The sequence below is a fragment of the Osmerus mordax genome, chromosome 14, assembly GCF_038355195.1.
Source record: "Osmerus mordax isolate fOsmMor3 chromosome 14, fOsmMor3.pri, whole genome shotgun sequence".
Taxonomy (NCBI): domain Eukaryota; kingdom Metazoa; phylum Chordata; class Actinopteri; order Osmeriformes; family Osmeridae; genus Osmerus; species Osmerus mordax.
Window position 1 is genome coordinate 15,351,286 of NC_090063.1, and position 284,649 is coordinate 15,635,934.

The 284,649-nt window shown below is 48.0% G+C and overlaps 14 protein-coding genes across 20 annotated transcripts; 8 read left to right on the forward strand and 6 right to left on the reverse strand.

Annotated features, from left to right (window-relative positions):
- The first annotated feature begins 2,229 nt into the window (after positions 1-2,229).
- Positions 2,230-15,277, forward strand: LOC136956859 (reticulon-4 receptor-like). Its single transcript, XM_067250880.1, has 2 exons — positions 2,230-2,278; positions 13,929-15,277. Exons 1-2 carry the CDS (start codon positions 2,257-2,259, stop codon positions 15,275-15,277), a joined length of 1,371 nt encoding a protein of 456 aa, XP_067106981.1. The 5' UTR covers positions 2,230-2,256.
- Positions 15,278-77,783: 62,506 nt separating this feature from the next.
- On the reverse strand, positions 77,784-79,230 carry gal3st1b (galactose-3-O-sulfotransferase 1b). Of its 2 annotated transcripts, none has more exons than XM_067250925.1 (2): positions 79,110-79,230; positions 77,784-79,025 (listed from the first exon to the last, which is right to left on the reverse strand). In XM_067250925.1, the coding sequence occupies exons 1-2, from the start codon at positions 79,187-79,189 to the stop codon at positions 77,894-77,896; spliced, it is 1,212 nt and encodes a 403-aa protein (XP_067107026.1). In that variant the 5' UTR covers positions 79,190-79,230; the 3' UTR covers positions 77,784-77,893. The 2 variants fall into 2 exon arrangements, with proteins under 2 accessions (XP_067107026.1, XP_067107027.1); XM_067250926.1 differs by lacking the exon at positions 79,110-79,230 and having other exon boundaries at positions 77,784-78,710; positions 78,788-78,890.
- Positions 79,231-82,397: 3,167 nt separating this feature from the next.
- srsf9 (serine and arginine rich splicing factor 9) lies at positions 82,398-86,010 on the forward strand. Of its 3 annotated transcripts, none has more exons than XM_067251084.1 (5): positions 82,398-82,503; positions 83,371-83,779; positions 83,972-84,150; positions 84,859-85,031; positions 85,165-86,010. In XM_067251084.1, the coding sequence occupies exons 2-5, from the start codon at positions 83,622-83,624 to the stop codon at positions 85,387-85,389; spliced, it is 735 nt and encodes a 244-aa protein (XP_067107185.1). In that variant the 5' UTR covers positions 82,398-82,503; positions 83,371-83,621; the 3' UTR covers positions 85,390-86,010. The 3 variants fall into 3 exon arrangements, with proteins under 3 accessions (XP_067107185.1, XP_067107187.1, XP_067107186.1); XM_067251086.1 differs by having other exon boundaries at positions 82,433-82,503; positions 83,604-83,779; XM_067251085.1 differs by having other exon boundaries at positions 82,482-82,503; positions 83,607-83,779.
- Positions 86,011-86,209: 199 nt separating this feature from the next.
- Positions 86,210-87,463, reverse strand: triap1 (TP53 regulated inhibitor of apoptosis 1). Its single transcript, XM_067250798.1, has 2 exons — positions 87,199-87,463; positions 86,210-86,890 (listed from the first exon to the last, which is right to left on the reverse strand). The coding sequence occupies exons 1-2, from the start codon at positions 87,343-87,345 to the stop codon at positions 86,813-86,815; spliced, it is 225 nt and encodes a 74-aa protein (XP_067106899.1). The 5' UTR covers positions 87,346-87,463; the 3' UTR covers positions 86,210-86,812.
- Positions 87,464-87,711: 248 nt separating this feature from the next.
- Positions 87,712-103,730, reverse strand: sgsm1b (small G protein signaling modulator 1b). The gene is made up of 24 exons (XM_067249705.1): positions 103,680-103,730; positions 102,161-102,236; positions 99,449-99,611; positions 99,027-99,182; positions 98,876-98,943; positions 98,257-98,399; positions 97,634-97,765; positions 97,258-97,382; positions 96,725-96,792; positions 96,336-96,499; positions 95,487-95,616; positions 94,731-94,857; positions 94,272-94,336; positions 93,989-94,134; positions 93,350-93,478; positions 92,724-92,915; positions 92,482-92,541; positions 90,976-92,385; positions 90,727-90,851; positions 90,553-90,635; positions 90,069-90,178; positions 89,605-89,701; positions 89,282-89,449; positions 87,712-88,925 (listed from the first exon to the last, which is right to left on the reverse strand). Exons 1-24 carry the CDS (start codon positions 103,728-103,730, stop codon positions 88,837-88,839), a joined length of 4,077 nt encoding a protein of 1,358 aa, XP_067105806.1. The 3' UTR covers positions 87,712-88,836.
- Positions 103,731-104,268: 538 nt separating this feature from the next.
- Positions 104,269-117,622, forward strand: LOC136955935 (ARF GTPase-activating protein GIT2-like). 2 transcript variants are annotated; one of them, XM_067249703.1, is made up of 20 exons: positions 104,269-104,481; positions 105,031-105,164; positions 105,280-105,392; positions 105,620-105,725; positions 105,999-106,085; positions 106,626-106,756; positions 107,244-107,338; positions 108,716-108,761; positions 109,161-109,212; positions 109,352-109,424; positions 109,624-109,721; positions 110,231-110,342; positions 110,460-110,611; positions 110,795-110,947; positions 111,772-111,978; positions 112,278-112,367; positions 113,447-113,529; positions 113,874-114,074; positions 115,234-115,297; positions 116,228-117,622. In XM_067249703.1, exons 1-20 carry the CDS (start codon positions 104,430-104,432, stop codon positions 116,435-116,437), a joined length of 2,259 nt encoding a protein of 752 aa, XP_067105804.1. In that variant the 5' UTR covers positions 104,269-104,429; the 3' UTR covers positions 116,438-117,622. The 2 variants fall into 2 exon arrangements, with proteins under 2 accessions (XP_067105804.1, XP_067105805.1); XM_067249704.1 differs by lacking the exon at positions 112,278-112,367.
- A 248-nt stretch (positions 117,623-117,870) lies between these two features.
- Positions 117,871-120,287, forward strand: LOC136956719 (glycolipid transfer protein-like). Its single transcript, XM_067250675.1, has 5 exons — positions 117,871-118,046; positions 118,671-118,729; positions 118,855-118,988; positions 119,282-119,432; positions 119,871-120,287. The coding sequence occupies exons 1-5, from the start codon at positions 117,944-117,946 to the stop codon at positions 120,051-120,053; spliced, it is 630 nt and encodes a 209-aa protein (XP_067106776.1). The 5' UTR covers positions 117,871-117,943; the 3' UTR covers positions 120,054-120,287.
- A 5,118-nt stretch (positions 120,288-125,405) lies between these two features.
- Positions 125,406-147,213, reverse strand: LOC136956923 (protein FAM222A-like). The gene is made up of 3 exons (XM_067250966.1): positions 147,090-147,213; positions 136,528-136,701; positions 125,406-126,751 (listed from the first exon to the last, which is right to left on the reverse strand). The coding sequence occupies exons 2-3, from the start codon at positions 136,655-136,657 to the stop codon at positions 125,406-125,408; spliced, it is 1,476 nt and encodes a 491-aa protein (XP_067107067.1). The 5' UTR covers positions 136,658-136,701; positions 147,090-147,213.
- Positions 147,214-152,213: 5,000 nt separating this feature from the next.
- LOC136956214 (ankyrin repeat and LEM domain-containing protein 2) lies at positions 152,214-157,038 on the forward strand. The gene is made up of 11 exons (XM_067250095.1): positions 152,214-153,015; positions 153,133-153,333; positions 153,530-153,723; positions 153,980-154,168; positions 154,270-154,392; positions 154,496-154,559; positions 154,669-154,850; positions 154,962-155,068; positions 155,395-155,994; positions 156,076-156,207; positions 156,312-157,038. Exons 1-11 carry the CDS (start codon positions 152,589-152,591, stop codon positions 156,457-156,459), a joined length of 2,367 nt encoding a protein of 788 aa, XP_067106196.1. The 5' UTR covers positions 152,214-152,588; the 3' UTR covers positions 156,460-157,038.
- A 145-nt stretch (positions 157,039-157,183) lies between these two features.
- Positions 157,184-159,264, reverse strand: LOC136956215 (serine/threonine-protein phosphatase PGAM5, mitochondrial-like). The gene is made up of 6 exons (XM_067250096.1): positions 158,910-159,264; positions 158,554-158,738; positions 158,347-158,472; positions 158,160-158,245; positions 157,735-157,865; positions 157,184-157,565 (listed from the first exon to the last, which is right to left on the reverse strand). Exons 1-6 carry the CDS (start codon positions 159,125-159,127, stop codon positions 157,415-157,417), a joined length of 897 nt encoding a protein of 298 aa, XP_067106197.1. The 5' UTR covers positions 159,128-159,264; the 3' UTR covers positions 157,184-157,414.
- Positions 159,265-160,117: 853 nt separating this feature from the next.
- Positions 160,118-185,121, forward strand: cplane1 (ciliogenesis and planar polarity effector 1). The gene is made up of 48 exons (XM_067250358.1): positions 160,118-160,198; positions 160,291-160,426; positions 160,687-160,806; positions 161,138-161,370; positions 161,721-161,827; positions 162,461-162,617; positions 162,839-162,942; positions 164,763-164,945; positions 165,222-165,471; positions 165,884-166,084; positions 166,177-166,985; positions 167,134-167,312; positions 167,419-167,499; positions 167,848-168,132; positions 168,492-168,723; positions 168,954-169,093; positions 169,289-169,506; positions 169,658-169,822; positions 170,158-170,329; positions 170,516-170,673; positions 170,740-170,850; positions 171,134-171,259; positions 171,487-171,794; positions 172,052-173,191; positions 173,371-173,516; positions 173,779-173,882; positions 174,904-174,947; positions 175,976-176,045; positions 176,184-176,264; positions 176,439-177,329; positions 177,429-177,607; positions 177,750-177,837; positions 177,956-178,013; positions 178,254-178,388; positions 178,466-178,528; positions 178,640-178,918; positions 179,119-179,339; positions 179,715-179,811; positions 180,175-180,369; positions 181,658-181,691; positions 181,855-182,028; positions 182,064-182,217; positions 182,369-182,424; positions 182,665-182,829; positions 182,948-183,105; positions 183,470-183,589; positions 184,479-184,639; positions 184,882-185,121. The coding sequence occupies exons 1-48, from the start codon at positions 160,118-160,120 to the stop codon at positions 185,023-185,025; spliced, it is 9,513 nt and encodes a 3,170-aa protein (XP_067106459.1). The 3' UTR covers positions 185,026-185,121.
- Positions 185,122-185,765: 644 nt separating this feature from the next.
- LOC136956515 (WD repeat-containing protein 70) lies at positions 185,766-235,075 on the forward strand. 2 transcript variants are annotated; one of them, XM_067250425.1, is made up of 18 exons: positions 185,766-185,823; positions 186,245-186,295; positions 186,551-186,634; positions 186,959-187,058; positions 187,381-187,588; positions 188,989-189,048; positions 189,643-189,776; positions 192,857-193,010; positions 194,983-195,059; positions 204,137-204,311; positions 223,840-223,939; positions 224,972-225,056; positions 225,378-225,516; positions 229,480-229,580; positions 229,778-229,857; positions 232,399-232,515; positions 233,286-233,448; positions 234,553-235,075. In XM_067250425.1, exons 1-18 carry the CDS (start codon positions 185,799-185,801, stop codon positions 234,638-234,640), a joined length of 1,941 nt encoding a protein of 646 aa, XP_067106526.1. In that variant the 5' UTR covers positions 185,766-185,798; the 3' UTR covers positions 234,641-235,075. The 2 variants fall into 2 exon arrangements, with proteins under 2 accessions (XP_067106526.1, XP_067106527.1); XM_067250426.1 differs by having other exon boundaries at positions 187,384-187,588.
- Positions 235,076-241,587: 6,512 nt separating this feature from the next.
- gdnfa (glial cell derived neurotrophic factor a) lies at positions 241,588-244,316 on the reverse strand. 2 transcript variants are annotated; one of them, XM_067250864.1, is made up of 3 exons: positions 244,109-244,316; positions 241,940-242,156; positions 241,588-241,879 (listed from the first exon to the last, which is right to left on the reverse strand). In XM_067250864.1, the coding sequence occupies exons 1-3, from the start codon at positions 244,299-244,301 to the stop codon at positions 241,588-241,590; spliced, it is 702 nt and encodes a 233-aa protein (XP_067106965.1). In that variant the 5' UTR covers positions 244,302-244,316. The 2 variants fall into 2 exon arrangements, with proteins under 2 accessions (XP_067106965.1, XP_067106964.1); XM_067250863.1 differs by having other exon boundaries at positions 241,588-242,156.
- Positions 244,317-261,690: 17,374 nt separating this feature from the next.
- LOC136956852 (pikachurin) lies at positions 261,691-275,021 on the forward strand. The gene is made up of 23 exons (XM_067250869.1): positions 261,691-261,796; positions 262,055-262,164; positions 264,018-264,104; positions 264,228-264,254; positions 265,363-265,480; positions 266,577-266,712; positions 267,637-267,803; positions 267,889-268,004; positions 268,087-268,507; positions 269,045-269,145; positions 269,239-269,484; positions 269,668-269,857; positions 269,964-270,089; positions 270,195-270,438; positions 270,707-270,818; positions 271,445-271,561; positions 272,059-272,239; positions 273,404-273,427; positions 273,567-273,642; positions 273,847-273,990; positions 274,080-274,163; positions 274,445-274,548; positions 274,870-275,021. The coding sequence occupies exons 1-23, from the start codon at positions 261,691-261,693 to the stop codon at positions 275,019-275,021; spliced, it is 3,189 nt and encodes a 1,062-aa protein (XP_067106970.1).
- Positions 275,022-284,649: the final 9,628 nt, after the last annotated feature.

The window sequence follows — 284,649 nt, forward strand, 5'->3', positions numbered from 1 at the left end:
TGATTCAATCATTTACTGCAAGAGGCTACAACACAGTGCTGCCCATTAACCATGAAGAATAGCAACTGTATTCCAGAATGCAGATGAACTTCTATGAATATAATATCAGTGTTTTGTGTTTTTGTAAAAGGTGTGAAAGGCTATGTGACTTTTGTAAACGGATGTGACAATCTGTTGTTCCTGACATTTCTATACATCTGAACGATACGCATTCCTTCACATGCCTTCATAACAAGTCCCTGGATAGATGAGGCAACGTGCTTAATTTATGAAGACATCATTAATTCATGCAGCAGAAAATGGACCTGGCAAAGGCTGTTGTTTACTGATGCCAAGCACGAGTGAACAACCCGAGGAGTCAGAAAGACAAGAAATAACAAATATATTACAGAAGCGTACAAAACAGCCATATATTACGCTCTATAACTATAAGCCTACAGTATATAGTGGTCACGTTAACATGATTAAGTATGGAGGCTAAAGGCATATGTGTTTTCATTTATTTTTCGGAGGTAGGCTATTTGAAGTTTTAAACCCACACTGTAGCCTACGATGAAACGTGTTATTTTACTGTGTCGGTGGCAGTGGCAATAATCTGCTATCAACTTTGGGGGGGACAATTATATGACATTTTCTCAAGAGTAATTCCTGAGGGGGACACCAAAATTACTGCTGTAACACAAAGCACATTAAACCGCCATTGTGTCCATAATCAGCAAAGCGCTTTCATTGCATATTATTAATTTGATTGAAATTACATAGTTATGTTTACAGTGATTTATTCTGGGGGACAAATCATATTTATCCCAGGATGGGGGGGTTGTGTCCCCCTGTCCCCCCCATGATTTCCGCCTATGGTCTGTGGGAATCAAATCTGGATGAGCTCATGCTTTGCATGGGATGATTCATTAAAAAAATACAATTTCTCCACGTGAGACGAAAGTTTTGTTGTGTTGGATATAGTCTACTGTGTCTCTATTATGGCAGCCTAAAAATACAGTTGTGGCCATAAGTTTGGCAATGAAAAAAGTTGTCTTTTGCAAAGTTTGCTGGTTCAGTATTTTAGAAAATGTTTACAAATTTTTCTATAGAATACTGGAATACAATAAGGCACATTTCATGTTTTTTAAAACTTTTTGGGGCGGAAATTTTCAATATATGCAAATATTACAGCACCTTATTACCCCTCTTTTCTACTCTTAAAATCCTATCAGAATGATAGAGTGATTTCACCTGGCTAGAACTAGTTCACACTTTCCCCTGTGCTGATGATATGACTTACTGAAATTATGTTAGCAGTTATTTTAAGGCCCAGCAACCTTTGCAAACACAAAATATATGTCGCTCCCAATACTTTTGACCACGGCTGTACATAAGCTAAACCACTGTTAAATCTAACCATAGAAAAATAAGGCACAATGGATACAGTGAGAAAGATGATAAATATGATAAATGTTATATGATGCCGTCATGGCCGTCGTCCGCATACAAGGACGTTTAAAGGTGTGAGGCAGGTTGGTATAATGTTATAAACGATTCAGGTATTGGCTAAAGTCAAACGCCGAGAGTCGTTTTCTATTACGAAAAGCATCAGGGTGCGAGGGCTGAGATACTGCATTTAATAATTTGCTCATTATAGACCGTGCATGTTTTAGGGTTCAATTTTGTTGTGTGTTGTCTGGATGGATGAGCTCAACCAACTTCACTTAGAGCTGATAGCATTGGTACACCCCAACACAGTGCCCCTGTTTAAGGCGCGCGCGTACACCGGGCTCCCTTTAACTCCGGAGCAGATCCGCGTTGGAGGGGTACATGTGATGCTACCTTCGCGCGCCCATCTGCAGTGCACACTCACAGGATAACTCCCGAGTTGGACAACGAGGGACGGATGGATAGATATGGTTAAATTCAGTGGATTACACTGTGACGGTTGTTTATGCATTCTTACCATTTACTTACCTATTCGGTCGATTCCGCCCGTGGGGTGAGGTGGTCTGTTTGGAGACGCTCTGGATTGTCTGGATGTAAATAGAAGATTTTGTTCCGCGTACACCTCTCAAATGACCGAGCGCGGAGTTATATGGAGACCGCGTTCTCCAGTCCGCTTCAAGGTAAAATCATCGGGCTAAACTTTTTCTGGACGCTGACCTGGGTTTACCACCGTTTCCTCTTACCCGGATCGCGGATTTCGAAGCAGAGACCAGTTTTATTCATCCGCGGACACAAAAGGAGGCTCTTTGGGATTATACTTCGAAAATGAAGTCCATTTTAACCCGAGGTAGGTTATCAAATTGAATAGATTGTGGTCGTGACTCTGATCAAGACACATTGACACAATTCATACAAAACAAATTGATGGTCATATTAAATGTAAATAGGTTATTTTAATAGTCGTTGTAATTTAGCAGGTTATGCTACCTAGTTATACTGCAAGGGGATGCGCACGTATTTTCGTACATTCAAATAACATGTAGGTTAACATGTCAATAGAAAAACGAAATAAACTGAAAATAATTTACTTAAAATACTAAGCGCCATACCTATATTTAACGAGTATTTGCAGGAACGTAAATTGTTTTGTTTGTAGTCTATTTTAACCGTATCCCACTGCGTACAGCCTGTCTGTTCTGTTGAAGTTGCATCTAGTCTCGCAGCGGGGAGTTGGGGATTGGGCGGGGCGTTCGGCCTCTCTGACACGGCTCGTCAACTGCCATATTAGTCTGGTCGCTTGTTAGTGTGGGTGCTTGTATGTCAGCTTCCGTCCATAAGTAGCCTGTTCCAGTCCGTGTGACAGACCAGAGTGTAACTAAATGGGGCGTGGGTTTCTCACCTTACAGTAATTGTTCTTTCCACGAGTATAGACCTAAAAGCCCTGTACATCACGCCAGGTGGGAGAGCAGGGAAGAACAGCCCTGAATAATTAACAGTAATCCCAACCAAATGCCCCGTGCTGAAAATACATCAAACAGTCCATAGGGCACTGGAGGAAGATGTAGGGAAAGAAGGAGAGAGTGGGAGAGATAGACAGAGGGAGGGAGATAAAGATGGAAAGAGAGAGTGAGGGAGACATGGACAGAAAGAGATGTAGAGAAAGATGGAGATAGAATAAGAAATGTGGGGGAGAGAGAGAAGGAGAGAGAGAGGGAGAAATGGAGAGAGACATGGAGGAAGAGAGACGGATAGTAAGCTTGCAGTAGCCTACATATAGTGTGAAATAATAGAAGACTGGAAGAGTGTGTTAGACTAGTGTGAATTGCAAACTGTCTCTCCAGCTCTCTCTTCCTCTCTCTTTCTCTCATCAACTCTCTCTGTATCTCACTCTCTTTTGCTCTCTCTTTCTAGCGCTGTCTCCGTTTCTCTCTCTTTACCTGTGGGAGAGGGAGATGGAATGAGAGAGCGAGTACAGCTGTTGAAAGGTGTTCACCATGCTACACATGAACACATCCAGCAATCTTCTAGGAAGGTCAATTCTTCTCTTGACAGACAGACAGACAGACAGAGCCTATAGTCACCTTGTTTACTTCAGCCTCCCTCATGCCCTCTGTCCTTATTCAAAACAGCCTCTTGACATGTCAACAGTTCTAGCCATTGCTTCTTCTCTTAAACCACTGTCCCTCTACAGTACGGGCCAGCACACATAAATCACAGTCTGGGGCGTCAATCCTGCCTTATTGAAATCCATTACGGATGCCTTTGGCCTCCGATTAGAGGTAATTGCAAAAGGGTTAAATCCATTCCTGTGTTTGAATGTGCTGGTGGGTGTGCATCTTTCTTTAGGTGAGGTCCATAATGGTTCAATCAGCCTTGAACACGGTCACGGTGTGTATGTGTGTGTGTGTGTAGGAAGCGGGAGGGGGTCTCTGGGACTAAAGAGGAGTAATGAGGAGCATATGCTGCTGATCCTGTTGTTGTGAGGTGTGTGTGGGTGTGGCGGGTGGCGGGGGGGGGGGGGGGGGGGGGTGTTGGTGGTGAAGCTGACCAGTGCCTGGTCCAATGTTCTCTGTCTCCTTGATCCAAATCAACCTTTTTGCATAAACACTACTGAGGTAGTTTTTGATAATGACCCTGTATGGGTTGAAGGATGAAACGGTGGAAAGCTAATGGGGTAAAACGCCATGGAAACACTGTGTGAAAACACGGGTTCACAGCATTTCTGTCTGTCACCTCCGTACCTCAAGTTGCTTTTGATATCGACGCTCTCTTGACGGATGAAACAGTGATTAGCTTCCCTGCCAGGTCACCCTGGGGCCTCTGTCCATGATCACTCACTCCCCGACATCCCAAAAGCTGACTGTCTCCCTGCATGTGTGTTCAGACACACTCCAGAATGTGAGCCTCGCTGTGAAAGGCTGTCTGATCATGATGATGGTGATGGACTAGACATTATTCCAGTCAGTAGATGATTGGCTCGCAATGAATGAGCGCTGAGGCATCGAGACAAGCTCTTTATTGTGCTGTTGTTTTCCCATCACGCAGCAACCTCGGAGCCCAAAGCCACACATTCATTTAGCGTTTTATTGAGTTAGCAGACGCTTTTATCCAAAGCGACATATAAATAATCAAGGACTAGAAGTGGTGCGGTTCTAGCAGTATTTTTTTTGTATATAAAGCCAAGGAACCATGTGTGGTTCAGCAGACTGTGGTACAGGCCTGAGCAGACTGGTTGTGAACATGCTGAAGGTGAGGAAGATTTGGAGGGAGGTTCCTGCCTGGGGGGGCTAGGGTTTCTGCCATGCGTCAGCAAAATACTCTCTAAATCATACCGTTTCAGTCTTAAATTTCACTCGATGTCCACAGCATCCACTGTAAACCGTGGCAACTGTTGTTTTATTAATGGGGTTGAATGATCTAAAGGGACAAGGGATTGAGAGGTACACCGGATTGCATTCCACTGACGTTCAGCGCTATTGATTGAAAGAGACAAAACAAGGCCTCGTTAGTGAAGAGTGAACAAAAAATAACGTCATAGATTTTAAATAAACTTCACAAACACCTAACAGGTAAATAACGAAAAACAACAATTTCAGCTAATCACACCTGTGATTCAAATTAACAACTTTTAAGGTGTGCGTAAATTATTCTACCTCGACTCCGCTTCCTCCGCAATCACGATAACACACCATCATTAGAGCTCCATTCTACTCATTAAATGACGTCTGGGTACTATGGGGGATATTTTAGTACATTTGACCTCATGCAGTACATTGGAACAGATGGACTGCATGCTGTCAGTGAACTGTGTGAATAAACTAGGTACAAGGGCACTAAGACTGGAGCCAGAACATGCTGTGTGAGATCATGGTCGTATTCAGCAGAATCTCTATGATGCCATACGCAGCGTAATATACACCCACAGCTTAATGCAGGAAGATGCTAATCTCTTAATTTTGGGAGGGAAATGTTTAAACTTTTCTGCCGCAGATAGAAAAGTATCACTTCAGCTCTTTGCACTGTTTCTCTGTCATTTTCGTGATTAATTAATTAATGGGGCCATGAAACTGTGAGCTTGTGAAAAATGTCAGAACTACAAATTAATTCAGTGGCAGAAAAGACATGTTGGAGAGAAAAGCTAATTTAGTGAAAAATATTGCCTTTACAGAAAAGTGGAAAGAATGAGGTGAGATGTTTGTGAAAAATTACTGTCCAATAGGGGTGGGAATCTTTTGGTACCTCACGATTCAATTCGAATCGATTCTTGGGTAACGATTTGATTAAAAATCGATTCGAAATTTTTCTGAGATAAAAAAATAAATAAAATCAAATTGTGAATCGATCTGAATCGCTAGCATCAATTTTTCCCCCCACCCCTTCTGTCCAATCCTCTTTCCAATAAGACATTTAAATGTTGCAGTGGTGGTTGCGAAGTTAGACGAGTCAAACCCCATCCATTTCAACTCCAGGGGAACTCTAACCAAATAGCTTTGACAATGTGTGTCATTAATAATGACCGAAGGTTAGTGTTTTTTTTGTCTTTAATGAATTCCTCCCTAAAAATACTGCACAGAATTCATTCCCTGTAAGGGAGCAGGACATGGCAGTCCTCTGGGGGGGAGAGAATATTTTGTCTAGAGAACAGAACATGCACTAAGCCATCTCAGGGGAGAATTCCCAAGAAGAAAGCTAATGGAATATTGATGGCCCTCTCCTCATGCAGTCTGCTCTAGAGCCTGCTCTCAGCCATGATGGTCCGACGATGCTTTCATCTCCACCAGAACCAATGGCCGGCTTCCATCTTTGACTTCCTGACCTCGTTGCCAGTCCTTGCTCAAGTATTCTTCACGTGTGCCCCCGAAGGTGGGGTCACCCTCCAACTTCACGCCGTGCGAGGGAAACACGTCCAGGGGGAAGACCCTTAGCATGCAGGGGTCTCTGGAACATGTGTGTCCATGTATGCCCGTCGACAAATCACAGTTCTATGATGCTTGGGTGTATGATAATGAGCCCTGAAAAGAATTTATGAGATTTGAGCCGTGTTGGCATTCATGTGAATGACTGACCCTTGGATTTGCTAACGAGAATGTTCTGCAGTAAATCCCTGAGCTTGGTAGTGTTGAGTTGCTATTTTGGGCGTCTTTGATAGACTTGAAGATGCTGCACTGAGGATTAACATTCTGAGTAGTTTTATGACTCTGACATTTTCGTTACTTACATTACTTACCTTACATTATATGTGATGGAAACCTTATCTTACTGCTTGATATTTAGTATTACATGTTTCTATTAAAATTATTTATCCAAAGCACAATGACAGTAGGAGTTCATTTTACCAATACAATTCACTATACAACAATTACTGTACATGCACACAGATTGTTGTTAATTGAACACTATAAATTTACATTTATTCATTTAGCAGATGCTTTTATCCAAAGCGACTTCCAAGAGAGAACTTTACAAAAGTGCATAGGTCACTGATCATAACAATGAGATAGCCCCAAACATTGCAGGTAGCCAAAACATGAAGCATAAATTGTGAAAAAACAAATAAGTGCCAATGGGAAGAACCATAACAGCATAAGTTACTTGCCCAAAGACACAACGTAATTTGACACGGCCAGGAATCAAACTGGAAACCTTCAGATTACTAGCTCGATTCCCTAACCGCTCAGCCACCTGAATATATACAAAATATTCTACCACAGTGAAAAGTGGCAAGATAACAGAGGCAGCGTACACAGTTGTCGTTGCTGTGCTCTGAAACCTCATTTTGGAGTGAGCTTTATTTGAATCATTCAGAGTGACATTCTCCAATGATGCCTTCATCAGCATGGGGTGAGAAGGGTGATATCTCTTCTCACTAACTGACAGACGAGCTGGGGAAAATCTCAGGTGTTCACCTCCCAGCTGCTGTTGCAGCAAGTCTGTAGAACTTCATAACAAGGTCACAAACAGAATCTAGATCCAGAAATATAGCTGAAGCTTTGTGCCAACTCAAATTCAGCTCACACACATTTACATTTACATTTAGTCATTTAGCAGACGCTCTTATCCAGAGCGACTTACAGTAAGTACAGGGACATTCCCCCCGAGGCAAGTAGGGTGAAGTGCCTTGCCCAAGGACACAACGTCAGTTGGCATGACCGGGAATCGAACTGGCAACCTTCGGATTACTAGCCCGACTCCCTCACCGCTCAGCCACCTGACACACTGTCTCACACACATCTGATTCATGCAGCCGCTGCTAATATGTTTACCTCAGACCGGATATATTTGCACTCCGCTATTAATTCTGTTCGGGACTGTCATAAAATAATATATTCACTTTGCAGACGCTTTTATCCATGTCTGTCTTTCTCAAACTTAGCTTGTCTCATTAACAACTTCAAGCAACATATTATGGATACAGGACACTGAATGCTCTTTCAAATTTTTATATCCTATTCTATTTCTATTCTATTTACTATTATATTGAAGAGCCTCCATGTACCAAATTAGCATGTTTGCCCTTGAATCTTGAGTCACTTTTTTTAAACAGTTCTCACATTTACAAGTGAATGATTATGTCAATAAGTGCGGTAACATTTTATTTATTGTGTATTTGAAAAAGCGGCTTGATCATTAGTACAGTCTCTTTAAGGAACGATGGGCCAGGCAACCCATTTGCTCAGTCGAGTGAAGCGTAATGATATAATGAAGTGGGCTGGCTCTGTCAAGTAGTTCTGTGAACAGCGTTTGCCGTCCTTCTCATGGCTAATCACTTGACGGAGGAGCATAAGACACCAGGCCATCCACATGTTTACATAATCGACTGTGTGTTATTGCTTAGCCGGAAGTGGTTTTGTGCCCATGTCATTAATCCAATTCCCCCCCCTCTTCCCCTCTGTGCTGTAGAGTGTTGTCTTTGGGGGTTCCAGTTTCCAGAAGGATTACCTTTTCACTTTGATGTTCTCCCATAGCATGGTGCAGAAAATTCTGCCTTTGAATTGCAGGCTTTGTGAGAGAAATACACTGTACACAGCATTGTCTCTTTGGAGAGGCACCGTTTGTGTAACAAGCAGACGGTTAGAGGCAGAAAGTCAGACCAAGTCTCCCGGAAGAACCATCATCCTTCTCATAACAGCAATAAGGCTCTCAAGGTTCATGCATTCGCCGTGAGACTCACGCATTTCAACCATTTCACACACTAGCACGCGATGTTGAGTGAATTACTAGGTGTTACCATGTTACTTCTCACGCTGAGAAGTAAGAGGATCATTTGTCCAACATGCAAGTAATGGACGAGGCACAGGCATACGGAGGTACATTTGCCGGATTTTAGTAGTCAAACGTTGCCACGGATGGTAATCTTTTTTTTTAATCAAACTTGCTTGGTGTAGCCTACACTCGTAGCAGCGACCGGATTATATAAATAACACCCGCGACCGACTTCCAAATGTGGTTATTATTATTCAAAATCATACGATGTCTGTGACCTTTCCCTACGAGCTCTGCTTAATGATAACTGCAGGTCAAAGCTCAAATTGTGTCCGGGGAGGAAAGAATGCACTGGCACGACTAGCCAATCAGTGCGTATGGACTTGATCAAGCGTTCAGTAAAGTAAGCAGTGCTTTGCGTCTATGGAGCTCTAATCGTGTGATGCACGTGTGCAGCACCAGCACGTATAAGCGTTGGGGAAAAAAGCGAGGAGACGAGAGTGCGAAACCTTCAGAAATTGACTGTGGAAAGAGGGAGGGGGTGTATGCGAGGAAGGGTGGGAGGTTGTTTTTAAAAAAACTGGCTCGGTATCGACTTGGTACCTAGCCTACTGATTTCTGATTGGAGCGCGGTGTTGTGAAGAATGGATGAACGGGGGAGTAGGGGTCACGAGCAAGGCCACTGCGAGTGGGAACAAGACGTAAGGAGAATAAAGACGAACGGAACTGACATATGGTAGAGAGAGGAGGATGTCAACGTGGATTATAATTCTCACAGCCATAGATAATAAAGGGAGATCCCTCAGCGGTTTGGCCAATATGGTATGTCGCTATCTTCTCTTGAGTGGATGTGTTCGATTTAGCCACGCATATAGCCTAACGCCAGGTTTCTGAAAGCCATCCGTGGTTTGGTCCAGCTCATGAGGTCTTATTTCCCTCGCTGTCCCAAGTACGCAATCATCACTGTGTGTCTTGTGGCGTTGGGCAGTGTGTCAGCCAGACGTCTCCGGCGGGAAGTGGGGGGCATGAGGATACAAGGGGGCTGCGATCCTCGTCAAAGTGTCGAATGTTATTTTGTGACTACAAGTAAGGGCAGTATGGTATGTGGTCTCATACAGTACATTATTAGGGCTGTACAGTACAATATTAGTCATACAGTGCATCATTAGACCCACAGTATATTATTAGAGGTAAAAAAAAAAAACATTATTAAAGCTGTGCAGTACATTATTAGAGGTACAGAGTATATTGTTAGAGGTATAGAGGGAATTATTTGAGGTATAAGTACATTATTAGAGCTGTAGCATAATTATCTTACATTAGAGATATACTAAAGCAGATGCTGTCACTTTGGAGGTCTTACTTTTGCTAATATCTTTTGTCACATCTGTGGATTGTCACCATGTGAATGCCCAGCCCGGTGGAGGCAGCATGCACTGCCTCCCCTCCCCCCCCCCCTCCCCACCGCCTCCTCCCCCTCCCCACCGCCTCCGCCTCTTCCCCTCTCGGTGTGACAGCCAGGAGGAGTGTGGGTGCCTCCTCTCTCCTCTCCTGACAGGCTGAGCAGGTGAGGAAGTTGACGGAGCTTCTCCCAGCTGTGCCTCCCTCCAGCAGCGCTACCGCCGCCGCCGCCTGTCACACACGCACGCTTATCTGATCACCGCCAACGCCGTCCTCAGTCTCGCTCGATACACACTTCCTTTTTTTTCGACAGGGGGAGGCGGGGGGGGGGGGGGGGTGCGCATACATTTCATGTCGCACTGCATTTCATTTGTTGTCCAACACCAAGTTAAAGGAACGAGAAATCTGGAGGGGAGGAGGAATGAAGGGTGACCAGTGGGGGGGGCGCTGTGGAGAAAAGGGCGCCCCTCTAACCAGCAAAGGTGATGGATCAATAAAGGTCTGTAGCTGAGAAGCCCGTTATCAGGAGCCGGGATCCAGGTGTGCATCAGGGTTCAGAAGCCTCCTTATCGCTGCTCTGTACGACGGAGTCCATTTTCCACCACGGGGGCTTTAGTGCATCCAGGCGCACCCAACAGGCACCGCTAGTCAATTATGCAGCAGTTTTTTCCCCCTCCATAGGAGCAGAACACTATGCCGTGTATTTTGAAAGCCTTTTAAAGCAGTCAAACTTTAGTGTGTGCGTTTGTTTTTTTGTGGGGTGGTTTAGAGCCCCTCCATAGCTGGGTCACAGCTAATGTTCGATGGAGATCTTTCCAATGACAACTGATTGTAATCGGGAAATATTACCTCAGTGACAGTTATAATGAGGCTGTGGCACTTACTGTACATAATATGTTGTAATTTGGGTTCAGAACCATCCGTTTGATACCAAACACACCTCCATTACATGCTAGTGTGCACGTAATGAGATTTGGCAAGCAGATTGTGTGTTTATAACCTCTCTAGACTTTTAAATGACTGCGAAACATCACTTCCTGGCAAGCGTCACGTTTTAGAACGAAGCTTTCTGTGGCAAAGAGGCTATGGATCTTCTGTTCTCCTTTCTGAAACCCCCCCCCAGTGAGATTGCTGCCATATTTAATAGCTACCGACTCCCAAACGCTGCGGAGATTGGTTTCCTATGAGGAAGTACCGCACAGTCTCGTGTCTCCTGAGAATTGTGCAGGGAGCAAGCAATCTCATGTATCTTTATAGGTCCTCTCTCAATGGTGCACAGTAATTACAAACCTTCCTTACCACGGCTCCAAGTAGGCCTATTGTAGATTTCATTATCTTTTCACTTTCATTACCAAGATTTTGAACTTTCATGTGTTTGAAGTAGGTAAATACGTCTACAAAACACAGACTGGCCTGTTTCCTGTGTTGTTGCTTTTTATACTAAAAACGTCTTTAGTACACGAGCAGGGATGGACTGGTTTTCGCAATCGAAAAAACGCGTTAGAAAAGAAACTTCTAAATTCTTACTTTCTCCCTCTTGTATGACAGTGATCACAAAGTAGATTGTAGAGCTAAATAAGTACTTACATTTACATTTATCAGACGCTCTTATCCAGAGCGACTTACAGTAAGTACAGGGACATTCCCCCGGAGGCAAGTAGGGTGAAGTGCCTTGCCCAAGGACACAACGTCATTGGACACGGCCGGGAATCGAACTGGCAACCTTCTGATTGCTAGCCCGATTCCCTAACCGCTCAGCCACCTGACTCCTTACTTGCTGTACATATTTGAGAACCTTTCCTTGTTTTCTGTTGATCAGTCCACAGGGTGTAATCCGGGCTTCCTGATGTTTAGGGAGTATTAGTTCCTCTATAAGCCTGAGAAAGGAGCTGAGATGGTTTCATTTACATGATAATTAGCAGAGGGACCTTAATACAACAGAACAAAATGCTCAAGCTGGGAGCATTGTACAGAAGGTGAGGTGTCTCCATGTCCCAGCGCTGCCACCTGTTCCAGAGGAAGATTTCCCTTCCAGCACCAACTGCTTCCCCTCCTTCTCTCATGTTGAGCGACAAGGGACTCAACCTGTGTCCTTTCTGTGTCCAACAAACTGCTGCAAAGTCGAAATGGAATCCATGACTCCAATCCACGATACGACCCCTCTCCCATCCATGTTCTTTGAATGTCTATTGACGATATTGGATACAAAAGTGATTAGTATACCTTCCATGCACACTGCATCACTTTGGTGGAGAGGTTAGTTGCGCCCCCCCTCTCCTTCACTCTTTCTGTTTCTCTCTCACTTTGTCATCCCCCTCTCTCACCCCGTTATTTATTTAGAGTCTGTGTGGTTCAGTTATTCATGAGCCATCTGGTTTGAAGATGTGTTGTCTCTACAAATGAGAGACAGAGCCCTTTTTTGTTTTGTAACTGTTCTCTATTAAACACCACCTTCACCATGGTCTCTGACAGTCTTCAGAAGCTCAGCTGCAACACCTCTAAGGCTTTTCATTAGAGCAACACAAGTTCCTTCTTCTGTGGAGGGCGGGGTGGGGGGGTGGCTTAGCCTTGAGTAGCAATGACAAGACAACATCCGAATAAAGGAGGAGTCACTTCTTTGTTACGCCAAAGCTGAGAGCCAGTATCTGCAGCATCTTGGCTACAGCACAGTGTGCATCTGCTTGATTGCTGCTGACAGCATCGAAGGTGGTCATTGGATATCAGGATTTAATGTGACTCGTGGTAGAGGAAAGTCAATATAATCACTCCTAAGAGACTACTCACAGACTACTCAGATCACGATTCTCAATGAGATATTAACTCGTCCTTCCAAAGATCTTATAACTAAATAATACGCGCTGCATTCTTTTTCTTTTGTCTGCACACAAAATCCATGAAAGTAAAAGGATTTGTAGAGGAGAGGCAGTCTGGCAGGGTGAGGCGGTGCGAATGGAGGCAAATAAACCAAAGGATGTCTGTCCTGTGAAGATATTGTATCAGGAGGGAAGGGAAACTGCAGTAAATCTTGGAGAGCAGCTCATCTAGCACCGCAAACTAGTTCTGTCTGAACACTCAGCATGTGTCTGGCACGCGTGTTCACAGGCATAGTGAGAAAGTACTGTGTCAACACCCTTTTCCCCCCCTTCCCACCTCTCTCCAAATCCCAACCAACCATGAAAATCACAGAGGAGATCTTGAGATCTGTCCGGCTGGGCAATTCGCTGTTGACCTCGTGTGATTAGTTCCATTTGCTCGGCTAGTTTGAGGTAATCCTTTCCAGACCACTCATCCTATTTCAAATTTGTGTGTGGTGCTTTCAGCAGCTGTGACACAATATTAATGACACATGGGCTCCTAATACTGGGGGATTAACACTGTTTAATTATTAATTATAGTTTTTTGATTCCTAATTCGTGAATGTGGATTCTCCTCGTATTTAATGGATTTATAATTAGGCTTCAATGACTAGGAATGTAGAATGTAAAGAGAGAGAGAGCACAGAGAGCTGTTCAGTTGTTTTCAAAGATCAACACAGTTCAGAGTCAGCAGAAATACAACCCGCATCTACGCTGATGCACTTGAAAACCTAGCATTGCATGGCAGAGACATAGGCTAATCAAATTTACGAAATGCTTGAAACTGTTGAATCTCCCACATTCATTTAATACTTCTGGCAGGATTTCAATATGAATCTTCTTCGTGACAGACCTGTGTGCTCTCAAATTATATCCTTTCACTGAATATCAGAAATCCATGTTGTTTTGTGGGTTGGACTAAATTCTTTTTTTCTCAACCGCTTTTTAAAACACCGCCCCTATTTACGCATTTTTTATCAAATGTATCTTTTAATTAACCAGGCTATTGTCTTCTCACTGTCTTCTCCTTTGTTGCAGTTGGCGAGCTCTACTTTGTGGTCCTGTGGCTGCATTCAGTTCCCCTGATGTCCGGCTGCCCGGCTCCGTGCATATGTCACAGCGAGCCCCGGCCCAGCCTGGCATGCCAGCAGCAGGGCCTCTTCTCCATCCCCACAGAGATCCCTGTCCACACCCAGCGTATCTTCCTCCAGAACAACCGCCTCAGCGCGGTCCGCTCCACCAGCTTCAGCCCCTGCCGGAACCTGACTGTGCTGTGGCTGTACTCCAACAACATCAGCCACATCGAGGCGGGGGCCTTCTACGGGCTGGAGAGGCTGGAGGAGCTGGATATCGGCGACAACGACTTGCGGATCATCAGCCCCACGGCGTTCAGGGGTCTGACCAAGCTGCACACCCTGCACCTGCACAGGTGCGGCCTCTCTGAGCTTCCCGTCGGGGCGTTCCGGGGTCTCTTTGCCCTGCAGCACCTCTACCTCCAGGACAACAGCCTGCTGACCCTCCACGACGACACATTCCTGGACCTGGCCAACCTGACTTTCCTGTTCCTCCACAACAACAAGATCAAGACCGTGACGGACCACATGCTGAGGGGCCTGGTGAGCTTGGACCGGCTGCTTCTCCATCAGAACAGAGTGACTTTCATCCAGCACAGGGCGTTTCACGACCTGCGCAAGCTGACCACGCTCTATCTGTTCTTCAACAACCTGACGGCGCTCACAGGGGAGACCATGGAGCCCCTAGTGTCTCTCCAGTACCTGCGTCTGAATGGAAACCAATGGATCTGTGATTGCCGGGCCAGAACGTTGTGGGACTGGTTCAAGGGCTTCAAAGGGTCCAGCTCGGAGCTGGAGTGCCATGTTCCCGCCCGGCTGGCCGGAAAAGATCTCAAGAGGCTCAAAAGTCCAGACTTGGAGGGGTGCTATGACACCCCTCACCACACCTGGATAAGTGTGCTCACCTCCAAGACACGATCTGGTAAGTTCCACAGCACGGAGAGTCCACTGAGAGCCGGCATTCCTCGCTGCTGTCTCTCGGACAATGACAAGTCGTCCATCATCTCCAACAAGGGCCTACCAGACCGTAGACAAATCACCAACAACCCTCTGAAGGAGAAGGAGAACATGTCCAAAACGAAGGTCCTGGAAGGCGATCCCTTGAAGAACGGTAATCCGAACAAACAGAGCCTGAATCATGGTCCCGACATCCTGGACCAGGATCTAGACTCTTCTAATAACACATTGGACAGGAAGAGGTGTGTGCAGACTGACATGTCAGACATTCATTGTGTCAAAGATCATTGTTCTACCATGAGAGCGCTAACGGTTATTTTTATACCCTTGCTTTTGCTATCCTTAAACTTCTGTTAGGGAATACAAATGGATAACTTCAGCTATGTAAGACTGGCAATCATGCACAGTGTGTGTGTGTCCGTGTGTGTGTGTGTGTGTGTGTGTGTGTGTGTGTGTGTGTGTGTGTGTGTGTGTGTGTGTGTGTGTGTGTGTGTGTGTGTGTGTGTGTGTGTGTGTGTGTGTGTGTGTGTGTGTGTGTGTTAGCCATGCGAAGTGTCATGTTGGGAATGAGAGTGTCAATGAGAGATACCAAGAGGATGCTGTAAAAACTGGACTCACAAATCTGAAAATGGATGCCTTTTTACATTATGTCAATGTTGATGTACAGTATATACTTAATTGATTTGTGCCCAGATTTGACTGTACTGTTTATTACACCTAGAAAATCTCTTCTTTCTGAGCGAAATCTGCCAATGTTGATGACCTGGTCATCACAAAGACTATATGACATGACAAAGCATCACCAACAATGTTTTGAGGTTTCCATGACAACCTCGCAGACATTTGACAGTTTTTAGTTTTCTCCTTCATCGAGTTTTGTTTATAATTTTGAAGTGATGCCTTGATTCAATGATATTTTTATGTTCAACGTAAAATACTAAACAAAAAAAACTAAACAAAAACGAATGAATCAAAAACAAAGTAAGAAGAAATATTTTATGTTTATATGTTTTCTAGTCATGCCGTGATTTTGGTGCTGCTCAGAGGAGATTGTCTGTTTGTTCACTGACGTTGCTGTATATTATAAATATGCATTTTATTTTACTTGTGAGAAGTATAGGTACCTTACAAATAAAGTATTCTCTTTCTTAGATATCTTCTATCATTTTGCAACGTTCAAAAATAAGTGTAGTACAGCTGGTATGATGTTAGTAATGTATTCATTTAGCAAGGCTTTTATCCAAAGCGTTGCACAGGAAAGAGGGGAATTTAAACATGAGATTCTGATATGCAGTCAAATGCTCTCACTAACAAGCAACACCCATCCCATTGAGTACACTATCATATTAAAGTCATATTTCCACTATCATATTAAAGTCATATTTCCAGGGTAATCCATAGAAAAGGCAGACTGAAAATGTACATCATCTCTGAAAAAGAATGAATGTGCTATATTATATGATATTATAAGTAGCTTCCTTCACAGCTGAGGCCATGAATAGTAGATTGCCGAAAGTGGGATCGGTTCCTTCCTAAATCAATGTGGATGTTGACGTACAAGCTGTGTGGATTCAAGGGCATTCAAAGAATATTGGCAGGCTGTTTGGTGTCATGATGCATATCTTACACTCTCCCTAATAACATATAGGGGAGTCAGGTGGCTGAGCGGTCAGGGAATCTGGCTAGTAATCAGAAGGTTGCCGGTTCAAATCCTGGCTGTGCAAAAAATGACAGTGTCCTTGGGCAAGGCACTTCACCCTACTTGCCTCGGGGGAATGTCCCTGTACTTATTGTAAGTCGCTCTGGATAAGAGCGTCTGCTAAAATGACTAAATGTAAAATGTAAATATATATAATCCACACCAACACCCTTAGTAACTTTCCTAGCCCTATACAACATTAAACATGGGAACGCTAAACAATTTACAATTCATTCCAAATGACATGAAGTTACTTGCTACTTAGTTACATAGTTACTGTGTTCTGTTGATGTAACCTGTTACTCCAATATGACTCTTTATCATGCCTTAAAGTGGACTCAGTTAAAAGATAAGTGGGTTGCTGTGAATAAAGGCCAACACTAATAATGATGCCCACTGATAAACCCTTTTTCACCCTTGTTGAAACATGGATCCTATCTGTATTATAATAAATATTTCCGAAGCGCATTAAACATTCCGGAACACAAGCGTGCTTCTGATCGATAACATTTAGCTCGAGGGCCAAAATCACAAGAAGAAGCATTTTATTGACGTTTCTCCAAAAGGCCCTGTTCACTGGTGGTTATAAACTGCTGATGGATCGCAGCAATTCTCTCCTGAAGAACTCACGTTTAATAAATAGTTGGTATTTCTTTGATTTTTTAGATACCAGCATCAGTTTTTCAAATATTCAATCGTTAAATCCTTCACAATAAATAACAGAACATGAATCAGTACAGGGCTACGGGACAGCTCTAACTCAGGTCGCCTTGGATATGAGCGTCTACAAAAGGATACATCGTTATTTTTATTACTACTGTTCTGATGGTTTCTTGTCCGATGCGATGAATCAGAGGCAGTGAGATTCCTGGCGGCAGGGATCCTCACACTGTAGAAATATAAAGTGTAGAAATGGAAGTGTAAATTGTAGAAAGTGAAGCCATGCATTGCCACTTCAGTATATCGATGGAAGAGTAAGTCAACAATATTGATCATTGTGTTGGTGTATGTTTTAGTGTAATGGTTGAATATCATGACAAGAGACATGCGTGTACCATATACCCAGCTAACACAGTTACGTTGCCCTTACGTTGCCGCAACGTCTTTGTCTATAGTTTAAACTTGATGTGGGTTTCCGTAAGACTAGTGTCAGGGTAAAAACTCTATCACAGCAAATGTCTAAGAGTTAATTTAACACCAGGAGTGTTCATTTTCTCATGAGATGGAACTATATAAACACTCTTGGTGTTAAATTAGCACGGACATCTGCTATGTAAGAATAGCAGTGTAACAAAGACCGTCCCTTTTAAATTGTTCCCTTCTGAAGGTCAAGGACACCCATAGAAACGTCCCACGAGGAAAAGAAGCCGGCAGCCTTGTCGACAAATATCTCATCTCCTGGAAATCTGTACAACGAGATCCCAAGGAGATTTTTATCTTAAACATTCAACCAACGTAATGACCAGCAACCCACAGTTACACAGACATGCATTAGTAAGTCACACAGTCAGTCAATTTTCAGTACTGGGTGTTTTTCTCAGATTCTGTAACAGTGGAACCTGGGAGCAGGCAATATTTTGTGTAAATGTTTTGAAACCCAGAGCATTGTCAACTCAGTAATGGCTTCATACATTTCAATTAACTGTGGCTGTAAATGCGTTGCCAAGGGCAACACATTGTTCATCCATCTCAATTCATCTCCACTGGGGCCACTTGGACAAAGGTGACAGTCAACCATAGAAAGTATTGACCACAATGTCTCTACTAGCCTTTGAAATAAATGACCCAAATATGACTGTTTATCAGTCCTGGTTACTCACATGGGAAGGAAATTAATTTACTTATGTAAACTACTATGTTGTTTACAAGTGTTGGATGTCGTATGTTTTCTCAAAAACTGCCTTAGTGCCATCAGACAATTTGAATGGCACATTAGTTAACGCTGTTGTCTTTCCCAACCAACAACCCACCCACGCGACCACTGACTCCACAGCAACACGGAGCATTGCAGATGTTGACTCTCCTCGTTGAAGAAATTTACCGCGATTGTGCCAGGACTGTCATGTTGATTCAAGCACACCGACTTTCTAAGCCAAGGGACTTGAGTTCTCTGCCTCTTTGTGATTAAACCTTGATTCAAGCACTTCGTTTACTTAATGGAACAAAGCGTTGTATAAATGCAACTACTTCTTCATGGGTGTATTTCTCAAACCCATTCCTGAAGGTAGCTTCTAACCGATATAAACCTAGATTGGTTAGAAGTATACTATATCCTGGAATATACTGTTGGATCTTTAAATTGGCAATTTCGAGATCTCACTACAAACTTCAGATAAGTCCATGTTGATGTTGATTGAGGAAGCCTTATGATGAAATATTTCTGTTACTTTTAAATCTTTGACTATTTTAGTAACAACACACCCTCACGCTCTCCAAATGTCAGTGCTTTGAGAATGTTGTAACGATAACAAGTCACGCTACTAATGGTGAGATCAAATCAAAGGTGCTGTCAACATGAGAATGAAATGGAGGGTAAAAAGAGATTAGACAGTCTTCACTTAGGGTTTGAAGCCTTTGATTACGAAATTCATTTTGATCACAGAGTTCAAACGGCACACAGAGCCATTCTGCCTGATACAGACAGGAAGTAGCTTCAATTATGCAACGCCAATTCCTGTGCGCGCACACAGGACTCTTCCCATGTAACTTCACAGCTGAGTGGACGCGTGTTAAAAGTTCCATGTCGGCAGAAAACTCCCCACGGGCTTTTGTAACAGACAAACAATGGACTGGACTGTATGAAAAGAAGACAGAAAAACCCCCATCAATACACAAACCAAATGTTTTCCTTTTGTGAATGTATCAACTGCTGTTTGGTTGATTCAATGTTAAGTTTACCACGTGTGTTTGGACCATTTGGATAGAAATCTCTCTATATCACTGTATCAATGTATTGTAGATAGGCCTGCAGGTTGTACACTGGTATACTTACTGGAATGTTGGTAAATATTTTTTGGCGTGATAGGAGAGGTTTTCTTTGTAACTCGAACTCTGCAAACGAAGGCAAAAATAGCTGTTGATGCACAAATTAATTCAGCATTTGAGGTAATTTAATTTGCTTTCCCAATCTTTCCAACCTCAAATTTGAGGTTATCTTAAGACACGGCGACTCATCTCAAGGACAGGAGCAAAGAAGAATAAACCGGATTTCGGCTTCCACTCAAAGGGGACTTCAGCCGAGTTTTGCCTCCAGATATGAAAGCAGTAGAAATGTCATGTGGTGGCTTCTGTTGTTTCGCCAGGGGTGTCGTTAGAAGCTTGGATGCCACAGGCTTGGAAGCTCTCCTTCCATGGTTATTCGTACTGAGAGGGACAGGTCAATATGCTTCCCTGGGTCCCCGGCCACATCCTGCTGTCTCCTGCCTGAGGTAGACTTCTGGGAGATCTGAGGGAAATTTCCCCCGGTGACGTTATTAAATGAATGTTTCAGGGTTTTTTCAGTATAAGAAATGTAATCTTTTTTATTGTACCGTGTTGGATTGTGAGTTCAGCTTTGTGTCCTTTCATGGCTCGATCGTCCTCACCTGTCTTAACTTTGTTTAAGGTCACTCGTTCCTTCCTAAATGATTTGTTTACTAAAGGACAGAAACTGAGATTAATCTTTGCCAATAGTTTATCCAAACGGTAGCACATTGATTTTGTGGAACAGGAATGCACTGGCTGTGACATAAGCATGAATAAACATAGAGGAGAATTTCCATGGCGATATATATGCTGGTCACAGTTTTTGTAGAAAAAAAACTATTGTTACGTGCGGGTCTCAGATATAATGTTCCCAACTTTGAAATTCGACACATGTAACAAGTACTAAGCAGGACCAGAGACAGATGAGACAGAAAGAAGAAAGGAAACTGAATAGGCAGAGATAGTAGAAAATAGATTATCTTTACTTGATCCTGACCTAAAGTCAGTGACATGATGTTACGAACTGTAGTTTTTGCAGTGAGCCCAACCATGTTACCAAGATCCAGAGACAGCCTACAGCATCTCACAAGATTCACGGATAAGATATTTATCAGTCGAAAGACAGTGAAGCAGATGCACATATTTTAAACCCAGTCCTGTCTTCAAAGACCTGTTTGAAATATTTCAAGATTCGGCCTTTGTCTGGCAGGACAATCCAACATAATCCAAAATGATTTACTTTTTCCCCAGCCTCAGATTTTGTGTGTTTGGATTCCCTCACGTTGATGTATCCTGTTTAACTTGCATTTACCCAACATTACATTTACATTTAGTCATTTAGCAGACGCTCTTATCCAGAACGACTTACAGTAAGTACAGGGACATTCCCCCCGAGGCAAGTAGGGTGAAGTGTCTTGCCCAAAGACACAACATCAGTTGGCATGACCGGGAATCGAACCGGCAACCTTCAGATTACTAGCCCGATTCTCTAACCGCTCAGCCACCAACGTCCCCAGGATGCTTGGCCAGTTAGGAACAGAGTGCAGAAAAGACCAGGGTGGGGAATATGTCTTAAAAGCCTGTTTCTGTTAAAACTTCCAAACCACATCCTTGGGTTCTTAGGAAAGCCCATGGGGCCTCTAACGCAGAAAGCTTCTCTCCAATTTCCCGTTGGCTGTGTCCTTCAACGTCAGGCCCGAACAACCACCAGGATGCTCGAGTGAAACTTGCGAATCAAGCATCGCGATCACCGGCATGTATAAAGTGCCATTCGCAAGATTTTATGAGTTACAATATAAGAATTAATAACATTGGAGAACATGTAATGGTGTCCCTGGTGTTTGATTTACCAGCCTCAACGCAGACACGTGAATCAGCCTCCCTCTTGGACTGAGAGCTTCCAGTTAAGTGACTCTGGGTGGAAGCCCTCCAAATATTGAATTACTCACGGTTCAGATGGTTTCGAGCAACAACAGGGACAATCCGCTAGGCACAGCCCACCTTCCTGCTTCCTGCTTAGCTCTCTCGCTTCCTGAGTGTTGGAGATGACATCAGGAGCATCAGGCTGAGTCTGAAGCTGGACCAGGGTCCCTGAGTAAACCTGCGAGGTTCAGTAAATACACAGAACATTCCAGTGAGGCTGTGGACGCACGCACCAATGCATGCACGCTTACTTATATCGGTCTACTCCCTGCCATTTTTTAGACCTCTTACTTACCTAGTCCTTTCTCGGACATGCAGATTAAATATTCACGATGGTCCACTAGGTCCATCTAGTCACCTTGTGCTTGTACAGTGTGTGACAGCACAACGCATGGCTTCTTGTTAACTTGAGTATGAACATGAATATTTGATAACCATTAACCTTGTGTGGCAGCTGCGGACCACAGATATAAAGCAAAGAGAGGTCTGCTTACTGTCTAGATGTCCAGTCATGTCCATGATCGCACTTCCTGTTGTCCCCATTGTGAGATTACAGAGGCATATAGTTAACTAATGTAGTAAAAACAACCATACACACAGCATGGAAAGCATGATTTCTTGTGTCTTGACCTGCAAATACCGGGTGTTTCATTACTACAGAGAAAAGGAACGGAATCTTCAGACGCTGTAACTGTAAGTCTCGTGCCTGGTGGTTTTTAAGGTTAAATCTTAACCCATGGAAGTTGAAACTGGAAATTGAAAGAACAACAAGGTCCTGGGGTTGAGTCTCAAGCCATGCGTGAACAGTCCAACTGTCGCCTTGTTACGTAGATCAAGGAAGCAAAGCCATCCATGCTCACTGTGTGTGTATGTGTGTGTGTGTGTGTGTGTGTGTGTGTGTGTGTGTGTGTGTGTGTGTGTGTGTGTGTGTGTGTGTGTGAATGTAGGTATGGTGTGTGTAAGAGTGAGTCTGTGCGTGTGTGTGTGTGTGTGTGTGTGTGTGGTGTGTGAATGTAGGTATGGTGTGTGTAAGAGTGAGTCTGTGTGTGTGTGTGTGTGTGTGTGTGTGTGTGTGTGTGTGAGAGAGAGAGTGTGTGTGCATGTATATATGGCTGTTTGTGTGTGTGTGCTTGCATGTGTGCATGTGTTTGTGTGTGAGAGAGAGTGTGTGTGTGAGTGAGAGTAGCAGGCAAGCACCTCCCTGCCATTCCTGGTCATGTCTTGCCAAGCGTGTCAACAACACGAGAGTCCAGTACTTCTTCTGTTTTTGAAGTCTGTACTCTTTTACAGCAATGTTTACTGCTTACTGTTTATGGTTCACTGTGTGCTGTAAAATTAGGATAATACTGTGTTTCATGCTGTACCTGATATGGCACACAAACATTACTTTGACAATCTGATTTCATAGCAGATTGTTGCCAGACTGTTAATGTAACACCAGTTAGACAGTAACAGACAGATTGACAGAAACATCCCGTTTGACATCACATCCTTTTGTGCCCTCCTCTGGGTTTTATTTAGGCAAAAAACACACTCCTTGTTCAACAAGGCTACAAAGCGAAACAGGCCACGCTGTGTGACCAAACGGCACGCTCTTTGTTGCTATCAAAGATAGAGAGTCATTGGACCGAGGCCTGATGCAGTGTACAATCAGATTTGGTACTGTGAGCCTTTATGAGAGCTGCTCCTTTGAGAAGCGAGCTAATGAGATTAAAGGCTCTCTGAAACTGCATTACATCTCTATAATCAGGGCTGGTGATGGTGTGTCGGTGCTGCCCCCTCTTCGGTTCGCTCCTGCAGGACGGAAAAGCCCAAGGGGTTTGGCTGCCATGTTTAAAATCAGGCAACAAAACGACCAGTCCTTGCCCTGTGTGCAGATTCACAACTGATGGAGGATACCGTCCATTTTGTTCGACTCACTTTTAATAAGTGAATGTTTTTTTTCTTCATGTTTGTTGTTCTTGTTTGAGAAAACATATTTTTTATGTGTGAGGGCATCCTTTGGACATGGGTAAACGATGGGTAACGCTCAGAGGTAGAGCATTTGACTGCAGGTTTTAAGAGGTTGAAGGTTCTCTTTGGATAAAAGTGTAAAAAAAAAAGAAAAAGCCTTAATATTATCATAATTTGGAACAATGAGAATTTTTGGTAAATTTGGTTATCGTGATTAGGTCTCATATAAGAGTAGACAAAAGGGGGCATAGTTAAGAGATTTTTTTTATCCTGCTACACTTCAGAAGAGCATTGATTTCGTCTGAGTGCTCTCACTTCTTATTATCTCCCTATTCAGAGCCTTCTCTCCTGAAAGGCTTCCATGCTTTGGAGAGGCTGTCAAGGTGAGGCACAAGATTGGGAAGCGGAAGTAAGGCTGGCAGCGACGGAGTTTCACTATCCAAGACGTGATGAGAGAAGCCTCATGAAGGGTTTGGATTTATACTCTGAGAAAACGAAAAACTTAGTCTAAATAAGAGCATCACCTTAGTCGGTAATCCTTTCCTGGTTTTGAGAAAATCTCACCGCTTATTGTTTGTTTGCCTGTAGTATGAGTACATCATTCTCACTTCCTATCCTGACAAAAAACACGGCTCACTATGAGAAAAACATCGAAAATAAATCGATTTGGTCAACGTAAAGCTCTTCTCTCATCTGCAACACAAAGAAAGGCAAACATCTCTCTTCCACAGCCGCTTGTGTCTTCCTATTCATTGTGAGCATGTCGTGAGCAAACATCGCTGCCTTGAGCGTTAGCGGCTGTAGGCCTATTTGTTATTTTTGTATTTTTTTTTCATGACTCACTGAATGATTCATTGGCATGGCGGACCCCCACTGGGCCACCTGGTCGGCCACATCCTCTCCTCCTCGGGCAGAATAACGATACCTCATTACCTATGCTCGCCACGACATCCAGCCTGAGGAACTCATTATGTGCCATCCCATGATCCTCTGCCACCGATTGCACAGAGGGACTTCTGTCCTGGAGACGAGCATGCTGCTGCCCCCTGTACCCCCCCCCCCCCCCCCCCCCCGCTGATTGCCCCCCCTCCACCCCTCCACACCCAGCCTCATCTCTCATCTCTCTCCTGGGGATCTGTGTTACTTGACCAAGACATGTTTCTAGAAAGCAGGCAAGCCGCCCAGGGATGTATATATACCTACGTTGGAGAGCAGTCCACATGCAGAGTCACGGGACACTTCAGTGTGTTTCGGGGTAGTTTGAAATGATGCTCGGCTCTGCCCTTTCTCAAACACACCACATCCCTATTTCAACTTTCAAGTTTGTGTTTTATACAAGTATAAGTACATGGAAAAATCTTCTTCCTGCTCCTCTTAACTGTTTCTTAACGTCTAACCTAAATCATATCTGTTTCTAAATCGTAATTTCTGCATGAGCAATCCGAATCCTGCATGAGCTAACCTTATCAACAAAGTTGGAGGCAGAGACCAAGTATATCTCTCCTGCTCACTGCTCAGAGAAAATACATTATTGTAAGAATACAAATGAGGTCTGAAGGCCTTGGGAGTTGGCTTCAAATTCAAACCATTCCGCAGAACTCTTCCAGCACGCCACAGCATCTGATGTCATGTTTGTGTTGGCTCTGCGTTGGAACTGTCACCCTCTGACAAAGGTTAGTATGCATCTCTCCCTCATCTTAAGGTCGCGCGCGAAACATGTTTCAGACATGGATTTGTTTTTTTTAACACCTCTCAAGCCTTTCACGGTAGAACTACCTCTCCAAGTGACCTCCAGGGAGGTAGTTATGGAGCTGGAATCCATAAACACCACACTCAAAAGACAGCAGTAAATCTGTTTGTATTCCTCATTTTAATACTTGTGTTAAAACCTACAACCTTTATTTTGAATCCAAGCTACTGGTCTGATTTACTGAATTGAGTCAGTGGGGGTTCTTGAGTTGATTGTTGGTACATGCGGATATGAAATGTGATATATTGAAGCAATAATCTACAGGGTATAAATTAACACGGTATGGTATATGTCTTCTGTCTGGAGTATATTACGGATCCCTGTTTTCACGGTGCAAGGTGATTCACAGGATTAGGTGATTAAACCTGAATGTGGAAAGTCATCAATTAAAGGGGCTTGAGATCCCTGCCTATATTTCACAATTATCTAGGCCTACATGCTCAAGATTAAATGCATACAAACACCTTCCTGCTGTGTGTGTGATCTTGACAGATTTAAGTGAAGGGAATATTAGTGGTGTCTAAATGAGAGGCTCTTGTGATTTCGAGATGGTCTCGGTAATTAATCACAATAAACCCAAACAAGCTGCTGAGATAAGTAAATCACATCCATCGTTTATGTTTTATATTCTCACACTCTGATAAGCTCAAATGTTCTTCTTCATGATAGAACTGAGAGGGAAAAAAAAGAAAGTTTTATCCAAATAATTATGAGGCCTTATCATTAAAGATGATCTAATGTCCTTTTGTTAGTTGACAGGGCCTCTGTGTGCTGTCAAAGCTTAAGAATATGCTTTTAGGAAGAAAAGGGGTTTGTTTTTTCTTGATTGCGTTTTCAACAGAGAAGCGAATGCAAGAAGAAAAGCAAACATTACATTCAAAACCAAGTAAAAATTAGAAATATGTTGTGTAAGAAAGTTTTGTCCGGCACCGTTCTGTCTTGAATGGTGGTGACTATATCGGTTTAGTTTCTGGGTTTAGAAGTAGGCTATTATAGAATGGAGAGAGTTTAACAAACACCTGCGGTCGGGAAGTCGGGTCTGGGGTCGCTCGGTTGGGGAAAAACTATGTCCGAACAAGAGCTGTTCGGACCAATCAAATTGTCAGGGCGGGCTTTATATGACGAAGGACAGATGATCAACAGTAACGTAATCAACCACATCACCAAAGAACCCTTGGGTTGAATTGAGTTTTCAACAAACAACATACTACGTTGCTCTGATTGGTTGTAGGTCTATCCAATTGAGTGAACAGGCCTTTTTTTCCGGGTTCGGTTGAAACACGCCCCATACTCACAGCCCAATGGAGCGGTATCAGACTCATATTCTGACTAGAATTATGAGTATGACAACGTCAGGCTAGGTTAATGCTGTTGTCTCGTTGAAATTAGTCAGGTAGGCAGTGACGTAAATTCCTAGCAGGAAGTTGGATTTGCGATTCCCTGAAGGTGGCGCGGTAGACAACAGTGCGTGGTGGTGTATAAGGAATCTGTAAGTTTCGGATGTAATAAGTAATAAGACTATAAAATACTGCCATTAAATAGTAGATCGAGGTCTGAGTTCAATAAATAGGTATAATAGATGGTTTTGTAATGTGTTAGGGATACATTGATGGACACTTGAGCTAATTAGCAACGTTCCATGTGGCAACGTACGGCTACATGCCTTGGAAATGTTAAATCTGTTTTCATAATGTGTTGCATTGTATTCAGAGGTTTTTGTAGAATGATACTGATAATCGATTTATTTTTTTCACGCATCGAACTGTGAGCAGACGTTTGGATTTGCGTGATTTGAACTTGCGTAACTTTGGTCGTGTTCAAAGTTCAACTATTGAAGTGCCACTACCTTATTTTTGATCTGTATTTTGTTTGGGTTTATTTCCTTTGGTTACAGTTTCTGGGTTGTATCTTTAGTCAGGCACTTAGGATAGAGAGCATACTAAGGTGTACTGTGATAAAGAAAAGAACACTGTAAGGAAAAGCAATAGAGCATTTATACTTTTTTATTTTATACCTTCTAACTATAAATATACCAACCCACACATTATTTGTTTCCTGTGTGTCTTTCCCCGGGTGACAACACTTATTAGAGCTATGTTTTAATCTTTTGATTGAAAGAATGACTCGGCATCATAATATTTATTCAAGCCAACACTGCAAATATAGTTTGCCAAGACTTCCACAGCAAAAATTAAAAAGCCTATCAAAACATGCCGTAGATTTCTTTTTTTCTTCGTCTTTGTACGTCTGTCCACTTCAAATGAACAAATCCATACTCTTTCTTTCTCTGCCTTTTCATGTGTTTTCAGGAGTTGGCAGTGCGATTGATTACCACCCCATAACACTCCCTGGACGAGACACGACGAGCAAAAAAAACCTCTGTGGGTTTCACGTCGATAACGATATTACTAGGAACTGACAAGAATAGTCTGACCATTGCGAGTTGTTGCTGTTTGTTAACACACATAGTTAACCTTTATGTATAACATAAGGTCACACTGGCTCCATTGGATTGACTCACCTACTACCGGAAAATCGATTTTGCTCAACTTGGACCAAATGGGTTGCCTCCATCTTGGTCAACAAACATTACATTACATTTAGTCATTTAGCAGACGCTCTTATCCAGAGCGACTTACAGTAAGTACAGGGACAAGGCAAGTAGGGTGAAGTGCCTTGCCCAAGGACACAACATCAGTTGGCATGACCGGGAATCGAACTGGCAACCTTCGGATTACTAGCCCGATTCCCTCACCGCTCAGCCACCTGACTCCCTAAAACAAATCCTAGTCTTGGTTTTCGTCTAACTGCAAGGCTCTGGTGTTCAGCTGTACCGCCAAAATTACTTGTTCACATTCTCCTAAAATGAGTTCAGTCAAGACACTCATGTTTTGATTCCAGCATTTACTGATAACCATAGACATGAAAATTGATTTGACTTGGGGAAGCACTCCCTGCCTTTAAGCATTAGCGAGCAACATACATAGAATATTGGGCAGAGAGCAAATAGAGAAACAATCCCGCCCAATGGCCAGACAAGGGGGAGATGGGGATCGTGGAGGGGGGCAGCAGCACAATAACAGTGTACGAGTATCCATGCGGCATTATTCCGTCTTATCGGACGTGGTCCAATGGGCTTGAAGCAGGTTAACATGTGTAGTTGATGAGCGGAATGACACGCGCTGCCCGAGTGTCATGCCTGGACTAGGCTTTGTGCATTTCTTTGGAAACTTCTTCAGACACCCTCCGTGTCATTAGGGATACATAGTGAGACTACTACCCAAGTGAAAATATATTAAACCAAAAGTTTACTTATGATTTACAAGTACAAACGTATTTACTGAGTTATGGCCTACATAAAAAACGTACAAATTAAAGTAGCCTACACTTCCAACTGTGTGGAAAAAGTTTATAATCTATTACAATAGACTGAGAATGTATAAAGCTTTCATTTTATATATTTAATTCATACATTCAATGTAAGTAGGCTATACTCGTTCTTTATTTTTGGGTGAGTGCTGACTCCAGCCCATCCAGAAGTGTCAAGTACTGAGATATTACACAGTAGGAGATGATGAACCGTAGATTGTGGTCCTCAATACACTCTAATTCGTAATGTCTCACAAACTCTTAACCCTTGTGTTATCTTAGGGTCATTCGGACCCATCAGTCATTGTGACCCACCGTCGTATTGAGACAACTTTACCGCATACAAAAACAAAGTAAAGCATTTTCTTTTAACCGTTGGGCTGTCTCAGACCCCCCACATTGCGAACGTTAAAAGAAAATTATTTGTTTTTGTATTGGAAAAAATTGGATAAACACAACGATGGTTCTTTATGAACCTTTGGGTCATGTGACCCGAAGGCAGCACAAGGGTTAAGAGATTGTGACCCCTGAATATAGCAATATGTGTTTTAAATATGTTGGTGATATTTGCTGTGCCCCTTCGTTAAATGATTTGTATGAACAGTGAGTCACTCAGGATGAACTCACACTCTCGCCTCCTACTTTGTTACTGATGTTAGGACTTTGCACTTCTGGTCCACAATCGTTTAATCTGTAGGCTACCTCCTCTTCAGTATTCACTATTTGTATGTTTCCTTAGAAAAGGGTCTGCTAAATGAACAAAATGTCAAATGTAACACATGCTTTCAGAAAGTAATTGGGTTACACAACTGCATACAATTTGAAACCATGTAATACATAATGTACACAGTTGTACATGTTCCCCTGAGTGGGTACGGTGAGATAATTATAACGCCCTACAGTAATGAAAGGTATGTAAAAAAAAAAAACGTGTTCTGTGGTAGGCTACATAAGTGTAGACATTAAACTGGATTAAGTATTTATAATTTACGAAATGTCTCTAAAACCCAACGTTGTTAGAAACAGCTTTAACTGTCTACCGTTTTTATATTTCTTCATTTGTTGATCTGTAGCTTATTAAAATTGTGTACCCAGGATTCATGTTCTTTTTACTGATTATGCAATTCTAATCATGACACACAGAGAGAGAGAGAGAGGCAGCGTGGGGAAGAGAGAGATAAAGATACAGAAAGAGAGAGACAAAATCAGACACATCAGAAGCAGACTCAAACATTTGGTAGCCTTTTCATCCCACCTACCAGAAAACATTAATCAACTATTGATAGATCGGGATGATACATCAGGGGCGAGTCATGAAATACACATCAGTCTAGAAAACAACTCAGAACAGACGACCAAGTAACAGGAGATTGCAGCCATGATTCATTAGTGTCATGAATCCTTGTAATGGAGCATTTCATTGGCTGCTGAAGGCCGTCAGCTGGCGACAGAGAACATTCTTCACCACACTTCTCACTCTAAAATGCTCCAGATGGAGTCAGACAACTTTCAGACAAGTCTTTTTTTGAGAAACAGGAAGAATTACGCCTCAGGAAAAAAGGAAGTACGCACCACAATGTAGCATCTTGACGAGCGATGAAGAATAGGACCGCTCGATCCGCCATGTATTCAGTCCTTTGAGGCAAGTTAGCGGCTTCGTAAAATCACAGTGATCTACACCAGTGTTCACAGTTACCATACCTAGACTTTTAGCGGGATCCCTGCCTGGTCTTCTTGCTGATGAGCACTTATCATGATAGCTGGGCTGGGCATATGAGAAGTTCCTCTCCTCATCAGCTGTGGTGAAGCTCCAGAGCTCACAAAAGGGAAATTCAAGTGTTTCATGTTTCTCTGCTCACACAATACAGCTCAGACATAGGCCTTTCTCCTGAGTGCCCCTGGATACCACACATATGCCTGCCACCCTGCCCAATAATCAATAGGCTTCAACATGTTCGAGTAACTGTGTGCATAAATACAGAATAAGTCACCTTGAAGTGAAGTAGCATATTCTTCTTAAAACATAATGGTTTGGAAACAAACCCCTTGCTTGTGGAGGAAGTCGATCCAACATGTGATGAGCATGGCGAGGAGGCACGGAGTGTGACAACCAAGGCTTTCAGCAGTGCTATTGATCGGAATGATTAATTAATACTGTAGTGATGATGTTGTTGTTGCACTATATCTGGTTAACAAAAACACACCACAACATACAGACTATTGAAATACTGTTCGAACTGTGCCCTTCTGATCCGTAATCTTTTCCTGTCTTTGTGTCGCTTTGGGTAAAAGCGTCGGCTAAATGAATAAAATGTAAAGCTTTGGTGAGGAGAGACGGTAGAGGGATTCTACCACAGTAAACAATCAATTGTTAGTTTCTACTCTCAATTTTCATTCTCTCTTCGTTGGCTGTAAAACTCATCCTCAGGTCTGAAATACAGCTGTACGCTTCCTGTAGTTAAATTACTTTTAGGCCCATTTGCATGAATATGGGTCACGGATCAATGCAGATAGAATTACTCGCCTCTCTAAAATACTAGTGGATTTGGTAACAAACACTAAAATCTGTCACGTTAATGGATGTTTTCATTTATTTCATTTGCTGGCATGTGGTGCAGGTTCAGAGTCTAGGCCCTTTCTTGAGACAAATACTCTGGGCTAATTAGCACCCCGGGGAGAGGAAATGAGCCTCCATATGCTACAGCCAATCAGAGCACTCCATGAATGAACTAGTCATCGTGTCTGACTCCGGTTGATGAAGAGACAGTGAGGCCAGAGCATAAAGCCCTGGCGAGATACACTGGCAGGCTGATAGGATACATTTTTAGCCTAGCTTAGTCCCGTTGCGCCAAGGTCATAGGTAATTTTTTGGACATTTCTCAGAACGGCGCTCGGTTGTGGCTATGTGATGGTAACTGTGTCTTATGTAGGACTTGTGCATTTATTAGACAAGAACATGGAAACGATTCAGAAGTGCATTCCATGCAGACCTCCGCAGGCCTAATGGGTCTTAGGTGAATTTCTTTCCAGACTCAAAATGGTCTGGTTTGGCCGTGCGGACAGTGAAACAGCTAAGCAACGGAAGGTGTGTAACGTGTCATCAGACTGACATTTCGTGGAAGCATAGAAAAGCCACTTTATCCAAAAACAAAAAGAAGAGGGAAACTAATAATTATTTGAATATGAGCTGTGGAGTCCACTCAGCGCGGACTCCCTGCTGTGCCGTCTCCGTGGAAACGGGTGCCAGTGCAGTTCAGAGGACGTCTGCGCGATCCTTCATTCTCTGTCACCTTGCCGTGTCCCCTATCACTGGAGCGTGACGGGGATGAGGCCAGGGTGGGGATGATTTAACACAATATTTATGTTAAAGATTTATTGAGGCTCCCAGAGGACCGTCTGTCAAGAGTCTGAATGTGACATGAATCTAGGGTAAATGGACTGAAAATTAGGCCGCATCCCAACGTATTACAATTCGAGAGTGCCCTTTTGGAGAATAATCGTTTGTTCTTCAAATATAGCTCAGAAGATGGATGAGCACACTGCAATGCAGTAATGTGGTACCTGATTGTTGCCCGATTATAGAATATTGTGGCTGGGAACACAGGACTTGACATGCATACAGATGGAAAGTTTATATGTGTTTTTGGTTGGGTGGTGACTTGTTGTCTTGTCCGATACTGACATGCAGCAAATCAACTAGATTCTGTAGGTATTAACTGCATACCATCCTTTCAAATACAATATTGATTATTTGTGGTTAGAAGTACCACATTACTGAGTCGTAAAAGGGACTGTTAGACTGAAACCAAAAATCCAAAATCACAGAAAAGGCTAAATCATTTGTAAAATGTTGCATAATGCAGTCAGCCTGTGTCTACTAAGCTTCACACCTAATCTGTACAGCATATAAGATTCGGCATGTGAGCCTTAAGAAGAATTCTAAAGTGAAAGGATGGATACTAATTAGGGAGAGTGGAGATAAAAGGCGATCGCTCGTAATTGAGGTTGGCAGCAGGATTCTGTCGTCTGCCTTTATTAAAGTTTTGCATGCGAGGGGCAGAAGCACCGTTGACAAGCCCAGAGTCTTTTCATGTGTGAATGGTTCACCCCTTCATCAAACAAACTTTGAGTCCTGTCGGACTAGCGCGTCTCAAACCTCATTCACAACCTTAGATTCCTTGAAAAGGAATAAGAGAAAGTATTTCAAAGCAGTTTGGTCGTTACCTTGTGAGCGACATCAGTTAAACTGGGATAAGGTAATTGTTCGGAGACACGAGTATTCCTTAGGGGACAGTGATCGGGAGATGAGTTTGTGACATGTAGCCTACAATCTCAGTCTTTGTGGTTTATCGGCTCGTCTCTTCCATGGCATGGCCTTGTTGCTCTTTAATTCGTTTATTTTTCTTCATTAGTCCGTGTGTGTTCTTGTGGTTGTCATTGGAAAACATTCCAGCTACCCCAGAGTTTAACCGGAAGTAGTGCAGTCTTTCACTCTCCCATAACATTGAAAATGGCCTTCTCAGATTTGAGTTGGATGTAATTGTGTTGAACTAAGAGGATTTGGCTTCCGACGCTGAACTGTTCTGCTGTAATCATCCACTGAAGGATATCCCTGGGCGAATTATGATTAGCCTCTGTTAAGTGACTTTTGACTTTAGACACATTCCTGAAATGAAAACTCCATTCCTTACAGTCAGAATAAATTGTTTGACTTTACTGAAGCCGCCTGCTGTTTATGTGTTATACATTTGACAAGCAGGGTGTAAATTCACCCTTTGTTTTAGCATAATTATTAAGAAAAAAGTAATTTATCCGTGAATACAGGGGAGTTTTGGCATGGATGAATTGAGTTAATATGATTTTTCGGCCATTAGAAGATTTAAACATTAATAACCCATGCATTAATCTTCCTAACCAATTGCCTGGAAAGCTGTACCAATTGATCCATCCAGACACATTCACACACACACACGTGCTGTAGTTATCATCTCCACTACACTCACACACTCACTCATTTATATACACACATACACACACACTCTCACACACACACACACACACACACACACACACACACACACACACACACACACACACACACACACACAGTAAAAGAATGAAATGCCAACTGTGTTTCTCTGGCCAGTCTCCATTGTAATCAGTGACCACTGAGTGCAGTCATTATGCTGCAGTCATTAAACAAAAGGATTACTTTCTGAAAAAAAAACTTTTACTGCAGTTAACTGTGCCAAACCCCCACGTTTTTTTCTGCATAGGTGATTACTTGAATGGATGGAATGGGTTTTGGCTTGCAGAGATTGTGAAATTAAATTTGAAATGAAAGGTGAAATAAATTATTTAAAATGAAAATATAAACACAGGGAAAATCATGCACAAACTAGAAGTGTTATCTCAACAGCAATGACTTATTGCTATTTTCAAAATAATTCATATTACTCTTATTCTTAGAGAAGAGCTAACCAGAGGTGATAGTGTTTAGCTCATAGATAGTCCTATAGACAGTCCTAAAGAGAGTCCTATAGCTAGTCCTATAGAGAGTCCTTTACAAAGTCCTATAGATAGTCCTATAGGTAGTCCTATAGAGAGTCCTATAGCTAGTGCTATAAAGTCAATGGAAATACATAGAGATAGTTGGGTTCAGCACACTTTTTATACATATTTTTTGTACAATTCTAATATTTATTTCATAACAGACGAAAGAGTTGTCATTTCCTGATTGTTCTTATCAGTTCGATACCCCCCCCACCACCACCACCACCATCCCCAGACTCTCTCCAGCAATTTAAGGAGGCTAAATAGTAAACGGCTTGTAATTAAACCATGACTGGGTGGGTAATAGTTGAGTCTCACAGCCCCTAATTACTCTGAAGAGACTGTGAAACCCTGAGATAAAGACTTCAGCTGTGACATGATAGTAATTACAGGGAGGTTTGTGTAAGCTGTCATTATCTCATCAAGCTTTTGCATGATTACAAGGTACACTGCATGCACACATGATATCATTGTATTGTAGAGACTCAAGGGAATTTATTTAACAGTCTCGTCAGAGATGCCTGCCTCTTTAACTTAATGTTACCATGCGGTTTTGAGCCCAATGTTCTTGTGCCCCAATTAAGACTAATTAAACACTGAATACTCAATAAAAAATCCATGACATCCGGCGAGGAGAATATCAATTTACTGTATTTAAGGCAAAGACCTGCTAGTTGAAAGGTATAGTGTTATACTTTCTCAGGTCCTCGACACTGAAGACTCTTTTGTTCAACACAAATCAATACATCCATCCATCAATACGTTCAAAGCCAGCGGTGACGGTTTGATTCTGACCACTCTGTGTGCAGCTACCTGTCCCTGTTGCATCTCTGTTTCACTGCTGATGAACGGTCCACCTGCTCCGACGACAAACAAAAAACCCCTGGTCCTTCTTACCTCTCCAGGGATGACCCGGCATTAAAAGCCTGATTGCGTCAGCTCTGGAGGACTCGGAGAGCTGGGAGCTCCATGCTCATCACAGGAAGATGGAGGATTCCAGGAAGAAACACAATTCATGGCATCCTGGAAAAATGGTGGTTTCACATGGTGTTCACATGTGGAGACTGCATGTATCAATCACAATGTGCATTTGATTAAAACCATGTTTGTTTTTACACAACACCCACCACAGCAAACATCCGTCTCAGGTAACTCGAGTTCCACCCTGAGCTTTCATGAAGTTCTTTCTTTTTTCTCTCCCCCTGAATGCAATTCTCACCACTTTTGTCGTGAAGGCTCCCCGCGCCTCTGTGAAATGAATCCGTAACCTCCTGCTCTTCTCAATCACGCCATGAAATTGAGAGGCGACCCAGGATGCACCCTGTCTGTGAACAGGATCCCTTCAACCGACTTCATCAGCTCCTGTAGTGTCAACTCAGCCTTTGATATCAACTAAGGAATAAGAACACAGAACAGAGTCCTTTGCAAGGTGATAATTACCCCCCCCCCCCCCCCCAAAAAAAAGAAGAAGAAGAAATACAACCAAAAGGTTCCAGGAGATTTATATGTAAATGTCTAGTTAGTACCAAGACTGATGGGAACATTCAGTGTTTAACTTGTCTTGACAATGTCTTGAACGATCAAGGTCCAGTGAGGGGCTTCCAACCCCTGGCTGGCCACCCAGATAAAGGAAGTGACACTCACAGACTGGGGCAGCAAGAAGGAGATAAGAAACCATCAAGTGAAAGCGTTTAAGGACTGTGGTAGATCTGCTGTAAGCACCCGAGCCTGTTCTGGTCGGTTCGTTCAATCAACAGTCCGTATCTCTTTCTTTATCGCAGCAGACAAGCCGGACAAAAGCAGACCGAGGGAACGAAAGAATCAGTCTGCGTTCACTCGAGTCCATCGCTCACCCATGCTGAGCAAGTGTTGCAGGGTTTAGAGGGGCGGGGGTGAAGAGATGGCTGGCTGAGCGAAGAGAGTGTGAGTATATACCTAATTACTCAGACCAGAGGGTCATGACAGCTGCTGAGGAAAGAGCTGTGCTGTTGGACACCCTCAAACTGCACCAAATAAACTAGCAACAAAGCGAGACTGTACTGTGCGGATATAAGGCCCGGCCAATGTTTTATTTTGGGATATTTTGGGATATATATATTGACTAGACAGTTGGAGAGAGACAGGAAAGCAGGGAGAGAGGGGGGGGCATGCAGGTAATGGCGTGAGCTGGATTCAAACATATTCCCCTGCGTTGCCAATGCAGTGACTGCTGCAGCATCTGTGGATTACTGTGGTATAAATGCTGACATATATTATATTTAACATCTTAAAACTCTCATAAAGCCATGTCTATTTATAACCCTGCTTCAACGTCAACACGCATAGGGTATCTGGGCCTCGTGAAACACATGCTGAAAACATCCTGAAGTCCACGGGATATGTTTGTTGGCCTGTTAAAGAGCTTCTTTCCCATGTAGGTAGGCTCAGTAATAAGCACAAATGACTGTACAACTCTTATCGCAATTAGGTCATCCAGGCAGATGAGTCCCAGCGCTCTTCTTCTTTCTTCTGCGTCTCCGTCCTCTTCTTCCACCTGCGGCTGACCCATCCCCTAGAGACGCCACGGAGTCCAGAGATGAAAGAAAAAAGGAAAAAAAAACAGAGAAAAAAGCTTTTAAGTTGGCCCATCCTCAGAAGATCTCACATGAAAGAAGCAGCAAAGGAATCTCATTCAACACTTCACCAACCCAACCCTGGGAAGGGTTAAGATGCAGATTAGTTCCGCTTCTTACCCGGTCCTAACTAGACTAACGTGTGGGGCTGTCCGAGGACAGGTGAGGACGGTTATCCACCAGGTTGTCTACTGTGGCTTGTGTTGTTAATAGCTCGTGAGTGCATGTTCGTTTTCCATGTGGCATCTCACCTCCTCACCTCACTCATAATCAGATGAGAAGCTGCTGGATGTACCTGGGAAGAACTCAATGTTCTGGCTATTGACTGGGATTCAGCAGAATCTCTTTCTGTATTAGGATGCTAATGTTGGAAGCTGGAGGCTCATCTGAGATCAATAGCTTACAGACCAGTCTCTCTCTCTCTCTCTCTCTCTCTCTCTCTCTCTCTCTCTCGCTCTCTCTCTCTCTCTCTCTCTCTCTCAATCTCTGTCTCAATCTCTCTCTCTCTCAATATATCTCTCTCTCCCTCTCTCTCTTTCTCTCAGTGTTTCTCTCAATCTCTCTCTCTCTCAATATCTCTCTCCCTGTCTCTCTCTCTGTCTCTCTCCCTCTCTCTCTTTCTCTCAGTGTTTCTCTCAATCTCTCTCTCTCTCAATATCTCTCTCCCTGTCTCTCTCCCTGTCTCTCTCCCTCTCTCTCCGCAAGACAAAACCAGTATATCGGCACTGAAATTATTATGGTTGCAAATGACCTATAGCTACATGGGGTCACCCCGCAATCTGTTTGTGTAAACAAAACGATCTGGACAGTGTACACTCTCTCTGTGAAGACTTCATTCTCAGCATTTATGCCCACTTTGTATTCCGTCTAAGCTGTGTTTTCCCCCCCCAGAAATAAAAACTCACACTGTGTATAAAGTGAGTGGAACACCTCGGTGGCCTATTGATCCTGCATTGAGAAGAATTATCCTTGTATTCAACATGTGTGTCAAGACTGGGATTATCTGGTGTTTGGGACAACATAAATTTGGTAAATGTCGATGGCACAATGCTTGACCATAGGGGGCCCAGGATTAAACCGATTTTTACCAGCATGTGGTACAACACAACACAAGATAAAGAGCTATGAAAATGGCAGACATGTCTGGATCATCCCACCAGGTGCTTGAGCCTCCTTGAACCATGTGGAAATACTAAATGAAAACACATACCCTCAAGTCCATGTTATTTTGTTTTGAAATATTGTATTTGTTGGGAAAACAGTGATTCAGAAAAGTTGGGTTTGTGTGAAGTAAAAAAGGTGAAAATCTAAGTTGCGATCATCCTAAACTGTTCTTCTTTATTTGTGCTGAATACATTTTGCTCGGCCCCTTCGTTTATTTATCTTCAAGTGTGCAGTGTTGACAGCAGTTTACAACGCAAACTTGACGTGACGAGCGCTGGTCAGCCAGCGTTGACCTATTCGCGCTGCATCTCGTTATGTGTGGAGACCAGTCTCCCGCTCCTGTCAGCCACACCTCATCCCTGCTGACACCTTACAGCACTCGTCCGACAGAAAGGTCGGCGCGTATAATTACCTCCATAAACACCCACTTCCGAGTGATGGCCGGAGAGCGCCGGATGCGCCCACCTCAGCGCTTCCCAACGCTCTTCTCCTCGATCGGAGATCATTTGTTGTGAAGGTCAGAGACGCCAGGGATAACGACCTTGCTCCGGCCAGAGGTCGGCTTCCTCAGGCCTTTGCTCAAAATCTGATGGAACCAATCAATATCAATTTGAGAATTGAGGAAACTCTGTACGTATCCGGGTAGAGGCCGAACCACAGGTCTGCAATATCACAGTGATATGCAGCCACTACTTTGAACCTCAGAAAAGTCCTGGGCAACCTTTAAGAGTCAGGTTCCATCAGCCACCATGTAACACAACAGCAATGCCTACAGTATAATAAAACTACTCAGCAAACACCTATAGGAAAAACATCTCGGCATTTCAGTGAAAGTATGGATTCCTAATCTTCTTCCAGGCCTTTTAACCTGCAAGATCTTTGGATGGACTGGTTAGCCTCTTCACCACCTTCATGTTCATAGAGCTGGGCTGCCCTTTAGATTGGAATAAACTGCAGAGAAAGTCAAACACATGACGCAGTCTGGGAGTTCTTCATGTAATTACAGTTACGTCTCAGTAAACTGCGGAACCGCTGACTCGATCAATGAATCTCATACAAGAAAGGAATCAATCCGGCCTTCAGATGGACAGCAGTGGTTTTTAATAAGATCTTGCATTCTGAGTGTTGTGAGTGTAGTGTGTAGTAAAGTGTAGTAAAGTGTAGTAAAGATGGAGGATTGAAAGAGCTTCAACCAGTCTGCAGTGTCCATGGATACACAGGTTAAGCTGGTGTTGGATTGTCCTGTTTTATACCAATTTTATACTAATTAAGGGTCATAGAAAGGCACACACACACACACTCCCACACACACAGACTAGGGAGCCAGTTCATTGATCTGTTTATGCTCGACAGTATAATATTGAGAGCTGTGGGACTCTTCCGTACCTCGAGCCTGGACTCTGTGTACGAACAAAGTGAGAGATAACACCTGGAATCACTTCTGTGGCCTTGACTGGTCTCCATGGAAACAGGTTTCCTCAAACGCATAAGAAACGTGGTGAGTTCTCTAAAAGCAACCGAATATCTGCGAGACTAAGTGTGAAGCTGATGAGACCAGATCAGATTGGGTCCAGGGGTTTATATTGAACCACAATTTCTTTTTTTGGGGGGGGGGGAGGGGCATGAATGATACATACACGATTTCACAGAGAAGTTTAACAAGCATGTGAGGTTAGGTTTATTGGGCTCATTAGCTAATTGGGATGATTTGGGGTTTGGCGGCTTTGTCACAGTCTGTGTATGACCTCCTCCGGGTTCTCCTGCTCACCCCCAGCTCTGTGGCGTGCTGTAGGCCCAGATAGGTGAGGGGGGCTGGGGGTCTGGGAGGCAGGGGGTGGGTGGGGGGGTCAGGGGTGTGTGGAAATGAGCCTCCATAACTGAGTCGCATCAGCAAACCCAGGCCGCCCTGGGCACCAGAGGGAAGACTCAGAGGGGGGCTATTAGTTGCTCAGTGGCGCTCCAATCAATGGCTGCCCCTGTGTTATTAACTGAGCCAGCGAAGGGATGCAGGGGGTGTGATGCTCAGTGTTCATACTGTGACCAGCATGGCTTCCCGGAGACCCCCCCCACACACACAAACACACACGCACACACACACACATACACACACGCGCACACACACAGACCCTCTACTGCATCCACCTTCATCCCCACAGCACCTCTACATCTCCCTTCCCTCCCTCCTCCCTCACCCCCATCTCCCACTCCGTCTATTCCCCCACCTCCCCTCCCCTTCTTCCCCCTGACACCCCAACCTCCACCTCCATTTCGCCCCCCCCACCTCCCCCCCCCACTCCCTCCATCCCTCCCCGCTCTGATCTGGTCCTCTGACTCACCTAGCAGGCAAACTCCCCCATAATGTTCCTTATTCATCTCCCTTCCTTTGCTTCCTCCCCTCCAACCCCTCCTATCTGCACTTAAAGTTCTCCCTCTCCTTTCTTTGATCCCTGAGTCCCTTCTGTATGCCCCCCCCTCCACCTCCCCAATTCGCTCCATGTCACCACTCTTCTCTTTCACGTCGCTCCCCAAGTCTCTCCATCACAATTGAAGAAAGCACTGAGAAGAGCTGCTCAATCTTGACCTCCATGATGATGATGATGGTTCTTCGACGGAGAACTGGGGCCGCGCAGTTCCAGGCCCGTCTCCGATGGCAACGTGAGGAAACACGTCAAAGAAGTTGAAAATGGCAGATGGTTAGATTGCTCTCACCGTCCATCTAATGGGACCTTTCCTTGACTCTAACCGCCACGCACTTTGGATCCTTGATCTTCTGCTGTACATTCTATATAGACTATTTGCACGTTGCTTCGGAGGAAAGCATCTGCGGAATTATTAAATGTTAAACGCAATGTTATCTTCATCTTCGCAAGCCCAGGGCCATAGTGACTCGGAAGGTCTGTTCTTATCCGATTAAGACACAGCTGCTGGTGATCCAACTATTAGCTCCATGGGTCAATAGATTCTTTATCAGACCGGTTTGTGTCCTTGTGAGAGAGATAGGCCTCAGTCAGGGGCACCTACAAAGAGATACAACAACAGAAGTGTTCATAGTCTCTGAACTGGTTCAGTTAAAGATGTAGTCCTCTTTTCAGACTGAGTTTTAATGAGAAATTATTATTCAGTAGATCAGAAAATTCAGATTGTTCGGAATATTCCCTCAAAGAGTATGAGTGACTTTGAGATGGTTTCAACAAGGTGAGAGGAAAGCTAATTTCATACATCTTATCTTACAGCAGCTATTATTTACAGTAAGATTGTCGCTCAAAGACCCAGGGTCATTACAAAAAGAACCCTTGGTAGTCAAATTCACCCATTAGTGCTCTTTTGTCAGGATGCAGGTGCAGCAGGACTCAGTCAGAGATGTCTTCAGACAGACACACTGACTGGAGTGAACACAGAGAAATCCCGAGGTGCTGATAAATATTGATTGCTCCTCTTTGTTCTGGATCGGTCTTAGTCCATCAGATTCATGATTAACATCAGCTAAGAGACCAGATTACAGTTCTCTCAGATGCTGTAGGTAGTCCATTATATTTATTTCTTCCTGTCTGATTGTGTGTTCTGGTCACTGCTGAACAGTATAGACAGGATCTATCAGGCAACCACCAAGGAACACAAATCCTTCTTTTGCCCATCTTGGTCAGTATTACCTATATTAGCCAGAAATCTTGGAAGGAACAGTTTATTTGACAGATTTGACTGTCAGTGAACAGAAAAGCAACTGCCAATTCATGAAAGACATGGTGCACAGTCCAGATCCTTGTACACAGTGTTGTACCTGACTGGGGTACTGAAGATCTGCTGGGAATTTGTATTTAGGCTCCTGAAGAAAAAAAAACATTTGAGCGCTGTGCTGGTGCAGTTTTCTGGACTCAGTTTCTCAGTCGTCACATTTGAAAGCGTCGACGAAGGTTTTGAGGCGAACTGTAAGGACATGTCCTTTACCAATGTCAAGAGAAAAGTCTACATCTATAATTTGTAACAGGGGAAGGGTTAGTGTTAGCTCACGGGGTGAAACATTTTTTGTCCCCACTTCCGCTCCAAACAAACATACGAGACGGAAGAGAAGAAGAGTCTGTCTGTTCAAACCTCAACAAGTCTGGGTCGACAGCTGACCATGTCTGGATGACTGACACACACCAAACTGGAATGGCCGAACCCAGTTCCTCTGAGGCACGGAGACTGTGGATCCCAAATAATGTTTTGAACAGGTAAATGTCGTTTTTTAACTCTCAATTCTAAGGGAAAAGAAAGAAGCTAACCTCAAAATCTATTAGTAAAACTCTAATGATTCAAAATTGCCCTCTCTCTCTTTTTCGAAAGCTGAGAAACTGGTCTCTTGGCACCAACAATCAGGAACATTTTCACACTTAACCTTTTGGAGCAGAAAGAAGCGACTGATCAATGTTGTTCTAATTAATGTTGTAAATACGGTAGATGCAATTGGAATATAAAGTGTGGGTCGTTGTTGGTGAAACGTTTGCTTGTAGGACAATGGATGATTGCATTTTCTTTTTTACTTTATTGTTTAAATAATCAAATAAAACCAGAAAAAAAGAAAATACAAACACAGAGATCCAAAGGTTGGTCAAAGCAGATTTAATTTCAACACTTCTGTTGATATGTTGGTTACAAGATCGACTAATTTGATTCATGGATTCATTGATTCATTCATTGATGTCAGTGCTTTAGTGTCATATATTCTGCACACGAGTGGAAGATTCTGCCTGGCAAATATTTGACCCAATTTACTGCTCAGTTTGTTGTTACAAGTCCCTTAGGATCTGTTTAATTGAATCGTTTTTCTTACAGCTCTTCACATCAGTGAGGGGACTGTGATCAGCCGCAGATAGCGTGTGACTAAATGACACACATGTTCCTTGTATCTCTCAGTATACATAATATCTGAATTGTTTTTGTCAGTATACAACTTTGTTATATAACAGATGTAGTGAGGTCCGCAAGACCACACGGAGCCAACATCTTGCCACACCTGAAGAGTGATTCAATCACATCAGACAAACATAATCAGCCCTTGTGACACCCTCAGTATGCTGATTACCCACCAAACGCCGATGCAAAGGAACCATAGAATTGGGGGGGGGGACCTCCCCAATCTACCTAATCAGCCCTCCTGCTAGCTTGCAAGCTTCAAAGGGCCTGATTTAGACAACACGTCTCCAGCGACCATTTGCTATCCGTTTCGGCGGCGATTTGAACAAAGAACATACCTTGATCAGAACTTTTGAGGAAAGTTCTTGAGACTTCACCTTTACCACAAGAGTACAAGGTGGAGAATTATGAGAGGGATATTTGTGTTATGTTTGTTACTTTGTTTTAATGTTGTGTTCACTGAAATCTTGATTCTAGTAACAACTCTTTCTTCCTGAAAGATAACCACGTCATTCTTGGTATCTACACGAAGCTATCATAATAAAACAATCATTCAACTATATTTTGTAACTGTACCAAGATGTCCAGAACAATATTTGAACCATCGAATGAACCAGCCAGAGATCAGATCACACCTTTGGTAGGTGTGAAGGAAGGAGGGGGGAGTTGAGAACCCAGCTTCCCCCAATCCACATCTGACCCCAGACGGGTCCTCTCTCGAACTGTATAAAGCCCTAAGATGACCATCAATCTCTGACTCCAGCGAAACCGACCATGGCATGAACGCCATCAGGATTGGCGTTCCAAAGGACGTCGCCAAGCTTCTCCTGAGATTCAACTTCATAGTGAACGCGTCACTATCTGGACGTTTCAACAGAAGAACCAAAAACGCAATTCCAAATGCGACTTCACTGAGATCCCGCAGACTCAGTCACATGACCCAGCGCAGCCGCGCTTTGACTTCAGATTCTTCAAATGGACCTTTGGCACAAACCGCCCTCAACATCATTGATCAACCCCTGATCAAACGTAACTATGGCTAACGCTCTTTCCTCCTCGACATGGCATTGGCGTGAGCTCTGTTTATGATTTGTAAGGATGTAATCATTGACTGTACAATTTCTGTCTTTCTTTAAGTTAGACCATTTCATTCTGTTCATTGAAACCAATCTCTCATATCAAACCCATAATCCAACTTGTTCATAAGATCTGTTTACCTTACTTGAATAAATTCATTGTAAAGATTTTGACGTGCGTGTTCACTGATGTTACGATTGGCTCTACACTTAGAACGAATTCATTCCTAAAGATGAGACTGATTATTACATATTAAACATAGGATTCCCTAATGTCCTAAACCAATATTAGGGTGGTGCCCCAAACTTGATGATAAATTAAGTATTTCTATCTTTAAACGAGCAAACCCCGCTACATAATGGCGCCCCGTGTGAGGCTAAGATAGATTGAAATGAGCAATCGTAACTTTTGTGAAACGAACTGTTAAAATAGAGCGAGCTCTAACTGTATGTAACACCATGTATTTAATACTACTGTGCCTGGGCTACAGTGGCTGTGTGCGTATTCAATTGTTTTTCGTGAAATAGCTGCTAGTGTGTGTGTGGGACCAGCTAGCTCAAAGGAAGCAGCTAGGTTTGACCGGAGGTATGCGCGTGCTCAGAAACACCGCTGCCCCGACATTTACGTTGTAATCTGCCTCGGGCCAGCTCTTCAAGGAAAGTAGCATAGGAGCCTTTATTATAGCCTCTATTTTAATAGTGTAGCTATTTGGTTAAGTGAATTAACCAACCAACTAATACGTTGGTGCACATGTCTAGTTCAAGGAAACAGACAGTAGTGATTAGTCCTGAAGGACTTTTGTTTAGAAGCAACTAAACAATGCAGTTTCTACACGTAACCTATTATGCCGCCACGATATAGCTTGTCGAAAAAAAGCATTGACTATGCCCGCAGCTAACTGTGTTAAAAAAAAAAAAAACAGTGGTTGCCAAACTAAAGTTACATTATTAGATGCAGTTCATCAATGTGGTTTAGTTACGTTGACTTCAAGAAGCTACTTAGTAACTATAATTGTGTAAAGTATGTACTATAATTACCTTGTACCTTTATTTGTTATTTGTGTACGTCTTTGGTAGTCAATTGTAACCATAACCTAAATGAGTTTATTGAAACTAGTTTGATTTAAAAAGATTGAAAAGCAGACAACTTTTCCCTCATCTAGACCCCTAGTCACAAAGCTTCAATTGCTACGGCCATTGTAAGCCACTTCAAGTGCCTCTTTTTGTTTCAATAATTTCCTCTCAACCTTTTTCCTATGTCATGTCATAGCTTAATCACTCATAGCCATGCCAATGTCTGGGGAGGGGGGGTGACATGCTGTTAGGCTGCTGTGGTCTTTCTTCTCTTGTCTTCATGTCAACAGTTTCATCGACGACGGTCTATGAAAGTTGACATCCGGGGGGATGTAGTGAGGTCCGCAAGACCACACGGAGCCAACATCTTGCCACACCTGAAGAGTGATTCAATCACATCAGACAAACATAATCAGCCCTTGTGACACCCTCAGTATGCTGATTACCCACCAAACGCCGATGCAAAGGAACCATAGAATTGGGGGGGGGGACCTCCCCAATCTACCTAATCAGCCCTCCTGCTAGCTTGCAAGCTTCAAAGGGCCTGATTTAGACAACACGTCTCCAGCGACCATTTGCTATCCGTTTCGGTGGCGATTTGAACAAAGAACATACCTTGATCAGAACTTTTGAGGAAAGTTCTTGAGACTTCACCTTTACCACAAGAGTACAAGGTGGAGAATTATGAGAGGGATATTTGTGTTATGTTTGTTACTTTGTTTTAATGTTGTGTTCACTGAAATCTTGATTCTAGTAACAACTCTTTCTTCCTGAAAGATAACCACGTCATTCTTGGTATCTACACGAAGCTATCATAATAAAACAATCATTCAACTATATTTTGTAACTGTACCAAGATGTCCAGAACAATATTTGAACCATCGAATGAACCAGCCAGAGATCAGATCACACCTTTGGTAGGTGTGAAGGAAGGAGGGGGGAGTTGAGAACCCAGCTTCCCCCAATCCACATCTGACCCCAGACGGGTCCTCTCTCGAACTGTATAAAGCCCTAAGATGACCATCAATCTCTGACTCCAGCGAAACCGACCATGGCATGAACGCCATCAGGATTGGCGTTCCAAAGGACGTCGCCAAGCTTCTCCTGAGATTCAACTTCATAGTGAACGCGTCACTATCTGGACGTTTCAACAGAAGAACCAAAAACGCAATTCCAAATGCGACTTCACTGAGATCCCGCAGACTCAGTCACATGACCCAGCGCAGCCGCGCTTTGACTTCAGATTCTTCAAATGGACCTTTGGCACAAACCGCCCTCAACATCATTGATCAACCCCTGATCAAACGTAACTATGGCTAACGCTCTTTCCTCCTCGACATGGCATTGGCGTGAGCTCTGTTTATGATTTGTAAGGATGTAATCATTGACTGTACAATTTCTGTCTTTCTTTAAGTTAGACCATTTCATTCTGTTCATTGAAACCAATCTCTCATATCAAACCCATAATCCAACTTGTTCATAAGATCTGTTTACCTTACTTGAATAAATTCATTGTAAAGATTTTGACGTGCGTGTTCACTGATGTTACGATTGGCTCTACACTTAGAACGAATTCATTCCTAAAGATGAGACTGATTATTACATATTAAACATAGGATTCCCTAATGTCCTAAACCAATATTAGGGTGGTGCCCCAAACTTGATGATAAATTAAGTATTTCTATCTTTAAACGAGCAAACCCCGCTACACATACATTGTGAGTGCCTCATTTCAGACTGTTTACATTTATGCATTTTAGCAGACGCTTCTGCTAAAATGCATAAATGTTTAAATGTAAAGTTTTAAACATTTCAGTAGATCATCAGTAGATTCAGAATATTCCCCTCAAAGAGTATGAAAGTAACTTTGAGGTTGTTTCAACAAGGTGAGAAGAAAGCTAATATCCACCTCGTTTTAAAGCAATGATCACATTTACAGTAACACTGTCGCTGAAACACCCAGAGTCATTAATAGTGTATATTCCATCTTCGGACAATCCATCATAGAGTCCTTTAGTGTCCAAAAGTGACTGTGAGAAGTGTCTGCATGAGTGATTTATTGCCACCATGACAAGTTAGGCTGATTACTCTTTTACTGTAAAAGGAACTCATTCTGGGAGAGGCTCGTTTGTTGGAACATTGGATACATTTTAAATGTTGGAGTTGAGTCTTCAAAGCGAAGCTCTCACAAAACTGACCACGTCATTCCAACTGTGCAGGGGATGATAGTCATTAGAGGCCAAACCTTTAACAAGCTCTCCTTTTCTTTGTCATTCAACTTTCTCTCAGGGAACACGCTCCCCGTCAGGGTAGTTCTCATGTTCTTTAGTCTTTCATTTGGATCCCCATTACATTTACATTTACATTTAGTCATTTACATTTAGTCATTTACAGTTACATTTACATTTAGTCATTTAGCAGACGCTCTTATCCAGAGCGACTTACAGTAAGTACAGGGACATTCCCCCCGAGGCAAGTAGGGTGAAGTGCCTTGCCCAAGGACACAACGTCAGTTGGCATGACCGGGAATCGAACTGGCAACCTTCAGATTACTAGCCCGACTCCCTCACAGCTCAGCCAACTGACTCCATTAACTTCAACAAAGTGTTCACTGGTCTTCCTAGGGTTCACACAAAAACACAAATAACAACCAACACTCATTAAAATCACACTATATCAATAAAACAAAGGGGTGGTTGATAAATGATCATGTTGTAGCACAGAAGCATTGGGGCACAGGAATACACAACGATTGTGGTAACAATCTATGTAAATAATGCTTTGTGTGCGAATGAAAAGCTAAACATTTCCCTCAAGCATTTACACTACCAAAGTGTCCATCGATCACTCTTCACAGCGACAACCCCTTTTCTCACCCCTCCTTTAAACTGCCACACCGAGGAAGACAGGCGAAACACTTGGCACACCGCGTTCGACCGCACGCAACCATATTTTCTGTAGCTTTAAAGAAAGACATAATTTTTGTACTATTGTCCTACCACACAATGTGTTCTCCCTTGGTCCTGTGAACCAGAGCTTGGGGTTCTACCCGTCCCGGGGCTGGAGTCCGGGCGGGTCAGTGTCCAGACAGGCAGGATCAGCCAGAACAGGCCTGTCCCTCTGGGCTCTGGCTAGTTTGCTAACTAACCACACACTCGCAGGCTTCCTGCAGCAGAACGGGCGCCAAGAGAAATGAATGGAAAACTAAGCAGGTGGGGGAGAGGCTGGGGAGAGGCTGGGGAGAGGCTGGGGAGAGGCTGGGAAGAGGCTGGGGAGAGACTGGGAGAGGCTGGGGAGAGGCTGGGAAGAGGCTGGGGAGAGGCTGGGGAGAGGCTAGGGAGAGACTGGGAGAGGCTGGGGAGAGGCTGGGAAGAGGCTGGGGAGAGGCTGGGAAAAGGCTGGGAAGAGGCCAGGGATCCCACTGATGTACTGGCTAATGCACAGCGCTGAGCTGCATGGGAATTATCCTTTACAAAGGCCAGCGACAGCATCATTAGGCTAATTGATGTTTCCATCACCTCAGAGTCCAACCTAGCTACCCCCGTGCAGAGCATGTGGACGTCTGGATGAGCATGTGGTTATCTGCCGACGTTTTGGTTTGGGTTGAAGAGAGGGGAATAAACAGAGCCCTATAAACAAGATGAGGACAATGTTCTCATCTTGTGAAGATGAAGCCACAAAGGAGGGAAAAATGCCACGATAAAAATCAATGTTTTTTTGTGTGTTTGAGGTAAATGTTTTCTTTGAGCGTGGATTTTTTTTTTTACTTTACTCTTAGTTAGTCTTCTTTGCTTTGATGAGGACAGAGGTCATTGGCTTTTCATCTGTCTGTGTGTCACGGTCTTAAGCCGAGAATCACAAGGTGACCTTTGGTGGGTAGTTAACAAAACCTCAGACTATATTCTTCCCTCCTGAATAGGGTGTATGTCTGAAGAGCTCTGTCTGAGACTGGTTATGATCTTTGTGGTTTGATTTAGAAAATAACATCCAATCTAAGTTCAGGACACAGCTCTCTGTGAAAACACTAAAGAATTTTTTTTTACTCTCATCAAACTTTATTATACTTATACTTTTACAGACATGTAATCAAACTGAACAGCCCATATTAGAAACCTTCAGGGACAAACAGAAACAAAAAATAACAATAATCAACAGTCTCATTTTTATCAACTCTTTTGTAGAGGTCTGGGCTTCCGGGGCTTAAGCCCCAGGTTAGGGTTAGGGCCCAGAGTCTTTTGATCCAATTCCATCCATCCATCCAACATCTTCCGCTTTTCCGGGGGTCGGGTCGCGGGGGCAGCAACCTAAGCAGGGAGGCCCAGACTTTCCTCTCCCCGGCCACTTCCACCAGCTCTTCCTGGGGGACCCCGAGGCGTTCCCAGGCCAGCCGAGAGACATAGTCCCTCCAGCGTGTCCTGGGTCTTCCCCGGGGCCTCTTCCCAGTGGGACGTGCCCAGAACACCTCACCAGGGAGGCGTCCAGGAGGCATCCTTATCAGATGCCCGAGCCACCTCAACTGGCCCCTCTCGACGTGGAGGAGCAGCGGTTCTACTCTGAGCCCCTCCCGGATGACCGAGCTTCTCACCCTATCTCTAAGGGAGAGCCCGGACACCCTGCGGAGAAAACTCATTTCGGCCGCTTGTATTCGCGATCTCGTTCTTTCGGTCACTACCCACAGTTCGTGACCATAGGTGACCATTTGATCCAATTCCAGTTAATATATTTGTACTGATGTTGGAGGCGATGTGTTCAATCCTGGGCGCAGGTGAATTTCGAAAATGTTTGCACTTGGGGTGCGGTGAGTCTGTGTCTGGGGTCTGGGCTAAACCCCTAGTCTCTTTCAATTCTAAAAACGCCCCTGGTCGGTGGTGTGTGTGTGTGTGAGCGGCATACATTGGGCAGCGAGCGGGAGTGGGTTTTAGTTTTCAAGTGTCTGGGCGTATTGCGGCAGTGCGGGGCCGAGGTGAGGCAGGCGGAGCGAGGCCGTAGAGGCCAGGGCCGCCGCCTCACACTTCCCTGGCTGTGTAAATAACAGATGGGCTCGGTGAACACATGCCTGCCTGCTGACAGAGGAGGTTCCGGCCCTGCAGGGACCATCTCAACACACTCTGCTACTTAGACACACAGCAACACACACACTCCGCTACTTAGACACACAGAAACACACACACTCCGCTACTTAGACACACAGCAACACATACACTCCGATACTTAGACACAGCAACACACACTCTCCGCTACTTAGACACACAGCAACACACACACTCCGCTACTTAGACACACAGCAACACATACACTCCGATACTTAGACACACAGCAACACACACACTCCGCCATACATACACACGCCAACACACACTCTCTGCTACTTACACACACACACCAACACGCACACACTCCCCTACATACACACACACACACACCAACACACACTCTCTGCTACTCACACACACACACCAGCGCACACACACACCGCTACTTACACACACACACACCAACACACACTCTCCTACATACACACACACGCCAACACACACACTCTGCTACTTACATATATACACTAACACACACACTGTAGCAAGTGGGAGACTTGCTACATCCCGACTCAGCATGAAAGCCGCATGTGTGTGTGTTTGCGCACGTGTGTTTGCCTGTGTACGTGAGTGTGACCGTGTATGTGTGTGCTTGTGTGTGCGTGCATGTAGGAGAGTGTGTGTGTGTGTGTTTGACAGTCCGCTCGTGACTGTGCTTGCACGAGCTTGCGTGTTTGTGTCAGCGGGTGTCTGTCTGAGTGACAGAGGAAGCTGCAAAGAGAGTAATCAAAAGGTGATGATCAAATACTGTCTGGCGGGGAAGAAAAAAACAAACACCATCCCAAGCTTTCTTCTCCCCGATTCACCCGAGCACATGTTAGCACTTGGCGCTGGCTTGACTCGCCCGTTAGCCGAGCGATCCCCCAGCGTGATCCCCGCACGCTCCTCTAACAGGTAGGACTGAGGTCGGTCATGTACCAGAGCCCTCGCCACGCTCCGCTGGTGTTCCCACGTCATCCCCAGGGGGGGGGGAGCGGGGGAGGGGGCAGCGAATACGCAGGCTGTGCATGCGAGAGGAGGTTTGACGGAGGAGCACGCCCACGGAAATGTCAGGCCCCCGGAGGCTCATTAAAGGCTCCCTGATACTGGAGCATCTGGACCCAGAGCAGATGCTTCCATCGTGGAGGCAGAGGCTAGTAGCATGAGGTTGAGGAGAGTGGCCCGATACCGCCCAGGGAGAACCACCATCAGGGAAGGCACAGATCAGTCCTCGTGGGTTGAACTGCGGTGTGGCGTGTGGTATTGTTTTTTTGTTTTTTTTCCAGTATTGCATCAGGATTGACAAATAAACGCTTGTGTTGCGTCAGAGCCGACAAGATAGCCCACGTATTTGGGTCACATGGAAATCGTGAATGCATTCGGGCTGTATCTCGAAGCGAATGCGTCACCAAGTCGAATGTGATGGTGCTACAACGACTGTCATACTGCAAAGTGAGCATTCTGCCAATTTGAGAAATAACAAACCCAGCTGAATATATACAGTATGTATGTACAAAAAATAAATATTGGTATTGGAGCTTTGTAGATTCACTGATATTAATGAGAGTGCACAATGATGAGTCAAATAAAATATCACAATAATGGGTTAAAGTAAAAAGGTTAGGACACAAAAAGTATCTTTTACAATAACATTATTCTAATTATATATTATGAGCTGCCTGTACTCATTAGTTTTTTTTTCATTAATCTGTTTGCACAAAAGAGTTTCAAAGCTCCAGACGTTAGAACAAAAGGAGCACATTGTGAGATTTCAGACACTTTGTATGCTCTCATTCAGCTCACAGATCAGTTTTATCTCCTGTCGCCAGTCTTTCTCCTGAGTCTTCTCTGTCATTACAGCCTCATAAACATGAAGGACTCAATGTCATCACAATGTCTCCAAATAACTTCCCTCGAAGCGTGCTTACATTTTAACACTTCTCGAGTTACAGTACGTAAATTAGCATCCTACTCTCTCGGAACTCACTGACTGTCGAGCACAATAATATGGGACACAACTGTCATTGTTTTGTGGTGATACTATGTGTACTGTAGTAATGAGACTGTATTGTAGATATGATATTGTATTGTAGATATGTGTAGATATGATACTGTACTGTAGATATGATAGGTCTATGTGTATTGTAGTGATGGTATGTGTTGTGTGCTAATGATACGTGTAGTGCAGCATTGATGTGCAGGTGCACTGACACATCATGATCATCAGTTTGTTCACAACACAGTGCATGTGCTTCAAGCAAAAACATTTGTTTTGACTGAACTCAAATCAAACTGTGAAATTCGTTGATTCAAAACGAAAGCTTTCTGGACGGGATCTAAAGCCAGCTGTGACCGGCATGTGCATTTTCCATGTTTGCAAAACAAACAGTGCTGACTAGCTTCAAAGTTAATATTGATCATGGTGTATTCTACAGTAGAATTTAAGGTCGGCATAGCGACGGACGCGTCCTTGCGTCGGAACGGCATTGTGATGTCAGCTAGGACAGTTTTTGGCACGAGGACAGTTTTTGGCGTGACAGCAGCACTCTGATTCCAGTCTGAATCGTAGACGGGGAACTCTGGCATCTGAAGGAGCTCACAGCTGAATCACAGCTGAAGGAGCTACGTCGTTATATAAGTAGTACAGAGCGCGGCGTCTCAAACAGGATCATTTACATTTACATTTAGTCATTTAGCAGACGCTCTTATCCAGAGCGACTTACAGTAAGTACAGGGACATTCCCCCCGAGGTAAGTAGGGTGAAGTGCCTTGCCCAAGGACACAACGTCATTTTTGCACGGCCGGGAATCGAACTGGCAACCTTCTGATTACTAGCCCGCTTCCCTAACCGCTCTGCCACCTGACTCACTCATTTCTTGACAATCAAGTAGTTATTTTCTTTTTGAGAGAGAGACAGACTGAGAGGTCCGATAATGGAAGATAATTTAACGCTGGTGTAATAGTGACGTCCAGGCAACGCCAAGAGACCAAGAATTCAACAGAAGTTGATGAGTAATCGAATGATGCACAAGTGCTTCTCTAAGTAGGCCGTTTATTTAAAAAAAAGACCTCTTGCTTGTACTGTCAAGTCCCGTCCTCTGGGTTGAATGGACTTGAAACGTCTTTTTGAAATGATAAAAGGGTCAGACGTTTCAACATTTTGGACATTATTGGAGTCCCATTCACCAGCTTTTTCTGATTAAAAAAGGGTTGTTAGTTGTAGTCTTCATAAAATGGATAAGAATTGAATTCCATTACTTGGCCCAAGCAAACCCCCAACTTTATCGTGAAAATCTTTTTCAGGCAAATACATAAATAAACACACTTAAATTTTTCATTTGATACAGGGTTGTTAGTTTTATTGTTCATTTAATGAATGAGAATCAAATACCATTACTTGGCTGCAAGCAAACCCTAACCTTTGTCGTGAAAACATTTTATAGGCCAATTTTCATTATTATTATTTTTTATATCAATTTATATTTAATTAACACAGTACATCAATTTACTATTGCACGTCAGTTTGATATTTCTGCTCTGGCTTGCCTCGTTCAGCACACTGTCAAGATCTGCTTCCATTACAGTGATGGATTTTAATATGGAGTTATGGAGGAGGACAGGAAGACTACTGTGAATGTTCCAGTCCTCCAGAGATCTGCCTGCTGAAGGAGGAGCGTAGCGGGCGTCAGAGGGAGAGAGCGAGGCCTGAGGAGACCTGACAGCAAAGCACCAGAGCTGCGTGTGAGAGTGGGGGGAACGTCCCGTCCCTCTCCCTCTTCACAGCCATCTGGTCTGGGCACTGATCCAGAGCATGCCCTGCCAGTGAGGGACTGGAGGAAGGAGAGTGAGGCTGGATACGGGTGTGTGTCTGTGTGTGGGGGGGTTGTCTGTGTGTGTGTGTGTGTGTGTGTGTGTCTGTGTGTGGGTTGTCTGTGTGTGTGTGTCTGTGTGTGTGTGTGAGAGAGTGTGTGTGTGTGTGTGTGTGTGTGTGATACAGGAAAGGACTGGGGCATGCAGATTTCTTCTGATCTTCAAAACAAAAGGTTGCGTACTGATGAACTTCTAACATACCAAATCACCTGTATGTGTGTGTGTGTGTGTGTGTGTGTGTGTGTGTGTGTACTTCTGTGCATGTGGTTGAGTGCTAATTATCTTCAGCCCTGTAATATGATAGTCAAACTGCATGTCAGAGAATTCCCTTTGAACTTGTTACACAGGGACCTCCAGGTCATGAAATAATCCCTTTTTTTCATCGAGGTAATATAAAAGTTAGAATCTGCAATTCACTGTACATTCATCTTTTGACAGTGGCAATTTCTTTGTGAGACAGGTCCACTAGGAAAAAAGTACAGTCCATTTCTAAACTAATCTTTAACGTGATGAGGGTCTTCACTTGTTTGAAATTTGAAAAAGTTATAGTACTTTGATAACGGATGATGAAGGAAGATAGGACAATCATTTCTTTGATAACCCATCACAGCATCCAATGTCCCAGACTTTGTTGTGTGACAACACCGGCTTCATATGAGATATAAAAATAGCGTTATAAATCACTGCAGGGGCACAACATTTACTCCAGGCTCTTTTCTATTTCCTGGAGGATATTGTAGCTCATTGAGAGCCTGCTGTCTCCCTGCAGGCCCTCGTCGTCTGGGAACTCAGCAACACTGCAGCCTTTTCCTGTTCGCAACTGTGACACACGTTAGCACCGACTCTCCCGGCCTGCTCCCCCCTCTTCCTCCCCCTCCCTCTTCTATCTCACCTCCCCCCATTTTCCTCCCTCTTCACCCCCCTCCCTCCTCTTCACACCCAGCCCTCTCTCATCCTTTCCCTCCCCCCTGTTCCTCCCCCCCCTTCCTCCCAATCTCTCCTCTTCACACCCAGCCCTCTTCCTCCCTCCCCCTCCCCCCTCTTCCTCTCCTCCCCCCTTTTCCGCCCCAGCTCCCCTGATCCACCTCCCCCTCACTACTGGGTTTGCATCTGGCCCGTCTCCCCGAGTCTGAGAGAGTCCACAACAGACACCACCTAGACAAGCATGCCCACCGCTGCCAAATACTATTTTCCGGCCAATCATAAGGTACGGGCCTTAGGTACAAGTAGTATGATTGGATGAGGCAGTTGAGATCCCTGGTCTGATAACCGCAGTCCCACTGGATGATGATGAAGCTCTATGTTCTATATTCTATAACATATATTCTATGTTGTAGCTCCAGCAGGCTTCCTGCCCTCTCAACGAGTGCTGGTGAAGGCAACACTAAAGCCCTGTCCACACTATGACTATTGAAACACAGCTTAATTTCCTATTCAGATGTCTCTTCATACACAGAGATTGTTTTCAACATTCCGCAAGGACATTTGTTATTTTCCTTTTTATAGGAAATTGTTTGGGAGGACAGGAGGACAGGGGGGTTGCCAGGGGGCTGTGTGTGTACAGAAATAGTTTCTAGATTTCTAGAGATAAAAAAAGTACTCGAGCTTGGATCGGGATTCCATTGTAGCAAGGTGATAAATAAAAGACTGTGTCTCTTGACTCAAAAGCATGTTGTTTTCCCTGTCAGTCTCTGAGAAACTGCTTTAATCCCATCCCTCCCTATCATGTCCCTATGTCTCTGCTGTGTGCGCCGCATGCTAACCGGCTACGTAACGCCATCCACGCGAGACTCCTGACGCCACTTGGCTGCAGCAGACATCTGTCTTCAGAGGGAGACGTGAGACCATCGCTGCCACCCCTCACCACTGGCAGCAAAGTGGCTGAAGCTACATGAGAGAGCGTGTAAGAATGGTAACATGTCGACAGGGCCTGTGGTTGATGGATGGGCCGGCTATGGAGAGAGTCTTGTTTTTGTGTGTTTGCCGGGTTGATTCTCTCGAGCTCTGGGGGAAAGAGCACGATGATGGCTGAGAGGCAAAATCTCAACACAGATTTAAATTTCTTTGTTTGTGCGTCCTTCTACGCGCTGTCGGTGGGCTGTCAGAACAATGGGAAGCTTTAGAGCACCACAGACCTTTTAAAGTGTTTTATGACTTCATGGCTGTCAAATGAGTTATGGTGGTACTTAAGATTTGTATGTGTTCTCTTAGAACCAACTAAGAACTTTCTGAAAAACGAATTAGAAAAAGTTCGTAGATTTTTTTCGTGTTGAAAGTTTGAACGTATCTCGTCAAAGCAAAGCACCTCAATAATCTAGAAAAATTCGATTTTCCTCGAATGAGAAACTTTGATGCTCCTTGAAACAAGTTAGGATCCTTACCGTGTATGAAGCATGGTAGATTTGACCCTGCATTATACATGAAGCAGACCTAGATTCTCCAGGAGAATACTTCAAGTCTACTCTGCCTTTAATGAGAAACATCTCTCTTTATTATAATATAATTATCTCCGCGTGTCTGTGTGAGATGACTGTGTAGCATCCTGGTTGAGCACATGTGGCTTCCAGTTCCACATTCACTGATGTAATCTAGCCTGACTGAAAAGATGCAGTTACATTTACATTACATTTAGTCATTTAGCAGACGCTTTTATCCAGAGCGACTTACAGTAAGTACAGGGACATTCCCCCCGAAAGCAAGTAGGGTGAAGTGCCTTGACACAACGTCATTTTGGCACGGCGGGGAATCTGGCAACCTTCAGATTACTAGCCCGACTTCCTCACCGCTCAGCCATCTGACTCCCTAATAGAGTCCCAGTTAGAGTCTACAGAGCACATACGAAACCATCAGTTAATGCGACAATACTTTTTTTTTCCATCTCTCTTCAAATGTGTGTGTGGAAAATGAAGTAAGTATTCTTACATAACTGATGCTTTTGCTCTGTATGTTCAGATTAAAAGAATAAAAAACTGAAAGGCTGATGATTTTGAAGCAGAGAAACATCTGATTAAATTGAGGGATTTCCATCCATATTGTTGATAGTCTGTCGATTTTTGCTTTTTTTACGCACACATTCACATATGTGACGCTTTCTGTATGTTCAAAGTGAAATACTTTTACTCAAAGTGACAGAAAGGCTGTATCAGGGGGACCTCCATCGAGATTGTTGACAATATTCAGCTGCAGTCTTGTGAAGTACAGGATTTCAATCCCATGTGAACTCTATAACTCCGGGCTGTGGAGATTGTGAAGTGCAGAGATGAGAGAGAAGTGATGTATAGTTAATACCTGCAGGCACTCTCTATCTTGACTGCAAGCCCAAGTGTCACATTGATCATGATATTGATTATGAGAGCCTTTTTTTTGCTCCCCAAAATGTTGTCAGCACTAAACACAGTCGATTCCCGACACCTCAGCACTAAGACAGAACAGCTTTCTCACTGAGGAGGCTCCACATTTCTGCTTTAAACTTCTCTCTAGAACACGTCACTTTCCATCACTTTCATTTGTTTACACAACAGTTTCCCGAACACATAAAAATTCGTAATGACTTCCAGTGCTAACCCTGAACAAAGACAAATTATGGCCTCTGGTGTGATCCTACACTGAATTACAATGCATTATGACTAACACACCTGAAGTAACAGTGCATTGTAAACATGCAAACAAATATAAATACTTTCAATTGTTCGTTTTTTCTTGGGAGCTCGGTAATTGGATCTATGAGAAAAAAGGATAACATGCAAAAATCGGATGTTTTGTTTGTGGCGTATTGCGTATTTTCACCCATAAGAAGCCTGTATATAACATCTTATGAAGGTGAGTGCTTGTAGCTTTCTTATCAGGGAGGCAGAGTTGCCGTGCACAATGGGCCGACAGTCAAGGCTGGTCCCTCTTGTGACAGGAAGCTGGGAGCCTTCTGGTTATGGACTAAGCTTTGACAAGGTAGAGAGACGTCAAGGGAAAAACTCAAGTGTTGATTGTTCCTTTTTCAAGAGTCCCCACACTTGCACCGCAAACAAGGCAGAGCAAACAGTGCCGCAAAGTCATATTCATGCCTAAGTAGCTCTCTCGGTTTGAGGGTGTCACACTTTCGTTCCCTTTCAGACGCGGCCTCCGTTTGCACGACAACAGTATTCCATTCACTTTTTAAGTTAGACTTCACTCGCCCATGCATTCTGTTTGAATATCCGCACCCCCACCCCCACCCCCATTCCTCTCTTTCAAGCCAGGCCTGTCGTGGCCCTTGATCTCTTTCTATCCCTTCGCTTGTTTATACAGTGGCAGACCGGAGTGGGAGGGGAAGAGTGCAGAGACAGTTTCCTGCTCAGCTCACCTCTAACGGCAGCTTCTCTCCTCCTCGCAGTCTCATGTCTGCCTGCTCCCCGGCTCCATTAACTACTCCCCCTCTCTCTGTGTCAACACAAGCCTCCCCACACGACACACACCAACCGTATGGAAAATCACCCCCTTTTAACCAGATGAATTGTATTTGTACCGCCTCCGGATGGGACGAGTACACCTGTCGCCCGCCTGATCCAGTGGCGGATGATCGCCTCGTAAGAGACAATCGGAGTTGGCCGAGGCCTGTTAGTCAGGGGAGATTATACTCTGCCAGTTTTTGGGGGTAAGACAGGGAAAAACCGTGTCTGTCTGCCCGCTGTGCCAGAGTGTGTGTCGGAACTCCTCAACCTGATCAATGAGGGGAGCCTCAGTCTGCCCGTGGACTTGGCTCGGATGACATGAATATCAATGTCGGCTGGCAGCCAGTCAGGCCTCACCAGACCGACCTCGGCTGTCATTTTCACCTCTCCGGTCAATCAGATGTGGCTTGGTGTCTGAGGTCCGTCATATATAATGAATGGAGGGAGACCACAGAGCTAATTGATACAGATGATGAGCTAATGTACGTTTACTCACTTAAAACTAGAGTCACTCATAAACAGCCCCGGCGTCTGTTAGTCTGGCGAGACATAACCGCTCCAGATGGCGCCCTGTGTAGCTGCCCTCCCTGTGTTGATAACCACGTTTGAAAGGATCTGTACTCTCTGCACTGTCCTCGTTTGTGGTGTTGCTGTGGGCCTACCCTGCGACAGACACTCCGGGCGATGTCTCTGGAGGAATCATGGTGCTGTGCTTCCCAGCTCCGCGTCCAGCCAGGGATGTGGAGAGAGAGCTGTGGTTGAAAGGCTCCCTGGTGGGAATCTCTCAGCGGTGTCGTTTGAGAAGTATGGATTTGAAAAAAGGGGAATTTACACAACAAAGGAAGGGAAAAAGAGATGTAGTAATTATTTCTTCGCCATTTCCAAGGGGAAGGGGCTCATACTTGCAAATGGAATCAATTAGATTACAGAAATAAATTTGCATTGAAAAGCACTCAATTTTTCCATTTATAGACTATTTGATTTCAAAGAATTTGTGTGTGGTGTATATACTGTGCATTTGTGTAAGTGTGTGTGTGTGTGTGTTCATTAACTTATTAATCTCCATAGCAATCCATCCTACAATTTAGTTTTTTTTACTCACACCCCCTCCCCCCATCACTCCCCCCCCCCCCAACTATGTAAATCCATGCCAGAAGAGAAAGTAGCGCTATCAAAAAGGCATAGCTCGCCCTTGTATTGATAGTCTCCCCCCCTCTCCCCCCCCCCCCCCCTTAATCAGCGGAGGTAGTTTTAATTAACGTCTCACAGGGGACAAGGAGTGTGATGGGTCACACGGTCGCACAATTGCAGACGGCGGCTGGTGTTTCTGTTTCCTTGCTAATTACCTGCTCGATGTGGGGGGGGGGGAAGGAACCTGTGGGCTGCTTAGGGCGCCGGGACGAGTTCAGTCAAATCGTGTTAACTGTGAGCAGAGAATCTGGGTCGTCAAGTCCTGGCCCTGATGATCCTCCTGGATGGGCCGAGGATAAACGCAGAAGGGCGGGGGAACCCAGACACCTGGATGAAGGGATCAGACACTCTCCATCTGATGAAATGATCGTCCTGGGGAGGGTTGTCGGAGGAGCAAGAGACACAAGCATCATCTGGGGAGAGGATTAGAGCCAGGGGCGGGCTGGAGGGGAAAACGCTGTGGTAACCTTGGAGACGAATTGAAGGAGTTGGAATGTTTGCAATCTACGAACCTTCTCTTCTCCTAAACGATCATGTTGGATGTGGCCTTGGAGATAGTGCTCCTCAAATGGGGTGAGGGTGTAGCTTAATGGTTAGTGGTTGACTGTAGATCTGTGGGAGGTTCACATTCCCCCCCTGAACTGTACACTGCATTGGATAAAAGCATCTGCTAAATAATTATATTAAAGTGAAACAGCTAACCAATGTTTGTTCAGGAGGTAAACACACAGATGACAGTTATCAGCTTAGAGAGAGCCAAACACCGCCAAAGATAAACATTTTGGTTGAATAAATACTTAAATACATAATCCAATATGGGAATGGAAGTTCCTAGAATGTTAGAAAGTCACACTTCTGTGACTTTCTCACTTGTAGAAACACTACTCGATTGCTCTAGAAATATCCACCAATGTGTGCAGAGGGGTTGGGTCAGAGTTTCATCAGCTTCAAACATTATTTCAAAAGCTTTGCTAAAGCTTGTTAAGGGGAAAAAAAGGAAAACTTCCCTATAGTAACTAATGTATTCATATTTAAATCTGTTTATTTGTATAACGTTTTTACCTCAGAAAACACACTTGTACCTTATTTGATTCTCTGGTCGAACAGTGTTAGAGACTGGGGAAAACTCTGAATTATTGCCCATGCAAAAAAAGTTATGTTAACTTAACTATGATGTGAAAAGTTTATAAGTGTTCTCTGGCATGGGTCAGTCATTGAAGGAGGGCTTTTCTGAAAATAACCACCAAGTAGAGAGCCGAGATCCTGGCCCAACATCCTTCAGCATTTTGATCTTCCAATATCTCCTTCATGTTAGTTCTAAATGTGAGGGCAGAGGGTATAAAAGGACGATGTGTAATTGCACAGAAAGCTGGATATCAGGGAATTACACAGGACAGCCTTATCCTAGATTCTGGGCGTTCATGTTACGTAAGATAGGTTCACTGTATAAACAGATAAGAGATTTTGAGAAAAGGAAGAATGTATGTGTTGAAGTGAAGTTGTAATGAAGAAAAAGCCAGAAAAAAACACATATTGTACAGCGGTATAGGATTGTTGAAAGTACAAAAACCTGGTTTAATGTGGAGCATGTCTCAACCTTCCATCATGCTTTGCAGGAAACTTGGTGTGTGCGGGCACACACCAAGCCTCTATTTTGACCTTAATTCTAACTCACTTTACCTGTCTCTCTGACAGGAAGAAAAATTAATTCCCGTCACTCCCCTTCAGCACACTGACTCCCCCTGCAGATTTTTCTGTCGTTTCTTTTCCGAAGCAGACAGCCTGCTGAGCCTTTGTCTCCTGCGTGACTTTGTAGTCCTGAACGCAACACAGAACACTCCACGCCGCACTGCGCCATGATGTGTCAGATCTAACACACGGGGTATAAAGAGGAAAATTGTGGAATTTACCACACGATCGCAGGCTTGCCTGTTTAGGAACATAGCCTGTGTTACGCATCAGTCAGAGTTGTCATGTTTCTAGTGGACTATCTGTTTCCTGTTTGTGTAATTACGTACCGTGAGAATAGAATAGACTTTATTTGTCATTGTGCATTAGATACTTAATGAAATTTGCTTGTGCAACCACAAAAAAAACTAAGAGAGGTCATTAGGTACTGTGAGAGGTCATTTAAGAGTGTAATCTACGCCTAATTGTCACCTACATCCCCTGTCTAGCAGGCAGGGGATGTACATACCTGTCATTTCTAATATTGACATTTTATTATCGTTCACTGTGCCTGGGACCTGAGATGTGGTTAATGCAGCCCGCTCCTTGATGCAATTCTGATCTTTCTATGCGTTTCTATGTTCCTATTTGTACCTGGCTTTGGATGGACAGATCTGTTAAACGGCTAGGTTGTAAAGTCTAGTATGGTCAGATCATTCCTTATGTAACTCGGCAACAGCGGAACACCTGATTCTTTTGTTCCTGACCACAGCCGGCGCAGTACCGGCAGTGACTGCAGAAGGCGAGAGTTAACTTCAGAGGCAACCTTTCAAAAGACTCCATCGTCATTTGATGTTGGAGCCCTTCCCTCTGGGTCAGCGACTTAAAAAGGCCACGCGTTTGAAACGCGTGGCCTTTACTGGCCTTGGAGAGAAGCACGGAAAACTAAAGACTAAAGGAAAGCTAAGATATACAGCATCTCCTAACTACCTGCTTGACGTCTTCCGACTGCATATTCAGCGCACCACAAACAAACATCCCGTAGCGGTGTCGTCGACATGTCAGAGTCCCGTGCACATCTATCCGCAAAAGTGGAAAATGAGTCCATTTATCAAACAGCAGGGGTGATAATACAACGTCCCCGAGGCGAAAAAGGAAAGATTGGGTGAGTTTCTTTAACGAAGAAAACATTGTCAGGACTCTACAGAAGAGAGGAAGTGAAACATGACTCACTAGGGGTACAACAGCCACCAGAGAGACATCCATCTCCATAACTGTCTTCTGCTCTCAACAACAACAGGGCGTTGAGCATTGGACTCATAGTGCCTGGAAGACGTGTTACGTTATATTATTATCACGGTGTGGTAATATTGTAGTCTTGTATAGGAGTTATTAAGTAAGTTGTTAACTAAGCACACTAATTAGTTATGCACAAAAAGTGTTACATATTATATGTACAAAAAATGTATACACATGATAGGAAATGTCCGAAGAATGACTGCCTGGAAATTAGTTCATGTGTAATTTATAAAGGATGCATAAATAGACCTTCATCATACAATGAAATTCATGACGATCAAGTTTTAGCCAGAGACTTTCTTGTAATTTATGAAATACGATTTCATGACAAATAATTATGATTGTAATTATCAAGTGTAAATGAGTGTACAGGTTAAAAAATTTGGATGGATAGTTAGAGAAATGCATGAGGCCATGCTGGTATTAATATACTAATAACTTACATGAAGCCCACCCTAATAACAATCAAGCTGGCCTATCAGACAAAGGAACCATACTGCACTCAGAGAAAGTCAAGTGCAATTTGTTGAACACTATAAAGTCCAGAAATACGTTCTTTTTGTATTCAGAATTATTATCCATCTTCTATTTATAGTCTATCCTCTCTGGAGATCTTCATGACCTGTTGGCTGTCAATCAAAACACATCCTTTTGTTCCCATGTTAAGTGTCTGTTAAACGGTCTTATATATTTTTTACTAAATAGGCATGGTATTAGAAAGACAATGAAGCATTATCCAGTCCTGATTCATCGGCCAAATTAATTATTCTTTTTTTTGTAAGTCTCTCAGTCGATGACAAAAGAAGCTGAGCTTCTATCTGAGAATTGTGGTTGAAGAATCACATGAATGGCTTTATTTGTGGACAGTCCAAAGCACACCCATGTCCATCTGAGATAGCAGAGCCTGTCACAGAGCCAAACGGATAGATGCTGTTTATCATCATCACAATGTGATGAGGCACATCATTCTCCAACAGGCACAGACCATTTCAATCAATGCCTCAGTAACTAAACTAAATCCACAACGATAAAATTGTTGCCTGTCTTGTACAGCGAAACAACCCCAAATCCCTCCCCGGTAAGAACAAAGTTGTTGTTTTTTACTTTCATCCGGTGAGGTTGTTTACAGTTCACCCCCCCCCCCCCGTTGTTACCAGGAAGAGCATCTTGTGTGTGAGGAGCAAGCCACTCTTTCCATCTCGCCAGGAAACACAAGTTGCAGCTCATTGAGAATGCCCAAGAGCACACGAGTCGTTACCACGCCGACAATAAAATAGAAGGGTAACCTTTCCATTCCACACAAGTTACACCATCCTTATGGGAGAGCGGAGTCTTCCTGACTGGAATTCACAATGAGACACCATTCCAATCCAATAACCTCTGCAACTTCACAAAAAGGGGATTGATTTACAGAGAGGCTTCCCTCCACTGGCCCTATCGGTTCTCTCACGGGACCAGATCTACATAACAACTCTGATTGGGCCAAGCAGAGGGAACAGAGAGGCCAAAATGGGAATTTCAATTTGGGCAAGGCATGGAACCGGAGCACATTTAGGGTGCGAGAAATTCCAGCAAGGTTGAGATTCGTTTGGATACTTGAATTTGTCTGCATCGAGTTGGAAACATTTCCCTTCAGGGAATCATCGCAACAGGATCTTCAGTTACTGACATATTGAGTCTGGAAGCAGTGATAGATGATGATGGTGCTGTAAATTAAACATTACATGGATTGGTTAAAAGCAAAGGTCAGGGACGATTCTTGACCATCCTGTTTGTTGTAAAGGAGTTAACTAGCATCCTGCTAATCAGTGATAAGTATGCCGTTCAAACGCTTCGAGAGCATCCTGGCGGTTCACTACCGCTTTCACTAGGTTTTATGTGGCAGCCCATTAGAGTCACTGTCTCTACACACACACACATACACACACACATACATACACACGCACCCACATACTCAGTATTCCAGACGGTGTTCCAAGTCTCTTCAAAGCAGCCAGAGGAAGCCTCAGAGGTAGGTCTCTGACGCCTAAAAGATCGACCTGCAAAAGTACAGAGCCACACACACACACACCACACATGCACACACACACACCACACATCAAGCTGAAGCATTTCCTCAGCATAAACCCACGTCATGCCTGCATGGGATGTGTGCAGTGCTCACGCGTGTTTGCCGCACTCACTCCTCACACACCACACATACACACACCACACATACACACACCACACATGCAGACACACATGCACACACACACACACACACCACACATACACACACCACACACATACACACACCACACACACCTCACACAGTTAAATACATCACCGCATGCATAACTGAGACTTCCTGTGTTACATAACAGACATTTAATAAGAGCATTTTTAAAATATTCTCTTTCATTTCTTTTCATGGTCTAACTGACATAACTTTTTTTTTACTGAACTTCTAGGGCTCTCCTCAAGGAGGGAGTGGTTTCCAGATTCGTCCTCTCCCACAAGTGAAAACACACTGGAGGAGGCTAATAAAATCCCCTGGGGAGATGTGTATTATTTCATGATTCCTTCTCTCCTTCATCCATAGGGTAATCATGGCTTTGGGCTGAACTGGTGCAATGAAACATGGAGAGAGATTCCCGTCTATTTTGTCTCCTCGGCCACAATTACGAGTGATTTTACGATTCCCTTGGAACCGTTGTGACTTCAATCATCTACAATTGATGACTATTTGCATACATTTCTGGTAGGACCAAATTGAACTGGGGATAAATAGAATCCTCAAAGTATTTTCTCTGAAGAAGAACTTGGCAGCCAAGGTCTTTTGATCATCACCAGAACACTGTCTTCAAAATTTCATTAACGTAGATTCGCATTAAACAAGAAGCAACTGTCTCAATTGAAATGAAGACATGGTCTCAACTCAACTGTAAACAACAGACCCAGATCAACTATAATCTCCAGCATCCCGTTTTCTACGTTTTTCATTCAGAATGAAGTCAAGAACAGAATATGTCATTGTGGTTAATCGAAAGGTAAATGCCATATATGTTTTCCAGGTCGTGACTGCTATATATATTTTTTTGCCGTGACAGAACCACCCATTGGAAGGGCACTGCCATGACTGCATCTGATCGTTCCTCTGCCCATTTTTCAAAGGGGCGACACTGTAAAGGTTCAATGTCAGTTTCCTAGGAGCTGGATGTTTCATTAAAGCACTGTAGAAGAAAGTCAAATGAAAGGGATGTACTCTGTACGTTTTCTATTAAAACCAGTACCGAAAAACTTCAGCTTAACCCTCATTGACGACTACCTTGACCTTTAGCCTTGAGTATCCACTGGTATTGTAAGTAACCGTCAGATGGACGTCACACCAACGGCAAAACTTTTATAACGCGAAAGGCTTTTGACTCGTTCCTCCTGGTTAGACATCATTTTTGAAATGTGATTAGTTGGTGACTGACTGGGCGATGGAGGGCAACGCCTTTCTGAACTCGTGGCCTCAGAACACATCCTGTTGCTCTGCACTAAAAGAAGATTGTTGTTGTTTGTTGCTATGCTTTTGCCGTCTCCAAAGCAAAGAAGCAAAATATTTGTTTGGTTTGGCATGAGCTGCCTACCAGGGGTGGGTTTAAGGGATGCTTCCTGGTTTATTCAACATGCCTCCCTTGATTTAGCCAAATTGGGGAACGGAGAGTGGTTTAAACTATAGGCCTGCCCTTCGGTGTGGAAACTGTTTCAATTAAAGTAGGAAAACCCTTTCCTCATTTGTGTGTTTGAGTCATGTCTAATGAAGCACAAATATGCACTGATTCGCACTTGGGACTTATTCGTATTTGTTTATTCATTATTCAGAGATAATTGGTGAAAATATAAAAGCTTATCAGAAAAGCTTACTAGGGGCAGAGTGACTCTGACATTAAAACACAAAAGGAATTGTATTTGTTAGTTAAGGTGGTAGGGTGGGGTTTGCCGTCGGACGAGGGGGGGGGGGTTGTTTGTGTGATAGACTAATGCGATAGACTAATGCTCTGCAGAGAAGGGAGACTGGCGTTGGTCACGGTTTAGAATGGAAGGGAGCAAACGGGACAGAGTAACACTCCGGATATCGCTATAAAAAACAGCCTATTTTTTTACGACGTAGTTAAGGCGGCAGGCGTGTGTTGTTTAGGCGGCCGCCTTAACTGCAAAGTGCTGCGGGAAACCCAGCTGACATAAAAACACAAAATAATTTGTATTACTGTATTAATTTTCAATACAGACAGATATATCTACCTGGTTTAAAGCGAAAAGGATAGTATCTAAGCATGAAACTGGGAATCTTGAAGCCTGTTTCGCTGGAAAGGCTGTATCCTTCCCAACAAAGTCCCCTTGCCTTTCATCCTGCTGCATGGCTGTTTGACCCCGCCAGAGGCAGAGACGGGGGCACATTAGGAGAATGTGATTATGTTGGTTTCTCTTTCTGTTGTGTCTCTCTGAACCATCAGGAGCCTGCCATCCCTCTCACACTGAGTGTGCAGTTAGAGGGGGGAAACACTGTGTGATTTAATTTATCTCCCCGTTGGCTTCACAACACGCTGCACATGCTTTTCGGTGTTTGCCCTTCATGGAGTTAACAGCGAGGCCTGCGCTGGCTAACTGACATGAAAACGTTTACTCTGATATCCTTCATCCTCACATTAACACACAGCAACACATTTCCTTGCTCAGAGTGAAACAATACGCCACTTATTTGCTGTGGAAACGTTCTGAATCTCTCACTTAGGGGTACTAATGCCACTAAGTATATAAGTATTTATAAGGATAAACACATCTAACTAGAAAATTACAAGAAACCGTGTGTGTGGCTCAATTATTTGGCGAACCCGACACTGTATGAATGCTGTGTATGGCTCAGGTCTCAAGGACATTAAGTGTTGACTGTTCCTGACAAATAAATGTATAAAAAAATAAATATAAATATAGAAACACGTTTGCTGTCTACCGTTCAGCCCACCAGCATTGTAACTAGTGTTGGGAACACAGCAACAAAAAGTAGCTACTTTAGAACAGATTTCACCAGGAACTAACTGGCACAGACTCCACTTGGAATGTGTAGGTTCCATAAATACTTTTCTTTCTTACGGTCAAATATTTAACTTTCAATTGAATGAAAAATGTATTTTGTTTGTATGAAACATGACAAACTCATGGGTCAACAGCTCATCTCACAAGTCTGAACAGTCAGTCATAGTTCAATCTGAGGAGTCCAACACCCACAGATTATTTGAAGTTTGAACACGTTCCATGTAACAACAGACAGCCAAAAGTCAAGATGAATCGACAAGGAAAACAGAAGGCATGCTTCAAAAGTTGTGTCAATATGTTGTAAAAAAAATTAAAAAAACATTGTGGAATTTCAGCTTTGAAGATGCTGTTGCAAGGCCCGCGGCCAGGCCTTTTATTCCACCAGGAAGCACTTCAGGTCAACCAGAGGACAAACACGATTCCAGAAGCTGAGGGGCTCCTAGCACCGTAGAGTGTAACCGAGTCAAATTGGTTAAACTCACCTCTTTCTCCTCACTTGAATTAGTCAAACACTCCTAGCTATTTTTTCAGTGGCACAGCTGGCTTAAGCTGTGTTTGTGAGAGGTAGTTGCTACATGAGTCAGGACTGTCCCCAGTTTGATCTCCGGCATCATAGATATATATATATAAAGACTAGATGTCTTACGGCGGAGTCTAGAACGTCCGCACATGGCGGCCATCTTGCTACATTCAACTCGCTCACCCATAACATTGTGTTGATGCTACATGTACTTTTTAAATGACCATAACTTGATCAATTTACAACCGATTTTTAAACGGTTTGGTTTGTTATCAACGTCAGAGATGTCGTTATGCCACTGCATACTTATGAATAATTATGTTATTTAAAAAAAATAGAATAGAAGTATACACAAAATCGATGTACACCTACCAGAATCCATGGCAGAGGGACGGACATCTTCTTCAACCCAGCGCGAGCAGAATCATCTGCAATCCCCTGCCTTCAAAACTTCAGCTTAACTGTATCAGCCCCTGCTTGTTGATAGTTAGGAACCACATCTACATCTACATACACATGTACTTCTGTCACTAGATTGTATAGACACACGCACACTGCAATCACTTAGTCACACACACACGTCACACTGTCATACACACACTGAGATCACTCAGGCGCGCAAAAACACGGCTGTCATGCAACCGTACACACACACACCATGTAATCGTGCACATACACACACCATCATGCAATCGTACACACTTACACAATCATACACACACATATACCCCACGATAAGGAGACGGCATCAAATCAAGATAGTGTTCTGGATATCTGTCATGGTTTCCTTCCCGTGAATAGTACTAGGTATAGCTCAGTGGTTAAGAGCATTCGACTGCAGATCAAGAGGTCGTCTGTTACCATGTCCCCCGTTGCTATGGATAAAAGCTACAGCTGCTAAATGAAGACATTGTTGTCAGTAGCCCATCTGGGCTACGCAAGTGAGGCAGACAGGACTGGGTCCTGGAGACGGCTCCTGACATCAACCAGCGTTCCTCCCCATGGAGGTCACTGTGTCTATATGTCTGTATCTGCGTGTACCCAGAACTCTGCATTAAAGTTCTAACTGTTGTGTTCCGTTCGGGTGTCACAGTCAACAGGTATGTATTCATGGTCCTCCTCATAGATATGTATTTTATATATATCTATGGTCCTCCTAACCTGTTTTCAAGCTACATATATGTTCTCCGGACCTTTTCTAGACAGACGGAGATGCTCGATCATCTGGAATATGAATTGGGCTGTCAGAGCAATTAGACTGGGTCACTGTACTATGTAGCGACAATATGGATTTTGTATAGGTCTAATACATAGTGTAGCTAATTCTAATAAATTGTAAAGTCATGCCAGAGTAAAACATAAATTACTTGGTGTTATGGGCAGCAACGATTTAACCTCTTATTAAAGCAGCCACTTCGTTTTGAATCTACTTTGAGCAAATCACAATGTATCATTTACAGGTGGTATCATTCAGCTGTTAGTCACACAATTTATTTCAACTGATAGCCTAAACCAGTATTTTCACAGATGAATAGGCTACATTGAGCCTCTCAGCAACAAGCTTGCAGACAGTGAAACATTTCGCAACACAGCGTTTACAATGCTGGCGAAGAAGTTGTAGCCTAAATGACCATTAAATGTTGCTAGGTATGTGGGAGAAAGTGTGCTCGCAAAAGTATTAAATTCCTGGTCGCCTAAGCTGTCGTTATCGAAAGACATGGTCGGACATGTTATCGTTACCTAACCTGCCGTTGTGACTCGCTCCATCCACTTTGCCTTTAAAAACAGCATCAACAAAACAAACCCTGAAATAAATACAATGAATAATTGAATGGGCTCTTTCTGCACTTATTCTCTAGCAAAGGCTTGAGGTCTCTCCGACATTACATCAGCTGACGGCTGTCTTCTCCTAGCGGAACGCGACCAGCCGGAGAAAGCGTCCCTGTGGCTTCCATTGGAACCCCGGAGCATATAGGGCCAGGAAAGGTAAACACCCACACATCTACCTGGCGGAACAGGAGCATTTCAATCTTACAGGAGGAGGAAGGGGATTTGACAGTTAGATATCCCACAATGCTGTGCAGCTTTACAAACCCTGCAGGGCTGCTTGATCTCAACTGGAGGAACAACCACTGGAGTTTTCTTTTTCTATCAGCCACCTTCTCTTTTCCCTGCTACCTACTGAATGTTTAAAAGTATAAAAATATAACCGTGCAATTTTTTAATTTTTATTTTAGGTCCCCACATATTTTCTGCTTGCTGCTTGTTTAGGGGATGAGTAAAGGTTGTCTGCTGATTAAGTGGATGATATTGATATTTGGGCTGTCTGCTCCAGAGAGATTTTCAGAGTAGAATGTAAAATGAATGAGCGTCTGTGTTAACATCATCACCAAGTCTACTAAGGGGCAGTTGGTTCACTCATCAGCAGGTATGGCACCTTGATGTGTTGAAATATGGAATTACTGACATATCCTTTGCTTCAGTAAATAAGGCATTATAACTGAGAAACATTCCCTCCTGCTTTCACGTCTATCTCGTTCCATCGACGGATGAGGAAATTATTCTATAAAGTCAAATGAAAAATAAACAACATCATTTATTCAACTAGGAAGCCATAATTATCACAAATGCTAAATTAGTTTGAAATAATACTTTGAAAAGTTCAAGAGTATTATACCCACTTCATGGTATTAAACTGCTAAAACTACAATACTGAAATTATACACCAATGGATGGACAGGCATAGTAATTGTTGGAGCACTGAAACACACTATACCTCAAAGCTTTGTACTAAGCCAAATGAAATATGACAAGCCAATTGAAGCAGTGCTGTGAGACCCCTGGTAATCCTCCATGAAAATGAAGTACATTCTGCAGCCTGCGCAACGATATTCTCTTTTTATTCTATTCTCAGTGCTGTCTTTAAAATATACCGTGGCCAGGCTGAGGTACAGAGGCTATCGTCTCCCTCTAAGCCCCTGAGAACACATCCGTGTTTCTCTGTCTGTCTTCACTTAAGCTCTTGGCTTCATGTGGAACAGCACGGTCTACCAGCCTCTGTCTAAGCCAGGGGACATTAGATTAGGATAATATACATTTGGGTGTTTCGGAGTTTAAATCAAATCAATGAATCCTAACATGCTGCAGAAAAAACAGTGTTTTGCCAAGAGAAAATTGGTTCAAATCAATCCACATTTCCAAAAGATTGCTGAATGCCTGTTCAGCCAAACGTTTAGATTACATTACAGTTCACTAATGAGCAGACGCTTTTATAAAAAAGCGATGTGCAAATAGTCAATTAAGTAGTTCTACAGTATTTCAGGAATCAGAGTCAAAGAACTGCCTGTAGTTCCTAACCATATTTAGTATTTTTTTTTACATATCTCATGTTTATCAAACCAACATCACACCTGGGTTGCGTGCAAGAAGCCTTGCTGACGTCTGACTCTGTCACATGCAGTCTGTGAGGTTCAGTCCTTGAAGAGATCTCAATCCGTCTGTAATTCATAGACCGACAACCATGCCTGCTTTTTGGAGACCGCTTTCCACAAGACAGGAAGTAATCTATGTTGACATGGTTATTTCTAGGTTCACGAATTAAGGGAACACATGGGTCTTTCAGACCTCTCCGATTTAATGAGGAACGTCTAAATTAGTCCCAATGTATCTGCAGCAGTCCAAAGTAATTTTCAGTGATTGTAGAGGTCTGAGAAAGGTTGTTTCTTGTTTACAGTAGAAAGAGGCCTCAGAAGACTCACATCTCAGTGCTGCAGTCAACATTATGCTCTCACACTGAAATGCTTCTTGACAAGGAGCAGACCATCAAAACAGAATGTCTAATTACGGGCCTAAAGCTTAATTTATACTTAGGTGGCGGACACTTTTGAAATGGTCGCCGACGAAAAAAAAAGTGTCGCTCAGGCAGCTGCATTTATACTTTGGCAAACAGTCGCCTGTGCTCAAGGTTCGCGTGACGTAAACAGAATCATTTTACTGTTAAATTCATAGCTATGGTTACATTGTTAACGCTTTGTAGCCTAGGTGATCAATCGGAGAAACTGACCATTTTAATTTTTCACTATGTGACGACATCCGCGCCAGTAGAAATTTCTCCTGGTAGGCGACACTTCTAAGCGACGGTTAAAAGTGTCGACCGAGACGTCATTTCTGTCGGCGACCTTTTCAAAAGTGTCTGCGACCTAAGTATAAATTGGGCTTAATTGGACACAAATTACACAAAGTATAAGTGCGAACATACTTACCTATATTAAAGTTGTTAATCAGTGTGTGAATGTGCTGTTCGTACAGTTTTGGTAAGGTTTTCAGGATACAATAATGGAATGGATCTCATCCCAGCAGAGCTAGAGTCAGCTCTCTCAGATTTGGTCACGAGTTTCATTTTCACTTTCAACTTTGCCAACGAGATTGACACTTCAACAACATGTCTCCGACACCTTTACCATTAGTTGTTCTGCCCTTTGCCAGACCTGTATTTATGAAGCCCCATGTCACTTGTCAGGATTTCCACACCAGTCTGTTCCCACCCACTCTGTGACTGCAGGGGGGCCTTCATGGTAGGTTCAGCTGCCAATAGTCATAGAAAGGGGAACGTTTTTGTACTCCATTCACTTCTGTCAATGAGACAATACCAGATCATTGTGGGAGATACCAGCAGGTTGTGAAAATACACTGTGAAAAATGAAATGACAGAAAGCAATGTGTGTGTATAGTACAGACACAGTGGTATTGCACACACACCGTATAATAGCTAACAGTATCAAAGCATTTTAAGTGGAAAGGTTGGTTGAATGGCAAGCTGAGATACAGTAGATGTGACTTAATGTGTGTGGGGGTTCTGCATGTTACCCCTTTCACATTGCCAGCAAGGGTTAGGGCTATGTTAGAAGGTGGCATGCTAGAAGCAAACATTCACACTCAAACCACATGACCCTTCCACTGAACACCGTTGAAAGTTCCAGAACCCCCGAGGCAATTCCATTAGCATTATAATTCTCACCAAAGTCTTGTGTTTCCCGCCTCTCAAAACATTTGCCACCTGCCCACACGGGACAGGGAAAACCACAAAGGAGACACATACATCTAAGATGGTGCTGTGGAAATCTATCACTGTCTGCTTAACCTTCCCAACCCTCTGGCTCGTCCCCCAGCCAGAGGATGAACGGTCATCATTGCAAGACTCACAGATTCCTACAGCTGGATCGGCTCTGGTCTCCTAACTAGCCCCCAGGGGAGGACAGCAGGAGGAAGCCCTGCTCCGAGGGAGAGGTCACGAATATGAAACCTCTAAATCACAGTATGTATGTTTATCAGACTGTCACTGTCCGGTGATAGCCCGCAGCAGAGTACGGAAACTGGGAACAGTTGCTTCTGGCTCAAACTGTCATTTGGAAAGACAGACGGTTAGAAAAGGGAAAGAGACAGAGGCGGAGGGGGGGGGGGGGGGGGAGAAAGATGGCACGAGAGAGAGAGAAAAAGAGAAAATGAGAGGCATAAACTGGGACAGAGATAGAAAGAGAAAGATGGACAGAGAGAGAGAGAGAGAAGTAGTGGGAGTCAATGAGAGGCACCAGTTAGCTGAGTAGTGCCATTATCGCTTGCAGTGCGCAAAAAAATGAGATACTGGGGGTTTGTTTATCCAGTCAGGTTCGTTTGTGAGAGGAATCATAAGTAGAGGTGGCATCCTCGAATCACTTAGACCTCCAGGGAAGGTGCTAGATATATATTGGCAGGGGGGAGTTCGCTAATGGAAAGAAACTGATAGACAATTAGGCTATGTGAGGAATACTAGAATACATGCGTCTTGAACAGGAATTTATTAGGCCAAACTGGGTATATGGGGGCAGACTTGTGTCTAATGGGGAGTCAGGTGGCTAAGCGGTTAGAGAATCGGGCTAGTAATCAGAAGGTCGCTGGTTCGATTCCGGCTATGTCAAATTACGTTGTGTCCTTGGGCAAGGCACTTCACCCTACTTGCCTCGGGGGGAATGTCCCTGTACCTACTGTAAGTCGCTCTGGATAAGAGCGTCTGCTAAATGACTAAATGTAAATGTACTGTAATGGTTGATTACAATTGATTGGGCGAACACTTTCTTTCTGGTGTTTTCTAAGAAGAACAGTTCAAATTAGTCCCAAATATGCTGGTCACTTCCCTACGCATTCTGCAGAAATGCCAAGATGGAGGCTCGTGGAGAGGCAGGCTTAGAAACCACTTGAATTTCTTGTGATATTTCCTCGAAGGATGACAGCAGGCTGAATGTCATATGGAGTTGGTTTACGGTGACAGTAAAAGTAATGGTCCCTAGTAAGCTTTTCCTTCAGAATAAAAATCAGCAGAGGTCCAGTCATTAGCTACTACTTAACTAAATAGCATGCAGTGTGAAACATCTCTAAAATAGTCTTCCCATTTAGAAGCAAATAAACACAGCCAGAGATTTCCATAATCCTCCCAGTCCCTTTCTTGGAAGCTACACTTCAATCATTGATCAGAGAGCTTTTCTGTTGACATGAACATTGACTGAATTCATCATCCTGAATATCTGCGATCAACTAATGGTTATTTATCTCATCACAGTGCCCAATGCGCACAAGAAGTGTTTATTTACAGAAAACAGTCTTGCTCCCCTTTGGATTTAAACTAGTCAGTCTCAGGTAAGATGTCTTCCAGAACATATGGCTTTCTATTAAGAAGCATCTAGACAACACTGGCAAGTGTGACTCCACCAGAGGCCACAGACTGCTGATAACTCACCTATTAATATCTTTATCACCAAACCTATAGGCTAAACTTGTATCATCAACACCGTGCCTTGAGCGTGCTCAGTGACTGGGGTTCCGCCTGACACTCCCTGTGCGTCACCGAATTTAACTTTGATCTGGCAGGTTCAATTTTGCTCTGTTGTCAATTACTCACACTCTAAAGGAAGTAACATCGTCTGAATGTTTCTGAATTCCAATGAAGTGATCAGACAAGTCATCAGTGGCGCTGCCAACAAATCTTTTGGTCTGTGTCGTTCACCCAAGCCTTTCCTCTGAGCGCAACATCACAGAAAAAAACACAATTCCGTTCTACCCCAGGGGGTAATACCCCCTGCTTGATATAAGGGTCAGGAATACAAAGAGTGCAGTGCTTTTTTTTCTTCTTCTAATGATAAGATTGATGTGTACATAACTGCACTGCATGACGAAGGTGCAGGCTTTGTTGGTCGTGTCAACACCCGGCAGACGTTTCTCGGATAGTAAAGGCTGAGGTCTATGGCCATGAAGAAGTGAACACACAATGATACAGGGCTAGATATTGGCAGAGTGATGCCAGGATTAGATAGGAATTCTCAGGACTAAAGCCACAGAAAATAACACATCTTAAGGCAGGTTTGCGATGTGGACTGAATATACATGAGCGGTATTATTCTGGAATAGATGTGATCTCTGAGGGGCCCGTCTGATTGTTGACACTAGAGTGCAGCTATGAATAATAAAAACAGCATCTAAAGTCAACATCCACTTCTCAGGCTCACCCTATAACCTCACTCATTTTGACAAATGTATTTATTTATTTAATTTATATAAGAGCGTCTGCTAAAATGACTAAATGCTAAATGACTAAATGTAAATGTAATATCCGCATCTATAGCTTGATGCACTGAGCTAGGTGGCTTCATTGCTGTCTAAAAAGCGCATACAAGGCAAAATGAAACAGGATTTTAATCGTCCAGTGAAAACATTGGAATAGTCAATGGAAGCTATTCAGAAATAACTTTTATTTCCTCCAGTTAAATCATTACAATGATTTCCAAATGGTGAAATCAGCCTTCGAGGACTGGTTTGAAAACGAATAACCTATAGCCTATACCTCTAATAAATACCACATTAATACTATTTGTTCAATTATCTGGTTGTTGCGCTTTCAGATTTTATAATTTGCTGCAAATGGTAGCTCTGTTTAGTGTCCAACTGATCGATGTGAGCAATTAGACGGGACTGTCTTAAGGCAGCATGTTGATCCTTTTTAAGATTCATTTTCTGAGAAATAATGCCAAGTAAATGGCCGCATGAATCATTTTCACAAGATAGGGCCTAGCCTGCATATTAAGAAAAAAGTTAAAAAAAAATTAATCATCATCATAGGGGCCTACCCAGCCCAACCCCTGACAGACATGCATGATCCTTCATTTAACCTAAGACATCACTGCCGCCCATGAAGAGAGCCAAAGGAAATTAAAGCACTGTCAGAAGGTGGTGATGAACTCCAAAACATTATTCATGCTCGGTTTATTTGTTACGTTGCTTAGAGTGCTTAGACTATCACCCGTTTACAGGTCTGGTGAGTTGAGGACACCTGTCAATTGCTTGCGACCCCATTATAGTGTCCAACCACTGACGAACATAACCAGAGCCTGCATAAGAACTATTCTCCCCCCGTTCATCCACAAAACAGGCTATTCCAGCGAGTAAAAAACCTCCGATATGTAGCCTACCAACAAAACGTTCTCCTTAAACAACCACACCGGGCTGCCCATTGTGACGGTTACCATGGTTACCTTCCCCTTGTAAAACGGGTCTGTTCAAACTTCCTTCCTTGTGGCGAACTAATCCCAAGGGAATGGGTTATTCCGTAGATAAATCAGAGCAATGCACTGCACCACAAAAGCATACATTAGACGGCAATTACAATATCACTTTCTTTGGGTCAGGCCTGTAAGCAAGGTACAATTCAGAGATGCCCTTTCTCCACAAGATTTTCTGATTTGAAATATACAGATAATGATGTAGCCTACCGCAATGGCTATCTTTTAAATATTTCAAACTTCATGTGCGTTCTTGTACACATTATGCTTAATTAATTATAAATGAAATAATCCTGATTGGTATACATCGGAGTTTCAGATTTTAACACGTATGTTGACGAGGCGACTCTCTGGCATCGATATATAGAGTATGGAGGTGTTTTACTGCTCCCTGCAGGCGGTCTAGTGTAACTCTGTCCCTCATCTCACTTCAAGTCACGACACAATCAACAGACGTACTTATTTTTAGAAAGTGCAAACGCGTTTAAAGTTACTACTGTTCAAAACTGCCTGTGCTGGAGAAGCTAGTCTACAACATGATAACAATTAACTTTTTGTTTTATCTAGACGGAGCACGGTCCTCATTAGGCAACGCGGTGTCTATTTTCTCATTAGTGTGATGGAACTGCATTGCTAAAGCACCGCGTCTTTAACTGCAGCCAGACCCACCGAGGACTCGGGAACCGTGACTCATTTGTAGATTAACGCTGATCAATGACCAGGTGTCCAGATGAGAAAAAGGAATTATACGGCCATAGCAGTCGAACTCTTCCCTGTTTTAATAAAGATCGACCTGCATTACCAAGTGAATGATGACTGGCTTACTGTTTCATACATATGTATCTACTGTGAAACAAACTGCTGTTTCATTTGTCCTCTGGAGGAGCGGTAGATCAATGTTTTTATATGAGTCTGGACAGAAGAGATATGGAATGAGACTTGTAATATTACACCTAACACCTACAAGCAGTGGGCCCACACACTTTCCTATGTAAGCTACAAGTTAGCTCAATGCCTGTCTTTCTCTAATCCATTCAACTTCAAGGGCCGGAGATAGAAATGACTGTCTTGCATGGGGGAGGGGGTAATCAAGTACCACATCAAAACAAAGTGGTAAAACAGAAAACTTGTTTACTTGTAAACTTGTTTAGTTACTTAATATAAAACATACTTTTTCTAATGTAATTGTAAAATGAAATGCCTGAGGTTCCAGTCTTGCATTCTATGTTGCTAAGTCCTCAGGCAGTCTTTGCCTAACAGAGAAGACCCTTCAACCAGCCCCATAACTGTGTGAGCCACAGGTTGACACCTAGGTTGGATAAGTACTGTATTTCAGGCGTGAGCATTTTACGACACAGTGTCCTGTGTTGGGGGTCAATATCATTTCTCAAATTGTAGCCCAGGATGGAGGTTTCCCCAACTGGCTGCCAGGGAAGCATGTCCTTATCCCGGATCATCCCTGCCTCCACGGCACCTCCACCCACGAGGCAGATCCCCCTCATCTCTGCATTTCTCCTCCTCAGCTCCTTCACGTCCCTCTCCATCCTTGCCCGCCCGTACGCCTCCACCTTCGCCCACAGCGTGGCGTTGAAGTGCCGGTAGAGCCTCCAGTCGACCCCATTCCAGTCCCGGGCCTTGGCTCTCTGCTCCGGGCTCAACCGGGTCACGGACGCTGTCCTCCGGGCGTTGAGGCTGAAGAAAAGTAGGTCGTCCGTCGTCCAGCAGAGGGTGTCTCTGAGCAGGACGAGGGACTCCTCGAAGTGCTCCGCGATGAGGACCAGGTCGAAGCGTTCGGCCAGCGCGCGGACGCCCGTCTCCACACTGGGATCGTCCGCCTCCAGGTTGTTGTCGAACCCGAAGTCGAAAAAGAGCAAGTTTTTGAGGTAGAAGGAGTTGTAACCATCTGGTTTGTAGTAGGTTCGAGGGGAGGACAGGAACTCGGCTAGTTTGTGGGGTCCGGGGATCCGCCATGTGAGAGGGATCATGCTGCGATAGTAATGGAAGGACGACTCAAAGAGTCGGGCCGGATCCCGCAGTATGGTGATGTAGGCAGAATCAGAGGGGAGAAGCCTGGAGACCTCACGGCCGTCAAAACGCATGTGGTTACAAATGATGTTAAAACATGCCCCGGGACGATAATTCCTCACCTGGGAACGGTGGAAAGGAGATGGGTAGTAGAAGTCATTCCGTCCGTCTGGAAAGGCGAACTTCAACCTGTGCTTCTCACCGAAGCGGAAAAGAATGTTGAGTAATGTGCTGCTGGCGGTCTTGTGTGTCTTCATGAACATGACGTCAAACTTTGGAGAACACTTTGTGCTCTGAGAGGAGTTGGTTTGATTGTCCTGCTCTGATATCGCCGAGCTGGGAAGGCAGGAAAGAGGCAACCTGTGAAAGAAACAGAAACCTAGTAAACCTTGAACAAACATTTTCAATCGGATGTTTAGTTTTTTCCCCCCCAACTAGACTCACTGCTCAAGGTAAAGATGGGGTGCCCCTGGGCCAGATGTGAAGTACACCACTACCATGGTAGTGGCCAACAAGGCAATCATCAGTCCTCTTGTTAAGGATTTGGGATTTCCTCGTCTTATTCCCTCCATATTTACAATATGTGGGAGACCTGCAATGGAAGGATGAGAGAGTGAATGAGAGATGGATTGGGAAGGACACTGAAAGAGAAATGGAAAGAAAGAAAGTAAGCAAGACAGAGAGAACGCAAGTGAGAGAGATGGAGAGACAGATTGCACACACTCTCTCTAACACTCTTCCAGTCTTCTAATATTTCACACTATACTGTACTACTATAGAGACAGAGAGAGAGAGAGAGAGAAAGACAGGATAGAGAGGGAGGGACAGGAAAGAGAGAGAGGGGGGAGAGAGAGAGACAGAGAGAGAAAGAGAGACAGATGGAAAGAGAGAGAGAGAGAGAGAGAGAGAGAGAGAGAGAGAGAGAGAGAGAGAGAGAGAGAGAGAGAGAGAGAGAGAGAGAGAGAGAGAGAGAGAGAGAGGATTGTGTGATGCATCTGTATGCTGGACTACATCATCTGGTGTGTTTTTTTATCCTGTCTAATTGTGTCTTGTCTAATTGTGTCTAAAGGTCTAAAGTGTCTAATTAATTTATATTGCTAGTTATAAACTGCCTCTAAATTATCACGCTGTCATGACATCCTCCCCCTTGACACTATACACTCTCACTGTGTAAATGGAACAAACATACCCTATATGGAATTTGTTGTATTCGCTCAAGCTGCATATCTTTTGGGTTGTCAACTTGTTTAAGTGAATAATGGGTAGACAGATGAAAAGTGAATATATTTATGTAGCCGGGGTGTATCGGTTTAAACTCACTCCTCAAGTATGCAAACAGGCCACCCGCACCAACGACTAGCTAGCTTTTCATTGGCGTAGCTGGCAGTGGTCGGGCTTGGCAAGTCAGAGGTGGCGTGCTCGACCCCAGTGAGGGGCGAACATCGGCCCGTATACCTCTGACGGCGGAATACCATGTCTGTTACATTTACATTCAATACTTTTTTTAAAGACCAGTCTTTACAATTATGTTTCTCATTCGTAATACTTTTAGAACACTCTGTACTAAGAAATGTTTCTCCAAAACAAAACACTGCTTACACAACAAACTTGTTTTCAGTTCTGAAATTCTACCTTCATTGCGGTTACAGATGTTCAACTCTCTGGGGAAAATATGATTGCCTGGGATACTGAAGTCTGTACAGCATTTTCCAGAAGTGAGACTGATTGAAAATAACTTGTTACACAAGAAATTAAAAGAAAACATTTAAGATGTAAAACATAACCCATGTGAGTTGTCCACATTATTATAACTCTCATAAGTTCGTTTGTTTATCTATCAATAATTTTTCCATAGCTAGGCTAACTGTAGGAATTGCCGCCAGTGGCACGCGCTCACTGACATAACGTTCAACCGCCACTGAACTGCATGGTTCTAGACATTTTTATAAAAAAATCACGAATTTACATTTATACAACGTTGGCAAATTTAAAAATTATTAACAAACATGTCAGACGCTAAGAAAGTAAATCTACATAGCTAATATAGCCCTTTACATTCCATATTTTTCCTCTATTCAACTGGTGAGCTAGCTACAGTAGCACCGTTTAGTAGCTACCAGTACAGTACTGTACCCTGAACTGCAACTATTGCTGATCTTTACTTGGGAGATAGGACACCTCATGCTTAATCATGCTATAATCTTGATGTTACCTACAAGGGAAAACATATTTAACATGTGTATGCATATCACCAACCTATAAAATTGGAAAAACGCATTTTCTGAAGATCATCTGCAAAAGTCAGCTCCTTTAATGACATTAGATGACACGGGGTGACATCTCCACGTAACCAACAACCCCCCCAAAGACAACTACCTTTTTAAAATCCCCCCCCCAGCTATCCCCTAGTGTCCTGGTGCGCACAACCTCTCCAGTGAGGTACAAAACACCTTGTAGAACCATTTTCCTAGTTACAAACGAAAATAAATAAAAAATCAACATATAGCCTAGGAAAGACAGTTTTCGTCAAATACAGCCATTAATTGTGCAGTAGTGTTTACAGTATTGTTGTTAAGCTGCTTTACAAACCTTAGGACAGGTATCTGATATGGGTAGCACACAATGCCAAGTAGGTTAACAAACATTTCCATTAAACCAAATCTTATAATTCTCTTATGTTCTTCACAGTTAATGGTTTAGTTCAAGTCAATAACAGGTGGCAAATAACAATTACACTGCACACTTATTAAATGTATAATAATGAGAAAATTCTTTGACCTGAAACACGTTCATCGTTCTGAATGAACATGTGACGTAAATTCCAGTGCATAGAATTCCAAAACCGGTTCAACAGACACTGTTGTCTTCTGACATGGGCTCCTCTATGCCAAAGGTTTGTGTGCATGTGTGTGAGACAGACTGCAAGTTCATTGTGTCCATTAAATTCACATAAATATGTTCACAGTGAGCTCACAGCAATATATCTTTATCTTGAGCACATTACCAATCTTACAAAAAATTAAAACGCAATAAATTACAATCAAAAACATCATTTCGTAAAATAAAGTAGGTCTACCTGAATGGGATGAAGAAATCTGGCCGAAAATGTGAGATGAAGGAAAGAGCTGAAGGTTTGAATCTTGACCCCGTCCGACTCCTTGTTCCCAGGTGACATCTTACCTTGTTCTATAATATCTTGGCACATATTAATGTTGATGGGAGTTGTGAGCTCACACTGATGTCAGCAAAATGTGAGCTCACACTGATGTCAGCAATATAACATGTTTCTTCCCGTCGGGATCCGTTTGAAGAAGAGGCGTGTCAGGTAGTCCCAAATCATCCCCATACCCAGCGAGAGGCCAACGTAATTACATTCACATTTAGTCATTTAGCAGACGCTCTTATCCAGAGCGACTTACAGTAAGTACAGGGACATTCACCCGAGGCAAGTAGGGTGAAGTGCCTTGCCCAAGGACACAACGTCATTTGGCACGGCCGGGAATCGAACTGGCAACCTTCAGATTACTAGCCCGATTCCCTAACCGCTCAGCCACCTGACTCCCATTGCATAGATGATCTTCAGGATTTTTTTCAAGCAAACTGTTGGATCTAGAGAACCATAAATTATTATTTTCACGGGTCTCCGTCAAAATTGCTAACCTGCCAATGTTGCATGTAATAATACTTGAGTGTCTTACTTGGTCCACCGCAGGGTGGCCCAAGTAGTTTATACGAAGTACCCAATTATTGCTTCTGGTTGACTTCCTCTACGGAAGAGAGACACTGATCATTCACAGATCGAGCTGGTCTCATTTCCCGTATCGCGAATTCTCTGAAGGTACGTCTGAAAGTCATTATCTTAAGTTTGACAAATTACGTGTATCAGTACGTGTACAAAGTACATATATATGTGTTTATTTTCCCAAATACAACTGAAGTTCAGATGAATGAGGCAATGCGTGTATATCAAGGGAGCTAATCTTTTTTTTTTTTTAGCTAGCAAGAGTAGACTATCCATATGCAATCAACAAAGGCGGGTAGCTAGCCGCTACACAGTCGACTGCGCGTATCTCAAAAAGTTTTGGAAGCCAACTAATTTTTAGCTAACGTGCAATTTACTGATTGTAATTCTTCAGTGTAAGATAGCTACGACTATAGCTAGCTGGCCTAGTAAAATGTACCGGGACATCCACTACGGTGCTACTACTAGCTAGTAATAGCATTAGCTAGGCTAACATTAGCTGTGCAGTGTGCATGTAGTTGCTGCGTGCTACCGTAGCTAGCATGGTGTGCATGCTTTCTTTCCTCGCTAGAAACGTTACATGCAACTAGCTGTCTAGCTCAGCAGTAGTATCTAACTGACATGCAATCTTATGAATGTATTTATGTCGTACATTCTACAAGTTACAACTAGCGTGAATTCAACTAATTATGTTTTGAAACCTTCCCGCCGTGATAAAAAGCTAGCCTAGATGACTAGATGACACGCAAATCCAAGGTTTCACTTTTTGTTGTCGTTCATTGTTCTGCCAGTCTTTCCCCCCAAATATATACAATAGACTGTTTTAACATGCAACCCCTAATTTATTTAAGCTCCTTACTAGGAAGTGTTGACCAATTAACTTCTAATGGGGACCACGTTATATCTGTAGTCGTTTTTTCTGTAGTGTTTTGAGGGCCAGGAATTCATTGTCCTCTTTTAAAGCTTTCAGACTGGTCCATGCTCCTGGGCTGATTGTCTTGAACCCAACATGCACTACTGCTACAAATGCCCCCCCCCCCACAGAGAGATTTGAGTGTTTCCTAAATTAAGGGATTAGAGGAGGATGGACTAAGAATTTTGGATTTTGGACTAGGATTAGAAAACGGATCTTCTCCACCCCTGTCCGTGGAAACGACGTGAGCTTGAAGCCTGCAGGTTCCTCCGGTTTGTGTTAGCAGGGCCAGACATCAATCATGGCGGACGGAAGGATCTACGTGGGGAATCTTCCAATGGACGTCCAAGAAAGGGACATTGAGGATCTCTTCTTCAAGTATGGAAAAATCCGCGACGTGGAACTAAAGAACAATAGGGGAACCATCCCCTTTGCCTTTGTGCGCTTCGAAGATCCACGGTGAGTTCCCGGGATGATCTCTGGGCGCGTACAAGTCGAAACACAGTTCCCTACTTTTGGCAAGCTTCTCTCTTCCCTGATAATGTACACAGCACCAGTGACGGCTCTCAGTGGATGGATGGATGGAGAGGGCAGGTGTGTGTCCCTTGGTCAGACAGGAGTGCATTAGTATTCTCTGCTCTATTCTCTTAGGGATGCAGAAGATGCCGTCTATGGAAGGAATGGATATGAATTTGGAGACTCCAAACTTCGTGTGGAATACCCTCGCTCCTCTGGTGCCAAATTTAGTGGTGGTGGCCCAAGGGAAGGGGGGCCTAGGGGGAGGTTTGGGCCCCCAACTCGGAGATCTGAATTCCGGGTCGTAGTGACTGGTAGGTGGACGTTCTGAGTCGTAGGCAGTTTTGGTTTTTTGTCTCTCTCTCTCTCTTGGCGGACTGGAGGCCAAGGGGACTAAGTGGATGAGGTCAAGTCAGCTACCAAAAAAAAACAATCACGAAAAAACAAACAGTAAACTCAAACTGATCATGTTGACTGCATAACCCCAAACACCCGGCCATAGTGACTGGTAGGTGTTTGTTCCCTCATTTGTTTGAATTCATCCATTGCTTGAAGGTACTTTGTGTGTTAATGCCATTTTCTCTCCAGGCATTATAAAACCCGTCCCAAGTCCTCTCATAAAATGTTATGACATCTCAGATGGTGCCAGAGTACTATAAACAAACTAGGGATGCACCAAAATAACTGCGGCACATCAGTAATGGCTAGCGTTTGCCTTGTTGATCTCCATCGGCCCTATCAGCTAACAAGATAAAACTGTCAAATGGCAACAGGGGCCGTGTGCACGTGTGGTTTGTAAAAAACAAAAAAAACAATGTTACACCCGTTCCAACATTTCAGTCGATGCATCCTTATAATAAACTGGCATTATCTTTGATTTGTATTACACACACACTCCTTTCCTGCTCTTTCAAAACTGTATAATAGTTCACGGCATCAACCACTGATTGTGATACCTCGAGGGAGGCAGCCCATCCTGGACATGTCTGCTGTGCTTCATCCTGCCATCCCCCCTCCTCCAGGGTTGCCACCTAGTGGGAGCTGGCAGGACCTGAAGGATCACATGCGCGAGGCAGGGGATGTTTGTTTCGCAGACGTGCAGCGCGACGGGGAAGGCGTGGTGGAGTTCCTCCGCAGGGAGGACATGGAGTACGCACTGCGCAGGCTCGACAGGACAGAGTTCCGCTCCCACCAGGTAAGCTCCTCCCCTATGGCCCCGAGAGCCAACAAGACTTCGGAGAATGAACACGAGCAAGCGGCACATTTTCCAAGTGCGTATTTATATTTCTCGTCCCGAGAATCTCCAAAACGTTGTTTTCTTTGCGCAGGGGGAGACGGCATACATACGTGTCCTAGAAGAGAGGGGTTCAAGTTACGGCCGCTCGCGGTCCCGCTCCAGGTCCAGAGGACGCTACTCTCCTCCCTACCAGAGCAGAGGCTCCCCTCCGTCCCGCTACCAGTCCCCCCCACGCCACGCCACATCGCGCCATAGCCCCCCCTCCAGGAGACCCGCCCCACAGCACCACAGCCCACCGCCTCGCCACTACCGATAAGCCAGCCAGCCATTCACAGAAAAGCACAGATAAAAAGCTAGTTTCTTTTTTTGTGTTTTTTAATTTTTTGGCTTTGCTCTGTTTGTCCCAGAATCGATCCTAGACCCAGTATTCCCTTCTTGCTTGCAACTTACATTCCATGTTCCCTCATCCACGGCCTTAAGCTTGCAGATATTCTTCCTGCTGGTTTTTGTTGATTTGAGGTAAGCTTCTGTACTCTCACCTTGCTGTAGTCCACTTAGTCCAGATGATGTTGTAAGACTTGTTTCATTTGACAGAGAACTGGTATTAAAGTAGCTAGGTCGATGGTCTCCCTGCTCAGTTATATGAACACCAAATGTGATTTGAGCAAATCCTCATGTGTCACAATAGTGTGACAGATACAAGATGTCAACAACCAGAATCAGCTTTTATATTGATTGTGAATGGACCTCCATGAATGACTGAGTATATTTTGGACATTGATTTTTGATTGTAATCTGGTGAATTTCTGTGAAGTTGATTTAGCTTGGTTTTTATCCAGTTCATTCCTTTGCCATTTCCCAATGTTTCGTGTACCGTAGTGGCTATGTGCAAGAGTTTTGTTTTTCAATTAAAGTACACAAATGTCTCAAGTTGGTATATTCTGTGCTAATATGCATTTGTACTCTGGCAAGTCTTAAGAGAAACACAGTCCAACATTTCAACCAGTGTACCTCATTAATTCTGCATTGAGAATCCTAGTTTTTAAATGTAAGAAGTGACTCTCAGATGGGGATGAACAAGGTAATTAGAAATATTGACATTTATTATTTCAAACAGGTCACTCAGATCAAAGACATGGCAAACAGGGTTGTTTTATTGCAAATTGTATCAATGCATCCAACAATCACCCATAATTTAATTAGGCTACTACATAAAAAATCCAAGTTAGAAAATAAAAATAAATCTAGTATTTGCATGTTAACCAAATTGTGTTCAATAATGATCCCTACGAATGTGTACATCAGCATTAAGTTGCAGACTTCAGTCATGTTTATAGACTAGCAGCTTAGTCATCGTTACTACAGACATTTTTGCTTCCAGAAAAGAAAAGCCACGTTTGAGCATACTTCACAACGTGTGCCAGATGTTAAATAAAAGCATTAAAAAGCAACAAATGACCATAGGAGTTCCAGGTATTTTCCAGGCATATCTGAATTACCACGGACTCCTTTTGTCAGTATCTCTAAATCATACTTACATTCTCACACATACTAATCCCAAACTGGTGTTCGACACTTTATCTCTCACACTGAAAGCTGGTTAGTGGCTGGTTCAACTTGGCTCCCTGCTTGAGCTAAATGATGACAGGGGATGGTAATTACGTCTTCCATGGCATGCGCAGAGAATGGCAAGGCAAAGAGAATTGGGGTATTCGTCTCAGTCCCAACGTTTTCCCCCGTCAGCTGTCTGGTTTCTCTTTGTTTGGTCCCATGAATTCTACGCCATCAATGGGAATGTCCTTTTCCTTGATCGCCTTCTGCACAAACGATAAAAACACCCAATTGGTTAACAAATCCTCATGAAACAGGACGCGTGAATGATTACTGTGCAACGCTTAAATGTGACAGTAGTAGGCATGGCTGTGGACGGTCGCTGTTGCCACGGGCCTGTTTTACAGTAGCCCATTTAACTACAGGCATAGACTCAAATGCAACCTGCATAGTCATCGTGGTTTGATAAACACGTACTTCATTTGTTGATCAAACGCGTTAATGTAACTAAAAACAAATACAAAATTGGGAATTTGATATATTTACATGTTGCAATGAAGCGGGCGTGATTTACCTGGACACAAATTTGGTATTTCTTGAACATGTCTGTACACGGATCACCGCTTTGATCTCCCTTCAGGAACTTCTCGGCAAACCAACGATTAAAGCACTGATCATATTCCCTTTTGAGATCCGTGCAGCCCTCTCCAACACTATTCATCTCTATAAGAGATCAGCTTCAAGGATGGAATATACTCAAATAATAAATACGTTTAGTTTGTAGTAAGGGTGCAAAACCGCTCTTCCGCAGACCTTCCGTGACTTTCCTTGAACCATGTGGTTTGATTGGCCCATTGGAAACAGACCTGGCGTTTCATGATGACGTATAAAACGAAGCGACAATTTAAAAGAATATTTCACCCAAAAACTGTTTTTCCTCCCAAAGATTCTCTCGTCTTTCATCAAATTCCACTTAAAATATGTAAGCCTAAAACAATTGTGAGTTCATTAATGTATGACATTTGACAACGTTCATGGTTTTAAAGTTATAAATACACAACCTGTGACCAAACACTATACACCATGATGATTGCAAAATATACTGATTGTTTAATACACAGCAAAGTAATAATTACACAATTTTAAGAAGACATTGAAAAAATAAGAGTTTTCTTTCCATTTAGTTATTCTTTTCTAACTTTGTCTATTAATCTCGTTTCAATGAGAAACCTCCCATGTGCAGACAGCATTATTTTCGTCTCAGAATAAACAAATATCTTACTTTGTGCAACTCACAGATTACTTTTGAACGTCATGTGTTTACAATTCAGTTATCGACCACAAATTACATTTTCACAATCAGCGATGCAAAGACGTGAGAAGATATTTTCTGCTGAGACAGAAGCACGGACACAGAAACACTGTTGCTAGGTGACACAATATGTTGGTTTTCAGGAACAGCCATGGGGACAGATTTCTTCCTAGTTGATAGAGATGCAAGCTATTCTCCTGCAGTTCTGTTCAATACCGGTCTAGCTCACAGCTACATGATGCCAATATACAAACAAAATCAATTACGAGTTACAAGTTATGGTTACTTTGCGGTTTGCTGTACCTAGTAAATACAAACAGTTCCTTTATTCTGACCACTGAAATACTGTTAGAAATGTACTTTTGATCCTCGACTTTCAGCTGTATTATCTATGTGCACTATTTCTATGTTGCTTTTGGATGAAAAGAGTTTGCTAAACACAAAAGAGGTCTGCAAAATGTAATCATTTGGTTCTGTTTGACAGCAATATCCCTGAACAAAATAACTTGATTTAAGGCAAAACTAATACTGAAACACCCTGAAGCAATGTGCAAAGATAGTTGTTCACCAGGCAGGCCTACATACACTAGGTAAACAATTCCATTTATTAATAAAGTAATCGCTGACTGTTAGTACTACCTGAAAACATTTGGAAACACTGTTGTGCAATGATCATGGTATGATATACATTTCCAGATCTGCCACCTGGCCATTTCAGGATAAAACAAAAAAAATATTGATAGATATTAACACGGCCACTATATCCCTCACCATTTGCTGAATATTGGTTTCACTTTTATAAATATATAGGGTATCCCTAAAGTACATGAGCATTATGTGTGCCACAATTTTCACAACTTTACACATAGAGTGACAGGGAATGAACAACTGCATGCTGGATCACTTGTTCTCAATGAGGGTCTGTACTTTGTGGACCAGATCTCTGGCCATCATCAGGACCTGCTGGACATTGTGATGTTCTGCCATTTCTGGGAAAAAATTGGAAACAGAACACAGTGTCAAGTGACAGTTCATAGGGATAATAATAATAATTTAACAAGTCAAATGTAGCTTTTATCCAAAGTGACATACAAAAAGTACACATCGAAAGTGCTGCAGAAAATCAAGGATCAGTTCTATCATTATGTTGATGGTTAGAGTTTAGTTAAGGAACGGTCTGAATATTACAGAAGAGTTCAGAATGGCCTGTAATTCACCAGGCACAGTGCAAAATAACATCTCAGCTACCAGGCACAAGACGGTATCACAACACAATAGGTGTGGGGAACCCTGGTTTTTGGACATCTCTAATTAACACATTGAGAAAGTAATCTTCTAGGCTCACCGTTGAAGAACTTAATGATGTCTGTGAAGTCCATGTTGTTTTCTAGGATGATGTCCCTGTACATTTCGACCAGCGCCAGAGCGATGAAGAGGACAAAGTTTCCAGAGGAGGTGTGCTTGGCCGCCCAGATAGTCTCCCACACAGAAAACACGTCATCATACACCATCTCTGGGGAGAGACAAGTAGGAGGCAAGTGCCCGGGTTAGAAAACATAAAGTTTTCCTATGCAATATCGGTATTGCATGTGAGAGATGCGAGTCACGTGACGTTTAACAACGCATTTTTATTTCCCTGCATTCACAGCCGTCAACACTCGTGTTTACCTCTTTTGAAGTCTAGTAGAAACCAGCGGTAGCAGAAGTAAAAGTGTGTGTAGTCTCCATTCTGCTGCATCAGTTCAAACAACTCGGAATCGAGGATCTGGCAGAGAGAACAAAGTAGAACAGCTGTCACAACAAAGTAACACATCAACAAAGTAATAGGAGACACAGTAAACAAAATAACACATCATTATATCGTCATAACTATCCTTACCAAATGTCCTTACTAGTAAAGTTACATTTACATTTTACATTGTCATTTAGCAGATGCTCTTATCCAGAGCGACTTACAGTAAGTACAGGGACATTCCCCCCGAAGAAAGTAGGGTGAAGTGCCTTGCCCAAGGACACAATGTCATTTTGGCACGGCGGGGAATCGAACTGGCAACCTTCAGATTACTAGCCCGATTCCCTAACCGCTCAGCCACCTGACTCCCTAAGTTTGAGTGCGAGTGCACACGTTCTACCTGGATGAGTGAACGCATGTTGGCAAAGTGTGAGTCCATGGCCCCTCCATGGGGAAAATTCTGATTCATCCGCTTCATGAGTTCGGAGAAACAGCTGAATGCCATGACCTCTAAGAAACGCAAACACACACACACACACAATATCAAATGACTCATCTGCCCACTTCTAGGAAAGAAGACAAAAGAGTTTTAACCCTTGTGTTATCTTCGGGTCGTTCTGACCCATCAGTCATTGTGACCCACTGTCGTATTGCGACAACTTTACCGCATACAAAAACAAAGTGAAGCATTTTCTTTTAACCGTTGGGCTGTCTCAGACCCCCCACATTGCGAAGGTTAAAAGAAAATTATTTTTATTTGTTTTTGTATTGGGTAAAATTGGGTAAACACAACGATGGTTCGTTATGAACCTTTGGGTCATGTGACCCGAAGGCAGCACGAGGGTTAATCACATAGAAAAACAGCAAAGAATAATCGATCTGACCGTCATCCAGAATAACCAGAAGGGGGGCCAGCAGATCACACATGCCTTGGACATAACCAATCTCTAGGTGCTGCCAGACATAACTGCAACAACAAAAACATGTGTTATTGTGTTATCTGTTAACTGGCAATGAAATAACAGTAACAGAGTCCTTATAGCAAACTGCTAGCGAACCTGCACATGATGTTACGCAGTTTTTCCAGGTTGGCTGGGGTGAAGTACCAAAATGTCCTGTCACACCGTCTGACGTCTTTATCAATGCGATGCAGGTTGATCAAGTACAGATCTAGTTGTTCCTGCTACAACAAAGTGAGAAACAATTGCCTACCATCAAGTACAATACAAAAGCCATCACATCAATTCAGTTAGCAAATCAAAGTCAACCATGAGAAGCACTAGTGGTTCCTGTCACATGGTGCATACCGAGTATGGGACTACTCCAGGAGGCGTTAGAGATTGCTCCACATGTTGGATCCTCTCCCCTACTTCCTCCATCTCCGGAAGAGGGAAAAGGCTCTCCATCTCCGGCTCCTCTTCAGACAGGGCCGTGTCCGTCCCCTCAGGGGTGGTACTGCAGCCTGGGTCTGGCAGGATCTCCAGGGCTTTCACCCCCAGGCCCAGGGAGACCGAGGGGGCAGCCAGGCCTGCCAGGGGCCTGGCCCACACATCCCCCATGGTCAGACAACCCCCCAGGGCCATGGGAATGTCCTCCATCTCCAGAGCGGAGGGGGAGTCGTCGGAGTCCGCCGTATCTGGAGACCGCTTGGATTGAGGTGCCTCGTGTGTGCTTGTTCTGGGTTGGGATGTGTCCAGGCTGTGCGTGGGAGATTCAGTAGGACCAAGCTGCTCTGAGGCTAAAGCTAACGTCACGTCTGTTGCTCTGAAAGCGTTTGTCTCAGGCGGTGCGGTTCTGACAGAATCAGGGGTTTTGGTTTGGGCTTTTTCAGAGACGTCGGTTCCAGCGTCCTTCTCGTCTTTCTCGCCGCTCAAAGTCTCAGTTGTCTGACGGGGTTCGACGTCTTTGACTTTGTCAATTCCAGAGGAACTTGGCTTCTCTGCTTTTTTGGTAACCTCTGCTTTTTCTTCTACCAAAGGATCTTTGGGTTTTTCTGTTGGAGACCGGCAGAGAGATTCTTTGTCTGTGGTTTTTCTTACTTGTGTTATAATTCCCATCGTCTGCCCAAGTGGAGGAGCTTGAATGTACTCATTCGACACTTCGGTCTCTAGTCTCAGAACATTCTCTGGAGCTGCTCTTACTGGGTGAATTGCGTCATCTGCGTCAAAACCTTTAGACAACCGTTTGGCTTTGTATACTTCCATCTCGGACGTTCCGGGTGCCTTCCCGGCTTCTTTGACAGGATCCTCTTCTTCGACGCTCCCCGGAGTTTCCTGGATTCCCTCGAGTTCCGAGTGTTGGACCACTTCGTTCTCCCAGTCTCTGGACTCTTCTTTCTTATCAGCTTCTTCTTCGACCTGCGTCAGCACGTCCTGGTCCTTCTCTACTCTGGTGACTGGGAGAGGAGTTTCCGCTGGCGGTGACCCAGCCTTGGCTTCTAGGGAGGGTTCCCCTTCCCGCAGCTCCCCTGGGGTCTCTACTGTCGGCCGAGGAGATGTGGGGATGACGGCCGGAGGAGAGGCAGTGATCACGCAGTCTGGGCCTGGGGGTGGATCCGACAGGCCAGACACAGGGGGCTCACAGGAGCAGCTGTCCCCAGAATTGGAGTCCACGTTTGGGATGACATCTGGGATGTCCTTCATGGGGCTGTCGGGCTTGGCTTCTTCGGGCCTGGTCTCCGATTCAATCTGATCCACTTCCTCGACAGACCCAAATACCTGGTCAGGGAACATGTAGATGTTTATGAAGATGTTTATGTTTATCTTGTACTGTGCTTGTAATCGTAGTTACCATGGTGACAAGAGCCCCCCCACCTGCATGCTACTGTTGGAGTCAGTCTGGGAATGGGCGTTCTGGCGGTCTAGACTGATGCTCTGGTGTGGGAGGAGTCAAACATTAACCAGGAAACAACAACAATCAAGCAAACAGAATAAATGAAAAAACAGAATTCTACTTTCCCAGCAGACAGAATAGAAATAGAGGAAGAGAGATAGAGATAGATCTGCATATCTATACATAATCTAAACTGCTCATGTCATGATGGTGGCTGCCATACGTCAGCGCTGAGGGTGGAGTCTCGCTGCATCACGCCTCTCTCCACGCTGGCCCCAGAGGAGCACCTGGTCCCAGAGGAGCACCTCGCCAGGGCCTCCGCGTGCTTCTCGCTCTCCCTCTGCTTGACGATGGACTCACAGCCCCGCCACTCCTCCACGGTCTGCTGGTAGCTGGCTTTCACCTGCTCGTCCACCTGCAGAGACACAGACGCAGTGTCACTTCCTGGTTCGGCTCGTAGTTTGGCTTTCATCACATTTACATTTTACATTTATATTTTCTTCATTTAGTAGAAAGCGGTATACAAATAGTGCAAGAAGAAAGTACCACAGAAAATCAGTGCACAGTGTTTTGATGATTATAGCCAAGCAACCGTCTGTATTTTACAAGGAACAGTGCAGTAATAACATCTCAGCTACCAGGCATAAAGCAACCATAACCCTATCATCAACCCTACCATAATAATCTCAACTACAGTTCAACAATCTCAACATTTCAACTACAATATTAAATGGCACAGTGCCACGAAAACACAATTGTACATATAATATCACACACTGTAGTACAGCATAACAAAACAGCATCTTGTCATCAGGGCAACATCGTGAATGGTCTCGTTTCGGAGCCCACCTCTGTCCTCTGCTTGTGCGTCATGGAGAAGTGGTAGTGTCCCAGGAGGAAGGGCCACACCTCTCTCCGTAGTGTCGGGTCCACGCCCCCGAAATACACCCGCCTCATGAGCTCCTGTTCATCGTAGGCCTGCCGAAGAAAACGGGATCACCACAAGTTCAGTCAGGGTCCGGCACACAAAAAGCTGTACGTGAAATCAAACTGCTGCTGTACGTGAACTCGGGGTTTGATTAAGGTTAGTCACGCAAACAGTCACATGGAAGCACATGTCTAGCCAATCTTGTGTGTGGAGTCATACATAAAATATGAGGAAGCGTTACATTTACAAGACCGCATGTCACGCTTGTAAATGTAAAACATTTCGCAAACACATACAGACTCAAAAAGGTGTATTATTTGTAGTTAGTCTTCCATATGGGAGCCTATAAACAAGCAACCATTCATGACATTGCTCTCATGACTATTGAAGCAGAACACAGTTTTGGGGTCATGTCATGTGTTTTTAGCATCAGATAAAAACACGGTGAGGGTATAGCTTAGTGGTTAGAGCATCCGACTGCTGATCTAGAGGTTGCAGGTTAGAACCCCTCCCACCCCACCCCCCCCTCCCTACACCGTAAAGTAGCCGGTAGGTCTTACAGAGCAGTCGAGGAGGAACCCTTTCCAGACCTCCACCGAGAGCCCAGCTCTGCAGTCGTGAGGCAGGTCTGGGTCCACCATGGTGGGGTTGACCAGAGCAGAGAGGTGGGTACGGACGGTGGACAGGTGGCGACAGTACGCAAGCCCTGCAATGGGACAGGAAGAAACTTGCTATTGAAGCTGAAGGCTTGACTCTGCCATCTTTGGGGTATGTTCATATGTAATATCATTGCAATTGTTAAAAATAATAACTAATAAACTAGCACGAGAGCGAAGAACTCACAGCCGTAAAAAGCCCGGGAAATGATCTGGTACTTCATCGTGTCACAGAGCAGTTTCAAGGGAGCCCTGTGAAGAAAAACACAAAATAATTCTCACCTCCTCATGTGTGTAGACTTAATATCTTTTGTGTAATGGAAAACGGAATTGTAGCCATTGCTAGAGATGTGTTTGGGCTTGTGGCCCTGCTTGTGGCCCTGCTTGTGGCCCTGCTTGTGGCCCTGCTTGTGGCCCTGCTTGTGGCCCTGCTTGTGGCCCTGCTTGTGGCCCTGCTTGTGGGCTTTGCTTGTGGGCTTTGCTTGTGGGCTTTGCTTGTGGGCCCTGCTTGTGGCCCTGCTTGTGGCCTTGCTTGTGGCCTTGCTTGTGGCCCTGCTTGTGGCCCTTGCTTGTGGCCCTTGCTTGTGGCCCTGCTTGTGGCCCTGCTTGTGGCCCTGCTTGTGGCCCTGCTTGTGGCCCTGCTTGCCTGTCTTGGTTGCAGCCGTTGGGCAGGGATCCATCCGAGGAGCCGTTCTGGGAGCAGGAGGAGCAGGAAGACTTCCTGGGCGTGGGGTGCCACATGTTCACGCCCTGATCCACCAGCTCTGGAGCCACTGGACATGGACAGGAATCACCGTCATCAACATTGTCTTCCATGTTATTGTAATCATCATCCTCATCCTTATTCATAATCCTCATCCTCCTCATCCATGATCATCATCCTCAATCATCATCCATCATTGTCCTCATCATCATCATCCTTATCAAAAAGTTGAAAGTCAACATCAAAATTTGGGTGAACTATTAGTCATGAAATTAAAAAGTTGTATTTGACAATAAATCAAATAAAAACATGGAGAACAGCAACAAACCAAGGCAGAGGATGGATGTGTGACAAACACAACTGGATACCCATGCATGGTCTCACAGAGTGACTGTTCCCAAGGTAACCGCTGAGGGGGGTTGACAGAGCAACACACAAAGGCTAGGTAGACAAGTGAGACAATGAGAAATTAACTCAACATAATAAGAAGAAAATGGAAAAACTGCATTCCATATTATCACACAACAACATGAACACCCAAGATGTAATTACATATGTGTGTCAGTGTGTGTGTGAGTGTATGTGTGTGAGTGTATGTGTGAGCGACGGAGGGCTGGAAAAGAGGATATCATTCTTATGTCTACACCTTACAGCATTTAGACCCACCAGTATTGGGAGGCCAGACTGACACAAACGTACCAAACTCCGTCAGACTGCCAGGAAACAGGATTCGAAAAACGTAATCCGTGGCTTCATCGTCGTCCTTGTCCGACACAGAGTCACATGACCCCTGCGGACTCCTGTTCCGCAACTTAGGGAACACCTTTCCCTGTTGGTGAGAGGAGGTGCCCGCTCAGCAGTCAGCACAAATGCAGATGGATCGCAGTTGCAAATGAGAACTTGTTCTCAACTAGCTTACCTGGCTAAATAAAGGTGAAATAAATAAATGGCTCTCATCAACACAGTCGCTCCGGTTCTCTTCCCCCAACTCCGAGACGGAGGTTATCTCAGGGCGATCTCTTACCCGGGTCCTCGCAAATTTCCTGAGATGTGCCTGGAGAGCGCATTAAGATCCCATGCACACTTCAGCACGGGCCTAGCCGACTCAGAGTTTATGGCCTTTCACCGCCCGGCCGGGATTGTTTACAAAGACCCTCACGGAAATCCATTCCCAGCGCCTTGTAAATGACTCCGCTACGCTATCGTCCCTGAATCTTTCCTCATCGTTACCCCTCCTGAAGATGTCCCCATGACAAGGTAAAGTGAGGCCACCCTCTGCTCAGTGACAAGGACGGCGTAACACTGAGTGTTTTCCTGAGATATCCTCATTGTTGCCTCCGCGTGACCGGATCGAGATGTGATTACTTTGCACCTTGTCCGGAAAATAGACGATAACTTGACTCTGACCACCAAAATACTCTTAGAACGATGTACTCTCTGATCCCTGATTTTCTGCTGTACTTTCTACATGCACTACTTGCTCGTCGCTCGGAATAAAAGCGAAAAAAATGATTGAAATGGGGAAAAATAGGAATAGAAACGCCTTACCTTTCCTCTCTGGGACCAGAGGGGGGGGTCGAGCTGGCCGCGAGGGAGCAGTCCTGTCTCCAGGCAGGTGAGGAACTGGAGAAGGTGACCCCCTCTGGGGAACCTGAGCGGAGGCCTCTGGATCCCATCCTGGCTCACCAGAACCACGGTTCCACCACTGTCCACTGAGGAACAGAGAACCATTTCACACCAGCAGAACACACACACACGGGTGGGGTACAAGAAGAACCAGGACTTCTCCTAGGTGAAGTAGGTCGTGGGAAACAGTGGAGAGGAGAAGGACGAATTCTCGTTTACTCGTAAAAAAAAAAACGTACTTGTTACAAACGACAAAAGGGAAAACAGGAAACTTCAGACAGACACGAAGTAGAAAACGGAGGGTGTGTCACCTTGCTGATGACAGTGCAGGTAAACTATCTCCTCCAGACGAATTGTCATGGCAAAGTCCCAGTAAACACTGTTAGGAAAAACCAACGTTTAGTTAAAATTTCTTCTAGTTTGTGGTCTTATTAGGCGGTACATGTTTACATTATGTTATTATATATGAATATATAATAACAATAATAAGTCTGGGCCTCCCTGCTTAGGTTGCTGCCCCCGCGACCCAACCCCCGGACAAGCGGAAGATGATGGATGGATGGATGGATGGATATATGAATATGTGATATAGTTAATTGCAGATCAAAAGGCCGAAAGTAGCTTTGGATAAATATTTTGGCTAAAATGAATACATACCAAAATGAAACAAAAATATACATAAAGTATAAACATACATATTATATTTATCAATACATGTGTGAATGTACAAACCTACTACATACACAAAAAGATTAATCAAATTAAACCGTATTATTTTTTTATGTAATATATTAAAACATGTAATAAGTATTAACTTGTTTATTCATCATGGTTTTCATGTCACCTTTTCTCAGTGTCCAGCTCTCCTACAGTGCCATTCATGAGCTGGTTGGGCGTCCATTTCAAGGTCATGAGGTCAGCAGTTTGGTGGAGGGACAGGTACCCTGGGATGGCCTCCATGTCGTCCCTCTGTACGGACGAGAGGGTAGCCATGATCATCACCTTGTGTGTGTTCCACTACACAGAAGATGAGGATCTGTGCCACCCAAAGATAAAGACACACTGTACATATACCGTGCACACACACATATTCTGTAACCCTCCCCCACACACATATATTCTGTAACCCCCCCCCCATCCACACAGACACACACACACATACATACACTGCCCCCTCACACACACACACACACAGTCCACCCCTCCCCCCTCACACACACCGGCTGAACGAGGACGTTGTTCTTGCCAAACAGCAGCGTCGCCCTGGAGTTCTGATGGAGGGACTCCACATACTCTCTCGCCCACAGAAGAGGCCGGTCATCCATGCTGCCACTGGACTGTCTCTTCTGGACCTGCAGGCCCACCACAAACACAGTTACACTGTCTCTTCTGGACCTGCAGGCCCATCACAAACACATTTACACTGTCTCTGCAGGCCCAACACAAACACAGTTACACTGTCTCTTCTGGACCTGCAGGCCCATCACAAACACATTTACACTGTCTCTGCAGGCCCAACACAAACACAGTTACAGTGTCTCTTCTGGATCTGCAGGCCCATCACAAACACATTTACACTGTCTCTTCTGGATCTGCAGGCCCACCACAAACACAGTTACACTGTCTCTGCAGGCCCAACACAAACACAGTTACAGTGTCTCTTCTGGATCTGCCACAAACACAGTTACTCTGTCTCTTCTTTCTCTGCAGGCCCACGTGAGAAGAGGGAACCCATGATGCAGGACAATGTTTATTTGCAGTATTGCAGTAACATTAGCCAACGAGATCCATTGTATCACACATGTATGACATGTCAGTAGGAAGGAGCCACCGTCAGACTGACCAGCGCAGGGCGTCTGGAGGGGGAGTCTTGGCGACAGTGTCCACTGTGGATGCGATGCCTCTGGACCAGCTCGTCAGCGGAGGGGTCGGTCCAGAAGTGGTCTGCCGTCTTCATCTTGGTGTACTCCAGGGCACAGGGCCCCACTGAGGAACCAGGGACACAGAAAAATGCACCGTTAAAAGGACTGGTATGAAAGAAGAAGAAGAAAAAAGAAAAAAAAAGACTATTGATTCTTGAAATCGAACATTCTGTCCCAACAGAAACCAAACCTTTTATTTATTTATCTGTTTCTGTTTTTTTTCCTACCTGTGATGGATTCTCCTGCTATCAAAGTAAGCAGAAAGTCAATTTGGAGTCTGGTAGTACTATTATTTATTTTTCCCCTGACATTTCTGCACTACGGGACCAGTGTCCTTCGGTAAGATAAGGTCATCTTCACTGAACAGCTTCTCTCTGGCTGTCAAGCTGCCTGACTGTTTATCTGTGTGATCACTCGGGCAGTCACGGCCACGCTAAAGGCGAAGGTAATGTTCCCTGGACTTTAATTCTGTGGGAGAGTTCTTATCTGATCAGCTACGTACTCGAAACCGAAGCGGTGTGGACGGTTTGTCATAAATACCTAACAGAGACGCAAGAATCGGCCCGTCCACCGGATCTGTTAGCATGGCCTCCCTCTCGTAAAATGTACTGAAAAAAAAAAAATCAGTATAAATACCTCCACATTAAAGCAAGTTCCAGCTGAAGGCTGAACCATGTGAGTGAAGCCTCACCTGCAGTTCTCCACCAGGTACAGGACGATCCTGTCCAGAAGTTTCTCCATGAGGGCCGTGCGGATCCACAGGTGCTTCAGGGCCTGAGGTGTGAGGTTGGCCTGTTTGGACTGCTTCTTCACACCGTCGTTATTCAACTGGGACTGGTTCTGTTTGCTGGACGAACACGCAAACAAGTGGAGTTAGAAGAGAGGAGAGGAGACAAGGGGAAGGAGATAAGGGAAGATAACAGGAAAGGAGGTTAAGAGGAGAGAAAACAAGGAAGGATTGGAGATGAAAGGAGGAAATGAGAGGAGAGAACAAAAAAGGAGATGAGAGGAGGAAAGGAGAGGAGAGGAGAGGGGAGGAGAGGAGACGAAAGGAGACAAGAGGGGAGGGGAGGGGACAAGCGGAGAGGGGAGATGAAACGAGAGGGGTCTTACTTGTTCTCCATGAGCTGCTCCAGCTCCTGGACCTTCTGGCAGAGTTCCTCAGCAGGAGTAAAGCTCTTCCCCACCTTCATGAAGAGAGCGGCCACCTTGTTGCTGCACAGGAGGCCGGCTGCTCTTCGCTTCAGGCCATGGAGCAAACACGCCTCCACCACAGCTGTAAACAGAGAGAGGAGGGAGAGAGAGGGGAGAGAGAGAGAGAGAGAGAGAGAGAGAGAGAGAGAGAGAGAGAGAGAGAGAGAGAGAGACAGAGAGAGAGAGAGAGAGAGAACAGAGTACATATAATGGAGAGAAAGAGAAAAAGAGAGAGAAAAAGAGAGAAAGAAAAAGAGAGAAAGAGAGGGATAGATAGAGACAGACAGAACAAAGCAGACAGAATGGAGAAGGAGATATATATAGAGAGAGAAAGAGAGAAAGAGAGAAATAGAGACAGAAAGAGTGAGTGGGTGGAACTCTGTTAGAAGAGGCTGTAAATCTTCCTTGTAATCTCAACCAGACAGTGTTCCTCTCCCTGCTGCTGTGCAATGAACACAGTTTTACTGTGCTGTACTCTACTGGAACTCTCTGAGATACTGAGATAGATGAAACGATCTGTCTAGTATCCAGGGAACATACTGTGCTGTACTGTGTGGTACTGTGTTGTATGCTGTGCTATGTTCTACTCTAGTATACTCAGATACATCTCAAAGCATCAATCAAGCCGCCTTTTCTGGGAGGACATTAAGAGTCCAGAGGTGACACTCAGCAGGACCAGAAATAGACTGAAATCTGCCAAACGTCGGTTGCTAAGATATCCATGGAGGTGACTCACACAGAGGTTTTCCTCCAGAGCAGCACTCACACCTGAGACAGCCTCATGACGGGAAGGTTCTTACAGCTGTGGCCAGCAGGACCACCATGTTCCTCAGCTCGCTGGTATTAGGGAGTCAGATGGCTGAGCGGTTAGGGAATAGGGCTATTAATCAGAAGGTTGCCGGTTCGATTCCAGCACCAAAGACGTTGTGTCCTTGGGCAGGGCACTTCACCCTACTTTCCTCGGGGGGAATGTCCCTTTACTTACTGTAAGTTGCTCTGAATAAGAGCGTCTGCTAAATGACTAAATGTACATTAGACCTGCACTCTGCCTGGTAAACAAAAAAACTTTACTCTAATCCCCGAAATACCGTGCGCTTCTGGTCGTTGATTTTGCTGCAGTGCTTTCTATAGGCATTGCTTGTTAAGCGTCTGCTCAATTATGTCATGCGATGTACTCGACACAGTCATAGGTCTGTGCCTTGAGCCGTAACCGTACCCAGATTGGACTAGTAGGAGGTGCAAGGACAGGCCATTTCACCTACACAGTCACTTTGTAGGGTTAAATGTCAAACTGGTCATGAGCCTAATTAAAGCAATGCCTCAAGGATACTTTGAAAGGAGCTTTGAGATAGAGGCCTGTGATCTAGAGGGCTTTTATGTGTCCTGTGAAGAGAAAATAATAATTGACTGAAAAGAACCAGTGTGATTAGGCTAGCAGATCTTTTCACATGTCCCTGAACAACACGACACGGCCCAAGGCTACACTAGCCTGAGACTTGCGACAACAGTTTTGTCATTTCCAAGTGTGAAATGTCGAGTCTGACACCTCCAGAGAAAAGCATGTGATTACAGTTTCAGTCCGAAGATTATTATAATGGTTGAAAAGCAAAGCAAAGCTGGGCTCAGTAAAATAACAAGAGGTGACGTTTTTTCACACAAACAAAATAATCTTCACCTCACTTCTACCTGAAAATGAGATGGATTATTCACTCGTAACTTTGAAAAAGCATGTATTTTAACACAGTTTCACAAAAAAACATGTTCATAATTTACCCGGATGAGTTATCACATAATCAACTGGCTCCCCACTGAGTTCTCACAGAAATCATCAGAGACCATTCACCAGTCTCTCCTACCTATTAGTCACATCTAATCAGAGCAGTTTGGTATTCAGGTATGTGCGTAGGTTTGTAGCTCTCTCGCTTAGTAATGGTTTTCAGTGTAATGTGTGTCATAAAATTTAAAATACTTCGGAACAAATCAAAGGCCTTTTAGTCATTTCTGGGTTATTTTGGCCCGGATTCATATGTGTAGGGGTGAGAGGGTAAGGTGTTACTGTCACTGACTCACTTCCGGTCAAAAATATGTTGAATATCTAAATGTGACCACCTTGTGACTTGTTTCAAATGGTACTTCCTCACCCATGCAAAAGCATGAAGTCCTTATCACATCTAACGCATGATCTATTATTATTCATTTACATTTAGTCATTTTAGCAGACGCTCTTATCCACAGCGACTTACAGTAAGTACAGGGACATTCCCCCTGAGGCAAGTAGAAGTGCCTTTCCCAAGGACACAACGTCATTTTGCACGGCCGGATATCGAAACAGCAACCTTCGGATTACTAGCCCAATTCCCTAACCGCTCAGCCACCTGACTCCTATTCATTATTATAGAACTGATTGCATGGGTGGCAGGTGGCTGAGCGGTGAGGGAATCGGGCTAGTAATCCGAAGGTTGCCAGTTCGATTCCCGGTCATGCCAACTGACGTTGTGTCCTTGGGCAAGGCACTTCACCCTACTTGCCTCAGGGGAATGTCCCTGTACTGTGTCCCTGTAATGTAAGTCGCTCTGGATAAGAGCGTCTGCTAAATGACTAAATGTAAATGTCCCACACAGTCCCACTCACCACAGAAAGATATGATATGACTACTGTCAGCGTGAACAAACTTCCTTGTCACCGCTTCCTCCATGATCTGTTTCACCTGAGAAGAGGAGAGGGGGAAATTCAGGCAGCGGTCTGTTTTGACAGATGGATACAGACAGATTTATATGAGTAAACAATCCCCCCTTCCCCTTCCACATCCCCAAAAAGGATAGAAGGTTCATAGCAGAGAGAAAGGGTTGAACCATGCGTGCCACTAGATAACAGAATGCACAAGTAGAGAAGTAATCAGAAACAGATCTCAGACATACAGTGTTGAAGGATCTTTATCAAAAAACGGACATGTCAAAACCTGAAACAAAACCTGTGTTTAGACACGTGACGGGTTTTCACTGCACCATACACTCACACAGATAGAATGCTCCAATTCCAATCAAGCATTTGTAATCAGAGGAAGCACATACCAAGCGTATTTATGGTCATTCGGTGTGAGAAAGGGGTATGAATATCCAATAATACTAAATCCCCGGATGTAAACAGGCTTTCAGAGAGATGATCAGAGATTTATCTGCCCATGCTGCCTCTGGGTCTCCGTATCTGATATCAGAGTGCTAACAGAGTGGAGGGGCACACACAGCCAGGGAATGAGTCACAGGAAGGTGGAGGTCTCCAGCCCTCACAGTGATGAATTAAACATTCTGTTTCCCCTCCCGTGGGGAGCGCTGAGAAGTGATTGCTTTCGTAAGGCCGACACGACCGCTGTTATAAATTACTATGTTGTGTGAGAGGCTTACATCTACCTCGTGATTTAAACTGTTGGAGCTGCCTTAGCTGGAACAAAGCTTGGCTGACTTGAGCAGAAATAAACCACGATTGAGAGAACAAGGATTATAGTGAGGGTTGTGATGTTGATGTTTGATTTCCAGGTTTATATGGAATTGAGAAAACAATGTTAATGTCCTAGTTTCTATGCTTCACCATAGTGTGTCTGTAAGAGAGAGCTTGGGTCTCGTGATGGTTCTCAGCGCCACATGTCAGGTGAACTCACAAAGATTGATTAGGCAGGAAACATGCAGTGACACTGGTCAGCATGGTGTGACTGCAGAGGGGAGGTGGTCGTCTCTATCCCCATTGTGGTTGCCGTAGCATCCAGCTCTTTACAGTCACGATAGCTCCGTACAAACACGAATAGCTTGAGTTGCTCGTAGCCTAATGGTGGGGCTAGAATAATTTCAATAAAATAAAGAAATGTACGTAGCGATTTATTAGCGGCAATAACGCTCAATATACCTCTCCTATATTAAGATAAAGGGACAACTGCTTGCATTTAGCCTTAATATTCATTCAATGATTAATTCCTGACATTGTGACAATCATACGATGTTTATTCAATCGGGCTACACCTAATGACAGAAGCGCACCTTTGATGCACACAGGCGGTCATCGTTAAATGATCCCCTGATGAGACTAGCAAAAATATTTAATCTCACACTACTTCGTGATAAACAGCAGCAAAACATTAAAGGGTAAAAAAAGCACCAACCTCTTTCTTCACATTGCGCAGCAATTTCTGACGCGTCTCGGCCTCTGTCATATGAAAAACAATTCGTTGTCATGCTCTGCTTATTTAATTTGGATGTGCAATAATACAGCGATCTGAATCTCGAAATTAATAGCACTGTCTTACCTCCCATTGCTCCCGGAACGATTCGAAAACTAGGATATAGTTGTGGTCAAAAGAAGATAGCTGTTTCGTTTTCGATAAATCCCTGTCCGTGGGAAGTAGACTGTGGAATAGCCCCACTGCGTGTGGCCGAACGCCCCCTTTAAAGCGACAGTAAAACCCAATCTATACGTGTTTAGTTTATTATAAGCACTCAAGCGCGCGCGCAGTCGCACTATGGCGACCATTGACAAACAGTGTCGATAGACCCGAATAAGATAACTGACTTTAACTTATGATAAATGTACCTAAAAAACTATAAATGTAGATAAAATCATCTATTTATATGTTGGATTCAACATATTTAACATTTTCCTTAGAATCGGAGTTTGCGTTTTCTCCCAACACCAGTTGCCTCTCGCTTTCCGTACCTACTTGATGTCAAACAAAAAAAGATCGGGAGGGGATAGAAGCCATCCTCCGTTAATAATGAGATAGTTTTCGTCAAGTAACTATCATTTCACCCCGACAAAATACCCGAAGTCGTCGTTGTGCAATTGTATTAATACTGCATTTCATGAGTGCCGGGCAGAATTGTAGTTTTTAACGGTTTTTCGTCAACATTGAGGGATGTCTAAACGACTGCGGAACAGAGAAGTATGCGCTGATTGCAGTGCTCCGGGTATGTTACTAGCGCTAGCTAGTTTAGTTAGCTAGCAAGACTGCCTTCTGCAACATGAAGATCTCAAAATTATTTATGCTTAATAATTCGTCTGATATCATTGAGCGATAATTAGGGCATTTGTGCGCAATGAACCATTAAATTACATTGGTTGCTATCTGTACAGTTGGAGACAGTTTTAGCTTTCTTGGCAAGCAAGTATGTACAAGAAATCTGCTCTTGCGACTGTGAGAAGCTGTTGTTGTTAGCTAGCCAGCGGGTAACTTTGCCGTTGGCGTTGCAGTGCCGGTGGCCACACAAGGCAGCTCGAGCCATCATTGGCATCACTGTCTGATCACTGGCTACACCAGATTTGTTTTGGCTGTAGGTGCACATGTTTTGTACGCCGGCGTTCGCCTGGCAAAGAATGGGTCGTTAACTACAGTTAAGGGGATGAGTTTCCAGGGCCAAGATGAGCAATCGTAAATTATGGACATCAGCAAATAGCCCATTTTAATTAGTCGTGTCCTTATTAAATTCAGAACATGATGACTAATTGTTGTGTTGCAGAGCCGCGCTGGGCCTCAGCGAATCGTGGCGTTCTGATCTGTGACGAGTGTTGCAGTATTCACCGGGGTCTTGGTCGACACAGCTCTCAAGTGCGGCACGTAACACACACCCCATGGCCTCCCTCCCAATTACAGGTGTGTGACACAGCTGTGAAGATCCTCTCTAATCACTGGTGCATCTCCTTGCATGTTATTTTATTTTGCACCTCTTTCCTTGCATAATAGGAACGATTCATTGTTTCTCTCCTAGATGGTTCAGACTTTGTACGGCAACGGAGCAAACTCAATATGGGAGCACAGCCTTCTTGACCCGTCAACGGCCATGAGTGGCAGGCGCAAGGCTAACCCCCAGGACAGGGTGCAGTGAGTAATTCATAATAACACACCAAGCAGACGCTTTTATCAACATAGAGCAGGGGGATTTCCGAACCTGCAACCTCACGATCTGCTCTATCCACTGAGCTGCACCCAGCCGCCTCTACTTTTTACTTACTGCATGGAACACAAAGAATGTCCGCTTTTCAAATAACGTTTGAAATCCTGCGTGTTTTGAGATGTTGGAGGCTAAAGTGTGAGCTTCTCTTTGCCAGCCCCAACAAAACGGAGTTCATCAAGGCCAAGTACCAGATGCTGGCGTTTGTCCACCGGATGCCCTGCAGAGAGGATGACAACGTCACCACCAAGGACCTCAGCAAGGTGAGAGGTCAACGCCAGGCCTGGAACGATCTCCCTCATCCAAAGTGTTTCCTTAGTAGATTGTGGAGCAATAATGTAATGTAGGCCTATTCATTTATCTGAATAGGCCTCGTTATCTGCTGTCAAGTGCTCTAACCATGAAGCTATACCCTCCTCCCTAGAGTACAATTTTCACCGTAGAACTCGCCATGTATGAGAGTTTTAGAGTGGATAAGCGACTGTTAAACGAATGAAATTGTCAAACGTATTGACCCCGCTCTGATCCCCATCCAGCAACTGCACTCCAGTGTTCGAACGGGCAACCTGGAGACCTGCCTGAGGCTGCTGTCCCTGGGGGCCCAGGCCAACTTCTTCCATCCAGTAAGTTATCCTCAACGGGACACCAAAGCACTTTCCAGTGTTCTCCCAGGGTGAGGGGGGGGGGGGGGGGTGTTGGGGTGAGGGGGGGGGGGGGTGTTGGGGTGAGGGGGGGGGTGTTGGGGTGAGGTGTGTGTAGGGGTGAGAGGGGGGGGGTGTTGGGGTGAGGGGGGGTGTTGGGGTGAGGGGGGGGGTGTTGGGGTGAGAGGGGGGTGTTGGGGTGAGGGGGGGGGTGAGAGGGGGGGGTGTTGGGGTGAGGGGGGGGTATTGGGGTGAGAGGGGGGTGGGGGTGAGGGGGGGGGGTGTTGGGGTGAGGGGGGGGGATGTTGGGGTGAGGGGGGGGGTGAGGGGGTGAGGGGGGGGGGTGTTGGGGTGAGGGGGGGGATGTTAGGGTAGGAGGGGGGGGGGGCAGTGTTTGGGATGGCTGCTTCAAACATACATGTATACATGAGTTATGTGCTGTTTCTACTATCCAACCCCCTCGAGAAAGCTACTGTCACAAAGCTCACAATGTGCGTTGCATTTGAACCCCCTCACCTCCAGGAGAAGGGAAACACCCCCCTGCACATAGCCGCCAAGGCAGGCCAGCTGTGCCAGGCGGAGCTGCTGGCCGTGTACGGGGCCGACCCCGGAGCCCTGGACACCGGGGGGAAGACCCCCATCGATTACGCAAGGTACCCAACGTCCTGGACTCTCCCACGGGGCCCCCGACTCTCTCGCTGAGCTCTAAGGCTTAACTGTGATACGTCCACCTTCCTTTTTCTGAGTGTATAACTGCGCAACAGCCAGTACTCCTAGATATAGATACAGAGAAAACTCCCCCAAAATTCTTATTCTATTTTGACTGTCTGGAGTCACAGAGTTGTGCTTGACAACGAATAGAAAAGTGTGTTGATCTTGTTATTGTTGATGAGGCTGGTGTTCATGACCTGCTTCTCCCCTGCCCCTCCGCCTCTCTCCCCCTCTGCCCCCTTCCCTCTGCCCCCTGACCCCATTCCCTCCACCACCTGCCCCCCTGCCCCTCCACCTCTCTCCCCTTCCGCCCCCTTCCCTCTCCCCCCTGCCCCTCCGCCTCTCTCCCCCTCCGCCCCCTTCCCTCTCCCCCCTGCCTCTCTCCCCCTCCGCCCCCTTCCCTCTCCCCCCTGCCCCTCTGCCCCTCAGACAAGCGGGGCACAAGGAGCTGGCTGACCGCCTGGTGGAGATCCAGTACGAACTCACTGACCGGCTCACGTTCTACCTCTGTGGGAGGAGGCCAGGTGAGGAGCCAGACCAGACCAGGCCTGAGTGACAGGGACACAAACTGGACCAGACCTGTGTGACAGGGACACAAACTGGACCAGGCCTGGGTGACACAAACTGGACCAGGCCTGTGTGACAGGGACACAAACTGGACCAGGCCTGAGTGACAGGGACACAAACTGGACCAGACCTGTGTGACAGGGACACAAACTGGACCAGGCCTGTGTGACAGGGACACAAACTGGACCAGACCTGGGTGACAGGGACACAAACTGGACCAGGCCTGTGTGACAGGAATACAAACTGGACCAGACCTGAGTGACAGGGACACAAACTGGACCAGGCCTGTGTGACAGGGACACAAACTGGACCAGACCTGGGTGACACAAACTGGACCAGGCCTGGGTGACAGGGACACAAACTGGACCAGGCCTGAGTGACAGGGACACAAACTGGACCAGACCTGTGTGACAGGGACACAAACTGGACCAGGCCTGGGTGACAGGGACACAAACTGGACCAGGCCTGTGTGACAGGGACACAAACTGGACCAGACCTGGGTGACAGGGACACAAACTGGACCAGACCTGAGTGACAGGGACACAAACTGGACCAGGCCTGGGTGACAGGGACACAAACTGGACCAGGCCTGTGTGACAGGGACACAAACTGGACCAGACCTGGGTGACAGGGACACAAACTGGACCAGACCTGAGTGACAGGGACACAAACTGGACCAGGCCTGTGTGACAGGGACACAAACTGGACCAGACCTGTGTGACAGGGACACAAACTGGACCAGGCCTGGGTGACAGGGACACAAACTGGACCAGACCTGGGTGACACAAACTGGACCAGGCCTGGGTGACAGGAATACAAACTGGACCAGACCTGTGTGACAGGGACACAAACTGGACCAGGCCTGGGTGACAGGGACACAAACTGGACCAGGCCTGTGTGACAGGGACACAAACTGGACCAGGCCTGGGTGACAGGAATACAAACTGGACCAGGCCTGGGTGACAGGAATACAAACTGGACCAGACCTGGGTGACAGGGACACAAACTGGACCAGGCCTGAGTGACAGGGACACAAACTGGACCAGACCTGGGTGACAGGGACACAAACTGGACCAGGCCTGAGTGACAGGGACACAAACTGGACCAGACCTGGGTGACAGGGACACAAACTGGACCAGGCCTGGGTGACAGGGACACAAACTGGACCAGGCCTGTGTGACAGGGACACAAACTGGACCAGACCTGGGTGACAGGGACACAAACTGGACCAGGCCTGTGTGACAGGGACACAAACTGGACCAGGCCTCGGTGACAGGGACACAAACCAAGACGTGGATGTGTCTCTAACCTGTCTCTGTTTGTGTTTCCACCAGACCACCGGAACGAACAACACTTCATTATCCCGCAAATGGCTGACAGGTAAGAAAAGATATTGCTAGTCATACACGTGTCTGTGCTCTAGAATGGGTGGGTGGAGCTCAGTGGGAGCGTACGTGACTTTAGATCAAGAGGCCGCTGGTTCGATTCCCCCTTTGTGCGTCGTTTTGGATCAAAGCTGCTAAATGAACACTTCTTATTATTGGTATTGTTTATGTGCAAGTAGGAGCTGTACCTACCTGAGTGTTGGGCCACTTATTAATGCACTGTATACAAATGTAGATTTTCAACCTTTATAATAACACGATTGTCATTGAAATTGTCTCCCATTGCTGCGTCATTTCGATGGTTAAGAAATGAGTAAGTATCTAACCCTGTCACTTACAATCTCATGGTGTTTACTGAAGAGTTTTAAGTACATATCTGTTTTTCTGTCTGCAGCAGTCTGGATCTGTCGGAGTTTGCAAAAGCTGCAAAGAAAAAGCTCCAGTCTGTGAGTCATCATGTATTCATGCAGTTTTTCTGGAACGTTTGTCTTTGTGGATTCAGGAACTTCAGAATGGTCCATTTCATGTCAGTAAGTAGGTCTGAGCTTGTGAAGTCCTCACTGTGTTCCTCAATCATCCTTTCAGCTCACCAACCACCAGTTTGAAGAGCTCGCCATGGACGTCTACGACGAGGTGGACAGGAGAGAAACCGACGCAGGTGAGGTGACCCCTCACCATCATTCACACGATGAGCTTAGACCTGATAGAGACCGTTCCTCGACTCTGACCGCGGAAACAGTCATAACTGTGCACTTTGGATCCTTGATCTTCTGCTCTACTCTCTGTACCCGCCATCTGTATGTGGTATTTGATAGAAGCGTCTGCTAAATGAATGACATGTAAATCTCCCCTCGCAGTGTGGCTGGCGACCCAGAATCACAGCAGTCTGGTGACAGATGCCACTGTGGTCCCCTTCCTACCCGTCAACCCCGAATACTCCTCCACCAGGAACCAGGCAAGTCCTCACACACTGCACCCGGTCCCACCACACCTCAGATACTCACACACCCAAAGCCTCTATACCCTAGACCAGTGTTTCCCAACCGGGGTGCCGTCTGACGAGAGCAGGGGCGCCGCGTAAAAGTCCTTCAACGAATTGTCCTTGCAGCTGGATGAGTTGACTGACTTGGTGGGCACGCTCAGCTCAGGGTGGGGGGGGGGGTGCCACACAATGTAGAAACTTTTCAAAGGGTGCCATGACTGAAAAAAGGTTGGGAACCACTGCCCTAGACCCACCCCCCTACACCTACACCCCCAGGGTCTCTAGTCATGTCAGGATAACATGTCTCTTAGACGAGTGTTCAGTCTAAAGAAGTTGAGGGTTTGGTTCTGATGAGATCGCCTTGGGTTGTCTGTCTTTCTTACTTCCTTTCTTACTTCCTGTCTTACTTCCTGTCTCTATCTCTGTCTTTATTCCATTTTTTTCTTTTCTTTCTCTCTCTCTTTGATCTCTCCGTCTTCCAGGGCCGCCAGAAGCTGGCGAGGTTCAACGCACATGAGTTCGCCACCCTCGTCATCGACATTCTAACCGACGCCAAACGCCGGCAGCGGGGGAACTCCTGCGAAAGCCCCAAAGGTGCCTCGCCCTCACTAGCTCCTTCCTGTTCTGCGTTGCCCAACTCGGGCTCGGTCGCCGGGGGCGACGAAAAAAAACAGAAAGTGCGTCTGCTGACTCGCTGCGTTCTGTCTGCAGATGACGTGGAGCTGATCCTGAAGGGGATGAGCAGTCGCCATGGCAGCGAGAGCCAGGACAACGACCAGCCGGATTACGACAGCGTGGCGTCGGACGAGGACGGGGACCGCGAGCCGGTCTCGGAGAACAATGGGAACATTGGGCGCACCAAGGTAACGAGACACCGAGCCGGCATCCAGCATCAGCGCCTCTATAAATACACCATCACTACATGTCTCCCTGTCGATGGCACGTAACCTGAAGCTTGGTATCCCTGTTGACCCCCCTTCCCCCACACACTTATTCTCCCACGCGCACACACATGCGCACATACACACCTACACCCCCACCCGCAGAGTTCCGAGTCATCTGACCTCTCAGACGGACCAATCACAGTGCAGGAGTTCATGGAGGTGAAGACGGCTCTGACGGCCTCTGAGGCTAAGATCCAGCAGCTCCTCAAGGTCAACTGTCACCTCAGCGAGGAACTGCGACTGATGCAGGGCAAGGTACACCGTCCTAACGCCCTGCACTTCTATACTGCTATACTATAACTGCTATGCTACTATACTACTCTACTACTACACTGGCCTAAAGCCCTACACTCAATCGCTTCTATACTCCCATACTCCTAAACTCTTACACATCTACAAGGTACACCGTCCTAACGCCCTGCACTTCTATACATCAATACTACTATACTACACTACTATACCACTATGCTACTATACTACTATGCTACTATACTACTACACTGGCCTAAAGCCCTACACTCAATCGCTTATATACTCCTAAACTCTTACACTTCTACAAGGTCCACCAGCCTAAACTCCTACACTTCTGAAAGTTACACTGGCCTACACTCCAAAAAGTCTCCACAAGACATGTTTCTCAAGGAAGCAGCTGTATTGTGTGGGGTTTTCTCCAGAGAACAATGGCGTAACACAGCTATAATAAGAAAGGGAAGTGAGACCAGCAGGCAGTGTGCTGCTGCAGTGTTCCTACATCATGTATAGCTGCTGTCAGAGCCAGGGCCTGGGGAAGGTCATCCTCATCCCCTCTCTGTCTGACCTTCCTTCTGATCTCCCTCATCCCATCCATCCACCCCCCCTTCCTCTCCCTCAACCCATCTACCCCCCCTCCCTCATCCCATCCACCCCCCCCTCCCTCTTTCCCTCATCCCATCCCATCCACCCTCCCTCATCCCATCCAACCCCCCTCCCTCCCCCCTCCATCTCTCCCTCTCCCTAATCCCCTTCTTCCTCCTTCCCATCTCTCCCCCCTCCCTTCTCCATCTCTCCCCCTTCCTCACCCCCCCACCTCCCTCCCCCAGCTGAACTCCCTGCAGACGGAGAACACCACCCTGCGCTGGCAGGCCCCCGGGGGCCCCCCTCACCCCCACCAGCCCCCCGGCCGGCCCCCGGTGCGGGGCGGGCGCCCCATGTCCATGTACGAGACGGGCTCGGGCGTGCGGCCCTACCCCCACAGAGAGGCCCCGAGGCCCGAGGACGGCCTCACCCTGCACCCGCTGCCCACCAACGTAAGTCCTGGAGCTCCGCCTCTCGCCGTCGCCGCGGGGATGGTGAGGGGTGTCGGGCCCGACCTGGTTTGGTTTGCGCTGTTTATGTATCGCCGCTAGTACCCCCCGCCCCCCCGACAAGTCATGTGTTATCACAGTAAAGTAAGTATCCCCCGGTCACGTTTTACAGGCCCTCCACCCACAGCAGTCAAGTATAGTTTTTTTTGTTGTCGTTTTTTTAAGCATCTTCATGTGTCCCCCCCCGCCCACCCCTCCATCCCAACAGCCCAACACGTAAACCTGGTTTGACTCCTCTCTAGATTGGGCGTGGCCCCCTGGGATCGGCCTCCTCCTCCCTGCCCACCTTCCCCTCCTCCTTGTCCTGGTCGCGGGACGAGAGAGCTCGAAGGGTTAAGTACCGAACCTTCCCCTCTCAGGGAGGCCAGCTCCTGCAGGCCAGGAGGGGGGGGGGGGGGGGGGGGATCTGTTCCCCCGCTCGTCTCCTCGCCTCTTGTCTCCTCGCTGCCCTCCAGCATTGCCTGCCTGCCCACACTCACTGCTGTGATCTGCTGAAGCTCACTGACCTGTCCTCCTCCACTACTGCCAGAGAACTCTCTCTGTCTTTGTATCTCTCCCTGTATCTCTCTCTGTCTTTGTATCTCTCCCTGTATCTCTCTCTGTCTTTGTATCTCTCCCTGTATCTCTCTCTGTCTTTGTATCTCTCCCTGTATCTCTCTCTGTCTTTGTATCTCTCCCTGTATCTCTCTCTGTCTCTGTTTCTCTTGTCTCTGTTTTTCTCGCTCTCCCTCTCTTTATGATTCTGTCTCTTTCTCTGCCTTTTTCCTTTTCTCTTTCTGATCCTCTCTCTCTCTCTCTCTCTGATCCTCTCTCTCTCTCTCTGATCCTCTCTCTCTCTCTGATCCTCTCTCTCTCTGATCCTCTCTCTCTCTCTCTCTGATCCTCTCTCTCTCTCTGGCCCAAGGTGGACTGGATCTTCTGCACGCTGTTTTCTTGCCCAGTCTGAAAGCCCACAGGACCAGGGGCGCAAATCAGCCTCCTTGTCCTAAACATGCACACAGAATAAAGGCTTTGTCACCCTAATGTACCTCTCTCTATCAGCCATGGACTTGACCCGTTTACACAGCACAACAGAACCCTTCCAGAACCAGCACTAACGCCAGGTCACTGCTTTTCTTACTGCATTAAGTCACCAAGATCCACTCAATGGATCCAACATTCCTTCCTGTGCCCTTTTTTTGTTTTTTTTCCTCGCTTTGAAACCATCGGAGATCTCGCGATCCGATTGGCTGTACGGGTCAGGATAGCATGAATCTGATTCGTCCGCCGCTTTTGCGAGAACCCGCCCGCGGTAATGTGTGTTGGCTGCGGTTCAGACCTGCTCGTACGTGTCGGTGTGGACCCTGTGGACCACTGAGGTGGCGTTGTGGGCGTGGCTGGGTGTGTGACGGTGTCTTCTGTCCCACTGCAGGGCTGCAGCCTGGAGGGGCAAGGAGGCGTAACGGACAACGACTACGACAACGCAGCCGACCTCTCCCAGCTCGACGAGTCTGGGTACGACCTGCCAGAGCCCATCCGGGCTCTCGTCTGCAGTACTGTGCAAACGTTTTCAGAAAGTTTTTAATTTAAAAAATCAAGTAAGCCTAAAGCTAAAATGCTTTGAGGGATAAGGAAATGAAAATATGAAGCTATATATATATTGAAAATACTTCTCTTTTTTGCTGACACACTAATGCAGCAGACCAAAAAAAAATACATGAAGAGACAACATGCATGTCAAAAAGTCTTGTACATGACAACTCCAACCAAAGCAATACATTCACTCCCTCCACCCCTATCCCTCCACCCCTCTCCCTCCACCCCTCTCCCTCCACCTCTCTCCCTCCACCCCTGTGCAGTGTGTCAGGCCGGGCCTGCAGCTGGCTGGCAGAGGGCTCTCCGGGTGGCCTGGGAGAGCAGCAGGAGGAGGAGGAGGAGGTGGAGGGGAGCGAGGCAGACTCCACCCTGCCCTGCACCGAGGACGTCATCTGTAAGACGGAGCAGATCACCAAGAACATCCAGGAGCTGCTGAGGGCCGCCCAGGAGAACAAGCACGACAGGTGAGGAACACACACACACACACACACTGACTACTCACACACATGGAGAGCACACACATGCGCACACACACACTTCGGAGTTGTAGAGCAGAATTGTGTTATCTGATCCTGTTATTCCTCCATACCATCTTTCCATTCACCCTCCTGAGTTCTGCATTCACTCTGTCTCCCACCTCATCCTCTCCCTCCCCTCCCTCCCCCCGTGGCGCGGGGGAGGGCAGCTCCAGGTTCGGGGCCAGTCAGGGGTGCTTCCCCAGCCTGCTCCCCTGCTGCGAGGTGGGGGTCCCAGACTGTCCCCCTGGCCTGGTGCCCTGCTCTGACAGGGAGAGCCTGGACCGAGGCTGCCTCCCCACCCTGCTGCCCTGCCCTGGAAGGGCCCCCGGGGGCTCCTTTTCCTCCTCCTCTTCCTCCTCCACGTGTTCCCTCCAGGGTCCTCCTGGCTCCTGGTACTGCTGCCTCGGTCCCTGGCTGTCAGGCTCTGTGTCTCCTCTGGCTGTGTGCTGGCTGGCTGGGGGCAGGGGGGTGGGGAGGGGTGTTGTTGGGTCTCGTACTAAATACAGCTGGCAGGAAACAAAGAGGACTGCCAACATCCCCCTCGGGAACGCCCAATTTAGAAGGCGTAAAGCCTCGGTGATTTACTGATATTTTTCCATCCTCATGATATCCGTAATGTTGAATCTGCTTTTAGATTAAATATATATATATATATAAACAGACACGTATTACAATCCAAAGTTATTTGGCATCTGAAATCTTGCCATTGACACCAAGCCTCAAGGTTTGGGACCTTAACTTTTAACTCTGTGTGGTATTTTGCTTGGCTTTTTGCGCTTGTGTGCCAAACCTCGCTCTGTGGAAACGTCCTTGTGCCTCTGGCTTCCATTTTGTCTGCATCGTTTCCCTCTATTAGATTGTGATGCAGGAACAATGCAGGATGTGTTCCTATGGCATTCTGATGGACTCAGCATGGTTTGCTAATGAGTGGTCCACTGAACAAGGCCTGCTCGCGATTACATGGTTCATTTGGGGCGGGGGAGGGGGGGGGGGGGTTTGCAAGACTCCCTTCAGCATCAGTCATCCAGGGAAGTGTTTTTGTGTGTTTATTGAACCGTTGTGGTGTCTAACAGCATGGGGTGTTGTTGTGTTTTCCTCCCTCCAGCTTTGTCCCGTGCTCTGAAAGGATCCATGTGGCCGTGAGAGAGATGGCCACCCTGTTTCCCAAGGTAAGCCCCTGCCACCCTGGGCTACTCAACACCAGGGGCTCGGTGTTTGGTAAACAAGCAGAGATGACACAGGTGTAAGGCTGCTGGGATGTTCCACTGTGATAGACAGGGCAGGGCTCGCACATAACTGGTCTTCCTCGCTGTCCCAGTACTGTCCCGAAGTGCAAAATTCACCGTGCCCAACTTAACTTGACCGGTCCCAAAATGTAAATGATTGCATTTTTGACATTCTGAATGGGTCTCGGTTATTTGCAACACTATTTAAGTAATCCATACAGTTGTCGGGCTCAGATCATTGTCTGAATTTCAACACACACACACACACACACACACACACACACAACAAGCACACACACCCTCCAAACCTACCTGGCCTGACACCTGCCTGGGAAAAGCCATAGTACGGGGCTGTGTTTTGTCAACAGTATGTGACCTGCCTCTTCCCCCTGGCCCATGCTGAACACTCTCTCTCTCCATCTCTCTTCCCACCTCTCTACACCTCTCCTGCCCCCACCCTAATCTTCTCTCTCTCTCCATCTCTCTTCCCACCTCTCTACACCTCCCCTGCCCCCACCCTAATCTTCTCTCTCTCTCCATCTCTCTTCCCACCTCTCTACACCTCTCCTGCCCCCACCCTAATCTTCTCTCTCTCTCCATCTCTCTTCCCACCTCTCTACACCTCTCCTGCCCCCACCCTAATCTTCTCTCTCTCTCCATCTCTCTTCCCACCTCTCTACACCTCTCCTGCCCCCCTGCCCCCACCCTAATCTTCTCTCTCTCTCCATCTCTCTTCCCACCTCTCTACACCTCTCTTGCCCCCCTGCCCCCACCCTAATGTTCTCTCTCCCTCCATCTCTCTTCCCACCTCTCTACACCTCTCTTGCCCCCCTACCTCCACCCTAATCTCCTCTCTCCCCCCTCCCTCCTCAGAGACCCCAGTCTAAGATGGTGCGTGACTCTCTGGGCCTGCTCACCTCCAGTGCCAGCCGGCTGCAGGGAGAATGCCAGAAGGCCTCGCTTCACGAGCCCCGCCCCTCTGACATGCAGCTGGTCACTCAGCAAGTGATCCAGTGCGCCTATGACATCGCAAAGGCCGCTAAGCAACTGGTCACTGTGACAACCAAAGAAAACAGCAACTAATTTAGTTTGAATTGTTTGTATGTTTTTTTTTTGTTTGTTTTTTTTTATCCAAAGACCTCCCTCTTGATATGTGTTAATGGTCTGGCTAATTTCAATGTAATCAGTATTACTGTTATTATTTGTATGGCATTTTTATTTAATGTATTATGTTACCAGTTAAACGTTATAGGGTTCTTGTGTGAAGTTTACAGAAAGTTTTCCTTGGAGAATCGTGGGTCATGCCAAGGCCCTGTTTTTGAGTACAAGTGGTATTAGCGCATATTAGTGGAGTTTAAAGACTTGTCTACCTGGGTGAACGTATAAATAGACATGTTGCAGCCTTTTAAATGTTGGGTGTTTTTTGTGCTTTGTGGTTGTGCTGTAACTTTGCTGCCCCCTTCTACACACCAATGACTACATTGTGACTGTCCAAAGGTTTCATTTATTGTAGAATTGCCAACGTTGGACATTGAAACCTTGTGGAAGTTATTGAACACAGCCATGTGTACTACCAGCGCAGTGACACGTCACAGTAAAATGCCCTAGTCATAATAGGCTCCATGGATGTTCCAAAGTATTGTAATTCCCTGCTAAAGCCATACGTCACACAACCAAGATCATGTCTTCGTTATTATGACGGATTGGTTTTCTTATTTTTGACATCCCGAAATGCATTTCTTTTTATTATAAACCCAAAATATTTTTTTTATAGAATGAAAGTGTACAAACGTATATTCATAATACATATAATCGTAATGCTATAGTCTATTTATAGATACTGTATGTCATCCGTAGCTAACGAAATGTCAACATTTATTTTCATAAAATAAGTTTAACTAAACAATTGATGCCTTCCTGTATCGCATGGTTTTCATCTCCGACGTAATAATATTTCCGCCGGCAACCAGAGCTCGTGGTCCGTCTCTGTTCTGTTGGTGTGGTGCTGAACCCTGTCTAACCGTGCATCATCTCCTACATGCTGCTAATGGCCAAACAAGTGCAACGAAGTGGTTGTGGAAATGTAGTCATAAATGGCCCCCTTTGAGATCTGTTATGACACAAATGTTGGCCTGAGATGTGTGGATGATCATGTGTTCCATTTGAGTGTCACGAACCAAACAACACTGGGATTCCTGTCATACAATTCTTACCGTTGTGGTTGGAAAAATCTGCCTTTCAAAGTAATAAACAGTAGCCTAATTTATAACCTAATATCGGAATGCTTCGTGTTTCTTGATGGAGATGTCAACTTGGGAAAGAACTACGAATGTATTATTTTTCCCCAAATAGCACAGTCATCTGCACAATATAGTTATAGTTTACATTTAAACCACAGGTGTGCGATCCTGCGGTTCCCCACCGTGCGGCACACAGTCTTTGTGCTCTACCTGTGAATGGATGGACTGGTCTGGGCGCGCCTCCCAGCCAATCCAACGCAGCAGAAGAACACGGAAGACAGTTCCGGGTTTAGTGTAAAACTACAGTCTGCCACCGTGAAAGCCGTTGGTTAATGTCATTATTTGACAAATGGCCTTTTTACTGGATAATCAATTCTCAGAGCTCCCAGCTGACAATGACGTGGACACTAAGTTGTTTCTGGAATCCGTGTCTCATCTTCCGCCGTTCTTTGGTGAGTGCTGAACACGAGAACACCTGCCTTCCTTAACGAAACGGTGCTGTCATGGATATGTTGTTGTCTTTCTTTGGCCGTAACTCTTGGGTTTTCATGTTTTCCTTTGGGTGTTTTCCTTTGGGTGTTTTATTTCAAGCCCCAACATCCATAAAGGCATTCTATAATAACGCTATATTTACTTGTATGGGCGGACCCATGTTTTTTTGTGTTTTTTTTACATGAACTTGTTTTTACATATTTCACAGCAACAGCAACCAGCAATACAATCAATGAGTTGATTACATTTCAGTATTTTAACCTGCCTTTCTTGTTACTGTATTATACGTAGGCTAGAACTTAACATGAAATGCTTTAAGACTATTACACACATTCGTTTGTCTTGTTTCATTTAGTAAGTCGCCAAGGCGTCAAATATGTCCTTTTGTGGGTCTTTTAAATTCCGACTCCAACATTGTAGCAGTGCCCTTTTACAGACCATATGAATGGACTCTTTTCAGATCGCACCCACATCCTTTGTGCAGAATAATTCATCATTATTCAATTCTTCACTAACATGGGCTTCCAAACAGTCAGGTCTCTGTCTCACTCCAAATTTCTATCATTTCTCCCGGTCCTGTTTAGACTGCCTGGGGTCTAAAGTGTTTTCCCCAATCAAATCAGACATCTCTGGAAATATAACAGTAAGTTTCCTGTCTCCACTATAAGTGTTGAACACAGTTTAGTCTGACAAATTCACAGCAGCGTAGCTCCCATTGTCTGTGTTACGGTGTTTACGTGCAACGCTTATCCTTGTTTTAATGTGCAGAAAATCAGGGGTGTTTACGAGAAAGATCCGGCCAAGTATGCTACACTCCAGGACATAGTGGAGGCAGAGAAGGAGGCACATGGAGCAGAGTGGCCCAAGGTAGGAGCCACTCTGGCCCTCATGTGGCTGAAGAGGTAAGTGTAGAACCGTGTGTGAAACATGCAGCTTTGAAGCAGAGGAAGTTGGGTATAACCCCTTTAGGGTGTCCTGGGGGGTCAAAGGTCAAAGGGTGTAGTTTGAAGATTGGTGGGGGCAATGCATTATGACATCACAATCACAGTAATGGGTTGGACATGTTCTACTGCCCGCCCCTAAATCATCTCCTATGACATGCATTATGACATCACAACCACTGACCAGGAAGTAGAACCTCTGGCTGATAGGGTTTTAACTTGGCTGCCCGTCGATGTCCGCTGTGGTCTCGCAGGGGGCTGCGTTTCATCCAGATCCTGCTGCAGAGTTTGGCCGACGGAGACATAGACGAAAACAACCCCAACCTGATCAGGGTGAACATCACCAAGGCCTACGAGCAGGCCCTCAAGAGGTACCACGGCTGGATCGTGCAGAAGGTCTTCCAGGTTAGGGCACAGACGACACGTTTACCAATACGCGGTTTAATCATGACCCTGACAGTAACTGTGCAGTTCTGCCGCTTGATCTTCTGCTTTCCCTTCTTTATGCGCCGTTGGCAAATAGCGGATAAAAGCGTTGGCTAAGTGAATATAAAAACGACAAAATGTTACGTGTTAGAGGAGTGGGTGCGCCAGGGGCGTAGCTACGGGTAGGCCTGGGTTGGCACATGCCTACCCAATTTGTTCTGAGGCCTACCCAAAAACGAAAATATCTCTGAAAAATTATGCACCGGGTGCACATCACAAAGTAAGTAAAAAAAACTGAAAAGATTCCTTCATATTTTTCTAGGCCTACCCAAAAAGATTATTCTGGCTACGCCCCTGGGGTGCGCATGCTGTGAGTCAGAGCTTTTATTCTGGAACGCTCGCGTTTTCTCTCCACAGGCCGCGCTGCTCGCCGCGCCCTACAAGTCGGACTTCCTCAAGTCTCTGTCGAAAGGTCAGGAGGTCACGGAGGAGGAGTGTTTGGCCTGCCTGCGCCAGTTCCTGGTCAACTACACGGCCACGGTGGACGCCATCTACGACATGTACACGAGGCTGAACGCAGAGCTGGATTACACCGTGTGATGGCGAGGTGGTACCCTCCTGGTGGTACCCTCCTCTGGAACAGACCGGACTGGGAGGAACCCTTCTGCGGTTCCTGTTGTCTCTTCAGGTTCTCTGACTTTTCTCAGGTGATGGAACGTTCCAACTTTAGAAACAGCCTTTTTTTGTCGTAAACGTTTAGCTTAATCTTTTAGTTGTTATTTCCCCAGACATGGTTTAAGCCTAGTCCTAAAAGTAAGAGAAAGATTCGATGAAGATCTCAGAATCAGAATCAGAATCAGAAAGGGATTTATTCGCCATGAAAGTTTGCACAGACAAGGAATTTGCTTTGGCAGGAAGGTGCATACAATAAACATATACCTAAAATTTAAATATGTGGACTAACTATACTAAGGGTACATAAACTAGCAGTACTAAGTGGGATAAATATAAGAATATCTTATATTTATCAAATATCTCCATTGATAACATAAGGCTAAGAGGCTAGACTAGGATTAATAAATGTCTGTGTAACGGGGCCTTACTTACCTAGGTATAATGATGTTATTTCTTACAAAATATTGTCAGTTTGGGCCCTGTCGAGGGGACGTGGTGAATATATTGTTGTTCCATGTCAGGATGTAGTCCTTGCTCAGTGTACAGTCTATGACTTCTTATTATACGTTGATCCGTATTATGTCGAGAAGTTCCGTAAACATGGTTACCTTTTACCGTTTGTATCTGGTCTAAATCTAATTAATTGGCTGTTGAACTGATGTATTGATGTGTGTGTCAAGCTGTGACACCATCATTGTTTCAGAGTGTGACATTCCAGAGTAGACAGGGATCTTCTGAGTGTTATTTTAGACTCTCTCTGTGGGAGGTGAGAGTGTCATATTGATTCCCATCACCGAAGATATACCCTCTGTAACTCTGCCCGGTTATATGAGCTACTGTTCTGGTGGCTGGTTACTGGAACTATCGCACTACCCCCCCCCCCCCCCCCATCACACCTCTTCCTGCCTTAACAGTCGACAACCTTTCTGGAGTGCCTTGTGTGAAAATGCCTGTGTTGTTTCTGTGTGAGTTTTAATGTTTGTGTCACCTTGTTTGTTAAAGGCATGGCATTTATCTGATAGTGTTTCCGTGTGCCTTTCCTAATAATAACAACCACTAAAGCTGGAGATATGGACGTAGGATAAGCAGAGTCCATATGTTTAGTTTCCTCTGATTTACTTTTAGTTTCGATTTTAAGTTTTCGAGCTGAATAGAAACTCTTTATCCAGGATAGGTGGTTCTTAATGAGGCATGGTAGACCTAAAAACAGAATTGTTGAAAGTTTGTTGATTCCATTTTTAGATTTAGTACTTTGGTTTATTTGTAAACCCAGCATGTTGTGATGAGCAAACACTGAACAAAATGAATGTGAACAATTTGTAACGACGCGATTATGAGTAATTTATTATATTTTTACGAATAAAAGATGATTCGTTCAAAGATTTTTGGATTTGGAATTTTCATTTTCTGGTATAAAAGTAGTTCACTTTTGAGCCTCCTGGCGGTGCCATTTACTTAATTTTGTTGTACCTTCTCACTTAGTGAGATGGATACAATTTGTGCTGTTTGGCATCAAGATGAAACAAGATTGATTTATATTTCATAGTGCATCTTTTCAAGGTTAAAGATTTTTTTTTGTTCTAATACAAAAACACTTTCTGCCTCTGTGTACTGAAGTCAAGTAGTTCCTTGATTCCATGAACATTGTGGAGGAGCTGGTGGTAGAAGCTCCATAAGAACCTCCTCATTCTCTTCCCTTTCTCTCTCCCTCCCCTGACTCTCTATCCTCTCCTCCTCCCCTCTCTCTCATCCTGTCCTCCCCTGACTCTATCCTCTCCTCCTCCCCTCTCTCTCATCCTGTCCTCCCCTGACTCTCTGTCTTATCCTCCCCTCTCATCCCTGGCTGTCTGTCCTCCCCTGCCTGTCCTCTCCTCCTCCCTTTTTTCCTCTCCTCCCCTGACTCTCTGTCCTCTCCTCCCCTCTCATCCCTCTCATCCTCTCCTCCCCTCTCATCCTATCCTCCCCTCTCATCCTCTCCTCCCCTGACTCTGTCCTCTCCTCCCCTCTCATCCCTGGCTGTCTGTCCTCCCCTGCCTGTCCTCTCCTCCTTTATCTCTGTCACCCTGGGCTTCTGCTGCTGCAAGCCAGGGTGGCTCCTGTCGCTCGCCCTCAGCAGCCTAATCCTGTGTGTGTGTACGAGTGTGTGGTGTGTACGCATGTGTGTGTAGGATGAGCAGGATGTGTGTATGTGTGTGTGGGGGTGAGTTGGGTGTGTAATCCTGCAGGTTTATCTGCGCAGCTGCCCCAGGATGTGCCAGGGCCCACTGGCTGGGGCCAGCCAGTGGGCCCAGGGGGGGCCAGGGGGCCCAGGGGGCCCGGGGGGGGGGGGCCAGGGAAAAAAAAGCCTGACACGGGTCGTCAATGACAACATCCCGTCGGCTTGACAACAAGCGCTCAACGACAGGCCAACTCAACAGCCAGCGCCCACCGAGGACACAAACCTTTATGTGTGCCAACATCGACTGCTGCAGGGTTGATGTACAGATCACACAATGGGATCCATTGCCATTGTCCCCCCCCCCCTCGTTCCCCATTTCCAAAATGTAAATGATCCATAATCTTCTAATGTATAGTGCAAACAAAGAGTTTCTGGTTTGTATTTGTGTGTTCGTATTTTCTATGGATTTGACCCCAGTGATGTTTGACTTGAAAGAAAAGCCCTCAGTCAAAAATAATTTGAGGCTCAGATTTATAATATTCCTTATGAGAGCTGACATTTGGAAAATGTAGGGCAGTTTAGGAAGGCAGGGTGGTGATGAGACCCGTGCCTCAGGGCACTGCTTCTTCAGGCTAAATATTCAACAGCTCTCAGTTGGATAGCCTGTTTTTGAATAATGGGATCATATACATTATTAAAAGTAATATATTCTCGTGTATTTTTCCGGAGGAACGTGTGCACTTTTCACTCACAAATGCAACACCGCGGGGAGAGGAGTGGGAGAAGGCCTATACTTTCTTATTTCCATTTATATGACTCTTCCAAGGTTTCTCTAGCTTCTGCCCATCGCTTTAGCGGCCATTTTACAACCATGATAGAAGACTGGAAGGCGAATGGAATCCCCCATGCCATCATAACAAAAAATAAACATTCATGAATATGGCAGTTGTGCGTAAATTCATGAGGACGGACAAGCACAAATCAATTTATGGACTTGCAGCTCAACAAAAAAAGGTTAGGATGTAATTCAGATATGATTCCAATTTGTTTCTTTTTTATCTTGAAGATTGAAGTTTCCAATCCAGATATTGTGTGCTCGGCTGTTTTCCAGATATTGTACCTTCTTCGCTCCACAACTCAATTATTTCAATCTCTTTGCACAATTGTGTTTTTTTTATAGTAGGTGTGAGGAATGTGCAATGAAAAAAAAAATGTCTTGCTGGTTTAGAAAAGAATTTCATTTATTTGACAATCTTAATCAAGAACAGGACAGGGTAGTGGGAAAGGTACTGGGGTCATACATTGTCAAATCAACATTTTGTTTTTTTTGTATTTCCTTTTTAACTTTTTTTTTTAGAGAGGGCTCTTGTGTTATAATAATTGCACTTTATATAATCATCAAGCCAGTTAAGAATGTCTTAATTCACCATAACCCTGACAGGTTACAGAAGCCCAAACAGTCAGCATCCTAAAAACAGACATACAAGAGTCGCTTAGACCTGGAGACCTCTCAGACCAGCAGATCGAGCCCTTGACAGGAAACTAGTCCAGCCGCAGCAGAGGGCTTCACACAGTCTGACAGGGGATGATTGTGAACGGTGTTCTCCAGTGTAGCTCGCGCTGTGTCCCCAACATGGTGTTCATAGTCCTCCAGTGAACCATGACGGGAGTAACTCAGTGGTTAGAGCATTTGACTGTAGATCTAATCCCTGTACGTCGCTTTGGATTAAAGCGTCTGCTAAGTGAATACATTATTATTAACCAGACGGGGTCATGTGACTCCACCGACTATCTGCTGGGTCCAACAGCTGGGCCAGGAGGTTGAAACTTTGTCTTAGAAAAGCAGAAATGAACAAAACAGAGAGTCTGTCCACATCCTGATCTACATCCTGGGATGGTTATGCAGTAGTGATGATGGATGCAGAGATGTGAGGCGATGACACAATGAAAGACACACAATGCCTTGTGTTTGGCAATGGTAACCTCCTAACTGACAGTCTGATAATCCTATGGATTTGAGGGGTCATTTGAATCATTTTTAAATAATACAACATAATGGCTATCGCTCATCTAGTGGGCATCTGTCCAGACACAGTCTGGTAACAGAGAGGAATCACGAAAGAAGAGACAAAACAATATCATCAACAACAAAAAGATTAAACATTTGAAACAATTCTGAAGCAAAGAATCCCTAATTAGCAGCCAACGCATTTTATGCCTTTATAAATATCCACACGGCAAAATACATATTCAAGTTTTCTCCTTTTCAATTAAACCCTTTTCCCCCCAGACACCATAGCCGACCCAATCTCAGTCAAATTAGAGCATTCTAATCAGTCAACACGATCACTGATCATCTCAGTGAGAGAAGAGAATGGAAGGTGAGAATGTAGGTTTTCAGTGTAAAAAGAGACACACCGAAACAGCAAGTCATGTCAAAGTCTCTACTGTGCTCATCACATCTCCTAGACGTAGGAATAGTGCTTGTCACCTTGTAAAGAGCCTTCAGGATCGCCTGCCCATACACTTTTACCTCACCTGAAATACTCAAACAAACATTACAAAATAAACCTTAAATCATGGCTATGGTATTTTGCTGTACCTAAACAGACTAGTTTGAGCTGGGTACACAGCACAGGAATCATCTGAAGCAGTTAGACGTCACCTGATTGGTCAAGAACAATAACAACGACAACAAACATCCCACCCCCAAATAAAAAGTGAAATGTCAGAGGATAGTCAGTCAGGTCAGTCATTATTTTCATAATTGATTATCATGATCACCCTTTCAGACTCTACAACACCACATACTTAACACAGAGCCCTCTAGCAACACGTACAGCTCATGCTCACATTAAAAAGGCAGGTGACACATGGGAGCCTATCCAACATGGCGCCCCGCCAGCCAGTGAGTTCTCGTTGGGATTCCCTTGGTCATCATGCGGTGTGTCCAGCGTGGCGTGCCCTGGTCTTATCCGGTCACCGCTCGGTGGTCAGACCATTCGACAGCACATTGAGAAGTGGCAGGTTTGGAATACCCCCCCCCCCCCCCCGTACGTCGCTAGGGATATATATATATATATTTTTTTTTTTAAAGCGTCTGCTAAATGAACACACTACTATCTGAACACCGGTAGCTGGATGTGGCTGGTGAGTTGCTGCGGGTGCTGGTGGGGGGGGTAGTCCAGGAGGTGGGGCAAGCCCGCCGCGTTGTATCCCCGGCCCAGCATGCGCTCCTTGATGCAGGGTGGGTGGATCTCACTGATCAGGCACTCCAGAGACTGCAGACTGCTGCTCAGTACCGACGCGTGGCACAGGCTGCTGCCCGCCACGCCACAACAGAGCCCCAGGCTTTGGTCTGTGCTGTAGGCCTGGGGGTGGGGGAGGTGGCGGAGACCGGGGTGCGGGTGTTGGCTGGGGTGGGGGTGGGGGTGAGGGTGGGAGAGGCCCATGTCCCTGGGTCTGGCCATTGAGGATCCGGGCAGCATCTCCTGGGAGGTGTAACAGTCGCTGTCCGGGGTGACCAGGAGACTGTTCCAGGGCGGGGCAAAGTATTGCCCCACGGAGAACTCCCCGTGCATGGCTGCACAGTTCAGAGGGGAGGAGCTGACGCGCTCAGCCCCGCCCCCTTCTCCTCCTGTGCTGAGAGGGTGGGGCCTGTAGGAGAGCTGGGAGGAGCAAGCCAATGGGAGGCAGGTCTCGGGGGAGCGGCTGACGGTAGCCCCTCCCCCGCTGCTTCCCCTCGAGTTGCCATACATGCGCAGCGCCCCCTGGTGGTACTGCTGCCACATGCCGTAGTCCACCGCGTCCAGGTAGCCGGCCTTGGCGATGTCCGCGCTCTGCGTGGGCAGCACGGCCCCCGAGTAGGCCAGGCCGCTCTGCGCCGGAGCCCCGAGGGGGAAGCCAGAGTCCGAGCAGGCCACGGCAGCTACAGCCTGGAGGAAGGGGCTGGCCTGGGCCCCCCCGCCCCTCGGTAGGGCCTGGCTGTGGGGCTGCCGGCCCATCTGCCTCAGCATGCCCTGGGGCCCCAACGCCACCGTCTGACCGGTCCCGGACACGGCCGAGGTAGCCGGCACGAGGTGAGAGGGCGCCGTCACACCGGGCCCGTTGGGGGGCCGATGGAAGGCCTTGAGTCCATGCCGGCTGGCGGGGTTGTAGGGCGCCACCGCCGTTTGCTCCGGGGAATGTTTAGTCCTCTTGCCCTCCGAGGTTTTCACCACGCCAGGACCCAGGACCGAGGCCTTCACCGTGGCCAGCAGGCCCTGGTAGCCCCCAGAGTAGGGGCTGTAGCGCGGGCCGGTGGTGTCCAGGCCATTGACGGTGCGATTGAGTTGCTTGTGCTGAGGCACGCGGATGTTGGACGGAAAGATCTTGATGGACAGAGGGCTGCTGGCCGTCTTCTGGGCGAAGGCGTCCAGTTCAGCAGCTGACGGGTAGCGAGACGGCGCCATGGAGGCTAGCTCATCTGAAACACAAACACAGTGGATGGAACTGTTACTGGGAGGTTCTATGGAGGTTTCACGGAGATTCTACAGAGGTTCTATGGATCTCAGACGTCCATCCCATTGTTAGCTGGCTTATATGAATTGCTCAGCATTTCATTCCATCCCTTTGTAAAATAGGTTCTATGGATCCCTCTAAATTCAGAATCCCATCCCATTGTAACTAGGTTCAATGGATCACTCAGATAAACATTTCATCCCATTGTAAAGTCAGTTGTTTGGATTAATCAGAATATTGAACTCCATCCCCTTCTAAACCAGCATCTATGAATCACTCAGAATCCAGATTAGGAAAATTAGAAGTAGAAAAGAGGAATGTTAGAGATTAGAAGAAGTAACATTGGCACAACTGGACTTAAACGCCTGATATCTATTCCCATCCTAGCTTGGTACATTCTGAGATTAGTTTATTGATAAAGCATTAGTCCACGCTATCATTAATGTCTATTCAATCCAAAAGACTGACTGAATAATTATCTTGATGCTACAAATTTTCCTTGAAACTGCGAGGCCTGATGAGAAGCAGGAGTGAGGATTGATCTTGACATTTGGAAGCTGCGACTCAAGACGAGATAAAGGCGATCATCTTTATCTGCTGACCTTTCCCTTTACAGCTGAAGCCCTTTTCCAGGAGGAAGTGCTGATGATAAATATAGCAATAGATAAACATGCCACAGCCACATGTCCAGGAAGAGGAGCGGAGACAAGAAAAATCGTCCAATAAAAACCCACTTATTGTAACGCCTCCTTCGCTTCCTTCTCACCTCTCCCCCTGCCCCCTTTGTTTTCAGAGGGCGAGCACCAGACATCTGCATCTCCTTTAAACTCATTTGGGGGACGGGAGACACCCCGGGTGCTGTTTGATCAGTGCTTTATGAAATTAATTTGGACTTATTTCAACCCAGAATCGGATTACTCTGGGAAATTAGAGAGTGGAGCAGGAGGAGGCCGGGGAGGAGAGAAACACAATTTTGTCGTCGCAAGAGGCTCAAGTGGGATTCATTTGGTGATATTTTGGCCGTGAGACAAGCGCAGGAGGGGCCAGGGCTGGGCTGGGCTGGGCTGAGCCAGAAGCCGTTGGTGCTGGAATCAGGTCGGAGGAAATGACAGCCGAACTCATCTGCTTCCTTTAGATTTTGCAGGTCAACATGTAAAACCTGATGTAGCCTCCCTTGAACTGAGAAAGACAGTGTTCTTCAGTAGAACCCTCTTCCGATACTGTGTATTTCTCACATCTTACCTCCCACACAGGCAAGAAAAAAACAAAATAGATCCTCATTGGAAAAAAGACTCTGATTTCGTCAAGGGTATCCTGCCTTCTCTAAGGCGGTTCCTAAGCAGACTTAAACCTTTTAAGGCCATCTACCTGTGAGGAATCCTCTCTCCTAAATCCTCCTCTGAGCCTGGATTGACTGTGATGTAGGAGCTGGAAACTGATGGAGAAGTGGAGGCAAACTGGAAAAGAGCCTCTATAAGGGCCGCTACTGAATGGGTGTACTGGACAGCTGAATGGACAAACCAAGATTGGATTTAAACACCATTATTCAGGCAATTTCATGGCTGCTTAGCTCAAGGCGACCAAGGAGAGGTGGAATAGGCGCTCCATTTAAAGGCAATAAATCACCTGGCAGAAATTACCCCCGCCCCTCCAAACGACACAATTCCTGACATGAAAAGCAAAAGTGCCGAAATTAGTGAGAGATTACTCTGTAGTCGGCTAAAATCACAACGAGCGACAAAACAAAGTGAAAAGAAACGACAAAAGGGGATGGGAGAAGAAGAAAAAAGAGAAATCTAAACAAAACACTTAATTTCGTTTTCAATAACAAAACCCTTTTTAAGAATCTCCTCAGCCGTGCGAGAGAGAACTCACTTGTTGTTCCCGTTTGAAATTGATTGGGGAGTTCATTTCATTTCAGGCCCACAATGAGCCTCCAACTGTGAAAATGATTCAATCTACAAGATCCATCTCATAAAAGGAAATAAATTGGGTGTTTAAGATGGCGGAAAGAGGCGAGGTTGAGGGTTGGATTCATGCAGGCATCTCCCAGTGGAGGCACAGGAACAGCACCAAGGTGCCAGCAGCCGCAATGAATTCCACAGAGAAACATAGCACGGCACAACAGTAGTTATTTATGTATCACAACACAAGCAAGCTAGAGAACACAGGGGCGTTGGGGAGCATTGAACAGATGTCTACACACAGGATTTTGACTTGAGCAACCTCCTCCATGCCCTCATCTCATTCTCTTTCTTTTTCTCTCTCTCGCTCTCTCTCTTTCCCTCCTCTCTCTCTTTCTCTCTCTCTCTCTCTTTCTCTCTCTTTCTCTCTCTCGCTCCCTCTCTCTGGGTTTCCCTCCCTCTGGAGAGAAGGGGAAGAGGACCAGGCTGGAGTGCAGCAGGATTATGCTTCCCTCGGGCCAAACCACGAGCTTCCTCAGAGAATCCTGTTCACCTGAGACCTCATCGAGTCGTCTCCTCCAACAAGGCGGTCCCTCTCCTACCTTCCCTTTGACATAAACAACTGCTTCAAATCCGAGATCAACATCCTCTCCTGTTGAATTGCTCTAGTTGTCTGATGTGCTCCCTCTGGCATCCCCCTCACCCAATTACCACAGAAAAAGAAAAAACACCAATCACAGCCTGCCACTCCAGCCCTCCTGTCTCTGGTTCGACGTCAGGGGTTGTCCCACAGTCCCAGAGCCCAAAACACTTCAAACGCTGTGAATGCTATCTCATCTTCAAAGGGCGTCTCACTGCATAAGTCCAGAGATTACAGTCCTGTCAGGCCAGTGGCGAAGTGTCACAGCGATGCCACCCACCGCTCCGAGGCTTTATAGAGGGACTCTGTGCCCGCTTGGAGGCCCACCCCACACAGCCAACTATCGTTCATCAGCTCGAAGCTTTCAAAACGCCCAGCCGTGAGCCTGGAATAGCCTCCAGCTGCACAGTAGAAGGGAAGACACCAGATTTACGAATGTGTAGGCTTCCTGGAATGTTACCTTTCTTGGATAGGGAGCTCTGGAAACGCACAAGTCTGACCTTTCCTGGCGCTACCATTGAAATATATGGAAATCCCCAGGAAGGAAAGGCTGCGAATGACAAAAACTGAGCTTTTTCTTAAGCCTTCGAGAAATGCCTTCTTCCACACCAAACACACCCACCCACTATGAGCTGTTAGGTACAGCGTGACAGAGAGGGGTAATTAGCAGTTTGACCTTAAGCACTTAATCAGCCTGCACACACGAGCTACAGCCTCCCAGTCTTCAGCCTGGAGAGAGAGGAGCAGATGATCACAGCACACTTCTCGCTGTCTCGCTACCGCAAAGCGCCGCGCTGAATACCACAACGCTCATTTAGCAGTCAACCTTGTCCGAGGGCAGCTGGTAGGGCTTACAAATGTACGTTCTGGAACTCCTTTCACGTTCTGGAACTCCTTTAAGCTGCTTTTTCTTCTTCCCCCGACCAGAGTGATTGAGGTGAAGTGCTCTGGGATGGGGGGTTCAGCTGTTGATTCGCTAAGTGTGTTAGTAATAACAATAATGCTTTTAGCAAAGCAACTACAGGAGAGGGGGGGATTGTAACCTGCAACCTCTTGATCTGCAGTCAAGTGCTCTAACCACTTAGCTGCACCCTCCTACGCTGTCAGCCTTGAGCTCTGATGGTGGAGTGACTAGGGGGGGGGGGTAGAAATTGGCTGGAAACCTCTAATGAGAACAACAAGTATAATTTATCTGGCAAAACACCTAATCTTAGCTGCTCCCTCATGGTGGCGGTGGGAGGGGGGGGGGGGTCGAGCTGTCCTTGGAGAGGACGGGAGGGGGTGAAGGGCAATCCTAAAATCTCAATTAACACCACGCCTAATTAACCTCAGGCTCATTCTAAGATCTATAATGAACTACTTTCTGTTGGCTGATAATGAGCATCTCTGCAATGTGTGTGTGTGTGTGTGTGTGTGAGAGAGAGAGAAAGCATGAGAGTGAGTGTGTATAAGTGTGTTTTTTTGGGGAAAAGAGTGTGAGTGTGAGTGGGATAGTGTGTATGTGTGTGCACATTAGAGAGTGTGTGTGGGATTGTGTGTATGTGTGTGTGCATAAGAGAGTGAGTGTGTAAAACTGTGTATCTACAGCTTTTAAAAGCCAAACTATCAGGTTAAAAGAACAAATCTATGCAGAGATACAACAGTGAGTACCCAGCCTGCCCTGCTGGTCTTTCGTAACCCTTATTTCAATCCACCCCCATAACATCCCACACGGCCCTGTCTGTCGCGGTAAGCTGCCTAATCTTTTTTCCCATGGTCACGCTTAAAGCAATTCCCCGCAGATCAGAGTGGAGACCTCATTGTTTTGGAGCTGTTTGAGTTAATCACTGATTAACGGGCAAAACAAGCCCCTGAGCCAGGTTCTAAAAACGGCAGTTGGACGGGCTCAGCGCATTTCCACACCATGGCTGCTCCCCTTCTCTCACTAGGCCCCACATACCAAGACGAAAAAAGGACAAAGTCTTCTCTCAACTCGTTCAAGGTCTCGATCCACATGGAGATAGGTAAACCCCCCCCCCCCTTCTAGAAAGGCTTTGATGTTATGCTAAAAAGTTTTCATGCGATAACAGTTTTTTGCGCGATAACATGTTTACAAATACCTAATCCTCACGGGGGTTGTGGCACAGAGGCGCTTGAACACTAGCTGGTTAATTAGTGCTTAATTGCACTCTCGCTCTCCAAACAGGAACAAAAAACCTGCTTTCCTGTCACACGCCGGCAGTTTTTACTTCACCACGCCGAATAATCCCAACATCCTAACCAACCTAGCCAGAGACCATCCTTGACGCCACATGAGCTGATTAACAACGCATTACAAGCCCAGGCCACCGTTGCCATGGCAACGTCCCGTACGAGCACAGCCGCCCGTAATAGGCCCACTCATTAGGACCCGTGTAATTAATTGACCCCGCCTATCCTTCAGCTGCAGAGCTGCAGCTCTGTACAGTAATTGACTTGCCTGCTGTTTAGGCAGAGAGAGAGGGAGAGAAAGAGAGGGAGAGAGAGTGACAGAGAGAGAGAGAAACAGAGAGTGACAGAGAGTGACAGAGAGAGAAAGAAAGCGAGAGTGACAGAGACAGAGGGAGGGAGAGAAAGAGAGAGACAGAGAGAGAGACAGAGAGAGAGAGAGAGAGAGAGAGAGGGAGACAGGGAGAGAGAGAGAGAGAGAGAGAGAGAGAGAGAGAGAGAGAAATACAGAGAGAAAGAGAGAGAGAGAGAGAGAGAGAGAGAGAAATACAGAGAGAAAGAGAGAGAGAGAGAGAGAGAGAGAGAGAGAGAGAGAGAGAGAGAGAGAGAGAGAGAGAGAGAGAGAGAGAAATACAAAGAGAAAGAGAGAGAGAGAAATACAGAGAGAAAGAGAGAGAGAGAGAGAGAGAGAGAGAGAGAGATACAAAGAGAAAGAGAGAGAGAACGCCTCGTCTGGTATTGATTACTGACCCTGCCCGCCTCGCTCGCTCTTCAGCACGACACCCCGCAGCGGCCTCCAAAACCTCCCCTGTTTCAACCGCTACTTCCCACGCCGCATGCCGACGCGTGTGAGAAAAACTGACGATTTGTTTAATGCGCATCGAGGGCAATTTCTCCACACCGATCTGACGGCTTCTATCTACAGTGGAGATCTGTGGCGGAGTTTCCTAGATTGGTATCTGGTTGTGAGCAGGACAGGGCCTCTGGGATGGTGACTGTGGTAGAGTCTTGTAGATGGTGTCTGCCGAGGGCCTGCCCCCCCTGAGATGAGAGTGGGCATTTAGATGCACAGCCTGCTCTTCTCATAATCTCAGTATCCATTTAACAAGCATCCATATTAATGATGGCCTGTGTGTGTCTGTGTGTGTGTGTGTGTGTGTCTGTGTGTGTGTGTGTGTGTGTGGAGGTTAGCAAGGGCCTATGGGTTACAGGCCTTTCACAGGGCTGATTCTGGGAGAGAGGTGGAGGAGAGGTGGAGGGAGACAGGGAGAGAGACAGAGTGAGAGAGAGAAAAAGAGAGAAAGAGGGGGGAGACAGTGAGAGACGAATAGACACAGAGACGAAGGGAGAGAGAAAGACAGAGAGAGAGAGAGAGAGAGAGAGAGAGAGAGAGAGAGAGAGAGAGAGAGAGAAGAGAGAGAGAGAGAGAGAGAGAGAGAGAGATACATAGGGGGAGAGAGAGGCCAGGGCTCTGGGCCAGACCCTAAGGTAATATGCTGATACTCAGCGAGCAAAATTACATCCTTAATATCATCTACATTTCCCCAAAGGCCTGCATCATCACTCTCTCTCTCTCTCTCTCTCTCTCTCTCTCTCTCTCTCTCTCTCTCTCTCACACACACACACACACACACACACTGTAAGTCTCTCATTCATCAGTCACATGCAGTACACCCACCACAGTTGCATTGACTCTTCCTCTAGCTTACATAAACACAAACCCTAAAACGACACAAACAAAACGTAGCTCTCGTTTCGAGCCCCTCTCCCCTCCCTCACCCTCGTTGGTAATCTGTTCGTGTGGGGTGTTCCCGGAACAGAACAACCCCAGGGTTGTGCACTTAGTTATGTGTGCTTGAAGACACGCGGGCGGATACCTCTTTATTCCAGTGTCACTCCTCATTTATCTCCGCGCTGCTCTCCCCGCCAGCAGTTACGGGACCGTGCGCCTCTCTAAGAAGGCCCTCCGGAAACACGGGCCTGCCAGCGTGGGGGGGGAAAGCATTCCCTGGCCCTGTCTTTGAGCCAAAGAGCCGAGTAGAGCAAACCCCCTGCCATGGAGCCACACAGTTAGCGCCAACCTCCTCGCCTCCAACATGGCTTCCTGGGGGAATCCTTGCTGCAGTCACCCGAAGCAGGTTACACATGTAATTCGCTATGTGATATGACATTTCTGTGAACTGTGCTGTAGTTCCTTTTTTGTGCCAAACGAGCAGGCGTTTAGGCTAGACGTATTCAATGTAGGTTTTCAGCCCAAAAACCACGATTGAATCCGTTTTTTGAATGACTTTCCTAATGGAAGCTAAACCAAACGACCCCCATCCAGTCTCACAGACAACTCCCTCTGTCTGGCCAGGGGGCTCCCCTCCCTGGGTTCGTTTGTTTTGTGTGGCTGTGTTTGAAATGTCAGAGTGGTGCTGCAGGGGAAGGGAGAGAGAGGAGGTGCCTCCCCCCCCCCCCCCCCCCCCACACACACACACACACACTGGCTGCACATGCAGTCGAGGGAGAGAGTGGGTCCTACAGGTAAACTGGCTGAGTAGACGCCCATGGTTTTGCCTAAGGCAAACTACGCCCTTCTGTTCCAGCGTTTAGCAGACAAGTGCTCCACTGATTCCCAATTAATATTTAATATCAGGAAGATAAAGAGGCATTTCACCCCGGGAGAGCGGGAGAGATGGGGGAGATTGGAGGCATATGGCAGTAGGAAGGTCAGGTTCTATGAGAGGATAACCTGAGATGTTCGGGGAGGGGGTTTTTTGTGCTGAGAACAAATCCAATCAGTTTGTTTCGTTGACGTTGACGTTTCTCTCAGAAACACCGACCTTGAAGTTTATCTCTTAATTAATCCCTAACCCTAACTATGAATGCATCTTCCAGTCAACAATAAAATACTCATATCATTTCATGCTCCAAGGCAGTCTTATAAGCTTACAGTCTTTTTTATCTGTTCCTATAAAGAGACCAGAGTAACAGATCAGGCAAAAATCTAATCAAGATCAAACATTTACTCTTAAAAGGTAAACCATCCGCATTCAGTTTATAATCCACGCACCCAGACTGCCCTTAACCAGATTTATCAGTAAACAGCAGCCTCTATGTCTCCTCTCATTAAATTTGATCATAATTTGCGCTGGCAGGGAAGACTACAAACAATGCCTTTTGAGATCTGTGTTTATGACATGCATAATAAGGCATGTAATCACAAAGAGTGTTCAGTCATTAACACAACACATGCCTGGGTACGGTTCATACTGCGGACCGAGTTCAAAAGGAAGATCTTCCGTCCTAGTTGCCGTGCTCTACAGAGAGACTCACAGACATTACAGCAGAGAAATTTTGTGACTCAGAGTCCACGAAAATGGCCTTTGTTCACGGCTGTTAAAAGTGATGAAAAAAAACTACCTTGGCGTAGAAGTTGTTAACAAAGTTGTGAGTTTCACAAGACTCACGTGGAAGAAGGGGCGTGCGACCTTGATAGCATCACCGTCACCATGGCGATAGCATCGCCGTCACCATGGCCGCAGCTCCGGCCCGGAACGTTCAGCTCCAGTCAGATCAACACCCTCATGAATGAAATTAGCGCGTACCAGATGACAACCTGAGATAAAGGACCAGTTCACATAGATCTGGGAGGGATGTTATCCCAGAGTTCTCCACGACAGAGCCAGGCCAAGGTTAGCTTACCCTTCTCACATCCCTGTTATCTCTCCCCAGCTTCACCCTATCTCCCTCTGCCTTCTTCTGCCTCCCCGGCCTTCCCTGTCACTCCAGCCTCATCTTGCCTCCAAAGCCTTCACCTGTTAGTCCAGCCTCACCCTGCCTCCTCAGCCTTCACCTGTTAGTCCAGCCTCACCCCACCTCTCTCAGTCCTAACTCCTAACTGAGACACAAGGAGTTCTCTTGAGATTACTGGTTTTTCCTTGTCTTTCTTGAGTGTTCAGGTTCGTTACAGGTGCTGATCTATGGGCATCTGTGAAGCCGTCTTTGACAATTGGACGTTCTGGCATTTTGACCCCTTCACCTCTTCCCCCTGTTCCTTCTGGCCCCTCCCCCTAGCCTCCCCCTCACCATCCTTCCTCACAATCACAACAAGAAAACTTGTATTGCCAGGTAGATGGATGCTAGTAATGTGTTTTGGTGTTATATAACGGCGGCGAAAACTATAACAACAACCACGCAACAACAACAAATAATGCACAATCCAAGTTAGAAAAATGCAAGACATTTTGGCACGACCAAATCATGTGTTAAATAGCTCTCTCTCTCCCCCTCTCTCTCTCTCTCTCTCTCCCCCTCTCTCTCTCTCTCTCCCCCTCTCTCTCTCCCCCTCTCTCTCTCTCTCCCCCCCCTCTCTCTCTCTCTCTCTCTCTCTCTCTCTCTCTCTCTCTCTCTCCCCCTCTCTCTCTCTCTCTCTCTCTCCCCCTCTCTCTCTCTCTCTCCCCCTCTCTCTCTCTCTGTCCACCCACACACATGGCAGGGCTGCTCATTTGCTGAGGTTCTATGCCTGCCTCTCTCTCCCTCGGCCAAACAGTTCAGAAGCTCACTAACGTTGCAATTGAGGCGTGAGAAAAACAAACAAACTGATTTTTTAGTTAGTGAATGGTGACCTCGTGAAAGCTCAAGACAATTGATATTGGTAGGATTTGATCTGACACTCTCCAAGTGAAGACATGGGGATTCACTACCGGTAAAGACAGGGAAACCCACTAGCGGTAGAGACAGGAGAACTTAGTACCGGTAGAGAGAGGAGAACTTAGTACCGGTAGAGACGGGAGAACTTAGTGCCGGTAGAGAGAGGGGGACTAAGTGCCGGTAGAAAGAGGAGGACTAAGTACCGGTAGAGAGAGGAGGACTAAGTACCGGTAGAGAGAGGAGGACTAAGTACCGGTAGAGAGAGGAGGACTAAGTACCGGTAGAGAGAGGAGGACTAAGTACCGGTAGAGAGAGGAGGACTAAGTACCGGTAGAGAGAGGAGGACTAAGTACCGGTAGAGAGAGGAGGACTCACGTTTCCGAGAGGTGCTCTGTGACGGCAGCGGCGGTAGCTGGATCGTGAGGGGCGGAGCCTCCAGGATCTTTGGGGCGCAGACCAGGCGCTGGGACGAGAGGTTCTGCCGCCTCTGGACGCAGGCCAACATGGCAGCTCTCCGGGGTTCTACAGCCACACACAGCTCCGGAGGACCTGCGAGGGGGCGGAGGGACACACACAGGAGAAACCAGAGTCTCAATTTCACTTTCAGCCATGTGTCACATTACAAGCCCCTGGCGGTGGCTGAACTGACACATCAAAAGAGAGCTTCGGGCGGTCAGAGCCTGAGAAAAAGGGGATTTTGCAAACGTCCACCAAGGAGTCTCTCTCATCCCTCAACCGTGATCTGCACTCTGCTAATACGGTCTGAGTAAAAGTAGGCCCCCTGCTGGTCAGACTCAGCACGTGTCTCCTACCCCCACCCCCCACACACACACCAAAGCAGCTCTTCCCTCCTTCTCCCCCCCCCCCTCTAGCTCAGCTGTTAGGAGAATTCTCTACAATGATCCATCTCCCTCTGTCCCCTTCCATATCAGGGATCGTTAAAATGCCTTGTAGCTGCTCTCGGTTCCCCTTCTCTGCGTCGCGGCGTCAGAGCACAAGGAGTCCATTTCTCCATGGATGGATGGCAGTATTGATTATGAGGGAATCGTCCGTTACCGCCCCTCCCCCCCCACCCCCCCCCCCCCCACCACCACCACTCCCTCTCGTCCTCGCCCCAAAACGGTTTTGCCAATTTGCAATGGTAAGTGTGGTCGAGAAGGGATGAGCGTTTGTGTGCCTGACTGGGCCGTCGTCTCACAGCGTCGCTGATTGCAGCGATCATTCTCAGTGAGATCGACAGCGGAATATTATCCGTGCCTCAGATGAAGAGGTGCATCTGGTTCTGCTGCAACGTCTTTGATCATCTGATGGAGTCAGCGTATGAAAACGCTAGCTTGGCGATAATAAAGATGAACGACCCCAGGCTAACAACACAGGGACACTCACACTGCCACATGCAAAACAACCTCTTCTTATATGTTGTTGCACCCTCTCTATCACAATGTGTCTCCCACACCTTTGCTTCCACACCAAGGCTATTTTCCTCATTAAAACTGGCTTCATGTGTCAACAAGGAACTCCAAAAATGTTGAGAGTCGTTAGAATGTGGAGAGCGAAAGACTAACAGCTTAAGGCCAGCAGCACACAGCTGTCTCCAACTGTGTTCATCTCTCTCTCCCTCCCTCCCTCTCCTTTTCTTTCTTTCTTTCTTTCTCCCTCCCATTTCTCTCTCTCCCCCCCCCTCTACTTCCTCTCTCTCTCCCTTTCTCCTATCTCTTTCTACCTCATCTTCTCCTCTCTCCCCCCCCCCCCTCCTCTCTCTCTTTATTCACCACTCCTCATTGTTTTCATTTCTCCACTCTAAGTCCACGGGGCTGCCTAAGTGAGTCAACCACAGGATAGAGTGTTCGGTGACTGACTGAAGAAACATGATTACCTCCACCTCAAAGACCAGAGGAACACACTGGGTCTCATTCTAGTCAGGTGCCTGAAGAGATCCCCCCCACCACTCCCTCCCTCTCACCCCCTCCTGCTCCCTCCACTCTGCCCCCCAGTGACATTCTCCCTTCTAACCACAAAGCACAGGCTCTCTCATCTGATCACACATGGGCTGAAAAGCTAAAAGCCTCTCTATGGTCAGACTCCATTTCAGAAAAGAATACCAATTTCACAACTACCCTTCCATTACCATGAGTGAGAGAGAGAGAGAGAGAGGGAGAGAGAGAGAGAGAGAGAGAGAGAGAGAGAGAGAGAGAGAGAGAGAGAGAGAGGGAAAGGGAGAAGGAGAAAGAGAGAGAGGGAGCGAGAGAGACAGAGAGAGAGAGAGAGAGAGAGAGAGAGAGAGAGAGGGAGAGGGATAGAGAGAGGGGGGGGGGAAGGAGTCTCCAGGGAAATGCTTTCACTGCTTTACATTTCGTCATTTAGCAGACGCTCTTATCCAGAGCGGAATATGAGTAAAGAGCATCCGAGTACGTTCCATTGCTTCTCCAATTTGCCCCTGGATGAAGGCATTATCATTCACTGAGAGAGGCCACTTCTTTAAAATCAAAAATGTTTTTACTGAGGGGGGGGGGGGGGTGGGGGGGGGGGGGTGAGATTGGAAAGAGGAAACGGCATGCATAACTGACAGGAAGCTCCCTTTATCCAGTCCAAATCTAAAAGTGGAAAAAAGAGATTTGTGAGACCTCGGGCTGAGAAGGGGCAGTGCGTTCTCCGTCGAGCTTGAAAAGGACAAGGATCAAAGTGTTTTCAGAGAGTGGAGCTTTTTTTTTCCTCAGAGTGTGACTCTAACTGAAGTTAAAGGGTTCAGGCCAGTCATAGACGTTCTCTCCAGAGCACCCTTCCTCAGCAGTGTCCCTGAGAATGTCCCTCTGCAGTGTCATGTCCTTCGGCAGTGTCCCTGAGCATGTCCCTCTGCAGTGTCATGTCCTTCAGCAGTGTCCCTGAGCATGTCCCTCTGCAGTGTCATGTCCTTCAGCAGTGTCCCTGAGCATGTCCCTCTGCAGTGTCATGTCCTTCAGCAGTGTCCCTGAGCATGTCCCTCTGCAGTGTCATGTCCTTCGGCAGTGTCCCTGAGCATGTCCCTCTGCAGTGTCATGTCCTTCAGCAGTGTCCCTGAGCATGTCCCTCTGCAGTGTCATGTCCTTCAGCAGTGTCCCTGAGCATGTCCCTCTGCAGTGTCATGTCCTTCAGCAGTGTCCCTGAGCATGTCCCTCTGCAGTGTCATGTCCTTCAGCAGTGTCCCTGAGCATGTCCCTCTGCAGTGTCATGTCCTTCAGCAGTGTCCCTGAGCATGTCCCTCTGCAGTGTCATGTCCTTCAGCAGTGTCCCTGAGCATGTCCCTCTGCAGTGTCATGTCCTTCAGCAGTGTCCCTGAGCATGTCCCCTCTGCAGTGTCATGTCCTTCAGCAGTGTCCCTGAGCATGTCCCTCTGCAGTGTCATGTCCTTCAGCAGTGTCCCTGAGCATGTCCCTCTGCAGTGTCATGTCCTTCGGCAGTGTCCCTGAGCATGTCTCTCAGCATGACTCCTGACCAAACATGGGACAGTTGTCCCCTCTCCACCGGCTCCAGGGCTGACAGGAACCACCCATGATCACACCATCGACCCACCATCCCGCTGGTGGCGCTTAAGGCTGTGGATCAAGAGGCAGCAGGTTCGATCTCCCCCTGTGCGTCGCTTTGGATAAAAGTGCCTGCTAAATGAACACATGATTACACTCACCCCCCACCCCCCCTTCCTCACCCACTCCCCGACCCTCCCTACCCTCAACCCCCCCCCCAAACCATCGACCCCCCCCCCTCCACCATCGAACCTCCCCCCTTCCCCACCAACTCCTGCTCCTCTCACACCAATCTGTCACCTCTTCCTGTCTCCGGGGCCATGTGAGAGAGGCCTCTGCTCGCTCGGATAATGAGAAAAGGGGACAAAGTATGAGTGGCAAGGACATTCAATCCTTGCCACTTTGGGGTGACATCGGGGCTGGCGATAAGAGGCCTTATCAGGGGTGATGCTCTCCACCGAGGGTCTGTCGGAGAGATAAGCGCCGGGCGCCCGGCACTCCATCTTTTGTCTCCCAAGGTTTTCCTGATAAGAACGTTTTGGCAGACAAATTGGCCCCCTCCAACCACCGAAGGGTTAGTTTTTCGGGGAGGGGGGGCACAAAAAAATTAAATGTCTCATTTTACAAGCTATTGTCTTTCTCGGGACGATGGACAGGATTGTGTTTGTGGAGATAACAAGGTCAACTCAGGGAAGGAGAGAGAGAGAGAGTGAGACAGAGAGAGAGAGAGAGAGAGAGAGAGAGAGAGAGAGAGAGAGAGAGAGAGAGAGAGAGAGAGAGAGAGAGAGAGAGAGAGAGAGAGTGAGACAGAGAGAGAGAGAGAGAGAGAGAGAGAGAGAGAGAGAGAGAGAGAGAGACAGAGACAGAGACAGAGACAGAGAGAGACACCTTTGCTTCCACACCAAGGCTATTTTAGAGAGAGAGAGAGAGAGAGAGAGAGAGAGAGAGAGAGAGAGAGAGAGAGAGAGAGAGAGAGAGGAGAAGCAGCCAAAATGGCTGTGGTTTGAATCTGCAGACTTCTGATCCTCTTCGATTCCAGCTGGAACCAGATGGTGTCCCTCAGGGACTTCTGTACCCTTCTGTACAGCCGCCCCATGGGAAAGCTGTTGATAAGAAACTTCCACTGGATATCTCTCATCAGGCGAGTGTCTCCTAAATTACTGTATCATATTCACCCCCCTCAACCCCCCCCCTCCTGAAGTTGACATCCCTTTGTGATGCAGAACATTCCCTGCATCTCATTCAGACGTGTACTCGATTCAAAGAACGTTAATAAAGAAATAATAAAAAAACGAAACAAGGAGCCACATCCATTTTCAGCTAACCCTGGGAAACTCCAAAAGATGTTTGGAAGGGCGTGTTTGTGCACTGATAATATAAGCCCCAGCACACACAGATAAGAGCCTAACCCTGACCTTCCAAGAAGGTTCCTTCTACTTAGACCAGCCTCCAGGGTCTGGGCTAGAGGATAGAGGAAAAATGCCCTGAAACCCTCTAAACAAACACAAATAACACCCAGACAAAAACACTCTCAAGACCCCCCCCCCTCAACACCCCCCCCCCCCCCAACCACCGCTACTAAACCACTAACCCTCTCCGCTATCACACACACACGCACACGTTCGACACACACACACACACACACACACACCCCTCCCAATCCTCCTCCTTGCACCCAATCCTCTCAGCTTCTGCAGTTCTCAGTTAATAATTAGATGATAATGAGAAAAGGTTTGAGTGTAGCACCCTTTCTCTCGCTAGTTGGATTAGCATTAGAGTGCTATGCTAATGTCCTTCCTTATTCACTAAGAAATCCATGCCAGGCCTAGAGCTAAGCAACGGGAATTAGCAAGTAGAACACAAACTGCTGATGGTACGGTACAAGATTCTAAATCCTCAGTCTTTCTTTGTTATTTTCATGTTATTAAAGACACTCTCTTATTAAGCTGTCAAGGTAACTTAGAGATTGATTACTTTCCAAACTATCCAACTATCTTTCAAAAACATTTAACAACAAAATAAGAATCGCCTGTAGACCGTAAACAACATCCAACAACTCGGATTTCAGGAAAGACAGACCGTGTTCGCACACAGACAGACAGACAGACCGTGTTCACAGACAGACAGACAGTGTTCACAGACAGACAGACAGACAGACAGTGTTCACAAACAGACAGACAGTGTTAACCGACAGACAGACAATGTTCACAGACAGACAGACAGTGTTCACAAACAGACAGACAGACAGTGTTCACAAACAGACAGACAGTGTTCACAGACAGACAGACAGTGTTCACACACACACAGACAAACAGTGTTCACAGACAGGCAGACAGACAATGTTCACAGACAGACAGACAGACAGACAATGTTCACAGACAGGCAGTGTTCACAGACAGACAGACAGACCAAGACAGGCCTGTATCTGCAGCTGCTGGTCTCATCCATGTACCCCCTCTCATGCATTTTTAATAGAATCTATTACTCGAGGATTAGCCGATAAGAGACTGCCTGGTTAAATTCTCTAATAGTTTGCATAATTGGCATCAGAACTCAGGGAGAGACCCAGATTTCTCTCTTATGTTCTCTTTTTGTGTAAAAAAAGAAGGTTGAAATGCAGGACATCCTAACAACTAAGAGTCGCTCTGCCCTACACAATAAGTAAGCGCAAGGCCCTCGGCTAATGACAATGAGCCTCATTTCCATTGAGATTAGTCCCTGTAAAAGGTATTACAACCGTGTTAAGCGGGGATTTCTGGATTGCTATTTCCATACAATTCAGGCAAACACTGGAGATATCCTAGAAAATATATACAGTGAGTCAATACAAAATTCCCCAAAATACTCTGAGATAGAAACGAATGGCTGTTTGGGGGCAGGGTAAAATGCTTTGGGCTTTTTGATTTCTGAATTTGTATAAATTGTGAGTCCCGGCTAGGCATTTTATGAACCTTAAATCGAAAGACTTTACATTTTCGGAAGAAAATACTCCCCTAAATACTGTTGTGAAATTGGGTCTATCTTTGTCAAGTGTGGCCTCCCCACCCCATTCTCCTGCTCTCCAGTAGATGCATGTAGGACTTACATTTACATTTAGTCATTTAGCAGACGCTCTTATCCAGAGCGCAAGTACAGTGACATTCTCCCTGAGGCAAGTAGGGTGAAGTGCCTTGCCCAAGGACACAAAGTCATTTTGCACAGCCGGGAATCGAACCAGCAACCTTCGGATAACTAGCCCAATTCCCTAACCGCTCAGCCCCCTGACTCCCGGACTTCCGGTCTCTAGCCCACAGAGACAACAAGGTAAACAGCCTGGTCTTTTCCTCCCACAACCACCAAGACACAAAGAGGAGGAACTCGAGGAAGGGGTTTGGATAAGCCTGGCTTTGTGACTGATGCGGTTCGTGAAGACAGACTTGCTCGTTCTATGTTTAAAGGAATCATCGCTTATTCATTATCGGCTTTGCTACATTGTACATCAGGATGAAAAGAGTGGCTTTGTTTGTCCGACTGAATGCAGTTCTTACAAAATATTCTCTACTGCAGTGGCCAGTGATACAGTTTGTATCAAAGGCCAATGACCGTGACATAGTATTATTCTCATTGTGGTCATACTGTAGGTGAAGGCAAATGCTTTAATCAACAAAGAGTGGTTTCAAAGGTACTGTAATGAGCATTGTTGAGAGAGCCAGGGTGACAACACATGCAAGCACACGCAAGGACAGGGAACTAACTAGCCAATAGTATCTGCACGCTCTGTGTCTGATCCACCCACTGCTAGTCACACCTGCTGGGCCAGGGAGGCTAAACAGTTCAGCACAGCCAATAATCAAAAGCCTGCCTTTGTCTTTAATCATCTTGCACACTGCACACAGAGAAGAACTTTCCAAGTCAAAACACACAATGGCTAATCTAATTCACATCACAGATTAGCTTGGCGGTTAAAGCAGATCTTCTCTAAACAGATTGGGCTGGGCAATGGACGACAGACAGGCTTTGGTTTTAACGATGTCTCTCGAAAGACGCCTTTTCAAGCATTGTTGTTCTATCACCTCTTTTGAAGTTACATTTCGAGGTACACCCACTGCAACATCGATTCTCAGTTTGTATCTTGTACCTCCTGAAACGTTCTTCCAAAACCAGCCAACATTTCTCTTACAGGATACTTTGAAAACCAGGCAATATCTCGGAAACCTACCACAGAGAGATAAACTCGCTGCCAAGTAAGATTTGTCTACAAAGGGAAAAACAGTCATATACACAGTGCCTCTTGCTGCCAAGAAAACCCTCCGTACCCTCCCTCCATTCAAACCAGGCCCTCCCTCAGTCCCGGAAGGCCAGACTTGAAGACCATTAGGCTGTTACGGGTCACCGATTCCTTCAAGTGATTAAAAATGTTAATAAAACTGAAAGAACTCGTGGGAGAAGATTGGTTCTACGCCCCCCGCAGAGCCCTCACTTAGAGGGAGAACTCCTTCCTACGCTTAATGATAAACACAGATAAAAAAGAAAAAAAGAAAGAAAGACAGTGAGAGTAAGAAGAGGGGGAGAAAGAGAGAGAGAGGGTGGTTAGAGAGAGAGAGAGCGAGAGAGAGAGAGAGAGAGAGAGAGAGAGAGAGAGAGAGAGAAAGAGAGGACTTTGAGCCAGACACTAATCCTGAATGACCTCTGTCTGCAGTCTTCCGGATAGGTTCACGATAGATAACATGAGAGCATTCAGGCAGCAGCGAGCGTGCGTATCGTTCGAGGGACAGGCTGGGCACCGTGAAGTAGACAAAACAAATGGCCGCTCTGACAGCAGACAGAGAGAGAACAGCCCCAAACCTTCCCTCCCCACTCTCTCCCCCTCTCTCCCTCCTCTCCCTGTGACCTCTGAGGCCCAATCCTTAACCCCTCAACCCTAAACCCCTGTCACTTTAGCCCCCTCATCCAATTAAAACAAAAAAAGACCAATTAGGCAGATTTCAAAAGATGTCAGCCAGCCCATCATTACAAACGACATCCTCAGTAGATAAAAGGTGCTTACCATGGATGCTTAGCAACCAAGCCAGTGCCATTACCCTGTGAGTGAAGCTGGGTGATTGGGTGCTCCAAGGTCACTTAATCTTTACATCTCCCCACTTTCCCCCATTTAACTCTCGAACTCTGGTCATTTTTGTAATCTCTAAAACCCTCTCTCTAGGCCACAAGTTCCACTCTCACTCTCTCACACACACACACACTCACACACACACACTCACTCACTCACTCACTCACTCACACACTTACACAAAAAACCCGAAGGGCCCCAAAGTAGACGGTTTGAATTTGGGAAAACATCAAAAGGAGATGGTCAAAGTGACCTGCGTTTCCCCAGTAGCTTCTGGAAAATACCACTTGAATTCCCTTGCAGTTCACTGACGCTTCATTCTGAGTGATCTTAAAAGAGACCACTGCTTCTTGCTGCACTGCACAGCCCAGGCCCTGCAAAGAAAAGGCTTTCATATCCCATGAATGGAGAATAGTGGGGAACAGACAGAACAGACAGTTAGGCAGATGACAAATCCCCTCTCATCGCAAGCCTGGAGATAAAGTGCTGATGGGCTGGGAGGAGGTCCATGGGAGACCCCAGGGATTCTCACACATGACTCTGTTTGTAATTCTACCAGGCTCTAAAACAAGCTGGCCAGACCTGGAAAAAAAACTGTACAAGGTTTAACCCTTGCCTGGCTGAGAATATCAACATCTACTATTGGAATATCCCAGAGTGCATGTGGCCACCAAGCATATAAGGTTGTATACTTATCCATAAATGTGTATTAATACCTCTATCATATTTTAATATTCCTACAGACATTTCCATCTTCCCCTAATCCAAAACAAGGTTATGTGTCTCCAAATGATTAAAGATGATGTGTCATAAGAAATACAGATATCAATGCAAAGCAAAAGCAATTCCAGAGTAATCACATTGGCTTTAAGCTCTATCATATATTAAACATGCAGCACTACATACTGAGTGGCAGCTGAAATTAAGATTTTTAGCTTCTGTTATTCAAACTGCAGACTTGACAGAATTATGAAAGCGGCCCAGTCAAACTGAATGTCAGTCAACCCAAGATGTATGAATAAAGCAATTTCCCGAGTTGGGAGGGGGAGGGTAAGTCACGGCATTTTTTCATTTTGTTTAATTATGTTCTGGCAACGCAAAGGCCATAATGTTTATTTCATGATTTGAATAGGTCTATGGAAAAGAAAAACAAATGATACCATGCAGATACAAGAATGAGACCGGGTCAATACTGATGTGTATAGCTGCCCCACGGTAAAACATTGGAATGCAACGGTGTTCCAGATAAATGACAGAACACCATCCATCACCAAATACGTTATTTGTCTTTATTGAACCAACCAACCCCCCCCCCCCCCCTCCCCCCTCAATGAACAACACAAGAAAACTGCTACATTGTGTAGGCTAGCAGCCGCTTTGTCTTTTAACGCCGTGATGAGAAACTGAAGACTTTCAGTCTCTCAATTTAATAAATGATCTGACACAGCCAGGAAAGCATGCAGGATAGAATTTCACACCTTGCCCCATAATATATATTGCCCTTCGCCGCGACCAACCTTCAACCTCGGTGCAATGAGGTGCAATGATCCCTCCCCCGGCTTTGACAATAGAATTGGAAGCTAAGCCTTCAGAGCCAGCTTTGAAGAGCCAATAATATACTTCAAAGCATTTCCTGTAACCACTAGGACTCTGACACATAAGTCCTGCTATATTGCAGTCACAAACCACCCTCCACCACCCCGCGACACAGACACTTGCGATGGAACTTATGCCAGACTTGACCGTTTCTAGCGCGTATACACATTCTATTAAACGCAGACTCAAACCAAGCACTATCCAGCTGCCACGGAAGTCAAGCATCAGGACACTATTAAACAAAGTCAGATTTCGTTTCCTGGGGGCCTGCCACAATCCGAAAACGTGATCGTCTAAAACAAATTCGTGTTGTCTTTTCATATATGAATCCTGTGTTTCTACTGAGGTTCTAATCTGCCGCATGCAGTCCTGAACAACCGACCATCCTGGGAATAACGGAGGGCGAAACGCTGTCTCCTAAGTGCGCATATAGGTGCATGTTCCGATCGCATTTAAGCGAGTACATGGAATTGGGAACATGGGTTTTCCTATTGACTCCAATAATAACAATGCGTTACATAAAACATGATTTTCTTTACTTACGAAGCCAATCATTAAATGCCTCTCCTTACGACTTATCCGAATATTTAGCTTCCATTTGAATGTATACAAGCACCTGCTCTGACTGCAATGCAAAAAGCTTTCAACAAATTATGATACATAATTGACACTCTGAATAAGTAACCTACACATGCAATACGTCAAATACACCTAACATCTGTGTAATATATGGAATTATATTTCATACATACAGTGTTGAGTCTTATCATAAGGCTTGTTTATCTTTGGCTGGTCACGAATGATTGCTTGTTCTCCTGATCGCAAGGCGTATTTCCTCTGCAAAAACGACCCCGCCACTTAAGTCCAAATAGATTGAGAGTAGCCTAATATCTCTGTAAATATCCATGAAGACAGAGGGCTACTTTGAAGAGATCTTCGACATGGCACATACGTAAAATGGTAATGGCGTTTGTAATTGTCTTCAATGAAATACTCCGTCCCAGTCCACCCATCCGCATCCGCCGTCCAAACTACAGTATGATGTCGGAGTAAGAGGATGCATTCTCAATACTGTAAAAACCGGCACCCAACCAATAGTAGTTTTGAATATTCCCACGGCTCGACCAATCGTTTGAAACTGTAGGCGGTAACCACCGTGACGACGAACGGCTGCACGTTGCCATTTCGCGGAAAAACTTAAAGGGGTAGACAGAGCGTTGACAACAGAGAAAGGTAGAGGGTTTGGAAGGCGGAGGAGGCCAATTCACATAAAATGAGTTCAATTATGTCTAATAGGTCATTTCGGTCTGGTTCAGAAACACGGTTCACCGGGTTTCTGTGTCTCAAACCTAGACTTCAACCCCAGTCCGTTATTAAGAAATGGCTATTCTTAAAATTTGAGAAATTGACAAATACATTCTAGAAAATATGGAACAGCCTGAGGAGTAATTAATGATAATAAAAAGTGGTATGATAACAAACCATGTATTGTTTTAGATATTGGATATTGCCTATGGTTCAGCCGTGCACATGGATGAGAGCTAAGGTCTGCTGCTAAACTTCACATGATAATTTCATCAATATGCCCTGATAGCATAAACGTTTCAATTTTAAACACGGTCTCCATGGTAACGCTTTATGGCAACTTTATGATGGCGAGTTGCAAGAAATGATCAGGTTACTTTCTGGTCCTACAGTTGACTAAGTGTGTGTGTGTGTGTCAAGTAAACTACATTGAGAGTCTCCTGAAACACATCATAGGCCGTGCTGCAATCATAATCTTCAGAGTTTTTTCTGTACATACAGTTTGTCCATATACAATGACTGATAAGCAGCTAAACGTATGTGCCTTAATTATAAGGCACCTAATGTTTCTCTCCATTCTGTGTCGAGTGTGCTGATGTAGTGAAACTGATCAATGTGGTTTGAAGTGCTATTTAATGATGTTTTCCTGTGGCTGTTATAATGGTTCAAGTCAAAAGGGTTATAAGGCTAATGACCACACAGCAGGGGCTGTCTCCACAGGGGGTCAATGTACCTGTGTGTGTATGAGTGGGTTTGTATGTGTGTATGTGTGTGCATGCGAGTTTGTGCAGGTGTGTGTGTGTGTGTAACGTTCCTTGATTCTAACCACCGAAACACTGTTAGAATTGTGCACTTCAAATCCGTGATTTTCTGCTGTAATTTCCAAATGTACCATTTGTATGCCGCTTTGGATAAAAGCTTGTGCTAAATTAATGGAATGTAAGCGTGTAGAAGGTCTGTAGTGCGTTTGTGTCTGGTTTGTGTTCAGGCCACTGCAGGTGCTGTTACACAGAGGGTACTTTCACTGTCGAGGCTCGAGGGTAAAACAGCTGCCTCCATATCTGCCCTCCAGCTTCCTGTGCCCTAACCCTACCCCCTCTATCCCTGCCTTCTACATATGTGACCTCATTTCCTATCTATTCAGACATCCAGAAGCCCCTCATGACCACAGCATCTACTCCTTTGCAGTTGCTCAATTATGTCTTTAAACCACACACGCTTTCACAACTGAGAGGACATTCTGTAGCACATATCCGCCACAGCCTAAGGGATAATACACCACTGCTTAAACCTGTAATATGTCAACCAACTCTAAACCGAAAAGCCAAACTTTTAACTGAAATATATATAATAGTATGTTTTCTGTCAAGAGTAAATTGGACAATCACCATGCATAATGTAATCCAGGCAGGCATGCTTTAACCTGGATATGCCGTCATTAAGAATATTTAATAGTCTCCAGACAGCACCCCCGAGTGCCATTCTTTAATATAAATGAAGGTTTCCATTGGCAAATGATGTTACCATGCCAACCACTTTTTCTATATAGCATAAAACACGGGAGATGGAGAAATGTACTCCCAACAATCTCAGCTTGTTGTCCCAGCCTTCACACAGAGAAAAACAAGATAATTAATTCATAAATGACTGTATGTGGCAAAAGTGGAAAAGCACTTTGATCCCCGTGAGCTTGTGTGACAGTGAAATCATTTCAGAAAATCCCACACGTTTAGTTGATGAAAGCTCCATAAGTTTGCATACTAATAAACATGGAATTGTTTCTCTGGGAGAATAAAAATCTGCTTTAGTCTGAGGGTGAGTTGCCTTTGGTTTCATAGACAACTGAAACTACCATGGCTGTCTCTGGTCTGTTCCATAGATAAGTCCTTCCCTGTATCAGCATAATGATAGGGCCTGTGTTTGCTCAAGGTATTTGGAGAAGCAGGACTGGGCTGGATGAAAGCTTCAGTAACTCAGTTTATTGACTCCATTGGGATGCATAGTGGTTCAATTCCCTCAATTTGTGTCTCACATTTCCCTCCCATGTGCAGTGTTTCATTAGAAAATAATGACTTTCTAAAACCGAAAGCCTTTGATATTGCAATTAACCAGAGACAGAAGGAAGAGGCTGACAATACATTTCAACTCTGAGAAGCAACTAATGTGAAGAAATACGGCTGTTTAAATTTAGATTCGATTTACATTCTCAAACAGATTCACTCATTTGCAATATGAACGAAACTCATACATTGCATGTATTTTTGTCTGCTGTCTATACTGTAACATCGCATAGCAAGCACACCATCCCTAAGGTGGAGAAAAGACTGCTTGTTAAAATGACAAGTGCAACGAAAATGAAATTATATTCCATTACGTACTGTATTTTAGCCGAGTATCATTCAAACTGAAATGTTTGAAGCTGAAACTCATTTTAAATTCTGTATTCACCTGGTCATACTGTTTGGAAATTAGTGAATTGAAATGACAGGGAACATCACGTTACTGTTTTATCCTGTGAAAGAAAAACGAACAAGAGACAAGATGGAGATTATTCCTAATCTAAAGAACCAGCTGTAAAAACAATAGCACAATTAGGACACACTGCAGACAGCAAACATTGTTGCGTCTGCCAAATACAACAAGGAGAAACAACACACTGACTGCATTTGTAAAAGGCTTTTGAGGAGTGTTTCCAAGTGAAAATACTGAAATGCGGATTACATTTTTGACTATGAAGAGGTTGGGTGGATGTCAATCAATAGGAAACCACTGTACAGTGTGCAATGTATGTGATAAAACAATAGGCAGTCAAAGAATGCTGCATGTCCTTGGCCAGTAGCCTAAAGTGTATGATAAAGCTAACCTCAATAACAGGAGGAAACCATTTTCATATTCATCATATTCATTATCCATTGTCAAGAGGGATTAACAAAAAGAAAAAGTATTTGGGTCAATTAGAGAGGGTATATAATATAGAGGGAATAGACTAAAACTAAAACTGCCTGTGCGGTCAGAGGAATAAAGTGACTTGTGCTTTCACAGTAATGGCATTGAGATGTCATTGTTGCTCTGTCGCTCTACTAAGAATGTATTCATTCAGCAGACACTTTTATGCATCTGCTAAATGCCAAAGCTACATACAGGTGGGATTTGAACCCGTGACTCCTTGAACTGCCATCCAATATCAATGGTTCACAATGCCATGTAGTTGAGATGTGTTTACTTTGCACTGCACCTGGTAAATACAAACCGTTCTCTGACTCATTGACCACCAAAATACTGACAGACACATTCTCATCAGATCCCTGAACCTGGCTGCACTTTACGTACGCATTAATACGCTTTTCGTATGTCGCTTCAGATAAAAGCGTCTGCTAAATGAATAGGAATACAAATTTAAATGTAGTCATGCTCGCTCGCCAGTTCTGACTGTCGTCTGTGAACTCCTTTGCAGGCTTGAAAATAAAGTTTGGTCCTCTCTTACCCCTGTCCCTGTTTCACTGCTGCCCTGGAATCTTCCAGATCAGCCGGTTGTCTCTCCTCCCAGAGGATGTCATGGCCTGCCTGTTCAGGCTGTCCTCATCAGAGCAGAATGATCCTGGCAGACACACTAATAAAGAATACCATCTGTGCCTGGCAGGCGGAAAGAGAGGGGCCAATGAACCAATGAGAATGTCAGTAGTACCCCTCCTGCCACACACACACACACAGACACACACACACACTAGCCACTGGCTCCCCTCATCTCTCTCAAGATGAAAGGAAGGAAGGGAGTTGGTTAATTAAATTGCAGCAGGGATCAGAGGCGACCCCATAGCTCTGCCTCTAACAGGGGCAGACGAGGCACTCTGACAGGAGGGTTCGGAGATGTCAAGGAAACTAATTGCTGCTGAGGTATCCACCGGCGGCTCCCTTTCTTAAGACTCTGCTCAGAACAGGACGATGTGTTCTTGGAAAGAGAAATGTCCATGTTACTCAGATGAGGGAGTGACATTTGGTGATCGTTCAATGAATTCTACAAAATACAACACATCGTATGTGAATTTAACGGCGAGTCTACTGGCAGAGCTCTTCGTAGTTCTTAAGTTATTTATTTACTTTTAGAATGTCTTCAACTCATCTGTTAAGTGTGAGTCAATGAGATGATGTGTCTAAGAGAAGGCTGCTGAATGACTTACTAGCGCCACCTGCTGCATACAGTTGATCGACAACTACGATCTCCACAATGGCTACATTTAACAACATTAGTCATCTCATCTGGAATACGCCCTGCCTAAAGTTAGAGTCAACGCCCAGACGCAATAAAACATACAGAGAAGCATGAATGTGTAAGACGGACCACCTCTACAGCTCGTAGGTGAGCAATATTTACATTCTTGTCCATTATAGACACTGTACTAAACACAATATTGATGCCAATACACATTTTTCCTCGATGTTTGCTGAAGTGCAAAAGCCACTCGTCTGAAAAATGTGATCCTTACTATGTGAAAATGTAGCCTATCTTCACGTGCCGACGGATTAGTCTATACGACTGTGTAGCGTTAGAGTAAGTGTCACAGAAAATTGAAAGAAATGACCACCGTGAATGACCAAGGGAAGTTTTGCACACAAACGTGATTTTTGTAAAATCTTGTGCCACTGCTACATTGTCTGAACGGGCGGGGCTAAAAAGCGTCATGTTGACCAATAAGATTTCGCTACCCTATGTAAATAAACCAGTTTCAGTTTCAACGTTAATCCAACATGGAAAGAACAGTCTAAAAAAATGCAGCACGTTGCCTGCATGTATGTACCTCCCCATATGTCAATGTTTAACGTTTCTTTGCCCATCTTTTGTTTTTGATTGAGATGTGATAAAGTACCTATTGTGAATCTTAGCTGCGAATTCGGCGTGCAAACTTAAACGTTAAATTTGTACTTCTATTAGGGCTGCCACTAGAGTTATGGGTATGTGCACGTGTTGCATAACGTACTTGTCGTACCAGTTTTTCTCTGCGCCAGGTACAGACAGCATCATGGATGAATTGCTGACTAGGCTCCGGTCGCTGACCTCAGACCAACTGCGGCAGCAGGTCATCGAGGCGGGGTTGAAGTGCGGCCCCATCACCACCACCACCCGGGCGATCTTCGAGAGGAAGCTGGCCCGCACCCTCCTGGAGACAGAAGAGGATGACCCCGGACGGCCCTCCTCCTCCAATGGAGAACTGGCAGGTGGAGGGCAGGGAGGGAACCTGGACAGCAGCCCTGATCTGATATCTGACGGGAAAGAAGCTCACCCTTCTGAAGAGGCACAGGAAGTGAGTGTGCCTGATTCTCCGCCTGTGTACTATGGAGTGTGTCCTCCTAGGGAGGAGGCCTCGGGGAAGGAGGGTGAGTCATCATGGCGGTTGGAGGAGGAATGAAACACAATCATTAACATCGTAATGGGATGGTTAGAAGAGAATGCGGGGAGAGTATTTTTTGAATCTGTGCTTTCTTTCTCATCAGACAAAGTTAGGGTGTATGTGGACAGGAGGAAAGCTCTGAGGGCCACGATCACTATGAAAGGGGCCCGGTTCAAGGCCTTCTCAACTAGAGAAGAAGCAGAGACGTTTGCAAAGGGGAGCAGTGGACCAATCCCAGCCCAGCCTACCATCAGCACACCAGACGGGCCACAGACAGGGGTTTGGGGACCTGTAACATCCTCTGGTATGTCAATATATCTACCTCCATCCCAAACGGGTGGTCCCTGAGTTTTCTTTTAACAACCTCAGTTAAACATGTCAGCCGATGTTCTTCGCTCATTCACATTCAAACGTTCATTCACGATTTGCTTGCGGTCCATTTGAGTATTCTAGAATATTTAACTATAATTTATTTAAATATTCAAATCCTCGATGTTAAGGTGGTGCTGTCTCTGGGGGAGGTTCTGCGGGGAACCTGGAACACGCTAATGAGTTCCGCAGCCCCAGGACCCAGGACCTGACTGCCAAGCTGAGGAAGGCTGTGGAGCAGGGCGACCAGGAGGCCTTCAGTACCCTGGTCTGGTCCAACCCACGGTACCTCATCGGTTCTGGAGACAACCCCACTATCGTTCATGTGTGTATCCTGCGGTACATGCTACACCACCATCTGTACCATGCATTTACATTTTGTCATTTAGCAGACGCTCTTATCCAGAGCGACTTACAGTAAGTACAGGGACATTCCCCCCCGAGGCAAGTAGGGTGAAGTGCCTTGCCCAAGGACACAACGTCATGGTCATTGTCAGGTTATGTTATGATGTCAGGTTATGTTATGATGTATTTATGTTTATCATTCATCATCATCATATTGTTTGTGTGTGTGTCACCAGGAAGGATGTCATTACAATTCTCTTCACGTGGCGGCCAAAGAGAACCAGGCTGGAATAGCACAGCTACTACTGGACACACTGGAGAGCCCAGACTTCATGAGCCTCATGTACCCTGACGACCAGGAACACATGCTGCAGCAACGCATCCGCTACATCGTAGACCTGTACCTCAACACTCCAGACAAGGCGGTGAGTAGCCTAGCGACGCCGGAACTTTGGTATTTGTAGTCCGGACTGTTGTTTTTTGTAGGTCCGGAATGGGAGTGATATGTGTCGATGTGTTCCTACAGAGCAATGAAACCCCTCTTCACTACGCCTGTAAGTTTGGCTGCCCAGATGTGGTTAACGTTCTGTGTTCTCATCCTGCCACCGATAAACACCGCATAAACAAGTATAACCAGAAGCCCCCCAGTGTAAGTCACCACAGGGCTCACCAGTAAACGCACAGCATTCACACTTGGTGTCTACAGTGTTCAAATACTAATTCACACATCAAATAATCGTTTTCCTTTTCAGGTTATATGTGAAAGGAAAAACAAATCCCCTGAAATAAGGAAACAAATCAGGGTTTATTTGGAGGGTACGTCATGCTTTTATACATCCACTGCTAGTCTCCATTCATAAATGTTATGTAAAACAATGGAATGGAAAATTGTTCAGCACACAGAAACGCTGTCTCCTTCTGACAGACAGGTGCTATATCCCTCTGCTGAGAGACACAGACAACAGCTTCCAGCCTGTGATTGGCTTGCCATGGTCACCTGACCCACAGGGGGGCGATGTTCATTTGCTGAACTGTGGGGAAGCAGGAAGTCCCATAGACCCAGTCATGACTGTAAAGGCCTATGTGGGCCCCCTCAGTCCCTCAAAGGTAGCAACCAATCCAACGAACCATGGTCATCATCACCTGACCCTTAGCAATGAGTATTTAGACACACAGGTGAGAACAGCTGTGTTCACACAGTTTCACTGTGTCTCACAGGCAGAAGAGTTTTACAAACTGTGGAAATCCCCTTCGAGAGAGCGAGCAGTGTATTTCCATGGCATCCTCAAGTCAGACCCTGATAGAGGTGTGGAGCGTGTGGGGAGGTGAGTTGAGGACACCTAAAAACTGCTGGAGCAATCTGATCTAGCTGGTGACCGATTAAAATTGGTTTTGTTGTGACAAATGTTGTGGAATTTTTGCCACAGCACTCTGTTTTAACGGAAACACAAGGTCAGCGCAAAGGCTCACACAGCGAATGCAATTTTGACAAATATTCTTTAATGTCTGCAGAGATGGACGACGCGAAATTATACTTATACAGCAATTTATCAAATCACACAACTGTGTCTCGGGACACTTGAGATATCCCTGTGTTTGTGCTTTTTGCCTTGTCAGACAAAGTCCCATCTGTCTGTTCCCTGTTGAATAGGGAGATCGCACATGACATGGGCCATCCATGGGCCGAATACTGGGGCTTCCTGGACAGCTTTGTCGACCTCTCTTCCGAGGAGGGACTGGTGAGGCTGGAGGACTACCTGAAGAGGAAAGACGATCACTGCCTAACCGCTGTCCATGGCAACGACCCTCAAACGCCGGCGGCTGTAATGGACCAGAGCTCTCCACCGACAGAGACAAGCTCGGTGTCCCCTGTGTGCAACCTGCTGCCAGAGTTTGAGAGAGCCAGCCTCGATCGCAGCGCAACCGCAGACCAGAGAGAGGACGTTGGGGCTGAAGAGCCTGCTCTCTCTGCAGCGGGGGCAGAGGGCTTGGACCTGGGCGACCGCAGCTTCTGGAGGACCTGGGCCAGGAACCAGGGGAGGGCGGACGAGGAGCTGTCCAGCGCCTGTTCCGAGGAGTACCTAACAGCAGACGAGGGCTCGGAACGCTCAGGTTCCCTTGGAGACGTGCTGACGGACAGGAGAAGCTCCGCCTCTTCCTCTTCTTCGTCTTACAAGTCCACTGGAGATACGTCTGTGAACACGGTCCTCACAGCAGACACCCCCACAACACAGACTGCTTTCATTCAGGGGTGAGTTTTCAGTACTTGGGGAAGGACTTGCCCAAACCAGGCAGGAATCATCTAATGAAGTGTTGGTATTTCTCTTTACAGACAATCTCCTACCAAGTTGGACAGGGATGTTCTAGACGCCTTGAAAGACCTAGAGATTGATCCTGAGAAATACCCCTGTATTACAAAGTGGAAGGATAATATTCAGACCTATCCCTCGTCACAGAGGCTGAGGTTTGTTTGCGGCTTTTAGTTTTTTGTCTTCGACCAAACATTGTGCTCTTCGTTCTGTTCTCTCGCCGTTGTTGAATAATGCTTTCCTGTTGCCACCTTTCCAGCTGGTCTAGCCCCACGAGAAGCTGCAGGGAGACCCAGGAGTTCACTCCAAGCAGACCCCGCTCCACAAGCCCTGGGCCTCACAGCCCCACACAAAACTCTTACACCCAGCACATCCTCCGTAAGACCCTCTTCAGGTCACCAAACTGACCTGAACACCCAGCCAGGTGATGATCATTGTGTGACAGTTGGGGTCTGGGTGTTCTGCAGGTTGGAGAGATAATCTCAACACTATTGACACAAATAATGACCCACACAGTGCACAGAATTTATAGTGGAAAGAGGAAAACAAAATGTATATACAGCCAACAGGTGTTTTTTTTTATTCCATCGGGCAGAAACTACATCATAGATCCTGGACTGTCATCTCAACATGTGTTACAGTAGGAGTGGATATGTCTGAATAATAAAACAGAATACATGAACAGATAATAAGGCAATAGATGATATACTGATTGTGATCAACGTAAGCACATAAGAGTTCCCTGATTTCTTACACAGACAATCGGGTGGAGTGTCACCAAAGCTTTCTATAAATACTGCATGGGTCAACATTCCTCTATTAATAACTATGCTGTCAGATACTGGTTTCAATGATTAATCTCATGAACCTGACGTTACCTGTTGAGTTTTATATTTTGCACAGTGGTTAATTTATTATGGCTGTTGTATTGTATGGACTGCTCCAGACACAGTATCTATTCACACTTAACTCAGCACTTTTGCATGTTTGCATTGCTTCAGGCTACATTATAATGGAGCATCGGGTTATTGGATTTTTGACAGAATTATGTAACCTGCTTGGGAATGAATTAAAGCACAAGTGCAATACTTTTATATAAAGTGTACGGATTGATTAAAGAGGACCATCATAACCGTTCTAATATTCAGGTTTATTCCCAGAACATATGACCAATAAAGTATAGTTTCATAAATTAACATACAAATGGCATGGTGTAAAATACATTGTCCAAATACATATTTCCATACAAAAAATATTTCGACTGAACGCTACCAGGTCTTCTGCGGAGATAACGGTTTCAGCAAGTCAGGCCCAGTTGGGTCGGGTATGAGGCATATTTTGGCGATCAGTGCTGGAGATGCCTTAAGTACGGGTGAGTTTATCAGGGGGCATGAATCCCGAGTCTCCCATCATCCTCAATCCTACTCTACCGCTCGGTCTGACGGTGACCCAGGTGATGCTACCGTTGTTCAGGCCGAGACGCAGCCACCCCTCCGGAGGAAACTGCAGCGCTCTGGAAGAGTCAACAAACACCTGTTTTAGGCGGGTGGTTCAAACCGGCAGCGACAAAACCAATCAACCATACATGGTCTATCGTGTGTGTGACATCTTTCGAGTGGGTGTTAACGCAATAGAATTACACATGGCAACATGCGTGTCTGTTTGTGTGTACAGCCACATACCTGCACACGAAGTAGCGAATGACATTAGCGTGACAGACGATAATCTCGTAGCTGTCCTCAGTCTGCTTGGCGTCAGCGCGGTGGATGTAGCGGCGGAAAGCTGCCTCGATGCGAGCTCCGTCCTCGTGGTACTACAGGAAGCGCCAAACAGAGTCAGAACGTCTCTACCTTCCAGAAGTAGTCCTCACGAAGCCTTGACGACACAACAGGTGTCAACGCTTAGAAAATGTGAAATTGTTAACAAATTATCGAGGCACTTGGTGGTCAATGAGTGGTCTGTAGGCTTATTTACCAGGCACAATGCAAAAAAACCCACATCCAAGCTGTTATGCAGGCACGGTTCAACAACAATACATATAATTTATTAACAAACACATGCAAACAATCTGTTACTGAACTATTTCGAAAGCAGCCAGAGGTCTCACCACGCAGTCTGGTTTCCAGGAAATGGGTGGTACTGGCTCAATGGGAGCGCCCTCTCTTAACAGGTCACAGCTTACCAGATCCACATCTAATGCAAAGCCAAGAGGGACAGAGTGGTCATTATCATCCTGAATGGTGGGGCTATTCTGCACAAACAACAGTAATTAAAGATCAGAGATCCTTTCTAACCTGGCAGGTGTTTGCTTATAATGTTGGCAGTTTCTGTGGCACGGGTCATCGTTGAGTGGATCAAAACATCATACTTCAGCCCCAGGGCAGCCAATCGCTGGCCTGTAAACTCGGCTTGCTCCCGGCCTGACAAAACAATATAATCATTAGTTTATTAGTTTGAACTTTAACCTCTGTTGTTGCCTTGACGCTTGACAGAGCCCATACCTAAAGGAGTTAGGACCCTTTCCTTGTCAACTGTCCCGTTCAGATTGTACTGAGAGTGACGGATTAAGAAGATGTGTCGAGTAGCTTTGGGTTTGTTATTCTCCAATTCTGTTATCGGTTCATCGTTGGTAATCTCTTTGCTGTTCCTTCTCTTCTTTCCATTTGTGAGTGACAAGGGGTCACGCCTGTAACACATTAGTCAACATTAACGGGGTTCTGCTCTTTGCACAGCATTGAGACTGGGGGCGCGACATAAAGCTTAATGGACATTGTAACATTTGCATTTGGCGTTGAGGCTACTATGTGGAGCGCAGAGATGCTTGCCATACAGCGTGCTTTAAAAAGAAATAATTTACCTATCCCAATTATTGTCCCAGGTAGTCCTACTGTAGTCCTGGCCTGTTGACCAAGACTGAGGTTGTGCTGCTTGAAGAACTGCGAGGGCAGTCCAGATCTTCGAACTTTCAGCGTGGCTTGGTCTTTCCAGATATCCTTTCGATTCTGCCATTGCCACAAGAAGCGCAGAACCGCCCGCTAGCCCACACATTAGCTTTGTTACTCTTCTGAAAGACATCCTTGCCAGAAAAACGACAACAACCCAAGATTAGAAAATCCCGATGCAGCTTCTTTATCGCCGGCGTATTAGTGGACATGTAAATAATGTTTTATGACAAAACAGATTCTATGTCAGAGGCGCTCGTGTACTTCTTCCTGCCTCCTTCGTCTTTAGAATAAGCAAGTACGGCGTCAGGGAGGGACAAAACTACGTTTTCCAAAAACAATGCCTTACTCATATTCACCCGAAGGTGTCAGCAAAAAGCTTTCGTTAGAGTAAGAGTTGATGTAAAGATTGTGACATGGTTACAATCTTTGGGCGATAATCGCCCATAAAAAATCTCTCAAAAGGAATTAGGGCTCAGTACAAATTTGTGAACTATTTACTAATTCGTTTGTTTTGTTCTATCCTTATTTTTGAAAGCTTTGCTTTTTATCTGTTTTAGCTATTTGAAATAGAGGGCATTTTCTCTCCACCGGGGCAGTAATCGGCGTTCGCGGAGAGACAAAACATGTTGACCCATCCAGTGAACATTTCTATGGCAACGTGGGAGCTTCATTGAGAAGGATCATGGGAAGTGATTCTGGAGTTGTTGAAGCAGAGGGAAATTCGAAATAATGTAATATTACTCTGTAAAAACAATGAATTGTCCGCCAAACTGTTGCATTAGTTGTAAGTATGAATGGAATTCCAATTAATGAAGGGTTTCACAATGTGATAACACAGTTCGTTATGCGACAGTACTGTTTTAGCCAACCGGCTAACGTACGCTAGGCTAGCAGAAAACGCTAACGTTAGCAGCAAACTATTTACATGTGACATGAATTTTTCACACTTACAATCTCAGCACTTATATGCTGCATGAATGGAAAACAGACAGCCGTCTTTGGTTGTTCCCTAAATACAATACTGCTCTTAAATACCTGCCTCCTTCGAAACCCTGGACCTTTGCTATCATAGATTATGTTGACCGTCTACTGATTGTTATTGGCCAGTGATGAAAACAGGATGGAGCTGCAGTTGGAGGTTGTGTTATCGTCTTGCATTAAACGGAAGAAACCATGGCCGCGGTTCTGTTGGCTGGGTTTGGTAAGGATTATCCCCGATGCTGTATAGTTATCTAGCATCTCATGTTATCATGTCAGGTAAACACATTGATTGACTACCATCCTTATCCACAGGAGAAGGAGTCGGTTTTCTTACTGGATGACAGGCGGATAAGCGAGATCAACATGATCTCTGGTCGCACTAGGAAGAAGACGCCCAAACTTCACCCCTTACTCCCTAGGGTGGTAACCATGGCTGCATCTCAGAGTGGTGAGCTCTCAGGGGCTACTAACAAGAATGGGTTTTACACTTTGAAGTCACTTCAAGTGTGTTTATACTTCAATTCAGTCTATTGACAGTCCTTAGTTACTGTTAGTTAACTATGCACTACTGTTTGAACTGTGTACTTTGGATCCTTGATCTTGTGCTTTCTATATGCACTATTTGCACATCCATTGGATAAAAGTGTGTGCAACATCATGAGTAAAGTGTAAATCCATTGTATCCTTCTGCTGCTTGGCTATTTGCAGGCATGTGGCTTGCAGGGCTGCTAGAGTCAGGAGAGATGTTTCTATGGAGCAGGGACAAAGATTCCTTGAAGATGGTTTCAGCTGTCCTCGAAGTATCTCAGATGGTTTCTGCTGCTCAAGGTTTGTATTTGGACCATTAAGAGTCCTGCTATACAACCCCAGCTTCTGACTGACAACCGTTGCCACAGTCATCCAACACAGGTCCATGGACTAATAAAGTATTATCTTTGTGTGTATGTCTGTGTGTATATATGCCTTTGTGTGTATGTGTATGTGATGTCTGTGTGTGTATGTCTATGTGATGTCTGTGTGTGTGTATATATGCCTTTGTGTGTATGTCTATGTGATGTCTGTGTGTGTATGTCTGTGTGTATATATGCCTTTGTGTGTATGTCTATGTGATGTATGTGTGTGTATGTCTATGTGTGTATGTCTGTGTGTATTTTCACAGGGTCACGCATCCGCCTGTCCCTCCTGGTGTCTGGCGATGGGATGCGTGTTCTCCTGGTGAGCCCAGCCAGACAGGTGTTCCTCTGGGAGTGTGCGGACGTGCGTGACCTGGCGGGGGTGAGGGATGGCCCTGCCAGGGGCGTCTGGGCTCACATCCACCCCCCTCGGGACTGGAGGGCTCCCTCTCCACAGGACAAGGAGACATCTCTGCACAGTGTCTTCGTCAGGACAGATGTGAGGATAATAAAACTGGGAAGAACAGGGAGTCAGGTGGCTGAGTGGTTAGGGAATCGGGCTAGTAATCACAAGGTTGCCGGTTCGATTCCCGGCTGTGTAAAATTATGTTGTGTTCTTGGGCAAGGCACTTTACCCTACTTGCTTCGGGGGAATGTCCCTGTACTTACAGTAAGTCGCTCTGGATAAGAGCGTCTGCTAAAAAAAATGACTAAATGTAAGAAAACAGTGTCTCTGTCTTGTGAGGGACAGTGTCGTGCCACTATCTGAAACACTTGTCTTGTGACACTGTGAAACACTCCAGATTGACCCCCCCTTGTCTTGTGCTTGTAACGTTCTGTACTCCACAGGCTTTGGGGGATGTGTGCTTGTCGGCGTTTGTTTTCAGCGACGGAGATAAACTGAGTGTTACTTTTCTGAAGATCCAGTGGGAGGAAGGCCAGGGTAGCAGAGTCGGGTCAGCAGCATGGGATTCCATTCACCTTTATTTTCTACATTTCTGTTCTTATATGACACTGGAACAGGGGTGGACAAACCTGGTCCTCGAGAGCCGCTGCCCTGCATGTTTTAGATGTTTCCCTGCTCCAGCTCACCTGAGTCAAATGAATTGTCATTACCCGGTTTTCACAGAGCTTGATAACAACCCATTCATTTGACATTCATTTGACAACAGGTGTGCTGGAGTAGGGAAACATGTAAAACATGCAGGACAGCGGCTCTCGAGGACCAGGGTTGGACACCCCTGCACTAGAAGGAGTCAGGTGGCTGAGCGGTGACGGAATCGGGCTGGTAATCTGAAGGTTGCCAGTTCGATTCCCGGTCATGCCAACTGACGTTGTGTCCTTGGGCAAGGCACTTCACCCTACTTGCCTCGGGGAAATGTCCCTGTACTTACTGTAAGTCGCTCTGGATAAGAGCGTCTGCTAAATGACTAAATGTAAATGAATGTGGACACTGAGATGTTTTTCTGTGTTGTTACGACACTAGAAAAACTGTCAAAGCAAAAAAAAAAAAAAACATATAATAAAAAAAATTCTCACTTTATTTAACTTGAACGGTGAATATGATATGTTTCTGCTCTGTGTTTTAGTTCTGTGGGATACAGTGTTCGCTGGGTCACCAAGACGTACCCGCTGACCAGCCTCAGCCCGCCTTGCCGGCCGGTGAAGTCCAGGGGGGCGCTGGTGTCAGCCTTCTCCCCCGATGGTCAGCTGTTATCCATAGTCCTGAACCAGAGAGACCCAAGGGTGAGTGTCTGCAGATTATATTAATAATAACCTGTTCACTTTCTTCAAAAAAGATGTACAGTACAGGGGGGATTCAAATCTAGAACATCTTGATCTGCGGTCAAATGCTCTAACCGCCGAGCTATACCCACCTGTCTGCTTCAGTGCCTCAGCGTTCAGGATCCAGGAAGGTGTAACGCCACAGTCACAGTAGATGATGGTTCGTGTTCGTGTCTCTGCAGGCTACGCAGGTGCTCTTCGTCAGCACGCAGAACTTCGTGAGCGTGTCCAGAGGACTGGGGGGCTGCGGCAGCAAGAAACTAGCCATCCCCTCAAAATACGTGAGGTACAGAATGAATGAATGAGGAAACGAAGGAATAAGACTACAAGTGAATGAGGGAATTGATTATTGGGTGTGCTTTGCCTTCGGCAAGGGCACAACCTTTGTTCTCTCACATATATATTTATTTATTTATTATATTTTTTTCGCCCCCCTAAGGATCAGTCAATATTTGGACTACATACACAACGGCGGTGTCAAAAGGTTCGTCTTGGTAGCGATTGCGTTGGTTATATTTTATTTACGTTCCGTTGCATGGTTTAAGTAGAAATTGCGTTTTTGTGGTGAAAAGTGAAGCTAACGGTGGCTAATTTGCTAGCCACAGTCACTGATGTTACTAACGTCACTAACGTCACGAAAACACGCGTGACTACCTGTAGCAGAACATTCGTTTCACATCTGTTAACTTGGGGGATAGCTAGGCTAACTATAGCTTTACTGCAAGGCAGCTGCAGGAACGCCACAAGCAAAGAGGCCAGGGTGATAACTATTTACTCATTTTACTTTGTGATGTGAAACACAATTATGACATGTAATGTACAATATTAGCTGATATTATTAAGGAAGTAGGCCCACATCTACTTTTGGAAACGGTAGTCTACTATTTCACTGAAGCATTAGCATCATGACATTAGCCTCTGTTGCCCGGGCAACACATACTACAGTGGTCTATGATGCATCTGTTTTCAATTTTTAAAATAAACATTCCTCACAAATACATTTTCGTTGTAGGATTTATTATGACAATACATTATAAGTAAACGATTTGTGGGTGAAATGATCATTGCCTGTGGTTTCAAACCAGTGTTGCTCACTGCAACGCTGTAGCCTACCTGAGACACTACAAAAACATCTACACAGCTGTAGGAAGTCAAACGGCGACAGAACATGTTCGGCACTCCCCTTACTTAAATCAAAAGTCTATCTAACTGCTCACCTTAACTTCATTGCCACAGCCTAAACTTTGTCAATCTGTTCATGAAAATAATTAATTTCAGCCTAAACCGTACAACGGAACGTTAAATCCAATTCAACCAACGCAATCGCTACCAAGACGAACACAGCAGTAGTCTACTGTACTGTAGTAGTACAATTTACCGGGGCAGCTTCTCCACACAGGGATAGCGCACTTTGCGTTGTTACTGTTGTTACTTAATGATCGCTACCAGTGAGCTTTTTTTTGAGGAAATGAGAAGATCTATTTCATTCTACACTTCACTCGTATTTTCAGTTGTAAATGAGCAGCAAAAAAAATGCTTTTAATTCTATGTAATCTTTATAAATAATAAGTATGCATTTTTATATAAAATATACAGAAATATCAGTTTTAAAAATGTCATTCAAAAACGGACCCCTGTGCAACCGACGCAAGCAAGCAAACCCTACAATTTCCCCAGAAATTGTACCCTCTCTAGTTATATTAATGAGGGAGTGAATGAATACTGTCATTAATGGCATAAATTAAGTAAGGATTGAATGAATAAAATAAATGAATAAATTCAAAGATTCAAGGACAAAGATTACAATAATTAATTAGTTATAATACTTGAATATTTTAATACACACATTTAAAAAAGAATGAACGAATACATGAATAAAATAACAGAAATTAATGAGGGAATCTAAGAACGAATGATGTGTACAATCAAATTAATTGGTTTAATTTCATGGAGGATCACATTTGATAGTTTTGTGGCGGGAGGTGGTTTTGGGGGGACGGGCCACCCCTCTGGGCTGTGGACCCTGGACCATACTAACAAACGAGGGGGGCTATATGTACGGAGGGTCGAGAGCGGAGCTCTGAGTGTGTTCATCGCCCCCTGCAGGTCGTACTGGGTGGGCAGCGTGAGCTGGTCTGCAGGGGGACTCCTGCTGGCCTGCGTGCTGAAGAGAGGCTCCCTCCTCATGGTGGCCCGCCTGGGCGGCCTGCTCTCCCTGTCCACCTCCGGGTGCAACGTGGACTTCAGCCCTGCACATTTCCTACCCTTGCACCCACTGGTCACCTACAAGTACGAGAGTAATGTTCATGTTTTCATAGAGTAATGTTCATGTTTTCATAGAGTAATGTTCATGTTTTCATAAGAGTAATGTTCATGTTTTTATGGAGTTCCAACGTGGTTATTGTGTCCTTTCTACTTAACATGCACGATTTCCATCTAATCTACGTGTCTTGATCTCTTCGTTCTGGTCACTGATCTCGTGCCCCACTCCCCCCCCTCACTCCTTTCCTCTCTTCCACCCCCTCCCCTCCACCCTCCTTCTACCCTCCCACCTCCCCCCCCCAGACCTCCGGTCTCCGTGGGGACGAAGGACGCCTCTCTGTCCAGCTCCAGCATGTCGGCCCGGGACCTCCTGAGACAACGCTTCTCTGTGACGTGGCACCCCCGCCTGCTCTACCTCATCGTGTCGGACGGGTACATGGCCACGGTCCTGAGGACCGCAGAGAAGCCCTCGTCTGCGGCCCTGCTCAGGGCAGCGCTGCAGGACACCAGCCGCAGCCTGGAGAGAGCCAGCACCGCCCTGGAGCACACTCAGGTGAGGGGACGGGGCGGGGGCGCAGGGAGGGAGGAGGTGGAGAGTGTTTGGGATGGGTGGAGGCAGGGAGGGAGGGAGGAGGTGGAGAGTGTTTGGGATGGGTGGAGGCAGGGAGGGAGGAGGTGGAGAGTGTTTGGGATGGGTGGAGGCAGGGAGGGAGGGAGGAGGTGGAGAGGGTTTGGGATGGGTGGAGGCAGGGAGGGAGGGAGGAGGTGGAGAGTGTTTGGGATGGGTAGAGGCAGGGAGGGAGGGAGGAGGTGGAGAGTGTTTGGGATGGGTGGAGGCAGGGAGGGAGGGAGGAGGTGGAGAGGGTTTGGGATGGGTGGAGGCAGGGAGGGAGGAGGTGGAGAGGGTTTGGGATGGGTGGAGGCAGGCAGGCAGGGAGGAGGTTAATACATCTCTCTGTCTTCAGCCTCATGCCAGATCCTGGTTGGAGTCTGTATCCTGTCTGAAGCAGAGCAGCAGCTTGGAGGAAGTGAGACCCAGGACCTTATCAGTGTCTCCTGCCCCCGCCACGGCCCCGGTCCCAGATACATCCACCTCTACCCTGCCTCTCTTCCTGCAGGACCAGGGCACCCTGGGAGACACCAGGGAGATGCTCCAGAGAGTCCAGGTCAGAGTTCTGTGTTCTGGTTCTGTGGTTGGATCTGCTGCCGTTATAGCTGTGGGCCTTTACCAACAGCCTGCCTCTGCTCCGTTTCCCAGGCCATGTTTGAGGATGACTCGGATAACGAGGGCCTTCCTGCTGGCTCCCACGGACAGGATGGAGGTCGCCTGGAGTTTGCCTCCATGTTTGACACCCTCCACGCCGTCTCAGACACCCTGGTGGACCCCCACCCAGACCCAAACCCAGACTCTGACTCTGCGGACTCTGACAGGAAAGCTCCCCCGGTCATCTCAGAGCTCCGCAGGGCCCAGGACAGCCTGCTGACGGCCTGGGCTCTGGGGCTGTCTCTAGGGGGCGCCCTGGAGGGCAGAGAACGCCTCCTGAGGTACGCCGTCCGGTGCGCCGTCCGCTTTGCTGCGCTCCTCCGTCTGACCACCCATCCCGGCACGTACGCCAGGAAGAAGAAGAAGAGGGAGAAGGAGACTCGGTCGTTCTCCTCTCTCCTCCTCCGTCTCCTCAGAACTCTCATCTCCTTCCTCCCCTGGGTCGGCCTTGGCGCCGGCGGGCGCAGCTGCCTGGGATTGGTTGTGGAGCTCAGCCAACAGCTGGTCAGCCTGCTGCTCTCCCCGCCCCCTGGCCCGTGTCTGATTGGCCGGGCGGATGGTGGACCCACCTCTCAGAGCCTATCCACAGCCATACTTATGCTCCAGCTGGTCTCGCGCAGTCTGGACCACACCTACAGCCTGCAGCAGGAAACACCCTGGGGGTCCTCCCACCTCCAGGGGGAGCCGGGCCAGCCCCCCTGGCCCACGGACGCCTACCGTGTGCCTTTGTTGCAGGAGGAGGAACTAGGGATGCCCAAGCATATACAAGAAGCGCTCCCTATACCGCAGAGACCCTCCAGCAGGTGGTAGCATTTCTACTGTGTTAACATTCAAACCTGAAACCCCCTCATCTGCAGGCAAATGCTCTACCACTGTCTAAGCTACACCTATCCCTGACTGGGGTTATGAGAAGCTCCTTAACTGTTTTTATCTGTTGTTGTCTTGGTGTAGGTTGGTGGAGGTGTGGCGGTCAGTCTACAAGCTGACCCTGCAGTACTGGGAGGAGCTGAGGGGCGAGGGGCAGGGGGAGGAGCTTGATCGCGTGTCTGTCCTCCTGTCCCGCCTCCAGGCCTCTCTCCAGGGGCTGGGGGAGGAGCTGGGGGCCGGCCCCGCCCTCTCGACCCACACAGGTAACATCTGCCCACAGGCCCTACGGAGCAGCATGGAACATACACGGTTTGCTTCTGTGGTTTTCTGCATGTGGTCGGAATGTGCCTTTTCGTCCTGCGTTCCCAGGTGAACGTCACTTCCTGTTTGGGTCGTACAGAGAGAGCGTGGATGCATGGAGGGCTGAGCTGGAGGCGGTGAGAGAAAGAGGTGAGGTCTGACTCATGCATGACCTTAAAGTGGGAGAGAGAGAGGTGAGGTGAGGTCTTACTCATGCATGACCTTAAAGTGTTAGAGAGAGAGAGAGAGAGAGAGGTGAGGTGAGGTCTTACTCATGCATGAGAGAGAGAGAGAGAGAGAGAGAGAGAGAGAGAGAGAGGTCTGACTCATGCATGACCTTAAAGTGGGAGAGAGAGGGGGGGGGGGGGGAGAGAGAGGGTGTGGCGAGGCCTCATTCATGGTTACAGTGTAGTAGAGATGATGTCTAACCCAGACAGTACCTTATAGTGTAGTACACAAATGGAGCGGATCCCGAACTGACCTGCCCCTGTCCTGCAGGAGGCGGGCGGGCCGCCTTCGTGGAGACCCGGCTGTGTCTGGCTCTGCTGTACGGCCTGCTGTTCCGGTACGGCCTGAGAGAGGCCCAGGCCCTGGGGGACCACATGGCTGCTGTGCTGCAGGCCCAGACGGAAGCTCCCCAGCCGGGCCGGACCCACAGAGAGGCCGCCTGTGCCGTGGTTCAGAGTCTGGGCAGGTTCATGGCCTCCTTCTTCACCAACCAGCCCCTCCTGATCCTGCCTCCCCACAGCGTGGACGTCCTGCCCCCCCTCCACCTGCCCCACGGTACAAACACTCAGCTTCTCTCAGGTTCAGGGCCGACCAAACACTGTTAAAACGACGCCTTTCTGATCCTTCATCTACCGCTGTACCCTTTGCGTGCGCCATTTCCTACGTCGTCTTGGATACAAGCGTCTCTTAAAGGACTCAAATGTCAGACGGCCACAGATGAACATCCAGACGTCTCTTCTCTCTCTCTCTCTCTCTCTCTCTCTCTCTCTCTCTCTCTCTCTCTCTCTCTCTCTCTCTCTCTCTCTCTCTCTCTCTCTCTCTCTCTCTCTCTCTCTCTCTCTCTCTCTCTCTCTCTCTGTCTCTCTGTCTCTCTCTCTGTCTCTTTCTGTCTCTTTCTCTCCCTCCCTCCCCAGGCCCTGGCGTGGGCCGCCTGGTGCCCCTGTGCCAGGAGCGCGTGGCGGGGGCGGTTCGGGGACAGCAGCTGTCAGAGGTGTGGACGGTGGGCTACTGCCAGGACCTGCTCCTCCAGGGGGGGCTGTTACCTGAGGTGGTCTGGCTGGCACAGCGGCTGGGGGACTGGAAGGCCGCTGTCTCCGTGGGTCTGGCCTACACCACCTACTGCAAGGAGCACAGCGACCTCACCAGGTGTGTGTGGCCTGGCCTTGTGGGGTCCTTTGGCTGGGCCCCCATGACTTGAACATAAATGGAGATAACATAATTTTGAATGGGAGTGAATATGGGAATATCAAAAACAAAACTGTGTTTTGGTGTCTTGGCAATCCACTCCCATCACTCTTAACTCACCACCTTTACTCATTGTGAACATTTTGTGAGTGTTTTTAAACTGTTTCTAATGTTAAGGGATATCTTCTCAGACTCAGGTGGAGAGAACTACATCTCCCAGCTGCCCTTGAGCCTGAGAGCATATTTCAGGATCAGTTGGAAGCTCTGCTGGGCCGGAAGGCTGGGGCAGAGGAGTCCCATGGAGACCAGGACACACACAGCAGCTTCTCAGGTCTGACAGGAGCAGTGGCTTCTTCTTTCTAACGTGAAACCTTCACCTGAGAGCTTCATCTCATACTAGTGTCCTTCCAACCTTCTCTCTCTCTCTCTCTCTCTCTCTCTCTCTCTCTCTCTCTCTCTCTCTCTCTCTCTCTCTCTCTCTCTCTCTCTCTCTCTCTCTCTCCCCCTCCCCCCCCCTCCCTCCCAGACTCTCTGGAAGGGGAGGACATGGAGCAGCTGCAGGCGTCTGTGCAGGAGATCCTGAAGGCGTCCGTCATGGCGGGGGTAGACGTCCTGTCCCGGCCCCTGGTTGCCCTCCTGGAGGCAGCCAGAGACCTGGCCTCCTGCCTGCCTGCCCTGGTGCCCTCAGGGCTCTACCTGCCCGCCCCTCCCCTCTACTGCCCCCAGCCCACTGCCAACACGCAGGTACACGGGGCAGGGATGTAGACAGGGACAGAGTCAAGTCCGACAGACTACTGCACGCTTTTGTATAAAAAATATGTTTGCATGTGTGTGTTTGCGTGTATATATATATATGTGTGTGTGTGTTCACGGTGGCCCCCCCCCTCCCTCCCAGGACCCGTCGGGGACGCAGGGGGAGCGGGCGGAGGAGTGTTCCCGTCACGGCGTGTCCGGGGCTCTCCAGCGGGCGCTGCTGCTCCTGAGGGGCGCACGCTGCACCCGTCCTGCTGCCCAGTGGTACGTCAGCCACCTGCGGCGCTCACGCCACCTCCTGCACAAGGTACGCACACACACACACACACACACACACACAAGGTACGCACACACACACACAAGGTACACACGCACACGCACGCACAAGGTACGCACACACAAGGTACGCACACACACACACACACACAAGGTACACGCGCACACACACACAAGTAACGCGCACACACAAGGTACGCACACACACACACACACACACAAGGTACACACGCGCACACACACACAAGTAACGCGCACACACACACAAGGTACGCACACGCCCCTCTGAGACCATGCTGCTGTACAGAAAGCATATCTCAGTGAGACAAGCTGACTAGATGGCTGAATCCTCTGGTCTCTCCTCAGGTCCGGCTGAAATACTCCCAGCATCATCCTGGTGGACCTGGTCCTCCTCAGCCCGAGGCCCAGGCAGAGTCCTTCCCCGAGGGCCTGCTGAAGCTGGTGACCCAGGGCGGATTCTTCAAGCAGGGTCCTGGAGGAGAGCGAGTCCTGGATCCTGTCACCATACAGACTATCAGTAAGAGACCCCTCTGCAAGGGCTACCATTCAACCATCTAGTTCATCTTCTCTTTAAAAGGTCATATTCATCTGAATGTATTCATTTAGCATACTTAAAAAAATATCCAAAGGAACATACTGTCGCTATAGAATGTAAAGTCTTGTATGGACGTGTTTTTGAGTGTTGTTGTCGGGCCTGTGGCAGTATGTTTCAGAGAGCTGTGCGGTCTGTGCTGGATGCTGCATGTCAGAGACCAGCTCTCGCTCACATGCAGGAAGTACCAGGCCGCCAGGAACTGTGGGAAAGACCCCAAGGTCCCTCAGGCACCTGCTGACTCTGGGGTGACAGCTTCCTGTGTGGAGGCTGACTCTGGGGTGACAGCTTCCTGTGTGGAGGCTGACTCAGGGGTGACAGCTTCCTGTTTGGAGGCCCTGCGCTGGGCCCGCCGCTTCCTGCCCTTCTCCCGCTTCCTGAACGCTGAGGAGATCCTCCAGGACACCCTCCTCAGCCTGGTGTCTGAGCTGCCCCCATCTGCCCTGGTACACCTCACCTCTCCTCCCTGACCCTCCTCTCCTCCCTCACCCTCCTCAGCCTGGTGTCTGAGCTGCCCCCTTCTGCCCTGGTACACCTCACCTCTCCTCCCTCACCCTCCTCTCCTCCCTCACCCTCCTCAGCCTGGTGTCTGAGCTGCCCCCTTCTGCCCTGGTACACCTTACCTCACCGTCCTCTTTTTCCCTAAATGATCTTTCTAACTCTGTGGTTAATGTGTGGTATTGGAAGTGTTGGTCTGTGAGGCCCCTCACCCCAGCCTCTTCTCCCCAGGTGGCGGACACCTTGGCGGGGGCTTTCCCTGACGAGGAGGAGTCAGTCAGGGTTCCACTGAGGGAGAAGTACAGCTGTCTGCTGCAGAGGCTGAGGCACTGCACCGTCCCAGGTAACACCAGCACAGTACCACTGTCACACTGTCCCAGTAACACTGTCCCAGTAACACTGTCCCACTGTCCCAGTAACACTGTCCCAGTAACACTGTCCCAGTAACACTGTTCCAGGTAACACCAGCACAGTAACACTGTCCCAGTAACACTGCACTGCAGTCTGATAACGCAAACATCTAATCATCAAAGTCCTTGTTTCCTGTCCTCTGCCTTCTAGCCTCGCAGCTGAGCGGTGAGGAGGAGGAGGAGGAAGAGGAGGGGAGGGAGATGATGACCATCCTGATCCGGGACAAGCTCCGACAGAGGAGGAAGCACCAGCGGCGCCTGGCCCGTCACCTGGCTCCCCCAGAGCTCCACCTGTGGGAGAGGGAGGAGGCGGAGGAGGAGCGGGGCCGCTCGGCCGCCCTGCTGGAGAGGTTCTCCCTGGGGGCCAGTCTCAGCACCAGCACCCTGACCGACTGTGGGCGCCCCCTGGTGTACAGCGACGGAGACACGGGGGAGAACACCTCCGAGGCCCTCTCTCCAGACCTGCAGAGGGCGGCTCGCAGGTACACTACGGACCAGTTCCAGTTTCTGATTTTTTTTTTTACATTTAGTCATTTAGCAGACGCTCTTATCCAGAGCGACTTACAGTAAGTACAGGGACATTCTCCCCGAGGCAAGTAGGGTGAAGTGTCTTGCCCAAGGACACAACGTCATTTTGCACGGCCCGGAATTGAACCAACAACCTTCTGATTCCCTAACTGCTCAGCAAGTCCCTGACTTTTTAAAGATGTATTGATCTTTTGAACCTTGTTGTCTGCAGTAAGAAAGTGAAGGTCCAGGCCAAAGCTGTGGGGGCTAAACGAGGCGTTAGGAAGACTGAGATCATCCAAGAGGAGACCCAGAGTGGAGCCGTCCCAGGGCAGGACCCAGCAGCCCATGCCCAGTCCCAGCCCCCCTCGCTGGGCCTGCCCGTGGTCGGCACCTGGGAGTTTGAGCTGGAGGACGAGGAGTACCTGCGTTTCCTGGAGCTGTTCCTCTTCTACGTGCTGGAGAGGGACGGCCCCAGGGGCGGGGCGTGGGACAGGGACCCCCCCTTGCTCCGGGGCTTCTGCTCGGAGCTGAGGAAGACCGAACTCCACTCGCTCACCTTTGACGTGCTGACCACGCTCCACCGCCACCGCCGCCAGCGAGACGGGCGCCGCGCCCCCGGGAGGCCCGAGGGAGCCGCCGGCCCCGTGTTCCGAGCGGGCCACTGCTACGCGGCTCCTCCCGACTCCGCCCAGCCTCCTCCCTCGTCTCTCCGCGTTGACCCCTCCGTCTCCAGATCCAGCCTCTCTGCCCTGCCTCTCCCCGGGCTGAAGCCGGGCAAGCAGCTGGGTTTGTTTGGCCTCAGACAGCAGGGCGGCCCAGCCCCGGAGCCCGCCACCCAGGAAGGCCGCTCGGGCTCCGAGCCATGCCCCAGTCCGAGCTCTCTTCCCTGGGAGCAGCCGTCCGAGAGCTGGGCGTCTGGATCCCTGGTCCCCATGGAGGCTGTGGAGCTCCAGCAGGAGATGGACCCCAAACTGGAAGCCCAGTTCCCCAGGCTGGGGAGGTTGCTGGAGTGGATGGTACGCTGGGCCGACAAGAGGGTCCTGCTCTTCCCGCCCGACAGGAAGAGGGAGAGGGGGGTGGTGGGGGGCGGGGGGGTGGTGATCCGGGTCAAAGCTTCGGCCCCTGCCGTCCTCACCGCCCTCAGAATGCTCCAGCTCAGATACGCCGTCGCCCTGCTGGCCGCGGACCACCACTACGCCCCCGTCCAGGGCCAGGAGAGACTGTGGACTGTTGCCCCAGTTCTGGAGCCTGAGGTGGGGGTGACGGTGGAGAGGGAGAGGGAGAGCAGTGTGGATACTGGCTACCCTGCCTCAGCCGGCACCCCCCTCACCCTGCCTGACCAGGAGCCCCGACATGAAGACCTCTCCTAGTAAGAAAGTTCTGTCTGTATCGTGTTCATTTATGGGATGTCTATAGCTAGGTGGTGGAGCATTTGACCATTGATCTAAATGATTCTAATTAATCTAATCCAATGAATCCATCGAACCCAGTGGATACACTGTACTTATGGAATCAAATGGATCTGATGGATCTGATCTGTGTCTGCAGTGGGTCCCAGACCGAGGGGGAGGAGCCAGCACCGTACCGGGACACCTCACCACGCTATGACCAGGAGGCGATGACCTTTGAACTCGAGGAGAGAGGAGCGACCTTGCGACAACCGTCACCAGATGACCTTACCTCTGAACGCGAAAGTAGCTACGCAGACTCACCTGTTACCTGACACCCATTCCTTAGTCATATAGGGGGTTGATTATCCCAAGCATAAAGAGTATTACATCTAATTTCAGTGTATTAAATTATTTTTTCATCATTCATCTTTTTCTACACAATTGGAAGTGTACTGATTTTGTATATTTACATACTTATAGACTACTTTCATACATGCAAGTATGTTTGTACTTATCTTACGTAAGTAGAAGTAAGATATTTTTCCTCTTGCGTGTTGTTCTGTAGATGGCAGTCCTGGGAAGGATGACGTCAGAGCGTCCCCCTCCGTCTCCCCTCCAAGTGCCCAGCCGAACAGCCCCCCCTCCTTCCTGCTCAGCACCCAGGACAGGGTAGGCCCTCCTGCCCCAGTCACACCCCCCTCCTTCCTGTTCAGCACCCAGGACAGGGTAGGCCCTCCTGCCCCAGTCACACCCCCCTCCTTCCTGCTCAGCACCCAGGACAGGGTAGGCCCTCCTGCCCCAGTCAGACCCCCCTCCTTCCTGTTCAGCACCCAGGACAGGGTAGGCCCTCCTGCCCCAGTCACACCCCCCTCCTTCCTGTTCAGCACCCAGGACAGGGTAGGCCCTCCTGCCCCAGTCACACCCCCCTCCTTCCTGTTCAGCACCCAGGACAGGGTAGGCCCTCCTGCCCCAGTCACACCCCCCTCCTCCCTGTTCAGCACCCAGGACAGGGTAGGCCCTCCTGCCCCAGTCACACCCCCCTCCTCCCTGTTCAGCACCCAGGACAGGGTAGGCCCTCCTGCCCCAGTCACACCCCCCTCCTCCCTGCTCAGCACCCAGGACAGGGTAGGCCCTCCTGCCCCAGTCACACCCCCCTCCTCCCTGTTCAGCACCCAGGACAGGGTAGGCCCTCCTGCCCCAGTCACACCCCCCTCCTTCCTGCTCAGCACCCACGACAGGGTAGGCCCTCCTGCCCCAGTCACACCCCCCTCCTCCCTGTTCAGCACCCAGGACAGGGTAGGCCCTCCTGCCCCAGTCACACCCCCCTCCTTCCTGCTCAGCACCCAGGACAGGGTAGGCCCTCCTGCCCCAGTCACACCCCCCTCCTTCCTGCTCAGCACCCAGGACAGGGTAGGCCCTCCTGCCCCAGTCACACCCCCCTCCTCCCTGCTCAACACCCAGGACAGGGTAGGCCCTCCTGCCCCAGTCACACCCCTCTCAGTGTTTTTTAACCCTGTCTTCACCCTCGACCTGCAAGCCCCGTTTGTCCTCATGGTTTTACTTGTTCATATATTGGCTCTTGTGGGTCCATGTCCTGGGTTCATGTCTTGGCTATACGATTCTGTCTGTTCTGGCGGTTTTGCTGGTTCATGTCCTGACCCTCTTGACCCCCTGTCGTGTTTTCTTCCAGGTTATGACGCTAGCAGACCTGCAGAGCGCCAGCTCCAGCTTCCAGTGAGTTCTGCTCTCTCTGTAGAACATAAATGGAAAACGGGCCTCTCTTTTCACTGTGTGGAAAAAAAAAGTTTAATACTAAAATTCCCCGAAGTTTCAAAAGGTTAAAAAAATATTTTCCTCTAAATGTTATCAAAGGTTTAAAAAATATTTTCTAAACAAAGTTTTCCAAGATGGAATTTTTTTTTTTCCAAAAAGGTTTTTAAAGAAAAGTTTCAAAGGATTAATTTCCCTAAAAAGTTTGGAAAGGTCGGAAAACTAAAAACAAACAAAAAAAGGTTATCAAAAGATTCCCCCAAAAGTTTTCCAAGGTTGATAAAACAAAACCAGGGTGTCATTTCCCCCCAGGAGACCCAGTTTACGCAGGTAGACTTCAAACTCTCTGGCTGGCGTGTCGCTACCATGGTGACGGTAAATAGAAACCGCAACAGTAGAAACTGAGAAGCCGGCCAGGAAGGGAAGAGAGCGTTCACTCTGTTCTCAGGTTGCTGCGTGTAAAGTTCCTATTTTATTTAGACCAAAGTACCGTGTTAACCTCTGACCTCAAAACCCTTGCCTGTTGCAGAGATGAGGAGGTGGACAATCAGTCGAGCCTCGATAATCTGGGGAGAGCGCCTTGTGATACTGATGGAGAGACGTCAGCCAAGAGGTAGGTTTCAGTCTTTAAGCTGTCCTGAATTCAGCGGCTTATATTCCTTATTCAACAGGAAACCAGTTCACAGCAAAGCACATCTTTGGATAAAAGTGTCCAGCTAAATAAATTCATCTTAATTGTAAGTTAGGAAGTATACGGTATCGTAGTGTCTGCTCAACTGTAACCCCGGTAACTGGGTAACAACTGTACACTCTGCTCAACTGTAACTCCTCAGTGGCCACAGTGAAGCTCCAGGACCAGGCTCCCCGCCCCAGCCCGACCTACACCCCCTCCCCATGACGGGGTCTCCGGCTGGGGCTCACACAGCCAGCTCTGCCCCTGGAGCTCCAGGCCTCCAGGGCACCTCCACCTCTTCTCCCCTGCCTGCCCCCAGCCAGACTCCCCTCACCCAGGCAGACCCTGTCAGACAGCTGCTACAGGATGAGCTCTTTAAGCTGGTGCAGGTAACTGAGACACAGAGGACGGAGGGACACTGCTACTGGAATGATAAGAAGAGAGAATGTGACTGCAGATCACGTCGCTGTTGGAGATCGTTCAGTGACGGTGGTGTTTTTGTGTGTGTTTGTGTTTTCCAGTTGCAGCAGGTCAACTTCATGAGTCTGATGCAGGTGGTGGGGGCCTCCTTCAACAGCCTCCCTCACCTCCAGCAGATCAGCCTCCAGGCCCAGCCCAGCCTCCACCCCCCCCAGCCCAGCCTCCACCCCCCCCAGCCCAGCCTCCACCCCCCCCAGCCCAGCCTCCAGGCCCAGCCCAGCCTCCACCCCCCCCAGCCCAGCCTCCACCCCCCCCAGGCCAACATCCCTCAAACTTCTGTTCCACTGACTGTTTCTTATCAGACCTCCACACCCAACCCCCAAGACCACCCAGGCCCCCAGGGCTCCAGGCAGCCTCGTCCAGCCCCCTCCATCCCCCCACATAGGGGGGAAACCCCCTCTGATCGCCCCCCTGTTCACAGCCACCTCCAGCCCTCCATGGAACCCCCTGTACCAATCTCCCACCTTTTGTCTGTCCATCCTGGTCCAGCAGGAGGCTTCCAAGGGGAGGGAGCGGGGTGGATCCCCTCCTCCCAGGGGCTACTGACCACCGTGGACCCCCTGTCTAGGCCCGCCTCCAGCGCTTCCTTCTTACCCCTCCACGGGGGTCGCAAACATGACAACCCCGCCCCCGCCTCCGTTGTGTCAGGACTGAAGCTGCTTCAGCTCCACCCCTCCCTGCTGTCCCTGCCGCCGCCCCCCCCCGCAGCCCCCGTAAGGGAGGCCTGGGGGCCGCATCCTGGGGGGAGAGGCCAAGCGGGGCCCTCCCACCTCAACCTCAGCCTGTACGACCCCGTGACCCTGAGAAGGGCTCAGGAGGAGGAGAGGAGGGGGTGGAGAGGCGGAGGGGAGGAGAGAGATGCCACAGCTCCACCTAAACACCTGAATCTGGACCAGTACTCCCACCAGACCCCCCTCCACCCTCCACCCAGAGGCACCCAGCCCCCAGAGCACCACACGCAGGCCTCCAGGGGGGCCGAGCCCGCCCACAGACTTCCGACACTCCCGCCCCACAGGCCCCACTCTATCCACGGCTTCCCCCTGCTACACTTCCCCAACCCTGGCACACACACCTCCATCAGCCTCCCTCACTTACCCCTCCCACTCCGCTCCACATCCCTGGCCCCCCCACCCCCCTCGGGCCCCCCCACCAGGCTCCAGCTGCTCCACAGAGACCCCGACCCCCCCAGCATGGTGGGTACTACCCTGCATGGCACTGAATACTACTGTGTACTAATACAACTCCATACTACTGAATACTGAATGTTATGCATTTTCTTGTGTGTGTATCAGATGGCTCCCCCAGCCGGGCGCCAGGCCAGCGTGGCCAGGCTCATCCCCCTGGAGGAGCTGATGAGCTGGGCCCTGGGCAGGGAAGCGCCTGGAGGGTCCAGGATGCAGCTGCTCAGGGTGGACCCCCAGACTCGGGGCCCCACCCCGGCTAGCACGCCCTCCTCCACCTCCAGCAAAAGGTACGAAGATGCAGCTCTCTGGTTTATCCGTGGTTGGGTGGGTGTGGGTCTGGCTGGCATCTTTATGGTTGGGCCGCCCCCCCCCCCCGCCCACACACACACACACAGATGTAACACCTGTCCCGTGTGTGCTGCTCCCCAGGCAGGTGAGGAGAGAGCAGAGACGGAGGGAGGGCCAGGGGTCAAAGGTCAGCTTCAGACCCGGAAACTCCATCATCCCACCTCCACAGGTCAAATTGTTTTCCATTGTGATTAATCATTCATGATCTTAAATAACTCACACAAGTTATTGTTATTTGCTTTTGAATGATTAGTTTATGCTTGTTTTTGTATCCCTTTGTCCTCCAGCCCACTGAGGAAGAACCTGCGGAGTCTGCTGTTGGGGAGGGCTTGGTCTTCCCATTAGGTGAGTGTCTGTCTGGCTGTCTATCCATTTACATTGACGTTTTAGTCATTTATCAGATGCTTTTATGTGTGTGATGCGAAAGTAGTGCACATGGAAAGTACAGCAGAAGTTAAAGGATCAAGTACACAGTTCTAACTGTGTTTGGTGGTCATGGATCCATCCATCCAGTCTTTGATATTTCCCCCGAGGAGTCACAGGCAACACAGCCCTCCACCATGACCTCTCACTTGTCCCCCTCAGGGACGTTTGCCTCTGAGCTGAGCGGTCGGGGCCTGGTGGCCAGGGCCTTGTCCACCACGGCAGAGCTCCACGCCTTCGCCTCCACCCACAAGAGGCCCCCGGACAGCCAGGACGCCTGCACCAACACAGAGACAGGTTCCACCCCCCTCCCCCAGACACACACACCACACACCACACACTCACCACACACACTCACTTATCTTGTGTTGCAGGCTCTCCTCCTTCCCTGGCTGATAAAGCTGTTTCTCCTGGCTCCCCAGCAGTTGTTCCTGAAAGTGAGTGTAATATTTCGTATTATTAATTTATGTCATACAAAGCTTTGTAAGTTTATTGTGTGTGTGAATGTGCATATAATCATGTTTTGTGTGTGTGTTCTCTCCTGCTAGCAGTGGGCTCCGCTGCGATTCTCCCTCCTGAGTTGTTCCTGAACCTGCGGTTCCCCAGAGAAGCTGCAGACCAGGCTGCTGTGACGCCCTCGCAGTTCATCAACGTGATTGATCTGGAAGATTCTGCCCTCCTCCAGGAGCTACCCTCTCGCCCCCAGCCCTCCCCTCCCACCTCCTCAGAGCTCCACCTCCTCGCTGCCTCCGTCACTAACTCCGCCCGGCCACAGATGCCCATTGCCAGCACTAGCAGTCAAGACAAGGTGCCCCAAGGTTCACCAGGTAGGCAGGGCCACACTAGGCATGTTCAGCTGTTTTGTTTGACATTATTGTGAAGTGTTAAATAGTCAACCAGTATTGTATCTGTATTGATTAATCTACTAGTATTGTATTATAACAGTATTGTACAGTATTGTTCGTATACTCTTGACAAGGATCTTTGTCTCGTCTCCTGACTAGCTGTCTGTATTATTTCCCTCCAGATGTCTCAATGTCCTCTCCTCCAGGGACCCCCTCCGAGTCCGGGGGAGACCCCGAGATGGTCACCCTGCCTCGGGGGAGGAGAGGCCGAGGTGGGGCCCTGGAGGCCTGGAGGCCCTCTGGGATCCAGGTCTCTGCCCACCTGTCAGAGATGGACGCCCAGCTGTCTGCCCTGCAGGACATCGCTGAACACATGGAGAGGGAGTTCTCCAACACCAGGCTGGTACGCTGCCGTCACCATCAGGCACCAGGCATCTTAGGCTGTGTGGGGACGGTGCTTGTGTGGAGATCTCTAAGTGTGTGTTAGGATTGTCTGTGTCTTTAAGTGTGAGCGTGATAGGATGTATGTGTATGTGTGTCTCTGAGTGTGTGTGTTAGGATGTCTGTGTGTCTTTGAGTGCGTGTGTTAGGATGCGTGTGTGTCTCTGAGTGTGTGTGTGTTAGGATGTTTGTGTGTCTCTGAGTGAGTGTGTTAGGATGTGTGTGTGTCTCTGAGTGAGTGTGTAAGGATGCGTGTGTGTCTCTGAGTGCGTGTGTTAGGATGTGTGTGTGTGTTAGGATGTGTGTGTGTCTCTAAACGTGTGTGTGACTCGTCCAGCTGGTGAAGACCATCGAGACCCTGGCTCCAGGCATGGCTCCAGATGAGGAGAGGACACACATGAACAAGACTGTCACTCTGGCCGTGTCACCTGAAGGTCAGCACGACGTCACTATCACATAACCCCCCAAGTCCCTAGTTGTACTGAAAACAAGTCCAACTACATTTAAATATCTAGAAACAAGATTGATAGATGGAGAGTTTTTGCAGTAAGTAAGTAAGACTTTATTTATATAGCACTTTTCATACAAGAATTGCAGCTCAAAGTGCTTTTTACCCAGCAGTGTACCCATACAGCTATGATACTGGTGCAATACGGCCGTGACGGTTTTTAGATTCATCGCCAACATGACCTCACCTTGGACAGCAAATGTGTGTGTGTTTGTGTGTGTGTGTGTGTGTGTGTGTGTAGCCACACAGCATGCCAACGTATCTGTGTGTGTCTTTTCTCCTGGCACAGCGTGGAGAACTCGGCCTTCCCTGCCCCTCGTCACTCGACCGTCAGGTCACCATGAAGAGGAGGAGGAGGAGGAGGAGGAGGAAGGTCGAGATACTGAGATAGTCAGTTCAGCTCCGGGCGGTCCGAATCTGCACCTCTCTCTTTCTTCTCCCTCCGCTGCAGTCCGGAACACCTCCAGCCACCACATCCCCACAGGTACCCGGCGACACATGACTCATCTGCTCATCTGACACGCCATTGGTCGATGACACTGACAGGGGAGGAAAAAAATCCATTCTTATTATTTGCTTGTATGAAGCCACAATGACATCAGTGTAACCACATCCCCGTGAGTTCTCCCCACCCCCCACCCCCGGGCTGAGACAGGAAGCAGGAGCTGGCAAAGTTCCATTCCCACTTACCTAATTTCCTGTTTACTTCCTGTTCATCTCCACTTACCTGCTCCCTGAAGCTATAACTCCCAGTGTTTCCTGTGACCACACACATTCCTCCCTCGCCCCCCCAGTCTGTTATCTGCCCTGAGAGGAAGTGGTGATTGGCATAAAAGGGGGGGGGGGTGTTGAATGAGATCTCTCTGTGGTTGCAGCCTGTGGCTTTCCCCAGGTAGACCACACTGAGTCAACTGCATGTGATGTCAGTCAGGGTACGGGTTGCTCCACACACACATTCCGTCACACACACACACATTCCGTCACACACACACACACTGTCACAGACACTGTCACACACACACATACCGTCACACACACACATTCCGTCACACACACACACACTGTCACACACACACACTGTCACAGACACTGTCACACACACACATACCGTCACACACACACATTCCGTCACACACACACACACTGTCACACACACACACACATACCGTCACACACACACACACACACACACACACACAAACACACATACTGTCACAGACACTGTCACACACACACACACAAACACACATACTGTCACAGACACTGTCACACACACACATACCGTCACACACACACACACAAACACACATACTGTCACAGACACTGTCACACACACACATACCGTCACACACACACACAAACACACATGCTGTCACAGACACTGTCACACACACACATACCGTCACACACACACAAACACACATACTGTCACAGACACTGTCACACACACCTGGGGCACAACACTTAGTTTTCACCTTGTTACTCAACACTCCTGCACTGACACAGTAGCCCCTAGTAACCCACACAGTGACAGCTGGAGCTAACTGCTTTAGTGGTTGATGTGACACAGAGAGACGAACATTCATTCTGTAATGCACACACACACACACGTACACACACACACACTCGTACACACACACCCACTACCAGGCATCTGATCTGTCTGGACTAGTTCCAGGTAGGTACATAGACTGGAGTCAGAACTTGGCTTGTTCTTGGCTAGTTGTCTTTCTCGGGCAACTGTGGGATCAACGTTTGTGTTTCTCCTGCAGATTCAACGTTCAACATGGCTGGACCATCCACAAGGTAAGTGACACCAATTGCTGGAAAGTTCTGTGTTAGAGTTCTACTTGTCATTGTGTTTTACAAATCTGTCATTTGGCGAGTCTCTTATCTCCCCCCTCCCCCCCCCCCCACCCCTCTCTCTCTTTATCCTCTCCTCCTGGCTTCTTCTGCCTCTCTTCCCCAGGTGGCCTGACCTCAGTGGGCTGAGCGATGTGGCGGACATCTTGGGAGAGCTGGTGAGGGACGGAGCCATGTCCCCCTCGGCCCTGGGCCTGTCCTACAGCCAGGCTGCCCACCTGGGGAGGTACAGTGACACCAAACAAACACACCCTCTTTTTCCCCCCATACCTACACACTGGTTCTCAGCTGTGACTGTGTGGTGCTTGGCAGGAGGGCGGGGCAGCAGGGCGCGCGGGCGGAGGAGGAGAGGAGGGAGCTGAGGATGTGGATGAGGAGGAAGCAGAGGGAGAGGACGGTCGAGTACCACAGACAGAGGGAGGAGAAGAGAGAGAGGGAGCGCAAGCCTTTCAAACCCTCCGTCGCTTCAGTGAGAATGCTCTGAGAATGATCTTTTAACATCGTACACATAGGATGTTAACATGTGATTAATATACTGTATATATATAATATATTTAAGCCCATTTAACAAAACTGTAACTATGGTAGAATTTTACTCAGTTCTCCATGTTGTTCCGCAGAAGCCAACTTCCAAGGTCTTGGACATCAATAGGAAAAACAAGGAGGAGAAGGACAAGTATGTACAGTACACAGTGAACTGAGATTTCCACCTATCTGTGATGGGCTTTTGGTGTGTTTTCCTGAGTGTGTCCATGTTTGTCTGTGTGTGTGTGTCCTCATTGGGCTGAGAATAAGGTGTCTCCTTGTCATCAGGGTGGTGTAGTACCTGTGGGTCGACAGGCAGTGACAGAATGGAAGGCAGACTGAGTGGGTATTTGCTGATGGTGTGTGTGTGTGTGTGTGTTTGCCCTCTCAGGATTCTACTGATGGAGCACCACAACCAGAGAGCCCAGGAAGCCTGCTCCCTGATCACAGACCTCCTCACAACCCCTCTGAGCCTGCCCGTGACCCCCGCACGACCTCTGGCCTCCCCACGACCTCTCCCCTCTCAGGTCACAAGCAGCACGCGAAGAGGTCCTAGGTACACCACCTCCAATGCCCCCCCCCCCCCCTTGTATTATAATTCCTTCATGTTATTTTGATACAGTATTAGTTTCCACATTCCCTGAGGGGTAATCCTGGTTGTGGCCCGTTCCCAGGGGGCGGAGCTTGTCTGTTGCGTTGGAGAAGAGGAGGAGCGCCTCGGCCCTTCTGGGACGGACCCGCTCCCTGTCCTCCACCCGGCCGGCCCCGCGTGTCCAGGGGTCGTCTGGGGGTCAGGGGACCCTGAGCAGCAGACTAGGCCTCCACCGCCCAGGTACGGAGGGGCTCGCCTGCAGACACGCCACCAAGCCCTCGCAACACTCACACACTGCAGCATGTTTTAACTGGATGAGGGGTACATTTGTATGCAGTTCCTATGTAGGAGGGTGTTACGTATCCTGATTGTCCGTAAGTTGGACTCCAGAGTTGAGAGGTTACGTTGACATTTTATTCCTTTATCAAGACGCTTTCATCCAAAACGATGTATATAGAAAGCACAGCAGAAGATCCGTGCTCAGACAGTTCCTACATCTGACAGTATGTCAGTAGTCAAGGAAGAGTCTGTATTTTCTAGCCACATGGCACGTTATTTCACTGAGTGTGTATAGCAGCGCTGATGTTTGTGTCCTGGGCGTTAGCGAGCGTCTTGCCGAGGGACCGGCTGTCCCAGGTGACCCGGCGGGGCATGCTGTCTGAACAGAGGAGCAGGACGGGGATCCACTCCACCTCCCACGGGGAAACACTCACCACTGGACATGGTAGCCTGTGCATTACTTTCAAAGCCTGTATATGACTCTCAAAGACTGTATATGACTTTCAAAGCCTGTATATGACTCTCAAAGACTGTATATGACTCTCAAAGACTGTATATGACTCTCAAAGACTGTATATGACTCTCATAGACTGTATATGACTCTCAAAGCCTGTATATGACTCTCATAGACTGTATATGACTCTCAAAGCCTGTATATGACTCTCAAAGACTGTAAATGACTCTCAAAGCCTGTATATGACTCTCAAAGCCTGTATATGACTCTCAAAGACTGTATATGACTCTCAAAGACTGTATGTCACTTTCAAAGCCTCTGCATCTCTTTCAAAGCATCTCTTTCAAAGCCTGTACAACGTCTGTACGTGTCTTTCAAAGCCGAACATCTCTTTCAAAACCTCTAAAACTCTTCAAAATCTATACATCTCTTTCAAAGCCTGACCATCTCTTTCAAAGCACCTGAATCTGTTTCAAAGCACGCACATCTCTTTCAAAGCATGTACATCTCTTTCAAAGCCACACATCTCTTTCAAAGCACCTGAATCTGTTTCAAAGCCACACATCTCTTTCAAAGCACCTGAATCTGTTTCAAAGCACATGGACCATACCTGAACGGTCTTTGTGATAAGGCGTGGAAATAGCAACACGATTCTTTACATTTACATTTACATTTAGTCATTTAGCAGACGCTCTTATCCAGAGCGACTTACAGTAAGTACAGGGACATTCCCCCGAGGCAAGTAGGGTGAAGTGCCTTGCCCAAGGACACAACGTCAGTTGGCATGACCGGGAATCGAACTGGCAACCTTCGGATTACTAGTCCGACTCCCTCACCGCTCAGCCACCTGACTCCCCCCTTCTTTGCATCGTTGTGACAGAGCGGTGGAGAGAGCTGAGCCAGTCCCCTCCTGGACGGAGAGGGGGAGGAGAGGCGAGGGAGAGGAGGGAGCAGGCGGAGGAGAGGGAGGTGGTGAGCCCGTGGGACCCCCCCCCGGAGATCCGCAGGCTCCTGGGTCTGGAAGGCTCAGACCCGGGACAGGTGAGGAGGCTCAGTATGTAGAACTCACAGTAGAAGTCAACCATCACAAGTAGAAATTGTCCCAACAGTATTTCGGTGTCTACAGTCAAGGGACGGTCTGTATTTACCAGGCGCACGGTGCAAATTTGCCACATCTTCAATTGTTTACAAGGACAACAGGACTCCAAATCATCATTAAGATGATTAGAAGGTAACTGACCTGTTGGCTTTAGGACTGAACTGACCTGTGCTGTTGTTGTCAGAGTGTGGCAGGAGTGTCAGAGGACCGTGTGGGAGGAGCCAGTGGAGGAGCAGCTGGGCTGGAGACCCTGTCTGACAGCACCGGCAGCATCCTCAGCAAGCTGGACTGGGCCGCCATCGAGAGGATCGTGGCTGGAGAGGGCTAGTCTGGGAGGGGGTCGGCTTGGAGCGGCACCAACGTGGAAGAGAGAGTGCAGAGCAAGATGGAGGAGGCCACCATAGCTTCTGTCACAGAGATGGACTCTTGCCTAATAGGCCTGTGTGGTTGTGTGACTTAATTAATTCACCAGACTTTTTGAATAGTCAGTTTGTGTGTGCTTCAGTCTGTGTGACAGATTTTGTTATTTATTATGTACAGGAATACAATAATTATCCTTTGCTCACTTCTCAAGAAAAAGTTTATAAAGTTTGAATTTCGTTTTTATATTGTGTTTTTGTCTCACGTTTATTTGTACTGTTTTATTGTTTAGATAAAGATGTTGCTTCAAGAGAATAATGTGACTGTTTCTTGTGCGAAAGAGGAAAGTCGTTATATAATTGTGGGCTCGTATACTGCAGCGACAATTCCCACCCATACTGCTGGCACACAGCAGCCGGCTGTCACCGGGTCACAAAACGTGGTCACCCTACCAGACAGACTGTCCACACGTTTCAGCATTCTAGAACAGACGTAAACAAACGCACGTGTTGTAATAAAGCAAAAATCCTGCATTAAGATAATACATTTTTAATCATCACTCGTCAGTGTTTAAGCATTTGACATAGTGGATACACCATTTGCTAATGGGTAACTGTGGGAAACGTCGACTTATTGTCAGTGTTTCTTACCCCGGAAAGCCGGATGTTTAAGGCGATTGTCCCGGCGTCTAAAACGTATCATCCACGTGACGTTTTGTTTTCTGTCTGAGCGGGGAACATCATGGATCCCAGCAAAGTGGGAAAAGGTATCTACCTAACTATATTTATGTATATGTTATTTTTGGACTGATGGTACACACGGTGGTGCATGAGAAATGTATGAACCTCATTCATTGTTTTCTACAAGAACTGACGTTCTCTCATGCAAGTCAGAAAGTGGACTGTAGCTAGCTAGTTAGCTAGCAGGCTTGTTTGTTGGCATGGTGTCTTGAGTAGCTAGCAGCTAGTAATCTACACATACTTGTAAACTGAAGAGGTTTTATTTAGTAAAAGGTTTGCTCAGCGATACCACTCAGTGGTGAAATAATTAGTTAGCTAGCTAGCCACCACGTAGAGTAGCCACATCACGTTCGATGCGTTCATTAGCAATAGCTAAACTAGACTGAATGAAACTGACACAAATGCCTAACGTGTTAAGTCTAAAAGTTTGTATTTTCTGCTTTTCAGAGTCTGACGAAGATGCGGACATGGCCTCCATCATGGGGTTCTCTGGCTTTGGTATGATGTGGAATATTGTCATATGCCAATATGAACAGTGAGGCGGGGAAACACACATAAACCTAAACAGCTGCATGTATTGTAATGCATTCATTTAGCCGTCGATCTGTTATCCAAAGCGACGTACGTAGGAGGATCTTAACCTCTGACCTATTCATAGATGGTCAAATGCTGTAAACGATAAGCAGTTCTCTTTCTGCATGTGTGTCAGTGATATGTACATTATGGTATGTTAATAATCTGTCCGTGTAACAGGTAAGAAGGCCAGAACCTTTGATTTGGACGCCATCTTTGAGCAGACCCGGAGAACAGCCATAGAAAGGAGCCAGCATGTGTTAGGTGAGTTGTTTAAAGTGTTAAAAGGCTGTGTGTATGAAAGAAAGGTGTGTGTGTGTGAGAGAGAGAGAGAGAGAGAGAGAGAGAGATGTGTGTGTGTGTGAGAGAGAGAAAGAGAGAGAGAGATAGGTGTGTGTGAGAGAGTTGTGTGCGTGTGTTTGAGAGAGAGATCGGTATGTTTGTGTGTGTGAGAGAGTTGTGTGCGCGTGTGTGAGAGAGAGAGAGTTGTGTTTGCGTGTGTGAGAGAGAGTTGTGTGTGCGTGTGTGAGAGAGAGAGAGTTGTGTGTGTGTGTGTGTTGTCTCTAACCCCGGCTGTGTCATCCTCAGAGGACAGGATGAAGGAGGATGCAGGCGAGGGCTCCCAGTCTGCCAAGCCTTCAGGCCCGGCCAAGAGAGACAAGCCCCAAGGCCCAGCTAAAGCCCCCAGGTACGCCTGCCAATCATAGGCTAGCAACCAGGGGTGTCGAAGTGTGTGTTGGGGGGGGGGGGGGAGTGGGACTGACTACCCAGGGCCCCAATGGGGGGTGGGAGTAGATGTAGAACCTATTAGCTGTATGACTCAAGGGGCCTGTGTTCTCCAACAGTTTATGTGTAACTTATAGCTGTATAACTCATAGGCGTATGTCTTGTACTATCTATTCATCTAGCAGACATTTTTATCGTAAGCAACGTACGGAACAGGGGTGTGATTTGAACCTGCGAACCTCTGGATGGGCAGTGGGCTTCTCTAACCACTGAGCTTGCTCCAGCAGGAAGCAGGAGAGCGAGAGCAGCAGTGGAGACAGTGACTCCGACTCGAGTCTCATCGGCCCCCCGGTGCCCCCCAGCCTCACGGCTGAGGAGGAGGATGGGGACTTTGTGGGCCCCCCCCTGCCCCCAGGGTACACCGGCAGCACAGCTAACGATGACGACGACGATGATGATGATGATGATGACATGCAGGACGACGAAGATGATGTAAGTTGACAGTGGCTAGTTATCAGTCCACGTTTTTCTCCGTTCTTGTGTTCTTGCGAACTCGTTTGACGTCATCTTTCATTGCCCAAGTACGGTTCCAATCCAAAGAACACAAGTCACCAAGAACGCCAAAAATACCCGGAAATGTTCTTGATCCGCCCCTTTTATTGAGGATGCATCGGATGGTGACTTGGTCAGCGAGAACGCATCTGATTTCCCAGAAGTCATTGCAAGAACACACACATCTCAAATCGTTCTCCGTCCTCGTGGTCTTGCAAGACCGTTCTCGCAAGACGCTTGGCAAGAACGTTCTTCTCAAGAACGCAAGTACTTTCTTAGCGTTCTTCGGATTGTTAAACAGTCATTGTTTTACGTTTTGGCACCTGCTCTGACATTGACTTCCTTATAATCATGGTACAATATATATATATTATAAAATATATATAGTATCACTTCAGTAGGATTTTGAATGTTTTAGGGCGCTCTACCACTAGAGGGCAATGTAGTCTCAGAGCACCCCGAGCACAGCTTCAGCAGAATTATCTTGTGAGCTGATTCAGTGCATTGTGTATTTAGCTTTTATTCACTGGAGGATTAGCATGCTGGAGTTTCTAAGCAGATTCAGGGTTTCATTATCACACCAAGCTTCTTACATCCTCGTCTCAAAGCCTGTTTGCATCGCTTTGAGTCCTCCTGGCCTCCCGTAGTGCACCACCCATAGACAGCAGACCAGATGGTATCCTCATTGACAACTTGTGCTTTATCATCTTAGTCACTGGGCCTCCCTCGCATTTTCTCTCTCTATCTCCCTCTCTCTCCCCATACATCCCTCTCTTTCCCTTCCTCTCCCTCTCCCTCCATCGCTTTCCGTCTCTCTCTTTCTCCCTCCCTCTCTCCCTCTCCCTCCCTCGCTCTCCCTCTCCCTCCCTCACTCTCCCTCCCTCGCTCTCCCTTCCTCTCCCTCCCTCTCCCTTCCTCTCCCTCCCTCGCTCTCCCTCCCTCCCTCCCCCTCTCCCTCCCTCCCCCTGAGCAGTAAACGTCTCCTTGCTGTGTGCTGGTTATGGGTGATGCTCGCCAGACTCCCAGAGTTCTCAGGGCAGGTGGGATGTCAGAGCCTCCGCTGATGTCACGCTGATGTCACAGCCCCGGGCTGATCTCTGCCTGCCTATTGGGTGCAGGTGTACCGGGTTCTAGTACGGCTGTGTCACTCGGGCCATGAAAGCTGATATATAATGTACGACTGAGCCAGGGTGCTACCATGCATGTATGACAGTCTATTTCTTGTCTCTCTCTTATTCCCTTTTTTTGTATTTCTTCTGTCTGTCTTTCTCCCTCTCCCTCTCTCTTTCTCCCTCTCTCTCCCTTTGTCATCTTTTTCTCTCCCTCTCTCTATCTCTCAGAATCCAGTGAAAAAGATTCCAGACACCCATGAGATTTCTCTGCAGCATGGCACCAAAGTAGTAAGTTCTTACATCTCTCATCCCCTCTCCTCATCCCCTCCCCTCGCCCCTCTCATCCCCTCTCCTCACCTCTCTCATCCCCTCTCCTCACCCCTCTCATCCCCTCTCCTCACCCCCTCTCATCCCCTCTCCTCACCCCCTCTCCTCACCCCTTTCACCCCCTCTCCTCACCCCTCTCATCCCCTCTCCTCACCCCTCTCATCCCCTCTCCTCACCCCTCTCATCCCCTCTCCTCACCCCCTCTCCTCACCCCCTCTCATCCCCTCTCCTCACCCCTCTCATCCCCTCTCCTCACCCCCTCTCATCCCCTCTCCTCACCCCCTCTCCTCACCCCTCTCATCCCCTCTCCTCACCCCTCTCATCCCCTCTCCTCGATGTGTATATGAAAGGGAGTCAGGTGGCTGAGCGGTTAGAGAATCGGGCTAGTAATCAGAAGGTCGCCGGTTCGATTCCCGGCTGTGCCTAATGACGTTGTGTCCTTGGGCAAGGCACTTCACCCTACTTGCCTCGGGGAGAATGTCCCTGTACATTTAGCGTCTGCTAAATGACTAAATGTAAATCCTGGTGCTGTCTGACGAGCCCCTGTCCTCCCAGGTGTCGGCCCTGGCGCTGGACCCCTCAGGGGCGCGTCTGGTCACCGGGGGCTACGACTTTGACGTGCGTTTCTGGGACTTCGCCGGCATGGACGCTGCCCTGCAGGCCTTCCGCTCCCTGCAGCCCTGCGAGTGGTGAGAGCTGCCAGAGAACACACACTGACACACACACTAACACACACACACACACTGACACACACACTGACACACACACTGACACACACACTGACACACACACACACACTGACACACACACTGACACACACACACACACTGACACACACACACACACTGACACACACACTGACACACACTGACACACACACTAACACACACACACACTGGACCATACACACACACACACTGACACACACACTGACACACACACTAACACACACACACACACTGACACACACACTGACACACACACTAACACACACTAACACACACACACACACTGACACACACACTGACACACACACACACACTGACACACACACTAACACACACACACACACTGGACCATACACACACACACACTGACCCACACACTGGCCCATACACACACTGACACACTCACAGACACGTGTACACACACACACACACACACAAGCCCACACACACATAATGGGCCACACACACACACTGGCCCACACACATACATGCATACACTATACATCTGTACATCAGATCACACACACACCTGCATACACTAGCTGCCTTTTATTTAACGAGGACAAACATGTGTTTTACACGCATACACACACACACACGCATACACACGCATACACACACACACACGCATACACACGCATACACACACACACACGCATACACACGCATACACACACACACACGCATACACACACACACACGCATACACACACACACACGCATACACACGCATACACACACACACACGCATACACACGCATACACGCATACACACACACACGCATGGACACACACACACGAATACACACACACGCATACACACACGTGTGTCCATGCGTGTTTAATTAGCCACAGAACCCATCCGAGAACTAGTTCTCTGGTGTTTTAGGAACCAATGAGCTGAGCTGGACCGGGCTTTCCCTCTGTTTTATTAGCAGAACTGAACGCCACATTTAGCCTGATTGCGGTGCTATCCATTAGCCTCCGTGGTCCCTGACACGCTGGACCTTATTTGGGCTGCAGCGTGAGACCCTGCTCCCTTCTCTCCAGAGCAGGAAGGGTGATAGGAAAAGCTCAGCGGTTAGAGCATTTGCCTGCAGATTAATAGGTTGCAGGTTAAAATCCCCCTGGAGGTTGCTGGGTAAAATACAATAACAGAATACAATATTGTATCCGAATACAATATTATTAATATGAATAATACAAGTTCTATGTACAGGCGCATATACAAGTTGTATTAGACTAATACAACTTTATTGTAAATGAACACAATCGCAAAGACTTTTCTCTGGCCTCCATAAAGCTGAGCCAATCAGGAGTCTGGGTTCAGTGGGGCCTCTGAGTGCGTCGTAACCCCTGGAGACGGGGGCATCGGCTCTACCGCTGCTGTTGGCTGAGCGTTGCTCCGGAAACACTGCTGTCCCATTTCCCTCCTGCTGTGGTAATGCTGGGTCTCATTGACCTGGATTGCTATCTGTACTTACTTTGTTTGAGTGCGTGTATGTGCAGGAGAGAGAATGTGTGTGTCTAACATTAAAGAGTTTGGTTTATCCTCCACAGATGCACAGAATATTGTTGACGTTAGTAAACTAAACAAACGTTTGTTTTGTTTGTCAAAGCGTAGAGAAAAGTGTTTTTGTTGAAAAGCACACCAGGCCAGAGTAGTGGAAAACAATTTCAGATTGAAATCCCTAACAGTGACGCCTTCTCGTCGTGTGTGTGTGTGTGTGTTTTCCAGCTGCTGTCTGACGATGGCTGAGCTCGTTTTACACTAGTGTATTGTAGAGTCGGTTCACAAAACCAGATAGAGACCTTGCCTGTGTGGTACCGAACCAAACGGACCTCGCATCACACACGCGTGTCCGACAGTTTCACACACGCTTTCCGCCCCGTGTAATGTCGCCGTTCCCATGGTAACAGAGAGAGAGCCTGTCATTAGTTTTGTGTTTGTCCGTTTCACAAGGATTAAAAGTTACATAACAATGCGTCTGGCACTGAGGTCTCGCACTGTCGCTCACGCAAACTAGCAGATGTCTTACAGGGGTTGACATGTTTGGGCCACTTGTCCTTCGGGCAAGTTAGACACATTTTTTACTTGTCCAACACCTGAATGTACTTGTCCAAAACAAAAACATTTGTCAAAAGTTTGGAACTTTTGACTGAAAAAGACAACTATAGACAGATAGCAAATTGATAAACGTTATTTTATAACTGATTGGGCTTGTTTTGTACAAATTACTTGGTCACTGTGACATTGACATCTTAACAGGCAGACATACATGTGTAAAAGAGCTTGTTCCTTTTGAACAAAGAGGAGGATCTGAAATGATAACTAGAGAGGGTTCTATTTCTGGGGAAATTGTGGGGTGTGCTCCTGTATTTTTACATTTACACATTTAGTCATTTTTGACTTAATGGTTGGGAGTTTTGTCTGTAGTTGATGCTAGTTAGCCACCGCTGCGCTGCTAGCCTAGAGCTAGCTACGTCTTTCACACACGCCATCCTCATACTGCATCATCAGTCCGCCCCTCACCTGCCTCTCCCCTCAGAGCCTGGGCATGCTACGCTAACCTCAAACACCTCTCTTATCCCAATCCTCTTTCCCCCCTCTGCCAGGCATGCAATGCTAACGCTGATGCTAGCCTCATTCACATCTCTTACCCCATCCTCGGTCTCCTCCTCCAGAGCCAGCCAGGCATTATAAGCAGTGGCGAAAATCTGCTATCAATTTTGGGGGGGACAATTGTATGACATTTTCTCAAGGGCAATTCTTGAGGGGGACATCAAAATTACTGCTGTAACACATTGCCTACATTGTAATGAGTTAAATGCCCGTTAAGAGCGTCTGCTAAATGACTAAAATGTAAAGGTACATTATTAATATTATTTAAATGTACTTATGTTTACAGTGATTTATTGGGGGGGACAAATCATATTTTTCCCAGGATGGGGGGGGTCGTGTTCCCCGGGGATTTCCGCCTATGGTTAAAAGCTACGCTAACCCTAAAGCTAACCTCATGCTCTTCTCATCCTCCTCTCAGCCACCAGATCAAGTCTCTGCAGTACAGCAACACCGGCGACGTCGTCCTGGTGGTGTCGGGAAACGCCCAGGCCAAGGTGTTGGACCGAGACGGATTTAACGTCATGGAGTGTGTGAAAGGGGACCAGTATATCGTGGACATGGCCAACACTAAGGTGTGTGTGTGTGTGTGTGTGTGTGTGTGTGTGTGTGTGTGTGTGTGTGTGTGTGTGTGTGTGTGTGTGTGTGTGTGTGTGTGTGTGTGTGTGTGTGTGTGTGTGTGTGTGTGTGTGTGTGTGTGTGTGTGTGTGTGTGTGTGTGTGTGTGTGTGTGTGTGGGAGCAGTAAAGCAAGTTAGCCATACCTTTTTATTAGGGGTGTGAATCTTTTAGTACCTCATGATTAAAAATTTGTTGCGATTTGTGAATCGATTTGAATCCCTAGAAGACTGAATCACGATTCAATGTGAATTGTTTTTTTACCCCACCACTACTTTTTATGATCCCAGCCATTCTGTGTGTGTGTGTGTGTGTGTGTAAAGGGGCACAGTACACCAAGGTAGGTGTGTGTGTGTGTGTGTGTGTGTGTGTGTGTGTGTGTGTGTGTGTGTGTGTGTGTGTGTGTGTGTGTGTGTGTGTGTGTGTGTGTGGGCTGTAAGAGGAGTGTTGACTGTGTTTAATCCGTTCCCATGGAGTCTTGCCGAGTCCAGGCAGTGATTCGATCCAGAGTCTGGATGACTGAAGGTGACCTGCCTGATGTTCTGTGTCTAAATACTGCTCACTACTTCCTCTCTCCCCCCCCTCTCTCTCGCTCTCTCTTTCACCCCTCTCCTTTTCTCTCTCCACTCTCATCCTCTCTTTCTTCCTTCTTCTCTTTCTCTCCACCTCTCTCCCTCTCTCATCCTCTCTTTCTTCCTTCTTCTCTTTCTCTCCACCTCTCTCCCTCTCTCATCCTCTCTTTCTTCCTTCTTCTCTTTCTCTCTACCTCTCTACCTCTCTCATCCTCACTCTCTCCTTCTTTCCTTCACAAGAGATCAGGCATGCACCATCTCTCCCGCTCTCCTCTTTCTTACTTAATCACCCATGTACACTCATCTGTCACTACGTGTGTACACACACACACACTCTTTCTCTCCAATACACACACACACACTCTTTCTCTCCAATACACACACACACACTCTTTCTCTCCAATACACACACACACACTCTTTCTCTCCAATACACACACACACACTCTTTCTCTCCAATACACACACACACATCCTCTCTCTCCAATACACACACACACATCCTTTCTCTCCAATACTCTAACAGACACACACTCTCTCTCTGCAGCACACACTCAGGGGCTCTCCTCGTAGTCCAGAGATCTTGATTTCCCTGCCGGAGCTGGTAGTGATTAAGTGCCTTTGATGTGGTGTTTACTGTTAGTGTGTTGAAGCCTGTTTCTCTTTAGCCATTGGGCAATTTGCTGTCTCTGCTCTGTTAGGGGGGGGGGGGAGTGTGTATAGCAGTTCAGATGTGCATAACAATGGAAGTTACCTCCCTTCAATTAAAGCACTATCAGTGCGAACAGGGCCTGTTTGTTTTTGATGCCCTTTTCCAGAACATGGAAGCGATCGAGTCATTTAGCATGTCGCCTCGCTACAGCGTGTGTTTGTGTGTGTGTGTGTGTGTGTGTGGGGGGGGGGGGGGGGGGAGTGAGCGTCATGTGTCGTAAACATTTACAGCCGACCTGCAGATGAGGAGGAAGTGTGTGTTACTGTCCAGGCACTGCCTGCAGTCATGGTAACAGCAGTCTGCTAAGAGTGTGTGACAGGAAGCAGCAGGCTGGCCTCTCACACACACACACACAGAGTCCCCTGGGCCAGCTGCAGTGTATGAGAGCCTCTCTCGCAGTCCTGGCTGTACTGGTGTGTGTGTGTGTGTGTGTGTGGAGCAGCACCTTGCAGGAGGGAGTAATCCTTCCTCTGGTCTCTCGTTAATCATCCCATCGTCCTCTGTGGTCACAGGTGGAGGGTTCAGCCTCTAACCACAGAAGAAGGTAGAGGTTTGAGTCTCCTGTTGTTAAATGTAGAGTTGTCAGCCTCTTCTGTGGTAACAGGTGCAGGTTTGAGCTGGTGTTGTTTGTGTGTGTGGTCCTCCAGGGTCACACGGCCATGCTGAACAGTGGCTGCTGGCACCCCAAGATCAAGGAAGAGTTCATGACCTGCTCCAACGACGGGTGAGTCACACACACGTGTGCTGTGTGTATGTGCTGTGTGTGTGCAGTATACGTGCAGTGTCTTTGCGTCACTATCCCGTGTAGCTGACCTTGACTGAGGGGTCAGTGAGTTTGATCAAAGTGAGATGGGCCTGGGTCCCTCTGCCCCCCTCCGGCTGTGATCCCCGCAGTGAGATTACGGGGGATCCAGTCCCTCCAGCAGCCCGCTCTGAGGGGACTACCCTAAATGGTTGGAACAGGACATCAAGCAGCCCACTAATCCCAGACCATTCCCCCCCCTCCTCCCCAGACCATGCCCCCCCCCCCCCCCCTCCCCAGCTCAGTACAGCAGAGGAGACCACGTCAGAGGAGAGGAGTGCACAGCAGAGTAGAAGAGAGTAGAGTCCAGCAGAGGACAGTAAAGAGGACAGCACAGAGCACAGTAGAATGAAGAGTAGACTACTTCAGACTACAGCAGAGTAGTGTAAAGAGTTGAGTAGAGAATAGAGGTCCACAGAATAGAGCCTGGTAGAATAGAGTAGAGTGGAGAGTACAGTAGAGTAGACCCCAGGGTAACGCTCCGAGTCAGAGCAGCTGTGGATGTAGGGGAGACTCCAGAGAAAACACAGGCTGTCAGCACCCTGGTCGCCAGGGAGGGAGAGAGGGAGAGGAGGGGGGAGAGAGGGAGAGGAGGGGGGAGAGAGGGAGAGGAGGGGGGAGAGAGGGAGAGGAGGGGGGAGAGAGGGAGAGGAGGGGGGAGAGAGGGAGAGGAGGGGGGAGAGAGGGACAGGAGGGAGGGAGAGAGGGACAGGAGGGAGGGAGAGAGGAGGGGGAGAGAGGGAGAGGAGGGGGGAGAGAGGGAGAGGAGGGGGGAGAGAGGGACAGGAGGGGGGAGGGAGGAGGGGGGAGAGAGGGAGAGGAGGGGAGAGAGAGGGACAGGAGGGGGGAGAGAGGGAGAGGAGGGGGGAGAGAGGGAGAGGAGGGGGGAGAGAGGGACAGGAGGGAGGGAGAGAGGGACAGGAGGGAGGGAGAGAGGAGGGGGGAGAGAGGGACAGGAGGGGGGAGAGAGGGAGAGGAGGGGGGAGAGAGGGAGAGGAGGGGGGAGAGAGGGACAGGAGGGGGGAGAGAGGGAGAGGAGGGGGGAGAGAGGGACAGGAGGGAGGGAGAGAGGGACAGGAGGGAGGGAGAGAGGAGGGGGGAGAGAGGGAGAGGAGGGGGGAGAGAGGGACAGGAGGGGGGAGAGAGGGACAGGAGGGAGGGAGAGAGGAGGGGGGAGAGAGAGAGGAGAGCTTCTGCTTCTAACTGCACTGTTTACCAGAGCTCCAGGGATTCTGAAAGAAGTCCATTCTGTCTCTTTCTGTATCACTCGTTCTCCCGCTCTTTCCCTCCCTTTATTTTTCTCACTCCCTCTCCCTTTTGTTCTCTCCGCCTCTCCTCTCTCTTCTCCTCTTTCTCCCTGACTCACACACACACACACACTCTTTTCCCTCCCTTTCCCTCTTCACTTTCTCTCCTCCTCACCTGCTCTATCGGCTGGCCCAGTGGGGAGTGGTGTGTGCGTGCGTGCGTGCGTGCGTGCGTGCGTGCGCGTGCGTGTGTGTGTGACTTTGACCATAGACCAGCAGTGAGCCAACAGTGTACCCTTGCTGGCCTGGAAGGCACTGTTGTCTACCTCCTCTCACACACACACACACACACGTGCACAGAGGGAGGTTTGACCACCCAGGCCTCTTTTCATTCCCCCTCTCATCAACGGGCAGTGAAACCAGGCTGCCTGACCCTCTCTCTCCCTGTGAACATCCAGCAAGCTGCTGCCTCTAAACTCAGGAATGCTATTCACACCGAAATCTGTTGTTTTGGAAGTGATAGTCAGGCACTTCTCAACCTCTGTCGTAACCTCCCGTCTATTTCTGCGTCGTTTTGGATCGAAGTTAGGAGCGTCTGAAATAAATGAAAAAATGTCAGTGTAATGAATCAGTAGAGTTTCTCTCTGATGAGTTTGGTGAGGATATCAGGTTTCACAGATGGATGTTTTCTAGATGTTTCCGTCCCAGAAGATACAGTCTTGGACTCTGATGCCGATGTGCAGAGTCATATTTTCAGGTTATTTTTTATCGCTCTTGACATGTTCAATTTGGTAACGAGCTTACCCGCTTGGACAGCGGCTGCCGAGCTGTCAACGTTTCCCTTCTCCGGCCGTTTGAGAGTTTTTGTGAACGGCAAACAGCCTCACTCCTTTTTCCTCCGAGTTCAGATTCTCACTGAGTGTAGACTCGCGTCATGGAACCCTCTGGTGAAAAGGACACCTGTTTGACAGCCTCAGAAAGAGGAATTCTCCTGACCAAATTACAACTGTGGACTCTTAAAACGGGGGATTTTTGGACGAGGAGCGATGGGTTCTCCTGACACACGCACACACACACACACACACACATTGGCCTGAGCAGTGCGAGGAATGTTTTTCTGGGGTGTGGAATGCCAGGGATTCCCTCCATGCTGGTGAGGCCTTCCCAGCAAATAGGGAGGCTGGGATGTGTACCTTGAGGAGAGACTCTTGCTGAGTCCGCCCACCTCACACACACTCACACACACACACCCGCCCTGGTGAGGTTAGACATGGACATTGTCACACCGCAAGACCGATGGCAGTCTTGTCATTCCAGCGTGCACCGCCGCCATCCTCATAACCCTAACCCGCCTCCACACGTCCTCCTAGCCCCCCCCCCCCCCCCCCCCCCCCCCCCCCGCCCCCTGGCCCTGGTGAGGATACGGGCTCCCACACAGGAAGTTCTCTGTCTTCTCTTCTTCTGCTGTAATCCGACCCCACGCCCTGGCAGTCCTTTTACTCATCCCTAAAGCTCGGCTCATTTTCGGCATACCGCACCTGTCAGGCGTACCTCTCCCTCGAACCCAACGCCCCCCACCTCCAGCCCGCTGCATTAAGCCCCGGGGATGACCTCTTGGGAGGGGCTGAGCTGGGGTCTGGGGCTTGTTAAGTGCAATTCAGACGCCGATACGAGGAGGGGTGACGAGGACGCCCGGCCCTGGAGAGAACATGCCGGAATGGCGGGGCCGCTCGACACGCCGGGTTCATCCAGCGAGCGTCAGGCGGGGGCCCCGGCCTTACACAGGAAGCGTTCCGTGTCCGGAGAGCGCGCATTCCGTTCCCGTAGAAACGGGGGGAACCTTGGATGGATGGATGGATGGATGGATGGATGGATGGAGGGCGGACAGAGGGACCACGTCCTTCTCCAACCCTGTCATGCATGGCCTCCTGTTTCTGGCTATATGCCCTGGAGGATAAATAATCTATCCATCTATAACTCAATCCATAACTATCCATCTCTCTTTCTATCCCTTATCCATCCATCTCTCTATCCACCTGTCTATTCATCTGTTTCTCCATCTCTTTCTCTCTATCTTCTATCCATCTCTCATGTTCAACATGGGCTGTCATGCTGTCCCTCTGACTGCAGTAGGACTGGAGTGCGGTGCAGTTAACAGGCCCCACCTGCACTGGGCTGGCATTGGGATTAAGCAGATTACAAACACAAGCTGGTCATATCGATAAGCCTTTGTATCCTGCTAAGGATACCAGCAGGTTAAGCCCTTATGTAAACTGAAGGAGACTCGGAGCCCTAGTGAGGATTGTGGGCTTGGTGCTGGATCAGCTTTATCAGGTTAGGGTCTTACCTGGGTCCCCATTCTGACAGAAACGTCTTTTTGGGTGGTGGTGGTGGGGGGGAGATTGACCCCCTACCCACCAGCCCATCCTCTTACTTTCTCCTTTCCTCCTCTGGGCCCTGCTCCCCAAAGAAGAACATCTCCTGTCTCTACCCCCCTCCCCCAAACTTCCCTCCATGGCCCACGTCAAGGCCTCCATGCCTGGCCTCCATGCCTGGCCTCCATGCCTGGCCTCCATGCCACAGCCTCCATGCCACAGCCTCCATGCCACAGCCTCCATGCCACAGCCTCCATGCCTGGCCTCCATGCCTGGCCTCCATGCCTGGCCTCCATGCCTGGCCTCCATGCCACAGCCTCCATGCCACAGCCCTAACCTAGCCTCACCCTGGGCCCCAAACTGAGCTTTTAATTATCCTCTCCTTTCTCCCTATCCTCCTTATCCCCCCTCCCCATCTGCGGAGCCACCCCCAGACAGGCCCTGGAGACCTGAAGCCCAACAGATAGCATCTGAGTGGTTGTGTGAATGGCTGCGTTCTCCGTGTGAAGCGCTCCACGCATGAACGAGGCTGTATGGCTGTCGTCTTTTATCAGGCTCTCTCTCTCGCACCCCTCCTCTCGCCGTGTCTTAAGAAGCTTGTACAGGAAACACGCGAGCGTTGATTGAGGGGAGCACAACGTCGGCTTGGGGGGAGTAAGATGGGAATGGGGGAGAAGGGAGGCGGGGGAGACGAGAGGCGGGGGAGAAGGGAGGCGGGGGAGACGAGAGGCGGGGGAGAAGGGAGGCGGGGGAGATGGGAGGCGGGGGAGACGAGAGGCGGGGGGAAAAGGGAGGCGGGGGAGAAGGGAGGCGGGAGAGAAGGGAGGCGGGGGGAAAAGGGAGGCGGGGGGGAAGGGAGGCGGGGGAGAAGGGTGGCGGGGGGGAAGGGAGGCGGGGGGAGACGAGAGGCGGGGGTAGAAGGGAGGCGGGAGAGAAGGGAGGCGGGAGAGAAGGGAGGCGGGGGAGACGAGAGGCGGGGGAAAAGGGAGGCGGGGGGAAAAGGGAGGCGGGGGGAAAAGGGAGGCGGGGGGGAAGGGAGGCGGGAGAGAAGGGAGGCGGGAGAGAAGGGAGGCGGGGGAGACGAGAGGCGGGGGGAAAGGGAGGCGGGGGGGAAGGGAGGCGGGGGGGAAGAGTTGGGGGGGTCTTTTGTGTGCCCTGTGTGATGTTTTGGTTCTGCTTCCCTTTAGCGCTGCATGAATGTGTTGCCACCTCGTTAAATGGCTCTGAGCCGGAGCTGCCTGGGTTGTCATTCATGGAACAGATTCAAAACATCTCAACATGGAGCTTGAAAAGGGTTTTTGGAAAAGAAAGAAACACGTTCCTCTCTGGTTGTTTACAGAGTAGTGGTCGTTGGGAAGTCCGGGTTGAATAGCAGCCTTGTTCTATCCGTTCCTCTTCTCCTCCGGTTAACCCGGAGGGTTAAGGGAGTCAGGTGGCTGAGCGGTTAGGGATTAGGTTCGATCCCCGGCTCTGCCAAATGACGTGTCCTTGGGCAAGGCACTTCACCCTACTTGCCTCGGGTGAATGTCCCTGTACTTAGTCGCTCTGGATAAGAGCGTCTGCTAAATGACTAAATGTAAATGTAAAGGTTACATTTACATTTAGTCATTTAGCAAACGCTCTTGTCATTTAGCAAAGTGCCTTGCCCAAACCTTTCCCAGGGCAGGGAGTGAAGGTCCATGTGGAGCCCAGGTGAGTGGTGACAGCAGGCCTGCGCCAGCTCTCCAGCCCAGATATCCTCCATCTCTTCTGCCCTCCAGCCTTCCAATCTCCCCATCCCTCCATCCTCCCGTCCTCCAGGCCCTGTCGGCCGGCCCTGCAGCAAGCAGCAGTGTTTTGGAAAGAGTCTCTGAGCTGAATAGGGTTCCTGCCGTTGTGTGCCAGTGTAAAGGTCATGTTGTGTTTACTGTGACAGACGGCTGCGCTGTGCTGTAAACATGACAGAGATGTCTGCCAGGGCGAGCAGGTGGAGCTATCAGTCAGTTTCCCCACGCCTGTCACACGCGTGTGGACACACACGCTTATGTACATACACATACACACACACACAGTACACACACACAGTACACACACACATTTTTAAAACACGCCCACACTCAAACTAGACACAGGTTTGAACACACACATTTAAATACTTAGACATTTCCAACTACACACACACGATTTGATAAAGGCATACATGCACGTTTACTCACACACACGTTTAAACACACACCTTTACACATGCACGTTTTTTCAAACAGACATCAGTAAAGTGTACCCATTCAACAGGCTTCCTGAGGGGAATGTTTTGGCTGGAGCCCCCTCAGCTCTCTGGAGACTGAGTTTATCACGGCCCTGCCAATACAGATGTCTCACACTGACACCTGTGTCAGAATGTCATCCTTATCCAAACACGGTTCTCTCTGACTGAATGTGTCTGTGTGTCGTCAGGGCAGGCAAGTGTGGAGATATCCATGTAGGAATCTGTGCCTGGTTGTTAATAGTGGTGCTGTGTGTGTGAGAGAAACAGAGTGTGTGTGTGTCCGTGCATGTGTGTGTCCACGTAGGAATCTGTGTCTGGCTGTTAGTAGCTGTCTTGTCTTATTGTTTACACTCCCCAGGTGACCCGTGACCCCTGAGGTCACCGTTTTAGTGGGAGGTCGTAGGTCAAAGACACTTGGACACGCTCAGTCGTGCGTGTGTGTACGTGCGCGTGTGTGTGTTTGAAAGAGAGACAAGGAAAGGGCGAGAAAGAGGTTGTGAGGTGTAGAGAGAGAGCGTGTGGGGGGGGCAAGAAAGAGGGAGGGGGAGATGAAAAGAGAGGGAGAGGCAGGCATAGAGAGAGGGGGAGGATTGGAAGAGAGGTAGAGGAAGTGAGAGAAAGCGGGAGGTGAAGAGAGAAGAGGCAGGCAGAGAGAGAGAGAGGGGGGGGGGAATGGAAGAGGTAGAGTAAGACGTGAGAGGGGAAGAGAGGGAGGGAGGGGAAGATAAAGGGGGCGAGAGAGATGGAGAGGAAGCTAGGGAAACGAGGGGGGAGGGAAAGAGAGGGAAATAAACTTTGAAACTTTGCTCTATTGAGACATTCAGAGGGAGCGTGGAAAGCAGGAGAAAGAGAAGGAGAGAGAGAGAGAGAGAGAGAGAGAGAGACGGAAGGAAGAAAGAAGAGAGGGAGAGGAGAGAGGGAGAGAAGGAGAGAGAGAGAGAGAGAGAGAGAGAAGAAGAGAGAGAGACAGAAAGAAGAAGAGAGAGAGGTCACAGGATGGCCATGGTGAGCAGTCGTGACCCGACACATGGCACCAGGCGCCTGTGACTGTCCTCAACAAGGCGTGTCTGAGCTGATCTGACAGTGCTGGCCCCTACGTACACCCTCCTCTCTCTCTCTATCTGTCCCTCTCTCTCTCTGTCCCTCTCTCTCTCTGTCCCTCTCTCTATCTGTCCCTCTCTCTCTCTGTCCCTCTCTCTCTCTGTCCCTCTCTCTCTCTGTCCCTCTCTCTCTCTGTCCCTCTCTCTCTCTGTCCCTCTCTCTATCTGTCCCTCTCTCTCTCTGTCCCTCTCTCTCTCTGTCCCTCTCTCTCTCTGTCCCTCTCTCTCTCTGTCCCTCTCTCTCTCTGTCCCTCTCTCTCTGTCCCTCTCTCTCTCTGTCCCTCTCTCTCTCTGTCCCTCTCTCTCTCTGTCCCTCTCTCTCTCTGTCCCTCTCTCTCTCTGTCCCTCTCTCTCTCACTCTCTGTCCCTCCCCCTCTCTCTGTCTGTCCCTCCCTCTCTCTCTCTCTCTCCATTCCCCCACTTTCTTTTTCCTCCCTCTCTCACTCTTGTCACCTCTGGGTCTACTTCCCTCTCACTCTTTTTCCACTCTATTTATCCTCTCTCTCCTTCCCCCACCATCTGTCTTTCACCTCTCCATTGTCTGGTTTGCTCTCTCCTCCGGTGCCTCTCTCCTCTACCTCGTCACGGCCTCTTCGCTCCGGCAGGTGAGTGTCGGGGTCAAGTGAGTCGAGGAGGGAGCCAGGATACAGTGTTGAGCGTGTGGCTGACCTTTCTAGTGACTCCCTAGTGACATGCGTCGTCAGGTCAAAGGTCGCCTCCTTCCATGACGTCTTAGTCACATGACTGCCGCTCACTCTAAGGAGTATTACTGTAGTCAGAGAGAGAAACACTTCCTGACACAGATGTTCTAAATATAGCGTGTTTATAGATTTGGATGGAGCGTTGCAGTGTGTTTAATCTTTTCCGGGCCCCCTCGGAAAAGATACTACCCAGTTTACTATTCATAATACTGTAAAAAAAACAAAACAAAACTCTGTTATTAACACTTATTAATAGCTGGCTCTAATTTGGAGTTCCTTGGCCCAGTGGAGGCTCACAGCGAATGCTCGTACTTCCACTCAACAACATGCAGTCAGCTGCCGCCATGTTTGTGTGTCAACACATCTGTGTCAGGGAATGTCTGTATAGCTCGCTGTATAAACTCTCAGGCTAACCATCGCTCTCTCTCTTCCTCTCTGTCTCTGTCTCTCTACCTCCCTTCGAGCTGTTTGTCTCTCTCTCCCCCCGTGTATTCAGGCCTCTCCAGTCCTGTGTGAGGGAGGTGTAATGTGTGGAGCAGATGCAGGCGGGAGAATCAGGATTTCATGCAGGCTTCAGACACGCCTGTCAGCCTCATCTGCTCTGCCCTCTCTCGCCCCCCTCTCTCTCTTCCATCTCTTCTCTCTCTTTCTGTCTCACCTCCATCCTCTCTCTTTTCTGTCTCTTTTCCTCTTTCCTCTCACTCTGTTTCTTCTCTTTCCTCTGCCCTCTCTCTTTCCTGTTCCTTCCTGTCCTCGCCCTCTCCTCATCAGATTGAGTCACACTAACTACCCACTGTGTGAAGTATCACACAAGCCAGTAGAAGCTCTGGTGAGGTACATTTACATTTAGTCATTTAGCAGACGCTCTTATCCAGAGTGTAAGTAAGTAAGTAAGTACAGGGACATTCTCCCTGAGGCAAGTAGGGTGAAGTGCCTTGCCCAAGGACACAACGTCATTTGGCAGAGCCAGGGATCGAACCAGCAACCTTCTGATTACTAGCCCGATTCCTTAACCGCTCAGACTCCCTGAGGTAGTGCTAAGAGACATTTCTAGAGTGAATGACAACATCTATAGGTGCCTGGAGTTCTCACGGGCTCAGTCACAGGGACATGTCATGGGGATATTGCTGTGTAATGTGTAAACCAGACTTGTGTGTTTCAATGTTTCTAACTCTGTCCCCCGATCTCTTCCTCTCACTTTCTCTCACTTCCTTTATCTCTCTCCCTCTTTCTCTCACCCTCTCTCACTGTCTCCTCTCCCTCTCTCACTCACCCTCTCTCTCTTCCACCCCTTTATCTCTGTCTCTTCCTCCCCCCCCCCCCCCCCATAGAACCGTGCGGACGTGGGACGTGAACTCGGACAAGAAGCACAAGGCGGTGTTCAAGCCTCGCTCCCTGCAGGGGAAGAGGGTGATCCCTACCTGCTGCAGCTACAGCCGGGACGGCAGGCTGGTGGCCGCCGGCTGCCAGGACGGAACCATCCAGATCTGGGACAGGAACCTCAGCGTGAGTGGCCGTCCTGTGTCTCGCACGCGTGCAGAACGCCGCCGAGCGCACACGCTCCGGCATGCACACTTATATACACACACACAGGCAAACTCACACACACACACCCTTGCATGCACGCGTACATTCACATACACACTTGGTAAACACATACACACTGGCAAACACACACACACACAGGCAGTTGCACACAAGCACGTGCAAATAATTGTGCACACACACACACACACAGTGAGAAGGAAAGCAGGAAGCCTGTGTTTTCTGGGCAGTAAAAGCAGGCTGCTCTGTCTGCACGGCCCAGGGATGTGTGATCTGCAGGGGGTCATTCTGTCTCTGGGCAAGGGTCAGAGATCAAAAGGTCACCAACACTGAGCAGGTCCTGGCGGTAAATAAAGCCCTAGGTGGGAAAGTGGCATCTGTATTTGGTTAACGGCCTCAGCTCGAACCATCCTGTCTGTCTAGTGTCTGTGGAGAAGAATGTGTAGTCTATCTGACTAGGTTGACTGAGCGAAACGAGTGAAATGTAACCACAAAGTAGGACTGGCCTCACTCTTGAGTCTAGGCTGCAGACTCTTTTGTCCATATAAAGGGTCATACAGAAGGGGGGTTTCAAACCTGCAACCTTTAGATCCGAATTCAAATGCTCTAACCACCGAGCTATGCCAGATAGTGGAACTTAATTAGCGGCACGGGTGAATCTGGTTGAATCTGGTCTGTAGGACACAGTTTTCTGGTGGCCGAGTTTCCATGATGTCTGCCCAGGGAGGCCATGACTCAGCAAGAAGCCCCTGGTGTAACAGAGTGGTCTCTACACTACCTGGACTTCATATCAACCATGACTCAGCGGTGAAAACAGCCCCTGGTGGTGGGTCATGTAGCTGGGTCAGCGGGTGGTGTCGTGTGAGGGTGAGGTGGTGGGATGGAGCGCGGGTGGTGTCGTGTGAGGGTGAGGTGGTGTGATGGAGCGCGGGTGGTGTCGTGTGAGGGTGAGGTGGTGTGATGGAGCGCGGGCGAACTGAAACTTTCTGGGAGGCCTGATGCGTTCCACTCTGTACTTTTCCAACGCTCGTCAATTATGCTAATTATCCTATTAAGTAATCAAAAGACAACGCCACAAACGCCACTGGGAAAACGCCACAAAAACAGTTTCTTCCCCTCTGCTGTTGGCCTCTTCAACAAGGCCAAGGGACCACACTGACTCAAATGACTTATTGCTTAAAACACTCTGCTTTTGCACTGCACCACAACATGGTATCTTGTACATTTGTATTTTTTGTAATATTTGTATTTTTATATTGTAATTTACGGCAACTTATATTTATTCCACTCAGTACTGCTAGTCTATGTACCCTTAGTATAGTTAGTCCACATATTTAAATTTTAGGTATATGTTTATTGTATGCACCTTCCTGCCAAAGCAAATTCCTTGTCTGTGCAAACTTTCATGGCGAATAAATCCCTTTCTGATTCTGATTCTGAAGAGCGCATTCCATCTCTCCGGTACGGGACGGGACGGGACGGGCATTGTGTGTTTTGGCTCCCGTTCTGTGTTCCTCTAACCTGACTCGCCACATAGGTTGTTACACATCACCATCTGGGAAGTTGTCCTTTGGAAAAGGGCAGGCCCTTTCAAACAATACTTTGCGGGTGATTGGATGGATCGTCTGTCTGTCACAGGCTAACATCAACCACCTGTAGCTGCCGCTAGTTCCTGATACGGTTCAGGTTGGTCCAAACCACTGTGTTTCGGGCGCAAACGTATAAGTTGGAGCTGGGAAAGATCGTGTGGTCATGATCTCGCAAATCCAAATCTCGCTCCTGGCCTTTCTAGCCTGCCTGGCTACCCATGATCCTCTCTGCCTGAGGGCTTTATTCGCTGACACGTCTCTGTTCAGTGTCATGGCGGAGGGGGGAAATGACACGTCGGGACTTCCTGTGGAGGGACCTAGAGAGCGAGACAGAGGGTTTGGCAGGGTAGTGCTCACAGGCTCTTTCACAGCTGTCACAGGCAACCTCACCTTCTCTGAGGGGGGGGGGGGAAGAGAGCGTGAGAGAGGGAGAGAGAGAGAAGCAGAGAGAGAGAGACTGAACAAGAGTGGGAGAGAGGCTGGAGAAACTGAAACCATCAGTAGAGATTGAGGAGGTGTCAGATTGTCGGTACATCAGGCTGACTTCCTCCTGATTATGACTACCTCCTCAACTTTTATTACTTCTCACTCGCTTTCCCAGCGTTCATAAAGAGACCAGCTGGAGGGCTACAGCCCTCGCTCTCTCTCCCGTTTTCACCTCTGCTCGGTCCTCTGCTTCAGCCATTAAGTGGACAAAAGGGCTGCAGAGCTGCAGCTACGGTATCTATGGTTTCATGTTTTGTGACCCGCCATCGGGACCGGTGGTGTTTATGTCAAGAGAGATTTTTTATTTCAGGGGGGGGGGGGAGGGGGGATTTCTTTCGTTGTTCCTCCGAGTTGCAGAGCATCTGTGACATGAGTGATGCTGGTGAATAACTGTCCTGCTATCCCCCCCTCAGGTCTCTGCCAGCTCTCCATCCCCCCGCCCCGGCCTCCTCCCCCAGCCCCAGCTTGTAACAGCAGGCTAGGAGAGATTGGGTAAAAGCACTCAGAATTTATAACCGCTTCTTCATCCAGACTAAATATTTAGCCAGCATCCCGTAGCAGCTTACAATAACAGTCAGCGTTGGCTTGCCAGTGGCAATGCCTGGCCTGGGAAGGGGGGCTGGACTGGGGGGGGAGGTTGGCCTCATCCATGCCCTCTATTCAGTGGCTTCTGCAGTTATATCATGGAAGATGATCAAATCGGTCCAAATACAACTTTATTTGAAGAGATGTTTTTACAAGCAATGTCACATAGTGCTTCACATGTGCCCAGAGATTGGCACCTGTAACCAACCTAAACCCTCACAAAGACGAGGAAAAACTACCTACCGTAGTGCGAAACTAGAGAGCTAACCTTAACCTAAACCCTAACGCTGACTTTAACCTTGATGTGCCCAAGCGTGGTGAACCCAGGTAGGACAGGTAGTATAACATGTTAGGACTCTTGCTATTACTCATGGGAAGGCTATGTAGCTTGCAGACAACACCAATCATCTCCCTGACCTTGTTCCAGCGCTGAGCCAGAGGAGAACTTATTGAGGATGACGGATCATTCCCCCCAAGCTCACAGGAGCCTGATTGATCCAGAGCTGGAAGTCAGCAAGGAAAGAGGCCGTGATTGGAGGCTTGATCTCCTGGCAACCTGTCGCCGTGCCAGGGGTTTCAAGGGGCTCCGTGGTTACCGTTGCCGGGTGATTCTGGTATGTCTCACCCGACCTGGAAGGGCTCACGTCTGGGTGAGCGGTCCAGGCCTCGGTTCCAGAACATTAGCGCAGAAGCTTCTGGAATGCGGTTGCGTCATTGTTCAGCGTTCTCCTCAGAGCACTCCAGACTACAAAGTGGGATCGCTCCCGGCCTCGAGGGTTTGATCAGCGCTTACCGTTTCACGGTCAGGAGACGGTCAGTGTTGTCGTAAGTAGCAGGGGTGGGTGGGGGGGGGGGGTGCAGTTACAAAGTCTTATGAATCCAGGAACCATGGAGTCCTTTTTATGTTGTTGTTGCCAGTTCAGTTTTTTGGTCTGCACCACTCAAACGTGTCTAGACAGAGAAAGTCTTGATGCCCCTCTCATGACCCACCCTCCCTCCCTCTCCCTCCCTCCCTCCCCCCCCCTCCCTCACTGTGCCTGTGCTACAGAGCCGGCCAACACATCATTTGCAGCCGCTGGCCTAATGGGACCCGAGCTCAACAATGTGACTCTGTACAGTGTCACTGTAAACCAGTAAATCCCCCGGTCATAAAAGATGTGGGCCGGGGAGGCTTGGCTGGGAACTTGAGGTTTCCAGGAGGACCAGTGGATGTGTTTAGAGGAGCGGCCCTGACAGCCAGCTACAGCAGCTAGGCGCTGTGCTTTACGAGCCTGTCTTCTGGGACGTCTTTGCAGTGTGATCTGACTGCTTACCCGGACCTCCGCATATCCCAAGCAGCTTCTCCTAATCTTCCCCCAGCCTCCACCAGCCCCTACCCCCTAACTCAGCCTCCACCAGCCCCTACCCCCTAACTCAGCCTCCACCAGCCCCTACCCCCTAACTCAGCCTCCACCAGCCCCTACCCCCTAACTCAGCCTCCACCAGCCCCTACCCCCTAACTCAGCCTCCACCAGCCCCTACCCCCTAACTCAGCCTCCACCAGCCCCTACCCCCTAACTCAGCCTCCACCAGCCCCTACCCCCTAACTCAGCCTCCACCAGCCCCTACCCCCTAACTCAGCCTCCACCAGCCCCTACCCCCTAACTCAGCCTCCACCAGCCCCTACCCCCTAACTCAGCCTCCACCAGCCCCTACCCCCTAACTCAGCCTCCACCAGCCCCTACCCCCTAACTCAGCCTCCACCAGCCCCTACCCCCTAACTCAGCCTCCACCAGCCCCTACCCCCTAACTCAGCCTCCACCAGCCCCTACCCCCTAACTCAGCCTCCACCAGCCCCTACCCCCTAACTCAGCCTCCACCAGCCCCTACCCCCTAACTCAGCCTCCACCAGCCCCTACCCCCTAACTCAGCCTCCACCAGCCCCTACCCCCTAACTCAGCCTCCACCAGCCCCTACCCCCTAACTCAGCCTCCACCAGCCCCTACCCCCTAACTCAGCCTCCACCAGCCCCTACCCCCTAACTCAGCCTCCACCAGCCCCTACCCCCTAACTCAGCCTCCACCAGCCCCTACCCCCTAACTCAGCCTCCACCAGCCCCTACCCCCTAACTCAGCCTCCACCAGCCCCTACCCCCTAACTCAGCCTCCACCAGCCCCTACCCCCTAACTCAGCCTCCACCAGCCCCTACCCCCTAACTCAGCCTCCACCAGCCCCTACCCCCTAACTCAGCCTCCACCAGCCCCTACCCCCTAACTCAGCCTCCACCAGCCCCTACCCCCTAACTCAGCCTCCACCAGCCCCTACCCCCTAACTCAGCCTCCACAGTCTTCATTCCAAACCTCCATTCCAGCTGGGAAGCAAGCAGACTCTTATGGAACAGGAAGTGGTGCTTGTCTGGTGTAAGGAATGCCAAAGACAGTGTCCGAAACATCTTGATCTGCCTCTATTTTGAGCTTGGTGGAGAAAGGAACCCCTGCAGGATAACAGACTCCTGGACTGGACTGCCAGTGGGCAGGACAGAAGATGGAGGAGCAGGAGGTAGCCTGGAGGACACACACACACACACACACACACACACACACATAAACACACACACACACACATAAACACACACACACACACACACACACACACACACACACACACATAAACACATGTACTCACTCGCACATATATATACTCTCTCACACACACACTACCACTTGTTGATTTCCATGAAGGATCAGAGCAGCTGTTGGGAGCTGTAGTTTGGCCGCTAGATCCTTGGAAGAGGTCAGCTCGACTCCACGACCCACTGTGTACAGAGGTCACCTTAAAGTCGCTCAGGTGTGTGTGTGTGTGTGTGTGTGTGGGAAAGAGAGGAGAGCAGTGAGCGGGGGATTTACAATATTTATGTAACGTCGCTCAGATAACATGTTTAGGGCTGTGGTAGATCTATATCAGAAGCTGCCCAGGATGAAACTCAATCCAGGGCTATGTCCTGAGCTTACATTTACATTTAGTCATTTAGCAGACGCTCTTATCCAGAGCGACTTGTCCCTGCATTCTCCCCGGGGCAAGTAGGGTGAAGTGCCTTGCCCAAGGACACAACGTCATTTGACACGGCCGGGAATCGAACTGGCAACCTTCAGATTACTAGCCCAACTCCCTCACCGCTCAGCCACCTGACTCCCTGAGTTTCCCTGCCCTGCCGCCCTGGAGCAAACGTGTCCAATGCTCACTGGCATCCCGGTTGCTCTGGTTGAAATGCGCTCCATACGTATCTGCGTGGACCTACTGTCCTTTATTAGTTCAGTGGTAGAACATTTAGCTGCAGATCAAGAAGGTCACAGGTTCAAATCCCTCTTCGAATGGTCCTTTGATATGAAAGTCTTCCTCATAGAAACATGACCAGGATCATGTCAGCGGTTGTGGGTGAAGGTTCTGTGCTGTATCCATGTGTTAACCCTTGTGTTATCTTCGGGTCGTTCTGACCCATCAGTCATTGTGACCCACCGTCGTATTGCGACAACTTTACCGCATACAAAAACAAAGTGAAGCATTTTCTTTTAACTGTTGGGCTGTCTCAGACCCCCCACATTGCGAAGATTAAAATAAAATTATTTTTATTTGTTTTTGTATTGGGTAAAATTGGGTAAACACAACGATGGTTCGTTGTGAACCTTTGGGTCTTGTGACCCGAAGGCAGCACGAGGGTTAACCAGTGTGTGGAGTCCTTACTGAGTTTGTTGCACTACAGTGTAAGGTGCACTGCAAACCATTTCCCAGAGTCAGGTTTCATAACCTGGTCCTGAAGATTAACACAGGAAGTCAGTCACCACCTGCCAGCCGACACCAGGAAATGAACACATATTTAAACGTGCAGTTTAAACTGTCACATCGGAACATGGAATCAGAATAGGGTTTTTTTTGCCATGTAAGTCAACACAAACACAGGATTTACTGTGGCAGAAAGAGCTAAACATATCCTAAAGAGCTAAACAGAATACTAAAGAGCTAAACAATGTAGATATATTAGATATAAATATAAAATATGAAATGTTACAAAATTAAAATGAGAAGAGAGCTATAGAAAACCTTGTTGATGAGTATCAAATAGTTTCCATACGTCAAGTAAACAATTTCCCCTCTCCCTCCCCCCCCCTCTTCCTGTCCTTCTTTCCCCCTCTTCCCCTCCCTTGCACACACCACATTTCTCCCCCCCCCCCCCCTCCTTCTTCGCTGTCATGGGGGTAAGGGCAGGAACAGGGCTGAATATGTCATGGGGGTAAGGGCAGGAACAGGGCTGAATATGTCATGGGGGTAAGGGCAGGAACAGGGCTGAATATGTCATGGGGGTAAGGGCAGGAACAGGGCTGAATATGTCATGGGGGTAAGGGCAGGAACAGGGCTGAATATGTCATGGGGGTAAGGGCAGGAACAGGGCTGAATATGTCATGGGGGTAAGGGCAGGAACAGGGCTGAATATGTCATGGGGGTAAGGGCAGGAACAGGGCTGAATATGTCATGGGGGTAAGGGCAGGAACAGGGCTGAATATGTCATGGGGGTAAGGGCAGGAACAGGGCTGAATATGTCATGGGGGTAAGGGCAGGAACAGGGCTGTCATGGGGGTAAGGGCAGGAACAGGGCTGAATATGTCATGGGGGTAAGGGCAGGAACAGGGCTGAATATGTCATGGGGGTAAGGGCAGGAACAGGGCTGAATATGTCATGGGGGTAAGGGCAGGAACAGGGCTGAATATGTCATGGGGGTAAGGGCAGGAACAGGGCTGAATATGTCATGGGGGTAAGGGCAGGAACAGGGCTGAATATGTCATGGGGGTAAGGGCAGGAACAGGGCTGAATATGTCATGGGGGTAAGGGCAGGAACAGGGCTGAATATGTCATGGGGGTAAGGGCAGGAACAGGGCTGAATATGTCATGGGGGTAAGGGCAGGAACAGGGCTGAATATGTCATGGGGGTAAGGGCAGGAACAGGGCTGAATATGTCATGGGGGTAAGGGCAGGAACAGGGCTGTCATGGGGGTAAGGGCAGGAACAGGGCTGAATATGTCATGGGGGTAAGGGCAGGAACAGGGCTGAATATGTCATGGGGGTAAGGGCAGGAACAGGGCTGAATATGTCATGGGGGTAAGGGCAGGAACAGGGCTGAATATGTCATGGGGGTAAGGGCAGGAACAGGGCTGAATATGTCATGGGGGTAAGGGCAGGAACAGGGCTGAATATGTCATGGGGGTAAGGGCAGGAACAGGGCTGAATATGTCATGGGGGTAAGGGCAGGAACAGGGCTGAATATGTCATGGGGGTAAGGGCAGGAACAGGGCTGAATATGTCATGGGGGTAAGGGCAGGAACAGGGCTGAATATGTCATGGGGGTAAGGGCAGGAACAGGGCTGAATATGTCATGGGGGTAAGGGCAGGAACAGGGCTGAATATGTCATGGGGGTAAGGGCAGGAACAGGGCTGAATATGTCATGGGGGTAAGGGCAGGAACAGGGCTGAATATGTCATGGGGGTAAGGGCAGGAACAGGGCTGAATATGTCATGGGGGTAAGGGCAGGAACAGGGCTGAATATGTCATGGGGGTAAGGGCAGGAACAGGGCTGAATATGTCATGGGGGTAAGGGCAGGAACAGGGCTGAATATGTCATGGGGGTAAGGGCAGGAACAGGGCTGAATATGTCATGGGGGTAAGGGCAGGAACAGGGCTGAATATGTCATGGGGGTAAGGGCAGGAACAGGGCTGAATATGTCATGGGGGTAAGGGCAGGAACAGGGCTGAATATGTCATGGGGGTAAGGGCAGGAACAGGGCTGAATATGTCATGGGGGTAAGGGCAGGAACAGGGCTGAATATGTCATGGGGGTAAGGGCAGGAACAGGGCTGAATATGTCATGGGGGTAAGGGCAGGAACAGGGCTGAATATGTCATGGGGGTAAGGGCAGGAACAGGGCTGAATATGTCATGGGGGTAAGGGCAGGAACAGGGCTGTCATGGGGGTAAGGGCAGGAACAGGGCTGAATATGTCATGGGGGTAAGGGCAGGAACAGGGCTGAATATGTCATGGGGGTAAGGGCAGGAACAGGGCTGAATATGTCATGGGGGTAAGGGCAGGAACAGGGCTGAATATGTCATGGGGGTAAGGGCAGGAACAGGGCTGAATATGTCATGGGGGTAAGGGCAGGAACAGGGCTGAATATGTCATGGGGGTAAGGGCAGGAACAGGGCTGAATATGTCATGGGGGTAAGGGCAGGAACAGGGCTGTCATGGGGGTAAGGGCAGGAACAGGGCTGAATATGTCATGGGGGTAAGGGCAGGAACAGGGCTGAATATGTCATGGGGGTAAGGGCAGGAACAGGGCTGAATATGTCATGGGGGTAAGGGCAGGAACAGGGCTGAATATGTCATGGGGGTAAGGGCAGGAACAGGGCTGAATATGTCATGGGGGTAAGGGCAGGAACAGGGCTGAATATGTCATGGGGGTAAGGGCAGGAACAGGGCTGTCATGGGGGTAAGGGCAGGAACAGGGCTGAATATGTCATGGGGGTAAGGGCAGGAACAGGGCTGAATATGTCATGGGGGTAAGGGCAGGAACAGGGCTGAATATGTCATGGGGGTAAGGGCAGGAACAGGGCTGAATATGTCATGGGGGTAAGGGCAGGAACAGGGCTGAATATGTCATGGGGGTAAGGGCAGGAACAGGGCTGAATATGTCATGGGGGTAAGGGCAGGAACAGGGCTGAATATGTCATGGGGGTAAGGGCAGGAACAGGGCTGAATATGTCATGGGGGTAAGGGCAGGAACAGGGCTGTCATGGGGGTAAGGGCAGGAACAGGGCTGAATATGTCATGGGGGTAAGGGCAGGAACAGGGCTGAATATGTCATGGGGGTAAGGGCAGGAACAGGGCTGAATATGTCATGGGGGTAAGGGCAGGAACAGGGCTGAATATGTCATGGGGGTAAGGGCAGGAACAGGGCTGAATATGTCATGGGGGTAAGGGCAGGAACAGGGCTGAATATGTCATGGGGGTAAGGGCAGGAACAGGGCTGAATATGTCATGGGGGTAAGGGCAGGAACAGGGCTGTCATGGGGGTAAGGGCAGGAACAGGGCTGAATATGTCATGGGGGTAAGGGCAGGAACAGGGCTGAATATGTCATGGGGGTAAGGGCAGGAACAGGGCTGAATATGTCATGGGGGTAAGGGCAGGAACAGGGCTGAATATGTCATGGGGGTAAGGGCAGGAACAGGGCTGAATATGTCATGGGGGTAAGGGCAGGAACAGGGCTGAATATGTCATGGGGGTAAGGGCAGGAACAGGGCTGAATATGTCATGGGGGTAAGGGCAGGAACAGGGCTGAATATGTCATGGGGGTAAGGGCAGGAACAGGGCTGAATATGTCATGGGGGTAAGGGCAGGAACAGGGCTGAATATGTCATGGGGGTAAGGGCAGGAACAGGGCTGAATATGTCATGGGGGTAAGGGCAGGAACAGGGCTGAATATGTCATGGGGGTAAGGGCAGGAACAGGGCTGTCATGGGGGTAAGGGCAGGAACAGGGCTGAATATGTCATGGGGGTAAGGGCAGGAACAGGGCTGAATATGTCATGGGGGTAAGGGCAGGAACAGGGCTGAATATGTCATGGGGGTAAGGGCAGGAACAGGGCTGAATATGTCATGGGGGTAAGGGCAGGAACAGGGCTGAATATGTCATGGGGGTAAGGGCAGGAACAGGGCTGAATATGTCATGGGGGTAAGGGCAGGAACAGGGCTGAATATGTCATGGGGGTAAGGGCAGGAACAGGGCTGAATATGTCATGGGGGTAAGGGCAGGAACAGGGCTGAATATGTCATGGGGGTAAGGGCAGGAACAGGGCTGAATATGTCATGGGGGTAAGGGCAGGAACAGGGCTGAATATGTCATGGGGGTAAGGGCAGGAACAGGGCTGAATATGTCATGGGGGTAAGGGCAGGAACAGGGCTGAATATGTCATGGGGGTAAGGGCAGGAACAGGGCTGAATATGTCATGGGGGTAAGGGCAGGAACAGGGCTGAATATGTCATGGGGGTAAGGGCAGGAACAGGGCTGAATATGTCATGGGGGTAAGGGCAGGAACAGGGCTGAATATGTCATGGGGGTAAGGGCAGGAACAGGGCTGAATATGTCATGGGGGTAAGGGCAGGAACAGGGCTGAATATGTCATGGGGGTAAGGGCAGGAACAGGGCTGAATATGTCATGGGGGTAAGGGCAGGAACAGGGCTGAATATGTCATGGGGGTAAGGGCAGGAACAGGGCTGAATATGTCATGGGGGTAAGGGCAGGAACAGGGCTGAATATGTCATGGGGGTAAGGGCAGGAACAGGGCTGAATATGTCATGGGGGTAAGGGCAGGAACAGGGCTGAATATGTCATGGGGGTAAGGGCAGGAACAGGGCTGAATATGTCATGGGGGTAAGGGCAGGAACAGGGCTGAATATGTCATGGGGGTAAGGGCAGGAACAGGGCTGTCATGGGGGTAAGGGCAGGAACAGGGCTGAATATGTCATGGGGGTAAGGGCAGGAACAGGGCTGAATATGTCATGGGGGTAAGGGCAGGAACAGGGCTGAATATGTCATGGGGGTAAGGGCAGGAACAGGGCTGAATATGTCATGGGGGTAAGGGCAGGAACAGGGCTGAATATGTCATGGGGGTAAGGGCAGGAACAGGGCTGAATATGTCATGGGGGTAAGGGCAGGAACAGGGCTGAATATGTCATGGGGGTAAGGGCAGGAACAGGGCTGAATATGTCATGGGGGTAAGGGCAGGAACAGGGCTGAATATGTCATGGGGGTAAGGGCAGGAACAGGGCTGAATATGTCATGGGGGTAAGGGCAGGAACAGGGCTGAATATGTCATGGGGGTAAGGGCAGGAACAGGGCTGAATATGTCATGGGGGTAAGGGCAGGAACAGGGCTGAATATGTCATGGGGGTAAGGGCAGGAACAGGGCTGAATATGTCATGGGGGTAAGGGCAGGAACAGGGCTGAATATGTCATGGGGGTAAGGGCAGGAACAGGGCTGAATATGTCATGGGGGTAAGGGCAGGAACAGGGCTGTCATGGGGGTAAGGGCAGGAACAGGGCTGAATATGTCATGGGGGTAAGGGCAGGAACAGGGCTGAATATGTCATGGGGGTAAGGGCAGGAACAGGGCTGAATATGTCATGGGGGTAAGGGCAGGAACAGGGCTGAATATGTCATGGGGGTAAGGGCAGGAACAGGGCTGAATATGTCATGGGGGTAAGGGCAGGAACAGGGCTGAATATGTCATGGGGGTAAGGGCAGGAACAGGGCTGAATATGTCATGGGGGTAAGGGCAGGAACAGGGCTGAATATGTCATGGGGGTAAGGGCAGGAACAGGGCTGAATATGTCATGGGGGTAAGGGCAGGAACAGGGCTGAATATGTCATGGGGGTAAGGGCAGGAACAGGGCTGAATATGTCATGGGGGTAAGGGCAGGAACAGGGCTGAATATGTCATGGGGGTAAGGGCAGGAACAGGGCTGAATATGTCATGGGGGTAAGGGCAGGAACAGGGCTGAATATGTCATGGGGGTAAGGGCAGGAACAGGGCTGAATATGTCATGGGGGTAAGGGCAGGAACAGGGCTGAATATGTCATGGGGGTAAGGGCAGGAACAGGGCTGAATATGTCATGGGGGTAAGGGCAGGAACAGGGCTGAATATGTCATGGGGGTAAGGGCAGGAACAGGGCTGAATATGTCATGGGGGTAAGGGCAGGAACAGGGCTGAATATGTCATGGGGGTAAGGGCAGGAACAGGGCTGAATATGTCATGGGGGTAAGGGCAGGAACAGGGCTGAATATGTCATGGGGGTAAGGGCAGGAACAGGGCTGAATATGTCATGGGGGTAAGGGCAGGAACAGGGCTGAATATGTCATGGGGGTAAGGGCAGGAACAGGGCTGAATATGTCATGGGGGTAAGGGCAGGAACAGGGCTGAATATGTCATGGGGGTAAGGGCAGGAACAGGGCTGAATATGTCATGGGGGTAAGGGCAGGAACAGGGCTGAATATGTCATGGGGGTAAGGGCAGGAACAGGGCTGAATATGTCATGGGGGTAAGGGCAGGAACAGGGCTGAATATGTCATGGGGGTAAGGGCAGGAACAGGGCTGAATATGTCATGGGGGTAAGGGCAGGAACAGGGCTGAATATGTCATGGGGGTAAGGGCAGGAACAGGGCTGTCATGGGGGTAAGGGCAGGAACAGGGCTGAATATGTCATGGGGGTAAGGGCAGGAACAGGGCTGAATATGTCATGGGGGTAAGGGCAGGAACAGGGCTGAATATGTCATGGGGGTAAGGGCAGGAACAGGGCTGAATATGTCATGGGGGTAAGGGCAGGAACAGGGCTGAATATGTCATGGGGGTAAGGGCAGGAACAGGGCTGAATATGTCATGGGGGTAAGGGCAGGAACAGGGCTGAATATGTCATGGGGGTAAGGGCAGGAACAGGGCTGTCATGGGGGTAAGGGCAGGAACAGGGCTGAATATGTCATGGGGGTAAGGGCAGGAACAGGGCTGAATATGTCATGGGGGTAAGGGCAGGAACAGGGCTGAATATGTCATGGGGGTAAGGGCAGGAACAGGGCTGAATATGTCATGGGGGTAAGGGCAGGAACAGGGCTGAATATGTCATGGGGGTAAGGGCAGGAACAGGGCTGAATATGTCATGGGGGTAAGGGCAGGAACAGGGCTGAATATGTCATGGGGGTAAGGGCAGGAACAGGGCTGAATATGTCATGGGGGTAAGGGCAGGAACAGGGCTGAATATGTCATGGGGGTAAGGGCAGGAACAGGGCTGAATATGTCATGGGGGTAAGGGCAGGAACAGGGCTGAATATGTCATGGGGGTAAGGGCAGGAACAGGGCTGAATATGTCATGTCAACAGTAATCATATCTCCCCCTGCTTCTCGGCTCAGGCTGTGTATGTGTGTCTGACTGTGAGAGGAGAGGGCCTCCAGACTGTGTGTGTGTGTCTGACTGTGAGAGGAGAGGGCCTCCAGACTGTGTGTGTGTGTCTGACTGTGAGAGGAGAGGGCCTCCAGACTGTGTGTGTGTGTCTGACTGTGAGAGGAGAGGGCCTCCAGACTGTGTGTGTGTGTCTGACTGTGAGAGGAGAGGGCCTCCAGACTGTGTGTGTGTGTCTGACTGTGAGAGGAGAGGGCCTCCAGACTGTGTGTGTGTGTCTGACTGTGAGAGGAGAGGGCCTCCAGACTGTGTGTGTGTGTCTGACTGTGAGAGGAGAGGGCCTCCAGACTGTGTGTGTGTGTCTGACTGTGAGAGGAGAGGGCCTCCAGACTGTGTATGTGTGTCTGACTGTGAGAGGAGAGGGCCTCCAGACTGTGTATGTGTGTCTGACTGTGAGAGGAGAGGGCCTCCAGACTGTGTATGTGTGTCTGACTGTGAGAGGAGAGGGCCTCCAGACTGTGTGTGTGTGTCTGACTGTGAGAGGAGAGGGCCTCCAGACTGTGTGTGTGTGTCTGACTGTGAGAGGAGAGGGCCTCCAGACTGTGTATGTGTGTCTGACTGTGAGAGGAGAGGGCCTCCAGACTGTGTGTGTGTGTCTGACTGTGAGAGGAGAGGGCCTCCAGACTGTGTGTGTGTGTCTGACTGTGAGAGGAGAGGGCCTCCAGACTGTGTATGTGTGTCTGACTGTGAGAGGAGAGGGCCTCCAGACTGTGTGTGTGTGTCTGACTGTGAGAGGAGAGGGCCTCCAGACTGTGTATGTGTGTCTGACTGTGAGAGGAGAGGGCCTCCAGACTGTGTATGTGTGTCTGACTGTGAGAGGAGAGGGCCTCCAGACTGTGTGTGTGTGTCTGACTGTGAGAGGAGAGGGCCTCCAGACTGTGTATGTGTGTCTGACTGTGAGAGGAGAGGGCCTCCAGACTGTGTATGTGTGTCTGACTGTGAGAGGAGAGGGCCTCCAGACTGTGTATGTGTGTCTGACTGTGAGAGGAGAGGGCCTCCAGACTGTGTATGTGTGTCTGACTGTGAGAGGAGAGGGCCTCCAGACTGTGTATGTGTGTCTGACTGTGAGAGGAGAGGGCCTCCAGACTGTGTATGTGTGTCTGACTGTGAGAGGAGAGGGCCTCCAGACTGGTATGTGTGTCTGACTGTGAGAGGAGAGGGCCTCCAGACTGGTATGTGTGTCTGACTGTGAGAGGAGAGGGCCTCCAGACTGGTATGTGTGTCTGACTGTGAGAGGAGAGGGCCTCCAGACTGGTATGTGTGTCTGACTGTGAGAGGAGAGGGCCTCCAGACTGTGTATGTGTGTCTGACTGTGAGAGGAGAGGGCCTCCAGACTGTGTATGTGTGTCTGACTGTGAGAGGAGAGGGCCTCCAGACTGTGTATGTGTGTCTGACTGTGAGAGGAGAGGGCCTCCAGACTGTGTGTGTGTGTCTGACTGTGAGAGGAGAGGGCCTCCAGACTGTGTATGTGTGTCTGACTGTGAGAGGAGAGGGCCTCCAGACTGTGTATGTGTGTCTGACTGTGAGAGGAGAGGGCCTCCAGACTGGTATGTGTGTCTGACTGTGAGAGGAGAGGGCCTCCAGACTGGTATGTGTGTCTGACTGTGAGAGGAGAGGGCCTCCAGACTGGTATGTGTGTCTGACTGTGAGAGGAGAGGGCCTCCAGACTGGTATGTGTGTCTGACTGTGAGAGGAGAGGGCCTCCAGACTGGTATGTGTGTCTGACTGTGAGAGGAGAGGGCCTCCAGACTGTGTATGTGTGTCTGACTGTGAGAGGAGAGGGCCTCCAGACTGGCCGCCACACACACACACACACACTCACACACACACACACACACACACTGTTCATGTAGACCACTCATCACCAAGCTTGCGTTAGACGGCTAGGCCTGCAGGGAACAACACGCTGTTAATGTAGACCTGTTACGGCAGCCGTGTTTACTTTCTTGGCACGGAACATAGTTTGTTTTTGGTTAACATTCAAAAAATGGTGCTTCAATCCAGTATGCTGTTGTTAAAATAAAAAAATAAAAGCTTTTGCAAACTGTATCAAAAGAAATATTCCACCTTCTAAACTTTTGACTATCCCCGTGCTCCAAACTCATTTCCCAGTGCTGCAGTGTTGTAAGATAAATGGAGAGCGGGAGGGAGGGAAAAGGAGAGGTTGGGAGTGAACGTCAGAATAGAAATGATTATACAGCAGAAAATTATCTTTGGAATTAGGTGCAAAAGCCAAGTGTCTGTGGGCTGTCCAATAGATGGCTGAGCGTGTGATAGATGCAGGGAAAGAGTGTTTTCTATCTGCAGCTCAAAGTAGCACTGTTATCTCTTTACCACAGGTTAATAACTTTACTCCACTTTGAAAGGGCTTACCACTCTGCTGGCTGGTGTCTCTCAAGACTCTCTCTCTCTCTCTCTGTATATGTCTCTCTACCCTTCTTCTTTCTCCTTTGCTCGGTCTCTCTGTTCCTTTATCGCTCTCGCTCTCTCTCATTTCTTTCTCTCTCTCATCTCTTTCTCTCTCCTTTCTCTCTTTCTGTCCCTGCTTCCCTTCCTCTTCTCTCTACTACTTCTTTCCTTTCCATAGTTCTGCATCACCCCCACACACACACACACACACACACACACACACGTCACCCCGACACGCAAGCACGTGGATATTCTTCCTCTTTCTCTCTGAAATGCCCCAGAACCTGCTCCTCACCCCCCATTCCGATGTACCTGCATATCAGTCAGAAGCAATGAAGCCTCAGACCCCCAGGTCGTCCAGGCTGGAGTGCTGGAACCCGCCGTGCTCGTCTGTCTGGTGGTGATTGATGCTGCGTTACCTGGGTCTGTGCTGAGTGCTAGCAGACTGTTACCTGGGTCTGTGCTGAGTGCTAGCAGACTGTTACCTGGGTCTGTGCTGAGTGCTAGCAGACTGTTACCTGGGTCTGTGCTGAGTGCTAGCAGACTGTTACCTGGGTCTGTGCTGAGTGCTAGCAGACTGTTACCTGGGTCTGTGCTGAGTGCTAGCAGACTGTTACCTGGGTCTGTGCTGAGTGCTAGCAGACTGTTACCTGGGTCTGTGCTGAGTGCTAGCAGACTGTTACCTGGGTCTGTGCTGAGTGCTAGCAGACTGTTACCTGGGTCTGTGCTGAGTGCTAGCAGACTGTTACCTGGGTCTGTGCTGAGTGCTAGCAGACTGTTACCTGGGTCTGTGCTGAGTGCTAGCAGACTGTTACCTGGGTCTGTGCTGAGTGCTAACAGACTGTTACCTGGGTCTGTGCTGAGTGCTAGCAGACTGTTACCTGGGTCTGTGCTGAGTGCTAGCAGACTGTTACCTGGGTCTGTGCTGAGTGCTAGCAGACTGCCACGGTATGCTGTCCACATCTCAGGCCAACTCAGAGGAGCGAGGCAGAGAGGAGGCCTAGCCAAGCCAGACAGTCAAGACAGACAGACAGACAGACAGTCAGCCCACCAGCCAGCCAGCCCGCCAGTCAGCCCACCAGCCAGTCAGCCCGCCAGTCAGCCCGCCAGTCAGCCCACCAGCCAGTCAGCCCGCCAGACAGTCAGCCGGTCAGCCCACCAGCCGGTCAGCCCACCAGTCAGCCAGCCCGCCAGTCAGCCCGCCAGTCAGCCAGCCAGGCAGTCAGCCCACTAGCCAGCCAGGCAGTCAGCCCACTAGCCAGCCAGCCAGTCAGCCCACTAGACAGCCAGCCAGTCAGCCCACCAGCCAGCCGGTCAGCCCACCAGTCAGTCAGCAAGTCAGCCCACCAACCCACTCACTGGGGCTATCAGCTGCTTTTCAATATTGAATCATCACCTTTGTTTAACGGTTGGTTGCAGACTTGTTAAAAACGGGATCTAAGTCCTGTCTTAAATGCTGCTCGTCCTTGGATAGGAAAACTGTTATTTCAGAAAGGTCTGTTTTGTAGTTTTGGGTATGGATGCTACAGGGACTAATGAAGAACTGATGATTACTACCAGAACATAAATCTGTGGACCTTGGCACATTCCTTCTGTTGGTGCTCCTGGTTTTGCTTTGTGTGCGTGAGAGAGAGCTTGTGTATGTGTGTGTGTAGATACTGTATGTAGTATGCATGAGAGAGCGTGTGTGTGTCTGTGAAACAAGCTTAGTCAGCAAGCCTGGGAGTGAGACGGCAGACTGGAAACAGCCTGTCCGCCTGAGAGACCGCGAGAGAGAGAGAGGCCACGAAGCCGCAGAGGGAACCTGACTATAGAGCCTCTCAGTCTGGGGTCAGATGGCTGAGCGGTTAGGGAATCGGGCTATTAATCAGAAGGTTGCCGGTTCGATTCCAGCCGTAAAGAATAGGGTTGTGTCCTTGGGCAAGGCACCTCGGGGGGGAATGTCCCTGTACTTGCTGTAAGTCGCTCTGGATAAGAGCGTCTGCTAAAATGAGTAAATGTAATGTGTGGATGATTTCCCCGTTAGCGCTGGAGGCCTGGAATCTGGTCCTCCTCGCTGGGTGTGCTGTAAGGCCATGGTACCCAGTCCTGACCTCCACTCTCCCTCAAAACATCCTGGACAGGGTACATCGCAGTCTTTCAAAGTACCATTCGTTCTCGATGGGAAATTCAATTTTTAGCTTGTGTGTGTGTGTGTGTGTGTGAGAGGTTTAGCCCGTATTAGCGGTACCCTGTGTTGTTTTTGGACAGTTCAATAGATTCCCCCCCAGGCTGAAAACTCACTTAGCCTCCATAGTGTGAGTGAAATGTGTAAGCCCAGACACGTGCACATGTAGGCCCAGACACGTGCACATGTAGGCCCAGACACGTGCACATGTAGGCCCAGACACGTGCACATGTAGGCCCAGACACGTGCACATGTAGGCCCAGACACGTGCACATGTAGGCCCAGACACGTGCACATGTAGGCCCAGACACGTGCACATGTAGGCCCAGACACGTGCACATGTAGGCCCAGACACGTGCACATGTAGGCCCAGACACCTGCACATGTAGGCCCAGACACGTGCACTACGCCAATAACCGTAGTTGCACGTGCCTGTATTGATTCGCCTGCATCAGCGCTTTGTGGCGGCGCCCGCTACGTCACCATGTGATGTGACGGTTCGACTGACTGGTCACATAAGTGCCTGTGAAAGCCTTTTGGGTGAGCAAGCAGAACTCCCTTGTTCTAATGGTGTGTGTGTGTGTGTGTCGGCCAGGTTAGTGGTGGGGTTAGTGTCTGAGCTGGGGTGTGTGGGAGATCGCCTTGTGATGATCGCTGATGTGGGAGATTTGGGTTGGGTCGTAACAAACATCCCGTTTTAAGGTTGTTGAACTTGCCAAGGTAAACTCCCGAGGTCTGAGCTCTTCCCCAGAGGTGGCACCACAGACGAGCCGTCTGTGGTGCTCCGAGACTTGACACTAAGAGGCGCTGGGTTGTAGAGTTAAGCCTAGCATGGTGTTTGGAGAGGAAATGGGAACCGTATGTTGTCTGAAAGACATGGAGCGTGAAACTGTCTTTATGTTCCTTTCAATGGGCCAGGCCTAAGGTGGTGAAGGAACCCGCTTAGAAGAGCCTGAGGGTTCTCATGACTTGGTAGTAGCTGAAAGCCCAGCTAGCTAACTGATACCCCAGAAAGCTAGCTAGCTGGTTGCCCAGAAAGCTAGCTAGCTAGCTGGTTGCCCAGAAAGCTAGCCAGTGGATAGCTCAGTGTGCTAGCCGATAGTCTAGCAAGCTAGCATTTAAACTCCTCAGTCTGGGTACCTCTCACAGACCACTGTTTTTGTAGGCCACCAAGATTGCTCATCTCTTGTTTTGACCTTTGACCCCTCCCTCTTCTTAGGTCCACACCAAGTTCCACTGTCGCCAGGCCCACGATCCAGGATCGGACCCTTCCTGTCTGGCGTTCTCTTACGACGGGACCACGCTGGCTTCTCGTGGAGGTACGAACCACCTGACCCCCTGCTGGAAGCCTGCAGTCCTGTGTGTGTGTGTGTTTGTGTGTGTGTGTTGGAGCCGTTCCTCTGCACCCAGTCCGTCGCAGGCCTTCAGGGGACCTGTAACGTCTGAAGAATGATCCAGAACTTCTGTTGTTTCAGCGGGAAAAGAGCTCATCCCAACTTACACACACACACACACTTACTTACACTCCGAGCGCAAAGACAGCCACCATCAGCAAGAGCTGTGCAGTAGCATGCAGGCATCCACATTCTGGTTCCCAGAGGTTTCCCTCCCTGGGTGTTCCAGGCTGCCCCCTGAACTGAATGGCTTACTGGCAGGGTTCCTGTTACTGGCTGGCCCCCTGTTTGGCTTACAGGCAGTCTTGTGCTCAGATCCTGGTGATGAATCACCCCTCTGGGCTCCACTATCCTCCAGCACGTTATATCTCCTGGACGGTTAATAACATGAAACTGTCTGTCTGAAACAGTCGTATGGATTGATCTACTGTAGGACTGTATAGCATTAACCCCTGTATAGCATTAAAAGTTAAGCATTAGCTTGACTTCTCTAACCCTATAGTCAGGGGTAGAACATTTCACTGCAGTGGAAGAAGTTACAGGTTCAAATCCCCCCGTACAACACACAGTTTCAGATAAGTTATTAATAACAGATAATAACATTATTAAGATAATAAATACATAATAATGCATGTCGCTTGTCAATTGTAGGAGCACTATTAAAAGCGTCTTCTAAATGGATAAAATATCCTCCTCAAAAAGTGCATATTATTGCCGCTAAGCATGTGGTGGCAGATTAGGGTTCATGAAACTTGAATGAATCACCAGCCAACGTTCCTCCCAAGGTTTCTTCCATTTTTTCTCCTCTAGTGAGTTTTTCTGGGAGTTTTTCCTTGTCTTCCTTGAGGGTTTAGGTTGGTTGAGGGGCAGTTCTATGGGCGTATGTGAAGCCCTCTGTGACCCTCTGTTTGCGTGTAAAAAGGGCTATACAAATACATTTTGATTCCTCCTCCCCAGGCGATGACACCCTGAAGACCTGGGACATCCGTAGCTTCAAGAAGCCTCTGAACGTAGCCACTGGTCTGACCACCGCCTTCTCCATGTGAGTACCTCAGTTCTGGGCACTCGATTCCCCGATGCAGGGTCCCTGGATGGTGGTTAAGATGGAGGTTGAAACCGTTAAGGAACGCGTTGGTGGGGCGTCCGGTAGCTCAATGGGTAAGAGCGTGTACCAGCTAAACAAGGGGTCTGGGTGTCGAATAACTCTCAGGCTTTCTTCCACACCCTCTCTCCCTGCATTCTTGTCTCTCCAACTGCCGCGTCAATGAATAAAGCCCCAAAAAAGCCCCTAAGGACTGCCCCTCCCACCCCAAAAAATAGGTATCGGTCACACCTGTGTCCTTGTCTGGCCCCGCCCCCACAGGACAGACTGCTGCTTCAGCCCCGACGACAAGCTGCTGGTGACGGGGACATCTGTGAAAAAGGATGAGGGCAACGGGAAGCTGGTGTTCTTCGACAGGACCTCCTTCCAGAAGGTCTACGAGATCGAGGTGACCAACGCGGTGAGTAGCTCCCCCGACGTCCACCTCACAGCAGGCCTCCTGTGCTCACAGCCGTTGGGTTCAAACAGGTCCGGAATATTCTATCCGGCTGGGCGATCTGGAATATTCTAACCTGCTGTACGTACAAGAATATTAAACCACTCAGGTCTTTCTGGATTGTTAACGTTTCACCCAGAAGTATGTTCCAGAATATGAATATTCTTCTCAGCTGTACGTTCTGGAATATTCTGCCCAGCTGTACGGCCCTGAATATTAATATTCTACCCAGCTGTAAGGTCCGGAATATTCCAAACAACAATCTTTCATTCAAACACCTCATGCTGTAACCGCTGTGAATATGTCCTGGCCGACTCCATCTAAGTTTCCCTGCAGGAACGAGGCTTTCTCTGATCTCTCTCGCAGGCAGGAAGTCTTGTCTGTTCAGATTTGACTGAGCTTTAGGGTAATTTCTTTAATCTTCCATTTAACCAGAGCTGGATTATCCCAAGGGATTAAAGTCACTATACCACTGTACCGGCAGGGGGGAGGTCAGCCCAAAGAATTTCAGATCTGAACTCAATTAGTAGGGTCTGATGCTGTGTGCACCGAATGCCAAACACAATCAGTGCTTCCTGGAGTCAAGCGGAGCTCAATTAGTCGGGGCTTGTGTAACAAAGGCCAACCACACTCGTCTGTAGTCCATATTGGAACCTGCTCTGTTTTGAAAGACGTTTGCTGACTAAGTGCAAGACCACACCACTGTTATGATAATGTGTGCTTGGAAATCCCACCTGATTACTAGCCCGGCCTAGCCAGGAAAACATGACTTGAGGCTTCACTAATATAATTCAAGCCATGTTTTTGCACTTAGACCCCAGTCGTGAGCCAGTATATGTAGCGTGTGATTCGATAGGGCCCAGTGACAGCCTGGAGCTTCCCGACAGAAGTGTGTGGTGTCTAGTGTGGCCACCTGTGCTGGTAGGGTTGGGTCTCTGAGGGGAGGAACGTAGCCCTGTGGTGCTGAGTAAACGCTGCGGTTTGGGAGCAGCCTGGTTCTGTTTCAGTGTCTGGAGAACTGGTAGACACAGCCAGGAGGGGAGAGACACAGAACTGGGGGAGGGACAGACGGATGGAAACGGGGGAGAGACTCAGAGCTAGAGAGAGAGAGAAAGAGGGGTGGGGGGGGGGGGGGGGGGGGGTGAGAGGCGAAAAAAGAGCGAGCTGAAGATGGAGAGAGAGTGCTGAAGAGAGATATCTTCACCAGGAGGGAGATCTCAGCCAAGACAGAGATAGGAGAGAGAGACCTCAGCCAAGACAGAGATAGGAGAGAGAGACCTCAGCCAAGACAGAGATAGGAGAGAGAGACCTCAGTAAGGAGTACTGTACACACACACAAACACATACACTCATACAGCATACATGTACACACACACTGAACACACACACACACACACACACATACACTCATACAGCATACACGTACACACACACTGAACACACACACACACACACACACACATGCTGCTCACTCACACACATGCTGCTCACTCACACACATGCTGGGCTGTCCTGCTGACTGGGAGACAGCTTAGTCCACCATCACTGGTAGAACATGCTATTAGCAGCTGGATGCAGGACAGGTTGACCCTCTTCTTACTTTCTCTCTTTCCTTTCATCTTCAGCTCTCTCTCACCCTCTCACTCTACCTCTGCATTTAGAGTGTATCTGTAGTCATAACAGTGAGATCTGACAGAGTTTAATGGCTTCTAACTCAGTCTCTCTCATCCAAGTCTGACAGTTTCTCATGGGAGATCCTGATTGCGTGTGTGAGAATTAATGTGTGTATGACTGTGTTGATGTGTGTGTGGATGAGTGCGTGTGTGTGTATGTATAAGTGTGGATGTGTATGTGTGTGTGGATGAGTGTGTGTATATGTGGATGTGTGTGTGTGTGTGTATAAGTGTATATGAGGATGTGTGTGTGTGTGTGCATGTCTGCCTGGTTGGTGGTGGTGGGGGAGGTAGAGTCTAGGCTGTGTGGACTCAGCCGGCCAGGTGGCTGCCGTCTCCCCATCAGCCTGCCTGCCTGGCACGGCCCGGGAGCCTTGTCTAAGTGCACATCCCTGTACACTCACCCCTCCTTCCTCATCTGAAAAGCCGGACTTCGAGGCGGTTTGTTTTCTATTCCAAGTGCTGGACGTGCACTCAGGAGACCTGACGAATGAGCTATTTACTGTGTTTACCCCTGCCGTCCCCCTTAAAGGTAGAGCATTTAAGTGCCGTCTTTATGAAGTGGTGGACCAGGACGGTTAGGGAAAGCAGGCCCACTAATCATGTCTGACTAAACAGTCCTGTGTGACCCTGGCTGGGCTGGGGAGGTGTACTAGCTGGCCCCGTGTACTAGCTTGTCTTGTGTACTAGTTTGGTCTGTGTCCTAGCATTTACATTTAGTCATTTAGCAGATGCTCTTATCCAGAGCGACTTACAGTAAGTACAGGGACATTCCCCCGAGGCAAGTAGGGTGAAGTGCCTTGCCTAAGGACACAACGTCATTTTTTTGGCCGGGGGATCGAACCGTCAATCTTTTGATTACTAGCCCGATTCCCTAACCGCTCAGCCACCTGACTCCCCTAGCAGGGTCTATGTACTTGTGCGTTGGTACGTGTTTAAGTGAGATATGAAAAGCTCGATAATCCCTTTATCAGTTGGACAGAGTGACGGACAGTTGTTCCCAGGGCCCAGCCTTCTTGCAGTGTTTTCTAGATCTCTCTAAATCATCAATTACTCCACCACATGGTCATCAGGACAGATTAACCCTCGGCTGTCCCGTGCACTCAATCACCCTACAGAGCTGTGTGTGTGTGTGTGTGTGTGGTCATCCTCGCATACGCATTACTGTACACTGTGTGTGTGTAGGGGTGTGTTTCCTTGTCTTTATGTGTGTGAGACCCACAGCCATGGGATGCTGAACAGCTGGGAGATAAGCAGCTTTCACCCCAAGTTACATCCCCTCTCCATTCCAGCCCTGGTGCCCCAGCCTCAGCCCCAACCTCACCCCCCAACCCTAGCCCCAGCCCCGACCCTGGCCTCAGCCCCTGTCCAGCCCCCACAGCGCTGCCCTGATCCACTTGCAGAGGCAGAGCACGCCATACTCTCTCTCTCTCACACACACACACACACTCCTCACACTAACATTCAAACTGGAGGTTTTGTGTAATCATGTGAAGCATCAATCACTTGTTATCTTGGGATCAGGTTATCCCTTCAGGATAGATGGTGAACTGGACCAGAAAGATCTCCAAATCCCCTCCTATGTTTCAAAGAGGATCACACGCAGACACTCTCTTTGTCTCACACACACACACACAGTCGTGTGAGGCGTCAGAGAGTGATGTGTCCTTATCCATTAGGGCTCTTTGTTAGAGAGGGGCCTTATAGAGGGAAAACCATGGCTGTGTGTGTGTGGGGGGGGGAGAGGATTTAGTGTACGTGCTCAACTAGCCCCCATGCACGACACTTTGGCATCACAGCAGGTCTCACACACACACACACACACACACTACTATATATATATATATATATATATATATAGTAGCGCTGGTTGTACAGTGCCATGGGTCCCAGCCACACGCGTGCACTAGTCAGGATGAGTGTGGTCATGTTCTGCCCTGGCAGAGGGCCAACTGTCACAGTCTGAGAGAAGCAGGCCTCCACCTGACAACCAAATATGGTCAAGCACAGGAGAGAGAGGGAGAAGGAGAGAGACATAGATGAATGCAGAGAAAGAGGTCGAGAGAATGAGGGAGAGACTAAGGGAGAGACAGAGAGAGACACAGAAAGAAAGGGAGAGAGAGAGAGACACACACAGAAAGAAAGAGAGAGAGAGAGACTTGGACTGTTAGAAACGCATCCCAGGTCCTAGTGTCAGACTGAAAGGCAGGTGGCTGTATTGAATGAATGAATGTGTGTGTGTGTCTTCCTCCAGAGTGTGGTCCGCTGCCTGTGGCACCCCAAGCTGAACCAGATCATGGTGGGGACGGCAAACGGCCTGGCCAAGGTCTACTACGACCCTGTCAAGAGCCACAGGTGAGAGGTGGTGTGAGAGGAGTGTGTGTGGGGGGGTGTGAGGAGTGTGTGTGTGTGTGAGGAGGGGGTGTGAGAGGTGTGTGTGTGGGGGGGGGGGGGGGGGGGGGTGAGAGGAGAGTGTGGGTGGGGGGGGGGGGGTGAGAGGAGTGTGTGTGTGTGTGTGTGTGTGAGTGTATAACTTCCTGCTCTGCGTGCAGGGGTGCTAAGCTGTGTGTGGTGAAGAGCCAGAGGAAGGAGAGGATAGCTGAGACCCTGACGCAAGACTACATCATCACGCGTAAGTGTCCACACACACACACTGTCATCACCCTGATGGAGGTCAGAACTCGCTTGGTAGCTGTTCTCCTGGGGAGTGTGTTATGAAGACACTAGATGTTCACCTTCTGAACTCACCTCTTCCTCCTCGTTCTGCTAGACTGACCATTTTACACTTCCTCCAGTTATGGCAGCGGGCAATTACTGGAGCAATTTAGGTTAAGTGCCTCTCAAGAGCTCTCCAGCACTCTGTCCACCTTGAACCAGGAACCATCTGTCCAACGCAGCTACCATACACATGCTCCTGGAAACACACACACACACACAGACTCTTTCACACACATATACTGAGACACTCTCACACACACACAGCTTCTCACGCACAGCGGATTCTCAAACACACACACACACACACTGGACCAAAACATACCCTAGCATCAGGGCTCTGCGTGATCAGGAGATGGGAGAGTGTCAGGCCATCACAAATGTCTTTCAAACACACACAGTTAAGTGGTCCCACACAGAATTAAGTGGTCACACATTCACACACACACACACACACGTCAGGCTTTGTTTTGGATCGAGTAGTCACGCCTGCTTACACCCTCTTTGACACCCTCACTCTCTCACACACACACACACACGCGCGCACAGTGTTGGCTGTATTCACTGCTGTCACGGGTCCATTAGCTGATGGTGTGGGATGAGGGGTGAAAAGATGGTCTGCCAGAGGGCAGCATGCCACACACACACACTCTCTGACCCTACACACACACACACACACACTCTCTCTGACCCCACACACACACACACACACTCACCACACACACACTCTCTGACCCTACACACACACACACTCACCACACACACACACTCTCTGACCCTACACACACACTCACCACAATCACACACTCTCTGACCCCCCACCCTACACACACACACACACTCACCACACACACTATGTAACACGTCACACACACAGCAATCACGCCAGGAACAGCCACCTTTCCCGCCCTGCCGGCGTGCTGGACAGTGAAGACACACACACACACACACACACACACACACACACCCTTAACCCACTCTTCACACAGGTCATGAGTATTTCTCTCCTCAGTTTATGCAAACACACACACGCACTTAACCCCACTGCCCTCCAGCACAGTGTGTACGCTCACACGCATGCTCACACACACACGCTCACACACACACACGCTCACACACACATGCTCTGTGAAGCACGGAGACAGACTCCAAGAGAGCAAGTAAGCCAAAGGCTTTTAATAGAACCTTTTGGTACAAAACAAAAACAGTAAGGAAAACAGAGTTATGTCTGCGTGTCACTTCTTCTTCAAGGGTCTTTGCCTCTGGCCCTCCTGGCTCATTCGTTGGTCTCTTCTCTCCTTACGGCGAGTCTGTGTAGCATAAAAACCACATCAACCACCATATCAGCCCTTTTTGTCCCCTTCTGTACTCACCAGGAGTGGGGTAGACGAGCAACAGGTGTGCCTCGTTGAGGCTTTGGGGCTGCCAGGCCCACGGCTGACAAGGCCCCCTTGTCACGCTCACACACACACACGCTCACACACACACACACAGTAAACCCATCCACCTTCCTCACAGCCCACGAGTCCCTGCGCAGTGCGTGTTCACACACACGCTCATACACACACACACGAGGTCCTCACCTCCTCCACGCGTGTCCACAGCACCAGCTTCCCTGGCCACCTGTCCTTGATTGGCCGATTCACACACCCTGGACCAGGACCCATTGTGGCACGGCACGGCAACCAATCAACGTGCATTATGGGATGTCATTGCCGTGTGACGCACGCTGGAAAGTCACAGAGGACAGGAAGCTGGGTAACGGGCCAGTGAGAGAGGAGAGGGAAGCTGTTAACAGTAACCTTTTTGCCTAATGCAGTGTGGAGGAGATGAAGGAGCAGTGGATAGTGACAACACTGCAGCTGGATGGAAAATCACTCACTCGAGCTTGCGTGTGTGTGTCTCTCCTCTCGTTCTGTTCTCTCTCTCCTCTCTTGCCGTCTATATACGTTTTCTCTCCTCTCTCCTTCTCTTCTCTCCTTTCCTCCCACTCCATTCTCTTTACTTTCTCTCTTTCTCTCTCTCTTTCTCACACACACACACACACACACACCACAGACACAACTGGGTTCACACACACAATACCCCTTTCTCCCTCCCTTTATTCCTCTCTTTCTCTCGCTCGCTCTCTCTCACACACACACACACACACCCATCTCCTACAGTGTTCTAGGACAGAGCCTTCGGGCTGCGTGGTGAAGGGGAGGAGGAGGAGGAACACAGAGAGAGAGAGAGGGAGAGAGAGAGGGAGAGAGAGGGAGAGCGTGATAACTATCCTGCTCACACGGGGGTCAGGGCCCATGTCATGGGGGGGTCGCTGGGGCGCGCGTGTGTGTGAGCATGCGTACCTAAAAGGGTTTGTCATTTCAATGTTGTGTGTGTGTGTGGGTGTGACTGTGCATGCATACCTAAACTCACTACAATGCCGTCTGTGTGTGTGTGTGTGTTCCCCCTCCAGCCCACGCCCTGCCCATGTTCCGTGAGGCTCGCCAGCGCAGCACCAGGAAGCAGCTGGAGAAGGATCGCCTGGACCCCATGAAGTCCCACAAACCTGAGCCCCCTGTGTCTGGACCAGGTAACACACACTACACACACACACACACACACATCAGGTAACACACCTCACATACCTGCTCTACCTGCTCTACTAGCCTTGGACCAGCCTTGGTCTCAGGGTTCCTTCCATAGGGTTCCTACTGCTCCATGTCAGGCCATGTACAACATGCCTAACAGACCTTTCTGGACTGACCTGTCTGCTAGACTCACCATCTGGCCCCATCAGACACACACACACACACACACACACAGTTAATAAGGCAAGGTGCTGCACAACATGTCCTGAATGAATCCCAGCTGGTCGTTGTTAGACCTGTCTGACTATAGCGTCACGACTCAGTCACCTCTGCATAGATAACAGCATGATTACAACTATTACCTCCGGACTGTATACACTAGAGGAAGAGAGAGAGATGATGAGATAGGGCAGGAGAGAGAGGAAGAGAGATGATGAGATAGGGCAGGAGAGAGAGGAAGAGAGATGATGAGAGGGTGGGGGAGAGAGAGCAAGAGAGATGATGAGAGAGGCGGGGGAGAGAGGAAGAGAGATGATGAGAGAGGCGGGAGAGAGAGAACTAGATAGGAAGAGACAGAAAGAGTAATAGAGAGAGAGTGTGTGTGTGCGTGTGTGTGTGTGAGAGAATGTGTGTGTGTGTGTGAGGGTGTTTAAGCTGAACATAAATACTCTCTACACCCTGTATGATGGTTTCCCTAACGTTCCTGTGCGTGTGTGTGTGGGGGGGGGGTGTGTGGGTGTGTGTGTGGCTAACCCCGTGTTCCCGTGCTCAGGTCGTGGCGGGAGGGTAGCAGCTCATGGAGGGACCCTGTCGTCCTTCATCGTGAAAAACATCGCCCTGGACAAGACGGATGACAGCAACCCCCGTGCCGCCATCCTGCGCCACGCCAAGGAGGCCTCCGAGAACCCCTACTGGGTCGCCCCGGCCTACAAGGAGTAAGAACACACACATATTTTCATTTAGCAGACGCTCTTATCCAGAGCGACGTACAGTAAGTACAGGGACATTCCCCCCCGAGGCAAGTAGGGTGAAGTGCCCTGCCCAAGGACACAACGTCATTTTTCACGGGCAGAAATCGAACCAGCAACCTTCTGATTAATAGACCGATTCCCTAACTGCTCAGCCATCTGACCCCCATATATATATATATATATATATATATATGCACACATACATATACACACAGTATATATACACACACGTATACATGAATGGACACACAGTGAGGACACAGACAGTGTGCAGGCAAGTGTAGTTCATGGTGTCTCACACACAGTCATACACTCTGTGCTGGATAGAGAGGGTGTGAGGGGGGATGGGGGAGAGGGAGAGAGAGTTATGTCCTCTCCTTGACTCACCCTAAGACAGATGTTGCATTGTAATCACTGCTCAGGACCAAGTGATGACATGGAGAAATGGTTTAATCTGCTCCCTCCCTCTCTGTTAAATGTCTCTTCCATCATCCCTCTCTCTCTCCCTCATTTCCTCCTTCATATTCTCTGTTCCTCTCCTACACTCTCCCCCCTCCCTCTCTCTCCTACTCTCTCTCCCCTCCTCTCTCTCCCTCTCTCTCCCCCCTCCCTCTCTCTCCTACTCTCTCCCCCCCTCTCTCCCCCCTCCCTCTCTCCTACTCTCTCTCTCCCTCTCTCTCCCCCCCTCCCTCTCTCCTACTCTCTCTCTCCCTCTCTCCCCCCTCTCTATCTCCTACTCTTTCCCCCCCTCTCTCTCCCCCCTCCCTCTCTCTCCTACTATCTCTCTCCCCCCTCCCTCTCTCTCCTACTCTCCCCCTCTCTCTCCCCCCTACCTCTCTCTCCCCCCTCCCTCTCTCCTACTCTCTCTCCCCCCCCCCTCTCTCCCTCTCTCTCCCCCCTCTCTCTCCCTCCTCCCTCTCTCTCCTACTCTCTCTCCCCCCTCTCTCTCCTACTCTCTCTCCCGTGTCCCTCTCTCCTTCGTTATTTTTTCTCTCTCTCCCTCTGTCTACTCTGTCTGTTAGTAAAGACTTGTATTATTTAACAGTGTGTGTGTGTGTGTCCTATCAGGACCCAGCCTGAGCCAGTGTTTGCTGAGGAAGAGGAGGAGGATGAAGAGACAGAGAACGAACCAGAGTGGAAGAAACGCAAGATCTGAGAAAGACCGCAGCTAAGCCTGTGTATTTGTGTGTGTGTGTGCGTGTGTGTTTGTGTATGCATACTTTAATGGAATTTTCCATTATTATGGTTTTTTTTTGTTATGTTTTGTTTTTGTCTTTTCAAAATGATATAGCTTCTATATGAAAGCCCACGTGACAAAGATTATCTTTGTGTTTTTTTACTTTGATCATTATGTTTTTATCTCTGGGAAGCATGTGCAGGTCAGATGATCCAAGCACAGGCTTGGGCTGCTGGTCAGTGGCTGTTGAGTTGTGTGTCCAGCCATCGTACTCGTCCCTGGGTGAACATGCTGTCAGACAAACTTCTCCAAGTAAACTACTTCTATTTTACAACATAGCCTAGATAATTTTACATAAGCTGGACAAAATGCGTGCTCCTTGTAAATGTACCCTGAATAAAAGAAAATTTTTGATGAAAATGCGGTTTTATTTTAATATTTTGTAGTCTCTCTGCCGTCGATTCTTACAACATGGTCCTCTGCTGGGTTAAGAAGCATGGTGAGTCATGGTGATGAGTAAATATTTATTTAGATGTTTCTGTTGTTGCGCAGTTTCACTTGGAGGATTTTCTAAATATTGATGAGGAAAGAGGAGATCTCGTGTGTGGATTTATGAATGTCTCTGCTTCCAAACGGCATATTTGACATTTTAGTCATTTGGTCTCTTGTACCAAACCAGTGTCCAATGAGGTTGTTCAAGGATGAAGAACAGACACATTTCACAATGTTAAGTGGCAGAACAGAACAGGACATAGCAAGGTAGAATATTCAAAAACAAAACATGGCAGAATAGAGCATTGGTTAATCATCCACACAGGAAATGTTTTTGCTTTTGAAAGCTTGTTTGAGAGATCCTGCTGGTCTTAACCCTTGTGTTATCTTCGGGTCAGTCTGACCCATCAGTCATTGTGACCCACCGTCATATTGCGACAACTTTACCGCATACAAAAACAAAGTGAAGCATTTTCTTTTAACCGTCGGGCTGTCTCAGACCCCCCACATTGCGAAGGTTAAAAGAAAATGCTGTTTATTTATTTGTTTTTGAATTGGGGGGGGGGGGGGGGGGGGGGGGTGCTACCATCTCAATCTCTTTTGGAAAAGTTGGCAGCCCTGCTCCTCTGTGATCGGAGGTTGTGTCACCTGGCAGTTCTTGTGTCACCTGGCAGTTCTTGTGTCACCTGGCAGTTCTTGTGTCACCTGGCAGTTCTTTACACCCCAGTGTTGAAAACTTTTGAGGGGTTAGGGTTAGACCTTTCGACTTTTTCCAGAAAATAAGCCGGACTGACTCATGTCAGTCCGGCTTACACAAAGTTTGCTTACACAAAGTCCAGTCATTGAGCAAAGTCTCTGGTCTTATAACCTTAGCGTGAGAGAGGGAAAAGCAACATGCAGGTAAACAACATGGATGCCATGTTTGTGCTTTTTACAATCCTTTATTATGATTCAACTGGATATAGTTCAGTGATGGAGCATTTGACTGCTGATCATGAGGTTGCAGGTTTAAATCTCCCCCATATGTTTTGGATAAAAGTGTCAGAAAAATAAGCACATTATAATTATTATCATTATTTCTGCAGATCAAATGTGTCCAGGAATGTGTGGTCTCTGCCAAACCAATTACCGCCATTCTGCAGTCGTTTCAGACCAGGGTTTTTGAAAAGACAAACTCGGCACGTGTTGCCTTCAGTTGTGTTGTCGTCTTCACGCTAAGATGCCTTAGCAGGCTACATCATGCTAACATTTCTTAGCATGCTCCGTCATGCTAACATTTCTTAGCATGCTCCGTCATGCTAACATTTGCTAACGTTTTCTTTCGATTTTTTTGTTGTTGTAAACCTTTCAAAACTTTTTTTCTCTTTTTTTTTTTTCTTGTTGCCTTCTGCCTTGCTCCATAATAGCTTTGTAGACAATTTTACATTTGTTGTGCGTGATACCCAGGAAATGATAAAAGCTGCGCAATGACAAGAAATAATCTGGATTCTGACCACCAGTTTACCAGGACCAAGCTTCCAGCGCCCTGAAATCCTCTAATAAAAGGCTGCGTTAGCGTAGCCAGCCCCAGGCCCTAATCCCGGCCAAAATATTCCCAGTGGTCATGTCATCAGCCAGGCCAGCATAGTCTGTTTCCCAGACTGGAATGCCGGAATGTTGGAATGCCGGAGTGGGTGATGTCACAGTCCATCCGTGTTCAGAGTAGTCATCATCATCATCCATGTCCTGTAGGCCGGGGGAGGGGGGGGGGGGGGGGGGGTGTTGTGGTTTGTGTTGTACAATCCCCCTGTGTGGGGGCGGGGTCAAATATTTCCCAATTCCTTCGCCCACACCTCATCTCCACCCCTCATCCCCACCTCTCAACCCACCCCCAATCCCTATACCACACCTCCACCCCTTTCTCCCACCTCTACCCCAATGCCACACACCTATCCCCACCCACATCCTCTGAGACATTTCCCCCCAAGATCGAGCGCTCGATGCCGGGTTCAGACCACGGTATCTGCCAGCCGTATTGTCCCCTTGTCCAGTCCAGTAAGGAGTCAGGTGGCTGAGCAGTTAGAAAATCGGGCTAGTAATCAGAAGGTCGCTGGTTCGATTCCTGGCCGTGCCAAATGACGTTGTGTCCTTGGGCAAGGCACTTAACCCTACTTGCCTCGGGGGAACGTCCCTGTACTTTCTGTAAGTCGCTCTGGATAAGAGCGTCTGCTAAATGACTAAATGTAATGTAATGTCCCCCCAGATGGGCTTCTGAAATCGGAGCTTTCCCCCTGTGTACCCCCCCTGGGAGAACCAGATAACACATAAACCTGCGTGTGTGTTTACACACACACTGGCAGCAGGGTTCCATACACCCCAGTTGACTGACTCAGACTCCGCCCTCTTCTCATCTGCGTTTACATATCTGCTTGGAACGGTGGAAACATTCTGCTTGAGTGCCTGGATTTACAGCTCCGTGTCGCTTTTCATCCAGCTTTTGTTTAGTGTTCAGCCCTGGGCTGCTTTTCAGGAATGTACAACAAGAGGGAGTGGAGCTCTGGAGAGACTCCTCTCTAATCCATACCTACCAGCCCTACACACACCTAATGCATACACACTTACACCTAACACACACCTACACACAGTTACTTACACACAAGTGCAGACACATATGCACAGCTGCACTCACCTACAGTAAGCACACCTACACATACACACCTATACGTAAACACCTACACGTACACACATACACGTACACGCCTACACGTACACACATACACGTACACACCTACACATACACACCTATACGTAAACACCTACACGTACACACATACACGTACACGCCTACACGTACACACCTACACGTACACACCTACACATACACACCTATACGTAAACACCTACACGTACACACGTACACGCCTACACGTACACACGTACACGCCTACACGTACACGCCTACACGTACACGCCTACACGTACACGCCTACACGTACACGCCTACACGTAAACACCTACACGTACACACCTACACGTACACACCTACACGTAAACACCTAAACGTACACACTAATGCACATCTACACACTTAAGAATACATACACCCACAGCTACGCACACACACGTACAACCCCTAAAACACACCTGCACACACACCTATGCAACACCTACACACCCCTACAACCGCTAACACACACACGCCCCTGATATTCCATCTAGTGCACCTGTTTTGTTCTCTGACAAGGAAGAGATCACGGCACAGCCACACGTGTTTAATAGAAACAAGTTTAATTCTGTAAAAAGTTTATAAAATGAATAATTGTACAAAAATAAAGTTTGTCGAGAGCTTTGGTTCAGTAACACAAAACAAGTGTGACGACATGACAGTTATTTCACGGAGGCGGTGACACAACACGTGCTGGCGACAAAGCAGCTTGTTCCCAAGAGCAACGTTGTTACAAGGGGCAGAGACAGACTGGTACGCGGCACCCTCCGCTTTTTTTCTCTCTATCGGAGATCGATAAACGAAGTCGCTGCCTTGACGCTCCGTCTACGCGCGGTTAGCTCACCGACACTGGCCGAGGAACGAGCTCACGGTAGGACAGCTTCGCTGAGAAAACAGTCCTGTCGCTCCGTTTACATAGTTGTTTTTATTTAGTTTTTTCTGAATTCCAAATCCCTGTACCTACGAGAAGTATTTAGTTTCTTGCCAGGCCAATACTGTATTGTAAGTAAGAATATGTTCTTAAATGGACTGGCCTGGTATAATAAAGGTAGAAAAAAATATATATATAAATAACTTGATGAAGATAGAGAGGGCTAGTGGTCACATGGGTGTCAGGGGGATGCTGGGAAATCTGTCTGCACTTTCTCATCTGATAGGACCAGCACACAAATCATAGCTGAAGAAAGAAGTTACAATTGATGAAGTATGCTGTGATAAGGAGCAGGTGGGGCCCTACTGTGATTGGCCTAAATTCATCTTGTTGGATTTGTTGTGTGTGAGGTGGAGGATTACCCAGTAAAGCTGGCTTGCATGCTGCTGGAAGAGCACTATATTCTAGTCCGTAATCCACGCTAACAATCAAGGCCTACCTCAGAGCTCTCGAAGGTTTCACTTTAGAGCTGTTCTACAAACAACGGACGTCGTAACAACCCGAAGAAAAACATTCACAACCATTTCCAAACTCTTCTCCTCAGTCTGTTCGGTCCTGTTTCAGTACTTCGCTGTTCGGGGGTTCCTGTTCTGGCCACGTTGCTTTCCTCTCAGCTCAGAACGCTATTACCCCTCCTCGGGCCCCTCTCTCAGTATTGTCACAAACAACGTCTGTCAGCTCTGCTTTGTCTGGTTCTTAAGACATTTACCTCAGCCTGGCTAAAACGAGCCAGAGCCAGATCTTCATTAAATGGTCTTAAGCGCTGGGGTGCCTCATCCACAAGGACTAGCTGGTTAAGCCTGCCGTTAGGGGATCGCTTTCAACCCCCAGATCAGGGAGACGGACCTGTCTGTCAGGCTGGAGACTGGGGAGCCATCTCAGGAACGCTGGGGGCCCGCTGGGGGCCCGCAGGGGGCCCGCTGGGACAGGAACTACTACAAAGTCATAGCTCAGAGCTGGTGTGGAGCCAGAGGGGTTAAGCTGCCATGCTATGGAGGCCAGGGCATGCCACCAAGTCCTGTGCTGTGCTTGTCAGAGGACAACGAGTCAACCGCGTACAGTTGGGGACCCTTTGAAGGTTGACACAGGTCACGAGGTGACCAATTTCCTATCATACCTGGTCTCTTGTGGGGGAAAAAATAATATTTATAACTTTTTGAGAACAGCTGAATTGACTTGAGACGAGGCTCTGAGGCTGAGCCCACGGAGGTTTCTTGGTTCAGCAGCTTGGAAAGCAGATGTTTCCTATCGATTCTGACACAGAGTTGTCAGACAAATACCCACGTAGCAATCTGGAATATTGATTCCATCATGCCTTGACAATAAACAGAAGACGGGATGCGCCTGCTTTGTTGTAAACATAGAATGGCATGTCAGACTGTGGCCAGAACACTGTTTACCCAGACTAGGCAGAAGCAGCAGGAGATGATAGTTTCTACCTCCCTCCCCCCACCCCTTCTCTCACCCCCCCCACCCCCCCAGCCCCCAAAACAGAGCCTCCTCCTTTCTGGTTTCTATTAGTTACAACGAGGTGCTCCGTCAAAGACACTCCAACCTGACATCCTTCACGATGATTTAAAGCAAAGATAAGATTTTTCTAGTTTAAAAGGTTACGTTGGTCCACTCCTCTGTCTCTCTGTCCCCCTCTCTCTCTCTCTTTCTCTCTCTCTGTCTCTCTGTCTGCCCTCCCTGAACCTTCCTTCTTTGAAAAAAATCCTTTGTTTTGAAATGAGCCGTGGACTCGGACCTCAGAGAGGATGACACGACAGCGTAGGACATGAAGGGATGAATTTGATTAGTTATGGCTGCACTTTGATTCAGATTGATTAGTTATGCCTGGCACCTTCATTCTGGTTGTTTCACCACAAACTGACTTCCCTTTAAAACACATGCTCTGTTTTGGCACGGTTCAGGACAAAACAAAGCTTCAATAAATAAGAAGAACAAAAACATGTCTTGGTTAAAAATGCAATAAATAACAATAAGTTAATTCAATCTTAATAAATACATTTCTCATTTATATATAAATTTCTAAATGGTTGGGATTGTACATTGTAATGCGATGCACTGGGGAGTGTCTCTAGCAGGACGAGACCACAGGTGGAGAGTTCTCTGTGCTCGTTTCATCCTCCTTGGTTCTGAATGTAAACGTTACGCTCGGGTTCCTGTCGTGGAACCGGAGCACTCCGGTTCCGCAGCTGGGAACACTCCCGGCAGAAAACCGATGTTCCCGGGGGAAAAGAAACCCTGATATGTGTTTCAGGGTGAAGCAGACCAGTGTCTCTCGGTTCAGTCTGGTCTCTCAGCAGCTCAGGAGGAGGCATGGTTGTAGGTGTAGCCGCACGCTCACTGAAAGCTTAACCGTGAGTATCTATGAGATCCAAACACACACACGAAAGACTCTGCGTGTCAGAATCAGTTGTTTGATGGACCGGTCCCGTATTGGTCTGGAGTTTCAGGGAAGTAAATAATGACTTGTGTGAGAATACGTCATTTCCCCTTTGATAGATCTGTAACTGTTTCATCCTGTATGTGATGAATGTCAGTCAAAGCCAGCCCTTCCATAGCAGAGAGGCCCCCGTCCACCAGGACCAGGGCCTTCTGGGCTCTGAGTCGGCCCCACCACAAGGGCCCTCGCTGGGGGACTGTGTTCGGCAGCAGCCCCTGTCCTGGAGGTGGGAGAGTGGAGTCCAGGTTTGCCCTGGTTCCACCCTTGTCTGTCTTTGTCCCAGCCTTCTCGGGCGCCTTGACGTCACTGCCACCCGACGCACGACGCTCGCAGCAGCCAATCATCTGCTCTCAGACACAGCCACACCTCCTGGCGGAATGCTTCTTCAGGGTGTGATACACCACATTGTCATCCAGGAAGGAGAGGTCATCGTCGAAGGCGATTGGCCGGCAGCAGGTGCGGGCGGGCGTGTCCCTGTCCAGCTTCCTGTTGTGGGTGAGGTTGTTAAGGATCTTGTCATAGTTGGTCTCGGCGTCGGAGCAAGGCCCGCTGCAGTACCTGAAGATCAGCTCCTCCCTGGTCTGGTAGCCCAGCCCCAGGTCTGTCACGTTCAAGTGGACCTCCTTCAGCAGGCAGCCCCTGCTCTGAACCGCCCTCTCCTTCTCCCTCTCCCTCTCCTTCTCCCTCTCCTTCTCAGCGCGCCCTTTCCCCTTGCGCCCCCGTCCCTTCTTCCTCTCCCTGCGCCCTCTGCCTCCTCCCCCGTCCGAGTCCATGTTTGTCGCCCCTCTCTGCCTCGTCTGCCCTCCTCTGCCTCTAGCGCCACCGTCGGGCTCGGAGGACCGTCGCAGCCGGCCGATGGTTGCCTCGATAAAATCCATGACGTCATCAAACTGCTCCGGGTATGGTCCTGTGATGTCATCTGGAAGAGACGGAGTACAGTCAGTTAGGAAGAAAGCCGCAACGCACGTGATTACAAACACTTATCAGACATTAGGAGGTAGCAATAGCAAATGTCGGGGGACGATGTCGGTTTGTTTTAATGTTTTTCGTTAATCGGTTTATTCCCTGGCCCGTTCTTTTCTTTCCATTTTGCGCGAGGCTTCAAAGTGACTCGCAGGAAATCACACGGGTTGTGACATTGAGTTGAAGCAGATTTCCTTTATTAGAACACTTATTGTAGCGCAAACTCAAAACATGCACCCTGCTCTCAGTCTGTAACCGAGGGGAAGAAGAGAAAGGGAGGGAAAAGAGAGGCCTTTGATCTTCATGTTAAACATACTGGCTCCATTTGAGAGTCATCTCTCGTCTTTTCCCCTCCACATTACCTAAACATCTGACATGCCACCCTGCAGATCACACAAAACCAATCATGTTAAACGGGTCAATTTGTGTGACAATAATCATACTAGCCAGCTGAAATGTCAGGTGCTTATTTGTGTGTGTGTGTGTGTGTGTGTGTGTGTGTGAGATTGAATGTGTGTGTGTGTGCACAGTATGTGTAAGTGATTGAGTCAGTGTGTTTCCCTGAGGGACTTAGTGTGTGTGTATGTGTGCGTGTGATCGCTAAATAGGAGAAGGTTTAGAGGAACCGCTGAGAGAAGGCTAGACATGTCTTGTTTGTCTCACTACTAGGTCACGAGTCACATGATCTGGCAGGCGCCACGCCTGATTGGACTGAAAGCTAGCCTGTCACCTACAGCATGAGTCAGCCAGGGACCAATGTGGACACCTAGTGCATGTAAGCTGTGCAGAAATAGCCTCTATTCCAACCATTGACATCAACACAGATAAACATGCAGACAGACATGCATATAGAAAGACAGACATGCAGATAGATAAACATGCAGATAGACACACATGCAGATTGATAGACAAACGTCCAGACAGACAGACAGACAGACAGATAGACAGACAAGGGGACTGACAGACACGTAAAGGTGATGTCACGTCGGCGCCAAACCAAAATGAGGTGAGGGAGGGAAAAAAAACGTGTTTCTAAATATTTCCATTCCTTATGCAGCTCTCAGCTCGGTTTACTACTGTGTGAAGACAAGCCAGTGTCAAGTTCTTCTAAACAACAGTAATTCCTCGCCCTCGCGGACTCAGCGATGAACATAAACACTTGGAGGGCTTCCTCCCTGGCCCCCTCCCCTCCCTCCCCCCCCTCCCCCCTCCAGCCTCCTTCCCACTTCTGATCCGCATCTGGTTCAGGTTGCTCTAACCGCGTTAGCCGGGCGAACACGCCATGTTTTCCTGCCCCGTCGGATCTCCAGGAGAGGGCATGGGCTCAGCAGTCGACGGGAGAGCCAGAGGTGAAGGTAAACACAGGCAGGGGAGTCAGATGGCTGAGCGGTTAGGGAATCGGGCTAGTAATCAGAAGGTTGCTGGTTCGATTCCTGGCTGTGCTACCAACTGACGTTGTGTCCTTGGGCAAGGCACTTTACCCTACTTGCCTCGGGGCAATGTCCCTGTACTTACTGTAAGTCGCTCTGGATAAGAGTGTCTGCTAAATGACTAAATGTAAATGTAGGCAGCAGCAGGAATGTGGAGACGCCGGGCCTTGTGATCGGGACGAGAGCGGAAGCTCCGCTTGTCCCCGCTCCATGTTTTGACACACCACTGTGGTGTTCCTCACGGCAGGCTGCCCCCCACCTTTTTAAGGGGGTTCAACCTGTCTGGTTCCCCCCCTCCCCTCCCCCCAAGAGCCCTCCACTACCAGACCTGTGAACGACTCGGAGAAAGATAAGGACCTTGTTGACCTCGCACGAGACAGAAGTCCGACGTCACTCCGTGGAAACAACAGGAGATGTTTGACACTGAACAGCTGTCGCCCCTTCCCTCCCTCACGTCAGCCAGGCCGATGATACTTACATTGCTCCTCCATGGAGATCTCCTGCAGACTAAGGGACTCAGTCTCTGGTTCCTCCACCGACATGGACAGAGATTCAGTGTAGTGGTCCCTGGGGTGAGCTCTCTGGGCGGAGGGAAGGTTCTGGTACAGGGGGCGCGTGGAGACAGAGCTCAGGAGCAACAAACACGTGGCCATAACATCCCATAACTTCATCTTAGACTCAGTTCCTATGGAGGAATCTATACAAGACAGAACACAGTATGAGTTAAGTCTTTCATTGAAAGTGTTGTCCTGAAGGTAAAAACATTTTTTTTTTTAAGAGCTTTCGGCATTTTCTAAAATATCTTAAAACTGGACGATATTATAGAAATAATATTACAATTGGTCCAAACAATATTAAGGAGAACAGAACTGTATCTAACAGAACATTGTTACGATAAAGGATGACGCATTTGGGATGTTTACAAAAAGTCATGACGAGTTTTGGCGCCTTTAGAAGCACCGTGAAGTCAGCAAAGGCTCGAGCAAGACAGTCAAATATCTACACCGTATTGTTTGTTTTGTTTTGTTATTTAGTTGTCGGTAGGCCTATTGCCCCCCTCTAAATGGAACAACTTTAAATAATATAAAAACCTTTGTCAGTAATGTAGGCCTACATTAAAAACGCTATGTAAACATTACTGGGATGAACCAAATAATGACTAGGCCTATGCCTTTTCCCGTCCAGATTAGGTTAATCGTTTTCTCCAACGTTTTAATAATCTGTGTCCACTTTATGGCTTAGTGTGTGATGTTTCACCATTCCATCAGCGTGTGACTTTACGATAATAACAATAACTAGTTAGACCTATTTCTGTGATCATTTACGAGAGCGTGTTACTGCGTTTGGTGGCAGCTACTTTAGGCACAGCAAGCGCCTTTGCACAAACGTGCGGTTGTCGATTGGATTATAGAGCGTTGGCCATCAAATACGACATCCCAAATGTGGGTAGGCCTACTTTCGCTCTTTTCTTTTTTTGGTTCGATGAACATCAGTGGCACTCCAACCATGAATAAAGTCAAATCACGTTTCATACAGCATCTCCACTCGCAAACCCGTCCAGTGATAGGCAGAGAAGGAGACGGGTGTAGATGAATCACACCCTAACTGTTTTATTTTATTTTATAATGACTTGGACATGCCCCTTATTTGCCAGATTGTGATTCCTCGTGTTTACGTGATTTTAGCGGCACTGACTGCATCTTAAATGTCGCAATGTCTGCCCTCATCGGTAACATTCACAAATGTTGAAAATTATGAATAGATTAAGTAAATACAGTTTACAATGAATTATTGATGATGAGCAGGAGGCAGAGATTGTATTCATTATTTATTGTCTTTGCATTGTGGAACTTGTTTAGTATTTGTTCAGGCCAAAATTAAAACGTCTAATGCGTATTAAAAGCAATAGTTTGATGACCTACATTCGTCAATCAAAAGAAATAACAACTGCACAACAGCTTGGCTGTATATAAAACGCGTAGATATAACTCCACAGCCACTAAGCACAAATAACTCGGAAAATAATGTATTTACCTTAAATCTGGCCCATGTAGACCCGTAATATATATCACTTTCAAAATCCACACACGGCGATGCATTAATGTTCCAATGTAATTTACAGACAGTTGTATCCAAAGGTTGTACGTACTGTCTATCTCCACGTAAACAACCAGGATGCGAGATGTTCATCCAAGAATAAATTCATGAACAACGTCCGAGGAAAAGTAAGAATGACGCTCAGAGCGAATTGACGCTTGAAGAATGCTTCTTTTGGACTCCGTACAGCACGCGTCTCTCCACAGGTACGCGCTGAAGAGAATAGCCAAAAGTGCTGCCGCGCTCTCCCTGGGCACTCAGTCGAAAACGAATAAGATGCTACGTTTCCACTTTGGAAATCCTAGAGAGAGCCACCATCTCCAACTGCAAGGGTTCAGATGAAGACATAAGCGTTCCAGGCGCACGAGCGGGTCGCTTAGGCGCAGAGGGGACACGGAATGACGCCTCTACGGAGAACAGTCTAATGTGTTATCAACCCGAAATGAGAGAAAAGACAATCAACAGCTTCTGTTGTTGTATCCTTCAGAGCAAAATACGCGCTCGTGGCACACTTAATGTTTTCATGATCTCCAAACCTTAGTAGGTCTATGACGTTGACATCGTATCCAAAAACAGGGGCAATTTCTATTCTCCATTTTTCTTATATCCAAGTGGTGTGTCCGAGAGTAGAGTGATAACTGTCCACATGCGGGCTCAGCAGAGCGGACTGACGGCACAGATGTGCAGCTGTCTGGGTGTACACGGGCGCAGAGGGCGGTTTGCAGGGATTTATAGCTCAGAGCGCGCTGACGTTTCGAAGTGTCCGCCCTTCTTTTCTCGACCTCTGCAAGACCAAACACCAAGTAGTAACACGAGCCAGTCCACACATCTCCAAACCACCCCTGGAGCTCCATTTGCAGCCTCGCAGTCTTGGGATGTCTCGAGGATTATGTAATTCCTCTGATGTCCACGGGTTAGATTTCAGTAACGCGGAAGGCGATTTGGAGATGTTCTGTCGCGAGGCATGTTTCTAGTAGGCTATACTATCCCCCCTCAGCCCCCGACCCCCGTGCGCGCGGGTGTCGGGTTCTGTCGGTTGCTTACATGCAGCTCAAATTAGGATGCTGTCCACCACGCGTATTTACTAGGACACACTTGTAAATACGTGTGGTGGGCATTAGTGGAAAGGGTGAACACGTTAATGAGATGTTGTTCAGCGTAGACTCAATTAAAATCGTTACGCCCGTTTCATAATAATCTAATTCGCGCGTAGCCCGAAGCAACTGGTCATTTAATAACTAGTGTCTTGTATCATGGGGCCTGAGGCGCCGTGTGTGGACCACAATAGAGAGACTACAAGCCCTCTATGATGTGGCATCTGAGAGTCGTACACCATTAGCTCTTGTTATTGACACTAGATCTCCTTTCATCTACTGGCAAACTGGATTCCTGGTGTCTTTAAAGCCGACTGTTTATGAGTTTTAATGCTAATAAATATAATTGCCCAGGCCGACTCCGAGATGGTATTTGACAGCCATTGTATAAAACGACTCCTTACATGCTGAGGGATTTCGCTTATTCCGTCTGACAGGTAAATTACAGCAGCAACGTTTCTGGCTGTTGACTAAAGCAGAGGAAATCCCACTGTTGAGACTTTAAATCCATACACGATGACTAGGGCTGGGATTTGTCTTGTCTCAATCCCTCTCTGGCATTAAAGCCAGATATTTGTTAGCTCAAGAAACTGGAACTGCGTGTCAATACATGTGTTCCATAATTTGTTTTCGGTCTTGGTTTAACAGTTTCTCTGTTTTCTCCGTATTCGTTCAGGGCTGAGCGCCGTCTCCTTAAAGACTACAGCGGACCAGGCCGTGTCAGGTTCACACATACTGTACTTTTAGCAGGCCACCCATCTCTTTGTGTTCCTCTGACAGTGAGGAACGAGAGAAGCAGGAACCTGTCGGAGAAACACAGCTGCCCTTGACTCATTCCTCTGCTATGTCTTAATCACGCGCGCTCAGGAATTGTTTTCTTTTAGCAAATCATCTTTGTACAATAGACCTAGCACTGCGTGCGTTAGTATGTAGGCCTACTTACAGAAGCTTGTGAGATGCCCGTCATATCAATGGGTCATGCATGAGCTTTAACTAAGCATTTGCTCTGACCTGGTTCTGGTGCTTTGTTTAAAGCCATCCATCTAGTATTTCAGGGGATGGGGGAAGGTCAGAGGTCATCTCCTCTTCATAGTCTCACCCTGATCCGGAGAGGCCATGGCCTAAATCTGGTCCTGGATCAGCTGACTTGCAGACCAAAACACCCAACCAAGCCGCCAAATGTCATAGCACAACACATCTACATTTACATTACATTTAGTCATTTAGCAGACGCTCTTATCCAGAGCGACTTACAGTAAGTACAGGGACATTCCCCCGAGGCAAGTAGGGTGAAGTGCCTTGCCCAAGGACACAACGTCAGTTGTACAACCTTCGGATTACTAGCCCGATTCCCTCACCGCTCAGCCACCTGACAACACATTCTATTCTGTGAAGCTTTCGCCTTTTATGCAGTTATAAATGAAATCTATGTGAACGATCTGAAGTGTTTTTTACACACAGACTTGTATCAAAGCTGCCAAGGTACACTCAAACTCTTAAATAAATGTAATCTTTGTGATTCAACTGTGGAGCTGAGAACGCAGCATATGTGTAAGTGAATCAGTTGACATTTGGTGGCTCTCATTCATAGTGAAGTTGTCTCTCTCCCCAGGCTCTCTGTATTGAGTTATGTGAGTGGGGTTATATTTAAGCGCTGCAGTCATAACTGGCGCCTCTCCCAGCTTCCCTCGCTTAGGTCCTGCAGTCAAGAGTGACTTTAACTATCTCTTTCTTCCTGTTCCTTCCACTGTCTCCTCTGGGTCTTCGCGTCATTCAGTGTCTACACGACCGCTCGTGACGGGGTCTCGGCATTGCCGACTGGTTTTCACGACGAGCGACGCCCCACACGTCCCCTCGGCGTGTGTGTCGGAGAACGGGCTACAGAAAACATCCCATAATAATCCTAGTAGTGGTTTCAGATGGAAATAGGATGTCCTGCTCTTGTTCACGTGAATGTTGTTTTTGACAATGACGTGTACATCTGCAGAAATGGCTACCGCCATGCTAACATGCGAAGAGTCCGATGAAGACGATAGAAAATCAAGACGATAGTATTCCTGAAGTGAGGCCTGTGTGAGGTGTCCTTAACGGTGATTTAAAGAGCTGGCATTGGCTGTGTTTTTGCATGGGAGGAGCTGAGAATTCCTCGGACGAAGTGCTGATGGGGGGGGGGGGGGGGGGGGATGGGGGGCAGAGGAAGTGGAAGAGGAGGTGTAGGGAGTGGGGGGGGGGCTCTCCCCTGTAGACTAGAGGACAGCACTGACAGCGTCTCATGGATTCTTCTTGGGTCCAGTTCCTGACCACTTAAACTGATTTGTAGAACACTTCATGCACAATCCACACCCATCACCATGGTGTGTGAGTGGTGGTCTGAATAATCAGGGTATCTTGAGAGCAAAACTGGTCAGAATAGGGTAAATCTGCTACCAGTGGATCTTAATCTCTGGTTCTCAATAAAGACCTGCACTGAGATAGGGTTAGGGTTAGAAATGTTGAGGATAGGGTTAGGAATCTTCTTTGGGATTAATGAAGTGAGTTGAATTAAATCGAAATCTTGCATCTGGTATCGTTTCTTTACACCAGAGCTCACTCAGAAGTTTGTCACTGACATGTCTCTGATGTCAGAGGACGGTTGGTCCAGACAGAGCCTTCATTGTGGTTGGCGAGCGCACCGAGTGGATGACACCAAGGACTTCCTCTGTGTGGACGGCCTGTGACGCTAACGCGAAAGCAGTAGATAATGGCCGCCTAAAATAGTCTAGTTTTAGAGAGCTCCTTTGTGAGAGAACACAGCACAGACTGGGGGTGTCACCCACCACTGCCGCTGAATTCTCAACGGCCCGTTTGAAATATTAATTTGTTTGGACGAGTAACATGAGTAAGCTGAACGAATCACCACCACATGGGGTGTGAGGAAGAGGCTAGTCACTGAGATGGAAGAGGCGTCTTTCAGCGACCGTGCGACAGGGTTTGAATCCCTCCATATTTAATGTCAACCGTCCGTGCAGACTGGCTGACATTGTGATATGTTGTCGGTGACGGATATGTGACCTTACACCCTCAGACCTGGTACAGAACATGCTACATGCCCCTTGGGGGGGGAGAGGGGGTCATGTTTGTTACCAGGAAGTGGAATAGCTGTCACAGACGATGGTTGCTAAGTAGCGGCGTGGTCCATCTCTGGACAGCAGTCAGTAACGACAGATCATTGGACTGGTTTCCTGGCTACAGGTTATCTGGTATCTAGACTAGATTGGACTGGACCAGACTGGATAAGACTAGACTAGACTGGATTTGAAATTGCACCAAAAAAAAAAAATGAACTAGATGAAATAGACCAAACCAGCTTGATAGTATTTAAAACATCTAAAGAGAAACAATCATCCAATAAACCAAGTTTATTATCGTCCAAAGATTTGACCGTATTTGACGGTGACACGGCAAACCTTCAGCTGCCTGGTCAGAGATAGCTCTGTGTGTGTGTGCTGTGGTTTCTGCTCCTGGCCCCTGTAATCACCCCGGTCATCTGAACACTTCCTGGAAAGGTCATCATGTTAGCAGGATTATCTGGCTAACACATGGAACTCACACAGATTCTACTGGCTGTACACCGACCACAGCAGTGGGTATGGCCTACTATGATCAAATACAAATTTTATTTTTTATTTAAGACAAGTAATGTCATAGAGAGATTTACAGATGTCCACAGATCAGTACCTATAAAAGAACACCTCAAATAAGACAAGGGAAAAATCCCAAAGACAAGAAAAAATCTCCCTCAAAGGATTCTTCCTGTCTGTGACACAGGAAATGATGTCATATCAGAATTTACTCTGAGCTAGCCCGCTCTGTTCTCCTCATCGTGGATGTCCATTGTACAGACTTGGGCAGGGAAAGTTCTAGACTCCGTAAATAACCTTCACGTTTTGGACGCCTCACCGGTGTTTCTGAGACTCCCTGTTTGTGAACCCTTTGGTATGAAGAGAAACCACCACTTAGTCGTGGAGCCAAGATGAGAGCAAGCCCACACTGACCGGCCAGAACACCACCTCGCCCCTCCACCACCCCCCTCCACTCTTTCACACCCAAACCCTCCATCCTTCAACCCCCTGCCCCCACCCACAATGCCCCCCCCCCTGCCCCCGACCCTACCCCCCTCACCCCCTGCCCCCGACCCTACCCCCCTCACCCCCTGCCCCCGACCCTACCCCCCTCACCCCCTGCCCCCGACCCTACCCCCCTCACCCCCTGCACTCAGCAAGTGTTTGATGTGGCTGTGGCTGAGCCACTGAGTCAGATGCCTCACTACAGCCCCCCCCCCCCCCCCTCCATCACCAAAGCCCGCCCGCCAAACCCCCCGGGCCAGGGCATTAGGTCCATGTCTCCTACCCTCTGTGGCTGCCACCCTGGAGGGTGCGAGGATGGAAGGGTCCATGCCACGCTCGTACCCAGCTGTCAGGGGTAGCCGGCTAGGCTCAGAGCACCAGGAACAGGTATGGACCCAGCACTCACTATGTAGGGTAATAACGTGTATGTATTAACTCTAATGTATTCATTTGGGATTTGATTCCAAATCCACATGCAGTATGGGGGGGGGAGGGATTAAAACCTGCAACCTCTTAATCTACAGTCAAATGTTCTCTCTGAGATATGCCTATCCCACATCGACATTCCTTTCAGCTGGGCCCTGTTTGGAAACGCTGGAGAGCAGAGCAGGCCTGGTTTGCAGCCAAGTGCTGAGACTGAGGCCAATGTGGCCTTGATCTCCACTTATCTCTCTACCTTTTTTCAGACGATTTATGAGGAGGCAAACACACAAGATAGGGTAATACTTTGAGCACTAAAACCACGCTTGGTTGGAGTCATGTACATCTAGGTACAGTTTACAGTCTACCCTGCGTCGAGAGTTTCACATGTTGGAGATCATCTCTACTCCGCTGAGACAGCTGAGGGAGTAGAGGGGGTTTGAGAGGGAAGTGTGTGGGCGTGTGTGGGAGAGTGGGTGTGTGTGTGGCCGTGTGTGTGTGTGTTGTCGTGCATGTCTGTGTGAGTATCAAAGTGCAGGCAGGACTATGACACCATTATAAATAGACCAGAGGAAGTGCAGGTTAAATCTCTCCCACGTCAAACTGGAATGCGGCAAAAAAAAAAAAAAAAAGGACACGTTTTACAATCTCTGCTCGCTTTTCTTATCCAGACCTAAAACATCCTCATGATGCTTCCGCCACACAGTACAGGTACGGGGTGTGAAGATGTAACTGGTGTGTTCCTCTCCTCTCAGCAGTGAGCTGGTGGAGGTCAGTGCCCCACATCCCCCCCTCCCACGTCCCCCCCGGACGGGCCTCCTCCTGGCCCCTCAGCTGTCCTGGAGGCCTCTGGGCGATCGCAGCCGGGAGATAAGATGTGAATCACCCAGGGACACTGGGACGGGGATCTGGCCAGACTGGGCCCAGGTGCCTGGATGGCTCCTCATTGGTTCAAGGGTGAGTTATCACATTTTTTACATTTACATTTTAGTCATTTAGCAGACGCTCTTATCCAGAGCGACTTACAGTAAGTACAGGGACATTCCCCCCGAGGCAAGTAGGGTGAAGTGCCTTGCCCAAGGACACAACGTCAGTTGGCATGACCGGGAATCGAACTGGCAACCTTCGGATTACTAGTCCGACTCCCTCACCGCTCAGCCACCTGACTCCTCACCTCATGAGGTTTGGAGAGAAAAGGGCGGGTCCTGAGCTTTCTATTAAAGGTTGATGTCTTTATATTGGGTTCGGTTTGAGGTGATAGAGAGTCAGGTGGCTGAGCGGTTAGGGAATCGGGCTAGTAATCTGAAGGTTGCCAGTTCGATTCCCGACCACGCCAAATGACGTTGTGTCCTTGGGCAAGGCACTTCACCCTACTTGCCTCGGGGGGAATTTCCCTGTACTTACTGTAAATAAGAGCGTCTGGTAAATGTAAATGTAGAAATGTAAATGTAGATGACACACTATGGCCTGTTTGAGTGGGTGGGTTGTGTTAATCGGGTCAGCTTGTTTATCGCACAGTACAAAGTTCAGTGCTGTTATGTCCCTTGAAGATGAGTCATGGATTGTTGTTTGTGTGATTGACAATGTAGGAGTCCTGACTCCTTAGTCAGGCAGCTTAGTTAGGCCCTGGGAGAGGCTGGACTTGGGTCTGCCCTGGGTCCTAAAACCCTCCATGTGTCTCTGTGAACGTCTGGAACCAGACGAAGCATTTCAGGGACTAGTTAACGCATGGGTGTGTGTGTGGGGGGGGGAGTGTTGCGTCTGTGATGTGTGTGTGTGTGTGGGGGGGGGAGTGTGGCGTCTATGGTGTGTGTGTGTGTGTGGGGGGGGGTGTGGCGTCTGTGATGTGTGTGAGTGTGGGGGGGGAGTATGGCGTCTGTGGTGTGTGTGTGTCCCGCGGGGTGTGTGTGCGAGGCGGTGTGTGTTGTGGTTTGCAGAGAGTGTGTGGTGTGTTGCGGGCCCCGTGGGCTACCTCTGTCTGACACACACACACACAGCCCAGCGCGTCCTGTGACAGAACATTTTGCGGTCTCTGGCCCTTCTAAGTGAGTCCTTGGCCAGGTGTGGTCATACCTGTCATAAGCATGTCCCCTTCAGCTGATAGGGTCTGTTCTGTCCCCTACACTCCCCCCCCCCCCCACACACACACACACACGTGGCCCTTGTTTGTGTCATGTCTCTGTGGACATGGCTGATGAGCTACCTGGCCCGCCCCGCCCCATCTTCAACAGCTGTTGGTGAGCCTCCCTACCCTACCCTCTCCCCCGGGGGAGACGGTCAACAGCCACGCAAAGCTTTGAGGCCCCACGACCGTTCAAAGAGAGACCGACGCCCTCCCCCCTCCCCCGCTGGTGTTACTAAACAAACAGAAGTGCCGGGGCATGAAACGCAAAGACCCAAAGACGGGGAACGATCGTGCCCGCTCGCCCGCCTGCCCGCTCGCCCGTCCGCTTGTTACTATCGGGTGACGGCTATTTCGGCGATAACCTCGAGAGCCTTCAGGCTCGCCACTTCTGTCTGAGAGAGAGAGGGGAGAGAGGGAGGTGGGAGAGAGGGAGAGAGAGAGAGAGAGAGGGGGGGGGGGGGGAGAGAGAGGGGGGAGAGAGAGGGGGGAGAGAGAGAGGGGAGAGAGAGAGAGAGGGGGGGGGGAGAGGGGGGAGAGAGGGGGGAGAGAGAGGGGGGGAGAGGGGGGAGAGAGAGGGGGGGAGAGGGGGGAGAGAGAGGGGGGAGAGATAGAGAGATAAAGGGGGGAGAGATAGAGAGAGGGGGAGATAGAGGGGAAGAGAGAGAGGGGAAGAGAGAGAGAGAGAGGGGAGAGATAGAGAGAGGGGGAGAGAGAGGGGGGAAGAGAGAGAGACAGAGAGAGGGGGGAGAGAGAGAGAGAGGGGAGAGATAGAGAGAGGGGGAGAGAGAGGGGGGAAGAGAGAGAGACAGAGAGAGGGGGGAGAGAGAGAGAGAGAGAGAGGGGGGGGGGCTCAGTCCTGACTTTCACAACGCCGCCCTGGTCCCCAACGCAACAAGGTCGCATTAATTGGAGAAGGAAGTGCCGAGGATGCTTAGGGGGAGGGGCCTGAGAGCGGGAGGGGTCTGAGAGGGACATCGGGTGAAGGGGGGGGGGGTGGTTGGGGAGGGGGGGGGGGGGGGGATCTGGTTTCTGGACTGCGGTGTTCTGGTCCCGGTTCTAATCCAGCGTGGTATGTGCGGTGAGGTGGGGGGGGGGGGGGGGTACCGTGTCCGTGGCGATCCGGGGAGCGTGTTAAGAGAGTCACTCCAGGCTTCCTCTTCTGCCGCTCCAACAGGACACGCTCTGGACGTGTGTGTGTGTTAAACCATGCTTTCATGTTTGGCACATAGGCACGGATACACACACACTCTTATACACACACACACACACAACCCCATATCATGCTCGCTGTCAGACTATACCCAGAGGATATTATGTCTCTCTCAGCAGAGTTTTGAACAGCTGTCTCAAACCAGCATGACACTTACTTTGATGTCAATCAGGTGATTTCCCTGCCATAAACACTGTCCAATATTCATTCCTCGTATCCGCAGAACGGCAAACAGACTCCACACTGAATAAACAGATTCCACTTAATGGATCCGGTGATCCACGTACACAGATTCATTTCTATTTTCCTACTCTTTGATTTGTCAGGTCTTTCTGAGATTGCTCCCACCTGTGGTAGAATGACTTTGTGTGTCTGTACATCATCCGTCTAACCAGCTTCTGGTGTTATCTACTGCAGGGGGGTGCATGTAGCTGGTTTGTCTATGCAAGGGTTATGAATACATCTGGTATTACCCATGCAGGGATTTACATTTACATTTAGTCATTTTAGCAGACGCTCTTATCCAGAGCGACTTACAGTAAGTACAGGGACATTCCCCCCGAAGCAAGTAGGGTGAAGTGCCTTGCCCAAGGACACAACGTCATTTGGCACGGTTGGGAATCGAACTGGCAACCTTCAGATTACTAGCCCGACTCCCTCACCGCTCAGCCATCTGACTCCCTTCACACATTGCAAGCTCTATCTATGGCTCCATAACACAGCAAGGTGACTGGGCGATGGGAACTGACATGCCTCCAGAGAGGGTCACCAGAGCCCCATAAATCACAGACCAGGAACAACAGTAGCGGGTCACCCAGGAGGACCTGTTAGAGACCAGCCCAGAGGGGGGGGGGATCGTGGAGCTAAACAGGGAAGGTTCGTTCACTGTGTGAACCCGGCCAAAGAAGCACTCTGTAATCCTCTGACGCCAGTATTGTTACAGCTGGATATCCTTTTCGCTACTATATATATACCCTGGCGCGTACTGGAGCGGAGATATTGCTCTGCTGATTCACATTCCACGAATTGCGATTACGCCGAATTGCGATTACGCAACGTGCCACAACAGCGGAACCATGTCTGTGAGGACTGAGAACGATCTGGTGTTTACCGATAGGTAGGGGTGCTCTGAAAGAAGCAGGGCTTCAGGAGATGTGGAGCTGGTGATCTGCACGCAGGGACAGTGAGTGCTGCTCCACCCAGGATCCTCCTCAGGGTTGTCTCTGTTCTCATATGAAACAAACCCCCAGGATCATGAGAAGACGCAACCTTGAACTTTGCTTTATGAACGACATACCGCAGCATGTGCATGTAAATAAACATCCACACTGGACTGAGCTAGCTATCAAGGAGACCAGTGAAAAAGAAATACGGTGATAACCTAATCTCTTACCTTGACACTGGCAGTGGAGGGAAAGCAGTTTGCCGTGCTAATTAAATTTCAAGGACAGGAGAATTAGTGATTGACTTCTGGTTTGACGGGTGAATGTCGTTCAGAGCACGGGGCAGGTCTCCAGGCTGACGAGAAGCAGCCTAGTAAATCACCTGAAGAGGTGGGCCCAGTGTGGGTCTAATTAGCCCGTGTAACAGGAGCTGGATGGCGGCCAAGCCGTCCGGGCGCTGATCTAGGTAATTGAGTAACAGAGAGCTAGCGTGTAGCTCCGCTCCCCACATCTACTATCCCCAGACAAACAATACACCGCGAAACACAAAACCCCTTTAATGGAATGTCACAGGGCTAATATTTAGATGTGGAGTTAAACCGCTGTAGTCGGAGGATTAAAGGGATAAGGCGTCGGCGTTGTTGAATGGATACTACACATACAGTACTACAAAATACTATAAATACTTCAAATATACTACATATATGACTAACATACTACATATCCAGTAGGACAAAATGTAGGATCTTGTTGCTGGCTTGGTGGGTTTCTCATCCAAGGAGAATCCATCCACTCCTGCTATGTTTGTCCACAAGGTCAAAGGTGACTAGCTCTCCCACTGACCTGTGATAGTGGATCCACTGGCGTGTTAGGAGAACGGGGTCAGGTTCCACACTGTGGGTGTGTGTGTGTGAGCTCCAGCCTGAAGCCAGCCCTGACCCAGCAGAGGAGTATCGGTAGCAAACCGCCCAGCTGTCATGGAGAGCGTGACAGCAGCTGAACACACTGAGGTAGAGAGGAGCCGTGACCTGCCCTAACCCCGCAGCCTGTGGAGGGAGGCATGGATGGATGGACAGGTGGATGGGTGGATGGATGATCGGTTAGATGGATGGAAGGATGGACGGAAGGAAGGATGAATGGATGGATGGACAGGTAGATGGGTGGATGGATATTTGGACAGGTTGGTAGATGGGTGAATGGATGGCTGGACGGGTTGGATGGCTGGATAGCTGGAACTGACCACCAGAATGTTACCTTGGAACCCTCAGAGGATTTTCTGAGAACATTCTAGACATTTTTGAGAGGTATGAGGGGGGGAACCTTGATTCTTGAGAGAGATAACTGGCAGATCCATTCTCCCTCTCTTGTACCTAGGTCAGCCAGAAGGGTCGACCCTGCGGCTCTCTGTTTAAACACATTCCTTTCTTCTGCATGTCAATGTTGTGCTTTCACCAGGGAACCGGTGTCACTACCACTCAGGCCCAGGGACCAGGGGTCGGGGACCAGGGACCAGGTGTCGGAGACCAGGGACCAGGAACCAGGGATCAGGGACCAGGGACCAGGGACCAGGGGACCAGGGACCAGGGACCAGGGGCCGGGGACCAGGGGCCGGGGACCAGGGGCCGGGGACCGGGGACCAGGGGTCGGGGACCGGGGACCAGGGGTCGGGGACCGGGGACCAGGGACCAGGGGTCGGGGTCCGGGGACCAGGGGACCAGGGACCAGGGGTCGGGGACCAGGGACCAGGGGCCGGGGACCAGGGGACCAGGGACCAGGGGTCGGGGACCAGGGACCAGGGGCCGGGGACCAGGGACAGGCCTCTCTGCAGCAGTCCACGTAACGAAACACACAAGGATGGCTCTCCGCGCATTTTGTCTCCCAACTGAAGAAGCAACCTATTGCCCCCCGCGAAAAAAAAAAAAAAAAAAAGAAGAAACAATTTCAAAAGAGAAACGTGATCCTTGCCCACGACAAAAGGAATCTGCTTCAAGGGAATCATTATGGAGAGAGAGAGGCCTGCTTCTTCAGAGCAGGTGGGGGTTTTTATCGTTGTGGCCGGGGGGCTATAGACACCAAACAGGGGGAGGCTAGGGGACGTGGGAGGAGGGGACACCACAAGAAAGCGGCTGAGGTGCTGGACTTTGACACATGTCCCCACGTGTGCGTAGGGGGCTACGTCCCACCTGCTCTTTGGTCCGTGCTCAGGTTACCGGCCTGTCTGACGAGCCACCCTACCCTGCCCTTGCATTGTGCCATAACACACACGGACGGGAGAAGAAAAGGGAGGAGAGAGGATGATGGAGAGAGGATGATGGAGAGAGGACGATGGAGAGAGGATGATGGAGAGAGGACGATGGAGAGAGGACGATGGAGAGAGGATGATGGAGAGAGGACGATGGAGAGAGGACGATGGAGAGAGATGGAGAGAGGACGATGGAGAGAGGACGATGGAGAGAGGACGATGGAGAGAGATGGAGAGAGGACGATGGAGAGAGGACGATGGAGAGAGGACGATGGAGAGAGGACGATGGAGAGAGGATGATGGAGAGAGTGGGCGGGGCAAACAGTGGGATTGAGGGTCTTGGGGGCTCATTGTTGGCAACGTGTCTTTTCTTTTTTTAAAGCAGCGCTCAAACAAGAGATAAAGACGATCGTATGGCCGCGCCCCCCCACATTGCCCCCCCACACACCGCCCCCCCACACACTGCCCCCCCCACACACCGCCCCCCCTCATGCCCCCCCCACGCGCCTCCCCCACATGCCCCCCCCCACACGCCCCCCACACGCCCCTGCTGCCAAGCCGAGACTGTCAGTGGGAGGTGGGAGGGAGGATGGGGGGGAGGAGGGGAGGGGGGGGCGGGGGGGGACGGGGGGGCTAACCTGATGATAGATGGCTGAAACTCCCTTTATCCTTTCATGGCTCAGACAGAGCATTGGAGAATAAGAATCACACACACACACACGGAACAATCAGAGATGAGTGATCCATGGACACGCCACCTGTCCTCCTTTCTACTTCTCGTCTTTTCATCGTTTGTTTTTTCGTCCCAGAGAAACTGTAACCCAGATTAGTGGACGTCTAAGTGATTCAATTTCAGGACGGCGCCTTTTTCCGCACAAAGCACACCACTTCTGCCGAGCCCATTGAACCTGCTGCTGTCACACCTGTGTGACTGTCCATGTAAGTCACACCTCCAGGCCGAGTCATGAGTGTACTGTTTCTGTCTGTGAGATATAAACCAATCAGCACCAACACTCACCCCAAGCCACATATAGGGAGGGACAGGACAAGATTGGACATCTTTACATGTAGTTAGAGTAGTAGTTGTAGAATCTGTTTATCATGAGTGAGAATCACCAGTCTGCTGAGCTAAGATGCTAAGAGGGTGTGCTTAGAGGTAATCCGTTCCAAATGAGCAACAGCAACGACCAACGGTGATTATTTGTCGCTGCTCGCACTGTGCTTGTTATCAATGTACGGGTTTGGAGATGTCCTGGTCCTCTCGGCAGGGCCCTGGTGGCTCACCGGGCTGAGCATGCCCTGTGGGCTGAGGCCACGCCCCTTAGAGGCCTGGGTTCGAATCCACCCTGGGTCATTTCTGCACTTCTTCCACTCTTTTTCTCTCCTGTCTGTCTTGAACTGCCCTATCAAATAATTGATAAGGCATTATAATGCACCGAAAAATATTAACAATAGGAAAAGATCAACAACAACAAAAATTATGGGAACAAACTTTTTGGAAGGCTATTTCAAACAAAACACTTAGACTGAAATATGGACGGAGAAGAAAGTGAGCCTGCACAAACATCACAAACACACTCTGGACCTACATGGGATCATGTTTGATGTGTAATTGGTTGTGACAAGTGTATCACTTGAAACCAGAGCCCACTGTATGGTGAGGTTAGGAGGTACGTGGAAAATATGCACAACAAGCCAGGAAACACCTTGAAATCTGATCTCATCATAGGTCAGCAAGGAATCACTCTGCCCAACAACCCTTGTCCATTTACCCAGAGTGGCCTTGTAAATATATGAAGTTGTTTTTCAAAAGGATGTGTGTGTGTGAACGCAGTGTGTCTGTGTTTTTGTGTGTGTCTACGTGTAAATCTCTGTGTGTGTTTGTGTGTGTCTAAATGTAAATGTGTGTTTGTGACATGCATGTGGTGCCTGTGTTTTAAAATGTGTGTCACTGGTGTGTGCTTTTTTGGGTGTTCAAGACCACATGTGAGCACAGGTACGTGTGTGTGTGTGTGTGCGTGTGTGCGTGTTTACACCGACCACAACACTGGGGCCGTAACTCCTTCCAGAGCGCCAGGCTGAGGGAGCTCCCTGCCAGGCCCTCGAAGGTGACGCGGGATCAAGAGCAGGCCTGAGCCAGGTGGGAGAGCTGAGTTGTCACGGGTCAAAGGTCAGAGACGCTGGAGAGGCCTCACAGGGATGTGTGTGTGTGTGTGTGTGTGTGTGGTGTGGCACGGACCACCTACGAGCAGGCAGCAGCGAGCGTTGCTTGCCTCCGAGCTCCACTAGGTGGGAGTAAACAATTTGTTCACTAGGTGGGAGTTATCATTTCTCCCACAGAGGGGAGACTGACTGGTGTGAGGGTGTGTGTGAGGGTGTGTGTGTGTGTGACGTTGTGTGTGTGTGTGCGTGTGCCATGTATCAAAGCATGTGTATGCATAACTAGGCCTGTATTTGACAAGGGTCCATAACCTTTTGGTTCCTGTTCAAGGCTGGTGGGGGGGCGGGGTCAAGGGTCAAAGTACGGCTAACAGAGATGGAATGTATGAGTCGCCCAGAGCTATGAGTTCCAGATCCTAAATTTGTCACTCAAATACCTAAAATAGAACAAAACTCAATGTGCAATATGAGAATGCCATCTCCTGTTCCGGCTCCATGTCTATCTTTAAGTGCTTGATATGCACCCAAGGCCAAAATTGTCTTACACAAATGTACTCCTAAAAAGTGGATCGTTTCTATATTTAGAAGGTCTGGTCGGTGCTGAGTGTGATTACATATCACGACCACTTGGTGACGCCCTACTATAACGGAATGACAAGCGATGGCACATTCCACACAAGCTGAAGACAAGAATGTATTGATTTACTTTTTGTATTATAGGCCATAGCAAATACATACTGGTCGGTTGTACGTGTCACAGCAACGTATGAGAATCCTTATTCCTCTATGTTCTGATAGATAGGGCCTTTTTTTTGCTAACCTTGATGATACATTTATTGTAACAGTAACTCACTGCTGGATTTAAATAGAGATTTACCTTAAACCTCAGTTCCACCCCCAGAAAAAGTTTTGATTACAGTAATTACGAAAAATTATTAGGAATAGTTTTATCATCACAACATTTTGACTCCAAGTTACCAAGTCAATCTATCAAAAGATGTTACAGATAGTTAACACAACTCAATGATACGTTGAAAACCACCAGCAGGGCATCAAAAGCTGGCATCCGTTAAATATTCGGTTGACTATCATCCTCTCTCGTAAACAAAACGAGCCAACTGGACACTTGTTGAACGTTCCGAGGTTGTTGTTCCGTAGTTAGGGCAATTATAGAGAATTTGACAAGGCAGTCTCCCACACTTGGTCCGTTGATCACCGTGACGCTTTAAAGATTAAGATTTAAGCGACACGCCCACGCAGACAACTCCCGCCGATTAGCTTCCCCCGGTCCCGGGACACGGGCGTGCTGAAGAGTCTTCTGCTGCTCAAACGCCCGTGCTCCTGCCTGATTGACAGCTGGCTCTTCCCTGCAGTTAACCCGCACCTGCTTAATCCGGGTGGGATGTCCATTTAATCGTGGTGTCTTTCTGATATGTGCAAGAAATGGATGTGATCTTTAAACGAAAAACACGCCTGCCTTTTACTTTGATGGTTTTCACATGCGCGTGGGCGATGACTTCTGCGATTAAACAGAGGACTTATGTCAGAGGTGGGTTTAATTTACGTTTAAGACGAAAAGAAACTCTGATTACATGCTATCAGACATGGGAAAGGCTTGATCGATTTAAATGACAAAATGGGACGCGTAATTGTAGATGTCAACATGATAAAAAGGGGCAAAAGTACTATACAGAATTATTTCCCTTCGGCTTGTGACTCATCTAGCTAGTGAGTTTGGCCAGAACTTTGCTGGGGGTTGTAAACAAACAGAGCGGCCGGAAGCTAACCTGTTGTTACGGTTCTCCAGAGCGACTCAGTCCGCCCCTGGACATCGAGCTGCAGACCATCAACTGCAGCGCGGTCCAGGTCCGGTGGCGGATACCGTGGAGGCACGTCAGCACGGTTACCGGCTACAAGGTAAGACTGACCTGCTCGCGTCACCTCGGTGACACAGACGCTAGGCATAATGCTGCTACCAACATTAACATCTACGTTTTACGTGTTATTTATTTATCAAACGAATTTATCCAGAACTACAGTTTATATTGGCTGAGTAGACTACAGCAAAAAACGAAGGATCAGAAGTGCAAAGTTCTACAGTCAAGGAATGGTCTGTACAATATCTACCAGCACAGAGCAAAATAACCAAATCTCCAAGCAGGCAGACCAGGTAACTAAGAGTCACAGGTGCAGTTATAACTGTTTACCACTACTCTTTTTGATAAGGCACCATGCCACGTCTGAATGTGAAGACTTAACTACATAACTCCACAGCCATAGATAGAGAGAGAGAGAGAAAGAGAGATATAAAGAGAGACAGAAAATGTTCTCAAGGAGATCCTTGTCTTTTTCTGGCATACGTGTTTCCAGTAGAATTGGGCTCCAATCTTATTCCTCCTCCTCTCCAGTCACATTTTAGTTTAGGAGATAACCTCAATGTCGACCCATGGACCCCGAGTTCACCTGTAACTGACCTGTGAACCTTGAGATTTCCTGTACCTGACCCTACAGAGGCTGAGATCTAGACTAGAGGGTGAGGGGGGGGGAGGGGGGGGGAGGAAGAGGGGAAAGAGAAGGTGTGAGTGACAGAGAGAGAGAGTTAGGAAGAGGGGGAGAGAGGGGGGGAGGAAGAAAGGGGGATAGTGCGAGAGAAAAGAGAAAAACAGGGAGAAAGAGAGGTAGCGGTGACGGAAAGGGTGAGAGACAAAAAGAGAGTGAAAGAGAGAGAGAGGGAGAGAGACAGAGAGAAGGAGCAAGGGGTAATGATACAGCCATCTTAGAAGTACTAGCAGCACCATGACGGTAATTCCTGTGGACAGGCGGGAAGACTGGAGGTATTCTTTGATAACAGCTGTTTGGTGTAATTATTCATGGCCTTTGTCTCGTGTCCAGATCCTTCGTCCGTGTAATTCTGCCTTTCAGAGGGTAAGTGACAGTGGTATTGTTCTCTATAACGTGGAAGCAGCGTTCCTTACGACGGTTCGCTAAGCCGTCGTCATTCGTCCTCCATGGAAAACAGGAACGCTTGTTTTGTCACTGAGCTCGGCCCCTTCGCATCAGGGCTCGCGTCACATTGCTGGAGGATGAGCTAAGGGTAAACAAAACACAGGCGTCTGGGGCGCCCCGGGAGCTCACCCGATAAGTGTGTGTACCATGTGGAGTCAGGTGGCTGAGCGGTTAGGGAATCGGGCTAGTAATCAGAAGGTTGCCGGTTCGATTCCCCGGCAGTGGAAATGACGTTGTGTCCTTGGGCAAGGCACTTCACCCTACTTGCCTCGGGGAGAATGTCCCTGTACTTACTGTAAGTCGCTCTGGATAAGAGCGTCTGCTAAATGTCTAAATGAAATAAATGACCATGTAGGCTGAGGTAAATAGGCTGAGGCCTTACCTCAGTGGCCTGGGTTTGAGTCCCGGTCTTGCCCCTGTTCTACATGTGTTCCCCTCTCTCTCTCTCCTTGCGCCTTTCCTGTCAGACTTCACTTGAAAAATACAGTCCAATGATGCATGAAAAATCCTTCTCTCTGCTTGGGTCTCTGGAAAACGTAGTTTAATAATGTGTTCATTTAGCAAAAATGCTTTTATCCTAATCAACGTACATGGAGGTTTTGGAACCTGGTTGCCAATGCTTCACCTCTGAGCTAACCACTCATATCTTTACTTCCTAGCCTGCTTCCAGCCCTGGCGTTACCTTGACCACCGGTCCTCCAACGTTGGTCCCTAGTAAACAAACATGACACCATGAATGTTCTTCTTCGTCTGTGGTTCCGCAGGTGTTCTACACGGTCATGAGGAACGGGCGCCCTGCAAGTTCTGCCCTGGCCGTGAACGTTCCCCTGAGTTTGGACGTGTTGGCTGCGGTGAGTTCTATAAGCACTCTCTCTCTCTCTCTCTCTGCTTCACGACGTGAGGCAATACAAAGAATATTGTTCGCTTTGTTTGGGGATGTACTTACACTGGAATGTTTTTCTGTTCACCCTCAGGTAAAGTTCGATGGACAAACAGCTGTTGTAAGTTCCCGGCTTCACTCTAACAGCTTTGGACTTCAAGTTTTGTTGACTTTCATTCATTATAATTAACGGATATCACTCTTGTGTGTGCTGTGCTGTGTTGTGCGTGCTGTGTTGTGTTGCGGTGTGTGTATGCTGTATGTTGTGTGGTTGTGGGTGCTGTGTTGTGTTGCGGTGTGTTGTGTGGTTGTGGGTGCTGTGTTGTGTTGCGGTGTGTGTATGCTGTATGTTGTGTGTGCTTTGTGGTTGTGGGTGCTGTGTTGTGTTGAGGTGTGTGTATGCTGTATGTTGTGTGGTTGTGGGTGCTGTGTTGTGTTGCGGTGTGTGTATGCTGTATGTTGTGTGTGCTTTGTGGTTGTGGGTGCTGTGTTGTGTTGCGGTGTGTGTATGCTGTATGTTGTGTGGTTGTGGGTGCTGTGTTGTGTTGCGGTGTGTGTATGCTGTATGTTGTGTGTGCTGTGTTGTGTGTGCTGTGTTGTGCATGCTGTGGGTGCTGTGTTGTGTTGCGGTGTGTGTATGCTGTATGTTGTGTGTGCTGTGTTGTGTGTATGCTGTATGTTGTGCATGCTGTGAATGCTGTGTTGTGTTGCGGTGTGTGTATGCTGTATGTTGTGTGTCTGTGTGTGTGTATGCTGTATGTTGTGCATGCTGTGAATGCTGTGTTGTGTTGCGGTGTGTGTATGCTGTATGTTGTGTGTGTCTGTGTGTGTGTATGCTGTATGTTGTGCATGCTGTGGGTGCTGTGTTGTGTTGCGGTGTGTGTATGCTGTATGTTGTGTGTGCTGTGTTGTGTGTGCTGTGTTGTGCATGCTGTGGGTGCTGTGTTGTGTTGCGGTGTGTGTATGCTGTATGTTGTGTGTGTCTGTGTGTGTGTATGCTGTATGTTGTGCATGCTGTGGGTGCTGTGTTGTGTTGCGGTGTGTGTATGCTGTATGTTGTGTGTCTGTGTGTGTGTATGCTGTATGTTGTGCATGCTGTGGGTGCTGTGTTGTGTTGCGGTGTGTGTATGCTGTATGTTGTGCATGCTGTGGGTGCTGTGTTGTGTTGCGGTGTGTGTATGCTGTATGTTGTGTGTGTCTGTGTGTGTGTGTCCTTCTGCCCGTGTCAGGACGTGGAGGTGGGCAGCCTCAGGCCTGGCACCCAGCATGTGTTTAGTGTGGGGGCGTACGGGTGGGCTGGGGAGGGGCGTCCCAGCGTGCCTCGCAGGATCAGAACCTTCGCCCCAGGTCAGACACACCCCATGTTCACCTCGTGTGACTGTAATATGTTACATTATGTGTGTAGATTTATATCATATCAAGGCAGCACTTTCACCCCCAGGTCAGACACACCCCATGTTCACCTTGTATGACTATACATCTACATTGTGTTTATTATTATTCATCATATGGAGTCAGCACCTTCACCCCCAGTTTTTTTTCTTTCTAATCTGTCCTGAATATCCCTTATATACAGTATATATACTGTATATATATTATGAATGAAAATGTCATGTATCGTATTCTGTTCTATACTATTATTGATAAGAACTTGAGCTGTTCAGAAAAGTTGTTTCATATTGATAAGGGAATGCAGTAATTCCCTATTGTAGTAGAATGAATGAGACTCGGGTGTCTTCCTGCGGTGTGTTGGTGTGGCTGTGTTGTTAGTCTCCATGCCCTGCTACCCTGTTGTTAGTCTCCATGCCCTGCTACCCTGTTGTTAGTCTCCATGCCCTGCTACCCTGTGCAGCCATGCTGGTTCACTGCTGAAAGACACGCACATTGAACTGGGAATAATAACCCCAGTCCTCCTGCCCCCTCCATCTCCCACCCCCCTCATCTCCCCTTGTCTCCTTTATCTCTCCCCCCCACCCCCCTCATCTCCCCTTGTCTCCTTTATCTCTCCCCCCCTTATCTCCCCTTGTCTCCTTTATGTCTCTCCCCCCACCCCCCTCATCTCCCCTTGTCTCCTTTATGTCTCTCCCCCCCTCATCTCCCCTTGTCTCCTTTATCTCCCCCCCCCCACCCCCCTTATCTCCCCTTGTCTCCTTTATGTCTCCCCCCCCCACCCCCCTCATCTCCCCTTGTCTCCTTTATCTCTCCCCCCCCCACCCCCCTCATCTCCCCTTGTCTCCTTTATCTCCCCCCCCCTCATCTCCCCTTGTCTCCTTTATCCCCCCCCCCTCATCTCCCCTTGTCTCCTTTATCCCCCCCCCCCCCCTCATCTCCCCTTGTCTCCTTTATCCCCCCCCCCCCCCCCTCATCTCCCCTTGTCTCCTTTATCTCCCCCCCCCTCATCTCCCCTTGTCTCCTTTATCCCCCCCCCCCCCCCCCCAAACAGAGATCTGTATGTCCCCTGCCGTGCCCTCCCAGCCAAGGGTGGTCTCTGTGTCAGACACTGAGATTAAGTTGTCATGGCAACCCGCCGAGAGGGAGGGTGTCCCGTCAGCCCTTGGCTTTCTCGTGTCTCACATCAGGTACGATCCACGCCCCTTGTGTGTCTGTGATACAGTACTGTGTCTGCAGCAAGATATGCCTGGAGGCTCGGAGCCAGTCACATGACCACACGTCGGCTACCAATCAGGTGTGCGTGTGTATGAGGTGGTTGGAGCGTGGTATTTTTAGTTTTTATGAATGTACTGGTCCCAGTCTCAAGAGAAGGGTTAAAAGATTCTTCCACACAGACCTCAGGACTGAGGATATCTCCATGTCCCCTGTCGACCACACACCAGGATCAAGGAGGAAACCAGGATGTGCGTTTGTCCTTCAAACTGAAGTTCCCTCTGGGGCCTTCCCTGAATGTGCTTCTGCTCCAAAGAACCAAGAATGAATCCCACATGAATAAACCACTTTCCTGTCTTGAATAGGGGGGGGGGGGGGTTACAAGTGTGTTTCTGAATACCTAGAGAGAAAGAGAGGGTGAGTGAGTGAGGGGAGAGAGAGAGGGTGTGAGAGAGTGTGAGGGGAGAGAGAAAGAGGGAGAGTGGGACAGAGTGAATAAGTGAGAGATGGAAAGGCATAGAGTGAGGGAGATAAGGGGGTAGGGACAAAAAGAGTGAGTGAGTGAAAGAAAGAGAGGAAATGAGTGAAAGAGTGAGTAAAAAAGAGAGAGAAACCCACACAGCTTCAAGGCGTAAATGTTGCACCTTTATGCCGCCTCTCAGTTCTGTATAATATATACGTATGAACACGGAACGCAGGGTCATTGTGGTACCGGCAGTAAGCCGACAGCAGAAGCAGATCCAGAGCCAAAACGACGTCTCTGTAAAAAGGAGAGCCGGCCTGGAGGGAACACACACACTAGACACGCTCATGAATGACCTCTGATTCCAGATCGCCGGCATGCTCCCCCACAGTGCGGAACCAAGCTATGTGTGTGTGTGTGTCTTCATGTTCTCCAGACCAGGAGTGGACTCCGACTGGACCTCTGTTGAAGATTCAGTGGCCAGCAGCTCTGTGGTTGTGCCTGGTCTGGACCCAGACACCCAGTACCAGTTCGCTGTACAGGCGGTCAACAGCTTCGGCATTAGTCCTCCCAGCACCATCAGCGACCCAGCATGGACCCTCAGTGAGCATTCAGGGTGTTTTGCCGTTACCTTTTGCCTAGTTATTAATCCTCATCAACCCGCATCATCCAGAATGTTCTTTCCTAGGTTCTCAGAATGAAGGCAGTGGCATTGTGGGTCTGGGTTACCCCGGCAACCACAACTTGTCTGAGGAGGAAGCGAGTGACGTTCACGGACTGCGTCATAACGTTCCTCTTCGAGAGGTACAATAGTTTTTCACCTCACAATAGATGTTTTTTTCCCTCCGATAAATATATATTAATTTGACATATTTATGTGTTCCAGACTTTTATCTACTCTAAAGAGACCAGTAGAAGATCTCAACTCAGCTCCAAGACTCACATCTCAGACGCAGGAGGAGAAGAAGAAAATATCTCTTCCCGGGAGGTCAGAAAGACTACAACTCCCAGCAGGACTACAGTCACCGGCCCGATCCTCCTAGCCTCCTCGCCACATCCTGACAAAGTCTCCCTTGTCTCCACCCCGCCATCCAACTCCACCACCAGCCCTTCCTCACCTCCCTCCCCCCTGCTCCCCCGTCCTCCCCCGCCCCCCGCCAGCGCTGGGGGCTGGAGGAGGGGACTCCACGACCTGACCTGCGAGGACACCGTGTGTCCCGCCCACAGCGTGTGTGTTGACGACTTCCAGAGCGGGGGGTCACGCTGCTACTGTGCCCTGGGTCTGGGGGGAGAGGCCTGCTCTGAGGGTGAGACTCTGCTGACAATGTTAACCTCACCTGGTATAACCTGGTGATCAATCTCACCTGGTATAACCTGGTGATCAATCTCACCTGGTATAGCCTGGTGATCTATCTCACCTGGTATAACCTGGTGATCTATCTCACCTGGTATAACCTGGTGATCTATCTCACCTGGTATAGCCTGGTGATCTATCTCACCTGGTATAACCTGGTGATCTATCTCACCTGGTATAGCCTGGTGATCTATCTCACCTGGTATAACCTGGTGATCAATCTCACCTGGTATAACCTGGTGATCTATCTCACCTGGTATAGCCTGGTGATCTATCTCACCTGGTATAACCTGGTGATCTATCTCACCTGGTATAGCCTGGTGATCTATCTCACCTGGTATAGCCTGGTGATCTATCTCATCTTGTATAGCCTGGTCCAGGTGTTCTTCCTTGCTGGGCAGCCATAGGAATTGGTATAGCTCAAAATACCCCCTTTGGAGAAAATCGTCTGTTAAAATACATTATTATTGTTCCATTCTTGGTCCTCCAGTGGTGATGGCGAGCTATCCCAAGTTCCACGGCTTCTCCCACATAGCGTTTGAGCCTCTGAAGAAGTCCTACCACACACTACAGATCACCCTGGACTTCAAGGTAGAACGAGTTGTCTGCTTTAGATGTGTTCTTCTACAGAGTTACTCACTAGAAGGATCCTGAGGATGCTGTGTGTGTGTGTGTGTCCTGCAGGCGGACTCTGACAGCGGGCTGCTTCTGTTCTGTGGGGAGAGTGACCAGGGCGAGGGTGACTACGCCTCGTTGGCGCTCATCCACGGCAGGCTCCACTTCCGGTTCAACTGTGGCACCGGCAGCGGGCACATGGTGAGCGGGCGGCGCGTGACGCTGGGCCGGTGGCACACGGTGTCCGTCGCCAGGGTGGGCGTCACGGGCTGGCTGAGGATGGACAATGACAAGCCCGTCACAGGAAGCTCACAGGTGAGGAGTCAGACGTGCAGGGGAGGAGTCATGCAAGGAGTCAAACTCACAGGTAGGGAGTCAAACTCACAGATTGAGAGTCAAACTCAGGTTGGGAGTCAGACGTGCAGGAGAGGAGTCAAGCAAGGAGTCAAACTCACAGGTTGGGAGTCAAACACATTTCCTCATCTCTGACACCTCCAGGGAGACTACACCAAGATCACCTTCCGAACGCCTCTCTATGTGGGCGGATCCCCCAATGTCTATTGGCTGATCAGGACCACGGGGACCAACCGTGGCTTCCAGGGGTGTATCCAGATGCTCAGCATCAACAACAGGATGATGGACATGAGGCCCTGGCCAATAGGATCGGCTCTGAGCGGAGCGGACGTGGGTGAGTTGGTTTTACGTGTCACGAGACTATCACACACACACAAATACACCCCCCCCCACACACACACACCATGCTACGTTGACTGGCGTGTGTGTGTACCTTGCAGGTGTGTGTAGTGCCAGTGTTTGTGCTGACGTCAGCTGTGCCCACGGTGGAACCTGCGTCACCTGCAGCACCGACGGGTATCTGTGTCTGTGCCCGCTGGGCTTCAGGGGGCGGAGGTGCCAGGATAGTGTGTACCACACACACACACACATACTGTACATGACACACACACACACACAGAGTGACACACACAGTCACACACCAACCCTCCCTCTCGGCGTGGTCCCCTCAGGCTTCCTCCTGGTGGTCCCTCTCTTCAGAGCGTCCGTGCGCTCGTACGCTAGCGCCCCCTGGCCCGGGGGCCCCCGCCACTACTTGTCCTTCCAGGAGCTGGAGGTGGTGTTCCTGCCAGGGGCCCCCGACGGCACGCTGCTCTACAGCCAGGACACAGACACCAGGGACTTCCTGTCCGTCACTCTGGCGGGAGGCCACCCGGAGCTACGCTTCGACTGTGGCTCTGGGACTGCTGTGATCAGGTTAGCTCCGCCCTGGAGAGCCGCAACAGGCACACGAAAGAGGCACACACCCGGGACTAACGGTCCTCACGGTCGATGTTAGTGAACTCTGTTGCATTGTATTGACATGCGAAATAAGTGCCGAAAAGAAAGTAGAAAGCAAAGCGGAAAATCAAGGTTCAGAAGCACATAGATCTGACAGTATTTTGGGGTTTCCGTTATGAAACACTAGTTCAGTATGTGTAGGGCAGAGCCTGACATTAGTAAACTGCTGATTCTGTTTGTGTAGAAGTGAGGCGCCCGTCTCCCTGAACGAGTGGCACGAGCTGCGGGCGTGGAGGACTGGCAGGGCAGGCATCCTCCAGGTGGACACCCAGAGGCCCTCGCATGGCCTGGCAGAGGTAGGGCACTGGTGATCACGGCATGGAATACACACACATGGAATACACACACATGGAATACACACACATGGAATACACACACACGGAATACACACATGGAACACACACATGGAGCACACACACATGGACTACACACACATGGAACACACACACATGGAATACACACACATGGAATACACACACATGGAATACACACACATGGAACACACACATGGAACACACACATGGAACACACACACACATGGAATACACACACATGGAACACACACATGGAACACACACAGATGGAACACACACACATGGAATACACACATGGAACACACACATGGAATACACACACATGGAACACACACACTCCTAGTGTGTAGTGGTTACTGTTAGCCTGCTGGACATAGTCCTACTATGTACGGCAAACTGCTAGCCAGTTGTACTAACAGTGTAAACATATTGCATATCACTTCACCCTACTTGCCTTGGGGGAATATCCCTGTACTTACTGTAAGTCGCTCTGGATAAGAGCGTCTGCTAAATGACTGAATGTAATGAGGAGGGTTACTGCCAGAGGGAGCCAACTGTGGCCATCAGACCTTATGTGTAATTGTGTGTGTGCGCGTGTTGTCCTGCAGGGGGCGTTCACCCAGATCAGATGTGGGGGTCCACTGTTCATTGGGGGCGTCCCTGATCACAGCAGTACTCAGAGCCAAGCTGGTCTCATCCAGCCCTTCACTGGCAGCATTCAGAAGGTACAGCAGCCAACAGGGTTTGCATGGACTGGGTTAGGGTTAGGGTCAAACTCAGTACAACTCGGTGTATTACAGCATAGTTTGCCACAGCATTGCACATCATAGCATAGCACATCATAGCATAGCACATCATAGCATAGCACATCATAGCATAGCACATCATAGCATAGCATAGCACATCATAGCATAGCACATCATAGCATTGCACATCATAGCATAGCACATCATAGCAATGCACATCATAGCATATCATAGCACAGCATAGTAGCTACAGTACAAAACAATAGCACAGTAGCCCACACTATAGTGAACACAAGACACAGTAGGCTACATACCGCATAGAAAAGTACAGGACAGTACAGGCCAGAGCAGTACCTTGTCTATATGACCTCTGGAGGTCACAGTAACCTACAGGAAATTACATCACCGTCAGTGTACGAGCACATTCAGGCCAGAGGCCCGCCCGTGGTGTGTGTGACTCCTGCTGTCTCCGTCAGATCAGCGTGAACGGCCAGAGCCTGCGCCTGCCCCAGGACCTCTCAGCCGGGGTCAACCTGGACAACTCCCTGCACCCCTGCATGGGAAACCCCTGTCTGAACGCAGGCTGGTGCCGGCCCAGAGGCCCTGGGTACAAGTGTGACTGCCCTCTGGGGTACGCGGGGAAACACTGCCAGCAAGGTGACACGTCTGTGTTCCAATAACTTCTACATTTCATATACAGCATGTACTGTATGTGCTGTATATACTGTATGTGCTGTATGTGCGGGGAGTCAGGTGGCTGAGCGGTTAGGGAATCGGGCTAGTAATCTGAAGGTTGCTAGTTCGATTCCCGTCCATGCAAAAGGACTTTGTGTTCTTGGGCAAGGCACTTCACCCTACTTGCCTCGGGGGGAATGTCCCTGTACTTACTGTAAGTCGCTCTGGATAAGAGCGTCTGCTAAATGACTAAATGTAAATGTAATATACTGTATATACAGCATGTACTGCATGTACTGTATGAACTGCATGTAACGCATGCACTGTATGGACTGTATTTCACTGTAGTGTTGCAATGTTTAAATGTAGACTCTTCCCTTGGCTGTAACCACCAAACAAACTGTCAGAACTGCACGTCTGGTCCTTCATCTTCTGCTGTTCTTTCTATATGCACGCTTTTGATAAAAGTGTCTGCCACATGAATTTAAATTCAATGTAAAAATGAAATATGTAGTGAGCGTGTATATATTTATAGATATACTGGTTCTACGTGTATCTGCTGCTTACATCCTCCTCTTCTCTCTTGTCTCCTGTTCCTCCTCTCTATCTCCTCTCCCTCTCTTCCCCTCCTATCTTCTCCTCCTCTCCCTCTCTTCCCCTCCTCCTCTCTATTCCTCTCTATCTCCTCTCCCTCTCTTCCCCTTCTCTCTTCTCCTCCTCTCTATCTCCTCTCCCTCTCTTCCCCTCCTCCTCTCTATTCCTCTCTATCTCCTCTCCCTCTCTTCCCCTCCTCCTCTCTATTCCTCTCTATCTCCTCTCCCTCTCTTCCCCTCCTCCTCTCTATTCCTCTCTATCTCCTCTCCCTCTCTTCTCCTCCTCTCTTCTCGTCCTCTCTATCTCCTCTCCCTCTCTTCTCCTCCTCTCTTCTCGTCCTCTCTATCTCCTCTCCCTCTCTTCTCGTCCTCTCTATCTCCTCTCCCTCTCTTCCCCTCCTCTCTTCTCCTCCTCTCTATCTCCTCCCCCTCTCTTCTCCTCCTCTCCATCTCCTCTCCCTCTCTTCTCCTCCTCTCTATCTCCTCTCCCTCTCTTCTCCTCCTCTCTATCTCCTCTCCCTCTCTCCTCCCCTTTCCTGACCCTGCCCTGCAGAGTGTGGGACATACGGCATGAACTGTGAGTTTGACTGCGCCTGTAGTTGTTAGTGTGTAGTGTTAGTAGTACACTTTAACGTGTTTATCGTGTCTGAATGGTTTTGAGGATCTCTCCCTCCATCTAGTGAACAGTGTGAGTAAGTGCAGGTCTCACTCTCCAGTCACAGAGCCCGTGGCATTGCCCCAGTTTATTGGCCGAAGCTACCTCACTTACGACAAGAAAGACATTTTAAGAAGGTGCTGTTTCTCTTGTTAATACTTTGATTAACACCACTATATGCTTATTGATAATTTGACAGTGTCTCCCTCTCCCTCTCTCACCCCTCTATCTCCGCCTTCTCTCCCCTTTTCCCTCCCTCCCTTTCTCCCCCTCTCTCCCCCTCCCTCCCCCTCTCTCCCCCTCCCTCCCTCCCCCTCTCTCTCCCTCCCTCCCCGTCTCAGGGTGTCAGGCTACAGCACCAGTGTGTTCCTCCGCTTCCGGAGCTTCTCTCAGGATGGACTGTTGCTATGGCGAGGGCACATGCCTCTTAGGGTCAACACTGACTTCATGTCTCTGAGCTTGAAGAGCGGGGCTCTCCTCTTCAGGTAGCCGTGTGTGTGTCTTTGCATGTCATGTTTGTGTGTGTGTGCATATCGTGTGTGTGTCTAACCTGGGTCTCTTCAACCTCCTCTAGCTATAACCTGGGGAGTGGTGTTGCCACGCTGATGGTGAATGGATCCTTCAGCGATGGCCAATGGCATTGGGTCAAAGCAGTCAGGTGCCTTTTGTTACACTAATTACATTTCTGACAGTAAGACCTTCGAGTCACTCGGTAATGGGAATTATCTATCCATGTACGCCACTAATTGTCAGTTAACAAAGATGATTTAACAAAGGGACTTCAGGTGACAACTGTATGGTAACCTGGGTAACCGTGCTAGTCCGTGACAGTGAGTGGGGGGGTGGCTGGTGTGTCGTTGTGAGCAGGGGTGGAACTGCTCTCTCCTGGTCCAGCTGACCAGTCTGATTAGAATTTGCTTTTATGACTATCTCCCCCAGAGAAGGCCAGGTTGGGACGCTGACTGTGGACCAATCAGAGAGCAGCACTGGAAGGTCACCTGGCAACATGAGACAGCTCAACACCAACACCGATCTCTTCCTGGGTCAGTGTAGGGTGATGATGGTGGTGGTGATGATGATGATGATGATGATGGTGATGGTGATGATGATGATGATGATGGTGGTGGTGGTAATGATGATGATGATGATGATGATGGTGATGATGATGATGATGATGGTGGTGGTGGTGGTAATGATGATGATGATGATGGTGGTGGTGGTAATGATGATGATGATGGTGGTGGTAATGATGATGATGATGGTGGTGGTAATGATGATGATGATGATGATGATGATGATGATGATGATGATGATGGTGGTGGTGATGATGATGATGATGATCCTGGTGTTTGGGCTGGTTCCAGGGGGGGTGAAGGAGCGAGTCGTGGATGCGCAGGGCGTGTACATGTGGGGTCTGATGGGCTGTGTGTCTCACCTCAGCCTCTCCCCAACCCACCACCTCTCCCTGCTGGAGGACGCAGCCAGAGGCCGGAACGTCCACACCTGCGGAACCTGAATCCCTCGCCTCTCGTTTCCTCAGGGACTCTTTTACAGGTGGGACTGGAGGATGGGAATGTGTTACAGAGAATCTCTCATAGTATTTATTTATTTTTAGAAAGAACGACAAGCTTTCTTTTGTATGCACACATAGAAGCGGGAAGTGTGGAGCTCTTGGTCTTGGAGTGTGGTTTTGTAAGATATGTTTTTAGCTTAATTTTCATAGCTACAGTACTATTCACAGTGTTGTTCACATTACATCACATATACTATATATGCTAGCTCATATTTAGCTTAGTTTACAAACAAGGTTTAGCTTAGTTTACAAGTCACATTAACCCACTTATACCTTGTATTATGTAAATTCAAATTTCAATAGTGAACATACCCTTTGATATATTATTATGAATGAATATTAGTGTGATGCGTTGTGGATTGTAGGCATGACAACGGGAACAATGCAACGTCGCGAGATATGCCTTTTTAATCGCTAAAATATTAAACTTTCATACCATATCGTACATATCTTTCAAGTCCCAATATTTCCAACTTCTATGAATTGCCACTCATTTGTCATGGGTTGGGTTTGGCTCTTTCTTGGTTTATCTGTTTTCCTCAAATGTGGGTGAGGGGTGCAGACCTGTCGAATTGTCTTCACCGCAGGGGGTCTGCAGGGGGTCTGGTTGGCTACTAGGCCGCACTGAGACTGAAAGGTACGGCATCTGTGACCGTGCTTGTGGCTGACAAACGGGCCCCCTACAGGGCACTCAACTGACTGAACCATCCTGTGAAATTACCACTCGACACCCTCAAAAGAAAGGTGCTCTATAGCAGGGCAGATGCCATTGAAACATTGTGAGAAAACATTGATTGCTTTCTGGAAATCATAAAGGTGATTGTCACTGCGATGTGTGTTCATTTTGTGTCTCTCCTACGCCCCCTGAAAGGCACGTATTCTTTGTTGTGTCAATAGATGGACTACAGGAGGTTATTTTGATACCCTCCTGTCCTCTTTCTACCTCCTCGCAGAACTGCGTTGCTGGCTTAGTTACCTCAGATCTCAAATGAACAATTCAAGACGAAGGTGATGACAGATGAAGACAGTTGGAGGATTAGCTGTGCTGTCAGAAGGGGGCGTCGTCCTTTGCGGGTCAATCAGAGGAGAGCTCAACATTCGTATTTCGCTGAGATGGCTCAACCTCGTCAAGGTGTGTGAGATCTGTCATCTGGTCTCCTGAAGCTACAGGAAGGAGTCTCTACAGATAACCTTCTGATTTAAATCAGCTAGCTAAGAGCTCGTCTTCAGACCACATCTCTGATGAGCGATGAAAAAAATCCTCTGTCAGGAATGCACAGTGTAGAAGACCCCTTGTCACATGCCAAGGGTGAAATACTTTCGATTAAAATTGATTTTTGTATCGGGAAGGTGTGTGACAGGGCTGAGAGAGAGACAGTAGGGGAGAGAGAAGGGACTGACGAGAGAGGATGATGAGAAGATGAGAGACAGTGGGAGACAGAGAAAGTCAAGAAGGGACAATCAAGAAGTAGATGTTTGATTGAAGAGGGTGTAGAACAAGAGAGAGGGAGAGAATGAGAGGGAGTGAGTGAGTGAGTGAGTGAGTGAGGGAGTGAGGGAGTGAGGGAGTGAGGGAGGGAGGGAGGGAGGGAGGGAGGGAGGGAGGGAGGGAGGGAGGGAGGGAGGGAGGGAGGGAGGGAGGGAGGGAGGGAGAAACCCAGGGCAGGAGGGAGAGGGAATCACCAGGAAGAGGATAAGCTCCAGAGGATAAAAACATCCCGTAGGATGCTGGAACTTGGTGGACTCATTGATTGACTGATTGAATAAATAATTGACTCACTGACTAAATAACTGACTAATTTAGTGGCTGACTGTCTGAGTAAATGACTCAGTCAATTATGAGTAATGAGTAAATGACTCATCTCAGTCGGTCTGACTGACTGACCGACTGAGATGAGCGACTTCTAAGCCAGCCCATGAAACAGAGTTTTAGTAACCTTTTATTGTAATTTTTTCCCCCCCTTAGGGTCAATTAGTTCTACAGCATTGGATGTTTACCACCACATACAGCAACAACATCAATAATATATTAAAATACTAAATACAAGCTTAAAAAAAGGAAAAAACACCCTTTCCTATTTACATTTTGTAAATGTATTGCACATGGAACAACTGAAAATGTGAAACTATTTGACAAACAAACAGAGGGAACAGTCAACCTTGATGGCTGCTGAAGTTGTGAACAAGCAGTCAGATCAACTCCAGCCTTCAGCTCTGTCAGCTTTAACCCATGGAAGCAGCTAGCCACTAAAACAGAACTGTCTGTAAAACAAGGATAACATATTTCAGGCCTTGCAGCAGAATTGTATTTACGAGTTCAGCTGCTTTGGAAAACATCGTAAATATGACAGCCTACAGTGTTGCATTCCTACACAAGGTTCACTGAGTGTGTTTGTTCATCAGTGCAGGGTATCAAAGCTTAACATGTTTCGTATCATGTGGTTTGCCCTGTGGTGTCTGCATTGGGGCTGTTGGGGCTGGGCCCACTGTCAATGGAGGCAGTGTTGAAAGAATACCATCCGACTCCATGCTCTTTTTTTACATTTAGTCATTTAGCAGACGCTCTTATCCAGAGTGACTTACAGTAAGTACAGGGACATTCCCCAGAGGCAAGTAGGGTGAAGTGCCTTGGCGAAGCACACGTCATTTTGCACAGCCGGGAATCGAACCGGTAACCTTCTGATTACTGGCTCACCCACCTGACTCCCTGCCTTTTTAAGCTCTCCCTCATTTCCCAACCCTTGTTTCCCAATCCCTGTCTTCCTAAGTAGAGCTTTTGTTCTCCTGGATCATTCACCCCTGGTTTACCCCTTTTTCCCCTCACATTCGAGAAGGTCGTTTTCTATCTACTCAGGCCTCAAACACTCCAGATGTTGCCTACGGTCCCAAGGCTTGATTTTGCATGTGCAGAACTCCTCCACAGTCACCTGCTTGGATCCTGACACATTTACATTGATTGCCTGAACTGCTAATGTCTCTTGGAGAGGAATCATCTCTTACATTATAATTATATTCATTTAGAAGACACTCTCATCCAGGTCTGAATCGGTGAAACTCACTCCTCAAGTATATAACAGGCCACCCGTGTTAATGAAGAGCTAGCTTTTCGTTGACGTAGTGGTCGCGCTTGGCAAGTCAGAGGTGGCGTGTTCGACCCCAGCGAGTAGCGAACATCGCAGAGAAAACAGCATTACATTGCTGTTTTCTGTCCATCATCTGTTTACTCCACCACCGGAAACAGAGCGGTTTGTACGCCTACGGGCAGGCAATCGAACTGATTACAATGCACCTTGCATTGTAATCACTCCTTGTGTCTCCTTGTGTGTGTCTCCTTGCACAGCTGACTGTTGAAATATTTAATAAGGCATAAATTCTACATGCTTGCATAATATCGCAGCTTTAAAAGGTTATAAGACGTTTGTGGAAATAACCCACACAAGAAAGGTTGTGCTAAAGGAGCTATGGATTACTAATGTTCCAGTTAGCATCGCCTTAACTATGTTCCAACATTCCTTTTCCCATTGATAATTTTTTTCAGGACAGTAGCTAATCCACATTAATCCAAAGCGGCCGTCCTTAATAGAAATGACTGCTTGAGCCCCAGTGCTATTAGATAACGCGTTTGCTCCTAATGAGCGATCTGGATTCAACAGGTGTGTGGTGTGTGTGTGTGTGTGTGTGTTTGTGTGTGTGTGTGTGTGTGTGTGTGTGTGTGTGTGTGTGTGTGTGTGTGTGTGTGTGTGTGCTACACTGGAGGTTTGAAGCTAGGCTAGCTTCAATATATTGAACCAAGGCAGTAGATTGAGACAACGATCATCATCACAATGTAGGAACATAGCCTAGGGAGGTTACAACATGTCGATTGAATTGCCATGGGCTTTACGTGTTTACGGGAGTACATTTCTTATGAACATTGACAGTGGACCATCTTTTGCTTACTGAATGCATTATGGCGCGATTAGCCAAATTTGGCCTCTTATACGGTGGCCCTGAAGTGCAAAACACACCCACTAATATGAGTGCATCCCCCAAATGAAAACACTCCCCCCAAAAACGAGTCAACTCCCCTCAAATAAGACAACTTGCTCACCTCCCCCAACACAAAGACACGCTCCCCCAAATGGGAAACGACATTACATTAACTCATGACGTCCGTTTGATCCTATAGGTTGAGCTACCAGCACGCAACCTACTCTGCACCTGCGTCATGCATGCATTCACTGAATTCACAGAAATAGCTTGAACTGAGTTAACAAAATTGTATGTAAAACAAAGAAAATGTAAAATGTTTCGTGTTTTGGAAATAAATCTGTTAATTTAATTTAATTTAAAATGTTGTAAAAAATATTGTGATGCGTATTGTATCGTACACCCAATATCGTGTTACGTATTGTATCGTACACCCAGTATTGTGATACGTATTGTACCGTACACCCAGTATCGTGATACGTATTGTATTGTACAGCCAGTATCATGATACGTACTGTATCGTACACCCAGTATCATGATACGTATCATATCGTGAGCTGAGTGTATCGTTACACCCCTATGAGATACCGCTGGTCCCATAAAATCTGAATTTCCGCGTAGCCGATGTGGATTGGTAAACTCACTCCTCAGGTAGGTGTACAGGCCACCCGCGCCAACAAATAGTTAACTTTGTTTTGGCGTATGGTAAGGAGTTGCGCTCGCGAGTCTTGGGGGAAAGATTGTGAGGATTGACGTGCAGCGCGACTTCCCCCGTGTCACATTAGCATAGACATGTTTACCCCCCCACACCACCACAGAGGTTGGGGTTAGGGTTTGATTGTATGTATGGATTCCCCTCATGTTCTGCGTTTCAATAGCTGTGTGCTCTATTCTCATACATCTCTCTTTTTAGCTTTCTCTCTCTTTTTCTCCCCCCCCCCCCCCCCTCTCGTTGTCCCCCTCTCGTCCCCCCCCCCCCTCTCGACCCCTATCCCAAAGGCAATTCAGAGTTGATCAATTTCCTGGATAATTAACAGTGTGATGATCATTAAAGCACTGATCAATAACCTCTCTTCTCCCTATTCTTGTCCGTGGGACAGATGGGCCACACCACACACACACACACACACACACACACACTTAACACACACACACCACACACATACACACCACACACACACACATACACACCACACACACATACACACCACACACACACACTAAACACACACACACCACACACATACACACCACACACATACACACCACACACATACACACCACACACACACTAAACACACACACACCACACACACACACATACACACATACACAACACACACTAAACACACGTACACACCACAGACACACACATACACACCACACACACACACACACACACACACAGACACACTAAACACACACACACCACACACACACACACCACACACACACACCACACACACACACACACATACACACCACACACACACATACACACCACACACACACACATACACACCACACACACACACACACACACACACACACACTAAACACACATACACAACACACACACACACATACACACCACACACACACCACACACACACACACACACACACACTAAACACACACACACCACACACATACACACCACACACACACACACACCACACACACACACATACACACCACACACACACATACACACCACACACACACATACACACCACACACACACACACTAAACACACACACCACACACATACACACCACACACACTTGCTTTGAACCGGTCACCAGCTTGTATCTGGGGTTTTAGATTCTGTGGGCGGATGGGGGCGGGAGGGGGGTTGGGGGGGGGATCCATCCTGGGACCTGTGGAGACAGGGCTGACAGCAGCTGGGTCAATCTCTGCTACATGACTCAAGTAGGAATGGGAGCAGCTTCACTGAAGAAAACAGGGAGTCAGGTGGCTGAGCGGTGAGGGAGTTGGGCTAGTAATCTGAAGGTTGCCAGTTCGATTCCCGGTCATGACAACTGACGTTGTGTCCCTGGGCAAGGCACTTCACCCTACTTGCCTCGGGGGAATGTCCCTGTACTTACTGTAAGTCGCTCCAGATAAGAGCGTCTGCTAAATGACTAAATGTAAATGTAAAACATGTTTGAAGTGGAAGACCTTCTGTGTTCTAGGCACGTCTGTGTTCCTGGAAGTCCGACCTCTACAGGGGGGTGGCAGTAGAGGAGAGAGAGGTTGTCAGCTGTGGCTCTATTCAGTTTCAAAAGCCTTGGACAATTCCTCTGCTCTGCCTTCACAACAACACACTACCTTTCTGGATGACACACACACACACACACAGGTACGGTAGGTACACAAACACACATAACACAACCAGTATACACGGTATACGTAATCTTTCTTTGTTGTTGGTTGCTTATTGTCTGAGTGGACTGTGTTGGTGTGTGTAGGTTGTGTTGGTGTATGTAGGTTGTGTGTGTGTGTGTGTGTACTGTGTACTGTGTGCATGATGGATGTGTTGATGTGGAGCTTTTCAGCCACCCAACAGGAGATGAAAAGAACATTACAAAAATTATGAACTATTATCTCTGACGTTGGGATGATTTTTCACATGAATCAATATTTCATGGTTTTGTAACACTTTTGGGAACTGTGTGTCAGCATTTGTTTAAAGTGCTGAAAATACAGTGTTTTGGAGGTGGTGGAGTATTGAGGAAAAAAAGAATATGGATTTTGGAGAATGTGTTCAATGAAAGCATTTTGTGTGAAAGCAGTGAACATAAACTTCTGTTTTGTTGACTGTGTGAAGAGTTTGGACAGTGGGACCTAAGTTTTTACCAAGTTTTGTTTGCAATTGTAAAACTTGTAAAACTGTATAACTCTTCACAGGTGAGTAAGTCAGACTCAAACGCTGCCCTTTGATCTAGGAGGGCTTCCTTCAGAGGAGGTGTGTGTGTTGTGTTTTTGTGCGTTTTTGTGTGTGGATGTGTTTTTGTGCGTGTGCATGTGTGTGTGTGTGATGCCTCGAGATCCCTCATGTCCTCCTGAGACAGCCTGTCTGTGAGACACAGCTCCCTGTGTCCACCCCACACCGGGAAAACAAGCCGGCTTTGTTACCGCAGCGATATGTTGCCACAGGGATCAGCTGGTGATCACAACCATGGACCAGCTTTGACCTGCTCCATGGTGACCCACACACACACACATACACCCTGACCGACAACACAACAACAGTGCTTGACTCCTTTTTTTGGTATGGGGGGGATGGGCTGAAAGGGGGGGTGATTATGGTACTCTTTTTAAGAAAAAGATTACCAGATTAAAGTCTCTAAAAAAGTCATGTTCTGTTCTTCGGCTCACAGAACTGAGGACAACTGGCTGGAGATCAGTGAAAGTGCATCAGATAGATGACAGTTGGTGTAGCTAGACGAGAGCTTAAAACATTTTCATTGTATTAATCTTTTTTCTACACAATTTGGAAGTCTACTTAAAATGGACAGATTTTGTATATTCACTTACTTATTGACAACAAGTATGTTCGTATTTCTACTTTGCAAGCATACTTTAAGTATAATATTTTCCCCCGCTTGGCAAAACAGTCTTCCCCGTATTAAAGCCAGACGAAACAAGATGGTGTTTTAAGCAAAGCGTGCAGAGCGAGAGTTTTGTCAGAAGTGTGTCGGGAAGAGGAAGCCGGTGTGTGTGTATGTGTGTGTATGTGTGTGTGTGTGTGTGAATGGTGTGTATGTGTGTGTGTGTGTGTGTGTATGTGTGTGTGTGTGTGTGTGTGTGTATGTGTGTGTGTGTGTGTATGTGTGTGTGTGTGAATGGTGTGTATGTGTGTGTGTGTGTGTGCGTGTGTGTGTGTGTGGGGGGGGGGGGGGGGTGGAGGGCAGCTCGCTGCTCAGCTGTGTGTGTGATGAGAAACATGGGAGGCTTTTATCCGCCCCCTCCCAGGACTGCCCTCACACATGGCTGGGCTGTGAACAAGAGGGATGCGGCTGCTTTAAAAGGTCTGATCCTCGAGGGCCCTGGATTTCTCTCCAGCGCGGGGGCCTTGGGGAAGCGGACCAGCCCAGCGCGGGGACCTGGAACTGGGCTAGACTCACACCTCACCCCCCCTCTCTACCCCCATCCCTCCAGACTTTCATTACCGCTTTTCCATGCTCACATAGCTGCCTGGATCAAGTTGGAGAATCGCTCATGGGGAAGGGGGGGTAATTGATTACTTACAATATACATACATTTTGGTGGAGCAGTAGTGATCAATCGCCCCTCGTTAAATTCAGTCTGATCCTCCCGAATCTCAACCTGAGTCGGATCCTCCCGAATCTCAACCTGCAAGGGTCAATATGATCGACGTGTCTCGCTCTGTCTGACTCACTACGTGTTGAAAGGCATAATCCCTGATGAAGTCTGTAATCCCATGTCATGCCTTAGGTGTGACACGTACCCACACTGCAGACTGAACCCTGAACTTCTCCCTCCAGGGCTGGATTTACATGGGTAAGTCATGTTGTACACATTCGCAAATCCACAGACACTTATTACAACACACACAAGTGCACACTTACTATCTACACACACAATACACGTGCACATTAATGCATGGCATTCACATGCACGCTCACACACATAAAGCTATGGATGCATACTTCTTCCAATTTTCAGACTTCCTACCATTACAGATTTCAAAGTAACAGGTTGCAGGGGAGGAGAGCGGTGGAAGAGAGGAGAGAGAAAGAAGGAGGGTCTGGGAGTGATGAGGAGAGGACAGAAGAAGGGGAGGCAGGGGGGAGGAGCCAGGGGGGAGGAGCCAGGGGGGGAGGAGGCAGGGGGGAGGAGCCAGGGGGGGAGGAGCCAGGGGGGGAGGAGCCAGGGGGGAGGAGGCAGGGGGGAGGAGGCGGTGGGGAGGAGGCAGGGGGGAGGAGGCAGGGGGGAGGAGGCAGGGGGGAGGAGGCAGTGGGGAGGAGGCAGGGAGCTGGGTCAATGAGCCCCTGCCTTTCTCTGCTCTGTTGCTGCCTGAGAGGAGAGCAGCAGGGAGAGGATATACAGAGAGAGAGAAGAGATACAGAGAGAGATACAGAGAGAGAGAGGGAGAGAGAGAGGTTCATAGGAAGTGAGAGACAGTGAGGAAAAGGGGGGGGGGGATCCACAGAAAGTGAGAGACAGCGAGGGAGCGAGGAAGAGAGAGAGACACCGAGGGAGGGAGAGAGAGAAAGAGAGCGAGCGAGCGAAGCTTCTCCAGCATTAATCGTCTATCTTCCAGAGCATCTTCTCCCCAGCCCTGGATTAGTGAAGCTGTGGTTCATCTCTGCCTGGTCCACTAGCACCACAGCTGTGGTCCACTCTACACACACACGCACACACAGACTTGACAGGAAAACTCGGACTCTGAAGCAGGTACAGTGCAGATTTCTCTAACTCAGCTTGACTGATATGTGTCCATTTTTCCTTCACATGTTTCTGGTGGATCCTGAATGCATTCTACACAACCGCTCTTGTGGTTTTGTGTCCTAAGTAACCCTCCTGGTAACCCTAAACCAAGACCACAGCCCTGGAGGAGGTGCTGTAGAGATT

Bases quoted from the DNA above. Each gene is read 5' to 3' on its own strand.
- LOC136956859 (XM_067250880.1), top strand. From the start codon at position 2,257: ATGAAGTCCATTTTAACCCGAG. The intron at 2,279-13,928 runs GTAGGTTATCAA...CCTTTGTTGCAG, and splicing joins GAAGTCCATTTTAACCCGAG to TTGGCGAGCTCTACTTTGTG.
- gal3st1b (XM_067250925.1), bottom strand. From the start codon at position 79,189: ATGATTGCCTTGTTGGCCACTACCATGGTAGTGGTGTACTTCACATCT. The intron at 79,026-79,109 runs GTGAGTCTAGTT...TTTCTTTCACAG, and splicing joins CCCCATCTTTACCTTGAGCA to GTTGCCTCTTTCCTGCCTTC.
- srsf9 (XM_067251084.1), top strand. From the start codon at position 83,622: ATGGCGGACGGAAGGATCTACGTGGGGAATCTTCCAATGGACGTCCAA. The intron at 83,780-83,971 runs GTGAGTTCCCGG...CTATTCTCTTAG, and splicing joins GTGCGCTTCGAAGATCCACG to GGATGCAGAAGATGCCGTCT. The intron at 84,151-84,858 runs GTAGGTGGACGT...CCCCTCCTCCAG, and splicing joins ATTCCGGGTCGTAGTGACTG to GGTTGCCACCTAGTGGGAGC.
- triap1 (XM_067250798.1), bottom strand. From the start codon at position 87,345: ATGAATAGTGTTGGAGAGGGCTGCACGGATCTCAAAAGGGAATATGAT. The intron at 86,891-87,198 runs GTAAATCACGCC...TCGTTTGTGCAG, and splicing joins AATACCAAATTTGTGTCCAG to AAGGCGATCAAGGAAAAGGA.
- sgsm1b (XM_067249705.1), bottom strand. From the start codon at position 103,730: ATGACAGAGGCCGAGACGCGTCAGAAATTGCTGCGCAATGTGAAGAAA. The intron at 98,944-99,026 runs GTGAGGCTTCAC...TTTTTTTTTCAG, and splicing joins TACCTGGTGGAGAACTGCAG to TACATTTTACGAGAGGGAGG. The intron at 90,636-90,726 runs GTTCGCTAGCAG...TTGTTGTTGCAG, and splicing joins CTGCGTAACATCATGTGCAG to TTATGTCTGGCAGCACCTAG.
- LOC136955935 (XM_067249703.1), top strand. From the start codon at position 104,430: ATGTCTAAACGACTGCGGAACAGAGAAGTATGCGCTGATTGCAGTGCT. The intron at 106,086-106,625 runs GTAAGTTATCCT...CCTCACCTCCAG, and splicing joins AGGCCAACTTCTTCCATCCA to GAGAAGGGAAACACCCCCCT. The intron at 111,979-112,277 runs GTAAGTCCTGGA...ACTCCTCTCTAG, and splicing joins TGCACCCGCTGCCCACCAAC to ATTGGGCGTGGCCCCCTGGG.
- LOC136956719 (XM_067250675.1), top strand. From the start codon at position 117,944: ATGGCCTTTTTACTGGATAATCAATTCTCAGAGCTCCCAGCTGACAAT. The intron at 118,730-118,854 runs GTAAGTTTCCTG...TTTAATGTGCAG, and splicing joins ACATCTCTGGAAATATAACA to AAAATCAGGGGTGTTTACGA. The intron at 119,433-119,870 runs GTTAGGGCACAG...TTCTCTCCACAG, and splicing joins TCGTGCAGAAGGTCTTCCAG to GCCGCGCTGCTCGCCGCGCC.
- LOC136956923 (XM_067250966.1), bottom strand. From the start codon at position 136,657: ATGTTGGCCTGCGTCCAGAGGCGGCAGAACCTCTCGTCCCAGCGCCTG. The intron at 126,752-136,527 runs GTGAGTCCTCCT...TTTGTGTTTCAG, and splicing joins ACAGAGCACCTCTCGGAAAC to ATGAGCTAGCCTCCATGGCG.
- LOC136956214 (XM_067250095.1), top strand. From the start codon at position 152,589: ATGGGTATGTGCACGTGTTGCATAACGTACTTGTCGTACCAGTTTTTC. The intron at 154,393-154,495 runs GTAAGTCACCAC...TTTCCTTTTCAG, and splicing joins ATAACCAGAAGCCCCCCAGT to GTTATATGTGAAAGGAAAAA. The intron at 155,069-155,394 runs GTGAGTTGAGGA...CCTGTTGAATAG, and splicing joins GGTGTGGAGCGTGTGGGGAG to GGAGATCGCACATGACATGG.
- LOC136956215 (XM_067250096.1), bottom strand. From the start codon at position 159,127: ATGTCTTTCAGAAGAGTAACAAAGCTAATGTGTGGGCTAGCGGGCGGT. The intron at 158,473-158,553 runs GTATGGGCTCTG...TTGTTTTGTCAG, and splicing joins AAGGGTCCTAACTCCTTTAG to GCCGGGAGCAAGCCGAGTTT. The intron at 157,866-158,159 runs GTGAGACCTCTG...CGCTTCCTGTAG, and splicing joins CCTGGAAACCAGACTGCGTG to TACCACGAGGACGGAGCTCG.
- cplane1 (XM_067250358.1), top strand. From the start codon at position 160,118: ATGGAGCTGCAGTTGGAGGTTGTGTTATCGTCTTGCATTAAACGGAAG. The intron at 176,265-176,438 runs GCCCAGCCCAGC...GTTTCTTATCAG, and splicing joins TCCAGCAGATCAGCCTCCAG to ACCTCCACACCCAACCCCCA. The intron at 180,370-181,657 runs GTACCCGGCGAC...TTTCTCCTGCAG, and splicing joins CAGCCACCACATCCCCACAG to ATTCAACGTTCAACATGGCT.
- LOC136956515 (XM_067250425.1), top strand. From the start codon at position 185,799: ATGGATCCCAGCAAAGTGGGAAAAG. The intron at 185,824-186,244 runs GTATCTACCTAA...TCTGCTTTTCAG, and splicing joins TCCCAGCAAAGTGGGAAAAG to AGTCTGACGAAGATGCGGAC. The intron at 225,057-225,377 runs GTGAGTACCTCA...CCGCCCCCACAG, and splicing joins CTGACCACCGCCTTCTCCAT to GACAGACTGCTGCTTCAGCC.
- gdnfa (XM_067250863.1), bottom strand. From the start codon at position 244,301: ATGAAGTTATGGGATGTTATGGCCACGTGTTTGTTGCTCCTGAGCTCT. The intron at 242,157-244,108 runs GTAAGTATCATC...CGTCTCTTCCAG, and splicing joins GATCTCCATGGAGGAGCAAT to ATGACATCACAGGACCATAC.
- LOC136956852 (XM_067250869.1), top strand. From the start codon at position 261,691: ATGGATGTGATCTTTAAACGAAAAACACGCCTGCCTTTTACTTTGATG. The intron at 264,105-264,227 runs GTGAGTTCTATA...GTTCACCCTCAG, and splicing joins GTTTGGACGTGTTGGCTGCG to GTAAAGTTCGATGGACAAAC. The intron at 264,255-265,362 runs GTAAGTTCCCGG...TGCCCGTGTCAG, and splicing joins TCGATGGACAAACAGCTGTT to GACGTGGAGGTGGGCAGCCT.